Source organism: Lethenteron reissneri, chromosome 20 (assembly GCF_015708825.2).
Source record: "Lethenteron reissneri isolate LAM-NWPU_2019-01 chromosome 20, ASM1570882v1, whole genome shotgun sequence".
Classification (NCBI taxonomy): Eukaryota; Metazoa; Chordata; class Hyperoartia; order Petromyzontiformes; family Petromyzontidae; genus Lethenteron; species Lethenteron reissneri.
Window position 1 is genome coordinate 3,603,717 of NC_083798.1, and position 246,965 is coordinate 3,850,681.

General features: G+C 42.7%; 1 protein-coding gene and 1 long non-coding RNA gene across 4 annotated transcripts; one reads left to right on the plus strand and one right to left on the minus strand.

Annotated features, from left to right (window-relative positions):
* The first annotated feature begins 15,485 nt into the window (after positions 1-15,485).
* LOC133344607 (protein PALS2-like) lies at positions 15,486-236,087 on the plus strand. 2 transcript variants are annotated; one of them, XM_061554619.1, is made up of 12 exons: positions 15,486-15,615; positions 148,216-148,334; positions 157,478-157,630; positions 159,752-159,922; positions 169,608-169,835; positions 183,572-183,715; positions 200,160-200,268; positions 208,469-208,537; positions 216,751-216,912; positions 219,771-219,973; positions 226,930-227,058; positions 232,782-236,087. In XM_061554619.1, exons 1-12 carry the CDS (start codon positions 15,603-15,605, stop codon positions 232,956-232,958), a joined length of 1,677 nt encoding a protein of 558 aa, XP_061410603.1. In that variant the 5' UTR covers positions 15,486-15,602; the 3' UTR covers positions 232,959-236,087. The 2 variants fall into 2 exon arrangements, with proteins under 2 accessions (XP_061410603.1, XP_061410604.1); XM_061554620.1 differs by having other exon boundaries at positions 183,584-183,715.
* Positions 80,870-86,558, minus strand: LOC133344463 (uncharacterized). Of its 2 annotated transcripts, none has more exons than XR_009755348.1 (4): positions 86,489-86,558; positions 83,208-83,288; positions 81,349-81,434; positions 80,870-81,024 (listed from the first exon to the last, which is right to left on the minus strand). It is a non-coding gene; the product is annotated as an uncharacterized LOC133344463 (long non-coding RNA). The 2 variants fall into 2 exon arrangements; XR_009755347.1 differs by having other exon boundaries at positions 80,870-81,027.
* Positions 236,088-246,965: the final 10,878 nt, after the last annotated feature.

Consider the following 246,965-nt stretch of genomic DNA (forward strand, 5'->3'; position numbering starts at 1 on the left):
ACAAAACGAGTGAGCCTCCTCTGCCCTTTGTGTTGCGCGATGTTGAATAGAAATGCAGGGCGCTCTTGCGAACGAGACTTGCCCAGTTCACTTGGCGTTCTCACGCGGGTTGAACAACGTGGATGTAACTGCGGCTTGCTCCAAGGGGTCTCTCCAGGCGTGTGTCTGTGACGCGTCGCATCACGTGTCCGTCTCGGCACACCGCGGCTCACGGAGCTGCTCAACGAATTTCCTTCTGCTCGGCAAATTCTCATTGGATGTCTCGAGACGCGGCTGCTTGCGGATTATAATCTGTAAGTCTCAAATGTTATTGTATGCCACTGTTACGAATATGACGCGTGGAATTAGCATACTGTTAATTAGACTATTAGTATTAATTAAGTCGTACATGTTGTTGACATAATTCAAACTGTTTGGTAGAAATCATTGCATTTGAGTGGAATGTGTTTCAATCACCCTCCGTCGAATTGAAATACAACTGCAGGGAGATATTAAACGCTTTGCGCTTAATAATGAATGACGTTCTCAACATGCATTATGCATATAATTACGCCTTTTAGAGATTACTTAATTCTCGTAACTCTGCACGCAACCTAATAGCAAGCTAGTAGTTGAAATATATTGTTTCGTGAGGGTTCACCATGACTTGCTTAGCACTTCAATATTCCTGCAGCACCACAGCGCCCAGATGGCTGATGCTTATGAAATGCACCAACTGCATGCTCTATGAGCCAGATTTAAATTGAATATTTGCTCGTAGTTTAACCAAACTTAATTACAGCCGCATAATTGGTTTTCACAACCGTTTGCAATACCTGCGCGTGTTCTCAGAGGCTTGCAGCCGCAATGCGTGCTGCAAAGATTTGCTCGCAAATCTTTGCATTAATCCTCACCGATCGTGACAACACCTGCACCCTGTTACAGGTGCATGCTACGATCTTCTTGGTTCTTTCGGTAAAGTCACGTAGAAGGGAAATAATAAAATAATAAAAATAAAGCATAATAAAATAATTCTCACGACGTTTCGGCCACAACGCAAGCAGCCGTCTTCAGGTGAAGAACAGGTCTGTCGGAAAGACAGCATCTGACCTGTTCTTTACCTGAAGACGGCTGCTTGCGTTGTGGCCGAAACGTCGTGAGAATTATTCTATTATGTTTCATTTGTATTATTTTCCTTCTACGTGACTTTACCGAAAGAACCAAGAAGATGAATCCCTGCAGTCACGAAAGCTTGAAATCGAAAGGTGCTGCGATGTCTCTGGCGGACCGCATCTTTTTTTTGACCGCAGCCATTCCCATCACGCGTTCCTCCTTGCACGCACGCACGCTGCGGGCAACATTCCCAAGCCGCGTCAATGACCACGAGTGCGGTGATTAAAGGGGGTGGGGGAGTCTGCCTGTTTTGTTGTGGTTTCACCGAGACTTAATAAGACGAGGTCACGATGTTTTTGTTGTTGATGCTGTGCCTGGTATAATACTAAACATTGAGATATCGATTTAAAGCTTTCGTGACTGCAGGGATTCATCTTCTTGGTTCTTTCGGTAAAGTCACGTAGAAGGGAAATAATACAATAATAAAAATAAAACATAATAAAATAATATCATTCTCACTTACATTATGTTATTATGTTTTATTTGTTCTTTATTTATTCTTGGTTCTTTCGGTAAAGTCACGTAGTTCACTTCTACGTGACTTTACCGAAAGAACCAAGAAGATTGAGATATTGCAAAGTAAGCACGTTCGCTCATGCTGAACGAGAGGGCTTATTGAGACGCAATTCCTCGCTCTCTCTTACTTATTGGGGGATGAAAAAAAACCCTATATCCATGTGCACGTACAAAAAAAATGAACAAAAAAAGATCCCCATTCTGTACTCTAAGTGGGGACTTAATTGATGCCAAGATGCTTGACAGCTGAGCCCTTATTGGTAACAGCTTGCAGACTTGTGTTAGATTGGTTTTGCAGTCTGTACCCTTGGGCTTGCCTGAAAGATCAGGAGGCCGAAGGTTTGGTTGAAGATGACATGCTTTCTCATATCTCCGTTCGTTTGCGTTTACCTAAATAAATCCACTCGCGCGTTTGACCACCACGTGCGAATGTGCGCATTTACCACCAGATGCCTCCTTAAAATACAGAAAAGTCGTGGAGCGGTGGCACAATGATCGGCACACCGCACTAATTATTTAGCGGGTGCTTTTCCACGCAACCTTCACCAGAGAGCACCAGATACACAGAAAAAGTAAAAATGCCTACGTGTGTCAATGTTGTTGTGAGCGAACGTCAGCCCGAACGTAGCCACAGAGCCGTGTGACAGCCTCCTCCCTCTCATCCAGCAAGTGCAGGGCAAGCGGTCCGCCCGGCACAGCTGGATAACGACGGTGCGCCACGGCAGAGGTCGCAACCGGGTACCCGATACCCGTACCCTACCCGATACCCGGCTACCCGTACCCGGCCGGGTACCCGTTTGTGACCCTGGTGCGGCCGGGTACGGGTACGGGTAGGCCGTGAGTCACTGGTGAGTAACCGTTTGTCACTCATTTCCCAACGTCTTGTCTCTGCTCACAATTCAAGTTCCTAGAATCAACCCACCCGCACCTGCAACATGGCTTCACCCGTACCCGGGTACGGGTAGGGTACAGATACGGGTACCCGTTTGCGACCCTGGTGCGGCCGGGTATGGGTACGGGTAAGGAATCAAAACCCGTTTGCGACCTCTGCGCCACGGTCTCCTGCCGCCCGCATTCACACAGCGGGGTTGTCACGTAGTAAGGCGATGGCCCATCGGTGTTCGTAAGGGGCACGCACCCTGTCCCGGTCACACCACAAGCGGCTCAACCGAATCCACTGGCGCCTTGGGAGGGACACCGCATCACGAGACCACTTCTCGGACATGGCTGGCGAACGACATCCGGACCGGTCCTGCCACACACCCTTCCACCGCCGCCGCTGCCTCCACTTCACCAACCCGCATTGTGACCAGCATTGTGAAGTATTGTCAAGTAACCCCCGTGGCCGACATGGTGTGGGGAGGATTTCATTCAACGGCGGATTGACGGAGGGCTGTTTATCAATTAATTTGACACATTTCTCAATGCTATGCCCAATGTGGTTCTTCTCTTTTGAGTGTGTGCCAAGTTTGATCGAATGAGTGATACAATTGCAAGCGGTGTGGTGACAGATCATAGCGCGGGAGTGCTTTGTAATCTTTGAAACCTGCAGGGTTAGAGGAAAAGTTTAACAAATGAAGGTTAAAAGCTACCAGTGATGTACAAGGTTGGCTGATTCAACGTGTGAAAAGCTTTCACAGCAAAGTCTGTCTCCGGTGATTGTGAAAAAAGTTGAGATAAACACAGCCTTTCAAACGTATGACTGTGCCCTCCTCCGCCTTTCATAGAGAAGTGAAGGTACTTCGCAGATTTGTGTTATTGATGTCGCCTCTTGGAGCTGAGAGTGTTTTTTGGCACGATGAGAACACTGATCCAAGACATCAGTCAGTGGCTATGAAATCAAAGGAAGAAAATCTGCTGCTCTGTGGCTCGGTTCCCTTTCTTTAAGACGAGATGGTATTTCAGAAGAACATTTGGCAATACACTCCCTTGGACTCATTTTGTATGGATGTTTGTAAAGTCATAACTTTACTCTAGGCCAGTGGCTCTTAACATGGGCAGATTTTTTTAGACGGTAAATCATCACGTAAGTAACAACTTTCTTTGTTTAATGAAATCCCTATGTATTTTAAAACATTGAACATTTTTTAACGATTAAGAACCAGAGGTTCAAGGCTGCAGTACAGGTTAAGAACCACTGCTCTTGGCTATCGAGGTGATGATTAAGGGCAGCGTACAAGTTAATCAGCAACTAAAATTATTCGATACAGGTCAGCAAAAGACATCATATGTTCATGCTATTCTATTGTTACTTTTTTTTTCATTCTGAGTGACGCATAGCACCAAAAATTACATTTGGAGGTGAGTAATTCAAATTGCAAATTAATTCAACCATTTATGCCTCTGGGATTCATAAAAAAAAACGAGTACAATTTTATGGAAAATCAAGAGTGTGGTAGTCCTATGGGGAGACTGGTCCCTGTCAAAGGAGCAATTTTTAACCTCAGCCAGGACAGTCCGGTATGCGGTCCCCGGAATTATTGTTGTACCTCACATCCATCTCACCTTATTTTAGATTTTATTTATTTCAGTAGGAAGGACCCAATAAGCTGCCAGCTATTATTTCCATCCGCATCATTATGATACTTATTTTAACCCCATAGGATTTTGGGAATGTAGAGTACTACATTACAGGGTTTGTTTTATGGATATGGCATGCCTTATAATCCAGTGTTAGTGCATTATGCCAAATATTCCCTAATCCAAGCCAGACTGGAAATGAGCTGGAAAATATCGATGAAGAAGTGAAGCCCTCTCTGCAAAGGGGTTTCGGGATTTCGACCAATGGCTTTGAAAGAGACACAAAAGAAATGAGCTCAGCTAAAATGCTCTCTCGAGCGTGGAGACACATTTTACTTCGACGAACTAGCTACCTTGACTATTTATTATACTGTTAAAGTGTACCGAAAATTGTCCTTGAGCTTTAATACAAAAAAAAATCTCGACCTTAAATTTATTGGAGAACCAAGAATGAGTGGATCTGAATATGCGGGTCATAATCAAACACATTTATATCGATGGGGAATGCCACATTAATTTGACTTTCATAGATGAATCATGGGACATTCTGGACGTGAATGCTGCAGAGCACTTCGTGAAATGTGGCCCGCACGAAGCAAATGCTCTCACGGGAAATGGTGGATGCCACTGTCAAAAAATACCGCGTAAGAGATTGTACACGCTACCATTAAAGACAACACTCTCACGTGGCAAAGGGACATAGCATTTACAACACAGCAACTGCCCATCGCTCAGTCCTCGTAGCTGTGAAGATGGGGTTGAAGGCTGCTGCTGTATGTCAAATATATTCGGCTCCTCAGTGGTGTTCTATCGTCATGATTATCAGAATCAGCCATGGTCAATTCACTGCTGGATTCATACGTATGAAGCCAATATCGTTGTCTTTCTCCGCTCAAGTGAGCGTGGAGGAGCACTTATCTCCGTGGGTGTCTCCGTGTCATTGTTGGAAATTACGCGCAAACGTGGCAGAATGCATTCCATCCATAACACGACCACTGTTGGATACTCCACAAAGCGATGCTCGTTTTGTCAATTCAGATTTGAACTGACAACATTCGGGTTGTGATTTTACAGCACTTTGTCCACAATTACACTTGGATGAATATAAATGGTGTGCTCGAATTTGAACGGAGGACCTAATTTGTATATATACACCTTAGCGTAATTATAAAAAAATATATATACTTTACAATTTCACAAAAGCCGACTCTCACATGTCTGCCCTGACCAATGAGGCGACCACACCCGGTGCAGTGTTTATGCATGATGGTGTACATGTATGTGTTTTTAATGTGTTCACAAATCTGACCTTTTCATATATTTTCATGTATTATCTCAGATATCCACGTCCGTCTCCACGGAGTCAGATATGCGATGCCGTGCTGAATTTGTGATTTAAGAAGGGGAAAAAAAGAATCTCCGTAAACACAGGTATTGGGAAAATGCCCTTGCACAAGAGTGTCCCTTGCCTTGTATTATTCAATCCAAGCACCTCTATGTGACAGCACGTGGGTATGTGTTGAGTTTTAAGGTTCGCCAGGATGTTTGTGGCGAGTGGATTGCTTCTAGATTTGAAGCATCCGTGACTGCAAGGATTCATACTCTTAGTTTTTTCGGTAAAGTCACGTAGGTGAAAAATGAAATTGAAATTAATAAAAATAAAATAGTAAAAAATCACCACGTTTCGGAGGCAACACAAGTCTCCGTCATCAGGTGGGACCGAGTGGATTGCTGGCCGGTCGTTTGATGGAAGCTCAAATGTGTTGTGACACATCTGGAGGTGGCTGAGTTTGCTGACAACGGCAGGGGCATTTGGAAGTGCGATTTTTGGCACGAACCAAAGGAAGCATGGAAAACGAACACGGCCTCAAAAGCGATAAGGAGTTCGTAATTATTTCCTTTTCACTCGGAGAAAATGTGGTGCCAAGTAGGGCAATTGGCTAGGCATGAAAAAATGAAATGCATTCATGAAACAGATATGATTGTCATGTGGACACTTTTAAAATACAGTAAAATTATGATTGTGTATATATGTGTTTAATTAATATTGCACCCTTCTGAGTTAAATGATGTAATTTTTATGGACAAAACAAAACACATGCAATATACATTTTTTTTTCACAAAGCTTTAAGATGTTGGTGATTGCATACGTTTCTATTTTGGTCACTGCAAGAAGTAAAAATCCTTATCTGGAAAACTATTATTTGTCCTCTATCATGAAGATGAGATCTTGTTTGCTCCCGAGTTATTGAGATTATTTTCATGCTTTTTTTGTTTAAAGGTGCTCAAAAGGTAATGATTTCCTCTTCAAGTTTAATATTTGTATTCTTTACCATCTCCATGGAGTGACATTAGAAATAAAAGTTAAAATCGGGCAAGCAATTTCATGGAGCCATTTAAAACCAAAGATTATCCCTGCGATGGCAATTTAATTCACGCGACAGTTGCTAAAATTCCACGACTAATTAGTTTTTTTGTTTAAAGCCTTGCTCCCAACTTGCCGGTATGTCCTCAACAACAAAAAAACGTCATTGTTCGCCAAGGTCAACAAGAGAGAAAGAGAGAGAGAGAGAAAAAAATGGATTCACACGGAAGATGACAACATTCTAAGCGACACCCACAAAAATGACTCGTAAGGCTGAATCTCGGGCTGATTGATCTATATTGGTGCACCTCCTAACAGGCATACGATTGGCTGACAGGATTGCTCTGAGGCACTGTGAATGTAATTGAGGTGCCGTGGTGCAACCATGCAAGTAAATGTGTTATCTGCTCTGGTAGCAAGAAAAAAAAATACAATCCAAACTTCAAATAGCGTTGTGCATCACGCAGTCACGCAGCAAAGGCGAGTATTTTCTGCGGCTGACTTGAATCGGAACATAATTATAAAGACCTATTGCATACTCGCATTGTTGTTGCAATTGTGTCGAGACTATTGGTCGGCTTATGATGCAAATGAGGTTATATAATTGTGGAGCAGCGCCGAAGCACACCAGCTGCTTTAAAGTGGGCGTTAAAGACTCACGCCATTATTCCGACATCCGTGCCATTGTGAGGCCTGTCACAATAAAGAATGTTACATTGATTGTAAGATATGTTGTCCTGCCTCGCAGCACTGTGTACATGGCCGACGAGGCAAGTGCAGTAAGGACATTCAGAGTTGGTAAGTGACTGCAATTTAGTTTATTTTTCACCTGGTGCTAATGGCTCATATCATGGATTAGCAAGACTTGATGTGATTTGTGGCCTAACTGCCCATCACCAACCCGCACAAAGGTGAAGCATGGTCAAAACAACCCCGGTGTAAGGAGGCCCTCATTCAGCAGTCGACTGACAAAGAGGTCTCAGGCTTTAACGCCACATTATTTCCAACTGAAAGAACAGTCAAATACGTTCACAAATTGTTAAGGTTAATAGCATGTTGACGATTTTCTGCGATACATCTTCGAGAGCTGTTTTAATGACATGATAAAATATCTCTCTGCTGGACAAGACTTGATCCACTTCAATGCTCATATTTTCCATTTAAATTAGAAATTCAATTTGCACACTAACTCAAAAATCGATCAAGTTGAATCTCATTTGTGAGCTGGGTAAAAATGTTCTTGCACCACTGGTGAATGCAAACTGTCTTTATGTAATTTCAAGGGATATAATAATTTAAATATAATTATCAAGGCTAATCACAGACAAAACTAGAACAGTCAACATCCAAAAATCTAGGCCAACAAGTAGCTAATTTTAGACTCACTGAAACATATGGATTTAAATGCCAAGAGGAGCACACTCATTAAATGAATTTGACCAATTAAAAAAACTAATAATTAACGAGAATAGGAATGGCTAGTGAATAGAAAGTGATGCGGTTGGGGGGTATATAAAGCAAACATCGAGCAAATAGTTTGAAACCACAAAAAAAGAGTGGATCAAGCAAGGGGATAAATATGAAAATAGATGGAGATGTTAAAATACAGATTGAATACACGGGACTCTGTACAAAGATGTGGAAAATAATGAGAAAAAGAATGGGAGAACACAACACGAACATGATTGAAGGCATCACAGCGAGCAATGAGAGCGTGAAAGCGGCACAAGGAGGTGGATGATTGACATTTCACAAATTGTAACCTGGAGGGAGCAAGATGGAATCATAACTCTTGATGTGGATAGAATCTTCAAAATTAGTGGAATGATTTTGAGCAGATATCAATAGAGCAAAACAAACTCATGTAGCACAGGAAAGCAGGCTATCTTTCAAATCTAACAGACGATCTTGCAAATGTCAAACTTGCTCTCACTAGCCCAGGACTAAAAAATAATTATGTTTAGAAATACTGGGGAAAAAAATGTTGGGAAAAATCTGACAGCCACACTGAGATTCCATGATGAAAGTACCAAAATCATACTACAATTAAAAACAATCTCTGCCATGAGTTTCCTGCCTGGCTGCTGAGTGGGCACCTCTCCACCCCAACAACAGTTTTATTGTTTGTGGCTGCGGGCCCATTGTCACTCGAACTATCCGGTGAACCTGCGAGACGGGATTGTCCGTGCATACGAGAGATTTCAGGATGTGCTGCCAACCATCATCCAAAATAATAACTCGAGACCTGAAAGCCACACCCCCTCCCGAAACCGGAGCACCATGGCAGGGCCGCGAGAATCACTGAGTTCGACCAGGAGACGACTTTGAAGGAAATACATTTGATGAGGAATGTTGTCCTTGAGTTGTGTCTAAGTAAAAGTAGTCGTGGTACTTTTAAATCAACCCTCATATAATACCGACTGACATGGTTAAATTTAAATTGCTCGAACATTTTAACATGTGCCCTTATTAAAGCAATTATTGTGCCAGAATATTCTTAAAATTCTAGAGAATGTGAAAAAAACCCATCACAATACTATCATCTTGGTGTTTTGTTACGCAAGAAAGCGGATTACTTTTAGTGCTCCGAGTGCAGGAGGATTGTGAGAAGAGGATGACAATGAACGCCGGCTCCGATTCTTAATTGCAATGCAATGGCTTCTCTACTCATTCTTATTAATTGGCGAGTTGTAAAAGGTGACTCCCCCCCCCCCCCCCCCCATGTTGTTTACAGCGATTTTGGAAGATTGTTTTGTCCGACAAATTAGATGGAGAGAAACAAAAGGTATGAACATTAAGGGCGAAAGCACAAACCAACTAACAACATGATAATTACGCTGTCAGATAGGAATTAATTATAGGATGTGTTACAATAACGGTGAAAAGTTGGGTGCAAAGTTGTGCTCAAGATAAATTATGCGCAAAGACAAAATAAAGTAGACAAGGTTCGCTCAACGGTTTGAGATAACGATTGGTTGGACACAACTATAAAACACAGGAGAGTATGTGCACCTTGGGTGGAAATTGAACTGAGATCAAAATCATGAAATAAAGATAGTGATGGGAGAAGGTTGGAGCACTTTTGGAAATGTGTAAAGAAATAATAAATATTTTACTCAACGTGTATTAACTGCTATGACATTGATCAGAATGTACGTATGCGTGTGTGCTGAACTTCTTTCGCACCGTGCGTAGCCAACCGTGCTAATCGGAGGTGCCGAGGAATTACGGACATTGACGGAAAAAATTAACCCGTAAAAACAAAGTTTTTCACTATAAATCCTTTATATGCGTGGCGGCTAGAGTCCTCTCGTCCTCTGGCTTGAGATGGCTGCCACCTATGGGTCAGATGATTGCCTGCCACCATTAAGCAATTGGTAATTAAATATAATTTATTTTTTCCTAAAAAGTGTAAAATTTTGGAAAAAAAATTTCACGAAAATAAATTGTCACGCACAACGAGTCTGTGTGCAAAATGTCAGCTCGATTGGATCACGGAAAGTGGGTTAAAAAACGACCGAAAGATTTGCACGGTCGTAAGCGCGCAAGCAAGCAAGCAAGTGAACTTAATATAAAGGATTTAAAAAAGATGGAGCAGTGGCTTTAAATTCCACATAAAAGCATGTAGGGATGCATGCTTGAGATGACACGAGAGACAGAACGTGGAACGTATGGCCTACAGCAGTGGTTCGTAACCTGGGGTGCACGCACCTCTTGGGGGTGCGAGACATGGCCAGATCTTTTTTGAGAAGGTAAATCATTGAAACGCACATATTAAGCACGGGTACTTAAGTACAAACCACTAATTTGTTTAATCAAACCCTATGTATTTATAAACACTTTCAATGTATCTAACGAATGAGAACCACATGGGTGCAAGGCTGCAGCAAAGGTTAAGAAGAACCGCTGGGCTAGAGATACACACACGGGTTAAATGCGACATTTTCACTGCTGACACAAGTTGGCTTTGCCAGAGCAGCGTCGCTAGAGGAGAGGAGATGGCTGGGGGACAAACATAACGATGGAGGAGGGCAAAGTGTCTGCGGTCGACGCAAACCCAAGAGATGGAGCAATGAAATGAGCTCAATTGCAGGACCGTGAGAGATGGCGGTACTCATTATGGCTGATGATGATGTTGATGAAGAATTTTAGAAACAAAAATTTAGTGTATTTGGCTGCTATAAATGTCCACGTGATAAGAGTTGAGCTATCATTTGTGTTGGCCAGGTCGCGTCAGTAAAATAAGCGAATAGCTCAGTGGGCTTTACCTGGGAAAATAAAAAAATAGTTTAGATGTATTTGTTTATATTTCATAGATGCCCCTGGTGAACATCTGTAAAACAAAGCTTCATAGCTCATCGGACTTCTCCAGGATAAATAAAGATTCTGATTTTGATTTGATTCAAACTGGGTCATTATGAACACTGCAAAAATATAATCGTAGCTGTATTTGTTAGAATCATATCGTAATATTAGTGGTTCATGCAAATATAACAATAAAAAAACTATGATCGTCTTTGATAGGCAATTCACCACAGAGTGTCACAGTCGTCCCCCTATCGTTAGTTTGAAACTTGTCAATGGATTATTCCACAGCAAGGGCATCCACACAAACCCTTGGGCAATGAAGCGTGGATGGAATGTTCCACTTCTGTGTGCGGGTGACATGTGAATAGTCACTGGGTTATATTAGCATATATTATACATGTAGTTAACATCGACCTCATATGACCCTGCTAAAATGAAGAAGCTGATTGACTCCCGCATAGTATAACCTGGCCCTCTGCTGAATATCTCCAATCGCCGATAAACACTTTTCCATCAAACTCGTTTTAGTAAAGCCATTTTAGAATCATGAGTCGATTTCGATTTAAAGCTTTCGTGACTGTAGGGATTCATCTTCTTGGTTCTTTCGGTAAAGTTACGTGACTTTACCGAAAGAACCAAGAAGATGAATCGTGAGTCGGTTAGATTAAAGCATATGTTATTGGTGTTTCTGAATTTTCTTATGCAGTATTAGAGGGTGATTTCTTGATATTTAGAATTGATAGGAATTATATGGGACATATGCCAATACTACAATTTATATCACTCGGGGCATGCACATTTCACAACGATATAATAAGTGGGAATATTACAATGCTAAAGTGCTGTTAAATAAAACAGTAGTTTGTCTTAATTATATAAAACACAATGGGATTTCCCCCCAAAAATTGTCGACCAATAATTATTTGTCTTCCTATTTTGATTAAAATTTTTCACTGTTGATCAAGCTTTCGTTTTGACAAATTTGGCAAGCGTTGTTTTTTTTTTAAAGAAAGTCATCAATGGAAGGTCAATCGGGTTTTAAGAGTGGTGATTAAACATTACTGCTCAATTAATTTAAATATTTCATATACAGGCTGCATGCATACCAAATGTGGGAGTGTAAGTGTAATTAAAAAATAAGATGACAGATGTGCTTTAATATCAAGCATGTCGAACAATGCATTGGGCGCAAACATTGCTTGTGTAGTGATCCACTCAGAGACACGAGGATTAGGAGGCACTCTATTTATTGCAGCCTTCACAGGATACAGGGGTAACTACACTTCAGTCAGGACAGCCAACAGACTGCGTGACTAACAACGCCGAGAAGGTGAACACGGTGACGAAGACTCCAGCAGCCCGACGGGATCCCACTCCAGACAACAGCCCCGAACCTTTGCCCGGGGTCTCCTTTTATCCTCCCAGCGTAGCCTCTATCACCTTTCCGCTACATCCCTCTCTCTGGCTTGTCACGTGACCTGCTGACAGGCAGGGCTGCTGCAACCGCAGATCCCCTTTTCTGCCAGCAAGCGGCGCTATGCTCCATAGTGACCCATTCCATGTCACTACACTTGTAAAGTAACCTTATACATCACGTGAGTAATCTGTATAATCGCATGCAGCCTTTTGCACACGCTAACCGACACACAAGGGGAAAGCGCTTAATTTTGAAGCGATGGAGAAGAAAGGGGCTTGCGAGGAGGAGAAGGAGTAGGAACGGGGTGGCTGGGTTCTATCGCTTCTGGCGAGATTGGCATTAAACACCGTTCCTATAACCATGATGGCTACCTTACAAACTCCTCAGAAGTGCTGCAATGGATTACTCTGCCATCACCCTTTGTACCTAGACTTCTGTAGCAGCTGTGGTGAAGCTGTTGGCTTCATGTCGCGGTAGGTGCTGGTTTCGTGACGAGTGTATGTACAATTGTATCCGCCCATTGCTCTCCATGCTTGATAAGAATTGATACGTATGCCGCCGTATATCGCGTAAGTATTCTCAATACTATTAACACACTTTTATTTTGAGCTTTCTGTACACGTCTGTATTCTGTGAGTAACAAAACATTATTAACTGTATACTTGAGAGGCTTTCAAGGGCAATATCTTCCATTGACAATTCGGTATAGGTGGATGTAAATAATGCTTTCACGTGGAAATTAATGAGCTACATTTGAGATAGTGTCAGGTTCGTCTGTGCTTGTGGAACCCTTTCTTTTGTGAACATCAATCAGGAATTATCACACGATTAGGCATAATTTCGCTTGGCTTCCTTTGGACACGAGAAGCACGAATATCTACCCGAATGCTAATTGATATATTTGTGAATCTAAATCGGTGTGTTCTGAATGAGCATTTGGCGCAGCGCTTATTGCCATCAGCATCGCAAACACCGCATTGCCATTGCATGGACCATTAATCATCTACGTAGCATTACTTATTTTACATGCGCTATAAACCACTCCCCTTTGCTAATTCATTGCTGGATGAAAACCTCCCTATGGAACGTCAGCTCTGGGGTTAGTTTGACCATACTTGACTATGGTGACGTCAGCCCAGGGGGTTGTTGGATCATACTTGACTATGGTGACGTCACCTCTGGGGGTTGTTTGACCATACTTGACTATGGTGACGTCAGCTCCACGACACAATGTCAACCGAGAGGATGGGTTCAAACTCAGCAATCATTGGAAAGATGTCATCAACCACTTTGGGTCATGACTTGTGTTCTTTCTTGTTAAGGGAGCACAGGTCAAGGCATTACTTGATTTGTGTTTTCTTGTTACCTTACCCCAGGGCACATATGCCCCATGTTCCATGCCATCGCCGGAGCGCTTGTGCGACGCCTACTTTTTTGAAGCCTTGAAAAGCGGTCGCCTTCTGTGACCTTCACCCTCTTTCCTCCTGCAGACGATCGCTTGTGTTGTGATGGAAACGTCGTGGTTTTTGTTTTATTTTGATGAAATTTTTATTATTTTTATTTGCTTTATTTTTATATCTACGTGACTTTACCGAAAGAACCAAAGATTATGGCATCATTCAGTTGCTTTGATCCAATGGCATGTCGTGTTTCGTCTAATTTTGGGCCATTGCATTATAATGGTGCATTGGGTGGTAGGGGGGTATGAATAATAGGACATCATTTTGAATTTATATTCTGTATCTGAAAAGTGAGCCAGTTTGCCAAACAATATAATTGCTGTTTAATTCAACAATGTCAGTGCCAAGTTTTAGTCAATGCCAGTTCTAGTCTAAGTGTAGCAACATCGCTAGATGTCACCATCCTGTGGGTGTAGTACCAGCCCTAGAGGGGCACGGTGTGCGTGGAGGAACATCGCTGGATGTCACCACGTTGGAAGTGCAGTGCCGGCCCTACAGGACACGGTGTGTGGGTGCCGACCCTAGGGGAAGGTTTATGAGGCCATGCACTCTGGTTGACCCGGGAGGACACGTGACCGGTTGAGATGACAGGGGGGCCCCCCAAGAGGGGGCTAGGAGGGTCACGTGATTGGGACCCAGGTCCTTCCCGATGGTTCTGGAATCGGGACGTGACCAAGGGCGGAGCCGGCCACGCTACAGAGAATAGAAGTCGGGTCCCGAGAAGGACCGGGGTTGTTGTTCATCCTGGGAATAGAAACCCTTCGTCTACGATCTACGCCCTACGAGTCTTCCAGCACGTGGACCTGGGCAGATGCTGTTGGTCCCGTGTCCGTAGTTACAGTTACGTGGTAACTAGTGTAGTAACTAGTGTAGTAACTAGTGTAGTAACTAGTGTAGTTAGCCGGATGGTCACCACCCTAGGTTGTTGTTGTGTTAAGGGGAAAGTTTACCCCGTGTGTTGGAACTAAATCAATGCGCTGCCTCCAAGTCTAAGTCTGCGACTCAGTTGAACCCACTACACACGTCATTGTCCACTGCCCTTAAACCCAGCTCTTCATTCCGACCAATCAACACACAAGTGCAATGAATGGGCAATTCCATGAACGTATTTGACTATTTACTTCATGTCTCATTTGCATATTCTTCCACACGAGCAAAAGGTGCTGCTCCTGTAAATATTTTTTGGGGCAATTTTTCCTTTTTTTTTGCTTACGATTGGCTTCTCTGTTTGTATGGGTAGGTGACCGACTGCTGACAGCTCACCAAGTGGCGGAAGTCATCTGGTGGTGGGCTTTTCATTTCATTTTCCACATTCATTTTATCAACCCCTTAGAGGAACGACGTCGGTGGTGGCTATAATATCAGGTCAATCCTTGCTCGGATTTGAATTCACACATTTCATTCCCAATACAGTGTTTAGGAACTTCGATAAATTTACCCAAACCAAGGCTATTAAACATGCCTGTTGATTAAACCCACGTACAGCGAGCGCCCTTGCAGTGGCTTGCCATGTTAATTATCGCGCTCTAGAAGCTGTCGTTGGTATCGCTACGACAGCATTACGATCACACGACACCAAACGTTGAAACGACAATTCGCAAGCGCTGCGGTGCCACAACTCTGGCTCTGCCAGTAAGTGGGATATTCCTTTATGATAATCTGCCTTGGGGGGGTGATGGGGGGGATGGGGAATGAACCAACCAAAGAGCCGCGCAGTTTGCCTTATGAATATGTAGCAGTGGGTGGTGCATCACTGCTGCCGACTATCGGCTTAGCTCCCTCCGCCGCTGCCGCTTGCTGCCACCGCTGCTGCTGCTGCACAGCGAGAAGATAGCAAGAGGGCTCGGCGCGCGTGTGCGCACAATGGCTCGGCGAGGTGAGTGACCACGGCTCTCCTTTGATGTTGTTGGCGCGCCTGTTGTGATCTTTCGGCGTCGTGGTTTGTCGGCGAGGTGACCGGCTGAGTTGCGAGAGGGTTGCCGCTGCTCTTGACGCACCGCCGCTGCTGACAGCAACAGCAGCAGCTCCTGGCTGCGCGTATGGCGATGTTCGCATTGCCTCCGTGTGCTGTTGAGAGTGATGGTAAACGCGCGTGCGTGTGTGCGTGCATGTGTGTGTGTGTGCGTGCATGTGTGTGTGTGTGACCGCAGATGATGAATGGTGGTGGTGGTGTGTGCCGAATGTTTGTGTGCTGCTGCGGATGTATGCGTGTTGAACTTCTTTCGCACCGTACGTAGCCAACCGTGCTATTCGGAGGTGCTGATGATGTATGCATATACGTGGCTCTGGGTACTGGTGATGCATGTGTGTGTGTATGTGTCTTTGTTTTTTTGTGGATGATGCGTACACAGATTTGTGCGTGTGTTGTGCTGATGTGTTTCGGTGGTGTGTATGCGTGTTCATGATATGTGAGTTTTTGTAAATGTGTATTTATGTACGTGTTGAAGTGTGGTAATCTGTGTGTGTGTTTACTAGTATGTGTGTGTGTTTACCAGTATGTAGATGTGTGTGTGTGTGTTTACCAGTATGTAGATGTGTGTGTGTTTACTAGTGTGTATGTGTGTGTGTGCTGGTACTGTGGGGTATTGATGCAAAAAACCCTGGATATGATGACGTACTTGCGTATGATTTCCATTCATTTTTATAACCAAAGCATTTGTTTGGAAGATTTAAATACCGTACTGTTGCTGCTTTCTTTAAATGCAGTGAACGTGTTTCCGAAATACAGCATATCGTTTATAAACAATTCAACCATCTTCTTGCTGTCTGTAATGTATCCTTCTTGCATAATATGTTACTTGAACTCTTCGGTTTGTCGCAGCCAATATTCACAATCGATTCTTGGGTTCGGCCAGGGTCACGATCTGTCCACATTTGTGTCGTCAAGACCCTCCACCACCCCGACAGAGCCAAACGCATGCAACAAGCCACGCGTACAAGCGTGCACCAACAAACGCGTTGTCTCGCCGTATGAAGGACAACTGCATCTATCTTTGGTTCTTTCGGTAAAGTCACGTAGATAGAAAAATAAAAAAGTGAATAAAAATGTAATTTAAAAAATACTAATGCAGACTGTAGCCTGGTTCTAAATCGGAGTGTACTGGCAGTCTATAATGTAGACTGCAGCCTGGTTATTAAGTTTGATGAGTGTACTGACAGTCTATAATGTAGACTGTAGCCTGGTTATTAAGCTGGGTGAGTGTACTGGCAGTCTATAATGTAGACTGTAGCCTGGTTATTAAGCTGGGTGAGTGTACTGACAGTTTATAATGTAGCCTGGTTATTAAGCTAGGTGAGTGTACTGACAGTCTATAATGTAGCCTGTAGCCTGATTATTAAGCTGGGTGAGTGTACTGGCAGTCTATAATGTAGATTGACAACTGCATCGGTGACGAGGAGGGGAATAAAAATAACGACGGTGATGATGATAATCCTGAATAATAATAATAATAAACAACACCCGTACGTGGCATGTTCAGGAGTTTCTCCGAGTTATCGATGCCCCATGCACAGCAGCCGTCTCCGGCTGCTGCTGGTGGTGGTGGGTTGTGGAAATCGTCAATCGCCGCGTTCGCTGCGCTCTGAGCCCCGGGGCTCGGGACGTTCGCGATGTGAATGCGACACGAATGTGAATTCTTTGAACACATTAGCATCTTTACGTGGCAGAGTAAGTAATAATAATGATGTGCGTGTCTGTGTGTCTCTGTGTGTGTGTGTGCCATTGGCTGCGGATGTGGGGTTGCGGAATGCGCTTTGCTTTGGCTCGGCAAAGCCGGCAGCGTGCACGCCTGCGGTGATTGCATGCGCGTGTGTGTGTGCACGTGTGTGCATGCGTGTGTGTGTGCACGTGTGTGTGCATGCGTGTGTGTACACGTGTGTGTGCATGCGTGTGTGTACACGTGTGTGTGTACATGCTTGTGTGTGTACACGTGTGTGTGTGTACATGCTTGTGTGTGTGCACGTGTGTATGTGCATGCTTGTGTGTGTGTGCACGTGTGTGTGTGCACGCGTGTGCACGTGTGTGCACGTATGTGCGTGCGTGTGTGCACGTGTGTGTGCGTGCGTGTGTGCACGTGTGTGTGTACATGCGTGTGTGTGCACGTGTGTGTATGCGTGTGTGTGCACGTGTGTGCATGCGTATGTGAGTGTCCACGTGTGTGTGCATTCGTGTGTGCACGTATGTGCGTGCGTGTGTGCACGTGTGTGTGCATGCGTGTGTGCACGTGTGTGTGTACATGCGTGTGTGTGCACGTGTGTGTATGCGTGTGTGTACACGTGTGTGCATGCGTGTGTGTGTGTGTGCATTCGTGTGTGCACGTATGTGTGTGAGTGTGTGCACGTGTGTGCTTGCGTGTGTGTGTGTGCGAATGTGTGTGCATGCATGGGGAGCGGTGGTGTAGCGGTTAGCGCTACTCTGCGTATCGAAACTGTCGACCCAGGTTCGAATCCCGTTAATGACCAATACCAGTGACGATTATCTGAACCGGTCCTGGGCCTCCCCTAGGTCGACTCAGCCTCAAATGAGTACCTGGTGCAGTGTGTAGTAAACATCGTCACTGGGGAGACAAAGGCGACCGGGCGTGGTGCTAGCCATCCACCCCCTCGTGTACCGTGCCGGCCTTCATAGGTGCTGCTACTCGCTAACAACACTTGCCCCTACAGTCTGCTAAGGCTACACGGGGGGATCTTTCGTGTGTGAGTGTGACCAGGGGTCTGCGTTCCAGATTCTATTTAGTGAATTTGTCTCGTAGACGCTGGACAGACGGCAACACTCAACAGCGCAACCTCCTGAGGATAAATACAACAGCAATAAGCAAACCCGCGTGTCGCCCCCCCACCACCACCTCCTAGAGTGATGATGGGTGCGTTGATGGGGGTGTTGTCGCATGCGTTCAGTGGGGTGGGTTTATCTTCTTGGTTCTTTCGGTAAAGTCACGTAGAAGGGAAGTAATAAAATAATAAAAAATAAAACATATTACTTCCCTTCTACTTCCCTTCTATGTGACTTTACCGAAAGAACCAAGAAGATGAATCCCTGCAGTCACGAAAGCTTTAAATCGAAATGGGGTGGGTTTGTCGCCAACAGGACAGTGGCTTGTCGCGTTATCTCGTTATCGCTGCTTCACAAAAAAAAACCAGCGCAGGAGAATCGAGTGACCGGCAGAGTGGTCAGTACTCCAGTGTCGGAGGCATTCCATGCGAAAATAACGGCCCCGTTCGATGGAATGTTTCGCCGGTGCCGCGGAGATGTTCCCGAGACAAGAAACGCTGCCACGAGGTGCACGTGGGCCATGAAACCAGGCCAGGCGACCAGGCTCACGCTGAATCCCAACCTCGAATTAATATCCCGATGATGACCCATTACGTGAACACTGAGGTTCGAGTAGGAGGTAATAAAGCAAGTTGGTATTTCACCTGTGAGTGTGGCCTTTGTGATATCATCCTCTTGCGGTGTGTGTGTGTGCGGATTTTCTAATTTCCTCCAATGAGTAAAGTTGAATCGACGTAATACATTTGACAAACATCCCAAGCAAGGCAGTCCTGAAAATTAGTCTGGATACTCAGTGTGTGGTTTCATAGGTAGTACGGGATTATTTTTGACATTTACCGATCTCTTTTTGATATCTCGCCCCCTTTTGCGCTTTTGTTATGTTTCATGATGGTCAGTGCTGCTCGATCATGTATCCGCTGTTATATTCAGCCACACAGACACACTGCAATTGACAGCCTTTCTTGAGATTAAAGCCACAGCGAATGGGGTGGAGAATGTAGTTCAAGTGAGCAGATCACTCGCTCTTGAGCATGGACAGAGAGAAGGCATGGCAGTATTACTAACTCAGCTGAAAATGGACAATGTTTGGCTTAGCAGTTCAAAACAAATTGTTCAAAAATTGTTTAAGATACAATCATCACCATCGTGATCATCATATCTGGCCAAGTGCCATGCTGACTACAGTATTTGACTCACCATCAGATGTTCATGATTTCAGGATCAGTAAAATGACTACTTTCAGGTGTAAAGACAACAGTGGGTTGTACTCTAGGGAGCCTCACTGACCCCACCATGGAAATGTGGAATTTCCAATGTGGGCTGAGGACCGCCAATGGCGTTTGGAGTCGGCGCAATGCTCATCTGAGCAGAGATACACTTTGACTTTGAATTATAATTATCCGCCATTCTCAAGCCAATGTTGATTGAAGGCCACTACCTTGCTGACACCAATAACCAGATATTGCATTACATTCCTGCACAGCTGCAGTTTTGCTTTACGGCCCCGTGAACTGCCTCCCCTCTGTTCATCCTCTTGCACATGTAGAGGGGCTTGTGTTTTGTGTGTAGCAAATGGACACGTCCAGTAAGTGGCCTCTCTAAATTCTACAGCGCAGCTATAAACGTGAAGGGTACAGGAGAGAATGCCGCCATCCCATTACATCGGTTATTTGGTGATGGTGCTGTTGAACAGGACAACTCCCGTAAGGTCGAGAACAGCTCCATGCTTGGGAATAAATTATTTCAATGGGCAAATAATTTCCAGCCCAATGGCTTGCATTGCATTCAGAGTGAGCATGCCCCCTGCTCGAGCAAGCACTGAGGCAGCGCGCATATCACTTGGTTGCTCTAAATCAGGAGAGGACATTTCACCTTTCTATGGCCGAGGCCGGTGTCTGCATAGATAGGATGGCCACTGTTGATTACTCATGAAAACTGGTACGGATTTGAATTCACCTTGGATAGTCGTTTAGTGACTGGAGTTTGAAGCCAAGATGTCCTGATTTCGAGTTGAGCGATCTAAGCACAAAAGTACATAGCCCGATTTATTTCTTGTGAATCTCATATGTTGAAGCACCATTAACAGTCACTTGTGTTGCCAATTTTGCACAATTAATGACTTATCGGTTTATGTAAAAATTATGTGTCCGAAGAGAACATATACTTTTAATGATGTCAATAAATTCACATTAATACAGTGTGTTACGTAACATATTTATTAACTCTCGTCACAGTTTTAAAATGTTCTGTGTTTGCAAATTGAACAAAAGCATGCTTAACAAAGCAGAATTAAACAAGCAATCAATCCCCTAAAAAAAATACCTCACCATTGTTAAGAAATCCACAAGCTTGTTTTTACTCTGCATAATAAGCAATAGTTAATCAAGCAATTCAGTAATTAAACTGGCAGTAGCCATGTACCAATTTGGGCCAAATAGGGCACACACCATGTAAGTCATGTTGCTTCGAGGTGGACATAAATGTCACAATTTTTAATCAAAATTTTTACGTCCGAGTAAAAGTGCCTCCCTGCTAAAATTGTGTGGTACATGACGCCCTCAGCCAGTGGTGGTAATAATGGTGGGAATTCCACATCCCCATGGTGGAGCCAGTGTTTCCATGTGATGACAATTGTTGACATCCTCCAAAGTGGCACTTATTTGATCACTCGAACAAAAACTGGGCTGAGTTACATCCAAAACAGCATCAGAGCTCACAGTATTACTCAAACCTAACACCAAAGAGTGAGAATAATACGAAATACTCAATATTTGTATTTAATGACATAGACCACTCGTCAGTGTCTTTCACGGTCACGTATCCATGTTGATGTTCTCGTTGCTGATTACCTTGCCGATCTCGTCAAGGATTATAAACCATCACGCAATCCCCGGTCATCCTCGCAGCAGCGGCTTTTCGCTAACCATCGAACGAGAATGGTCACCGCATCGCACGCTTTCAGCTGCACTTCTGTGGCCGTCTGGAATGCTCTTCCTTCCTGATATTAGAAAGCCACTGGAGCTACGCACTTTTATATTTTGATTGAAAATTCATTTCTTTACAACTCTTTTTGTGTTTAGTTCTCCTTCCACCGCACCTCCGATTAGCACGGTTGACTCCGTACGGTGCAAAAGAAGTTCAACGTAGACACGTAAAGATGTGGCATTTACACGCTCTCCTGGCATCGCAGCGGGTGGCAGTTCCAACACGCTGACCTACTGCGGGCCTCCCACCATCGCCGCATTCAATCACCGATACCCATTCCGGGATTACGCGCTGGAATGAAACCCGCGCGTACGCACAGGCGTGGGCGACGTAAATAATATTGACGCATTTGTGCATTTGGCAACGATGTGGAGCGTGGCACTGGATTGAAATGTGTCGATCAGCAAAGCGCTTTTGTTCGAGAGTGATGGGGGCCTGGCCTTGCTTCACCGAGCCCTGCGACTCTCGCAGTGCATCGCGACGTCACTTTGTGTTTTTCTCCCGTCGCTTGGACATGAAGCTCTGAACGAGATTGGTCGAGGCTTCGATCATCGTGGCCCATTGAAAGGTCATCAAGAAGGTTTAGGAATTGTCGTGACACTAACGCGTCGGAGGGGTTGCATTGGCTCGTAAATAACATCAGTGTATTGGCCACAGGTGTTGATTTCGTAGGCAGGCAGCAGGAAAACAAACTCGCGTCCCATTTGTCACAAGTTGCTTTGCCTACATTGTTTGGCGTGGTTTTTTTTTCCAGTGCAACGCGCGGTGTAGTCACCAATATGTTACAGGAAAATGGTCTGTCTTGTATGATGGAGCAAATATAGTGTCGAGCATGGTCGTAAAATTGATGCATGCGTAGCAAGTGTTTACAGTGCATATCTTTGTATTGATGGGCCTCCGTTGTGTCCGATTGGGGCTCATTTGGTGGTTGGCTTCAGTGCCTCCGCCGTGCACAGCATCAGTGGCAAGTGGTACATAATCCTAGCCTGTACCTGCTCTAGGTCAACTCAGCCACGAATGAGTACTTGACGTAGCGGGCTAAGCATCGGCCCCGAGGAGACAAAGGCAGCCCGGCACGGATGGTCCTGGCCACACTGCCCTCTGCTTTGCCGTTCTGGCCTTAAATTGCGCTCACTCACAACCGCATGCCCCTGTGCAGTATAGAGCCCACACGGCTAAACCGCGGTGTTGGTCCTTTTTTTGCCTTTTTTTTCTCTTCCTCTATTTCGCGCTTACGGGAGAGCGTGCAAGACCCGCGCTGCAGTGGTGATTATGCGACAGCTGTCTGATTAATATCGCACCGAGGTGCTTTCGTCCAAGGTGAAGCTGCATCAAGTTCGCTACATGCTGTCATCGTGAGGCAGTGGCGTGTGCGCTGAGTCTCCACAACAGACGGCACGTTTTATAATCTCCGGTCAGTGCCGCGTTATCTATTGTCCGCTCTGCTCTTTTCGATGAACCCACACATATTTATCTTATCACCGTCACGATCCGTCATTTTCTATGCACTGCTGGATCAAAGGATCCTTACGCTGATACTGCCTCTTTGGCTTCTGCATATCTGTAATATCTACGATTCAGTATGCTTCTCAATATTCTGCAATGGTGTCACTCCATCGCCCATTTGGTCATCCCCTTGTGTATTGTGCTTGTCATCTCCCTTTAATCACCAATGTTGTATACCACTTGTCATCCCCGACAAACGTCTGTCCTGCTTAAGTCTATTTTAGCTTAGTTATGATGCGTGTAACATATTAGACATGTTACTACTGAACTAAACTATGTTTTATTTTACCTGGTAAGGCCCACTCTCTCTTTCAGAAGTGACCTGGCCACAAATGACAGCTCAGCGAAGTCGCTTTACGTGTCGAAATGTATAGCAGCCAAACGCACAGTGATTCTAAATGTGGAGGAAGACTGGAGAACCCGGAGAAAAATCCACGTGACTACGGGGAGGGAGACATGCAAACTCCAAATATACAGGGTTCGGGATCGAACCCACGGCCTCATGCAAATCAGGCGAGGGCGTTAACATCTCCCCACAGCTGTTACTATTGTTGATTAATGTTTGTACTTTTTTGTTTTATTTGTGATTCTGTAAAATGCATTCCAGAACTTTCCTTTGGGACTGTACTGCAATTAAAACGCTAGAGACTTGGTTCAACATTGAGTTGGGGGTCAACTTGACCTGTCTACATTTTTCCTCTGGAAGCTAAATAAAACAAGTACTGCTTTATTTCAAGTCACCAGTGATCATCCTATGGTAAGCCTGGATTTCATCTTGGTGATGTGGAATTCCCACCGCTGGCTCAAGGTCACGAATGGAGATGATCACCGTTTCATTGCTCACGTGAGCAGGCGGACGCTACAACTGACATTTGGCATTTCTATGATTATATCAGGTAGAAATTAAAATATGATTTAACAAAAAAAAACACGTTACATTTTAAAGCTGTGTCATGGCATTCTGCTCAAAGCGTAAGGTGCACTTCGGCTGTGCTCCTGCTACAGTGAAAATAAATGTGATCGCAGATTGAAATCTACCTTTTGTGAAACATGGCTTTAGCTTGTTTCCATTACAGCAAAGACATTAAGGTTTGAAAAATCACTTGCCATCCTGGCTTCTGTGTGTGTGTGATATGTATTTATATAAATAATGACCACAACAAACAGAATGTCTTAAGATATCCGAAAGGAGTGGGAATGCGAGCAGTTTCGAATGCACACACTTTGTCTCGATGTCCTGCACCTCCCTTGTCTGTGGCCAAATAATTTTGAAACTAGGGCCAATCATAATATTTAGCTTTGCACAGGAGGTATTACGTGAGTCTCAAGATTCACTTTTAGGAGAATCTTGCTTTGACATGTTTAGCCATATATAACTTTTTATTTTTTAAGTATTGGAAGGAAACCAATGTGCTCGGGGAAAGGCCCAATTATACAGCGGTGTGGGAAACTCAAACTCCACGCATATTGCACCCTGAAAACGATTGTTTAAGGGCACCTTAGACATTTAAATTATTATTATAAGTTATAAACTTAATGTATGCACTGCTAGCATTGTTTCTGTGCAGGTCGGTACCCCTCCTAGGCACCAAGCATGCCTGCAAGTCACAAGCCGACGTGTTCCTTCCTTTATCCGTGTTAACGTTGATACCATGTACCGCATTGATTGATGAATGGCATGCCACGTTGGAAAGCCCTGCCTCCTACAGCTTGTCTGAAAGTCGCCGCTCAAAACATTAAGGCCACACAACCTGCGGTGGCACGATCAAGCGCCGTGTATGCGAAGACGACGGCAGGGTGACTCAGGAGGAGCCGGCACCGTTAAGATCCTGGGTTCCATTTCAGACATCACCGTGCCAATTATTCAAGACAGCTGATGGATCCAGCTCCATTGCCAATGACTATTATCAATGACCCCACAAAAAAAATGCATAATAGTATACGTTTTCTGCTCCTCCGGTTAGCACGGTTGGCTACGTACAGTGCGAAAGAAGATCAACATACACGCATGCGATGCAGCCTATCCCAGCTCTTTTGGAGGAGCACGTTTTTAATTTATTCATTACCATTCACAAATCTTCCTCGCAGCACACATTTTTTGCACTCGGCACTTCACCTGGTGTGGTGCGCCTCGCTCGGTACTGATATGGCCCAGCCAGGGTAGCGCGTTGGCCGGTTTGTTGCACAGGTTTGCGATTCGAATCCAGCGGTTTCTCGGTGGATGTTAAAATATCCGCTGATGTAATGTGCCGATGTCAGGAGCAAATTTGACCGGCTTCAAAAATGACCCGCAAATTACTTGATTGGAATTCTACTCAGCACGCATTTACTTCCTACTGGCAGACGAATGCCCTTGATCACTCTTGCAAATTAAATTAATCCTGGTCTCTTGAGTTATCAGCTGATTAAACAAAATTAACTTTATAATAGGTCAGATGCCCCTTGAAGATATATCCAAATTTATTCTGTGAACTCGTCTCCTGACACAAGGTACCCTGCTAACTTTCAGGGTTCCAAATTGAAATGTCTTAATTTCATGGAACGATGTTGCAAAAATGTTTCTACTATATGATTGGGATAAAATAATGGAAAATCAATCTAAATAACCAAACAAATAAACAATATACAGGACATGAATGATTATGCCGTGGTGTAGATAGTTAGCAAACTGAACTTGCCATCGAGAGATTACCACGTTCCACCTCCAAGTGCAGCATTTGAAGCAATTGGCACGTTTCTTCATTCCCCGTTGCCCATGTCCACCCAGAAGTACAAATGTGTAGACCACAGCAGATTGCTGGTGGTGAAGTAAAGCGTGGGTACTGACTACCACCTCTTCTAAGACGTCTGGCCAAGGTGGAGGAGGAGGAGGCCAAATACCCACTTCGAGGGGCTCACTACAGCCCCGTCTAGTGGAGGACCTTCCACCATCATTCGCATTATCAAGTCATTGCAGGGTTGCGCCTTTACCGTATACAGGGCACATCTGCTCTTGCACATCTGCTCTTGCACATCTGCTCTTGATGATAATGCTCCCTGCAGTTCAGTGTTCTGTTGGTGGGAGTTCGCGGATCACAGAGATCAATGTGTCCTGTGAGACTGTCAACCTGGTGGGCTGCAAAGAAATCCGAAGAAGGCAATAAACTAAAATGTGTTGTTCATATGTATGTTGAACTCTTTCTGCACCGTGCCAATCGCTTATCCGTCTGCACAAATCACCGTCATCTCCTTAAATGCATACTTTGTGTTCCAGGCACTTAGGGTCCTCTGTATTATTTGGAACGCTCGTTTAAAATGCAAATGGCCCAACATTTCAAATCAGGACCCTCTTCATGAAATAAGTTGAGTGTTAATCGATGGATAAAGAATTATTGTAATTACTGCGTTTGGCTCTGCTTGCAGAACATGTATTGGAAAAGCGTGCCAAATTTTTAATCATTTTCTTTGACACCGATCTATAGCTAAATCTGGCATCGCTGTTGCAATAAGTCCAGTTGATGGCGTGAGCAAATATCTTCATCCAGCAACGCTTCAGGAAAATTACGATGACAGTATACAAGTATGGAAAAAGACATAACCTCCCCTCGCACGGTCACGTGATATGCTTGACACGCCTGCTTGCCATTGGGGATTCACACGGCGCGTGGCCAAGTCGTACGGCTTTGCATGACTCAGTGATGAATGAAAATGTTTACGCGCATACCTGTAAATTAGGCACATTATCCCACGTTGTCGATTCATTTGTTTTTGGAGGGAGGTGCAAAGCGGTGCATTAAAAGCGCCCATCGATTTATCTGTCTCGCTCCCTTTATTTCACCCGACAAAGCGATTTTGGGGACAGGTTGATCATGTGGGGGTTGAAGCACATCGTTTTATAATCGTCCAATCTTAACTTTCGTTTAAATGATCCCTCGAGTGGAACGACGCAGGGACTTCCTATAATTAGGTGAGACCTCGCCAAAGAGAGAAAAAAAACTTTTGCACGGAAGATTCTGCTAAGAGAGAAAAGTCGAGGACGGTAACTTTTCTAAGTGAACAAGCGCAAAACAAAAACAACTCCCCTCATTTCATCACGAACTCCTCCGATTAGCATGCTTGGCTACATACGGTACGAAAGAAGTTCTCCGTACATACATACGCACACACAACTCTGCCTTACAACTGACACAAAATGCATTTGGCTAACGTTGCAGGCAGTGCCCCTACCTCAGGGCAGAGACGAAGCCAGATTAATTGGCTTATCGTCGCTCAAATGTGGCGGTGCCTCTAAAGTGTCAGACACGCGGTGTCAGTTTTTGTTCATCAGTGTACAGTGGGAGGCAAAGGTAAGGGATGGTGCCACGGTGTAACGGTTCAGCGCACTGGATATTTAATTCGGAGGCCGCCGGTTTGACCTCCTGGCGTGGCAGTTAAAACAATGGGGCAAGTTTCTTAAATTCCCATCCCCATCGCCTCTATTACACCCAGCGGTTGTGAATGGGTTCAGCACAGCGAGTTGATCGGCGGAAGGTTGCCTGCGGTGCGTTCAGAGCGGGCACTCTAAACTTCTTCCAAGACATATGGCCAGTGTGGAAGAGTAGACCAAAGTACCTCCTAGATGGGATCTCTCTCTCGGGAGGTCCTTCCTCTAACAGTGTCGTGAGCAAGAAATTGCAGGTCCGCACATTGATCTCTGATGTTTAAATATTAGGCAACAAAAAAAAACTTTAAATACAGATACATTCAAGTAAAACATATTTGTACGCATTAACTTAAAGCTGCACAAGTGAACAATGGGAGGTCAACTCGTAACGTTTATTTTGTAGGCATAGTATTTGAACACCACCACCTACTATGAACGTGCATTAAACAGAGCCAGTTCTCGTTCGGGGAAAAAAATCTCAACACTGATAAATAACACTTCCTGAAAAAAACTACAATCTGCGACGTTTTGGACAGTGAAGAAGGGCCATCGCCGAAAATGCTACGGATTTAAAAAATATATATACTATGTTTTTCTCGGAAGGTGGTGTTATTGACAAATGCGTTGAGATTTTTGATCGTGCTTGTGCAACACTGCCAAAGGCAGCATCGGTAAAGAATTTGTTCAATTCTCGTGAGGTGAGACCGAGGCATTGTGCGTGGGGGTTGTTTCCAGGCTCATGCCACGTGGCCATGCAGTCCTTAAAATAGTACAAAATAAATTGATACAAAGGCTTTTCACAGTGACATATCTCATCTATTTCTATGGTGGTGTATAATTAGTGTGCCTTAATTTTAAAGGGCATTTTTATTATTTAAGCAAATTTCCCCAGATATATTCAAAATGTTCTCTTAATGTCCAATAATGATATGAACAAAAAATGCATTTGGAATTCCCGCAAAGATTAATGCATCATTCTAGGACAGAGAACAATCTTTGGAAGATGATATCTCAGCAGTACTTCTGTGAGCACTTCAGGTGCCCCACATTCACAGCAGCTGGTGTATTGATGCTCATAGAGGAGTCGGTTGCATGGTAAGGCAATATTAACATTTTTATTTCTCATAGCTGGTTATTTACTGAATTGAATGAAAATTCTAATTCAATACGATGAATTTTAGCTTTTTTGTGCAGTGATTGGTGACAGGACTGATATCATAATCTCTCTGTGCAGCACGGTTTTATAATAACCCAGTTTGATCATTGGTTACTACCTCGATTCAAGTGCAGCATTTCGGCAGGAGTGGGCGCAGAGCTCGGAGATGACGGTGTTAGCCCCATGAGGAACCCAGCGAGCTTAAAAAAACAATCCCCTTTTGCTCCCGGTGTCCGTACCAGTGCCCCGGCGATTTGTGCACAAATCCCGAGTTTGTGAATTGTTCCACTATTTTCCTGCACGCCACCAATTGATTTGTTTTCGCCGAATTGGTTACATTTGATTTATGTGACATCACTCCCGGTTTGTGCCTCTCTTCCTTCCCTCCGTTCTGCCACACTTAGGGTCGATCGAGGTGTTGGGGAGGGTTAAGAGAGCCAACATGACCCCACCATACACCGTGCAAGCGTATACAACATACGTGTTGCAGATTTATTGTGGACCCTTTCGATATTTATCGAATTACTCTGATGTAGATCTTAGCAAAGTGTGACATTAATAATGAGAGTGTAATAACATTTCTAAATTTACTCCAGAAGAGCCTCCAATGAATCTCAAGACTTTTTCAAGAAGGTTGTTTGGTCGATTTCATAAAAAAAAGAAAATGCATGTCAAAAGAAAAGTCACACATACGAGGGAAGAACACCAACAACGATACGTGGATGTCAGAACCCACTTGCTGTGCAGGCCTCTGATGGAGCCTGTTACGATGGTTCTGTCTCAATGTGATTTACTCTCTGGGAAACCAACAGGCCGATGGGCTTGCACATATTTTGTTATCTTATACGTGGAGACACAAAGCAGAACTGTGCATATATTACTGGTAGGAACCTCCTGGTTACACCAGCCCACAGGGGATTATTGTGTCCGTCCGTCGTGCATCCAAAAATGGGAGGGGTGGGGCTGAATGGAGAGGGGAGGGTGGGGAGGGGCTGGATGGGGAAGGTGGGGAGGGGCTGGGTGGGGAGGTGAGGGTGGGGAAGGGGCTGGGTGGGGAGGGTGAGGCTGGGTGGGGAGGGTGTGGCTGGGTGGGGGGTGGGAGGGGTGGGGCTGGGTGGGGAGGGGCTGGTCACCCCGTGGTGCCCTTATAAAACTCAACGTTTAACCTACTCACGCCGGCTTGTGCCCGCCCTCACAGTCGGCCATATTTACGGAATACACCACGCCGCCGTTGACCCTGGCCATTGACCGAGCACCCCAACGTTCCTACCAGCTCCCTCCGCAGGACAATGTGTTTTCGTTTACTCTGATGCTCACTGTCTTCAGTGCCTTGAGATGCGATTAGATTCAACAGCCCGAGAGCATGCGCGCCCACTGTGACGTCCACCACGCTATGCAGTTTTAAATAGATAAATAAAATGCATATATACACATTTCTGATTCACAATAGGACCCTCGGCCACGAGACACAGCCAAACCAACTACATGTTCACAGGTGCAAGTGTTCAGCGATGGCGTGCCGATTGTTTCCCCCCCTCCCTTCCGCTTACCAAGTAAATTGAAGAACAATTGTCACAAACAAATGTATCAATTGAGTTAATTACATCTCTGCATTGTCAACGTACTGACGACTCGTGCAGCATCTCGTGCGGCTTAAAAATGCCATTACGTGACCAATCAAAGACAGCGGCACTTGCGATATTCAGCTCGCATCTAAACTTTTGCACCAGTGCGGAAATCATTTGGAGCCAAGTAGCAAGGGCTAAAATAGGCGCTCCAAGTGAAAAATGCCGATGGAAAATTGAAATCCCTTGAACTCTTCGGTGAGAATAGGAAGTGAAGCCTTGACACCCTTAGATGATTAAAGAATTACACGACAATTGAGGAAATAAATGCGGCTTTGTCGACAGCATGAAAAAAATCCGACCGAGATTTTTTTGTCATTTAATCAGCAGCTAACCCAGGCATGTAAAATTACACGGTACCAACACCGTCTGCAGCAATGGTCTGACGAAAGACTGGTTTACAGCGGCACAATGGAATTTAAATACTGAATTGGTCTGAATAAATGATTTTCCCCATGGCTACACACATTTTCTGGTATAAATGTTCCTAGAAATTTGGCTCAGTCGATTACACGACTCCCAGCTGCTTTCTGTAGGCCCTTGCCAGTTCACACATATACAACTGAGTGGAAATTGCAGGAGGTTCGAAATTTTGTCCCTCCCCCCGTGTAAACTAAAGCCACATGCTTCGCTGTCAGGATGCTGCCTGTAGACACCCATTCACCGGACAGCCATTTATCAGCAGAATTCAGCATTTGACATGATGATTTATCTGGACCCAATTTATCCATCTATTACCGGTGCCCAAAATGTCACTGATTTTATGAACGGTTATAATGGCTTAATTAAAGCAGAGTGCTGAGCTGTTTTTTATTTATTTGTGTGTCCTCAGCTGCGATAATGTTAGCATTGATCCACAAACGCTTGACTCAACAGTCTGAACATTGCAAATCCACGTCTGTTTTGGTAATAAACTTAACACATCATCGATCCCAATGGTGAATAAAATAGGTATCACTCTGTAACAGCTACAGCAGCATTTGCCCGTTGCAACCGATTGGTATCTACTCTGGGAACGTGGAAGTACTGCCAAACTCGAGATGAACACCGCCTTATATTCATTTGAGCATGGAGGCTATTTGACTTAAATGTTTCCACGGTATATATTGCACACCTTAACATACATACTCCTGTGGTAAATTGTAGAAATATATAAAAATGAATATGCTGACAATACAGGAATCCCTCAAAATTACGGAACAGATACTCTCCTGAGAAATTGTTCGTGAAGTGAAATGCCATTTATTGAACGCAATTTTCCCATTGACTTCATTGATATAATAGTTCCTTCGGAAAATCAGACTTAAGAATGCAGCAACCCTTTATAAAGCACATATTTAATGAAAAATACATAGATCCACCGTACAGCCTTCACAGACTTTTTGAGCAAGTGCTGTTAGCGAGCACCTATGAAGGCCGGCATAGGACGCGACTTTTGGCAGTATGAGATGCACGCCAAGACATATGACAGACCGTGTATTGTTAAATGAACATCTGTGAAAAAGAGCTTCATAGCTCATCAGATTCCTCCTGTCTAAATAAATAACCTGATTCTGCTTACACATTTTCCCCATTAAAAATATGTAATTAATAGATTCACAACTCCATAAATGCGAACTTAACACACCGTGTATCTAATTCCTTCCCGAACTGATGAGTTCGCTTACAGCTGAATTCAGTACCTTGAGTTGCTGCATAACGAGGGATGACTGTGCCCCTTAACTTTGGGCAAAAGGGATGAAGGACGTCTTTGCAGGCTGAGTAATGTGATGTATGCTGCAATCTGCTTTGGAATGATCGTTTGGATATAACTATTCACAAACTTGTGCAGTACCACTTCTCTTCACGAGTTCTCGAATTGTTATGTATATTTATATTATACCGTTATTGGGTATATCTGATTCATATTCTTGGTTCTTTCGGTAAAGTCACGTAGAAGGGAAATATTATTTCCTGCGGTCACGAAAGCATTAAATCAAAAAATATATCTGATTCATCAAAGTGTATGCTTATGTACATATACAATCTAGTGCACACAACATTGCTTTTGATGAATAGCTGCATTCTCTTTTTTGAAAATGTGGTTTATTGAACATCACCCTTTCTCTCTTTAGAAACATCTATATACCCTGATATGGTCAATTGTGATGTAAAAGTTTTACTCCGAGAAATCTATGCGCTGAGTTTATCTGTTTAGTCCCCGTGCGCTATTCTGTATGGACTCCTCTTAATATGCTGCTCAGCAGAGGTCAATCATGCTGTGGCCAAACCACCCTTGGGGAAAGCAAACCATGCACCCACTGCTGGGTCACAGAGCAGCTGTACAAAGCAGCCTTTGATTATTCTTTGGATCTTTCGGTAAAGTCACGTAGATAGGTTAAAAAAAAAAGATAAAATCGGCAAAAAAACTACACAATTTCAACCGAGAGGATGGGTACAAACTCAGCAAAATCATTGGAAGGACGTCATCAACCAGTTTAAGTCATAACTAGCTGTGATGTTTCCATCTTGTCACCTTCCGATGTTAGTTTTATTTTAATAAAAATGGAACAAGCAATTCCAGTTTCTGCTGTGTCGCCCCTGCATTGGGCGTACCGCAAGTTGTTAGTTTCTCCACGGCTCATGCGTCTACCCGATTAACATCTCCGCTTGTTGACCAGGACGCTTGTGCCACGCCCATTTTAAACCTTTAAATCAGCTCGCCTTTAGTGGCTTCCGCCCCCCCCCCCCTTTTTTTAACCTGATTATGGTCACTTGTGTTGCCATCGAAACGTCGTAGTTTTGTGTTGATTTTATTATTTTTCAACTTATCTACGTGACTTTACCGAAAGACCCAAAGAATATGAATTCCTGCAGTCACGAAAGCTTTAAGTTAAGATTCAGCCTTTGATTCCCCAGGTTTTGTTTTTATTCCATTATTATGATTTCACTCTTACCTTTTTTTTACCTCTAACTCTGCTGAACATACGCTTTCTAGCCAGGGATAAACAATCGTTTTCGCACCACCGATTGGCACGGTTGGCTATGTACTGTGTGAAAGAAGTTTAGCATACATACATACAATGGAAGGTGATTGGATAACGCAGAGAACCAGCAGCACAAAAAAAAATCTGGATTTGAATCTCGGTCTCCCTCCTAGGATGAAAACAAAAGCAGGTCGTGGAACTCAACTCAGCGTTGAGTTCAAATCTCTGTCGGGGGTCAACTCTTATCTCACCGTCATCCCTCTGGGTGTGATGCAATCGTTCCCTCTTTGCGGGCGGTCGTCCTTTGCCATTGGAATGTGGATTTATTCCACTATCCCCAGCGAGGTGCATTTGGCCGTGCTTGTGTCAACGTGACAACACTTTGACTTTGATTTGCACGTATTGTATGTATATTGAACTAGTTTTGCACCGCGCGTAGCCATCCGTGCTGATGGGAGGTGCGATTTGATGCACGCGTAATGAGTCTTGTGGTCTCTGTGCAAAACACGTGATCGCAAACATTTGGTTTTGCCTCATCCAACAGCGAGATATATGGCATTTGGGCAGAAAATTAAACGGGCTTATCTGCACAGCTTAAGAGCTGAGCCTTGCGGTTGTGTAAGATAGACCCTTTAAGGCATGCGGCCCTCCTTGTATGTTGGGGGATTTAAATTGTAAAATGCCAAGATACAGAAAGCATAATTACCTACACGACAAATGATGGATGTTGCAAGTGCTGCATTGATAAAAATAAATAAGCTGACGGTACTTTAGGAATATAGAATTACTAAATGAGACATTTTGCGGGGATGTGAAATCTTCTCCAGTGTTTTGTTGCGATGATCTACAGAAGAAAAAAACACACACGCAAGATGCTGTTGTAAAACATTGCCATGGGTATCATTGAGCTCTGAAATAACAAGTTGCTCTGTTATTGCCATGGACCTGTTACTTTTTTCTGCATGAAATAAGTTGAAATAATTGATCATAATACACAGCTTGTTTTGTCCAAGATTGGGAAATAAATTGAATGTGCTGTAGTTGTTGTTTAATAGCGGAATATCATCCCTGGTGCCAGGTGATTGTGTGCTTGTAAACGCTTTTGTTTCATGAATGTCACGTTCATTTGCGAGATACCGCCACGCTGCTGGAACGTGTCGTAGAGTAGGACAACGAGGAGCTGCCCACACATTTCACAAATAGAAGCGGCAGAGTCAATGTGCAAACTAAATCGCCATCACACGTTACAATCCATGAAAATGTAGCGTTAACATTTACAGATTTGCTTCCGAGAATTGATTCCCATTTGTCTAGGGATGGGTATAGTTTTTCTGCACCATGGCAAGAGTGTTCAGCTTGTGTTCAAGATGTTGTAAAGCAGTTAAAATTGATTCTTATGCTCACGATACTTGCATAAAAATGTGTGGGTAGGAATCCATCATTTTTTAATGCATAATTTTTTTTTACCACGATTGATGTTTTATTAATCATTTTTTTGCAAATCTAGGATAATGGAGAATTAAACTATGAGATGGCATACATTTTTTAAGAGAAATAAGGCAGACAGTACAACAAGTGAGACGATACGAATGCGACAACAAGAACATGCTCTTCGATCAGATTGTGGCTCAACATGTTTACCATTCGTCCAATTATTACCAATTCTGGTCAGGAGTAGACTAACTGTAAAAACTTGTAGAGTAGATAAAATACGACCAGTTTGTTGGAATTCAACAGTGCATATCTGACTTGGCCTGTGCTATGGGCACGTGGCATTTCACGACTGACTCAGAACTGCTAATGGATGATTGATCCTTGACAAAATGAGACGCTATTAACTTTCAAGGACGATTGTTATTTGCTGTAACACTCTTCAGTGTTTTCGTACACGCGGTACATAAATTTGGAGTGAAGTGTTAAGGTAGAGAAACTCATAATTGTGTCTGTGTTTAATAGGCTGTCGTGCCCGTGGAACTATTTGAATGATGTTCACTGCGGTGTTTGATGGCCCAGGGTCCATGGAGGATTTCGGCAGAATTTTGTTTATTTTTAAATCCTTTATATTAAGTTAACCTGCTTGCGCGCTTACGACCGTGCAAATCTTTCGGTCGTTTTTTAACCCACTTCCCGTGATCCAATCGAGCTGACATTTTGCACACAGACTCGTTGTGCGTGACAATTATTTTCGTGAAAATTTTTTTACAAAATTTTCCACTTTATAGGAACATTTTTTTTCATATTTAATTTAAAATACCAATGTGATAAAAATGAAACTCTTACTCAAGAAAAACAGAAATTAGTAATAAAATAAAACCGATGCCACGCATATAAAGGATTTATAGTGAAAAACTTTGTTTTTAAGGGTTAATTTTTTTCTTTTCAAATTAAACCAACATGGAGTAATGTCGTGGAACACAGCACAGAATTGTCCCTGGCAGTGCCATGGCCTTGGCTAAGGCCACGGTAGGCTTTCGCTTGCTGCACCAATATACATGGGTGGATTATTATTATTAATGCATTACCCTTGCTTGATTCACTTCGTGGTTCTAGTTTTAACGTTGAGCTATTTTAAAACCGGCGGCTAAAAGTTTGCGTAGTCCCATAAAATACATGAAGAGCGGGTGATTATTCTTTCAAATGCGGCAATTTGAGCACATCCATTTGCAACAAATACATGATGTGAAAATAATATGTACGCGTTTAAAGTTGTATATATGTATGTTGAACTTCTTTTGCACCATACGCAGTCAACCGTGCTAATCGGAGGTGCGGGGGAATGACGGCAAATGAAACACACACATTATTTATAAATCACGTTATTTATAAAACGTTAGCAAGATCATGCTGCAATGAAGTCATTGCACACAAGGCTGTGCAATGACAACGCACAGTTGCACAGCATCTGAGTGTTAAACAATGCGATACATGATTAACATTACCCATGATAAAGTATCCAACAGTGGCTCGTTCAGTTTGCTTTATTTTATTCTGTCGAGTGCTTTTTCGCTCACAACTTCTATTCCACTTGTGCTCATAGCATCGAGACAGAATAATGTAGCACCCTGGAACACCCCCTCTCCATAGACAGCAAAGAGACGTTTGTGTTCTTATGCAACAACGCAGAATCGAAACGATATACTTTCATCGTACCCTTCAAGGGTCCATTGGAGACATTTCTCGCGAGGCTTTTGCGGATGAGCGTGTGACCAGGATTCACACTCGCAGCCTTCTGAATTGTAAGGCGGCGCATTCTAAACCAAGTGTAGTGACAATAGAGCCGGCAGGTGGTGTGAGGAGACTAGTGGCCACGGGAGGTAATGACAGGGAAGTCAGCTTACAGTACAATTGCACTCACTCGTAGCCACGGGACGTAATGACAGGGGCATCAGTTGTGAGTGCGAGGGACTGGTGGCTAGGGGAATGTTCGAGAAGGGAGCGTGGTCAGGTGACGGAATAGGACGGTGGAGTCTACCGGTGGAGTGAGCGTCCAGAGTCAGTGAGAATGATCGAGAAGGGGGGCGTGGCCTCGTGTCGGTTTATAAAAGGGAGATGCGCGGGAGATTTGGGGCTGTTACAGTGGGGGTCTCTGCCTGATGTCAAGTGAACGTGTCTTCAATAAAGTGTCATCTCAAGAGAAGTGTGTCAAGTTGTAATTACACAAGCTTGTCAAACAACGACCGTTAGAGCGGTAACCGATGTCAGAATTTTAGAAACGAATGAACTGACTGGCATGAGCAAATGTACAAATGCAAATGGCCTGGTGGTGCAAGTGGGGCATTTTACCTTGTTTCTCAGCTTAATTATAAAGGTGCAACCCTGCAATTGCTGGCTTGTTCACTAGCGCATGCCACTGCTGGTTGATGGATCTTCACTAGAGTGAGCTCTGGTTGGGATTTTTACTATGCTTCCACACTGACCGGACGTGTCAAAAGTGGTAGGTGTACCCACACTCTACCCTGCCACACGCTGGCCTGTGGGGAGTGGGGTGGTTGAAGAAACTTGCCCAATAATTTCACCTGCTGCGATGGGAGATTAAATCGAACCTGCAATCTTTCGGATTGCAAGTTCAGAGTGGGCTAGCCAGTGCCCCAGAGCACATTCCATCTCTCAGTTACATAGGAAAACATGTTACGTCTATTGCTTTAGACATTTCTCTTTGTGCGGCGAACGAGTTACACGGGCTATTAGCGTTTTTTTTTTCTTGTGGTTACCGGGTAATGCAATATAACGATATTAGCCACCCTCGTCATAAGCAACACAAGGCAAGAGTTTTTTTTGTTTAACTTGCTCACTTAAAGGTTCACGTTAACATTTTCAAGTCTCATCACGCTCAGATACTAATTACAACCACAGCACCACCCCGAGACGGATGCTCTGCCCAGCGCATACAAATGCATCCCCTTGGTGCCAAGTTGCGTCGAATCTGGATTTAAAGCTTTCGTGACTTCAGGGATTAATCTTCTTGGTTCTTTCGGTAAAGTCACGTAGAAGGGAAATAATAAAATAATAAAAATTAAACATAATAAAATACAATTCTCACGACGTTTCGGCCGCAACGCAAGCAGCTGTCCTCAGGTGAAGAACAGGTCTGCCAGAAAGACAGCGTCATTCTGACAGACCTGTTCTTCAGTGTCTTTCCGACAGACCTGTTCTTCACCTGAGAACGGCTGCTTGCGTTGTGGCCGAAACGTCGTGAGAATTGTATTTTATTATGTTTTATTTTTTTTATTTTATTATTTCCCTTCTACGTGACTTTACCGAAAGAACCAAGAAGTCGCGTCGAATCGTGTGTAGAACCCAAATTTCGACGCTGTGGATTCTCCTCCTTCTAGTCGTGCAGTCCCAGGTGGAGAGAGCGCTCAGAGTCCTGGACCACGTGCCCTGCCGCCCGGCCGCGTGGAGTTTGATCTCTGCTGGGCACTCAGCGTCTTGGTGTTACGGCCACGGAGGGGGTCACGCTTGCAGAGGTCGTGCTGCACACGCTTGCACTCACGTCGCCATGCCGACTGCTTGTTATAGAAAAAATTGTGGTGTTACCAGGGCAATGTCATTAGCAGGGGAGGGAGGGAGGGAGAAAGTGCCTTGATTTGTTTGTTTAGTGCTGACCTCCAATTAGAGGGGACGCTCGCGGTTGGGTTCTGGCATGATGAAAGGACCATCAGGGCTCGCATTTAAAGAAAGCTTATTTGTACATTTCTATTACGAACATTTTAATACGTGCTGCGTTTTCGTCATCAGCCATGATCGATCCACTGCTGGGTGAAGGTCTGTCTAGGCTGCAGTCGGCTCTCAAGATCCTCCGATGCAACAATTCATCTTGAGATTTATTACTGCTATGATTTTTGTTTTATTTTAACTTTCCTTCTGATACACTTCATGTTTATGTTAAGGAGTAATTTAGTAAAATATACTTTAACATTTGAAAAAAAATGTATTATCTACTCAGTTTTGCTTGCTCTACACGTACTTTTATTTGCAGAAACACGTAGATAAAGCCATATTGTCTGAAGAAAGTAGGCCACTATTTGCCAAACTCGTGGTCACTTTTCACTGGTATGTGTTTGGAGATCCATGTGGAATACAAAATACTGGAGAGACTTAACATCGCCTGCAAGGCCTTTATTTTTAAATTGCTGTGGTGGTTGTGGGTGCTTCAGCCAAACTGCCACTCGGCAATACTTGGCACGTGGATGATAATGGTTGGTGTTGATGGTGTATCATTGTGGCATTGCAGCATGGTTTATTGCCTGTGTGCACGGCTTAGGTGAAGAATGGTCAATCGTGGGGCCAATTCAATTGGATTGCATGCTCAGGAGACATTTTAACAAAACAGCAGAGAAAACAATACAAATCTGAATGAACTACAGTGCTTATTACAAGGGCAGGGCATGACAATAATTTTTTCATAAAATATGGAGGATTTTTGCAGCATATGTTAACAGTAATTAATCATATGGATTAGCCTGTTACACTGGAAATAGGAAACGCATTTACCATTACCGGAGGGAAAAAAAAAACATTTTCCGAAAACAAAAACCACTTCATAAGATGACAATAACATCTAGCAAGCTGAAATCTTGGTATTTAAAGGATTAAACCCAGCGAATTTTTATTAAGCGTCCGATGCAACGTATTATATCGATTTCGAGGACCATAATTATCTGTTGCTTAATGATGCTGTACACGTAATTCTCATCACGGCATTGGATGAGAGACACATGTATGTTGCTTTGACTGTTTTCATCTTGATGACCTCCAACCCCGAATGCATGACAGAGAGAAAAAAGATAGAAAATCTGCAGTGGCCTTTTGTGCTAATTTAAACTGCATGCGAGGAAATTTACATTAAAACTACTTTCCAGGGTGGCTGAATAAGTTCAAGTATAACGACGCTCGGTGGAGTTGAAAGGGATTTTTATTCCTAACCTCGGCGTCTCTGCTGTGAGTTCGGCCTCGGAAATGAGAATGTAGAAGCGTAATGTTGAAAATGACAATTTTGTTACATAAAAAAAAGTACAGAGAATACAATTTCAGATGGGACTAATCATTACTTACTGTATTAGAAACAAACAATGGCAAAGTGTCGCTTTACAAAAATATGTAAAGTGCATGCTACTGCTGAAAATATCAAAACTGTGATAACATAATAATATTCTTAAACTGTGGTTGTGGTGGTGGTGGCCCATTACTTTTTCAGGTTTCGCCTTTCAAATTATAAATTCCCTGCATGATGACAGAGGAAATATAGATGCTGTCTAGCGGGATAAGAGAAATATAAACACAGCTATAGCTGCAGCGGCATGAGAGGGGACAAGATATAGACAATATATTAATTGGATGTTTGTGTAAATTAGCTCGTTATATTAGGATTCCAATTTAAGCTCATATATATAATGTGCCTCTATTTTGTCATGAATCCGGTGTCCCTTGCTCAGGTTTGAGCCCTCTGATCTTCCTTGGTTTGATTATGCGTGGTACCACCACTCTTTATAAACAATGCAAACATTTCGAAACTCACAGATTTGAACCATATTATATTTCATTACCTGCCACGTGAACATCACACTGGGAGCACGGACGGTCAGAAACACACCCAGGAGCCGGACAATTTAACAGTGCACTTTCTTCTTGACCTTGAGGTATAAACGTTGCGTACCCTTGAGAACGTCAAAACAAAAGAGCCGCTTGCTTCGTGGCTGAGAATCCGGAGATAATTTCAAATCCCGTTCTCGTGGGAAGGATCCTATTGACTCACATTTCAAAATGGAATGTGATAAGCAGTAATTAAAGTTTACATTAGCTCTACCATTAGAATTACTCCATTGTGCTCGTTTAAAATTGATCAGAATGCTTGAAATGTCCGTGATTTTTTTGTATATTTAATCATGTCAACGTGTTTTCCTGCTCCAACAAGCATGGGAATAATTCATTTTCTCTCCACAGCCCCGAGGCAGTCATGGCATTTCCACATTAGCGTAGCAGGTGAAGGACATTTTAATGAACAAATCTATTTTTTTCTGTGCGTTGTCACTGTTGTGCAGTCCACCTCTCCTCCAACATTTATTTATTTGTTGTATGTACAGCCACTTGTTGTTTGGCTCACTGTCTGACATTCTACTCAACGTGCTGGAAGCTTCTTCAGGAACTGAATTGAGCATCTCGCTGTCTACGTCTATTACAATTGGAGAAAGGAAACTGCTCAATTCAACACAAGGACACGTCGGAGGGCTATGCAATAACTACGCTCGATAACCCACAAGCGATACTCGTTTCTGTGATTTCTGGGTGGGTGAAGGGCACCATTGATTGCGAATCAGTAGCCAAACTTGCACACGTTTATAATCCGAAAGAACCAAATAATATTATCTGATTATGTTTTCTTCCGCGATCGGGTAACATTAAGCTACATCAATCTTTAAACCACCTAGCCAACGTGCAAATTTGGGAGGTCATATAATTTATCCCTATAATCAGCCAACTGACTGCTCAGAATCACTGAAAGGCATCAATCTATCCATCTACCCAATTCATTGGCTCAACCGCTGAGTCAGCTTGGAGGCCAACATGACGTGTATAGTGAATAAAGCAAATGCTAACTCACTATCCAACTCCCTAAAGCCAGTCTCAAGAAAATTACTGAAATATAATTCATATCCATCACCTGTCACCTCCTGGATGGACAAAAAGTGACAGCACAAGCACAAACTGACTCCTCCGCTCTGTTTAGGGAATGCGTCGTAAATCCGGACGTTGTAATCCTCGGATGCTGCAACGCTCCGCATTATACCGCCGTCCCCAGCTGTGTCTTAACAAAAAAAACACATCGCCCAGGAAATTGAGGAATTTCAGGTCACGACACAGGAGCACGGAACGCAGCTGTGGACTTATAAAATATCAGCGTCGCTGAGCATTATCACCGATGCAGGAATAAACCTGACCTTTGCAGACGCTTGAGTCCTTGTGCATTAACAGCACTTCACAAGCAACACAAAGCTCACAATTAGAACGGAATTGATCAAGAAGGGGTAACACTGTCATGGGAATGTCGAGCAGCGGTTATAAAAATGCCAATGAACGCTGTCTGAATTTTAAGTACGTAAAGAGCGATACATTTCGTGGCTTTTTGCGACGTTAGAATTTGGGACATATCCGTGATACACATTTAAATGCACACAGACACGCACACGCAATCAACAAATATCCCACATTTAGCTACGAATACAATGGAGCAAATGATGAACGGGGAATTAAGCTCGTCTCCTGAATCACACGTGCTAGCCGGCCCTGCTCAGGTCCCCAGGACAGCCTGGCAGGGCTGATCTTCCAGACCCTGACACCACAGGCATGGCAACATCGAAAGGAAAGAGGTACGGGGCAATGATGATGACGAGCTAGATTTGCAGTTTTTGTGACTGCAAGCGGGCGCCCACTTCATGTGTTGCGCCCGAAACGTCGTGATTTGATTTAATTTATTTTTATTTTATTTTTTACCTACGTGACTTTACCGAAAAAACCAAAGAGTATGGACCCTTGCAAGTCACGAAAACTTCAAATCTAGAACGTGTGGCTCTTTTTCAAAATCAGAATTTTTCTTTATCCTGGATAAATCCGATGAGCTATGAAGCCCTTTTTCACAGATGTCCAGTAGATGTCCATACGCAAGCCACAAACATGCACGCAGGTCACTCTTGGTAGCAGTCAGGTTATGACAGGGTCAACATGGAAGTGAGAAAAATGCCCAATGGTGTCCTTCACTTCGTTCCGTCGTCAGGGATGGGTTTTTGTTGCGATAAAATACTAACTAAGACATTTTCATAATGATGATGCTTTGGGATAGTCTCACCTAAAGATGTCTTATTTTAATGTCCAGCTGTACAAGACAGGAGCTGGTGGGTCAGGGGCAGGATTGTTACAAAACCCACGAAAAGCCACGTTTCGCAGATCCAATCTGCGCTGAAAGAGCCCAGAGCCACTCGAGAGCTCGGGAGCCCTCTTGCCAGCATAAAAGCCGAGTGAGTGCAATGATACCCACTGAGCACCTTATGAGAATAGCCAGGAATCAAACACCAGATGGATGTCACCGTAGAGTAACGTGCTACTCACTTCCCCACCACCCGCTTATGCACACGTAACAAAAAAAACATGTATTTGCTCATGCAGCAAGTGTTGTTCGCAAGTACTGTACCTATGAAGGTATTTTTTTGACAGAACGTGATGGGATGATGTGGAAAGCACGGTGCCCTGACCACACACACAGGCACACGTGTCTACGCATTTGTGCACCGATGTGCACGCCGCGAGTGTGTTTATAATGTATGCGTGTGTGTGTACATTCATGTGTGTACGTATATACCGGCAATATGCATAAGGCATGTGCATTCAAATTGTAATTGAAGTCGTTTTATTTGAGTTAAACAGCAAATGGGATGCACGGGTGAGCGCGCCGCTTGTAAAAACGAATGCAAAAAATGTTCTCAAACACTTCCACCCCCCCCCCAGTGCACCGCACGTGGCATGTTATATCCTCGAGCAGAGTGAACAATGTGTTGTTTTAACAAAACAAAAAAGTAAAAACCATTTGCATGTTTTATTCATTTTCACCCTGCTAACTGTGAGAAAGCAAGAGCTGCCCCCTCTACGGGATGACAGGGCTCACAGCGCGATGAAGGTTTTCTGCGGCAGACACAAGAAGTCACCCCCCCCCCCCCCAGCCAACGGGGCCGCATTCGCATTAATACCACTTAAAAAGCCTGCAAGAAGTTGAAGTCACCGTGTGTGTGTGTATGTATGGATTCCCGCTCACGGTCAACACCAGTAACTATTATCTGAACCAGTCCTGGGCCTGCCCTAGGTCGACTCGGCCTCAAATGAGTACCTGGTCCAGTGGGTAAACAAAGGCGGCCGGGCGTGGTGTTGGCCACCCACCCCCTCGTGCGCCGTGGCGGCCTTCATAGGTGCTCGCTAACAGCACTTGCCCCTACAGTCTGTTAAGGCTACACGGGGGATCTTTGTATTTGTCATTTTGATTCAGAGCAACCACTGTTAAATTTCGATTTAAAGCTTTCGTGACTGCAGGGATTCATCTTCTTGGTTCTTTCGGTAAAGTCACGTAGAAGGGAAGTAATAAAATAATAAAAATAAAACAATAAAATAATTCTCACCAGACATTTTTATTTTATGTTTTATTTTTATTATTTTATTATTTCCCTTCTACGTGACTTTTACCGAAAGAACCAAGAAGATCAACCACTGTTAATTCATATCCTGTGATCTGGCCAAGTTGTGTTTCTAAAGACTGGCCTCTTGTTGATTGTAAGCTGCATAGCACTTCCTGGCATAAAACTGAGGGCCAATTACATGTTTGGGGTGTGTGAGCTATTAATATAAAGTTAAATGATAACTAATGAATTCTGCTTTGCTCCACTACTAAATATCCATGAACAACATACACCTGATATGAGAAGCAGCGCTACATAGTTTACAACATACGAGACACCAGTGATGGAAAGTCTGCGTTACTTTGGCATAGGCTTTGCTTATTTTCACCACTCAGTATTCTCAATAACACTGCTTAGGCTGGCTTTGAGAACGGATTATTGGCATAAGGCACTGCTACTAGAGTACAAGGTACACCTATCCACAATAATCCTATAACATTGCCTCATGTATCCCTATAATTATACGGGGACAAAATAGGTATCATCAAATTGGTATCACCAGGACAAAATAAGGTGAGGTGGATGTGGCGTACAAACATTATTCCTGGAGCATCTGCACTAGTGACGAATTGCCACGTTCTGTTTACGTAACAACCCTTACCAGTTGGCTGTGTCGGGCGGTGATGGGTTTTAAGGACATATTTATATATTGACGCGATCTAACCCAAAAACCTCCATTATGGATACTCCTTTTGGTATTCTCAAACACCACTTTGGCTTGTTACGTTTCATTTCCCCATGCAATTTGTAAAATTGGTAATTTCTTCAGCAAAGTGTTTGCACCACTTTCCGACTGGCTCTGCTAATCGAGTCATCGGCTTGAGCTCAACGTGCTCCCAAACAAACACATTCACTTAAGTTGTGAAAGTCACGAATCGGCCACCGTCATCTGTCCACGTCTGTGCGACACTAACTCGAGAAGGGCTATGAGCGAGAAGAAGAGACTCCGACGAAAACCTGCAGCGGTTGCTTCAGCAACGGTGGCGTGCAAACACGGCAGTTGTCTGGCTACCCAAACTTGACGAGCCATTTTACTCGTAGGAACCTCCTGGTTACACCAGTCCACAGGGGATTATTGTGTCCGTCGTGCAGGGAGGGGCTGCGTGGGGAGGGGAGGGTGGGGCTGCGTAACAACCCTTACTAGCTAGGGGATGGTGGGGAGGGGCTGGGTGGGGAGTGTGGGGCTGGGTGGGGGTGGGAGTGGTGGGGAGGGGCTGGTCACCCCGTGGTGCCCTTATAAAACTCAACGTTTAACCTACTCACGCCGACTTGTGCCCGCGCTCACAGTCGGGCATATTTGCGGAATACACCACGCCGCCGTTGACCCTGGCCATTGACCGAGCAACCCAACGTTCCTACCAGCTCCCTCCGCAGGACAAGGTGTTACTGTGGCGTGGGAATCGCGCACGACGTCCTCTGGCCAACATGACCGGATGCATTTATGTCACTGTGCGTATGACTTGGCACACGCTAGTCTGTGTCTCAGAGGAACCTTTGCCTCCAACGCATGCTCATGATATGAGTCGACCCACATTGAACATTTATTTTAACAATTACTGAAGAGTAGAATTCAACGTTCTTAATTTAAGCATGCGATTCTATATCTCTCTTACAAAGTAAGACAATTGGTAATTGTAGTTTTGTCGAGTCAAATATTACTGCCGTAATAATTTCCCAGACGTGTATTTTTTTTATATATTACACACCTGTGTTGAATACAAAACTGCAACATACTTTGCAAAGCAAAGCCATCGAGTCTCCACTCTCAAATGAGCATTGTGACATTGCTCATCTCTGTTCAGAGTCTTGATGCATTTGCGGAGATTCAACATCGCTCACGGCAAAGGGCAGTACGTATATTGGGCAATCACTGTTGACTTATCACAGTGGCACCATCCATTATATTGAGCCCCGGTGGGATGGTGAGCACAGGTCTTCCTAAAGGTTCTGATTTAAAAGAAGAAAATACATCTCAACGGTTGCCCATATTAATTTATAATCAATTGCCTTGATGTGAATCTTTGCCATGTCCATTGCACACTTGACATTTCCTTAATGATGCCCGTCTCACCGTGACTTGCACGTGGCATTGCGACCATTCAGGATAGGATCCCGCCTAAATGTGCACATTATTATCTACGTAAAACAATATCCAATGGTTCGTTGTTTGGCTTCAGTTATGGGATACTTAAACTTAATTATGTAATCGTTCAACGGTGTAGTGCATTAACGTTTTATCAGGATTTGTACACCGTTTGATGCTGCAGCCATCATGGTTTAAAATGCGTGCACACAATAGAATCATTATAAATTGTTAGTTTCATAATATTACTGAAAGCAGAGTAGTCTAATGCTAAATATATTATACTCTAAAGCCATTCCCTGGTAAACTGATGTGCGCTTTCCAATTAAAATAAGTACATTTCATGTAACCCTAACCCTAAAGCAATTCAGAGTCAAATTCCCAGTTAATCGCTATAAGATCTAATTATACATTATATTCTAAGCCATCCAAAAGTATTATAACAGACCTTTGTAATTAAGAGCCAGTGACATACAACATTTACTTGTTAATGTATTTTCAAATGTTAGTTTAGGAGTTAGCAGTATGGGCTCGACAAATAACTCGTAGTGGCCAGCTAATGATTTGAATTAATTAATTCAAAATGTCTGCTCAGTAATGACATGGCAATAGCTCTGAAATTCCCAGGTAATTGCGCAATTATGTGTGTGTGTTACCTGTAGTTAATGCAAAGACCCTTATTTATGTTGGATGCTGCTGTGATATGATAATGGTCGGCACAAGAGACTTGCATTCCAGAGGTTGCTGGTACCATCTCTTGGCATGGCAGTTGAAAAAATTGGGCAAGTTTCTTTTCAAATTCCTGCCCCCGTTCACCCAGCAGTATAATCCACAGTTAGTCTATCAGTTGGTTGTATATGGTGGAGTAAAGTTAATTTCACTCACTCACCCACACCAAGGCCTGCTTCCAGCACGTCAAGCCCTGCATCGGTGATTCACACACTCACCTACCCACTCACCTTCCCAGTTATTCGCTCACCTACCCAGATAGCCACTCACCTATCCAGCTAACCAATCACCGACCCACTCACCTACCCACTCACCTGCCCAGCTACCCAACCCACTTTCTTTTGGATATATGTTGATGGAGTAAAGTGTTGGTACTCTCATCTCTGCCAAGACATCTGGCCAGTGTGGACGAGCAGTGGACATCCTGCTGCCAAAATTGGCATGAGTGAGAAATTGCACGGTTGCACCTTTATCATTACTTTAGCTATTACAAACTCTATCCCAGTGACACATCTACATAGGCAGCCCTGAGTCAGTCGTGTCAATTCCACATTTCTATAGCAGGGGCCAGTATCTCACAAGAGAGCCACTGCTGATGTCCCACAAAAGTGGAACTTATGGCATTCACTGTAGGGAAATTAGTGGGCATTTGGAACGTTCAGCCTTACAAACGGTGATCCAACTGCTTTGTCCCATAAACTTCTGAACATATTAGGCTCTGCTCGCTCCCACAGCTACATCTGCAAGATATTCGGTGTTTTCGTTATGCATCTGTAATTACTTTCGTACTTGCGGTTTGAGGCCAGGCTCGCTTTCCTCGTTTAATTTCCCACGTTAAATGGCTTAATCAGACATTATGCACCATTCCGCCTAAGAGTCCCAGCAGCAGGGACGTGGCGTTTATTTGACACTCATTTGAAAATATTCGCACAATTATAAGTTGTTAGTCATGGGATAAAACACAGGAAAGCAGTGTCATCCCTCCTGAGTTTTTGAATTATGTAACTACATTTGTCAGTTGAGTGTTTAGTCTTCTGTATAGTGCATTTGAAGCAAAACATTATCCCAGCTAAGACCATGAATGCCCGACTGGATTGCTGAGTTCTTGCACCTCCTATACCTGTTTTTTTTGCTACTTGTTTATCTACGGGTTAATATTTGAAAGAGAAAATGCTTTTCAAATGGCAACGTGGCATCAAACAACATGGCGTCACAGTTCTCACCGCTCTGCGTGGGGTGTTTGCGGTTGTGCCACGTGCTCTTCGGCGTTCCGTCCACACTGAAGTTCCCAGCAAGAGAAAAAATTAACCCGTAAAAACAAAGTTTTTCACTATAAATCCTTTATATGCGTGGCGGCTAGAGTCCTCTCGTCCTCTGGCTTGAGATGGCTATGGGTCAGATGATTGCCTGCCACCATTAAGCAATTGGTAATTAAATATAATTTATTTTTTCCTAAAAAGTGGAACATTTTTGAATTTTTTTTTCACGAAAATAAATTGTCTCGCACAACGAGTCTGTGTGCAAAATGTCAGCTCGATTGGATGTCAGCTCGATTGGATGCGGGAAGTGGGTTAAAAAACGACCGAAAGATTTGCACGGTCGTAAGCGCGCAAGCAAGTGAACTTAATATAAAGGATTTAAAAAAAACATCCACGCGATCCACAGGAAGAGAGACACGCAACACTCCAAATATACAGCAGGCGTCAAGGGGCGGAATCGAACCCACGGCCTCCTGCATACCAGGCGAGAGATTTGACATCTCGCCAAAACGGCACCCCTAAAATTATTATCGTTTATTTTATAAGCACAGTTTGAATTCTAGGAATGTCATCATCATCAGCCATGATCAATCCTCTGCTAGATGTAGGCCTTGGCATACCATTGGTTTTTGCGATGCAAGAATTCATTCAGTACCTTCACTCGAGCTGTTGTTACCGCTCTATCTCCATGGTGGGTGTCCTCTCTGGCATGTTGCCTCCTTTGGCTGGCACTTCACAACGATTCTCGACCATCGGCCATTGCGTGTGTGCATGTTGAACATCTTACGCACCGTATGAAGCCAACCGTGCCAATCAGAGGTGCAGTGTATGTGTGTATGTTGAACTTCTTTCGCACCGTACATAACCAACCGTGCTAATTGGGAGGTGTCCTGCCCACAGCTCCTTTGCTTTATAATTGAACAGTTCATAGATTTAGCGCAGCTCAAATGCAAGCCAAAAATGTATGGCTTGACATTAGTGTGCTGTTACTTATCACAAATGAAAAAAAAACTGTGTTGTTGGAATATTTAATCAAGAATTTTGCTCATGCTAAAAAAAACACTGATGCGCTATTTTGTGTGTGTGTATATATGCACACGCATGCACTGCATGTTCTGCATGTGTTCTAGCAGTGTTTCATGTACGCCTGCGAAGTTCATGTAAAATGCTGTAAACAGTAAATTTTATTTCTGCAGCACTTATTTTTGCACTCGGCCAGGATTTTTTTGGCTTTGTTTTTATGGCCACTGACATCAATCGATGTCCAATTTTCCGTGAGGAGCCTCTGTGTTTTAACAGTTTGATATATTAATTCACGCTCAGTCAGGCACAAAGTGCTTGGGAAAGCACCCAGCGTACACTAAATATAAATGTGCAAACAGTTGCGGAGAATCTCCAGTCGGTAAGTCATGCAAAAGCTACGTTTTGGGATGCAATTTTCGAAAAGCAGCCACTGACATTCAGCTAGGATAGCTGCTTAATCACCTCTATTGATATTCACAAGTGGGGCTTTCTCTTACTCGCATCAATAGGATAAATAGATTGTCATAGAATGTAAGTACATTCTCACTGTGGTGATATGCTGAAGTCCACGAAATAAACCGCTTGACAAGCTAGGAAAGCCACAATAAGAAGTGAGATTTGTATTTGGCTTCAATGAAACCCCTCTGGATGCGTGCGAGGAAATGTCATTTTCGAGGGGATTTGTCCCAAACAATGATGATGTTTTTGAAAGCTTGTGGGTTCTGCTGGATATGACCAAGTTTCAAAGATTATTATCGGTGAAGAGGAAGATATTGCCATGAGACTCTGGTTCTTTAAAGCTTCTGAACTTTTTAAGTGCAAAACAAACGCGGTTTGTCGCTACGAACCTCGCTAGTTTTTCGTTAAAAGGAGAACAATTACGAGTTACGTGATCTTGAGTTTTCAATCGGGTAGTGCAATTTGGAAAATGTTTCACGGAAATAAATCGTTGCTACCACAACTGAATTTTCTCTTGGAGGAGTTTGCAATTGCAGCCTTTTGCCATTCAAGGGTCATATTATGAGCCTCCCCTCGGTCGACTCAGCCTCAAGTGATTTTTAATCATCACCACTGGAGAGACAAAGGCGGTTGAGAGTGGTGCTGGCCACCCACCCCCATGTGGTACCTTGTTGGCCTTAATATATGCTCACTGACAGCACTTGCCCAAACTGTTACGTGCCTATATTATACCCAAAAGTTATTTTAATGAATACAATAGTTTATTAAAGTTTATTTTAATAGATCTACTACACTTTCCAGATATATTTTCAAAATCATTTCATGGGACTGTGATGCCAGCTTGTAATGTATTAAAGTGGCATTGCAGCAAAGTCTTAATTTTTAGCAATGGTTTTGGCAGAACATGTTGCTACAATAATCATAAAGTAAAAGAAAAATATCTCTGCAAAATAAATCTAACGTGTGCCACTTTTTCATCGTAATTTTTTACGGTTTCTGAAATTTAACAGCGATATCATCGTACAGATTTTCTTCTGTTTTATTTTACAACTTTTTCCCTTTCGCTTTTGTGTCTCTTTTTGCGTCCGTCTCTCTGACGATGAGCTTCTTTTTGTCGTCACAATATAGGATGAGGCAAACCTGGTGGGGGCTGTATACAGATCCATAATTCCACCTTGCTGGCAGTAAAAGTGGATCCCTAAGGGCACCAAATGTGAAATGTTTTTGTCGGTATGGCATCTGTCTTCTTTACGAGGCCAGGGACCAAAGCCCGATGCACGTTGCCAAACAAAAAAAGAATTCGCGGCAGGCAGCGTGTATCAAGCGCCATATCTGAGACTCCGGTAAATATTGCTGAACCAGAACAATGCGTGCGACTCCAGAGGAGAGTTTTACAAGTATCAGGCAAAGAAATGTTATTCCGCAGCTCTACGCCGGACGGTTGGAGTATGACAAAGGATCACAGTGGGAAGGGCCCCTAGATTTGAGAGGCATCAAGAGTCGGCGGCATCGATGCGATGGGCTTAACCGGTATAGAAATCTGCAGCGCAGGCAAAGGAAAATGTAGAGAACCGCAAAGGGGATTTTTAACAAGTCTGAAGGTAAGTACCAACACAAGTGTGTAAACCACCGGATTGGCGCATGTGTCAAGCCCTTGGGTGCTACGATGATATTGTTTTTTTTTTATAAAATAGAGGAATAATTGGCTTTGTTGCAGAAGGCATTCATCAATCCCGAGTTAAACCACGTCAGTTCAGCCATCCTCAGATCAGGAGCAGGGCCAGATTAGAGGGAAGGGGTGAAAGACACCAAATTGGATTTTTTTTTTCCCACTTCTCATAAACTCCAGAGAGTGTCATGAAAACATTTTTTTTTATGTTACAAATAAAAGTCAAACTGTCTATTCGTACTCCCTGTTTTTTTCGGTAAAGTCACGTAGGTATAAAATTAAATTAAATCACGGCGTTTCGATTGCAACACAAGCAATCATCATCAGGTGGGAAACCACAGCAAGAATGATTTTTTTTGCTGAAGTGGGAGAGATATGCCGTGGTAAGAGGTTATATAGGTAATATCCCTATATAACCTCCTATGGGTAATAAACCTATATAACCTCTTACCACAGCAAAAAATCTATCTTGCTGTGGTTTTCCCACCTGATGATGATTGCTTGTGTTGCAATCGAAACGTCGTGATTTATATTTAATTTAATTTTCTACCTACGTGAAAGAACCAAAGAGTATGGATTCCTGCAGTCACGAAAGCCTCAAATCTAGATTGTTTATTCGTATTAGAATTTGTACCTGATCAATGTAAACACCGTGGCCTTTATTAATGTATGTTTTATTAGGTTACTCCAATTTTCCACCCCTATTATCAATTAATCCTCCTGCATCACGCTCTTGCGTGTAAGGGCGGGGAGTGGTGGCGTTGCGCTTAGCTCGACGCTGCGTGACAAACCCGCGACCCGGGTTCGATTCCCCCTCACGGCCAACGCCAGTGCCGATTATCTGAACCAGTCCTGGGCCTCCCCTAAGTCGACTCGGTCTCAAATGAGTATCTGTTGCGGTGCATAAATACATCGTCACTGGAGAGACAAAGGCGGCCGGACATGGTGCTGGCCACCCACCCCCTCGTGTGCAATTCCGGCCTTCAGAGGCGCTCGCTAACAGCACTTGCCCCAACAGTCTGTTCAGGCCATACGGGGTTCCTTTGTTTTTGTAAGGGTGGAGGGAATGGTAAGGGGGAGCATCGGGGTAAAGTCTGCCCATTGCTATTGGTGTTGCCATTCAATTATCTGCCCGCAACTTCTATGAAGCTAATTGGCAACATGGGGAATTCAAATCATTTCTGTAAGGATGCAGAGTTCGAGGCTGGGCTGTGACATATCGGATGGATCTTGGCACAAACATAAAATAAAATGTTCTCCTGCATTTGTTTACTCTGGGCTTGTTTCAAGCCGTGATGCCACATATGCCCCCTTTTTGTTGTCGCTGTCATAATCACAAATGTATGAATTCTCTATACTTTCCCTACCATTAGAGCAGCAAGCGTATTGTTTCGGAACAAATGTGTTCTCACAAAAGGTGTTTCTTCTGCATTCTGTTCATTATCCTTATCCATGACCTTTGAATATATAAATGTATAATATCACCAACTGTCAGTATTTGTGATTACCTTCCTTTTCTGTATTCTTGCTTCAAAGAAAAACTCTATATTCAGATATATGATAATAGGGCTTCCCCTTTTTTCTGGCAACAAAACAGGTGTTAGGATGTTAAAACACCAAACTGAAACCTTTTACAAGGACTCATGTCTGCATTAACCACAATGCTTGTGGTCAGAATGCAAACAAAAACACACTCTGATAATATATGCATTGTCATTGAAACTGATTGGTCCACACCAGAGACAGCTTTCTTTTGAGCCTCGTCTCAATTGGTGCTCGGCCAGAGGACGCCAAAAGGCGTACAGCTAAAAGACAATGCACTATCAGAGTAATGAAGGCTCGGGGTGAGCATCTACATCATGTGACCTCCTTTGCCAGTACCAAAATAACAAAAACCTGTTTTGTTTCCAGAAGAAAGGGGAAAAACCTATTATCATAATTTCGTACTGGAAAAGGAGGTCCCATGATGATTCAGATATATATTAAATACAATTTTCATGTACGTCTTGAGAACGGTAATCTTAATGTCATAGTTCAGCATGATACATTTTACTCGCGAGCACAAGGATATTTAATATTATAATACAGACATCTCATGCTGGAGAGATCTCCATAGCCTCTCACGACATTCGTGGGCAGCAAATCCACCTCCTCATTCCTCATTGTGCCAAGTGGAAACCAGGAAACCCACTCTGAGTTGGGGTGACCAACCCCCAGGAGGTGTAGGTCAGTTACTCTGATTATGTCCACAGAACTGGAAACCAGCGGCACTATTATCAGTGTTGGCAGAAGAGGCAACCGATGGTCAATGGTACCGCCCAGTATGCTAGGAGTAAGATGGTAAACTAGTTTTCAGGTCAACTGAGGAATGATTAGCACGGTTGACTATGTACGGTGCGAAAGAAGTTCAACATTCGTACGTACATACTTTACTGCAGGGCGACCAAAACGGCTTGCAATCATCGCAGTTTTGTGCTGCGTTGGGATGAGGTCATAATTGCCCAGAGAGTATCGCAGTAGATGCACATCAACGAATGGCATCTCTAAAAACGTACGGGAAACCACGAAATTAAAATTAGATCGAGCAATTGCACTCGCATCCCTGTTGCATTCCACTGAAACGTCATACAAGCTTCGCATGCGCCATATCGGGAAACGTCATCTCCAGGAAATCCACCAATGCTCCAGGAAAGACCAAGTGCCAAACGGGGAGGTAGATTCAGTCGTACGGCTGTGCCAAGTGCTGAAGCCTTCCGTGCGGCCACGAGGCTGAGATGGGCTGGACACGTCCGAATGGACGAAGCACAATCATCTTCTTGGTTCTTTCGGTAAAGTCACGTAGAAGGGAAGTAATAAAATAATAAAAATAAAACATAATAAAATAATTCTCACGACGTTTCGGCCACAACGCAAGAAGCCGTCTTCGGGTGAAAACCAGGTCTGTCGCCTCCCAGGTCTGTCGCCTCGACAGACCTGGTTTTCACCTGAAGACGGCTGCTTGCGTTGTGGCCGAAACGTCGTGAGAATTATTTTATTATGTTTTATTTTTATAATTTTTATCACTTACCTTCTACGTGACTTTACCGAAAGAACCAAGAAGATGCATCCCTGCAGTCACGAAAGCTTTACATCGAGAGAAGCACAATCACTCAATTGAAGCACAGATCTTTCAAGGCAAATGTCATCGCGGAAAGCAGTTGGAGGGTGTGCTCGAGTATCATCTGAAAGCCATCGGCACTGCTGTGGACACACGGGAGGCGCTACTCCAGCTCGTGATCGCTCAACAGTGGAGAAGCGCAACCCGCCCAGACACGGCGCAAACGGAAGGGGAGATGATGGTGAAGAGATGATGCTGAAGAGATGATGGTGAAGAGATATACGGAATCCAGGGGGAGTGACGTCACACGGAGCCTGCTCATGGCGATTTGCCTTCCTGTCGTGAGATCCGCAGAAGTGGTTTTCTTCACCGATGTTGCGCCCTCCTCCCACCGGCATGCCAAGAATGGGACAAATCTTCACGAATGCCATCGGCAATGTCACCAACGGCCAATCACAACCATTCACCGGATTACAAAACGGATCAGATGATTACATTATATGCATCGGGTAACATGATTCTGACGCAATGTTCTACCGCACTATATCAGTATTAAGAATTGAAAACAGAAGACTTATATGCGTGTGCACATTTGACAATTTGGTGGAGTATCGTATTGAGTTTCTGTAAATTATTTTGTAGTTCATGAGTAGTGTTTCTGTTATGTGGCAGAGGCTAAGATATAGCATACAAAATCAGGGCCATATTGTGCCATAGTAAATTATCGTTGCTCAATTAATTTTACGTAAATATTAAACTTTCTAATAAAATATTCATGAAATGAGACAGTCAATAATTAAAAAGAGCAAAACATTACTGCTTACATTTTTGAAAGTAATTTACAGTGTGGAATTCATATGGCACCATGATGTTTGTAGTTATTGTAATTGTTTAATCATCAGTTGTATTACCGACAGCTTTCAAGTGAGAGATCAACATTATAGATTGTCATAACGAGAAGATTCATGGTAGGCTCATGTTAAGTGAACTGCAGTTATGTATCTTTAAAGTTATATATATTTTAAAAAAATTAAATGGGAGTACAGAGAAGCTCAAAAAGAAAGCAACGAAATTTTTAATTATAATGACAAAGTGAAGGGAAACTGATATCTCTATAACAATTATATCGTGACTTTCTAAATCATATATCGTGTTTAAAAAAACCATGATGGTAACCCAACTCCCAAGCCACAAAATGTAACTGGCCAGTGATTAACTCCTTGGAATTACCTTCAGAGACATAAAGAGGGCACATGGATTCGAGATGATATGCAGGTTAATGGCATCATCCAATCTATGCAGGAACGTCGAGTGGGCTGGGGCCAGACACCTGGCTAGAAGGGATGACGGACGATGGCCAAGAATAATAATAATGGAGCACCAGCCGAGGAATGGAACACGTCCAAGATGGTGATCACTAACGAGATGGAGCTGTGTAGATCAGTGCATGTGCCTGGGTGGATTGTTGCATCACAGCCATTACACTGGTCAACAACAACAAAAACATGTTTTTCTGGCCTAGACTTTTGCAGCTGTTTAGACTAATTTCAGGGTGCTGATTCCAAATCTGATCTCAGATTTGCTCTATCACATCTCATTTTTATGCTATCGGCATACCCAATTTTCATTGATTTTACCCGAAATTAACTCTGTCACTTATGATTGCAAGTTGTTGCGAGTCAGTGACTGCTTTAGTGTTAAAATATGGTGCTGTATTTTTAGGATAGTGTGTTTATAATATCATTCTATATAGATATCCACATTTATTCGATATTTTTTCTTCCGCAGTTTTTATTGAAAATGCAATATTTGATATCTCACAAACCTGATGTGATGGACAAAAACTGATGTCAGATTTGGAATCAGCACCCCAAAATTACTTTGAAACCGTTGGAATACCTTATGCCAGAAAAATTGTGTGTTGACCAGTGTTATGGGAGGTGGTGGCAGCTTGGGAAGCCTTCATCCAACAGTGGATTGACCATGGCTGATGATGATAATGATGATGATTGTGTCTCCAGGGTGGATTTAATGAGTACCACTTCGTGGGCAGTCAACATTGGTTGTCGTTTGTAAACACTGCCCCCCTGTCATGGTTATTGGGAGTTTCACGAAGGTGAATACTGCCCCATTGTTAGTTGGAGCGGGGAGAGACTCTGTATAACTTTCCTCTGTGTGTGCACGTGTTGCAATTGTGTGTTGGATCGACACGATTGACCCTTTATGCCGGCACTGTTGTTAATATTTACATTTTTGGTCGTGTGTGCACGAATGTCAGAATAAGGGATAGCATTTGCATGCATGATTCTGTCTGGATTTTATTTGGTTTAATGTGGTCAGAACGTGATTATCAAGGTCCATTAACATGCTTTACATGTAGGAGCCATGGAAATAATATATCCAATGAGACATTTCAACTGAAAATGATCGACCTCGTACATTGTGTGATATATGTGGTAAATGATTTTAAGAACAAAAATAGACAATTTGTTGAGTGTACACAACTGGAAGACACATCAAAGGGTGTATACCTCGGGCAACCTAAATTGTAAAATAAAGAGTAGGTGGCAGTGCTTTTCAGAATCAGAAGAATCCGAATATGTATTTAGACTGGAGGAATCCGATGAGCTGTAAAGCTCTTTTTCACAGATATCCAGTCGGGGCACGGGGTAAGAACGTCGCAACAATAAACAACACAAAAAACACAATGGGATTCATCTTCTTGGTTCTTTCAGTAAAGTCACGTAGAAGGGAAATGATAAAATAATAAACATAAAACATAATAAAATCATTCTCACGACGTTTCGGTCACAACGCAAGCAGCCGTCCTCAGGTGAAGAACAGGTCTGTCGGAAAGACAGCGTCTGACGCTGATAATTATTTTATTATATTTTATTTTTATTATTTTATTTTTTCCCTTCTACGTGACTTTACCGAAAGAACCAAGAAGATGAATCCCTGCAGTCAGGAAAGCTTTAAATCGAAACACAATGGGAGTGCAAAGTACAAGAAAGATAAACAAATCACCCAAATACAATACGACACTAAACCATACCCAATCCTATCAGACAAAGCCCACTGAGGTATTAACTCCTAATTCATGCTTGCGCCCAAAGAATACTAATAATTTTGAATGCAGTCCATGTTGCTTGCAATGACATTGTTTGTAAACATGACGACCGACACATACCATGGAACAAAATCTGAAGAGTACGCGCGACGACGGAGTGGAGCAAGCAGCAATTGCTCGGGGAGAGACACACGGATCAGATAACAAATGCAAATGTGGGACATCACGTGGACTTCACGAAGAGGGCATGGCCAAGACACCCACTCGAATGGATGAAAGGCTGACGATCTAGAATGACAATGTCGTGGCAGCCAAATAATGGTGCATGTTTATATTTGCAGATAAATTCATACGAATTATAGATTTTTCTTGCCACTTTTGGGTCAGTTTTCTTATCTGTAAGAAGTCATGGGTGACAGGAATAATTCACAGATAATACCTTTTTTACATGGCCGTGGATAATCGGAAATGTGAGTAATAGGCCTATGGGTGAGACGTTTTTCACTGTCAATATGTATATAAAATGTTCTAACTTGGTGGCACTGTGGTTATAGCAAATAGCTTACACTTTTAAGGTTCATACTGTGTAGGTTTTCAGAGCTGTGCTGCATATCTCTCAGATTTGTTTTCGGGTTTTACCGCGTGATGTTCGGAAGCTTCTTCGGGACGTAATACCGGACAACACCTCCACCAAAAGCACAACGGAGAGAGGCCGAAGGCTGCAAGTTGTCTTGGTTGAAAGTCAACTCCGCCCATCATCCCACCCAACTCAATAAATTGGGTATTATTCATTGGGGAGTTTTTTTTTACTGTGGATTGAATCATGACCGTGAAAAGAATGTGACAGTTTTCACCAACCTCATCCATACTCAGTTGAGTGGGAACTTTCTTTGACTTTCATTTATACTTCTAAAATATTGAATATTATGATTCTGTAAAAAAAAAGGACATTGTCATACATAGCCACTATCCACATCGAGTAAAATAGAGTGGGCTTGCAAATTGAATGAGAATACTTAATTCAAGGGTGGGAAGAGCTGAATGAGGAGTATTTTTTTCCCTTTTTGCAAGAGCAACCGACTCAAGAAGGCTCACTAAAGCTGCTCATAAAATATGAAAAAACATTTTTTTAAATATCAAAGCGGTAAATTGTGGATCGTAAATGTAAAGCGGTTACAGGCAAACTTCCACGTGGCTACTGGTATGACCATAAAATCTGTGCCCTGTCATTTGACTATGTTAATGTCCAGAATGCCCTTCCTCGCTCCCTATAAGTGTTCCCGATTGTAAACGGTCCTCATTGTTAAACAAGGGCATTCTGGTTAATTGTATGTAGAATCTACACCATTTCTCCAAATACCCTTCAAACGAGACTCATCTGAAGCCTCTAAAGTATCATCTGCTCTCTACAGATATCAGTTTATGTCATATAATTTGCAATTCTGTAGATTTGAGAAGGGAATTACTTTTATCTTAACGCCACTATTCCATTCATAATTTTCCTCTTGCCCAATTGTATTTACGGAAGTTTATATAGATTATTATGCAAATTCGTGGGTAATAAATGCAGCATTACTGATTTCTTTGGCAGCGTGCTTTTGTCTTTTCTGTATGCTAAAGCTGTCATTTTTTAGAGCACTTTCGTTTAAGTGATTTTGCAAATTCCCTCGTTCAACATTGCAAATTCGTGTCTGCTCGTGAACGTATTATCTTCGTAGGCTCTATTGGCCTTATGTTGCAGGAATTGTGCTGATATGAGAGTGTTTACAAATTGGTTCAATAGGCATATATCACAAGACATTTGTACGAACAAAAATGCCTCTGTGGATAAATTTAAAGATATTGTATCGCATTGTTACATTTCCATTATGTTTGTATTGTGTGACTGCTTTGCAAAGAGAATACAGACTATTTGTGCGTGCACATATTTTATTCTGCTTGGCGTTAAGAGTAGTTCAAGCGCTTACGTAAACAATTGAAAGACTTCAGTTCAAACCCCAGTTAGTTAAATTGTGTTTATTGAATTTGAGCAGTTAAGTAGGATCGTCTATCTGGGGTTGATAAAACAGGTACTAGTTTGTAACAGTCAACATTAATTGCTTCATGACGACACTGGTTTCCACGATTTTAAAAAGTGGAATTTCCATTATCGGCAGAGGGCCATGGATGGAAATAAGTGCCACACCATTGTGGTCAACTGAACAGGGAGGTGTTGGCATCTACATTACATTTAGACTGCGTGATGTTCCAGTGTTTCACCTTGCTCAAGACGAACACTGGTCAACGAATCATCTCTGTTTGTATTCCCGAGTCATTTGTAGAATGTCCACGTCCCAACAGCTCCTCAAAGCCGGACTCATGCTTTGCCACTATGGGAGCATGTCTGCACAGCACTGATACATTGTCAAAAGTTTCTGAGGATATAACAAATGCAATGTTCCCCAGATTCATTCCCCAAAGCAAACCATTTTTTTCCTCTCTGCAGGCAGTCGTGACTTGATTTGTCTTATTTTTTGGCACCATTCCTCTGCACGCGTGGAGGACACCACTTAACTTCTCATTCGCAAGTGCAGCCAGTCGCGAGTCATCGGAATGCGTGACGCACATTTGTTATCCTCGTTACCGTGCCCCCGGCACAGGTGGCTGCACACGACGCCACGGGAATGCTCCCGGCCAGAGACGAGACCCTCGCGGGAATATCTCCGTGCGAGCACTTTTCAAAAGAATGGAAAAAAAATAATAATGCTCACGACGTTTCGGCCACAACGCAAGCAGCCGTCCTCAGGTGAAGACCTGTTCTTGGCCGAAACGTCGTGAGAATTGTATTTTATTATTATTTTTATTTTTTATTTTATTATTTCCCTTCTACGTGACTTTACCGAAAGAACCAAGAAGATGAATCCCTGCAGTCACGAAAGCTTTAAATCGAAAAATTAACTTTTTATAACTAGAGCAGCTCCGTGGATCACTGCGTCAAAGCACACTTACCGTGCGTGGTCTGCCTGACTCCCATGTTCATGAGCCATCAGTTTGGAGGCGCCACGTTTTCCCAGGGAAACGTGGAGTCCTTCTCTCGCTCACCGCATATTCACGCTTGCCGGGTAATTGGAAGTGGAGTTGAATTTCGGGGTGTCGAATAGTGAAAGTGTTTCCCTTCTCCAACGAGCATGGGGCAGTGCTCTTCTCCATTGGTGGCCCCGAGCCATCGGTGAAAGTTCCACATTATTACAGTCGGAGACAGTTTGTCGATCAGAACACCTAATGGTGCTGCGGACCCGTTGGGGTCCCTAAGCACCAATTAGTTTTGCCACCCTCCCTAGCGAGACGAAAGGAGAGATGTAAGCAAGAGGTAGAGATGTGGCCAGATGATATCAATGCGGACAAAAGAATAAAAAGTAGAAAGATGAGAGAAGAAAAAATACAATTAGACACATTTAGTGAGACGAGAGATGTGGAAAAGCCACAGTGATGCAGTGAAAGGAGGGAAGAGAGATGCACACAAGATAGAGATGGGAGAGTTTAATTATCTTTTCACGTCAATTGTCTTATAATGTTTATTAGGATCTCAATTTAGTTATTTTCATGACTACGGAACCCCTTCGCTCGCTTGGGGTCTGAACTTTTTGCCGAGTCTGTTTATGCCTTGCATCACCACCGGGAGACCCGCTGGTGAAATTTGCATTCACAGTGTGTTGGCCACTCTGTTAGCATCAACTAACATTCACCAGGATGTGTTGCTCAACAGCTGTCTGCCATCTTGCAATCCATGAAGGCAAAAACTCTTGAGACGAAAGTCAACCAGTGGGGGACTTCTAAAATACCGACAGCATTTCATGTCATGCCACGTGTCCCAGTTGTGACTGGAATGGCTTTTCTAAAGTATCGATTGAGACCGACATGTAGCTGGATACGTGGCCTGAATTTAAACAACCCATCATGTGCAGTCAATACAATGTACGATAACTAAATACGGTGCATTCATACACGCGTGCTCAAAGCAGTAATGCTGTTTAATCATCGTCCTGTATATTCAATATAGCTGGCGCACTGACCAACTGAAAACAAACGCAATTGAACTGAACAGCAATCGGGAAAAGCAAAGCACCCATTCAGATTCTAGATTTGAAGCTATCGTGACTGCAAGGATTCATACTCTTAGTTTTTTCGGTAAAGTCACGTAAGTAAAAAATGAAATTAAAATTAATTAAAATAAAATAATACAAATCACGACGTTTCGGAGGCAACACAAGTCTCCGTCATCAGGTGGGACCGTCACAGCCAGATTTGCTGTATCAATCCACCCGGCTACCGATACGTTTGATGAGTGGAAGACGAAGCAGAATTACATTTTTATGAGAGGGCATTGATTTCATGGGATGTGGGACAATTTGGCACGTGTACTTCATGCATTCCTCATGGCTATTTCCCAGCAGCTTAGGTGAAAGTTGACACCCACGTATCGGTGTGATCATAGCTTGTAGCTGTCGAGTGTGATGGATGGAGAGAATAACAATAGGCGTACTGCATTTTGATTGCCATGCGATGCTGTATTTGTCTGCAAGCCACAGATGCGTGCCCATTCGATATTGACGTGAAATTGTAGCTTGGCTCAAAGTATATTGTGCATACAGCTTGCTACTGCTCGTGTAGATGGCTGGGTTCCATAGTCATCAGAGTGCTAACTGCTGGACCAGTGGATTTTTGTTTTGCCTGGATAGTGAATTTTATCACCGCTGAGACGGTGATTTTTTTTCAATTCATCAACAATAACGTTACTGAATTTAGCTAGGCAGGGACGTGGTAGAGCACTATCAATAAAATGCTTACGAGTTTAAAATATCGCTTAAAAGGTGATTGGCCAAAACATTCAAAAGTTGGACCCTTCTGAAGATATTCCCCTTGTATAAATAATTTGCTGTATTCGTATTATTACGAAGCTCATTTAAGGGGGTGACTCGGCCCATTATTCAAAATAAGTTCCACTTTTCAGGAATTCGGTAGTGGTCATCTTATACAGAGACTTGTCTGATGAGAGACGTAGCATTTCCAACACCGACTAGAAGTCACCATTTTCGGATGAGCAGTGGCCAATGTTTGATTAAATATGAAGACCATCTCATTGTCTAAAATTTCAAACCGTGTCTTTTGCTTTGTGACAACCGTTACGATTTTCTTGCAAATGAAAGCGCTCCCTCCAGTGTGCGATCAGAGAGAAACAAAACGTTTAATCCCGAAAGTCTCGACGCCGTTTGACGACGCGACTTTGGCAGCATTGCGACACAGCCTCTGCCCCGTGGCTGCCTTTGCGAATTCTGCGCCCTTCAATTTTCTGTGGATGGTCGAGTGATGGCCCCTGAGTGAGGCTGTAATGATTGGGTTTCACGGGGTGGGACAAAACGCAGAAATACATTTTCAGTTTCAGTCAGCCATCGCAAAGGTCACGGTTTGGGAGGAAGAGGGATCTCCACCCCCACACTCTCCCGTCGAGGCAAACCCCCCCCCCCCCACCAAGCTCTTGTTTGGGACCACAATTGCTGTGCTCTGACTTGTTATGTTTACGCAAAGCACGTCTAAACATGACAAAGACGGTCACTGCATTGCGAGCTTTCAGATGCCCTTCTGCGGCCGTCTGGAACGCTCTACCGTCCGATGTTTGGAAACCGCTGGAGCTATGTACTTTTAAATCTTCTAGATTGAAAACTCGTTTTTTTTTAACTGCGTTTTGTGTTCATTTCGATGTCCTTCCCCTCCACCTCCGATTAGCACGGTTTCCTATGTACTGTGCCAAAGAAGTTCAACGTACATACATCCTACGGAGAGAATGACCCATCATAGCAGCGCAGGATTTGCACCGACAGCTGAGGGCTCGCATACCTACATACATACATATGCATGGACACGAACACGCTTGGGACAACAACATGAAACACAAAGGTCACTCATAGTCTTTCAGACTGTTGGGGCAAGTGCTGCTAGCGAGCGAACACCTTACTAAGGCCGGGAAGGGATACAGAGGTGGGGGGGGGGGGCTGCCCCATGCCCCGCCGCCTTTACCTGCCACCTTTACTTTCCCTGTCATTGCTAAATATGTGATGCATTTTATTTCAGCATGCGAGAACCTATTTAGTGCACAATGAATCCACAACGCGAAATGGGCATTTACCGACGACCTTGGCGAGGTGATGCAGTCATTTTACGTTGATTGGCATACTCAGGCAAGTGCATTGTGTGGCAAAACAAGCTCCCCGTCGCCAGCATATCCCCGCATGCAATCTGAATGTCAGAGTTGAGCTTCTTTCTTGCTGCAATTTTAAAGTAACAATTTTTCAAGATGTAAAATAGGGAAATGGCATGCCCAAGCGACGGAGTGAAATATAGCAATTGCTATTTCGATGCCGATGTGGGCCAGACACAAGTGCGCCACGGTGGCTAGGAGATGTTAACTTCCTCTCCTGGCACATCATGGGACCTCCTTTGCCAGTACCAACATTTACTAATAGGGTTTTTCCCACTTTTTTTTTGTTGCCAGAAAAAAAGGGGAAAAAAACCCTATTAGTATATTTTGGTACTGGCAAAGGAGGTCCCATGATGTAGTTGCTCACCCCGAGCTCTCATTACTCTGGTAGTTCGTTGTCTTTGAACTGTGCGCCTTTTGGCGTCATCTGGTCGAACACCATATGAGACTAGGCTCTAAAGAAAGCTGTCTCTGGTGTGGACCAATCAGTTTCAAAGACAATGCATAAATTATCAGAGTATTGTTTTTTGTTTGCATTTGACTGCAAGTATTGTGGTTAATGTAAGCATGATTCCTTGCAAAAGGTGTCAGTTTTGTTGCCAGAAAAAAAGGGGAAAAAACCCTATTAGTACCTCTCGTGGTATAAAGGAGGTCTTGGATTCCATCCCGACACTAGCGCCTGCTGCTGTATATTTGGAGTTTGCGTGTCTCTCTCGCCATGGTCGTGTGGATTTTTCTCCTGGTCCTCCGGTCTTTCCCTCCACAGTTAGAAACGTGCGTTTAGAGTATTTGGACAGCTATACATTTGCACGTGATCGGCCGCTTCGTTGAGCTATCACTTGTAATCAAGGCGTTTCTCAGTGGGCCTTATCTGTTAAAAAAATAGTTAAAATGTATAAGTAAAAAAAATTGTTTACATGGATATGAATCATGGCAACCCAACAATAAAACGCTGCTTCCCCGATTAGAAATTATAATTACTTTTCATATAAATTGTTTGTTTGTATTGTGCAATGTTACGTTCATGCATAAGATTTCCAAATTACATTTTCTTTTAATTGTAAATATTATTTTTAATGAAGCACCATATTCTAAACGTTTTAAATAATAGTGTTCCGAAGAATATAAGTACGAGCAATTCGCAGCCAAATTGGAATATAACTTTACGTCAATATCTTGATGTAAGTTGATTATCATGCTCAGGATGCATTCACGCGTAAAAGAAAAATATCATTTTCAATCCACATACATCACATTAATAACACTATCAATTTTATGACGAGCATGCCTGTCTCCTGATGACAGCATGCAAGTCAAAACCAGAACAGAGTTTGCTTGTTGATACGTGGTTGAATTTACATTTTACATAAAGGAGCATTGCATTATATTGCATACATTAATGACTCTCTCTCTCTCTCTATGTGTCCTTTCTTGAAGACATCAGCGAACATGACCTTCCATTTAGCTCTGTCCATTTTATAACTCAATAACTTTCTATTAGACATTTACAGTTGCATCAAATTGTTCAAGTTGATTATGAAATGTAATTACCTATCTTCCCCTGTTTCCATATTCAAACCATGATATTCAAGATGTTTCGATTTAAAGCTTTCGTGACTGCAGGGATTCATCTTCTTGGTTCTTTCGGTAAAGTCACGTAGAAGGGAAATAATAAAATAATAAAAAGTAAAACATAATAAAATAATTATCACGACGTTTCGGCCACAACGCAAGCAGCCGTCGTGAGAATTATTTTATTATGTTATATTTTTTATTATTTTATTATTTCCCTTCTACGTGACTTTACCGAAAGAACCAAGAAGATTCAAGATGTTGTTTTCTCACGACATGTTGGAGAATTCCCATAATTATATAATCTGCATGCACCATAATGGCAAAAAAAACTTACATAGATCAAGTTGTGGCCTGAAATTGTGACAATGCATCAAATCACGGAGCGGGTGAATTATCGCAGCCCCAGTTCTCAATCAGCGGTGCATAGAACTTGCATTTATTCTCCACTAGATTTGCCGTCCGAGTTGCTAGACAATGTCACCCAGCGAGAAATCAACCCGTCATCACGGTTATCACAAAGAACGTGTCCTAGACATAGCAGTGGAAATGAAGAGGCGTACGCACACATTGGTAATGAGCTCAACATTATGAATTCAACAGCTGCAACCTCACCTCGGGTCCCATTGTTGTGTAGCAAGCATAATCTACTACAGGACTGGTGAATTATTCACATGAGCTTCTTACAATTCATGCAGTTGAATAGCAGATTGCTGCAGCTCTTAATCAGCTTGACTCAAGATCCGGCTGTGATAATATTTTCAACACGGTAGTTCTATGAGCAGATGTTGAAAATCTGCTAAATCCGGCAGGCAGCAAGTCAAAGTTATGCAGGCATATAATGATACATGGCCTCTTGTATTCGAGCTCCCGAGGGGTCCGAACGCAGCTCGAAGGCTTCTCCCACACTCACAATGCCGTAATGAACTCAGGTCCAGATCAACACCCTCATGACCCCTGCCGATCACTGAGTCATGACTAATGCTGTTCAGCATAATGATGATCATCATTATCATCATGCCATCGCTTCCGTCTTCCTACTATATCCCTCAATTACTGGTTGTGTTGAATAGCTTGGATGCGTTTTCTACGCTTTGTCTGACATCACGCCGGACCACGTGTCACTGGACCCAACCACACGACAGAGAGCTCTGCCTCTCAGCTCTTGCCAGAGGTCGCAACCGGGTACCCGATACCCGTACCCTACCCGATACCCGGCTACCCATACCCGGCCGGGTACGGGTACCCGTTTGCGACCCTGGTGCGGCCGGGTATGGGTACGGGTAGGCCGTGAATCACTGGTGAGTAACCGTTTGTCACTCATTTTGGGTAGGGTACGGGTAGTGTATGGCTACCCGTACCCGGCTGGGTACGGGTACGGGTACCCATTTGCGACCCTTGTGCGGCTGGGTCCGGGTACGGGTAAGGAATCAAACCCCGTTTGCGACCTCTGGCTCTTGCACAGCCAGCGCCTGGCTGCCAAGGTCCGCTCTCGCCGTATCCCGCATGTGTATTTACGCCTTTTGACTGGTCCCCGAGCAATGGGTGCGACTTCAATGTCCGTATCGGAAAGCTGCCCTCCACTATCGCGCACAGCTGTCCCACCCGTGACAAACTCTTCTTCTTCTTCATGGTAATGTCTTCAGTGCAATCTTGCGTTGTTTTATCATACGCATCCACGCCGCTTACTCGATCCCTCTATCATGTTCATGGCATCCTCCGTAATCATCGAATGTTTATTCAAATGTCAGAAGCTTCTGTTTTGTTTCCCCACCTTTCGTCGTCAAACTAATCCAACAGTCCGAGCTGTTCATGGTGGCAACCGGCAAAACATAATTTCACGAGAGGGAGCCTCAGACTCTGAAGTTTTCTGAGGCCCTTGGGTGACCTTTTTCCTCACCGGCAAGCTGCCTCTCCGCGTGTTCTGTCATATGATGTCATGCAAGGCACGCTGCAGGTGTAAAGCCCAATTTACTCTTATCCCATATGACCACAGAGCGAGTCCCAGTAGCAGTTGCTTCCATATATTGCCACATGCTTAACGCAGCGTGCTTTTGTTTTACGAGGTTTGCAACTAGTTTTGCTCTACAGAGAGTGCTCGCTCGTTGGCTCATTGGCATCATCAGCATGCTCATTAAGCTTCTGAGCGTGCCCCTCTCACCTTCGCTCAGCAGGTAACGTGGGACGCTTGTAAAGAGAACTGTAGCAGGCTTGTTTCAAAGCCAAAGAGAACAGGTTTTATTTTAGCACCTTGATTTTCATGAGTGCTAATTGTGTCTTGCTCGGGCTTAATTCGGTTTGCAGATATATGTGTATGTTGTCGTACGGAAGGCTAATGTTAAATGTTGTCAGTTATAATGCATTACGTCATATTTGTAATTACTCATATATATATGAACATAATCAGAGGCATTAATCATACAGTTAAAGGCTTTTTATTGTTAAAAAAATTATTTGCTGTGGTTAGTAGATTTTTTTCTTGGAAATATAATTTAAATTTGGATTTGTACAGCATCTAAATGTGACTGCACATCAGCAGACGAGGCCACGTGTTTTGGGTGGTGACATGGGCAAGTGGTCGACCATTCACTGCTTACTTGCTATGAGCTCTTTTTCAGATGTGACCTGGCCACACACGACAGCTCGTCGAAGCGACTTCAATCATCATGTGTGAGCATTTATAGGAGCCAAATAATCTAAACGCATTGTTTACAAATGTGGAGAGGGAACACGTGGACTCCAAATGTATCAGGAGTCTCGATTTAAAGCTTTCGTGACTGCATGGATTCATATTCTTTTAGTTCTTTCGGTAAAGTCACGTATTTTTATTATTTTATTATTCCCTTCTACGTGACTTTACCGAAAGAACCAAGAATATGTATCAGGAGTCATTAAGGCCCGGGATCGAACCCAACCCTTCATGCATAGCAGGCGAGGGAGGCAACGTCTCCTCACCACCGTGGCGTATATTGTAGAAATTGTGTATGTAACACCCGCTGATTAATACAACAAAGAACACATTCATTTAAATGGTCAGTTGTCTTTAATTCTGCAAGCAGCAATCAGCACACGCAGAACTTGCTGCACAATGTTAGGGCGAATTTACATTGACTCTTCGTGTAGGCTCAGTTCATTGAATGGAGATAAGCAAGGCTTTTCCTCCCAATCTCCTAAATCCTCGATACTGGAACTTGGAATGAGCAGCATTTGAGGGAAAGCCACACACACACACACACCAGCAGGAAACCACCCTCCTCTGTGGCGATGGAGCTCTGCAGTGAGGCTCTCTGCCTTCAATTGAAACCCACACCACGTTTGTCAAAAGCACTGCCTTTGAGATGAATAAATCTGACGTTTCAAGCAGCGGCCCTTCTTCAGAGCAAGGAGAGAGAGAAGGGCGATCTACAACGACACGTACATCTCTCTCTCATGTAAACACGTGGAAAGCTTTCCGCAAATAATTTCCTCCTCTTTAAACCCAGCACACTTGGGGCCAATCCATAATTGAGGGATTAACGGTGGTGGAATGCAATCTGTCGTTAAATTGTCAAATGCTAAACGTTCAGATTTTTATTCTGCAAAAAAGCAGTGGAATGATTGTCTAAAGAGAGTGCATTCATACTTGCCAACAAAACTGATTTAAATGGTAGGTCATAGGTATTTGTAATTCGAGAACTGCGTACAGATCTAAGGAAGAATGTGCTTTAAAACAAAACTATTCTTTTAAATTATCTTTAAAATATCGATGTGATTTGCAATGGAAATTTGTCCGCGTGTAAATTGGCTTTAAAAATTGGCAACCGACCGCATTCATCGGTCGGGTTGGCGAGTCTCCCCTTTATGCTTATTTTACGCATTGAGCAAAAGCCAACAAGGACACACATGTGATTTATGATAATCTTTTAACCTTAATTGTTACGTGTTTGGCCTTAAAATGGATTGCTTAATGCTGCTTTATTGATAATTGACATAGGCAGCGAAATATATAATTGCACAAGAAGCTCACAGACAGAGTTTATAAGGGCCTTGGAAGGGTTGTGGCAGAATAGTTTCGACATGTTTACCACACCAACAATGCAGGGATTGCGATACCTGTTCACAATATTAAAACTAAAGTTGAAAAGGGAACACTTAACGGGCAAGCACACTACGTGATAAACTTAGAATTTTGACCTTAAGTCGGTGAATGCAAAGAGGTTCTGGCTGAGGCTAAATAAATGTTCTCTTGAAATGCACGACCATCTTTTTAGGTAATTCTGTTTGCCTCTTTTTTGTCCTAATTAGCCATTCGTACAATATACCGCTGTTTTTATTACATGCACTAAGAAAAATGTATGTTGAAATGAACCAATTACAGTAAATACTCTGTGCATTTTTGCAATAAAAATACATTTCCATAAGCCAGGAAAAACATTTTAAGGGCGTGTTACAGACATTGTTTTTCAATTTTATGTCAAAACAAGTACTGTTTATCATTAAAAGCAATATAAAACATGTTTTCACAGTGCTAAAAGGGCAATTGCTTCTATATCCCACTCCCATAACCCATGTAAAGCAGTCAAGTTAATCTAAAAATACCTGGTCCATAAACCTGACCCTGGATACTTGGGATGCAGATATAGCATGTGCATGATCATGGCCTTGTGATGAGTTACAACTTGGTTACATTTATTTGAGTCAAAATATATTATTTAATGTGACACTTGTTCAATTAATGATCATTGCTGACAATAAAATGCCCAAGAAACGCCACTGCAAAGTGCCTGCAGGCTTTGGCTTTTGGCATCACTGGTAATAATTAATATGATATCTTGTTAATTTGCATACTGTAATTTAATTGAAGGCTTAATTGTCATTGCTCGTGAACTCATAAAAATTGTAGAATAGGTTAGCACCTTGAAAAACTGAAGCAAGTCATTAGAGACTACCAGTAAGGCTGGAGAAATAGACTTTTTCCTTATCACCTTACCCACAACACTAATTTTTTTGGGCTGGTGCTGAATCAAAAGGTTGCACTAATTAAAACGATAATTGCGACGTTAATTACAGTGTAACAACTTGACACCACTGCACATTAGTGTGTTTAATTCAATAAAGTCTCTGCTGCGCCAACATTCAGTCAATGATCAATACCATTATTTTGAACGTGGTGAGACCACATTCAAATCCACTTTACTGTTTATCGACTGCCTCAAATGTATGTACGTGTGTACTATGCTGAACTTCTTTCGCACCGCACGCAGCAAACCGTTCCAATCGGAGTTGCGGGGCGAAGGACAACGAACTAAACACAGAAAGCAATTTTAAACAAATTACGTTCGTATATAGATTTAAAAGTGTTCAGCTCCAGTGGCCCCAGTCCTCTGCACTGAAGCCACACGCCGAGGATCTGAGGGACATGAGGTGTTCCTCGTGTCCCTGCGATCTCCACACTATCCGCCAACCTCCCCATCTACATCTCCTTACCATAGGGGAGGGAAAGGTGCAGCCCTGCAATTGTTCGCTTACGCGACTGCTCCCAAAAGGGGCCTCCTCTCCACGGAGCTCCAGAGAGCCCCGCTAGACTCTGAAGGCTATTTTGGCCTACTCTTCCTTACCGACTAGATGTCTTGGAAGAGGTGAGAGTACCCATACTTTGGAGCTGCCGATCGACTAACTGTGGTGACCCCAATTTAGACTGCTGGGTGTACAGAGGCTGGACAATTGAAGAGACCTGTACCGTTTGTTCAACTTTCTGCACTGGGAGATCGAGCCAGCAACCACTAGATTGCAATATCAGTGTGCGAACCATAACACCACGGCAGAAAACCCCCTGTATTAGAATGCTATGGCATTTAGCGTGGGATACTTCACCCACTGAGCCTATTTGTTACAGTTACCACATTGGGGTTTTGCTTGCTTGATCAGGATACCTGGTTTATATATTGTTACAATCTGTATGTAGCCTGAGGTATGATTCCATACCGATACTCTCACAGCCTTACCCTATGTTCAGCACCGCTACCTCTGTGTGTTTTATTGACATGTGGCATACATTTACGTAGTTGCATTTGACATCGTTAGAATTTAATATAATAATTTGGCTAATTTGTTGTTTGATAAATGTCTGAAGTACATCTTACATTTCTTTGGGGGTTTTGCCCTATGAGTGGGATTGTATGCACGCATCTCACAGAGTTAAACCCTTCGTTGACAATGGCAATTTTTTGCTGCCAGATTCAATGGAAATGTAGCGTTAGAGTTGCAAATGAGTTTTGTCGTGGATGTGATCTTTTTCAGCTTTCACTCACGCGACAGAAAAGGGCAGCGACTCTCTGTGGGGCAGCCATTTCCTCTGAGCTGATTTGCTCAATTCCTGACGAGGTATATTGCTCTTGATTGGATTTGTCATCAAAAGACAGCAAGTTCGCTTAACACTTTACTCTTCCGTGATTGATTCAACAGTGGTAATAGCTAGAGACTTGGCTCCGTCGTGGGATGGTGGAATGCCCACCTTTGCCTCAGGGCTGAGAATGGTAGTAATGACATCCCTTTGTAAATGTGTGCAAACTCTGCAGTATTTCAGTGTTGTGAGGGTTTGAGAACATTTTGCTTTGAATTAGCTTGCGTTCAGTGTAACATGTCCGATGCTGTGGTGTCTCACAAAAAAACAGAAACTTAAACATCTTGAAACCCCCAGACATTGAAACACTTCAAAGTTTGCAAATCCTCCAGTACGGAAGGGAAATGTTTGCATCAAAAATGTCATGGGACTGATGAATGCATGCAGGAGGGCTACTGCCAGCAATAAAGGACATTTGCTTATTATGTGCCCCGCTTAAACGCCACTAAGCCCTAGAGCACACTCGATGCTCTTTGTCTGAGCTTTAATAGTTATCGAAGAGGGTTTCAATTATACAGGCTGCAACCAATTCAACACCCGACACGTGTTCTAATGAAGTTGACGTGCTTTTTTTTGTTTAAATGACTCTCTCGTGAGCGTTAAGACAAACCTGAACCCCATTTAACTTTGGCTCTCACATCATCACACTCGATGTTGTTAACAGAAACACTGCCCGAGTCTCTAACCGGCAACATTATTGTCGACCGTGCAACAGCTGACTGCACATGCAAAGATACATTTTCGCATAATCCTACAAAATCCAATTAAGAAGCAGTCGGAGCAAGATTAAGCTTCTCTGACTACTTGATAAAGGCTGTAATTTAAATCTGTAAGTGATGGATTATCTTTAAGAAAAACAAGTGCATGCTTAGAAAATTACCACATCATAAATAAATTGGACATTCAGGAAATAGTAGGTGAATCAGGTTTTATTTTTATTGGACCCCCCATTGTGCCAACTTCATTTCCAAATGGACCCCACCAGACGTGATTATTATTTCTACAGCTAATGCGTTTATTACCTCCTGTCTCTTCTTTCAACCTAAGTGTTTTAAACCATTGGCTGCTATGGTTCATTAAATCCTGAATTAGAAGCATTATCTTATTTTAACCTGATATAGAGAGAGAATAATGAAGTGTATTTGTAATGTAACTGGCTCTTCCACTTTTTTTTTGTCTCGTCCTTTTCGAAAACTTGAGTCTTCATTCTCCACGGAATTTTTGCGATTCTCATTGGCAGCCGATTGTCTGGAATCAAACCTGCCAGTGACTTTGTATCTGCCTTCTGCATGCCGGCTTTTGAGTTTTTTTTGTAACACCTCATAACGTGCTCGATTAAAGAAACATAACGTATATAAAACTCCGATCTATTACACCTTCAAGAGTGCTGTTTGTTGCTGACCACTTGACCGTGGCACATACAATGGAGAAAGGACAACCCAAAAATAGAAATTCCTTATAGCTACTACCGCAATATTCCATCATGCCAATTTGGTAGATTTGCGGAGTAATAAGTGGACATTGGCGGTACGCCGGTGCAGCATAACACATCGGTCTTCATAAAACAGTCTACAACAAACATTAGAACTGACATTCGTCTTACAACTGCGTCGACATCACGAGAACTGAGTTTGACCGGGGTTGAGAATCGAGGGAAAAATAAATAACTACAGTGATCCCTCGTTTATCGTGGTTAATGGGGACCGGAACCCCCTCACGATAGGTGAAAATCCGTGAAGTAGGATTGGCCCCCTAGGAATTTCCGTATATGTGCGTGTGGGTACCAGAATGTTTAAAATATGTATATTTATACTTTATATATGTATTTTACTTAAATCTATTTAATTATAAAACCTTAATATTATACATTAACTCTCTCTCTCTCTCTGATACGATACGTATTATGGTGTTCTACACTCACCAATGACAGTAGTATCTTGAGACTTGACTCCAGTAATGACGACGATGACGATGACAATGACGACGATGACAGACCTGTGCAGTTCGATGAATGTGATGATGAATGATGATGATGGTGGTGTTACTGCACAGGTATAATGAGGCCTTTAAATCAGTTCGAAAAATCCGCGATGCACTGAGGCTGCGAAACTTGAACCGCGAAGTGGCGAGGGATTACTGTATTGAAAAAATGTTTGCTTTTTTTAAATACCGCGCACCGGTGTACCGCCAACACGTTCACATGCATGCAGAAGCTAACTATGACATTGTTTCTCTTAAATCCAGACCTGTGGCTTGAATGCACTGCACCTCCCCTCCCTCATGCCACCTGGGAAGGACGTACACGATCCACTGAGCAATACACTGCACATTTAGATGTCAACACACTGCATTTACTTTCTCTTTTTGTTTTACTTAGTCTTATTTTCTGATTACGCTTGTTCGCCCAGGAAAGTCCGATTGAATGTCAATACTTCTTTTCAGGCTAAGTGATTTTCAGACAATTTTTTTTGCATTAGGATGTTTGACCAAAACATTCGTTCTGCTGTGTACCGTTTTAGCCATGGGAAGAACCGGAGATCCCAGAGGGAACCCATGAAAAAATAGGTGGAGAACAAACAGACTTCGCACAGAAAGGGCGGCTGAGTCGGGAATCGAACCCACAACGCTGTTCGCGATGAGGCATGAATGTTAGCACTTCGCCACCCTGCAAAAAAGTGCATGGAAAGCAATCACCAGGGGAATTTTGTTGTGAATGCAGACATTCCCGAGGTGGCAAAGACAATTATAGCAGCAGAGGCACGTCTAAAATGTGTCAGGGAAAGTATAGTAATTGCAATTGTACTCAAATGTTTCTTGATTTACAGATATCATTCATCATCAAGTATGCCATGCTGAGTTCAAGAGGGCAGCATCCTCAACCTTTCAGATATATCTCATCAAAGTGAACTGTTTGGCATAGAGATGCTTCCATGGTGTGATGGGCAGCAGACTGATCTTGCAATCAAGAAGTCGCCCGATTCAATCTCTTCGCACGGGAGATAAAACAATGGAGAATGTTTCCGTTAACTTACTCAGCCTTTGTCCACCCAGTAATATAAATGGGTACAACTACAGTGAGTTGATTAGCAGGCAGCATGCAGTGCGGTAATATGTGGGTACTTCCACACATTCATCGCTGTAACTTTTTAAAATTGTCCTTCACCAAGCTCCTCCGTGGGCCATTCTTGTGAAACAGCTGACGGCTGAATGTTTCTCACCCGATGTAAACAAACTAAAATTAAAATAAAAGCCACCACTTCTTCCAAGACACGTCCAGACAGCGTGGAAGAGTCAGCTAAAATATCGCCCAGTGGGGCTCTCTAAAGCCCTCTCTAGTGGAGGCCCATCTGTGAGCAGTGGCAATAACCAATAAAGATGCATGGCAAACCACCCCTTGACCTTTTAACAGTGTGCGTCTTGTTAAAGGGGACTGCAATACTGCAATACAGAGGATGGATACGTGTTCACAACACATTTTCAAGCCAAAGTTGGATATTTTTGTATTTAATAAACCACGTTAAATTTAAGCAAGGGAATATATATCCTGTGTGTAGAAATTACACGATATAATTCAGCAAAGATTAGTGAGTGGCATTCAAGGAAACTGGTGCACTTTTAAAATTTCAACAATTAGCTGCATTGATCACAGGAGTTCATGCATGCTTCTCTGAAGACTGGTAGAAGCTGCGAATGTCTTGAAGACAAAAGCCTTGTATTTTTAATGATTGAAAAGTAACCTTTGGGTCATTAGTGGCAGAGAAGTTTAGCTTAGTTGGCATTACAGCCTAAGCTGACAATTATTGTTATTAGCAAACGTGTGAAATTATTGCATTTTATATTAATGGCTCATTTAAAACGAGTTGATTGATTGCATTCGGCATGCCCTTTAGCTAAATAAATCTAATAATCACATACTTCTCGCTTGGCCATGAATAAAATTGATTTCATATCCATGCATCAAAGCTGTTTTGGCACTGTCCTGGTTTGTAACAGTCAATCTAAGCTGTTGATCTGTTTACTGATGAAGACAAATATTTGGTGCTGTCTTATCTAGAGCGGGGGATGAGGCACTTCTTGTTGCGGCCTAGTATTCCTCTGAAATTGAGTCATGTACTGACTGATTCTTAAACAGAGTGTTACATGCAGTCGGGTTTGATTACCTCAGCATAGATTCTAACGACTGCGTGAGCATTCACGATGAAAGATTGCCATTCCAATGTAACGTTGTACACACCACTTTGTTGACTTGAATACAGAGGGAAGCTCTCACGCAGAGCTAAAAGGCATAATCCGAGTAATTGTGTTTGCTGAAAATAATTGAAAGAATCATTTTATCTGAACGTCTCAGCCATTTTTAAACGCGTTAAAGTTGGTTTCAGAATCGAATATTGATTGCATGCAATGCGTGAATGCTCATTCAATGCAAATTGGGATGAACGCTATATGAATGAACAATGATAAAACTATATCCAGGCATATGGACCAGATACATTCACATCGAAATGACAGTCTCTCTGGGCTCCTACAAGCAATGTGGTAGTACCAGTTTTTGTTGGTGGTCCTGAGCTGAGAAAATGTCACATTCCCATCGAACGGGCATGTTTAAAAACTAGGTTACCGCTCATAATAGAGTTTTTTTTTTTTGGGTTAGATCGCATAAATATATAAATGTGTCATTACAACCCGCCACCACCTGATAAAGCCAACTAGTAAGGTTTGTCACGTAAACAGAACATGCCAATTCGTCACTAGTACAGCACTAGTGTGTAGTGTAGTGTGTAGTGTAGTGTATAGTGTAGTATACTAGTACAGCACACCGGTTTGTTGGAGAGACAAGCCACAGCATTTTCAATCTGATTACGACGTTGCTCTAGTAATTACAACTAGCTTTATCAGGCGACAGCAATATTTGTGGAGAAGTCTAACTGTTTCGTTCCTTATATAGAGGCGTAGATGTGGTGACAACGCTTCTGCGCTCTTGCGCCACGTGGAGGGGGGGGGGGGGATTACTGAGGCAACGTACATTATGCATGTGCATTATACGAGCCCTTTGATCTTGTCCTTCCTGTCTATGATGAAGCTAGTTGTACTTACTGGCGAAACGTTGTACTAATATTGTAAATGTTGTGGCTTGGCTCTCCAACACACCGGTTAGTGCTGTACTAGTGACGAATTGGCCACGTTCTGTTCACGTGACAACCCTTACTAGTTGGCTGTGTTGGGTGGTGGCGGGTTTTAACGACACATTTTTATATTCACGCGATCTAACCCAAAAAACCTCTTGTGGATGATATTGGTCGCGAAAGCCTACGTGTTAAACTAAGTTACCACTACCGGACAACATTAACTTTAGAGTGGATATTGAGAAAATTAAAAAGTAACGGGTAAACAAAATTACAGAGGATATGATGAGCTGGAATCTAAGCATTCAGAGGTAATTTGTTGATACTCATTTTATCGACCACAGAGGGATGATGGGCTGCGTTTCGAACTTGTTGATTGTCTGCAAAAAAAAAAAATCCCACCAACCACCCAACCAGCTTACATGGAGCATCGTTATATGTCATGCATATAATTTCTACGTGTAATCCCAGTTGTCTCCTTTGCAAGGGAATATACCGGTTGATGTGAAAATATGGCCTGAGCCAATTCAATTTCACAGCCACTGAATAATGCTTGGCAGCTTGTCCTCGATATCGTATATGACACAGAGCAAGCTTCATGACTAATTTATCGATAATTAAGTAACTAATTGATTTACTGAAAAGATTTACGGATTCTGTAACAGCCAGATTATACACCTAAGCAGAATAAAAGCTGAGTAGAAAACCATAAATAACAGCAGCAGCTTTCCATAAGAAGGTGTTACTTAGGCTTGTGATGCGGTGAGTTGCATCCCTGTAAGTGCAGATAGGGCATCTACACGGATGGTATGAATGTGGGTCAAGCCTGGTGTTGCAATTGGTTTGGCAGCAGTACTGGGAATTGGTTTATTAGAACTTGTGTTTTTCTTTGTATTGCGTTACAATTATTTAAAACAATGTTTGTCATCGTTATAATGAACAAAAATTTAAATCTACATTTGACTTACGTTTTTATGACGTCATCTGGTCCAACCCATGTGAGACTAGGCTCTAAGGAAAGCTGTGTGGACTAATCAACATCAAGGACAGTGCACATTATCAGAGTTATGTTTTTTGTTGGCATTATGACTGCAGGTATTGTGGTCTATGCAAACATGACTCCTTGTAAAAAAAGTGTCAGTTTTGTTGCCAGATAGAAGGGTAAAAATACCAATTATATATTTTTTTACTGGCAAATGAGGTTCCAATGGTGATTTTACAATCGTCACGTGGTTTTTTTTACGACTAAGATTACAAAATTACAAATAAACAAAATAGTTGTTGTGTAATGTCTCACCTGTAGAGTGAAAGTTTAAATTTGTTCCGGCTTGTATTGTGGAGCTGTGTAGTTGACACACGGTGCTGCACACCTGGAAATCTACAAGTTTCATTTGTTAGGTTTTGCCCTGTGAGCCATTCGGCTCTTGAATCGGGTGCAACCGCAACAAACAAAAAAACATGAACAAGAAAACATCTTAAAGTGAATATGTGACTATGTGCAAACAGAAAATCCAAGAAAAGACAGAAAAATATTGCAGAAAAAGCACCGTACACCAACACTGTGTGCAAAAATCCCAGTGGGATGCAAGTCAAACAACCAACAACAACCACAAGACAACTTAGATTAAGGCCATCAGTCTAACTCTGTACTACAACAAACAAACATGGCCAAACCGAAAAACTTTTCAAAAATCACCAAAATAAAGCCAATTCAAGGCCATGACAGGGCACTGAAGAAGCGGCAAGATGTTGTCGCCCTCGTCTGGTTCGCAGGGCGTCGTGGGCTCCATCCCGACCCTGATGATGCCTCTTGTATATTCAGAGTTCGCGTGTTCTCGCTCACCGTCGTCACATGGATTTTCATCCGGGTCCTGAGGCTTTGACCTCAGTGTTTGGGAAACGTGCATTTAGATGATTTCCCTGCAACAAATTCCCACGTATGACATAAGCCACTTTGACGAGCTATCATGTGTAGTCAGTTTGCCCTTGAAAAAGTTGGCGTTATCTAGTAAATAAAAGAGTATCATTAGACTAATGGCCACAGCCACCACGGTGACCAGCGAGGTGAAGTATGGTCATACAACACCCATAACCGTAAGGTGTGGGGTGGGGGCTTCAGCCAGCAGTGGATTTGGAAAGGGCTGTACATTCGAATTTCTATAATTTAGATTTGCTTGCCAGCAGACAAACTCGTCAGCTGCTAGTCATAAATAGTGTATTATGTTCTTGTTGAAGATCAGCATTGTGTCTTTGTTTCACGTAACAGTTGAGTGTAAGTAAATACAAATTCTGCAGTGACTAATGCGAACAGGAATGTAAGATGTTGACCTTCGAATGCATTGTAGTGTTAGGTGTTAGTTATATTTACTATGCATAATAGGGGTAAAGGTGCAGTCCTGCAATTGCTTGTTCATGTTACTGTTGGCAAAGAGGTATCCACTAGGCGTTTTCCTAGAGAGCTCCTCCAATGGGTATTTGGCCTACTCTTCTATTCTGGCCAGAGATCTTGGAAATATCACCACGTTACTGCACTGCATGTGATCTGCGCGATTGACTAACTGGCTAAACAGTGGCACCTCCGAGTAGTACGGTTGGCTACGTACGGTGTGACAGAAATTCAACATGCAGACATAAAGTGCAGTAGATTTGAACAAAGTTGCTCGTTGTTTCAACTGGCGCATCTACTATGCATGATGTGTTCGTACTTCTGCATGCGTGTGGGTGTACATGTTATCCGCCTGTCTATGAATTATGTATCATCTACGTGCTATTTTAACTGCTGATTGCGCACGTGTCTGTGCTGTGTAATAATAAATGAGAGTCATCCTTCGTGATTAGGAAGTAATAAATTTGATTAGGAAGTTCAATGCACATATGCCCTTTCTAAAACGCGAGTTGCATTCATCGACCGCCATGGCCTGGTCCAAGAAGGCTTCGGCTGTAAGGGAAACAACTGGTCATATTCCCACGGTCTGTTTTACATCGCTCACATGCCATGCACACCCTCTGGCTTGCAATCACCAGGTAACCAGTGCTGAAACAAGGCCTGCAGGACCAGTTTATATTGATTAATATTGGGCCAATCCAGATTGTCAATGGGAACCTTAATAGCAGCGTTTCTCATCCACTTTAACCCCTCGGGTCCAGCATCTTAATCTGTCAGCGGCTTTTCTTGAAGATGGCTGTTTTGTGGCTGCCCAGCCATTCGCAAGGAAATCTGTAATCTACAGCGGTTGAGATATTGTTCTTCCGTCATGAAAACTTGCTTGAGGATTTTAAGCACCTGGCAGACCGGCAGTGATTATTGACGCCTCATTGTCCCTCTCAAACCCTTATCTGTGCCGAATGTTTGAAACGCTGGCCCATCGTCATAACCATATAGACCGCACAATTGCTTGCGATATTTCACTTACAACAGTATGTCCACTTCGTATAGGGTATGATCCATCTCTTCTGCAGCTTAGACGTTTATTGTCAAGCTGTCACCTTTGTCATTGAGCATTGTCACTCCACAAAAGGTGATCCAATCCCTTTAATGTGGTGCACCCCCCCCCCCCCCACCTTTTCATAACACGTGGTGATTACGTTTGGAAGGCGCCCCTACCTTAGCAACGTGACATTTCCACTACCTCATTGGAACCTCATTGGCCAGTAAAAAATATGATAATTGTTTTTTTACTCTTTTATCTGGCAACAAAACTGACACCTTTTTTTACAAGGAGTCTTGTTTGCATAGACCACAATACCTGCAGTCATAACGCAAACAAAACACATTACTCTGATAATGTATGCACTGTCCTTGAAATTGATTGGTCCACACCCGAGACAGCTTTCCTTAGAGCCTAGTCTCACATGTGAGTTATGTTTTTTTGTTTGCGTTATGGCTGCAGGTATTGTGGTCTATGCAAACATGACTCCTTGTAAAAAAAGGTGTCAGTTTTGTTGCCAGATAAAAGGGTAAAAAACCAATGATCATTTCCACTACCTGTTTGAGAGCGAAGATCGGGACATGGTTGTTTGAAACATTGATGCACGGTGTTTCCTTCTGAGAAGAATTTGCGCTCGGGGTTGCGTAATACACACACACAAACACAAAAACACACAAAACACACACGCACAAACACAAAAACATTGCAAGGCACGGTAGCATATGCCTGGAAAGGGCGACACTTTTTTGGAGGCAGTGATGACGGACCGCTCAGACAGCCCAGTCGCCTGCATGAGACGCTCAACGCGTACCAGGGCTTCAAAGCTGCATGATGACGGCAGTGCGGCAATTAGATTCGGTTTATTTATTTTCTACATTTTGTGGGTTATTTAAAAACGATGAAAATTCAAACAATTTGTAACGCGAACACATTACACACATTACAGGAAGCGGAATGCATGGCTCTCCTCGGGTTACCCAGGCTTGCTTCCACACACGCTTAGAACCTTGGCCATCAATCAGCAACCCTGCTGGAAATGAGTCTTGAGAATCAGCGAGCCTTTCCATGGGCACATGACAAGCATTATTGTAGCCCAGTCACTATAAAGCACTATAATATACCACACCATATATTTAAGCATACCTATAAAAAGAAGTAAATTATACATGCGCTTTTACGTTAATTGAATAATAAAATTAGGAATTCCAGCAATTCTTACTCCAACAAAGGACAAAAGCCTCCATATGCCATGTCGGTTATGTATATATATATATTTTTTACCATACTTCACCACTCTAGCCAATGCGGGTTGGTGAAAAGAGTCAGAGAGCAGGAGGAGTTTTGATCTCACTTTCCACTGCTGTCATCCTTGGCCAGGAGTCCAAGTCAGACCGCCAGGTTCACAGCACAGCAAGCATGTTCATCTCTGCAGCTCCACTGCACTCCATTGCATGATAACATTATTACAAGTAGAATAAAACAATCATGATGCATAGTCAAATCTTCGACATTATTGTTCCTTTAATTGGGTATCATAGAAACAAATGTAACCAAAAAATGTTGCTTTAAGCAACTACTATGCGCGTAGCAGATTATGTACGTGATGTTCGCTTATTAATAAATCAGTGGCTCTGTTTATTGATATTATACATTTACTCTCCTTTTTGAAATCAAACATAACATAGACATTGCGAATTTAATGCCAATGCCAATAACAATGACCGAAGCAAGCATCTGTATAAGCATTTCCCGTAAAAATATGTCATCTGACAGGCTTTCACTCATTAGCACAGGGGTAGAACATTATGGCCTTGTTTGTATTGTGATTGAGGGTATTGTGTTTTCACCGTAAAATTTTATCTTTTGATTTGTCTCTAAAGAATCAATATTGGTTGAAAGTTATTTATTTAATCAGGTTAAGAAATTCATTTATTTTTGCACGCGGGATATGGGGAAAACTGGGGTATATGGCTATAAAACAGCTCTTAAAATACCTAATTTATTATATTTGTAAGTGGTTTGGGATTATCAGAATGAGGGCCTGAAATAAGAATGTTAATCTCACCTTTTCCACACTTAGAATTGTTATTTTTCCATTCACATCCCTCATCAGGTGTGTGTATTTAGAGAGGAAAAATATTTAAAAAATGTAGAAAATGCTTGGCGATGAATTTCTAAGGTATATCTCGGGGCTCTGGTGGATTTCTTGAATAAATAACATTTTCCTTTCGACCCGGGCCAAGTGGCCAGTGTTATAAGCCCCTCAGTAAGGCTGCATCAGGACAAGTACATGTTAAAATCACTGGCCACAATAAAATACCAAACCTTTAGTCATGCAAATATATGTCCAACCAAGCAGTCAGCAAGTTTTCCACAAAGCTGTATGGGTTATTCAGTTTAAATGCCGCGTTTTGTTAATAACGCAATGTGTTGGCTTATATCTGCAATATAGTGCTTGTGGGAGTGGGGGTGGTGGGTCACATGAAAAATTCTGGAAAAAAACACGTTTAATTTTCAGCGTTATTCTCTCGTGTTCTTGTGATACCAGTTTCTTCTTACATGCAGCAACATATACAACATTACCCCACAAGGAATTACCGAAATATGCCAGGAAGGAGCCTCTAAAAAGAATGTTGAGATTTTGTTGGCACACTTTATATAAATAAAGCAATGTTAATATTGCTAATGCGTTAAAGAATCACTCAAACACACCGGGCATTGCAACATATAAATGAAAAAGCTCATGACTTCATACAATGCTTGTGTTTGACATTCCATCACTGGAAACGTACACAAACATTATAATACATAATGGTGAGCTTTTACTTTATAATTCATTATTTTCACTATAAAATAAAGTAAAAATGTTCAGGGTCAAATTTATTTTAAGGATGATATTAAATGCTAACACAATCAGTCTTCCATTTGAAGCTTAAGTTGAATGTAATAATAAGCATCGATTATAACTTGTGTTGATTTTAGGTGTCACTGTATTGAAAAATACAATGGAGATGGTAATTACTCTTAAAATGTGGATTCATGACATAAACATTCCACGCATCGATGTTTTATTCTTAGTGCTGTGTTAATTGTATTCTTAAATACACAATGCATCGTGTCTATTCATATGAGAATGGGGAGCAGGACCGGTTTCCAATTGGTAGCCCTGAGTCGGTGGCTGAAATTCCAAATTCTGTAAAAACACAATACCTGTTGACTTTCCACAACGTGGTCCTTGTGTTTGTTTTCAACCCCGGCGTATGATGGGCCAAGTCGACCTGTAACGGGATTCTAATACCAAGGGCAAAATACTTAAGAGGTCAGAGTAAAGGTTATACAGTGGCATCCCATTCACTCGCTACAAAGATACGCGCACGTACACACACAGCGGTCTTTTGTGGTTCATCGCACTGCATTTCAGAAGTGTTAAGCAGCGCTGAGAGTGCTGTTCAATAAGATGGCTTGATAAGGTTAACACGCAATGCTCAGTGTGCATTTGCGCCCTTTACCTCGAAGCTGGATTTGAGTGCCTGCCTTGTGTTGCGCCAGGGATAGAGCGGCGCATTGATTGTTGTGGGCCTGCATGGAGACGCTGAGCTTCTGTATTGTTACCATGAATCCATTTCACAGCCTCTCTGACCTTGGGTCAGAGGCTGCTAAAGCATTTGAGTTAATGTTAACATTCCCTTCTGCTTAAAATCTGAAACAACCACAATGACTGTGAAGCAGTGTTTGATATAATACATCGTGTCAATTATTGTGTATTCTGTAAAGCTAACAAAAGCTGTCATTGCCCAATCTGATCCCGTCATCTGTATGCAAGTCAGCCCTTGCAGAAATTTAGTCCAGTGGACTTTTCCTAGTACAGGGAATGAGAGCTCGTTTCATTGCTAAGCAAGTGTGTGAACGAATACATTTAAGGAACTCTTATCTGGATGTCCCTAAACTTAGAAAACGTTAACCATATGTCATCTCAGCCTTATATTGTTCTGGGGTAAAATGAGTACTAATTTATGGGAAGTCAACAGTAGTCTTCTTATTCTGGGTTCTTTCGGTAAAGTCACGTAGAAGGGAAATAATAAAATAATAAAAATAAAATACAATTCTCACGACGTTTCGGCCACAACGCAAGCAGCCGTCCTCAGGTGAAGAACAGGTCTGTCGGAAAGACAGCGTCTGAATGAGCACCACCAATCTTGGCAGCGTATATTTAAGCTGGGTTAGAGGGGGAAGTGCGCCTTGACAAATTAATTTGCATATCAATAGGAATTTAGTATATTTATGGCAAATGCAGATATGGGATTAGTCACTACTTGTGGAATGCGTAGGAGATGGGGGGGGGGTCTCAAAGTCATATTATGCCCGTGCATTATGTAGGATTAGCAGCAACAAAGGGAGGAAGTAGCAGTAATAAAGGGAAGGAATTTTAAATAGTAAAGTAGTCTTCTTATGTAAAAAAAAACAAATCTGCCCCCACCATGGGTGTGTGGAATTTCCACCACTTTCCTCGGGTCATGCTCACGGAGATTATTTGCACGTGCCTCGAGACTTCTGGTGGTCTGCAGACCTCGCCATGGGGAGCTGCATCTTCCGCGTGGTGATCGAGCGGTGGGATATACTACGACGACTACGGCAGAAACACAACGCAGCGCTCGGTACGCGCGATGGAAGCCAGTCGAAGCTCAGGGTCTACTGAAATGGGCATGGTCAGAAAGTTATGAATGTATTATACGAAACGTTTTCTTCTTGGTTCTTTCGGTAAAGTCACGTAGAAGGGATGTAATTCAATAATACAAATAAAACATAATAAAATAATTCTCACGACGTTTCCATTCAGACGCTGTCTCCCCGACAGACCTGGTCTTCACCTGAGGACGGCTGCTTGCGTTGTGGCCGAAACGTCGTGAGAATTATTTTATTATGTTTTATTTGTATTATTTTATTACTTCCCTTCTACGTGACTTTACCGAAAGAACCAAGAAGATGAATCCCTGCAGTCACGAAAGCTTTAAATCGAAATGTAAATACGAAACGTTGTTTACATATTTGCGGGTTTCCTTTGATGAAGAGCACATGGAGCCACTTGACAATGTTTTTGTGCTTTCATAATTTGTGCTTGACAGGGTGAAACAAAACGACGTCAGTGAATTAATCATCTGGGTTGAATTGTGGTAATTGTTCCTGTTTGTAGCCGTCCATGCGTCCGCGGTTGGCTAAGAATTACCGAAAAATGTCACCTGTTAATTTTATTATTATAGAACCTGTGACGTCATTCTCAAGTGGTCGTGAGCCACATCCCTGGTGTGAAAATGACCTGGAATAAACGAGTGCATTTGGAGTGGGGGTTGTGAATCTTGCTGAGAGCATCTGTGTGAGATGCACCTGCAGACGAAATGAAGTGTCAGTCTAGGGCAGTACTGTAAATAGTTTGCCGATTTCTCTGAGAGAACTTTGAAAGTTTTGTTCTGTGCGTGGGATTTTCTATAAACTCGCGAGAGTGTTTCAACTCGGCGAGATTTTTATGGATACAAAAAAACAAATAAAATACATCCCTTACATAACAAAGGTAACCTGAGTCTATTCTTTGCAACACAAAACATTTATCTGAATGGGATTACACATATTTTTTGATAAAGTCACGTAGATAGAAAAATAAAGTGAATAAAAATAATACAAAATAAAAATAATAAAAAACAAAACCACTAATGTAGACTGTAGCCTAGTTATTAAGTTTGGTGAGTGTACTGGCAGTCTATAATGTAGACTGTAGCCTGGTTATTAAGCTGGGTGAGTGTACTGGCAGTCTATAATGTCGACTGTAGCAATGGTCATTAAGCTGGGTGAGTGTACTGGCAGTCTATAATGTAGACTGTAGCCTGGTTATTAAGTTTGGTGAGTGTACTGGCAGTATATAATGTAGACTAGCAATGGTTATTAAGCTGGGTGAGTGTACTGGCAGTCTATAACGTAGACTGTAGCCTGGTTCTTTATCTAAACACCTGCTTAAACACCTGTTTAGATAAAGGACATTGACTATAAAGTACACGCATACATACAGTCTACTGTATAATGTATAGGGTGCAGTAATTCATTTTTAAAGGTTGTATATGACTACGTATGTGTGTGGTCTTCTAAATTATCCTGAAACATTATCGCCTGAATGCCAAGTTTTTGTTGTAGTCTAACAGCTGCTGTATTTTCTCTGTGAGCATTTTAGCCCCATAGAAGCACGTCAACCCTTAAAACGGAGGGCTCAAAATGGCCTAGTTATTACCGTGGTATATTTGTAACTCAAGCATAAAACTTCACCACCTATATAGCTAATTACATTTAAAGATAATTAGAATGTACGATTCGGGCTTCCTTTTAAAAAAAAACACATTAACCTCTCATTACAAAGTGTCAAATATATGACAAATATAACTCCGATATATATTTTAAAAAAAACATATAGCAACTGTTGAAATACACCACAGCAACAGCATAGCTACCTCGTTAACATGGAAGTTAATTATCCTCCAACAAAGGAGACGTTTGAGCCCCGTATTGATGACAGTGTCCATCGTTTCTTCGTTGCCCAAGTAACTGACTTATCACCATGGCTGCAGTTGCAAGTTGCTATAGCAACATAACTGAGAGCAACATCGCATTTCGGGCTATGGTCCAGTGAATGGATGCGTTTGAATCAACCGATTAACTCTTCGATGCTCATCAGCATTAATAAACCAATGAACCTCGAATATTGCTCAGGTCTTTAAGATGGCAACATTTGGGGAAAACAAAATAAGCCTTAATGGTGTCGAAAAATGATTTCCTGTTTTTGATTGCTTCAGCGTACGGTGGAATTGTAGAGGCTATGCCCATATCCAATTTTGGGCATCTGATACCGGTCATAATTAACATCAATAATACTGTCACTTATTGATCCACGAAATCCTAATTGAGGCTTAAGACTTTATTTATATATGCATGGCTTCTGCATTGGATGTTAAGCAAATTGCTTTACTGTTATTATTGTCAAAGTATGGTGCTCTATATGTGAGGGGGGAAGCCAGAGTACCCAGAAAAAATCCCAAATACGCCAGGGGACAATACTCAAAAGATCTCCACAAAGGGGTCACGATCCATTTGATGTATCTCGAATTTTCCTGGCCACCTCATGGCCCAGTATGATGGGAAGCTCAAAGCATACAATCTCCTCTCTTTCATCCAACACACCACTGTTTATGAACGGCTGGCTTGCGTGCGTGCAACCACCGTGATGATGGTCATCGTGAGTGGACCCTTTTGTTTCCCCTGCTCATTTTGAGTTTCACGAATGTTCACCTCTCGCACGGTTGGCAAGAGATAAATATGTTCAACATGCACACGTTGCATACATCGCTTCTGATTTGCGCGACAGATGCTTTGGATAAGCATTGCCTCGCAATACAGACAGAGGTAGAGTGAAAGAGAGAAACTGGGAGGCACAGAGAGAGAGAGAGAGAGAAAGAAGGAGAGACTAACTGACAGCTTTTTAGCCGATGGCAGGTAGAACTGGTGAGATGCCAGCAACAAAGCCCAACTCCAACACAGGCAATGCTAAGGTGTGCATTAGTTTCAGTGAGGATCTTTGGAACTGTGACCTGCAGCTCCACAATCCAACTTATCCTACAGCACTCAACATTGAAAGTGCCCTCTACCAGGGTCAACTTGGCCTCGAATGAGTACGCATCGCTGCGTTCATAGTGCTGCACACAACAGAAAGGACTTGGGATTGGAGTGTTTTATTGCTGCTCTCAGCGATACATTTTTTTTATGTCGTGAGCAAATGCAAGCAGGAGCGGTGGTGCAGCTGTTCGCTCACTGCGCGATGAACCCGATGACCTGAGTGTGATTTATGGCCACGGTAAACGTCGGCGGTGAGTGATACCTGGACCAGTCCTTCTCCTCTCGTCATCAAGGGGCACTGACCGGCATGGTGAAGTTATGGCCAAATAACCTACCATGGCCGACATTGCGCCGGAATACCTTCACCCAGCGGTGAATTGACAAAGGGCTGAAACAAATTTGCAGGGGATTGCAAGCCACATAGAAAAAAATAGATTCTTTCAGTTCCTTGAATTAGTCACTGTTGCTGAGCAGAGACCAGAGGCTTATAATGCAAAGCAACCAGCAACAGATGGAGGCCAGGGTAAGGAGAATAGGTGAGATTTGATAAGCTTCTTGAATTGATTTGGCTTACGTGATGTTTGAAAGACAGATAAAGGCATGGAGGTGTAATTCTTGAGCTGTGCGGGCAAGGAAAAAGGTGGCATGTTCTATTGTGTCACGAGGCAGCTGTACGCAGCATGGATGAGAGCAGTTGGCAACTCGTGTGGACCACAATTCGAGAAATGAGGGTTCTGATCAAAGCACTCGGCTCCTGAGAGCAACACCAGCTATAGAAGCGTGCTGGCAGTGGTATAACAGAACCCATTTGCTAGTGCCCTCTGCATCAATGGACTTAGAATGACGTGGGTCTTCCAGCAAAGTCATTGCTGTGGGTCCCACACTGACGCCTGAAATAAAGACATATGCATGTAATGGTTCTCTGACTTTGTGGTGTTTCTGCAACACGGCATGTCCAAAATAAACATTCAACAGACTCTTTTGATTTCTGTCCCCTGAATCCAGGGTGTTTAGATGGGTTTTTTTCGAACATGTTTTGTCTTGCAAAAAAATCAGTCAGATTGGCTTGAGCAGCTGGCATTCAGAGCGTGCCACTTACAATAAATTCATTCAGCTTCGCTTAATTTTACATTTTGGCCCCATCTCATACGCTTGCTGACAGCTCTGTCTGCAAGACACACGTTAGGACGCGTTGTATTTTGCGATAAGCAGGCTCATGTATAAAATACACATCTTTAAAATGACCCTCATTAATTTTGGCAGGATTCATTTATGGAGCTTCCTGCAAGGCTCATTAATAATTTGTCTGTTCTATTATTTTAATTACCTGCACCTCGAAATATCTCGGTTAATGCATTGGATTTATTTTCCATTTTAAACGAAAAGTTCTTCATTTGAGATTGTGGCTTATGGGCAGGGCTTTGCAAAGCGATAAAATATATACTCTAATAAAGGGTCTGCTTTGTGGGTAAGTGCTAAAGATATAATTAGTGAGTTTGGCTGTGTAAAGAAACAAAAGCACTGAATAAAAAAATTGCGCTCGTTTTATTTAATTGAAATAAGAATATCAAGGTCAACATTTGTTCTATACTTTTAAATACTGTATAATGGTAAGTCGATAAGCTTTGATGAAAAGCGGTTCCAAAACGTGTTTCAATTTGTGATTTAGACTGTGGATACGTATGTAAGCAAGGTTATATTATATTCTAATTTCATCATAAATTTTGCGGGATAAATGTGACAAAATTAAAACGCGACATGACGCGCCATCTACTTTGCCGGTGCCCTCCATCAGCATTCCCGTGAGGCCCAGGCTCAAGTCCAGGTTGTTTATCATTTATTGTGCCCAATTCCACGACGGCCAGCTGCTGTGTTCATTGACGTCAGTGGCTTCACGCTGCGTAGCGTAAACACATCTGGCTGTTGCCTGATGAAGCTGGTTGTAATTACTGGCGAAACGTCGTACTCAGATTGTAAATGTTGTGGCTTGCCTCTCCAACCCACCGGTTAGTGCTGTACTAGTATACTATACACTACTATACACTACAATATACACTACACTATACACTACACTACTATTACACTACACTACACACTAGTGCTGTACTAGTGCCGAATTGGCCACGTTCTGTTTACGTGACAACAAGCCTTACTAGTTGGCTGTGTAGGGTGGTGGTGGGTTTTAACGACACATTTATATATTTACGCGATCTAACACCAAAAAACTCTTATTATCGTAAACACACCTGCAGATCCTCAGGCTTGCAGAAATTAGAGTGCAGAATGAGATTCACACCACCAGACCGTAGATTGCTTTCCTGTCTGGCCGGCAGTTAGCCGTAGAAGCTACGATAAGGCCCATTGATTTGAGGTTGTGTTCTGCCTTGATCTTGGGCTGTGCATTGAGATTTGCATCTGGGTGCTGAAGCTTGGAAGGAATAAAACAAGATAATTTCCGCCCTGGTGCTTGTAACTCTTTGGTACGAAATGAGGGGTGTTATTATGAATAAATAATAAACGAAGGATTAAACTTGAAAAGGGACAACACCTGTGCAGGTATAAAATACTTGATCCTCAGCTTTAATCAGTAATTTTTTTTATAACTGTACAAGCAGCGGATCCCAATGGGAAAATCGTCTATGTTATGTTTTACTGTATTAAATGGTTGTTAACAAGTGTGTACTATTACAAGAATCATTGCTAACGATATGTGTATCAATGCTTGTTGCCATCAAATTACCATAACATCAAAGACTTTTAATATATTACGTTTCAAGTTAATGTCCCGCTATTTGTATGAATGCCCAGTGGAGAGAATGAGTATAATTAGAGTTACATTATGTACTTGACAAAATACTAACACTAGCCACAAAGCTGTGAACATTGCTGAAATAAATGATAATAAACACAAGATGTCACGTAGATTGTGTATGTATTCATATGCCGCATTGCTGGATAATTTCCAATTCACATGAATTGTAAACATTTTGCCACGCAGTGCTATCCAAAGGACACAGGGCATGGTTGATTCCTTTAGCTCATTTGGCTATTTAAGACTTTCCACACTTTTGTGTATGTATGTATTTTCTCCAAAAATAGTTTTACTAGTTTTTTGTTTGCACCAAAATTAACTTACATTGCCTCCAAAATCAACCCAGGAGTTTGGCTTCGAGTTGAGATATAAATCATCCTCTACACCACTACATATAGCGAGGCCTTTCCATCCAATCAAATGCAGGGGCTTATTATTCCAGGAGATACTACTCCGTGCATGAGTATGTATGCACCTCCGATTAGCACAGTTGGTGTGCAAAAGAAGTTCAACATACATACACACATGTGCCAAAGCCATCTCACCTTAGATTGTCCTCCACACTGACAGAGACGGTGAGTCCATGCATCTAATGTTCATAAATATGTTCGTAGGTTTATAGGAATAATTATAATAATGCTGATTTGTAACGCGCATGATTATCACTTGCCCGAAGGCAGCGGCCCCCGAGGGTACAATATTACAGGGTTATTATGGATGGGCCTACTTTGTAATCATGGTGGTAGTCCCATACACTGAGAAACTCTACACCAAAACGAGCCGAGGAGCTGCCTGGATTTGATCCAGTGCCGAATGGACAGTCATTTTAGTTGCTTTCATTAACATAACAGTGACGTCTGTTGAACATGTTCATCTCTTCTAGATTTGAAGCTTTCGTGACTGCAAGGATTCATATTCTTAGGTTTTTTCGGTAAAGTCATGTAGGTGAAAAATGTAAATTAATAAAAGTAAAAAAAAAATCACGACGTTTCGGAGGCAACACAAGCTTCCGTCTTCAGGTGGAACCGTCACAGCACGATAGCTGTGACTTTACCGAAAAAACCTAAGAATATGTTCATCTCTTGATTTTCAATGGTTTCATCCGGATAACTTCCGGCCAGGTGATTCGGTGCCGCGGTGGCGAGATGTTAACTGCCTCGCCTGATAAACACCTTTTTGTCCTCCCCCCGGACCTCCAATTAGCATGGTTGGCTACGCATGGCGCGAAAGAAGTTCAACATACATACAGTTCAACATACATATGTATAGAGGAGGTCGTGGGTTTGATCCCTCCCCTGACGCCGATTGATTTAGAGTTTACATGTTCTCCTCATGGTTCTCCTCATGGTGGCTAGGAGATGTTAACTACCTCGCCTGGTGTACAGGAGGTCCTGGGTTCGATCCCGATCCTGACGCCTGCTGTACATTTGGAGTTTGCGTGTCTCTCTCTCTCTCTCATCATCATGGTGACTAGGAGATGTTAACTACCTCGCCTGGTGTACAGGAGGTCCTAGGTTCGATCCCGACCCTGACGCCAGCTGTACATTTGGAGTTTGCGTGTCTCTCTCTCTCTCATCATCATGGTGGCTAAAAGATGCTAACCCTCACCTGGTGTACAGGAGGTCCTGGGTTCGATCCCGACCCTGACGCCTGCTGTATATTTGGAGTTTGCGTGTCATTTCCCGTGGTTGCGTGGATTTTTCTCCGGGTCCTTCGATTTTCCCCTCCACGTTTAGAATCAACGTCACCACCACGCGTTTAGAGTATTTGGCTGCTATACATTTGCACGTGCTGAGCCACTTTGTTGCGCTATAATTTTGTGGCCACAGGACAAGTTCAGATATTCGTCACTGGTGTTGACCGTGAGTAGGAATCGAACTCGGGTCGCCGGGTTTGTCGCGCAGCGCGCTAACCACAGTTCTATGCTCTATGTCACTACATACAAATCACAGCACTACATACAGCTTCACCCCACACACACGCATGCCCGTACACACCATTCACTTTCCCCACCACACTCGCACACAACTCACGCAGCCGTTGCATCATTTTTCTTTCCTCCCCTGATAGAGTAGCACCAAAATGGCATTAAAATCGATGAATAATTTGAAGATACGTGTATCAATCTGTGGCAACGAAAACAGCATTGTGCAGTTGAAGCAGTATTGAGTCGTGGCTCATGGGACTTGCCAGCAAACGCAATTATATCACCCGGTGTGTCAGGAGGCATCTATTTAAACCTCTGCCGATAAAATGTATCCATTAACCTCGCAGCACTTTGCTGGGGACTTTCTTCAATCTGATGATGTATGAAATACAATGCTATTATTTAAATACATTCCTACAAATTTTTTTTCCACAAATGTATTCAAGCCTTTAGTTATATATTTACAAATGCATTGACATAAAACACACTGGCGGATGATGTTTTTTTGTCGTTCACTCTCTTTTTTCACCTATTCACTGCGGTTATCTTTTTACTCGCGCTCCCCGCGTGTGCATCGTGTCAACGCATCACGGCCGTTTCGATTTACCCGCGCGTGCGAAAAACCTCGCGATGCAAGCACGCGCTTACTATGTAAAGGTGCGCGTGTGTGCGCGTGTGATTAAAGCGTGGCACCGCGATACCGAGAAACGCAGCCGGCCGTCACGCAGCCAGCTCTTCGTCATCTCACAGACGCAACTGCGTCGGGATTGCTCCGTCTCGCTTTGCTCCGGCGTTGCTCGGCTGCATTCGGGAATTCCGTCGCCTGCCGACGCTGCATCCCCGTGGGACGGCCCCTTCCCATTTTGCAATCAAACTTGCAGATCCTTGGACGAAACGCGCCTTATAAATGTGAATTTTCATGATTATTAAACTACACAGGAGTGTAGTGCTTCTGAGAGAGCTTCTGATTGCAACGCAACAAAGCTTCCTAGTTCGAGAAGCTGCATTTTTGTCAACGGGAGCTCTTGTTTATCTTTTACATGTTTTCCTTTCTCTCCACACGATATGTGGGTTTATTTGAGACGACGTCGGGGAAATTCGCGCGTTCCTTTTGTCCGCCGAACTTTTTTCAGCGCGAGGCGCGTTTTGATGCCATCGGAAAGTTGGCGGGGACTGTGACACAAGGGGCTCGAAGGTAACTCGGGGTAGCAGTTATGAGTAACGAGGCGATTAAACTTTAATGTTGTTTTCCAGACAACATACATCACGCGTAGATCATTTTCAAGGACGTTCACACGAAGATTTATGCCTTTCCTTTATCCCTTTCCTTTTATTACCGCGAGTCACCTGTGCTGGCAGGAGCTGAGCGAGAGGTTTCTGTGTTGGTACCACTGACGAATGGTGTTTTATCACTTTTCCACGTGGCAAGAAAAGCAATAAAAAAAATTGCCGAGTGATTGAACTGCCCAGACATTAAGAACACAAATGGGAATTATCTAAATGTGCTCCATCACTCGTAACTGTATGGGTGTGATTCTTCGTGTTGCAGTGGGCTTGGGCAATTAAAAAGATATTACCACGATGCCCAATCACTAAATATTTCATGCGAAAAATGCAGGTCGCGCTGTGGTTAGAGCTTGGTCCGAGCTCAAAACCGTTGTTCGGAGGTTGACCTTTGCCTATCATTCCCTTGCGGTCGATAATACGCGTACCATCTTCGGGGAAAGACAACGATGACCATCTAAAGTAGAATGGCCTCTGCCAGAAGAATGTGGAATTTCCACCACTAGCTCAGGGCTGTCAATGGAGGCAAAATTCGTCACATTGTTCATTTCAGCAGGAAGTCAGTATTACCTAATCTATGTAAAACCGAATGAATGAATACTTACATTATGATAGGTAAGTAATGATTACAGCCCGTGGTAGAGCAATGGGTATAGACGGTATCTTAATTTAAAAAGGTAACCAAGATACCTTCAATTGCTTTCAATTGTGTGTTCTCGATGTCTCTGCACTAGTATACTGCCCTTTCCTAGATCAAATGTCAGAGTGTATCCCTGCTCAACGGAGCATTGTTCAAGCCCTGAACCAGGGGTGGAAAAATCCGGATGCATTTTACGCTGTGGGCCAGTCTCTCCAAAGGGCACTCAAAGAGAAATGCTGCCAGTCGAAGCCCTAAACAGATTGGTATTCATCAGAGGTGGGACAAAGTCATTGTTATGCAAGTCCAAGTCGAGTCTGAAGTCATCAAATTCATGACTCGAGTCTGACTCGAGTCCAAGTCACATGACTCGAGTCCACACCTCTGGTATTCATCTTCTTGGTTCTTTCGGTAAAGTCACGTAGAAGGGAAATAATAAAATAATAAAACTAAAACATAATAAAATAATTACTTTATTGTGGTTTATTATTTTTATTATTTTATTATTTCCCTTCTACGTGACTTTACCGAAATAATCAAGAAGATGAATCCCTGCAGTCACGAAAGCTTTAAATCCAGATTGGTATTGTTTATTACACTTGAAGATACTTGCACGTGCAGCAGTTTTCTCAAATGAAGCAACAGCAGCAGCAGCAGTAGCACGGTTTGTCATCTTCCCATAGGGCGCTTCGTGCTCACAATGATGATTTGTCCATTAACGGCAACGCCTTGCAATGCCCTTCGCGGGGTTAACTAGAACGGTTGAAACACAATGCTAATTAGGCCCTGCTTAGCAATTAGTGCCTAGTTAGGTATTATATTGATCATTGGATGGGGAAAAAATCTCATTAGCTTGTTTAAAAATACAATGATTGACCTTGGAGAAATAATTCAGCTATAAGGCCACGGCGCAGTGGTTCGTGTGCTGCACTCTGAACCCAACAATCTGAGTTATATTCAGAGCCAGCACTGACATCAGTGGTGTGTGATCTGTGACCTGATCCTGGGCACCCCCTTTCACCAGTCCAACCCTTATGACCAACGAGGCACGAGGAAGCTGGCCCCAGAAGGGGATTCATAAAGGACCATACATCATCATTACTTTTATTAGCCCAGCTGCAAACTGACATTATGACGTAATTAAATATACATAACTGCTGTCTTACCTGGGCGAAACTAAGAAGCAGTATGCGTGTGTATGTGTGTTGGAGAACAACATCCTAACTAAATTGGATTCTTTTCATCACTGGCTGCCCCAATAAGTCTGTTTGCTGCTGGTCAGGTGTTGTGCACAGAGGTGCACTGTTTCACATCTCCCACGTGTGCATTGCTGTAAATTCCCCGTGGAGTTGCGGATTAAGGGGGATCGGCTCACAAATTGGGAAGTCGTGAATTTAAGTTTCGGTCCAGGGTTGATGCAGCCTCTTAGCCCCCGTCGATTCAATAAATAAGCTACTTCTTTGTGTGGGAAATAACAGTGGTCAGCGGAGAGGGGTGGATGACCACCACTGGGGGAATGTGTAATTTGCGCCACTGGCTCAACGGGGATGAGTGCTGCTGCTTCAGGTGCTCATTTAAACAGGCACGTTGACTCGCGCAAGACGAGTGTTGTGCAGTTCAGATGTGTGCTTTGCGCAAAAAAGTATATAATATCCGTGAAATTGCTTGTATTCATTTTGAAATCAGTCTGCCGGAGTAGTAAAGAGTCATTGCTCATAGCAATGATGAGTCCGTAGCCTTTGTAAATATTTGATAACGTTTATACGCGCACACATGTGACCGCTAAATGACAGAAAGAAAATGAAAAATGTCAGAAACCTTGAGACCTGTGGGAGTATTTTGCAGGTTTTTGTGATCCAACACAACACACATGTGCAGCCCTATCTTAATCGATATATGTACATGCACATGCTGCTGTTGCTGCTGCTGCTGAGCTTGTCCGCTGAAGAGCAATCGCATGACACCCATTCTGAAATCCCTCATTGGCTTCCCATTCATCTGCACATTTAACTAGAAAATCCCTCATTGTGTTCACAATCCACAGTGCCTTCTACCGTCTCTGTGATCTCATCTCCCGCTCCAGCAAACAATGCATCCCCATTCAATCTGCTGTCAATCTCTGCACCATGGGGGGGGGGGGGGGTCCCCCCGGTTCTCCACTGCTTGCACTGCTGTCTGTACTTCCAACTTTCACCTTGCTGTAAGTACCAACCATTGTGTAGCGCTCGACTGAAGGCCTATCAATTGCCAATTCCACGTGACTGATCTTATTGGGCCTCCCATCAGATTGCCCACCTGTACATTTATTGTAAGTGTGATCAATAGTTGTATACACATCAGTCTGGCCACGTGGCATCGCAGCGGAGTGCTCAACTTTCAATGATGTCAGATGAGAGATCAAATCCTGATTGGAACTGAACTCAGCCCATCATCCCCCCTCCAGAGTCGATAAAATAGGTACCATTTGGTCACAATTAAAACAAAATAAATTGTGATTATGCATTTGCAGTGGTGCACAAGCGTAATAAAAAAAACTCAAAACATTAATCAATAATACTACCCGACAGAAGAAACAATGTATATTAAGGCAACATTTGAGAAAATGTTGCCTTCATAGCATCATCAATAAAGAAAAGCCATTGGTCAAAATGTCAGCTATTATATAATGTTTCATCTCGGGGGCAGTGGTAAGAATTACATAATCGCATTCACCACTGGTTCAGAATCATCATCAAAGATATGCATCACCCTACATCCCTTTGAACGTGGAGACATATTAACCCTTTTCAGTTCCATATCTGTTTTCTTTATGTATGCATTTCCATGATTCATACTTTATTTCCTTTGGGTTAGATCGTGTATTTATCACGACCAAAATTACGATTCATAATTTGTTTATTTTGGGTTAGATTGTGTCTATGTATAATTACGAATCGTAATAATGTTCGTGAAAAAGCCTACATGTAAAATTATTAATTTCGTTGATGGAATACAGTCTTGAAAAATGGAATAGAGCATAATTAAGAATTCTGATTTAAAGCTTTCGTGACTGCAGGGATTCATATTCCTGGTTATTTCGGTAAAGTGACGTAGAAGGGAAATAATAAAATAATACAAATATTAAACAATAAACAAAGGGGAAAAAAATGCATTGTTTTCTATTTTATTTATTTTATTATTTCCCTTCTACGTGACTTTACCAAAAGAACCAAGCATACATCATCAAGAAGGCAAACAACTACCACTTGCAAATGTGTATAAAAAAAACTCTACGTTTGTCAAAGTGGCTTTAAAATACAAATATATATAATAGGCAACGTTTGGGGCAATAGATGGAGATTCGAAAAGTTAAGGTTGGCAATTAATATGCGGGTGACACGGAAAGAAAGTGGTCGTTTATTCAAGTGTCTGTGGGGTTAAGCGGGTTGCCTGATATCTGCGACAATTTGGAAGGAGAATGACTCAAGAAAACAAGTTAAACTGACAGTTCATTGCGCAGTGATTGGATCACGATTGATATATTTCAGCAGTGGCTGGGTGGGTGATGCAATGTACTTTTGGCTACTAGAGTTTGCAGATACAGGTCGAGAGTGCCTGCTTTAATCAATGTGTTGAGGAGTTCCCAGGACGCACTCGGATACGAAGGTAAGTTGAGGGGCTTTCGCCAAAGGTTTATTACAGACTTTCACTTTACACACAATGGTACACAACTCCCAGGGGTTAGGGGTCCTATGCTGAGTCCTGGCCCCTGCCCGGCTAGCTCCGGTCTCTCTCTCCGTGTCGGATCGGGGACTCTGCCGACTCCACCGACCGGAGAGAGAAGCACCTCTATCGGCTACCACCGGCGGCGTCCTTCCAGACTCACGACTTCGTCCCTCTACACCCTGGTTCCCTCTCAACCCTTCTCACTCGACTCGTCCCCACAGTGACCCCGCTTTCGTCACGGGGTCTCCCGTAAGTACTCCACGAGACGTGACGTCATCGAGCCGCCCAGCGCGCATGACGTCACGTTCTGTGACCTCATCGCACTGGACGGCACACATGGCGTCACGTCCCCATTTTACTCCTCTACAAATGGAAAAGACATCAAGAAGTGGCAGAAGAGGATAAGTAATAAATAAATAATATGAGGCAGATAAGCGTGACGTTATCGCGAGGAAACAGCAGTTAGATACATGGGGGTCCAAGCAGTTTTTTGCATCAGAAGAGCAGAAAGGAGATATCCTTGGAAGATTACCGGTTGAAAGATTGCATGGACGATGAAAAGAGAAAATGGAAGCAAAGAAATATATGGGGGTTCTTGAAGCTCTAAAAGTTGAAAACCTCACGTGCACTTTGACACAAAGATCTTAGCTCACGAGATATTGTTTTTTCACCGCCACTTATTCCCCCCCCCCCCCCTTCATATATTTTTCAGCAGATAGTCATGTAAAATTCACGGTATAGCCGGTAATCCTGATATAGAGGCACAAGCATGATGCATACATAATTGTGTTTGCAGGGCACGAACGGGCACGTTAAAATTGCTTGGCTGTTCGCGGATTGCGTTGATGCAGACTCGCTTTGGCTCGGGATCAGCGTTGGTCCTAATAAAGCAAAAGACAACACTTTTCACGCGCTCGCTCTTGATCATGCAATCACATATCGATACCAGTAAATAATTCAGTTTCTATTCAAGTTGTTAGTGGTGCCTGCTTATAATTCATAAACTCGATGGTGGGTTTGAGGGCTTTGGGCAAACGTGGAAATCGGGTGAGATCCTCGAATTGGAGGGGGCGGCGAGGCAACGCCCATTGGAGTGAGCGCAGAAATAATTTCTCCGAAATGGCTGCTCAATTTTGGGTTGTCGCCTCATGTGCGTGGGCTTTTTCTTCCAGGCAATGCTCACTTCCCCCGTGTGAAACGCTCAACAGGGTACCAGGCCAAACACTCCTGAGATCGAGTCCTGCTAATGAGTGGGGGGGGGGGGGGGGTACCGAAGTAAAATAAAAAATAAAATATCGTTTAAATGTCTGTATGTGGCATTCACGAGGGTATTCTCTTCTGGAACTGATGGTTGATGCAGCCATATGAACATGATTTTCTAATAGAAATACAAATGTATCAATATAAAATTACAATGATAGAATTGGCAATCCTATTAAAAAAATGTGATGTTACCGAGCACTTTGAAAGTGCCCATAATCATGGTCAATCATAAACTCACTTGCTATTTATGATAATAGTAATAATAATGTGAGTCAATCCTGTGAACACGCATCTATGAGTTTTTAAGAGATTGCGTAAAAATCACAAAAGCAGAATATAATGTTTACGGTATGCAATAACACTCCTTTTGATCAAGAACTTGCACTTCCTTAGATTGGTATGAGGTCCTCTGGGATGCGTAAAATCTATGATGAGTAGAGGCATTATTTCTGAAGGGAAGATGCTATAAAGCAGTGGCCATTCCTTGTCTTTGGAAACCGAACAGATTCTGAAAGTGTCTATAAACATTAAGAGTGCATTCTAGATTCGAAGCTTTCGTGACTGCAAGGATTACTCTTAGTTCTTTCGGTAAAGTCACGTAGGTAAAAATCACGACGTTTCGGAGGCAACACAAGAGTGCATGTGTGCAAATGTGCGTGCACATGTCACAGTTCCCAGTCTATGTACTATGATTCCTAGGAACCCCAATTAATTACATGACCATGCACACCAGAGGCCATTGTGATCTGAACCTCACGTGAGATTTCCCCTAGGTCCCTACGTCAGCTCAGCCTAAAGTGATTACATGGTGCGATGCGACCACCAACATTTAGGCTGATTGAACATAGATGGCCAATGAATGTGTGGTTCTGACCATACCTCTCTTTGATGTGCTCGAAAAAGTCCAACCAAATTATGGTCACCCTCCAATGAGCAAGAATGCATTATCCATATTCTTAGGTTTTTTCGGTAAAGTCACGTAGGTAAGACATTAAAATTAATAAAAGTAAAATAGAATAAAAATAAAAATCACGACGTTTCGGAGGCAACACAAGCTTCCGTCTTCAGGTGGAACCGTCACAGCCACGACAGCTGTATCAAAACAACCTAAGAATATGAATCCTTGCAGTCACGAAAGCTTCAAATCTAGAATGCATTATCCATCTTTGCTGGTCACCTTGCGTCCCTTGGTGGAAATTCCATGTTCCTATGTACTGTATGTCTGAACTTCTTTTGCCCCGTACATAGGCAACTGTGCTAATCGGAGGTGTGGGAATGGCAGGAGGAATACAACAAAATCTTGGATGCAGCGCCAGGGCCCAAAAGCCTAAAACATCAAGTGGCCAGCAATAGTGAGGGTGTAATGGTTGAATTAATATTTAAAATATTCCTTGCACTGACCAAAGCTATTAGAAGTTGGAGAAATGGACGATGGGAGGCAATGCCGCATGCCTGGCAGTGCGAGGAAAGCAGCAGAAATAAAAGTGTTGCGACCTGCGGTGTGGTATTTGAGCACAGTATGGATGAGATGAAATAAGCAGTCTGGTGTGCCCAGGGTGTCCTCAAAATGGGTGGAGGAATACATTCGTGAGATGGAGGGGGGTGGGGAATCAACTCCCGACTGGCATTTGAACTCGCAAAATTCCAATTGTGCAGAGGAACTTTGATTTGACAATCCTGTGATCCTGCACTATGTGCCTTGCGTCAAGAGAGCCATATGAGTGTGTAATTAGTTGCAAGTACGATAGTGCAACGGTAGTGCAACGGTTAGCGCGCTGCGCTATGGACCCGGAAACGCAAGTTCAATTGCCGCTCATGGCCAACGCCGGTCACGATTATCTGAACCGGTCATGGGCCTCCCCTAGGTCGACTCAACCTCAAATGAGTACCTGGTGCGGGGTGTGAAAAACATCGCCAATCGGGAGACAAAGGCGGCCGGGCGCGGTGCTGGCCACCCGCTCCCTCGTGTGCCGTGCCGACTTACATGGGCGCTCGCTAACAGCACTTGCCTCAACAGTCTGTTAAGGCTACACGGGAGATATTTGTACTTGTCTTCGTTGTAAGACCAATTTGTACTCCCCCATGCTTGATGCTAATAAAGTGGCACAGTCTCTTGCTGTGCCAGGGCTCTCAATGTGTCTGCTGCAGCTCCACACCTTGCAAATGGTACTTATTTCAAAATGACTTAATTCTTTCGTCAATGGCTGATCATCAATCAGCCTCGTGCTTGTCTGTGTCACTTTTTACGAGGCACACTTGACATCTAACTGGGAAACCAATTACCTGGAAGGAAATTCATCAACATAAATTGCCAATGGTCACACATTGTATCTGTAGCGCTCTATACACATTTCAATTGTAATTAATTACAATGAAGGTTTCCATTGGCTAGCTTGCAAGAATTTACCAATCTAATGTTGAAACTTTGTTTGATATGCTTTATAATTACTTTATGTTAATATGTGACAATAACTCTCTACGCCATTCTATGTATTGGCATGATTTGAGGTTACGATTCTATTCTGGGATTGTTTATTTTTCGTCCAATCTGTACTGGTTCATTGAATTTCCTAAGCTTAAATTTAGCTAAATTATAGTGCAATGCCAAACTTAACATGATAGTGGCTTATTTTTTATTTATTTCTAAAGCCATTGTTGAAAGGGATGAGATGCCAAACTAGCCAGCATAACAATTCTAAGCTATAAATCGGTCTTCATGATGAGTAAAATGTTACGCACATTTGGACACACATGTAACCATTAGGCAGTGCTCAATCGCATTACCAGTCATCCATTGGTGGAAATAAAAAAATATCATTACAACTACAACAACCGCCAACAACAACCGCCATTCGCCACTAAGTGGGGTGACATCACCACGACGCTCGTGCCAGGCCATGTGCACTTTAAGGCCACGTGAAATGTCGAACGCCCGCTGGCAGGAGGTCACGGGACAGACCCAAGTGCCATGGGTTGACTGACCGATGCACAACCTGTGCCCCCTACTCTCACCTTGACACAACCACTGATGACATCCCACAAAATTATATTCCTTTTATTATTCCCAGTTGGGAGGTTGCCAATCAATGTTTGACCAGGATTTGAATTGACATCCTTCTGAATGTGAGGCAAATTCTCAAGTCATAGCCGGGTATAAATATGCAGTGCAATGGCTGCATATTCGACTCACTGCAGGACTGAGATAGAGGCAGATGTGGGAAAAGGTTGGATGAATTATACAATGGATGTGGTTGGTTAATTCTTTCGGGTGGATATGTGAAGGTCGGATATGCAGCATTGTACTATCATGTTAAAATAATTATTTTCTAGCAGAGTACTGTGTATCAAGCATACAGAGGTAAAAAAAAACCTGGTTTGTGACAACGTATTAAAATAAGCAACTAAATATGTTTGGCTTTGTGTAAAAATGTGCAGCTATTTTTGAAAATGACGGGCTGTCGTACATTGTGTACACATTAAAATGCGAATTCGCATAACTCCGCGGAATCCATTCCCGATACTTTTGATGAATTTCTCGTGTTATTACATCCAAACCAGTGGAGTCTAGCTCGCAATAATTGAAATATAAATTAAACTGCAGCTCGCAGGACTGGGCAGTCTGTGGACCTCACCGTGAGCGGGAAAATTAAGTTGCGAGATTCTTTTAGCAATCCCCGTGAACAAAAATAAATCTCGAGCATCGCTTTTTATTCCACAAAGCTCAGCTACAAAGAAAAACATGCTTATTCGTTTCACATAATTGTTTATACACATTATGATTACTAATACTGATTGGACTTTTATTTGCGGAGGAAATGTGCTTCTTGCAATCGTGTTGGGTCGCCGTGTGCTTCAGAGAGCGTACACGAGGTGTGCCACCAGTGTGGGCATAGAGGTTACCGCTGTTCAATTTCGATTTAAAGCTTTCGTGACTGCAGGGATTCATATTCTTGGTTCTTTCGGTAAAGTCACGTAGAAGGGAAATAATAAAATAATAATAAAACATAATAGAAATAATATTCTCACGACGTTTCGGCCACAACGCAAGCAGCCGTCTTCAGTTTTAGTTTAGGTTGGAAGCTCCTATTTTAAATATTTGTCGAATACATTGTGAAGCGGTTTTTTGGTTGTAAATATAATACGAGAGTGTCAATGACCTCCGATATAGTGTGGCTGCGAAAGAGGTTCTCCATCCAAACATACGACAGATATAGTGAGTTATTGTTATTCTTGGTTCTTTCGGTAAAGTCACGTAGAAGGGAAATAATAAAATAACAAAAATTTAACATAATAAAAAATAAAATTCTCACGACGTTTCGGCCACAACACAAGCAGCCGTCCTCAGGTGAAGAACAGGGCTGTCGGAAAGACAGGGCTCCAAATGAACACTGCTAAGCTTGGCAGCGTATTTTAAGCTGGGTGGGAGGAGCAGAGCGCCTTGACAAAGGAGTTTGATTATATTGATGTAGTTAATATTTAGTTTTTTCACATCGGTGTATTGTATGGTAGTAGGGTAGTTGTAGTTCTTTAGCGCCAATATGCTAAATTCCTCTGTTGATATGTATTGTATTATTTCCCTTCTACGTGACAATACCGAAAGAACCAAGAATATGTTACCGCTGTTCTGACACGAGGTAGTGCACCGCTACCTGAGAGAGTTTTTCTTCTTGTATTGTTGGGAACAAAATTTGATGAAAATTGGAGAGAAATATCAAAAGAGTAAAAGCTTTGAAATAGCAAAAAACGAAAGAGTTCAAATCCTGGATAGTAGTTGACTCATAATCCCTTCAGGGGTGATAAAGCAATTACCATGTACATGGAAGTCAGTAGTATTCATGATTGATAAACTGGTCCTCGTCACAAGAATGTTGAATTTCCTCTCATGGGCTCAAGCCTCCGATGATGATGAGTGATCTCCCAGTCCTTATTTGAGCAGGGATAAAGTTTGACTTTTGTGACCAAGTATTTTCTTTTTAAAGTTGTTTCTAAACTATATGACTACTTTTTTTATAACACAGAAACCCGTGCAAACATGTGCTAGCACACAGACCCAAACTTAGGAAATCTTTTTTTTCCATCAAAAACCTGTGTTGTTCATCCAAAGTCTATATTTTATAGAACAGTTGTGGAGGGAGCTGATACACTGTGGTTAACACACTACGCTCTTAACCCAGCAAAACTGAGTTCGATTCCTGGCCACGGCTCACATTGATGGCGAGTGACATCTGAACTGGTCCTTCACCAATCTGCATTGACAAGTGTGGTGAAGTATGGAAAAACAACTACCGTGATTGAAATTACATGTTGAGACTTTTATCCACCAGTGGCTTGACAATAGGACTGTACATTACATAGTTTTAACTGTCACACTGAGAGTAAACATAAGGGAAGTCAATACAATTCCAATTGAATAGCTCAGATTCTAAGTCATGTGACACTGGTATTTGTACCATGTGGACATGCCAAGAAAGTAATTGTAAAGGGATATATCATCTGAAATATGTATTATTCCATGGTGATGTACTTATAATAATACAACTCCACAGGTTCATAAATAATAATACTGTGGCTTTAAAAGTAAATAAATATGTATAATATGCAACGTATTGGGCAATGACCCTTCTGCGTAAAATATAAATTGAGAGGCCTGAGAGGGAGAGAGAAAGTGGACATTAGGGTCGGAGACTGCCCTTCACACCAATGGACTTGATGAGAATTCAACTTAAGAACATTTGTTCTTGAATACCAATGTTTCATCTTCTTGGTTCTTTCGGTAAAGTCACGTAGAAGGGAAGTAATAAAATAATAAAAATAAAACATAATAAAACAAAACAATGAATAGGTACATAATAGAGGCTGTTGAGTAGCAGACAAATCCTTAAAAATTATTACTCAATAAACGAATTTATATTAAGAGTAAATTTCCAATATGTTGCTGGCAGATTGCATTGTGGGAAGATTTCTTCCATACACGTGGGTCAGCGATCGATTTTCTGTGCTAACTTCCCTTTGCCATCTCTGCAGGTATAGGTGTGTCATGCACACACGATGGTGTCTGTGTAATCCGACGAGTCCATCTCTACATTTATTTACCAAAGCTTCATGCCAAGGCTGTGAAATACAAAATCAACACGTATTCAAATATGATTTGACGTGATTTTCTAGAGAAAAATGTAAACCCATCATTTCTCTGACAAGCAACACCAATTTGTTCAGGTGGTTTAAAAATATATTTTTAAACGAGTAAATCAGTAGGTTATTGTTACTTATTTGTGGTCACAGTTTTACTTCATCAAAATGCATCTGCAAAATTCTCCCAAAAAGCATTTCTCATCCCATGTGGTTTCCCATAAATTTCTAAAATTGCTTTTAAATGGCTTCGTGAAACAGCAGTCTATTCAGACTCAAAATCTTTAAAATGCACAATGGTCCGCTAAAGATTTCTCAAGTGGCTTCTGCCAAATTTGGCTGATTAACGTAATTGAATGCTGGCCGGTCACCAGCACATTTTCATTAGTCGCATTAGGTGCACCTGACGTAGAAGAACTGGGGAAATCTGTTTCAGGTTGCTGTCGTGCACATGGCCCAGGTCAAATGAACCTTATGGCGGGACCCCGGGGTCCCGAATAAACAGAAGTCAAAATCGCAATTCATTCATTTATTTTTGGCGACTCCGTCCCACCGTGCACATAAACGCCGCGACCCACCTGGCGCGGATCATTCTGTTGTCATGTCGTGTCGTCCAAGCGCAGCAGCGAGGACGAATGCACAGAAGAGCTGAACAAGCGAATGCACTACATGCTCGGGTATGGGCAGGATCACAAGTCTCATCTAAAGCTGCTCAAACTGCCTACACGACTCAAGTCCTTTATTTGTCATAACGGTTTGCATACTAAAGTGAAACTGCTCTCTTATCTTCATTATTATTTGTGACCTACCAATGTCTGCAGACCAGGATCAATCCATGACAATCCTATTACCTGCAGATATTTAACAAATGAGATGTGTTGCACCGTTAAATCCTGCTGTTTGATACTTCTCTTGTCTGTATGCATCTGTGCAGATGTTTTTTTTGCGGTTAAGCCATAATCCCCACATACCGCTCGTATCAATGCGGATAAGAGGAGCGGCGACCCACTACTCTGTAGAGTAACATTGGTATGAACGCTTGTTACAATATGAACAGCGCATTGAAAACGCGTACTATTTTATGTACTGCTTACAAAGTGTGTTCACAAATCCACACTGAGAAACACATTGATTGATAGAGGGGTGTAAATAATTTTTTCGATAGTGTATTTAAATAGAGATACTGCAGGTAAATCGTTTTCAGTTTTAAAGGGATTGTTTAACAAGACAACACTTGCCACCATCCTTCAAACCCATTGGTGAAAAGAGCAAAGTTTTTGTTTACATTCTAATATCATGTTTCTGCGAGAACCGGGGGGCTTATGGGTCCCCGGGGTCCCGCCATAAGGTTCAAATATGTACTCTGCGGAATTAAGGCAGGCGCAGCATAAGGGCAAGAAAGCCCCAATTATTAAAAAAAATAGCAAGATTAACGGGCTCAAACAGCCACTGGTAATGAGTCAAGTCCCAGGACTGAAGACTGTGATCTTGCTGCTGGGTATAAGAGATACCAGGCCCTCAAACAGTGAAGAGTCTTGACGTCAGGCCCTTGAATTCCATGCCATCGATCTCCGTCGCTTATATAATCAGCCTCCTCCTGTGGCTATCGAGGATTCAGGTCTCTTTCCTTTAATGTTTTTGAGGCATGCTACAAGATCTTGCTTAACAAGTAACATGAAAATATTGTGTACTGGTCAGAAACTAGAAATATATCTGGACACAATTAAACCGTTGAATGCATCACAGCTCACCTATGCTGGTTGACCAAGACTGCTCCTATGCATGCAGGGGTAATGGGCAGTGACACGTCCCAGCGGCAATGCATTAGTCACTTGTCGGAGAGGTTCACAGTTCAAATTCAGTGGTTGCCCTGATTAACACTGTGGGTGCATTCATCATGAAAATGCATGCTGTCTGTCAACGTCATGGTCCAAATTTGTCAAATGTGAAAACTTACCTACAAACTACTCAATAGGGATTACACGTAGCAATATTTTCCCCCGACTGTGAAACCTTGGCAGGACCCTCCTCAAACAGTCATGAAAGTCAGTGAAGCTTTCCTCGGTAAACAAGTGCCGTCATACTAATGTGTAGACAACCATGGCTATAAGCTATACACAGCCTAGAGGATTTCACAAAAACATTTCATTTTATTGCTGCATTTGTTGACGTTTGCAATACAGCCCACTTGTGTGATTGCATGAGGTAATCTTGTGCACTGATTTTTATTTATTCATCTCATATACCGTACGAATTAGAATGTTACATTTTCTTTACCGGTGACTATGTTTCTCATCCATGTATCATCATATGTAAAATCCAATTATTGCAAATGTTCTTCTCATGTTTAGTTTGTTGTCCTTCCCCCGCACCTCCGATTAACACGGTTGGATACGTACGGTGCGAAATAAGTTCAACATACACATGTGCATTCTTTAAGCACGTTGGTGCGTCGCTTTTAATGATCAAATCAGATTTCCAAAAGCGCCTCACCTTGCTCTCGCTCACCTCTCTATGCCGTCAGTTGTATCCCAGTCTGCCTCTACGAATAGCAATTCAGTGGCCAACCAACAATGTGAATGAGCTGAATACCAAAAACTATTATGCCTAGCTTTAGTAAAATATTTAACAAAACGATTATTAAATGGACATTGAGGCAATCAATATATCTCTCGCAAAACAAGTCTTTCAGTTTAGAAAGTACAGCAATTCTAAAATACAATTGAATGTATGAAGTAGCAAAACATATAAATAAATCAGGATTAAGGGAGGGAAATACGCTCCCACCAAGGCAATTTACAACATTATTAGACACTTTACAAGCATTGAATGAAATAAATTAAGGTATGGCTCCCCTGTGCATGGGGATATTATTGTGTAATTCCCTAATATTCATGAGTTTTCTCCTAAATTCAAAAATACTAAATTGACCAAACATACCGAGTGAGGCTTCCCTGAGTAAATAAAGCACTATAATTATGCAACTTTATTTATTCCAATTTTCATTTGAGTCAAAGTTGGTAATTTTCTATCAATTCATACTGTGCTCATCGATGCTGATGCGCTCGGCTGAAACCATAATTATGATTTTCGTAAGCCTGCAATTAGTGGTAGTGGTGATTTTTTTCGTAATTAAAGTTGCAGCAGCAAATTTCAATGCACAACAAAGGTCAGGCATGACTAGTGCCCCTTGCTGATCAACAATTGCCAGATTAATTAGTTGGCTCGTGTGCATTCTGTTGCACATTGCACACTGGATTACACTGTGTGAATTTAGCTGTGTGTGGGTAGCATTGGTTCCTATTCATTTGAGGTCGACACGGTAGCGAGATGTTAACTACCTCGCCTGGTATGCAGGAGGTCGGGGGTTCGATCTCGACCATGACGCCTGTCTGTTTGCGTGTCTCTCTCCCGGTGTTCGCGTGGATTCTTCTCCAGGTCCTCCGATTCCCCCCCCCCCCCCCCCCCCACATTTAGAATCAACATCACGCGTTTCGAGTATTTGGCCGCTCTACATTTCCACGTGACAAGCCACTTCGTTGAGCTATCATTTGTGGCCAGGTCTCTTCTGAAAAATAACTATATAGCTCAGTTGGCCCTACTTGGTAAACAATTATAAATAACGCAGCTTAAATATACGCTGCCAAGCTTGGCGGTGTTCATTCAGACGCTGTCTTTCCGACAGACCTGTTCTTCACCTGAGGACGGCTGCTTGCGTTGTGGCTGAAACGTCGTGAGAATTGAATTATTTTATTATGTTTCATTTTTATTGTTTTATTATCTCCCTTCTCCGTGACTTTACCGAAAGAACCAAGAAGACGAATCCCTGCAGTCACGAAAGCTTTAAATCGAAATTCAATTGTAAATAGTTTAGTTTTAATTTAATTTAGAATGTGTTCAACGTATACATTACTTCAACACAATTTCGTGATAATTCGTACATTTGGTGTCCGCACCATTATCATAGCAGAAGCTATTCACGAAGGTCAAATGTTTCACACATGGGCATAGTCTGCTTTGTGGGCTTCATGAAATTAATACTTTGTGTGGGTAAGTTTCAAATTTGGAAGGTGAAGTATGTTATGATCATTGTTGGCGTTGTCCATTATCAATCGTCAGTCTTCATTGACATTGCTGTGCTCACTGGCATTGGCATCAAGACAGACATAATCATGATTTAAAGCTTTCGTGACTGCAGGGATTCATATTTTTGGTTCTTTCGGTAAAGTCACGTAGAAGGGAAACAATAAAATAATACAAATATAAAACAATAAAATTTTTTAATTTTCTTGCTGTGGATTTCACAAGAAAATGATGATGATTGCTTGTGTTGCAGTCGAAACGTCGTGAGAATTTTATTGTTTTATATTTTTTTATTTTATTGTTTCCCTTCTACGTGACTTTTCCGAAAGAATCAAGAATATAGACATAATCACGTCAATCATGATTGTCATCATCATCCTAGAAATGTCAGTCAATCATTATTCATTAAGTCTTGGCTTGAAAACCCCACTCCATTTTTTTTTAATGGCCTGCCCTCTCTCTACATCTTTATCTTGCCTCTTTAGTCTTTCTCTCCCTGGTTAATGCTGACTCGGTTTACTCATTTACAGACACGGCACTCTGAAATCCATCGATTCAAGGCACCTTAAAAATCTAAATCATTATCATTGTTCTTCATAAATGTGGGTGGAGAATTACATTTCCAGTTGGGGACGACCCGTCCTATCATCATTTAAGGGTTCACTGCATCTTTACCACTGTTATGAACAGTGGTCATTGTTCCGGATATATTTCTCTATGTCATAGGAATGTGGAGTTTCCACCACTGCCTTCTACCTACTAAGAGAGATCAGAACCTCTCCTTGCTTGTTTTCGGGCTTGGGGGATGGAGTCAACCTGAATAAATGCTTCTGCATTTTGGCTTAGCTTTCTCTCCGCAAGACTGTGTTGTTCCATCCACCCTTTGGTCATCTCTCACGAATGTATTCCGTCTGCTGTTCCATCATTGGTTTTGGCCACCAGAGGCTATCCATTGCAGGCTTATACAAATCAAACGGTGTACAATCATGCACCATTGCATTCCTCTGGCTACTAGCCCCTTCCCATATCACCCTAAGGTGTCCTTTCCTACGAATCAAACAATATCATTGTTCTTTTTTTGTTTTAATATCATTCATCCTTGAAAATGCATTATGCCGTTCAACTGTTTCAATATTCAAGACTAAGCTTTAAAATTTATTTCACCTATCAACCACTCTTGACTGCCCGCTGTCCAAACCCCCAAGTGTTCTATAAAATAAAGATGATGACAATTTGTTTTTATATTTCTCGTTTTTTTCTCGGTTTTTTTTGCATGGCAAATTATGAAAGCTAGCATGACACATTTACTCTACCCGTCGAGCGAAATATTTGTCCGCGCGTGAAAATGATGGTACTTATTAGGCATGAAACTTCACGATGAACAGAAAGCTTCATAAGGTGTTAATTTGTGTGCGTGCATGTGCTAAAATAGCCGACGGAAAGACACTGCCAGTAGGAACCAGTTTGCGGAGGCTTATTTCCCCCTCCCCCATAAGAATCAGTTCATAAGAACATTTACAAACAAAATTCATTCCATTAGGTTGGCGTTATTGGCGGAGCATAGGACACATGTTCAGATAGAAGGCGAGTTCAAATCCCCGCCAGGGGATTACTCACACCCTTTATTTCTCTGGGCTCAGTAAAATGAGCACCACTTTGTTGGAAATTAAGCAGTACTGAGAATAGGTTTTCCCCTTTTTTCTGGCAACCAACACGTGTTAAGATGTTAAAACAGCAAACTGAAACATTTTACAAGGAATCATGTCTGCATTAACCACAACACTTGTGGTCAGAATGCAAACAAAAAACATACTCTGATAATATATGCATTGTCCTTGAAACTGATTGGTCCACACCAGAAACAGCTTTCTTTTGAGCCTCGTCTCAAAACGGTGTTAGACCAGAGGACGCTAAAAGGCATACAGCACAAAGACAATTCACTCTGAGTAATGAGAGCTCGGGGTGAGCAGCTACATCATGGGACCTCCTTTGCCAGGACCTGGCTCGGCAATGGGCATTGGTCTGCCAGTAGGGGGATATGATTGCGACTACGCGAGTCATTTGTCGGTAAATTTGAACTTCTATTCTGGGGGGCTGGGGGGAACTGGGAGAACTCAGAGAGAAAGCACGTACAGAACAGGGGGAGAACATGCCAACTCCACACCTCGGACTTTCTTGCTGTGAGGTGCAAGCATTGTCACTGCACGAAGCTACTGCCCTACATGATGCTGTACCATGATTCACGTGTGTTGTTCTGTTTATGTCATTCAGTGCTGCAACGCGCTCGTCTGGCTTGACCACCTGAATGTGAAATTGCAGTTGCTGCTCTGCTTGCACATCAGCCGTACGGAAGAAGAAGAAGTGCCGCTCTATTAAAAATGTTTTACATTCATGCATTATGCACGTGAAGAAAAAATGCTACGTCCTTAGTTTTTGTAATGGGTTTTCTGATGTATATGCGTACATAGTGGTGCACGTGTGTGTATGAGCGTGTAAATTTACATTAAATATGTGGAGCAGATTAGAGCTGTGGTGGTTTGAAGGGATGTGATGATGCATCGATTCATTGATTAATATCGATTGTTATGCTCATGAAACAGCCATTAAATTCTGTGTTTAAGAATACATATTTTCTTAATGTGTATATTTAGCATGTAATGGGTTGCCACAGGAGGCCCAGATTCATTACGTAAAGAAATCATGTTTTTCGTGTTGAATTATGACCCTGAAAATTAACAATTACAATCGCTATCGGCTGTTGGAATGTACAACTGTATAGTCAACCTACCCAGGTTTGGTTTCAGGCCATGTTCGTCACCATTAGTAGTTGTTAGCTGAATCTTACCTGGGTCTATCCTAGGTTTACAGATATTTAAATGATACAGTGAAATATCTACAATGAGGAAATGAGCGATAGCTGGCCACTCTGCTAACCCAGGCATTCAAGTTCTCGGAATACTTATTTTCATTTTGCTTATCTTGCAGTTGTTAAACTTTGCATTCTACAGAAATTATTTAACCAGTGATGCTTGACAAAAGACAAACAAGCATTCAAATAGGGAAAAATTGGTAATGTTATACTTTTGTAAAAAAAAACAGCAGAATGTAACATCAATATATTTTAAGCGTGCAGCTTTTTTGACAAGAATTGTTTTTTTTTTCCTGAATAGCCTAACTGATGAATGCGAAGCAGGTAACGTTCCCTTATAAATGTCACGGTCGTGAGTGGGGATTTTGCCGAGCAAAAATCCAGCCGTGTCAGCTGCTGATTTATCACAACTAATAACTACGCAACGGCAGAGGCTGGTGGTGTGCGTGACGCATACGTAGCTGGCTGCTCATGTACAGAGAGAGCCCTGGCAGCGTTGATCTGGGCCCTGCAGGGAAATGAAAATAAGTTTTGCCACCACACGAGTTTGATGGCTTTAGCCCCAGTTTTGGAGCTCTGTTGTGCTTTCTTTAAAAACGAAGCAATGCAGCCACTGTTTCACTTAATCTCAGGGGCTCAATCTTCCTGTAAGCACGAGCAAGCTTGAATTGTTGTCTAAGCAATCTTGTAAAATAAGGAAACTATTTACAGCCTGTGTAGCCTTACCATGGTATGTCCATTCCAGGAAGATGGAAGCAACAACTTGAACAAATGAATGTGTTGGTTATGTAATGCCATATATACGCATATGTATGCCTTAACTGGGCAAGCCAATAAGGATGACATAGGTAATAAAAAAGCATTACGTCAATGTAAAAATTGTCATGGCCGTACTGTGTTTGTGGATGGGTTTTGCTTATAACGTCTTATAACAGGCCACACTCGGCTGATGAGATTAGGAAAAGTCAAAACCAGGTTTTTTTTGTTCCAGAGAGCTTGTTGATTGATGTGCTATTTTTATTATTATTTTATTTTGGTGGATAAGCAGATGCTATATGACGATCGCTTGTGTTGTGATCGAAACGTCGTAGTTTTTAGTTATTTTTTGTTATTTTCTTTGAACCGATCTCCGTGACTTTACCGAAAGACCCAAATAATATGCCTCTTGTCTGTAGCCATATCACCCGTGAACTCTTCATCAAAGTAACCTGGAAGTAGTGGTAAATTACACCCCTCTATTGATGTGAATAAAACACATATGACCGTAACATTTAACAAATGCCTTCTCTTAGCTTGAACATACATATAGAAACAAGGAGGCTAAAGTACATATAGCTCGAGAAAAGGCCATTCCGAGACTGCAGGGGGAAAAAGGAGTGACCTCTCAATGTCAGAGATAAGAGGGCGCCGTGTTTGTGGGGTGACTGAGATATGAAATCAGAGTGACTATACAATTTGGTACAAACGCTTTCGTGAATAATGACAAGGTTTCATGTACACACACGCTGATGAATGGGAAGGCACTGGAGAAAGTTGAATTCTGCGTGTTTTTTTCATAAGGTGGAAGGAAGCATGTTATCAGCAGTCCATGTCACTTAGAGTTTATTCGCCGTGTTAACCATGTGTTGCAAAATTGTTTAAATCATCCCTCCATTTCAATAGGAGCACACGTAATGTGAAACCCATACCCTTTACACTAAATTTCCCCCAAAATAACACGTGTATATCTCACACAATGGAGAGTTAATGTATATGTTAAGGCTAAATATTTATCAGTTGTATTTCTTGAATGCTTGGTCGTGTTTCATTGTGCAGACACTAACATAAGTGGGGGGTAACTTTAAGCGAAAAAACTAAATCGGCAAATTCTAAAAGCCAACTCTTAAATCTTGGAGCACGTCTGTTCGGCAGGATGCAGCGGCGTATTGGCTGCATGGGCTACTTACGGAGATTCATCAACAGCTTCTCTGCAGAATCCCTTATGGCGTTCTCACTTAATTGGCGAAATAAATACAAATTGCCAGATGGTAGCATTGACTGTGGAGATGGTACACGGTGTCTTTGCAGCAGCTACTCCTGTTCAAATTTACACGATAATTTAAAAATTTACATTTACATTTTATTCATACTCCTTTGATTGTGATGGAGGCAGAGAGAGGCAATGTAGGCAAGGGGTAGCCAAACAGGATAAAGAGTGGTGAAACAACGGCTTGCGTGAGAGTGAAGTGGATTACATATCCGCACCCTGATTCTGGAGGTCTTTAGCGACCAGTGGCAACATCGACCTGCTCAAATGAACACTGCTTATTAATCCACTTGGTGATTATTCCATTACCTATTAAACCATCATTCAATCTGAACATTCATTTTCCGGAGGGCCCTGCTAAGTTTTCCGAGTAGGGGGCAAAATATCGCTACGTTCTTTTCCCCCAATCAAGTAAATTGCAAATTACGTATCAAAATCACAGACCGTGAAACCAGCACACAATGGCCTTTTCCTCTTCTATTGACACGATTGGATCTTTGACATGCACTGTGATGAATATGGCACGCATGTTGAATGACTAATACACCATCGGTATTAACCAGAGCGACTTTTTGGCTTCGAACCGCGAACAGCCACAACGAGCAGCAAATGCACTCCCGTCACTGCCCCATTCTACATGAGCAGCCCTGATGAAGTGGCTGGGATTTTACATTCCAGTGTATAAGTTCAGCTCCGTACAATATTGTGTGTGATGCTGCATTGACAGTGATGCTTAAACTAAAATAACAATCACTGCCGACTTCCCATGAAATGGTATGCATTGTAGGTATGCACATTGAACGTATGTCGCACTGCACGTAGCCAACCATGTGTTCACCAGAAAGGAATCATGTTACACTTAAAACCCTGACCAGGATTGAACTCACAAACCTAAATAAGGCAGGCACTCTAACCGCAGCAGATTTCAACCGTGGATTGTGAAACAAGTTGGTTTTGCTATTTATACAGAGTGTGATGCAAATGCTATGAATATTGAGACATTTTCCTATTCGTGAGCAAACAAAACATTTCACGTACGTACAGTAATTGATATAGACAACTATTAAACATGTAACTCAAGAAAAATGCTTAGCACACTGTGTCACGAACCCAGCGACCACCCATACAATTTATGCTCAGGGCTACCATCAGTGGCGAATATCTGAACCAGTTTTGGGCATCCCCTAGGTCGACTCAGCCGTAAATGAGTACCTTGCGGCCAGTCAGGTGCGGGGTTGCTCCCACACCACACCTTCACGCACGACACCTTTATAGGTGCTCATTAACAGCACTTGTCCCGACAGCCAGTGTAGGCTACACGGGGGACTTTGTCTTTGTGTGTGCATGTATGTATGCATGGCTATTCCCAATTCATAAACAATCGACCATATAATTTGCTTCCACTTGGCAGAAAACTATTGGCACATGAATGTTTCGAAGGCATCAACAGACATGGAGTCTCCTTTGTTACCCTTTGGAGGTTCACTATTGAGGTGAATAGGGGTGGTTTCTGCAGGGGCTCACATGAGAGATTCTTAATTATGCTTGCTCCTTAGCAATTAAGGAAATGTAATATATCTGAACCCAGCAAGTATTTGAATATTTTGTTGTTGTTGTTGTTGTTTCAAAAGTGATAGCTACTTAAAAGCAGGTATTTATTTCAATGTGGGTATTTATTTGATTATTGTGTCCGTGTTATTGACACAACAGCAAATCATTTTAGCCAGGGTTCTTCATTAGAAGTGGGAATTGAGTTAAAGCTACGTGAAAACAGAGAACAGCTTTTTCTATTCTTAGGTTTTTTCGGTAAAGTCACGTAGCTAAAACATCAAAATAATAAAAAATAAAATAAAACAAAAATCACGACGTTTCGGAGGCAACACAAGTCTCCGTCACCAGGTGGGACCGTCACGGAGACTTGTGTTGCCTCCGAAACGTCGTGATTTTTGTTTTATTTTATTTTTATTAATTTTTATGTTTTACCTACGTGACTTTACCGAAAAAACCTAAGAATATGAATCCTTGCAGTCACGAAAGCTTCAAATCTAGAATTAAACAGCTTTTTCATTTGAAGCTCATACTGCGGTCCCATGACCATGAGCTGGTGGGCTCCGAGTCCCAGGAATGACCCGTTTTTTTTTTATTTCAGGATCAACTGCACAGAGCTGATTCATGTTCCCAACTGCATGTGCTGTGATGCTGAACGGGCTTAGCCCCCCCCCTCCGACCCCCCTCACTATCTCTGCATTTGGAATGCCATGCTAATTCTCGAAACAATAACGTGTCTCTGATTAGCACCAAGGAAACAATGTTACTGACAATTTAACACGTGGGCTGTCGTGACCAATATTATTCACAAGAGATTATATTTGGTTAGATCGCGAAAATGTAAATGTGTCGTGAACCCACCTCCTGATGATGATGGTTTTAGTCAGCAGCAGGACATTCTACTCAAATTGTAAATGTTGTGGGTTTGCTCTCCAACACGCCGGTGTGCTGAACTAGTAACTAATTGGCACGTTTTGTTCAAAGCTGGTGAAAAAAATTAAAGGGGTCTTACCTCTGCTCCCACGTGTGCCGCTGGCTGGGAGGTGGTGGGCAGCGTTTGGTGACGTCAGAGGCATCATCTGCTTTTTAGAGTCGGCTGCCAGTCTTTGAACAGGCCACGGTAATTGTCAAGAACAAAACATAGTCAATGACAATGTTTGCGGTTGATGAAATCGACTTCCATCGACGACTTAAACCAGCTCGAATGCGACGTTGGTCCAGGTGAACATCATCAGGAGTTGTAAAAGTGAGCTGCAGGGCCGAGCCGTTGAGCCCACTGGATGTCAGGGTCGGCCTGGCAAGGGCTGCGGCAGAGGTCGCAAACGGGGTTTGATTCCTTACCTGTACCCGTACCCGGCCGCACCAGGGTCGCAAATGGGTACCCGTACCCGTTCCCTACCCATACCCGTACCCTACCCGAAATGAGTGACAAACGGTTACTCACCAGTGACTCACGGTCTACACGTACCCGTACCCGGCCGCACCAGGGTCGCAAACGGCTACCCGTACCCGTACCCGGCCGGGTACGGGTAGCCGGGTATCGGGTAGGGTACGGGTATCGGGTACCCGGTTGCAAACTCTGAGCTGCGGTGGAAACGCAGCTCTTGCCAGGAAATGTGATTCATGAAACCAGACAAGTACCCTTCCCAGTGGCTGTGAAACTACAGCATTCGTTTCAGGAGACCAGGTTTAGATTTGAATACAATACTTAGACTATTTAAACCAATACAAAGTATCCAATCACTATGTAACACGGCTTTTTTTCCTGGGTAGTAAGTGTTATTTTCTAATTGCTTATGCCTCAACAGTATAGAAAATGGCTATTATTTCCCACAAACTTTGCTTTTGGAAATATCACTTACTACCCAGGAACAAAAAATAAATAAACTTGTTACACAGTGTTATTAATGGAGTGGATGATTAACTTTGCATTTGTGTCCTGGTCACAAAAGCAAAGTTTGTGGGGAATAATTGCCTTTTTCTGTCCTTTTGAGGCATAAGCAATTATAAAATGACACTACCCAGGAACAATAAATAAATGTATACACAGTGATTTATCAATGCCTTGGAAGTTTATAGAGAAGTGTGGCTATTGAGCTTAATGACTAAATCATAAATTAAATGCGTATTGTTTACATTCCAACCAAAGTAATTTTAGATGAATATTTAATCACATAGTAGCATTCATGCGATCTAACCCAAAAACCTTTATTATGAATAATATTGATCGTGAAAGCCTCCGTGTAAAACTGGCATAGTAGCATACCAACATATTCTTTAGTTTTGAAGGAATGCCTGGGGGATGTAAATAACTACAAGCAATGTTGTCGACATATACTGCATATGCAAGGGCTTATTAAACTAATGCAAAATGTAAAGTTTCCATTGTGTAAAGAAAAACATTGTCTTTAATCAGCCTCGTAGGATCAGCATATGATTAATTTCTGGTAATGTAATTAGAAAACAAGTCTCTTGACATCAACACAAAATTGAACGAATATTGATGCACAATAGTGACGTCTAAATGCGTCTCTTGGAGCCTAATGTTCATAATCATGGCGATCCAACATCTTAATTCTAGTGACTGAGTGTGATTGTCGAATTTTGCACAGACATCTAAAATAATTCTGAACATTCTCAAAATGTTGCATGAAAACTTTGAAAAATAAAGAAATTCTCTATTGGTTAATTAAGGTGTATTTTTGTACTGGAATGTGTATCATCCATTAGCAAAGATCATTTAATTAAATTCTCATGGTTGTATTACCATTTCGATATTAAATTATCTTTTATTTTAATTATTAGTTCTTGCAAGTTTTTTTAGTTGGCAAAGTATACAATTTTATGTTTACAAAGTAAGTTCCACCAAGCTCGATTTAAAATGTTTTTTTTTTGAAGATTTTGCCAATTTAATTTTGGTTGTGTGAACAAGGCTTTGAACTGCATCAAACAGAAAATATATTCGATTTGTCTGTAAAATCTAGCTTTAAATTCCTGGAATCACTCTGTTGACAGCGCATCATAATTTAAGCTCTCTGAACTGATACATCCTCCGCTTTGCATGCGATATCTGTGGCTCGGTCTGCTGGTGAGGGCTTTTGTGTGAAAAGGTGTCTAATAATATTCTGCACATCTGGCTAAGTCACATATTACTGGCATTCCAGGCTCATTGGTGATGATGATGGATGTTGGGGTAACTATACTGTTTGTGCTTTTCAACCGCATGTCTCGCACAGTGGGGAAATGTTGTAGGTCACATTATTTGAAAAATAATTTTAACGTATATTTGTTCTGTCTACATTTTAATGTTCTTGATCATGTAAAAATACAACAATGTGAGAAAAAAAATTGGCTAAAAGTTCAGGAGTGGCATTTTTAAAAGTATGTAAGAATTCCTGCAAAAAAAATGGTCTTTATACTTTTGAAACTCAATTTCTGGAAATGTGTATAAAACATGTTTACTGCACTAGTGGTTAAAAATATCATCCATTTAAAGGTCACGACATCGTTATAACGTTTTGAAGAAATTATGCAAATTTATCTTGGCAGCAACAATTTTTGAATGCCATGCTTGGCTCAAGTTCTTGCTCCATGTGTTTAATAGATTCAACCATTCTCCTGCCAGTCACATCACTGAAAATTGGCAATATTCACCTGCCAGTGCTTCAGTTTGAAACTCATCATCCTCCCAAAAATTGTGCTATTTCAATATAACCAAATGGAGGTGATAATACAGATACTAACACATGGATGTGGTGTTTTTTTTCCTGCCAAAATCCTATGGAATAACTTAAGTCATGAAATAATAAAAATCTCATTCTATGAACATGATTTGTTCAGTAAATATTGTTCCTTGGAAATGTGGACTCCAAATTTGTAATCAGAAAGATACTTTTAACTTTACATTTTGTAACTGGGTGATCTGTGTATTGTCTATTTACAAAGGTACACGAGCTGTATATATGGGCACAGGGTGTGATATTTGAGTATTCTTACAATTTTAAGTCTTACATCATCATGAAGAATAACAACAAGGCTGCCAGGCTACACCCGTGAAGGCACAGGATATATGACACGGCTCTGAGTCTGTTTTTGCAGTTTATCTTGAAATTCTATATCAGACAGATCACTGATAGGAAATTCAGTGGATTATCTGCATATAGATGGTTTTGAGAGAACTGTCAAGGTATGCCAAAAGTCATGGATATATTACCGAGGGCACATCAGGGGATTGACTGTTGGATCTTAAACTATGTCATATATTTTCCCTATATCACTTAATTATTCTGTGGTTTCGGAGATGCTATTGAAGCATAGTTGTGCAGTGTATCCACACATTGCCTGATAATTTATGTAACGCAGATCATTACATATTCCAGTAAACCAGAATCCAATTTTACGCCATATGATCGCAAATTGTCGTTCAGTATTTCACAAAATTATAAATGCAAAAAAGCTTATCGGATTTTATTGTGCTGTTAGTTACGTATGTTTTTGTTATTAAAACATTTGTGTAATATTTGAAAGAGGTTTAAGTTTTAATTTTACAGCAATTACAAAATATATGTATGTCATATACTGATGAAGTTTATGTCTGTTTGTTTTATTTTACAACAAAATAGTGACACATCTCAACTTTGTGACGCACACAAAAATAACAAGTTTGCTTTTACCTTATTCTACGGATTATGAGACTCTCTTGAGAGTTAAACAAACCCCAAACGTGTGCCAAGTGTGTGCCAAATAAAGTCAAACAAGTCTGGTTTCGCACACATACACACGTGCCTATCGGGTTGTAAGGTGTGCACACACAACTTACGTTTTAAATTAGAGCCGGGAAAATATCTTAGAATATTAGCAGAACACGTAGGTTGTTGCGACCAAGATTATCCATGATAAAATGTTTTTTTGGGGGGTTAGATCGCATACATATATAAATGTGTCATTAAATACGTCACCACCCGAAACAGCCAATTGGTAAGGTTTGTCACGTAATCAAAACATGCTAATTAGTCACCAGTTCAGCACACTGGTGTGTTGGAGAGTAAACCTACAGCATTGCAAAGTAAAAAATCCCTCTATTATGAGCTGAGAATATTGTTAATATGGTTTTTAGTCAAGTCTCGTTGTGTTTGAGGGCTGCTCCAAGTTAAAAGGGATACAACAATTCCAGAATGCTTATGTGTGCATTTAGAGAGTGAAAATAGCATTGTAATGATACGTATACATTTCAGTAGTTTTTTTTTTACAATAACAAGTCTTGCATTGCTAAGTAGCATGGGGAATTCTCCGCATGATATTCCTGTTTAATTTCCCCATCTGTTTAACCCTTGGCCACATCCTTTGTTATAAAGAGCCCAGGTGTATTAAACCCTTGTACCAAATTACTATATTTTGGCCAAGACTGAATAATTACGATGCTCATTTAACCAAATTGAATAAAAATCTAACGTTAATTCTGCTATATTTATATGTGCATATATTGTATCATTTGTGGTGAGGGGTGGGGTGGAGGGGTTTGCATTGCATTTATGACATGCAAAAGGATGTGTAAATGTATTTTTATGTTTCCTGCTAAGGCAAGGCGTATCTTAACAAATTCAGGAGTGATACATATGGCAGTACTTACCTCAATTCGAAGCCTTCATCCAGCTGTAAAAAAAAAATAAACAATCATATGACAGGGGCTAGATTGTTTTCCATGGGACGACCACAATTCACTTCCCTCGAAGTGGTACTCATTTCCTTGAGCCTGGGAGGATGATGGGCTGTGTTAACCTCTGACCACGACTTGAACTCACATATTTTCCATTTGAAAGTCCATAACTCGAACCACTGAACCACTTGGCAAAAATGCACGTTTATATAAAAACCTATGTCATCACATTTAATTGCTGAAAACGTGAACATTGCATAGATTTGTTGAAACGTTGAATACTGTGCATCTTTGTTAGCATGTCTATGAACTGAAAACCCGTATTTTTCAAATGTAATATCACCTCCACTCAAGGGGGCATCAAACCATTATACACTAAAATGAAATGCAAACAATCAAAATAATGTTTAGGTAAAAGCCATGAGAAAATAGTGAGTCTTGCACTCCCTCCTAAACACACCGAGGCCCGTAGCGTACCGGATCACTGCCGGCACGGCATTCACATTTGAGCGTTAACCACATCACAGGCTTTAAACAACCTTCCCTGCAGTGTCAATAGGTGAACTGTGATCCATCCGTAAGTGGAGGGTTTTGAATGTGTGAACACATCTCCTTGGTTCTTTCGGTAAAGTCACGTAGAATGGAAATAATAAAATAATAAAAATAAAACATAATAAAATAATATTAAATGATATAATAAAATAAAATACGTGACTTTACCGAAAGAACCAAGAAGAGGAATCCCTGCAGTCACGAAAGCTTTAAATCGAAACATCTCCTAATATGCACGTTTTTTTTGGCGCTCTGAATATGCTGGGGATGCTGCCACACAGTGTAATGGTTAGAAATACACAAGGAGTGGCATATGAAACAGTCATGCAGGTTTCTTAAATCCGCACACCTCTGTCCCCCATCAGTATAATTCGGTGCCCCAGTAGATTGGCAGGTTGCACGTGGTAGTGTAAAGTGTGGGTAATACAACCTCTTTCAAGACGTCTGAGCAGTGTGGAAATGTAGGCCAAACAAAACCTCGAGGTGGGCTGTCTGAGCTCCTTGTAGTGAAGACAATTTCACCAGCAATGGTGTGAGCAGGCAACTGCAGGGCCACACCTTTTCCTTTAACCAACTTTTCATTCATATGTTCCCATGTTTCCATCTATTAAATTATCTATTTTTATTTTACCAGGTAAGCCTCACTGGGCTATTTAGCTCTTTTTCAGAAGCGACCTGGCTATAACAAATGTTAGCTCAACAAAGTGGCTTATCACGTGGACTCACGTGGACATTTATATCAGCCATATACTTTAAACGCACGTTTCTAAATGTGAAGGAAAAAACCGGAGAACCCGGAGAAAAATCCACACGACAACGAGGAGAACATTCAAAACTCGAAATATACAGCAGCAGGCTTCAGGGTCGGGATTGAACCCACGATCTCCTCCATACCAGGCGAAGTAGTTAACATCTCTTAGCCACCGTGGCACCCCGTTAATGAGTGTCTTATACATGTGGGGAGACGCCAGGGTACCTGGAGAAAACCATCACGTGCGAGGGAGGTAACGCAATCCCTGCACAGATGGCTTACAGGTGGAAATGTATCTACTTGCTGTACTGCCATACTACGGCAAGCCAGGAGATGGCGACCTCGACACCTACGGGGTCGGGAGGGACTTCGTGTGACCCACAAACCCCCGCCTTGACAGAGCACGGACTAATACTGGTAGGAACCTCCTGGTTACACCAGCCCACAGGGGATTATTGTGTCCGTCGTGCAGGGAGGGGCTGGGTGGGGAAGGAGGGGCTGGGTGGGGAGGGACTGGGTGAGGAGGGTGTGGCTGGGTGGGGAGGGGCTGGGTGGGGAGGGGAGGGTGGGGAGGGGCTGGGTGGGTGGGGAGGGGCTGGGTGGGGAGGGTGGGGTGGGGCTGGGTGGGGATGGTGGGGAGGGGCTGGGTGGGGAGGGTGGGGCTGGGTGGGGAGGGGAGGGTGGGGAGGGGCTGGGTGGGTGGGGAGGGTGGGGAGGGGCTGGGTGGAGAAGGTGGGGCTGGGTGGGGGGGTGGGAGGGGTGGGGCTGGGTGGGGAGGGGCTGGTCACCCCATGGTGCCCTTATAAAACTCAACGTTTAACCTACTCACGCCGGCTTGTGCCCGCCCTCACAGTCGGGCATATTTGCCGAATACACCACGCCGCCGTTGACCCTGGCCATTGACCGAGCAACCCAACGTTCCTACCAGCTCCCTCCGCAGGAATGTGTTAGGTGTGCACCACCAGTGCCCGGCTATGCCGTCATCGCTCTCTCCTGGATGGGAGTTGTTGTTTTGGAGCTCAGCGGAAGGGTTAAAATGTTTCAAGGAGTCGAGAAGAACCTGAGCACCGTCCAGCAGCTGTTGCGCCTTGTGCATCGCTTCCCCATGACGGCTAACCATTGTCATGTTTTCACTTATTCCCCCTGACAGTGGATTCGCGTTGGCCTCACTGTGGGCTCCATTCGTGGAGTTGCGTGGTTTTCTTGTCCTAAAAAAGGCCCTCCGTAAATAAGTGAGGTGACATGACAAATGCTCTCAAACACGTGTGGTTACTTCTTGTAAGATTTCATAAATCTGTGATGCGGTGATACTTTAGTATGAGCATTTCGTTTTTTTAAGTAACATTTTCAGATAAATGTTTTCTCTTCTTAAATGGCATGTATCTGTTGTGTCCGTGGGGCTACTCTACTTGTCTCTTATACCGTTTCGTTGGGGGTGGCTACACCGCCTAGTGGTAGCGTGTTCTTGCAGTGGTCCGTTGGTTCGAATCCGGCAGGCTGCCTTGGTTAATACCGCAGGTGAATTATCCATACACAAATATATGCCATATGCTTTATAGTGGACGCCAAACATCACCTTGACATCATTCAGTAAGAATAAGCCATTGTGTGCTGGATGGTCCATGTTTGCCAATTAAAGATAGCAACATCACTCCCTAATGACAGTAGCCTTCTGTGAAACATCGTAGATTCGTGACAGCCTTGCGATATAATAATGATGCAAGTGCCCAATGTCCAAAATTATGAATTATGAATTGTTATTTGTTCAGATTAAAAAAATATATCGATAAAACATATTAACATAATGCTGTGTGGTTGCCGTACTTGCACTTTCATTTCTGTAGTCATTTGCCAGGTATCTATTTTCATTTAATTTGTTTTAATAATTGAAAATAGCATCACATATATATAGCAATTTGTAAATGAGTAGAGGAAACAACATACAAAATGAACACAATTCATGATTAATTGAACTTATATTTATAATAAAAAAAAATTGGATACGTGTCCATTATGTACCAGTATCCAATGGAGCAGCTTTAGAGCAAATAAAATGTATAATCTTGTATACGTGAATATGAAAGTTTGTGTATTCAGACAGGAGCAACTTCGACTTAACTTTGTCCCCGAGGCACGAAAAGCCACAGGAACAGCTTGTTGGAGAAGTCACACGTGGGATTTAATAGAATGTGTTCATGCTGTCAGTGAATTTGCTCATGTACATAGCTAATACATGTTAACAAGTTAAAGGTGTGGGATGTTTATCGAATGTGTTAATGCCGTCACTAAATCAATCAATAAATTATTGATTTCTATACCACTATTTCGTGCAAAGGATTCCATTCAAATTGCTGTACAGATTTAAATTAAAATATTGTTAATAGACTAAATCACAAGAAGAATAAAAGCAAATTCCATACAAAACAAAATTGCATTAGAATACATTACTATCGAAGGCATATTAGAAAAATAACACTATAAAATAATTTAAGTAAAAGCAAGTTTAAAAAGGTGAGTTTTTAGATTCTGCTTAAAACTGCTTAATGATTGTAAAGCCCTCAGATCCCCTGTGGAAAGCCATTCCACAGATGAGAACCAGACGCACTGAAGGCCGCTTCTCCTGAAACTTAAATACCTACGTGGCTTATTCTTAGGTTTTTTTCGGTAAAGTCACGTAGGTAAAGAATAAAATTAATAAAAGTAATATAAAAATTAAATAAAAATCACGACGTTTCGGAGGCAACACAAGCTTCCGTCTTCAGGTGGAACCGTCACAGCACGATAGCTGTATCGTGATTTTAATTTTATTTTTTATTTTACTTTAATTAATTTTACCTACCTGACTTTACCGAAAAAACCTAAGAATATGAATCCTTGCAGTCACGAAAGCTTCAAATCTAGAACCTACGTGGCTACTGCATACGTGTACAACAAGTCACATGTGCAGACCTGCAATGCCTTGCACTTCCACTCATTTTCCTTTTTTACTTAACGCAGGCATCTTTTATTACATTGGCAAGGACGACCTAAGAACATTATCTAAAGATTGTCCATAGTGCAAGCCGCTTTCCCTGGGCACGCGGAGGCAGTGAATCTGCAGAAGGTGAGATGGAAAAGAATTAAGGCCACTGCAAACCGTCTGTGCCTAGAATATATTTCACGGCTGTCATCGTAGAATGGCACATGAAGGGGTTAAATACATTTATTCGATGGGCTTGCTCCGTGAGGTTCAAACAAAACCGTCAAACGTTTGCTGCAGGCAATGCATTCGCAGGTGTACAATATGCAATCTGATAATGGTCTCCTAAGCTATGAATCTTCTAATAAAATATTCCGGGCTGTCTGACCTGCACCATTAAAATAAGGCTTTGTGTTTTGTCAAGATTGCTGCAGCACGAGTGGACTGCACATTCGTATTCATCAATGTCTTACATTGACGTGCACACATGTTCAGAAGTCAGGAGCATTGGGGTGGAGCATGTGTATGTATAGTGTGTGTGTGTGTGCACATTATTCATTTTGCTTACAGTGGCTTACTGTTGGCTGATTGGATTGGAAGGTCAATGCTGCGTATTGTGGGATATGAGAGGAATTGATCTTATATTCTGGATTGTTGCCAAAAAAGCTACTGGAATGCGAGGTTCAACATATAAACATAGACAGCGTCAAGATGGTAGCAGGGGATGATTATATTTTTTTACGTATATTTATTTTTTATTGAATAACTAGAAATACGGGCATAATTGATGCTCGGTCACAGTGCTTAAAACTAATCAAAACGAAGAGAACTTGTGAAAAAAGACATTGCGACGTGTGTATGGATCTTAATAACGAATCACTGTAATCCTCCATATGAGAATGACTCGCACTCATTAGTTCTCTACCTTTGACAATTCACGGGGGGGGGGGGGGGGTTCAATGCGTTCCCATAACGAGCTTGCTATTAAATCTTGAATTGAAGCTTTCGTGACTGCAGGAATTCATATTCTTTGGGTCTTTCTGTAAAGTCACGTAGATAAGTTCTAAGATGAACGCTTGTGTTGCGATCGAAGCGTCGTAGTTTTCTACGTTATCTACGTGACTTTACCGAAAGACCCAAAGCATACGAGCTTGCTATTTTTTGTTGTTGGTACTGCTGAGGCGCAGACGACCATGCATCTTCTTGGTTCTTTCGGTAAAGTCACGTAGAAGGGAATGATCAAAATAAAGGATATTTTATTATTTATATAATAATTTAAATAATAATATAATAAACATAAAACATCTTTTCTTATTTCCCTTCTACGTGACTTTACCAAAAGAACCAAGAAGATGAATCCCTGCAGTCACGAAAGCTTTAAATCGAAAAAGACGACAATGCATTTCAGATGCATTTACGAGCCCCATTGTGGAGCGCAGCAACGATGAACAGGAGCACGACAAGATGCGGACTCGGTGTTGCGGTATGACGGTTGTCATTGCACCCTCTTGATGGCCATCTGGAGATACCCGAAACGGAACGTTCCGATTGGGCAATATAAATAGCCATTTGTTGCACCTCGCAATTGAGGACGGATGCACACTGCGTGATGCAGGACAGGTTGAGTTTTAATGTGGGCTGCTTGGAATTAACTGGATGTCAAAACGCGTGAGCAGATCTGTAGCAGTGCCTGCCAGACTATGGGTCTACTGATTGATACACCGTGAAGCGTCATGAAGCTGCAAGACATGTTGGTTGCGAGATGTTCACTACCTCGCCTTTTATACACGAGGTCGTGGGTTCAATCCCAGCTCTGACGCCTGCTGTATATTTCGAGTTTGGATGTCTTTCCCCGTGGTTGCGTGGATTTTTCTCTGGGTCCTTCGGTTTTTCCCTCCACATTGAGAATCAACGTGCGTTTAGAATGTTCGGCTGCTATAAATGTCCACGTTGATAAGCCACTTCGTTGAGCTATTATTTGTGGCCAGGTCGCTTCTGAAAAGAGCTGTATAGCTCAGTGGGCCTGACATGGTAAAATAAAAAAAATTGTTTAGTTTTATTTTTCGATTTTAAGCTTTCGTGACTGCAGGGATTCATCTTCTTGGTTCTTTCGGTAAAGTCACGTAGGAGGGAAATAATAAAATATTAATAATAAAACATAATAAAATAAAATTCTCACGACGTTTCGGCCACAACGCAAGCAGCCGTCCTCAGTTTTAGTTTAGGTTGGAGGCTCCTATTTTAAATATTTGTCGAATAAATTGCGACGCGTTTTTTTGGTTGTTGGAGGAAAATCCGAGAACCAGATCAATACCCACGTCATACACCAAGTATGCCAGCGTGGTCGGCATTGCACGTAGTGTGTGTCTCGGTTACATATTTACTTTAGTGAAGAATAAGCAGAACCATCAGTTTTGTACATGATCTCATTTACCGTGCAACAGTGGGACAATATTTTAAATGTAGTTAAACACCTTTGCGGCATGTATAAATGAAAATAAAACCATTCCGTTTGATATGAATAACTCCTAGAACAAGACAATGCAGACCTGAACATGTAATTCAGAGTTAATCTGCTCAATAGGATGCCATGGTTTTGGCATCCTTCGCACGCAAGATGTGTAACTCGCACACACACACACATTTCTTATTCTCCCTCGTGATCAATTATATACAGTATTCGTCTGAGCTGTACTGCACTAAAGCGGCTGTGCCCTGAGCTGGCTAAGATGTGGAAGATATACACATGTACCTCTATCCCATTGACAACAAACGAGTACATCTCCTTATGCATTGAGATGTTTATTTCTCTGAGAAAACAAAATTGCAGCCTATTTGGCAAATGAATACTTTTAAAACCGTAACGGAGTTTCGTATGAATAAAAAAACGGTTCCTCGGTGCTTAGTGCATACGAGGTTCACGTGAAACACTAAATATTCCTGATTTTAGTGTTGACATAATCTATGCACTTGCAGTGTTACCACTACTCATTGCCCTCATGTGTGCAATTCCACTTTTATTTTTATGGACTTTTAAAATAGTTTTGGCCAGGAAAAAGCTTCCCGAGAGGCAGTTTTTGTTGCCTCTCATTTGTTTATTATTTTAATTTTATCACAATCCATATTCCACGGATTTTTTTTGTATTACTGCTTTTAGTATTGGCTGATGGTGAGTGAAATTTAAATGCCCTTAATTTTTATTCATATATGTGTGCACTAAACACTTCATCTGCAGTTCAAATATTTGATGCAAAAAGCCTGTCACTTTTGTCCTGCTAGGAATAAATTAATCACAGATGCCTGTGTAGGAGCTTAGCAATGCGAGCCTTATCTTACAAATGGAGGAATGGTCTTATGCTGCATGACTTGAATACTGTAAGAAATGCCCTGACCCATGTCTCATTAAGGGGACCTAGTTTTTCCCAGTAAGCCCAAGGCAGCCCTGCTGAATTACAATAATCCGGAGAGCCTTTTTTTGTGTCCAGAGTTAGAATGATGTGTGATTGAGGCATCAAGCATTTGTAATCCCTTTCACTGCACACCGACCTTCCCACAATGTCCTTCCCCCGCACCTCCGATTAGCATGGTTGGCTACATATGGTGCAAAATAAGTTCAACATACGGGTTTTTGTATCAGCCACGTACCCCCACACGCCACACATCTCCCCACAACCACACATCCCATCACAAGCTCACATCTCCAGAATTTGGTGACTTTACCAAACTAGTTTTACTTTAATACATCATGACATACACATGATAAACCATATATATGTTCATGTTTTCATTATGAGACGTTTAAAAAGACTCAGCAAATAATCATCAGCTTATCTAAGTTGCGTGCAATACTTAAATCTAAAGTTACAATGTCCCTGATTGAAATTTGCAAAATAAAGAAACGCATACTCTTCCACTGTTTTTACTTTTGCCAGAGGTGCGGATTTTAACTCTCGTATCCTCACAATGTGCCAGTTTAGTGACAGATGCGATAATGACCAGACTCTTCAGCCATCTTCTCGGAAAGGTTCAGATGTATGATAAGATAAGGTGCTGATGCACGATAGCATATGGTTGTAGCTTCTATATTGGAAGCCCCCTAGACATGACATGCACTGGATAGCGAATGAGGCATGGGATTGGAATTTTGGCCGGCTGCATCGGAGCAGTGGTTCAATGGTGAAAATGTGTGTGGTGCTTGAAGTGGTGGATGCCTTAGAGCGGTCGTGCACAATGGCAAAGAGGTAGTGTAGTGTCTTCTTGGTTCTTTCGGTAAAGTCACGTAGAAGGGAAGTAATAAAATAATACAAATAAAACGTCGTGATAATTATTTTATTATGTTTTATTTTTATTATTTTATTACTTCCCTTCTACGTGACTTTACCGAAAGAACCAAGAAGATGAATCCCTGCAGTCACGAAAGCTTTAAATCGAAAAAAGTAGTGTAATGGTTAAATCGATGCGGTACGAGCGCTCACGGTCAATGACGAATATATGAACCAATACTGGACTTCCTCTAGGTCGACTCAGCCTTAAATGAATACCTGCGTGTAAACATCACCACCGGGCAAACAAAGGTGGCCAGGCATGGTGCTGGTCACCCAAACCGCTCATGCAATGTGTTGGTCTTCAATAGGTGCTTGCTCAGAGCACTTCCTGTGTAGACTACACGGAGGGATCTTTGTCTGATTCCTTTGAGAATCCATTCCCGTTACGGCAACTGTCCCAAGCTCTTTCCCCTTGGAGAAGCACCAGAGATAAAGGTCATACGCTGGGCCACCAGCCAACACAACACACAGTCTACACTTATACTTACGAATGGACAAGGGCTCTCACGAGATTTGCAGGTTTTGTTCAACTTTTTGAGGGGTGTTCGTGAATCTCAGCAAAATAGAGGATAGACTGCACATGGTTAATGAATGCCGTTGACAAGGGGAAGCCAAGTTTCTTTCAAAGGCAAGTAGTTGGTGTGCCGTGTGCACTTTGAAAATAGGTCAAAGTCAAACCATCCTTGCCCAAATGAGCAATGGGGCGCCACTCCTCTTCATGAGCTACACGAACTGTTGTATCCCATTGTAGGGTGTTAGTTTCTCCACAGGCCATTCATTGCTGACGTACCACAGAGTGGTGGTTATTTGATCACTCCGAGAGGGATCGTAGGCTGAGTCAACCCCCAATTATGATTTGAACTTGCATTTCTCTAATGGTGAGTAAAACACTTTCAACTGCAGTGCCACGGACCAGATTATTTTAAAGGTTGGTGAAGAATTGCCCAATACACTACTGTAGATACAGGATATTTCAGGCTGGGTGTTAAGAGTAAATATGAGCATGTTAAATGCTGATACCCTTTGAAGACGACCATCATTGCATGGCAATATGAGAATGTATTATGTTATTTGTGTCTTGGGAGGCGCATCGAATTAATAAATAATAACATTTATAAAATGCCAATTAATAAAGTAATCTAATCCTAAACTGTGAAAAAAAATAACATTTGTAGCATGGCTAATGCATATCAACATTCTTTTTTATTTCTTTGAGCTGTTTTATGGGCTGTTTCGTATGTTCTGAGCAGTGATGTACATTGATAGCCATGCCTCTAACATGCTGCAAATGTAGCTCCATTTCCATTCTTGGATGAGACACACTGCCGGATGATTGATCACAATATTCCGGGTTCGAATGTGGCAGTAGAAAAAAAACTAATATATTTTTTCATTATGTTTTTTTATCCGGGCATTATTTTTGTTAGTCTGGCAATATACCGTATGGTAAATGCAGTAAGTGAGATTTATAGGAGATAACCAATCTCAATGTGCTGGGTTTAATATATCCTTCTGTTATTACAGGGTATGTACATTGATGTAGCCTGTGTTTGTCCACATCAACCTCTTGTGTATTGTATTCTATATTAGTCATCATCGGTGCTCGCTATCACCAGCAGGCTAACCAAGTTGAAAAAGAGAGTCCTTGTGAGGGTGTATGATGGGAAGCAGTAGTATAGCGGTCAGCGTGCTACGCTATGGACCCGAGATCTAATCCCGCTCACGACGAGTCCTGGGTCTCCACGAGTTCGGTTTAACCTCAAATGAGAACCTTGGTGCGATGTGTGAACATCGCCCCTAGGGAGACAAACGCTGCTAGGTGCAGTGCTAATAACACACCCCTTGTGTGTCAAGGCGGCCTTCACAGGTGCTCACTAACAGCACTTGCCCCAACAGTCTGTTAAGGCTATGTGAGGGATCTTTGTCTTGGTGTGTGTTCGGGCCCCACTTTTATTTTCCGGGTCAATTATTTTACGAGAGAAGTCGTATTTTCATCATGCATTTCCTATAATAGGCTATTAAGTGTCGCAAATTTTAGTCAGTTAACTGGAGTTATCATTAACGTCATATTGAATGTAATTAAGAAACCATTTATGGGGCCTGAAAAGTCTCAATCATGGGTGAATTTCTGTTAAATTTAGTGTCTCTTTATGGCTTCATGCTCATAACTCCAACTTCCCTAAAAAAGCGATATTTGATCTCAAATGGTCCTAAATTAAGGAATTGATTATGCAGTTGAGTAAAATAATACATCCATAAGGTTCATAATGTTCGCTTTAAAAAATACCTCATCCTAATGAGCAACCTAAATGAAATTTCGCTGATAAATAAAACAAAACTTACAATTTATTTATAACATTGTTATGCAGTATAAATCATAAATTGTTACATTGGAAATCTGCAAACTGCTAAATATTGGAGTTAAACACACGCTTATAATTAACCGGCTTAAATTATCTTTCCTTCGTAATTACCGCGTCCCAGATCTTTCTCTTAAACGAGAAAGCGAATTACTTGGTGGAAAGGAAGTTACCGTCATCAACCATGGTACACTAGCTGCCTATGAAGACGTCCCCAAGTCGCTGCTACCTCTCACGATCCTGTAACGCAGCAGTCGGGAACCTATGGCTCGCGAGCCATATATGGCTCTTCCAGTGACGGCATATGGCTCCCAGACAATTTTGAGTTGAAAAAATAATAAATAAAAATCTGTTTGGAACTGATTTTAAATACTTGTGATATTACTTAATAATACTGTGTCATTTTAAAGTGAACAGAAATTAGTTTTGAAGATAAATTTCACGGGTCACGCCTGCATAAAGCTCAACCTCACCACGTATGAACCAGACTACAAGGCCATCAGCAAAACTATGCAGCACCAGACGTCGCATTAAAAGTAAGACATATTTAATTTATTATACGTTAAAAATACTATATGGCTCTCAATGAAATATATTTAGAAATATTTGGCTTTTATGGCTTTCCCAGTCAAAAAGGTTCCCGACCCCTGCTGTAACGTAACAAAACATCACGTGAGCTGAATTCATGACTCAATCTCCACTTTGGACATAATCTTGGACGTATTCCATTTCTTGACTGCCACCCAATAATTATCCTTCACCATCATCTGCCACAATCGCTTTTCGCGATGTGCCCTGTCTAAATCCACTTATTCTTCTTCTTACTAGTTTTAACTGATGTCATTAACCAGTGTGTGTTCTCTAATGCACGTGTTGTCCCTCTTTCTGTCTCCCAAGGTAATTACAAGCATGCATCTCTCCACGGTTCTTTGCACACTTTTTTCCGTTTTTAATAATGATATTAAAAAATATAAATACGGTGATATAAAAGGGAATCAGAAAAATGACAATTTTCACTCCTTTATGATGGCGATACTGGATGACGGCTTCCCATGCTTTTCGGTCAGGTGGTTTGTTTCACCACACTTCATCAGACTGGTCATCAGTGCAAGTTTGGGGGGTGGGGATTAGAGCAGTATCTCTTCAACGATCATTCCCCACTGATGTTAGTCCGGGCAAGTTAAATGAAGATCTCATTCAAAAATGTTGCTTGGCATCGGCCTACTTATGAACGTCAACATATTTAAAAGAAGTACATTCCTTCTTTTCTGCCATTGCTGCTGTCTGAGATGCCAATGCTCATTATTTTTTGTCCATATTGAATTCCAAACACGCTTCTTTTCTATGCGCCGTGCAATAACTTTGATTAACCTCTCTCTCGCTCTCTGTCTTCCTGCCGTACACACATCATGTTGATGTTTGTTTTACTTTCACCTCATCCTCATTACGGATTTCCCTTTTATGGCTCCACACCATCTGGGTATACATTATGCATTTTGGCACTGGATAAAAACAAACTGCATCATTAACCGAACCCGTAATTCTATTATTTCTGAACCTGAGAAAGTGAGGGAATTTGCTATTCTCCTTGAACTCCCCCAATTCTCACAGGGCAGATGGGTTTTTTCGCATTTATGGCTTAGCACAGATGTGGTAACACAGAATGCAGGTATTGCCAATAAACGAATGCATTGTGGAAGTTGTGTTCGCTGTGGTTAATGGAGCTCACATGTGCGAGTTATGCACAACGTTTTAATTGCAAGGGAGGCCAGGGTTTCATTTATTCACTTGAGGCTTGTTTGCTATCCACCTCAGGTTTGTATTGTTACCCAGAATGCCATTATGATGCGCGAAAGTAATGCGATGGCCAGGGTGATCGAATTACTTTGGTGATAAGGAAAAGACAAAATGTCTTTGCTGCTCAGATAAGTCTGCAGTGGTGTTCATATTTGTTGGTGGCCCTAATACAGTGGGGGGGGGAATTCTACATTCTTGAGGCAGGGGAAGTCTATCTGGAGGACGTCAGATTTTAACTTCCCACAAAGCTGTTCTCATTTTTGTGGATACCAAAGGGGTGATGAGCTTCGTCCAACCTCTGACCAAAATTTGAACGTGCAACCTTCCGATTGCAATTCGAATGCAGCAATCTTAGCGCATGACGAGAAAACTCATCCAAACAAGGAGCGTGCGGTCTGGAAACAAATAGAAATAACAACACGCAAAGGCATCCTGCTTTACATACGGCAAAAAGGCACTACTCCCGTCGGGCATTGCGTACGTGTCATGTGACCCCCACATTGCACGTACAATGCAGTCAGCCTTGTCTAGAAAGCCGACTCAAACAAGAGCTCCCTTCTGAGTTGGTGGTCCCGACAAGCTGAGAGCGCTGCCCATGCAATGTGGTGGTCACATGATATTCACACAGGGCAAGATGGGAGTAAAAACTTCCTTCCGTTTGCCAGCGGCACACCGTTGCATGTTGTTATGTCTACATCCGATTGAAATTTAAACACTCCAAGCACAGCGCCACCCATCCAGATCACTCACTCGCGTGTTCATCACACCTATATCGTGATCTTTGGATGCACAATCTCATAAAAAAAATGTGCACTATTACAATCCATTCCACTCATATCATTGCCAACGTGAGCCCGTGAAGTTTCATTTTAATTCGAGAGGCAGTTTAACTATCACGGCAGATTTTCAAATATTGTGTCTGTTTCATCTGAAAAGGAAATATTTCATTACCCACATCCTTGGCTAAAGCTACACATTTTATTTTGATTAAAGCCTAAGGCATCCTTCAAATCCATGTGTGAGAGAGGCATTCTAAAAGATTACTGCTGTGATAGCTGCCCACATTACCTTGCTGGGGCTAATCTTTCTTGGTATTGCCTAGGAAGTGTTGAACTGATAATAGTAAAAGTACAGGTGCCGTGGGGTAGGAGAGATCAGAACCCAGTGTAATTGTGAGCACTGTTAGCGTGAGACAGGGCAGTAATGAAAGGGGATTGAGGGATCTTGAACGTTGTTGATTTGAAAGCTGCGTAAAACTTAGTTTCTGCGAGATTAATATTCTAGTTGCATCTTGGTCTCGGCACCGTTTAGTTAAATGGATATTTTCTCTAATGAAAATTTGGTGTTTGAAAATCTGCATTTGTGTGTTAAATCTATGCTTTTTTAAAATCTAGATTGAAAACTCATTTATTTTGGACTCCTTTTTGTCTTTAGTTTGTTGTCCTTCCCCCGCACCTCAGATGAGCACGTTTGGCTACATACGGTGAGAAAATAAGTTTACCATAGATACATACAATAGTATTCATCCTTTCAATAGCCCAGAAAATATTGCTGAGTGACGGGATACCTTTTTAGAATGGTACTGCATTGATATGAGGATTGTGCATGTGGAAAGGAATTGGAATACCTGTGGAAAACTCATGCACGAGGGGGTAACATTAAAACACCCTGGGTCAATCACCCACTTTCTGCACTACCATTTGCTGACCACCTTGTTTATCGGGAGACTCACACGTGTGATGGTTGCTGCTTAACCTGCACACCCTACCAACAGCAAACTGTTGGACCAGAGTCATGAGCAACTACACTTGGAAATTAAAATAAATATTTGATGTGTGGTTGTGAGTGGATGTGTGTGTATGGCCTGCTATATGTATATAAAACATGCTGAAATTGCGTATTGGTCACGATGTAATGTTCATGCATTCAAATGCAACACACCGTGGAAAATAACACGTGTAATACTGTGTAGCGTAAAACAACGCCATGTATTTTATTTTTACTCACAGCTTAAACACAACTTGAACACCATGTTTCCATCATTTCATTTCTCAATAAAAATGTGCAAAACAAGGGTTGCCAGGGGACATTGATCGGGTGATGTTGAATTCCGTTACATTGTCCTGTGTACACGCAAAGTCAGCACATGTTTGAAGTGTGATATCATTGATACGTGGTATGCTGCTCTGGTGTAACGGCTCGCACACTGGACTTAACAATGCACAGGTTTTCTCCCCACCCAGCAGTTGTAGCAACGGCGTAAGTTTCATAATTCCTCTTCCTTTGTTCTCCCATGAGTAGTATGAACAGGTGCACCACGGTTCACCAATCAGCAGGTCCGCATGTGGTGGGGTAAAGTGTGGGTACTGTACTCCCCCTTCTGAACGACTCAGGGGCAGAGGTCGCAATCGGGTACCCGATACCCGGCTACCCGTACCCGTTTGTGACCCTGGTGCGGCCGGGTACGGGTACGGGTAGGCCGTGAGTCACTGGTGAGTAACCGTTTGTCACTCAATTCCCAACGTCTTGACTCTTCTCACAATTCAAGCTCCTAGAATCAACCCACCCGCGCCTGCAACATGGCTTCATCCCAGAGGTTGCAATCGGGTACCCGATACCCATACCCGGCCAGGTACGGGTACCAGTTTGCGACCCTGGTGCGGCCTGGTACGGGTACGGGTAAGGAATCAAAACCCGTTTGCGACCTCTGCTCATGGGTGAAGAGGAGGCCACGTGGCCTGCAGAGGGCCTCTTTTGAGCTTCCTCAGCAGGAGGCCCTAGTGCCGGCAATAGCTTTTATTGAGTTTCACAGGGCAGCATACATTCGTTGCTATTCTTTGAAGTTAAATATTTTTTTCATCCTTAATTAGTGAAATACAATATGCATCGTGCGAAATATTAGGGTAGTTGAAAAAAATGTCTTCTATTTAATTTTACCACCTTGTCATTATTCTTGTTTCATCGAGAACATATTTTAGATCTACACTTTTTTTTACTTATTTTGTTAAGCAAATAACATTACTGGTTTGTTGTCAAATTTTGTATGTACAATATTTAATACATGATCTATGGACATGGACAGCATTTTTTCGTCAATCCACTGCTGGATAAAGATCTCCCCACGTTGTGCGGGTGTTGGGGGTTATTTGACCATGCTTCACTACTCTGTTGAGCGCTGGTTGGTGATGCTACGTGATAAATGAATTGAACGTGACAAGCAGGTCAAAATATGTGTGCATATGCATGGGTTTTCTCCAGGCACTCAGATTTCTGCAACATGCAACATTTCCCAATAAAGGAATTCGCCAAACATCCAAACCCAGGACCCTTTAAAAAAAATTACCCCTGCAGTAGTGGAAAATTTAATCAATGAGGGCTTATCTGGGTAAAGACTCTCAAATTATTTGTCAACTTATAATGGGCTGCTCTTTATGCACAGGTGTTGGTTTTTTTCTTCTAGAATTGGCTTCATGGCACAAACTGAAGTAAACTCGTGTGGTAATTAAGAATGGTGTACGGGGACCATTGCACGAAGGAAATGAGACCGCGTGTGAATGAGGATGATCTATACGAGGCCCTAGAGTCAAGAGACACTTCAGAGCAGATTGGGTGACTTAAGTGGAGTTCACTGAATGTGTCCTCGCTACTGATTGAAGCAAATTCCCACGTTAGGCCTTAACCAGTCGGCCATGGTTTAGCCTGTGAGAAACTGCATTCACCCACCCACTGCAGACATTGCTCGTTGGCTTGCAAAACAAGTACACAAACACAGGCACTAATGCCAGAATGCTAAATTAAAATCTGTCGGTCGATACAAAAAAGATTAATGTCAAGAAACAAGATAATGATGTGCTCCAGAAAAGGTCAGAGAAGTCACTGCTTAACTTGACTTGATAGTTTATAAGTGGCGCAAGAACTAGGTTGTTTCTGCAACTCTCAGGCTGATGCAAGTCACAACTTTACAATGAAATATTAAAGGAGCTATGATGGCTGACAATGTGGAGAGCCTTCCTGTATTGAACGCTTTATTTATCACATTAGACAAATAAATTGTATCATATCTAGTCCACTATGTATATATATAGAGAGAGTATATATGTTCATACTAGATACACCATATACAATACAGCTGTTTTCGTCTCAGTTGAGAATGGGATGACAGTCATCTCTGGTTTGCAACCCTGATCCAGCAGAGGAAATGCAACATTCCTCTGGTGGGGAAGAGTGAGTGAGTATTAATGTCCCCATACATTAATACTCATCAATACCATGCACTACATTGGACAATTTATTTGGCGATACACAAGCCCATCTCAGAAAAATCTACGCATTCATCAATAACACTTTGGCCTTAAATGGAAAATATACATAAATAGGCGGCGTATTGGTCAGTGGCCTTTTTCATTGCACTATAAGCTATGAAGAAAGGCTATAGGATGGTATTTTTCTGTACATGTATGTGTATTTAAATTTGCATCTGTATATGCATGAATGGGTGGTTTTGTTTGCGTGTGGGTAGAAGTAGAGCGGTTAGCGTGTCGCACTACGAATCCGACGACCTCAGTTCAATTCCCTCTCATGGCCAACACCAATGACAATTATCTGATGTTGGGCCTCCCCTAGGTCGATTCAGCCTCATATTAGTATCTGGTGTGGTGTGTGAACGTTACCACCCTGTGTCCTTGTCTGCATTCTGTTGCTTTCAATTTAAAGTGATTACAAAACATGGAATCGGGCCTTTTAAAATCCTAAAATGGATATTGTACCACCAAAAAGTGGTAAATCGATGGCCCAGAGTCTTTAGCTCAGACGCACGAATAGATAAAAGCACATCATTCATACATGGCACAGGGGACAAGAGAGGTAGCAATAATAATTGTAGATAAAGAGTAGCTGGTAGGTAAGTACAGACTAAAACATGTGATAGTGAAGAGGCAAACATTCTTAATGGCAAACACACACACATTGAATAGCCCTGTGAGTTGTAGTCGCCGATGCCCGCGTCTGCTGCGGGAAGGGAACACTGTCTCAAGTGGTTGGCAGATAAATGCATGTCCCAATTGCTGGAGATTACTTGGCAGGCAATATTTTAAGGCGATTTGTGTTTAGGGGGCGTTATAATGGCCTGAAGAAGAGCCAGGCTAGTGCGAAATTTTAATAATGCATTTGACATTGGTGAAATGATGAGAGTGACTCGTACAGCCATGCTCCATAGATCTTTTCCATTATGGATAATTTCTTTAGCACCATCGATTCTATGGCACCGTCTACCCACAGCCAAATCATCTTAAATGTGGCCAATCTTGTCAGATCTGGATAACTAAGTAGAGACAAGCCTGGTTAGTGCCTGGGAAGGAAACTGGCTGGGACTGATCAGATGTTGTCAGCTGGGTCTGCAAGGTGGCTATAGGAGATGGCAGGAGAGCAATGCACAGAATGTAACTCCGTGGAGCTTTGAGTGCTGTCTTTTCGTATGCATTCGCGAGGGACTCCAGTTTCTTCCCCCATGCAGTATCACTCATTACCAAAATTGCCTAAACATCAGAAATGCATGGTGCTCCTAAAACAATTCTTCAGACTCATTGATGCTTTCTTGGAGAACAAAGGGAGTTGATATTATGTATTCTTTATGTCATTCGACGTTATCAAAGTAGCTTTGCTTTTATTATCTAAGCCACGATGCACTGTGTCAGAAGAGCTTACAATCGGAAGGTGGTCAGCTCAAATCCTAGTTGGTGGGTAATTCAGCAATCATACCTCTGGTGTGAATTAAAATAATGAGTACCCCTTTGAAGGAAGACAATCGTGAAATGACGTTCAGATTATATAGAAATCCAAATTGTATCGTCTTGAAATGAAAGGGTATTCTGGTTGTGATCGTGATGCCGATGATGCAGTAGCCATTTAACAGTTTCTTTTATTTTATTGAACTTTGCTTTGGAGTGCCACGTGCAGGATGGGTGCATTGATCATCATTGATCATCAGAAGTATATTTGCTTCGATGGAGTGGGCTCATCTCGGCATCAGTAGGTGCTTCACATATTGATTATTTATCATGAATGGTCAAAAGGACCTGTAGCAAGGATAATAGCAACATATATTTCTAAGGGCATTGTCTTGGCTGTGAATTGTTGTGTAGTCGTGTACTTAACTTGATGGATAGTGTCCGATTAATGTCCATCACGAGCTATGATCGGAAAAGTCGTGTTACCTCTGGGACTGTTGCTTCATTAAAAACTTAAGCGAATGGACCAGGAATTGGAAACAGCTCAGGGAAGTGTACATTAATATGTTAATGGATATGGTTCCGATTATAAATAATTAAAATAATATATTTCTGTATTTTTTGAATATGCTAATGTTGAAAATGATTGACATATCACTGAATATTAATGAATCTGTAATATATGCAGATGTGTTATTTGTGTTGCTTCGGCACGTAACATTAATTGCAATAACTTAATTAAGTGAAACTTGAAATATGTGATTATCCATATGTAAATTACCAGCTTTTGGCCAAGAGGCCTTTGGAATGAAATGTTTCATTGGAAATTATTCAAATGTGAAATTATCCTGCTGTTCATAGTAAATAGCTTTTGCTATATGAGCCAACAAATATTTGCCATTTTACTTTCAACGAATACATTAAAAAAACATGTCACACTATCTATCATTGCAAGATAGCAATGTATATACTGTGTTGTGGATTGATCGTTTATATTTGTATGGGTTAATGGCTACTATGCAATGCACGTTTATAGAGCACGAGCTTTCCTACCCGGCTTCGCCCGGGACTTGGATTCACCACACCCGGCCGCCTTTGTCTCCCCAGTGGCGATGTTCACACACCACAGCATTTACTGGTTTGAGGCTGAGTCGACCTAGGGGAGGTCCAGGACCTGTTCAAATAATCGTCACTGGTGGTGGCCGTGAGCGAGAATCGAACTCGGGTCGCCGGGTTCGTAGCGCAGTGCGCTACCCGCTACACTACAATGCGTGACGCTGCCACATGCGCGGGTCACGTGACAGGTTTGACGTCAGAGTTCACTTGCCGTGCAAAAAATATATGCATTATTGAGCTCCACCCCCCCCCCCCCCCCCCAAGTGTATTTTTTTATAATTTTTGCATGTTGTACAGTCTGGAAAGTACCCACACGGCAAATTTGCAGTGTGTTGCATGGCGGGAAGTACGCTAAACATTTTGAACAGACACACATATTCACTACTTTGCCTTATATACATGGAGATAAGCTTCTGCAGTAAATAGCTTTAGGGTTTGTGTAAATAGCTTGTTTAGATGTTTTAATATCCACAGTAACACTTTCCCAACCATCACGTGCAGATCACATTAGCCTGAGCCTATAAAGAGAACGCATTTGATTATGTGCAGCAGGATGGACGCGGTTTAGATGTGTTGGCACATGGAATTTCTCAACACTGAGCAACGGCGATGGTTTGGATGTCTGCTTGCTGTACAGTGGAGAGACACTTAGTACACACCATGAAATCCCTGCAGGCTCACGGCAGTGCTGCAACAGGAATCCTCTGCAGTGAAATTGCACGCGAACATTCGTGCTCATTTAGGGCCCCCCGGCCAAGTATTTACAGAGCCACATTCACCCACACATGCTGTACGGTGCTTTTTCTGAAATATTTAGCTGTCTTTTCTTGGATTTTCTGTTTGCACATAGTCACTTTAAGATGTTTTCTTGTTCATGTTTTTGTTTTTTTGTTTGTTGCGGTTGCACCCGATTCAAGAGCCGAATGGCTCACAGGGCTATACCTAATAAATGAAACTTGAAACACACACACTTCTTTAGAGCTGCTGCTTGTGTTTAGTTTGTTGTCCTTCCCATGCCACCTCCAATGAGCACGGGTGGCTACGTACGGTGCAAAAGAAGCTCAACATGCATACATACAAGATAATCAGCACTAATTGTACTAGCGCTGGCATCCCTGCATGCATTGCAGTGTTCTCGGTGTTACAGGATTAGCAAGGATACATCGCTTGAAAACAGCACTTTCAGTTTATGGATATACTCTACATATATATTTAGTATATTTATATTTTACCAGATGAGAGTCAAGTGAGCGAAACATCTCTTTTGCGAGGGTAAACATCGGGGGCAAATGCACACAAACTATATTTACACATTTTAGTGTTCATGATTTGTATTTAGTTTTATTACTTCATTGAAATTTTGCTTTCAGTGCGTAACGGCACAAGACGCTAGACGCATTTGAAACTCCCACAGCCAATTTGACAAGTTTGGTTTCCGTACGCTTCCATCACCACACGTGCTATTAAAATGCACCACACCGTGTGCAAAAGTACATTTAACTCTGCGGACAACATAACACTTAAATGTTCATCTAGATTTGCTTGTGTTGACAAAAAAACACAATATCCTTATCATACATGATTAATATATCTCGATATCTCTCTTATCTTGCGTGTGTAAACACAGGATGTTGCCACCGTCTAATGGCTGGCATACTGGATTTGCAATCCAGAGGTTGCCGGTTTGATCTCCCTACAGATCAGTTGAAGCAGGCCGACGGAGTTTTTTATTTATTTATTGGCCAAAACATTCCTTTATTTTTCAGCGGCTTGTTAGCAATAGCCCCCATTCTAGATTCTACCTGCAATTGCAGGGTGTATTTTTACACAACCGCCATTATTGACAGTGATGACATCGTGAATAAATAAACAATCACGTGGTCGCATTTATATATAGATGCCTATAAACAAACGCATCATTTTGTAATTGCATGTAGGCAATCTCTACCCAATGTTGGGGATGCTGCCATGGTGTGATGGTGAACGCACTGGACTTGCAATCACGATTTTCGCCGGTTGGAATGATGGGGCAAGTTTCTTAAATGCCTCCTTCCCCACCCCCCTTGCCTCTGTCCACCCAGCAGTGGGTACAACACAGGTAGTGGATTGGCAGGTCACGTGTGGTGGGGTAGAGTGTGGGTACGCACACCTCAGCGAGAAAGAGTCAGTCATTATCGAGAGGGGCTTTCTAGAACTCCCTTTTGCTGAGGCCCTTCGACTCGCAACACAGTGCAAGCAGTACTAACAGTGCTTTGCAGGGCTGCACCTTTAGCCAGGCGGTGGTGGCAATGCATGTGCCCGTACCGAATTTTCCCGCATATACCCCGCAAAAATTGCGTTTTGTGTAAAACAAATTTCAGATAGCCCGCACCTCCATATACCCCGCATGCATTCTAATATTTAACGTCGTTACCGCAGCTTAGTTCTATCATATTAATACGAAGTTTACATTTGTAATACATTCCACTATCAATTGTTAACATTAAAATCATAACGTGCACAAAGAAAACAAACTAACCGGAAACGAGTGAACTTAAAACAGTAAATAAGTAACAAACATAAATATGCAATAAAAAAAAGATTTGAAGCATGTTTTATTGGGGGGGGGGGGGGGGGGCAGAGCTTTGTGACGTCATATTTCAGGGGAGGTCTGACTTTTTGTGACGCCGTGTGACAAGGGGGGGGGGGGTGGGTAAAAAATCGTCCAAAATCGCGTGACGTCATTTATGGACGGTCCCTAATGATGGTGATACATTTCCAACGTTGTTGTTGTACAGTGCCTATTCTACTCTTCGATACCAAAAACTTTTCCAGGTCTTTTTGTATTTGTCCTGAAAATCCAGGTGAATACTTTTTGATTTGCCACGTTCTCTTTTTAAATCCCCCGCGTGTTCAGCAAGCGGAGCATGACCGTGTGCTTTAACACAAGCGTGAGATGCAACACGGAAAGGTTCAGCTCCATGCCCTTGGCAATGAATAGCCATAGGATGTGAGACTGTGTTTAAGCAGCCATAAACAACGAACAGCTTGAGACGGGTTAGGCCCCGGCACTGTGCTTCCCACAGGGATGTGTGCATCTTCAAGATGCCGCAGCTGAGCGGATTGTAAAAGCTTTGGCAGTTGTTGTTTGCAGGTTATGAAAAAAAATGAAGGCTTAGAAATTACACATGTTGTGGAGAAATGATATTATCTTAGTTGTGTTTACATAATACTGGAAGGTAGGTGAAATAAAATAAAATGAAATCCTCGTGAAAATATTTAATCAGGCGTGTCAATTATCCCTTTTTGATTTGTATTCTATTTTTTTCCATTCACCGTAATCACTGGATTCAGCAGTGCTTGAAAATAAATGTACCCCCACTTAAACGTGTGAGTGCACGTACGTAATTTGCTATGACAAATGGATCTGAAAAACGGACACCGCTGAGCCGAAACATAGCACGAAGCGTGCGCACTGCAGAAGCAGTGAGATGCATTCTTGAGATGACACCGAGAGAGAGAGAGAGGCAGGGAAACAGCGTGAAGTTGAGAAAATACGCAGGTTAAACACACACAATATTGACTGCTAAGAAAAGTAAAAATTGGTATTTGGCAGAGCGCACGTTGCTAGCAGGTACGACCGCCCGTGTGCGAGAATGACTCCAGAGTGGCGGCCAAAGGAGGGAATGCGCCCAATAGGACGTTCACCATGGAGATGGAGCAATGAGAATCGGCCAGTGGACAACTGCCGGGTTGGATTGTTGCATCTGGAGCCACGAGGCATGGGGAGGCTTTCATCCAGCCGTGGATTGCTCGTGGCTGACATGATGTGCATGCTGTGGATGTGCGTTGTGGATGCTATCTCCCCGTCTCAACCCGAGTTCACCCAGGGGGTCTGACGTGGTGTGTTAACATCGGCGCCAGAGTAATGAAGGGTAGCCGGCCGTGGTCCTGACCACACGAACTCCCCCGCGTGCCGTGCTGGCTTTAATGGGTGCTCAACAATAGCACTTGCTCCTCACGTATACAAGACGAAGCAAGGGATTTGTTTTGTGTGTGTGTGATTAAGACGATCTGTGTCCATGGTCTCAAGAGAGAAAATTGGTGTATGGTATGTGTAAGTCTGTATTCTCTGTTGTGGATTTGAAGCTTTCGTGACTGCAAGAATTCATACTCTTTGTTTTTTTCGGTAAAGTCACGTAGGTAAAACATAAAATTAAAAGTTAATAAAAGTAATAATGGAAATTAAATCAAATAATAAATCACGATGTTTCGGTGGCAACACAAGTCTCCGTCATCAGGTGGGACCGTCACAGCTTGATGCAGTAATGTTAGCTGTGCGTCTCATACTCTGGTCGGCGTGTGAGTGAGTGGTGGCTCAGTGGTTCGTGCGCTGCGCTACGAACGCACTCACGGCCACCGCACCAGGTACTCATTTGAGGCTGAGTCGACCTAGGGGAGGCCCAGCACCAGTTCAGATAATTTGGGCCTCCCCTAGGTCGACTCAGCCTCAAATGAGTACTTGGTGCGGTGTGTGTAAGCATCGCCACTAGGGGGGACAAAGGCGGCCGGGCGTGGTGCTGGCCACCCACCCCCTCGTGTGCCGTGCCGGCCTTCACGGGTGCTGCTACTCGCTAACAGCACTTGGCCCCAACAGTCCGCTAAGGATGTCCGGGGGTATCTTTGTGTGCGAGTGTGAGAGAGCAGATTTGTATGACTGCATTGACACTGGCCACAAGTTACGGGCGCGTCTTATATTGCAGCTAAAAGGGCATAATCGCGCGAAGAGGAAGGAAGCCTGAACACAATTTCGATTTAAAGCTTTCGTGACTGCAGGGATTCATCTTCTTGGTTCTTTCGGTAAAGTCACGTAGAAGGGAAATAAAAAAATTATAAAAATAAAACATAATTGAATTAAATTTCCTTTTATTTTATTATATAAAAATTAAACTTTATTTTATTATATAAAAATAAAACATAATACAATAAAATGTTCTCTTCTTTTATTATATAAAAATGAAACTTAACTTTATTTTATTATATAAAAATAAAACATAATAAAATAAAATTTTATTTTATTATATTTTATTTTATTACGTTTCTACGTGACTTTACCGAAAGAACCAAGAAGATGAACGCCCGAACAACTTTGACAGGTTGGATGTGAGAAAGGTGGGGATGGCAGAGGAGGGGGTGGATGGGGGAGAGGGAGAGGCGTGTGTGGAGGTTGTGTGCGTGTGGGATGAGAAGAGAGGAGGAGAAAGATGCCCAACGAGAGAACATACACGATAAGACAACCTTTGACAAAGCCGTGAAATCTAACCCTATCTTCTTTAGCGCACACTCTCAGCTGCCATTATTGCGATTGGTCATTCTCAAGCAATGAAAGTGTAGGTTGATTTGCTTGCATTAATTTATTTCCCGAAGAGAAATGTATTTCAATATTACCGAAAGTAACGTGAATTTGTGTGAAATAAGTTGGGCGCTTTGGTAATATGTATATATTTTATTTATTTGGAGCTAATTTTGCGATAGATTGGTTAAACATATGTTGAGAAATTCGGTTGTTTACTGCGTTATTTGAACAAGTATTTGAGTGTCAGTATGTTTCATGTTGTGGTATTTGTTTTTGATGTTGTGTTCTATTTTTTGCATTTGCCTATGTAATACCATTGATGGTCTATTTTTTAATACATTAATTTTGTATAATACATCATACATCATTATTACTAACTAATTGACATTTTATATATATATAGAAATACATAATTGGGTGGCTGCTACAAAATCATTTATCTTATTAAGCATCTGTAAAGTTTACTTTAACGGAACTAATTATTTTAATAAGTGTCTTGCATGCTTGATTAATGGAACAAAACAACAATACTTGAAAATAAATCCAATAATCTATTTAGACCAAATCAATGAGCTGCCAAGCTTTACCCTATTATTGAACGGAAAAAAACGTATACATGTACAATATAAATAGTTGATTTGACAGTAACAGATCGTATTTTGAGACTAACTAAACAAATGCAGGACATGAGAGTGAAGCCAAGTAAAGAAATAGAATTACCTTTAAAATCCCTTTTAATATTAATTGCAAATCTGAATTGCTTTTGGTTGTTTGCTGGAGCAATCTATTTCAGTTCACTGTCAATTTAATTATGTTTTGCAACGAACTTTTCCGACTTATATAACCCAAAAAAACGGAATACACTCGCTCCTGGCCTTGACTCAGCCCAGCAGTTTGAAGATCTTGTTTCCACAGCTCGCACGCTGACTTGTATGGATCTCATCCCGTCACAGTAGGCAGTGTGAGGACGTTATCACATAAACCCACACAGATATACCTGTCCCATATTTGTGAACACAAATGCTCCACGGAGACTGGTTGCCGAAGGGGATTATTGAGTGCCATTGCCTTAGGCAAATGCCCCTTAAACTTTCTGCGACGATTGCAAAAAGCTCTCATTCTAAATTGTGCCTGCGACTGCAGGTTTTTTTTATAATCAGTGCCATTAATGGTAGTAATGGTAGAGTGATTAAGTCAACAATCACACGAATGCATAAATATATATTGATGCATACATAAATGCATTCGTTCGTGATGGCATTTATACTGTCTATACTAAACTCATGCGATGCTGCGATGGTTGTAACGGCTAACACATTGTATTTTGCAATGCAGAGGTCGCCGGTTTGATCTCCCAGCGTGATAGTTACAATAGGGGAAGTTTATTAAATTCCACTTCGGTCATCCTCAGCTTCTGGCTAGCCGATGCGCTTCTGTGGCCGTCTGGAACGCTCTTCCTTCCGATATTAGGAAGCCACTGGAGCTGTCTACTTTGAAATCTAGATTGAAAAGTATTTCTTTAGAACCGCTTTTCATGTTTAGTTCGCTGTCCTTCCCCCGCATCTCCGATTAGCATGGTTGGCTACGTACGGTGCGAAACACGTTCAACATGCGTACATACAACAGGTGTGAAGACCAAATGTAATCTGATAATATTGTTAATAATCATTGTGCCCTTTACTGTTCTCACCCTTGGCCTCGCTCACAGCCATGGAGCAGGTACTGGAGAGCCTCCCCGAGCTACCCGTGTGCACAGGGGCCAAGGACACAGACCTCATCTTCCTGCGAGGACTCATGGCGAGCCCCATTGTTCAGTCCCTCGCCAAGGTGAGCAGCGCTTGCTCGCGACGAACACACGTACGCACAAGCACACACCAACACACACGCACACACACGCACGCACAAGCACACACCAACACACACGCACACACACGTACGCACAAGCACACACCAACACACACGCACACACACGCACGCACAAGCACACACCAACACACACGCACACACGCACGCACAAGCACACACCAACACACACGCACACACACGCACGCACAAGCACACACCAACACACACGCACACACACGCACGCACAAGCACACACCAACACACACGCACACACGCACGCACAAGCACACACCAACACACACGCACACACACGCACGCACAAGCACACACCAACACACACGCACACACGCACGCACAAGCACACACCAACACACACGCACACACGCACGCACAAGCACACACCAACACACACGCACACACGCACGCACAAGCACACACCAACACACACGCACACACGCACGCACAAGCACACACCAACACACACGCACACACGCACGCAACCACACGGACACAAACACATACACATGAACACACACGCACAAACACACACCAACACACACGCACACACGCACGCAACCACACGGACACAAACACACACACACACATGAGCACACAAACACACACACACACATGAGCACACAAACACACACGCACAAGCACACACCAACACACACGCACACACGCAACCACACGGACACAAACACACAAACATGAGCACACAAACACACACGAGCAGACAAACACACACGTACACACGCAACCACACAGACACAAACACACAAACATGAGCACACAAACACACACGAGCACACACAAGCACACACGTACACACGCAACCACACAGACACAAACACACAAACATGAGCACACAAACACACACGAGCACACACAAGCACACACGTACACACGCAACCACACGGACACAAACACACGCACACACATGAGCACACAAACACACACGCACAAACACACACAAACACACACGTACACACACAACCACACGGACACAACACACACAAACACCCGCACACACATGAGCACACACAAACACACACGCTCGCTAGCCGCGTCAAACACTCTCATTTGCTGTTGACCACGGTGATGTTAGTTGTGGCTTTTACACGTTAGGTACGAATTTGTAAAGCCGAGTCAAAAATAAAACAAACAGAACTGTCTGAATTTCGGCACACGACTCGTGGTTATACGCACGGTGAGTTCTGCTATGGCATTCATCGACAAATTAGCAATAGAGTTTATCACAGCGGGGACAGAGTTGCATTGGAACAGTTATAAAGCTCCTCTTCTTGGTTCTTTCGGTAAAGTCACGTAGAAGGGAAATAATAAAATAATAAAAATAAAACATAATAAAATACAATTCTCACGACGTTTCGGCCACAACGCAAGCAGCGTGTCTTCCCGACAGACCTGTTCTTCACCTGAGGACGGCTGCTTGCGTTGTGGCCGAAACTTCGTGAGAATTGTATTATATTATGTTTAATTTTTATTATTTTATTATTTCCCTTCTACGTGACTTTACTGAAAGAACCAAGAAGATTAATCCCTGCAGTCACGAAAGCTTTAAATCGAACGTTATAAAGCTGTTCTCTTATGGATTTGGGTGGGGGGGGGCTAAAAGCCAAGGTCTTGGACTGCAGCCACTAACCCCACCCCCCGCCCCTCGTGTTAATCTGGCCCGACGAACAGCGATTCTCAATGCCATTGCTTCTTTCCCTCTGGCCTGCCTTACACTTCCCAGCCAGAGTATGCCATGCAAAGGTGTGTGCTGCCCAATAGGACCGGGACACTGAGAATTCCAATGAGCTGCGAGCAAGCTGTGGCACGACGATCTCAGGAGCGAGGCAGCTTCACAGTCTGGCTAAGTCTAAGCAGTCCATGTGCACGTCTTACTCGGTGAATCCCGTTACAGATGAGTGTAAAGTTGCCTGCAGCTCCATTGGAACCTCCTTTGCCAGTAGCAAAATATGATAATTTGTTTTTTTTACCCTTTTATCTGGCAACAAAACTGACACCTTTTTTTGCAAGGAGTCATGTTTGCATTGACCACAATACCTGCGGTCGGAATGCAAACAAAAAACACAACTCTGATAATGTATGCACTGTCTTTGAAATTGATTGGTCCACACCCGAGACAGCTTTTCTTAGAGCCTCGTCTTACATGGTGTTGGACCAGATGAGGCCAAAAGGCGCACTGTTGAGGGCAGTGGCTGATGGTGTTACCAGAAAGGGTCCCTTACCCAGCAGTTGATTGAGTCATGGACCACAATGCATGAGGGCAAATACATTGAGACACTCGCTCACAGTTTAAAACGTCGGCTTTTGGGTTAGATCGCATAAATATATACATCTGGCTGTCGTCTGATGAAGCTGGTTGTAATTACTGGTGAAACGTCGTACTCAGTTTGTAAATGTCGTGGCTTGGCTCTCCAACACACTGGTGTGCTGTACTAGTGACGAATTGGCATGTTCTGTTTACGTGACAACCCTTACTAGTTGGCTATGGCGGGTTTAACGACACATTTATATATTTACGCGATCTAACTCATTCACACCCTTGTCCGCCATTCGTTTCAGTGCTGTTGAAGCACTGTTAATTGTATGCACTTGAGTTAAGCATTTGTTACAAGTGTAATTATTCATAAGAAATTGCTACTTAGGCAAAGAGTGTATAATGATTGTATCATTTCATTAAAGTTGTAAGCTCGTTTAATGGAATTTTAATGTCTCGTGATACATAATGGGGAAATATTGCAATTTATTTTAGTTATTAAAACAAAGTGTAATAGACAAGTTTATCAACTTCACGTCCAATATTCGTTCTGCAATATTTAAAAGTTGAGATGTGCTCTGCAAAAAATGCTTCAAGCAATTTCTGCTTGTGAAGTCATTGATATGAAAAAAAATATCGCATCTCCTTTCATAATTATACCTTTCTTTGAGTTGGTAATCTGTAACATGAAATAAATGTTGTAAAGACACAACCTATGTTCTACGATGTATGGCGAATTCATATAATAATATTAAACCTTCTACCAGGAACGTATAGTGCTATCTTGTCCCTACATAGATTTGAAATGAACGGTTCATATGAGTTTACTCGAGCTCTACGAGGATTTCAAATATTGGCACTCATTGCCATATTTCCGCTTATCAGACCCTCACAGCCCATAGCCCTCGTGCCTCGCTGCCCATCGTAATTTCTTAGCCTTGCATTGCTTGCTTGATCTGTTTGTTATTCTTACCTGACTCTGCAGACCTGGGAAGGGGCATTTCGCCAAATAAATTATTCATATTAATGGGAAAATAAAAGTTGAAAATCATAGCTTTTTGCGAGGTGGAGATGTGAATTTTAAAAGGGCAAAGCTTACATACACACACGGACAAGTGAGTGACTTTAAAAGCACAAGATGAGTTTCTTTGTTTGATCTTGTTAAAGGATTAAGTGCATACACTTTTAAGGTATGTTTACATTGGATGATTGGGTTAAATGTGAAGTGAAAATGCGTAGAAAAAAACTAACGCATTGTAAATATTAAATAACATATTGGCATTGTGTTAACAAAACTAGCAGGTACAGTATGTTTAATTGCCTTAAAGAACAAACATTTAAGACATCGACAAATTGGGCTTACCAATCAGTGTATCCCAGTAGCATTTAAACAATGCACACCCCGGGTCAATTTTGATTTAAGAGAATTTCAACAACAAAGGTTGATCTGTATACTCCAGAGCATAGAATCTACTTGCAGAAACACATAGCAAATTGCTGAATAATTCAATACGCTTAATTAACAGCAGTTATCAGCTACATCGATCCCTAGGAAGTCAGTGAGATAATGGGAGAAAATCCTTTGCAAAGCCTAGACTGAGTTTTCTTTTTTATGAATTCAGGAACTATTTCCAATTTACAAAATATATCATTCTCCAAAACCCATCATCATCATCTGGATTTGCCCTGCATTTCTAATCCTATCTCTCCTCCAATTCTCTCGCTTTCATCAAGCACTATCTCCTCGTTTAAATTCATATAAATCTTTGCACATTAAGAGATCATTCCCACCCCCTCCCCTCTCCTTCGATATTCGTTTGGAACAAACTGTCACCTGAACTTGTTAATATTAATTAACTTGTTAATATTAATTAACTTGTTGATATTAATTAACTCTCCTCCCCGCCACTCCCTTGGCTTCGATGAAGTAATTTTCTCTCACCTTCCCTCCCCGTATAAAAACACATACACCCCGCTCGCGATCCCCACCTGCTTTAAGCCCAGGTCCCCACGGTGGCTAGGAGATGTTAACTACCTCGCCTGGTATACAGGAGGTCGTGGGTTCGATCCCGACCCTGACGCCTGCTGTATATTTGGAGTTTGCGTGTCTCTCTCTCTCTTATCATCATGGTGGCTAGGATATGTTAACTACCTCGCCTGGTATACAGGAAGTCGTGGGTTCGATCCCGACCCTGACGCCTGCTGTACATTTGGAGTTTGCATGTCTCTCTCTCATCATCACGGTAGCTAGGAGATGTTAACTCCCTCGCCTGGTATACAGGAGGTCATGGTGTTCGATCCCGACCCTGACGCCTGCTGTATATATGGAGATTGCGTGTCTCTCTCTCTCTCATCATCATGGTGGCTAGGAGATATTAACTCCCTCGCCTGGTATACAGGAGGTCGTGGGTTCGATCCCGACCCTGACGCCTCCTGTACATTTGGAGTTTGCATGTCTCTCTCTCATCATCACGGTAGCTAGGAGATGTTAACTCCCTCGCCTGGTATACAGGAGGTCGTGAGTTCGATCCCGACCCTGACGCTTGCTGTATATTTGGAGTTTGCGTGTCTCTCTCTCTCTCATCATCATGGTGGCTATGAGTTGTTAACTACCTCGCCTGGTATACAGGAGGTCGTGGGTTCGATCCCGACACTGACGCCTGCTGTACATTTGGAGTTTGCTTGTTCTCTCCGCGGTCGCATGGATTTTTCTCCGAGTCCTCCTGTTGTTTCTTCCACATTTAGAAACGTGCGTTGAGAGTATTTGGCTGCTATAAATGTCCACATGATAAGCCACTTCGTTGAGCTATCCTTTGTGGCCAGGTCGCTTCTGAAAAAGAGCTGTATAGCTCAGTGGGCCTTACCTGGTAAAATAAAAAAAATGTTTGTCGTTTAATTTTTTTGAATGTTTGTTTGCAAAATTTTCGGGACTGGGGTCTGCGGATTTTGTGCATACACCCCCTCCACTCGTGTCGTGGCTTGTCTTCCAGACTGGGCTCCTATTGACATGCAACGCAACATATTTTAAAAATATATAATTCCAATCATCCTCCATTCTCACTGTTTGACGAGCTTTGGGTCTGTACAGCATGAGGTTTGGACAGCACACAGTAAACGGTATAACCCGAAAAACAGCATAACCTCGGAAAAAAACCTATGTAGTGTTATATATTTGAACTGCTTACCACCAATACTTGTATTCGATATATACACACATTGTTGCGTGTTATTGCTACTTATTGCCAAAATAATTTGATTTATACATCATATATTGACTGGGCAGCATGCTGTCACTATGAGATGATGCTATATAAAACCATATATTAGTGTCTTATACCATTTTGGTTGTTGGCATCGTCGATTGCACATTTTATTTGGGAACTTCTTGTGAAGCTTTCTATTAAACCAATCTGCATTGATGCTCCTTGACATAAATTGAGATTCTGGCATTTCCCCCAGAATGGCAAGCATCAGAGGTTGGGGAATAGTGGTTTCAGTTGACTTGGCTGATCACACATTTAAAAGATGTCTTTTTACAAGGCATGCACTCTGGGATCGAGCTACATTGCTTATAAATAATCAGGAGCTGAGTCATAAGCACGTGTTCAATTTAAAATGCACCCAGGCATCCCACACGGGCTGTTTTCTCACAACCATACTTAGGTAAATTAAATATGTACTTGGTAGACATCTGATTATTAATGTTCTGGAACAGAATATACATTTTTTAAAGCTCATATGAGAACATTTAACATTTCCACTAAGCAGAGATTTAATGTGTAGCTTAAGCCCTACAAGAACTGTTTTTAATAGGCTTGGCACAATACAGGGCATGAATTTTTACTGATGCCATCAATGGAACTATACACTCTAATGTTACGTGTTTCTTTAATTACGTAAAATATATTGGTTGAAAGTCACATAAGCCGCATGCATTAGTCTATTTACAATATACAAACACACAATTCAATTAACATATTTGTAATGAAGGATTAAGAACAATGCCTATGGCACTGCGGTTTTAATTATTGCTACTGCAGTCTCTGTTGTGCTTACAAATATTTAAATATTCTCATTTATACCCCATGAAGGTTGAGATGATGGAAATATCTTGCATGCCTTTAATTATAGAAGAACACATTTTGAATATGCCTATCACATTGATTTGTTCAATCAGTTTAATGAGAATGCTATTTTAATACATTTCCCATCAACCTGTTTGGAAGCGGAGATGGCTCGGTTTCATATTCAGGTAATCTTTAACACATGTGCTACATATAAACCAAATGTAAAAGAGAAAAATGCCAGTGCCTTATGCAAGTAATGCGATCATTCGTGTGAAAAGCAATGTGACAAGCTTGAAATATTACATGCTTCGAAATAACAGACCTCTGTAGTTTAATTTACTTATATTATCATAGCTGGATTAGATTTAGAGTTGAGACAATATTCTTGTTTTGCGTTATGCATGTTGCAGCCGTAACATCAACCCCATCCAATGGCCGAAGCTATGCTTTCATTATTTAAGTATACATTTCTTACATTGATCAATCTGCATTGCAACATTAGCATTGGTTTGAACACGGGTGTCACCGTGACCCACTTCAATCGTCGTTCGCACACAGCATTTGCATGCTTCAGAAGTGAGCACCTTTGTAGTGCACACGGGATGCTTAATAGAGTAGAAGCAACGTGCTTAAGACTTGGAAACCAGTCCATGTAGAAAGTTGGCTTTTTTTTGCAATGCTTTAAATAGTCACTTTAACCAAATTGTGAAGGATTTTCCACCTCCGATTAGCACGGTTGGCTACGTACGGTTTGAAATAAATTCAACATACATACAGAAAAATGAACATTCCATTGAAATCTTTAAATCTTTAGAAAACCTGCATTTGCAGCCTTTGTTGAGTGTGATAAGCACCCTATGGGAACATGAAACCGACAGAAATGAGCGCCGCCCTGTTGCTCGTCCGATCAGGAGCACATTCTGAGCGATTATGTACCACTTTATTATCATTGATATCTTAAACGGTGTAGATGTGCATGGTAAGTCCAGAACACTGAAATCCCATGCTGGTGTGTACACGTATTACGTTTGTGTTCATTTATAGAATGTGTCTGTGCACATCTAAAACGAATGACTGAATAGATAATTTAAAAAAAATCCATGATTGTGCATAATAATAAATTCAACTGGCTGCCTTCATGCATGTAAAGTAAATAATTAATCATTTATAAATGATTAAATCAATGAAATACCCATGGCCATACAGTAGAATGCGGACCTGGCTGGCTGCATGCCCCCGCCATCTGCCTGCCCTTTGCTTCCGTGGGCTCGCGTTTGCCCTTTTTAATTTGGCAAACCGGAATACCATCACGCGCGTGTCAATTCAGCCAGTGAAAGTGCCAACGAGATAATGACCATATACCTCTCCACGCCCCCTTCCCACATCCACCACCTGCCCTTCAACTCGGTCCCCTCGTATTTATCGAGTTCACCTCCTCTTGGGAACCCCGAGAGGGCATTGCCAAGATTGGCAGTTGTGCCGTCTCCCCATGGCCTTGGCTGAAGTCTGTAAAAGTCGCCAAGGGTCTGTTTTGCTCAATTGGTGGCAGCTGAAGAGCTGAGTGGCTTAGATCACTCTTATCTGGGTTCAATGTTTGTCGGATATCAACACTCTGATAGTGTGCAAGCAAGGCCGATGTAACGTAGGAGCACCATCTGCTCATTTATATCTACAGATGTAGAAGGCCCCTTGACGTTTCTTTCACAGGAGTGATCCATTGTTTGTTGGTATCAATGCTAGTGGGTTTTTTTTTGTATAATTGCCTTGTAATGCAAATAGGTCACCTCAATTTGGATGACCACAATACACACCGTGTATGTACCCTGTACTGCATAGAGTTTTGTTTTGATTAAGAAACCACCATCATCCTTATCAGCCATGGTCATTCCACTGTTGGATTCGGCTGTGGCCATCTCTCTTAGTTCTGCAATGTAAACATTCACCGATAAACTATTAAAGCAATATCTTTCCAATTACGCACATACAAGTGTGGTTAATTATAGTCACATATCTATCCCCAAACTCGTAAAGTTGCAAGCTTTTTCATTAAATGAGTGCTTGTTGGGGAATTAATAATATATTACCAAAGGAATATGTTTCTATTGATTACAACTGCTGTAATTAAATATTTGTTATTTGGAGAGTGATGATGGTGGTGGTGTTCGTGATGAATGCTGATACCGATGGTGGTGGATGATGACACTGTGTTGTTAGTGGCGGTGTTGATCGTGGTGGTATTGATAATATGGGGAGTGGTCGTGTAGTCGTTAGCACCCTGTGCTACGAATCCGGCGACCAGAGTTCGAGTTCCGCTCATGGCCAACACCATTGACGATTATCTGAACTGGTCCTGGGCCTCTCTTAGGTCGACTCAGCCTGACATGAGTACCTGGTGTGGTGTGTAAACATCGCCACTGGGGATACAAAGGTGGCCGGCCTTTATAGGTGCTCGCTAACAGCACTTGCCTGAACAGTATGTTAAGGCTATACGGGGGATCTTTGTCTTTGGTATTGATGGTGGTGGTAGTACTGGTGTTCGTGGTAGTGATGGATGATGATGGTGGTGATGATGTGGTCGTGGCTGTGGTCGTGGTGAATGATGATGATGATAATGTATGTGGTGCTGGTGGCAGTAGTGGCGGTGCTGCTGATGATGCTGACGATGATACTCACGATGATTCTGATGATGATTCTGATGATGATGCGGATGATGATCATGCTGACGATGATGATGGTGCTGACGGTGATGCTGACGATGTTCTTGGTGGCAGGCGCAGGCTCGGCTTGAGGAGCCCAAGCTCGAGGCCGTGGGTGAGAACAACCTGGAGCTGGTCAAGGAGATCCTGGAGGACATTTCTCCAATGGCAGATCAGGATGGAGGGGCGGCCGAGTTAGCGAACATCTTAAATGAGCCTCACTTTCAGGTGCTGCTCCACGGGAAGGAGTCTTCAAGTTAACGTTTCTCGCGGTCCAAATGTCCTTACACGTGTCCCACGAGTAATAGATATACGTCAATGTCCGTGACCTAAGTTGCTAAATCCATTCCTTGTTAGTTTGTTTTGAGTGCAGAAAATTGGCTGGCATTGATGTATGGTACGTAAGGAGTTTACAATTGACAAGAAAATAACAGAATTTTTTGTATTTGTGCGTCGTACTGTTGTGTTTTTGGATGGACCGATGAAAATAATTTAAGGCTTGAAAAATAAAACCACAAGACCAGAATATTTATTTAAACTATTTTGGAACAAGGCTGTAAGAGTTTATAAACCACTGCCAATTTTATTGACGACAGATTTTTTTTCGGTTGAATATTCAATGTTGACGTTACCAGGACCTTGGCAGTAAATAGTGGTGTTTTCAAAATATCTGCATGAAAATTTAATCCACAAAAACATTCAAAAATAGTGTGTATATATTAACTATACTGAAAAACCAATTTGCGTGACATTTTCAGTCATAGATGAAAAAAAAACTTTGGATGATACAAATGGATAGTTGAATGGAAAGTTCACGCAGTAATGCCTCTCAGTACTACACAAGGACTTTCTTCATAAGTTGCTCTGTATTTTCGGGCCACTGTGCTATTTAAAAAATAAAAGTAATAAAAGCCTTCACTAGGGGTGTGTAGGGGTTTCTGTAGGTACCGCCCAACACTTCGTGAAGGTCAAGCCATTGCATGCCACTGTCATGGTCAAATGCACCCCACCTGCCCACAATGATCTATCTTTCGGAGTGTAGGAGGGCCCCTTTTGATTCAGTGCTCTGCTCCCGTGCAGAGTGTACCTGTGCCCTCATGTATGAAAGCGAATGAATAAGTTATGTGCTCCCCAGCCATCTGTCAAAGATGTGAAGTGTAAGACGCCGCAGAGAGATCAAGAGAATAAACCCTCCGTTTTATATCCCGAGGGTGTGTTGAATAAGTGAAATAAGTTTCTAAAAACAGCTGTCCGTTCTATTTCCATGGCTGTGTTGCTAATATGTTTTGGGAATTGGTTAAAAGAAAAAAATCTTTGGGCCTCATTGCACCATATTTTAATAATGCCATGTTTATCAGATTTATCTTTAACTGACTTGGCAAATTAATAATCGGTAAGATAGCAACTTCACTGCAACAACCAGAAAATGTTTCACAAATGAACAACACCCCATTATCAGATTAACTTCACACTGCAACGTCTATAGTAAAAGCAGGGTGAGAGCGGTGGCACAATGGTTAGCGCGCTGCCCTATGAACCCCGGTGACCATAAGTTTGATTTCAAGCTACGCCTAACATCGGTGACAAAATAATATCTGGAGCAGTCCCAGCCCCATTCCCCCTTACGGACCTGCACTGACCGGCGTGGTCAAGTATGGTCAAACAATTCCCATGACCGACACTGCATGGGAAGGCTTTCATCCACGAGTTGATTGACAAAAAAAGGCCGTGGAATTATTATTGTTGTGCGGTAGGCTAATGTCTCAGACGATGGCCCCTTGTTCGGTGCAGAGACAAAGGATGGTTATCATATTTATGTTGCATTTCTTGCTCTCGTGAAAGCAAACATGGCAGAGTATGAGTTATCACAATGAAAAATAAAAAGTATTGGGGAGTTTTGGAGGCGGTGTGATCAATGTTATGCGGTCAGAAATATGTCAACAAACAACCCTTTATAATCAGAAGTACAAATATATAAATGTTTAAAACATGTGCATCTTTAAATGTACAAAATTTAACCATGCAATGTTCACGGATCAGACTTTTCCATTCTACAAAATAGCCGAAAACAGAGGAAATCATTTTTTTGTGCCAAAATATTGAAATAAAGTTGCATTCCTTTCACCCCATAAATGGAACCCATAATACTCACGCGTGCCGTGTTTTATCGAGTTTTATTCAGCGAGTCAACACATTTCAATGGGTTGCGCACACCCACGGCCTAACCAGCGGCAGGGCGCACGGCAGTGAGGAGCTGCCCTCGAGGTGATCCAAAAAAAGAACCTTGTCCTCATTCCCCACCCCCCGACTGCCCCTCCGCTGCCCAATGTGTGTGTTGACACGCTGCAGTCTCTGCTGGAAGCGCATGACGTGGTGGCCTCCCAGAGCTACGACAACATCACGAGCAGCACGGGGAACGATAGCAGCGACCTCTGGAGTGACCCGGTTGCCCTGGACGGAGCTGCTGGGACGGACGCCATCCGCATGGTCGGAATTCGCAAGGTGGAGGGGCAGCCACTGGTGAGTGTCCAGCACACCCTGCGCACAGCAGCACGGACCCACGGCAGCACACAACCGCAGTGGCCTGTGGACAGGTTGCTGTGCTGACTAGGTACACTAGAACCCCTCTTAACGACCAGCACTTAACGACGGGCCTCCATAGAGCCCAATGTGTAGTGTATAGTGTAGAGTAGTGTAGAGTAGCGTAGTGTATAGTAATGTAGAGTAGAACTCCTCTTAACTACTAGCCCTGTAAACGACTAATTGCTTAATGACGGCCTCCATAGAGCCCAATGTGTAGTGTATAGTAGTGTAGTGTAACGTGTAGTGTAGAGTAGCGTAGTGCATAGTAGTGTAGAGTAGAACTCCTATACTCTTTGGTTCTTTCGGTAAAGTCACGTAGTTAGAAATAAAATAGAACTCCTCTTAACGACTACCCCTGTTAACGGCTAATCGCTTAATGACGGGCCTCCACAGAGACACATATGTTTATTTACCGACCATTCCCCTGTTAGCGATGGACTGTTGTAGGTACAGTTACTATTACTTAATGCATTTTAATATTATTATTTATAATGTTGTTCGTATCTTTATGTATTAATATCCATTGCTTAAATATTATAAGTAGGTTTATTTGGGTGAAAAAGGGTAACTTTCGATGCTATCGGAACGAATTAAGCCTTTAACCGTTAAGCGTATTTCTCATACTCGCTTAACGGCCAAACCACTTAGCGACTGGTTTCGTGGAACCAATCGCCGTCGTGAAGAGGGGCTCTACTGTACGTATGCTGAACTTCTTTTGCACCGGACGTATCTGACCGTGCTGATCGGAGGCGCGGATGGGCTATAGTCTACAGGAAAATGGCATTAAAACAGCAACATACCTCTTCTTGGTTCTTTCGGTAAAGTCACGTAGAAGGGAAGTAATAAAATAATAAAAATAAAACATAATAAAATAAAATAATTCTCACGACGTTTCGGCTACAACGCAAGCAGCCGTCTTCAGGTGAAGAATGAGACACTACCAAACTAGGAGCTTATATATAAGCTGCGTTGGGGGTGGAAGAGCGCTTTAACAAAAAGAATGTGCATATGAAGAGGAATTTAGCATATTCATGGAAAATGCGTAGGCGTTGGGCGGGGGGGTTTCAAAGTCATATTATGCCCATGCATTATGCAGGATCAGCAGCAAGGGGGGGTGCAGGGATTAGCAGTAACAAAGGAAAGGAATGTTAATGATATGTAGCTGCAGTTACTCAACAACCACGTAGAAAACTAAAGTATAAACTACATAAAAAACTAAAGTATAAACTGCATAGCACCATCAGTATACTTACTATACTCTACAATAAGCTGAGTTACTAACAGCAAGTAATACATTACAATTCTACGTCGTAAAAATTCTATAATATGCTTCCATCTAAACTTTATTCTCTTACATCACACGAGCATATACCGTACTATATATACTGCCATAGATAAACCCAACATTAAATTATATACTGTATTGCTGTAAACCAACATATACCTTATACATTTTAATATAATACTATGTATTATTCTACACACCCTAATGTGTATCGAAATGGTTTATTACGTCCTTCCAATGATTGCTAAGCCAGAATCCATCTTCTCGGTTAAAATTGTCTCTGTGTTTGTATATGTGGATCGCCTCATGAACGAATCTCTCATGATAGCCAGATGGCTTGCAGAGAACCTCTGTCTTGGAGAAGTCAATGTCATGTGAGCCCACTGAATTGTAACAGTGATCTGCCACGGCTGAGGAGTTTGTCCTACCGTGTTTCAGGTCTGCCTCATGTTCACGGATGCGGTCCGAGACATGTCGTTTGGTTTCTCCAATGTAACTGCTACCACAGAGGCAACTTAGTTTGTAGACGCCAGGGTACTGTATGTCTGGAACCACATCTTTTACAGACGGGACCAGATCACGGATTTTATGTACTGTGTTGAATCGGACCTGGATCTTGTGTTTAATCAGGATTTTGGAGATCTTTTTTGTGACCCCAGCAATGTAGGGTAAGGTGATGGTCTTGAAAGGCTCCTCAACAGGATCCTTCTTGATGGTTGGAGTGATGGCTTTGCGGATTGTGTAGTCGGAGTAACCATTAGCCTTAAGAGCTTGGCGTACGTGTTTGAGTTCACTGGCAATGTGTTCATGGTCGGAGATGCATTGGGCTCTATGATATAGAGTCTTGATGAGGGAATTCTTCTGGGATGGATGGTGGTGGGAATCCGGTTTTATATATAAGCTCCTAGTTTGGTAGTGTCTCATTCTTCACCTGAAGACGGCTGCTTGCGTTGTAGCCGAAACGTCGTGAGAATTATTTTTTTTTATTATGTTTTATTTTTATTATTTTATTACTTCCCTTCTATGTGACTTTACCGAAAGAACCAAGAAGATGAATCCCTGCAGTCACGAAAGCTTTAAATCGAAATTTAACAGCAACATAGTTTAATTGTAAAATATATATATTGTAGTGTGTGTGTTTGTGCATATGCAGGAAGTGGTGGCGTAGTGGTAAACACACTGGGCTTGAACCTTGATGCAGTACTGAAGTTAGATTCCCATAATTGATTAATATCGGTTGTGAAAGGTATCAAGGAACTTGTCCTGCGCCTCCACGAAAAGGTAAATGTGCTTTTCTGCTCTAATGAGCATTGAAGTTGTGCTCATTTTCTGTTTACAGTCCTGAGCCAGTGGTGAAAATTTCACACTCATATAGCAGAGGCAAGTGTATCCATAGGACGCACAACCAGTGTTAAATTTCCCCACAGAGACATACTCATTCCATAGACCATGTGGGGATGATGGCCCGCGTTAATCTAAAGAAAGAATTGAAATCACTAAATTATTCTGATGGGGAGTTGCCTGCTCTATCACGAAGCTACCCGAGTGAATCTAGGGCCTCCCCTAGGTTGACTCATCATCAAAACAGGTGTTGATGTGCGGTGCGTGAACAGCAGCACTCAGGCGGCAATGAGTACTGAGCATGGTGATGGCCAGATCAGCGTCTCATACACCAAATTTGCCGTAATAGTTCATCCTTTGAACCAAGAGGCTGTATGGGTGGGTGAGTGTGTTGACGCACCCTCAAACATATTCCATGCAGTATTTTGGAATTAGTTTCTGCCGCATTGTGGACACATCACCGTGTTACATTGTTACACGTTTACACTTGGGGTTGTTTACGTTGGTGTGCTGCTTTAAGGTTGCGTTGAAAGCCTCGTGAGTTTGGCGGGTCTGTGCCAATTCACGGCATTAGGCACACATGCGTGTTCCTTTGATTAAACCGACGGCAATGAATGCCTGCTACTTTTGGACAAAATGCACTTTGAGCAGAAGCAAGCACCGACCAAAGTACCAAAATCCATTTAACTCTGTTAGTGCATTTGCTCACTCTTGCAGAACACCGCGATACATTTTGGTGTGCGGTGAAATTTCATTACAGTCCCACCTCCTCACCAATCACGACCTACAGTGATAATGCGCCTGTCACGTACCGCCCATTCACGTCGACTCATATTTCTTGCTCCACGCTTTAACTCAGGCCGACGCAACCAAGAGGAAAGTGTCGCTTCTTGGAGTTCACTTACTCAGGTAGAGTGTACAGCCTGTGTGGCTGGCCGAATTGAAGAAAGGCACCATTTCGATTTACGCCGTGCCTTCTCTTCGGGTCTTTGACAAAATCTCTGCACTAATGCGTGAGTCCACGATTCAATAAATCTCCATTCTTTACATTGTGGCAGGATATTCAAATTTACTTGTGTTAATGGCTCCGCGAGGGTGGAAAACGGACGGCATTTCTTGGATATGGTTTTTGGTTGCATTGCAACGGCCGTACCATGTGTGACCCAATTGTAAAGCAAATTTTCACTTGAGTTTAAGGAGTCGCAGGTCATCTGCTGGCATGATTGGTTTTAATGTAGGTGGTGTCATCTACAAATTGAGTTCTTCCTCTCACCAAGATCCCCGCTAATTTGCAGCATGTGTGAGCCTGTCACTTTCTTCAGGGTGTTTTTCAAGCTCCATCCCGCCTGCCTACTCTGCGGTTAGAGCATTTTTATTTTATTTTATTCGCAATCAGAATATACTCGAATAAAAAAGCCCGGTCAGGTGTCAAACTCAGCTTATCAGCCCTCATGAACACGAGTTCAGTCACACTTTCAGTGCTAATTTTCTGAAGCGGCCGTCATGAGCTTTCTTTTGCAGAGACTGGCTCCCGGTATGGCAATTTGGAATGTCCACAACTGGCTGAACTCCAACAATGTAGAGATGAGTGACACCATGTAGCTCCTTTGAACTTTGATACAAATCTCGACTTAAATCTTTCGTGACTGCAGGAATTCTAATTCTTTGGGTCTTTCGGTAAAGTCACGTAGATAGGTTAAAAATAAAATAACAAAAAACTCAGACGTTTCGATCGCAACACATATTAACGTTAATACAATTTGACTTCACGAGAGTGTACACGTGTCGGTGAGCAGCATATGACATGTAAAAAAGAAAATCTGCTCAAATTAGATTTAGACAGCGCTCATCGCCATTGGTTACCTTGAGTCTGTGGTGGAAACAACCCCATTGCCATGGGGTTGGGGAAGTACAATTAATTGCATTGTCCAGCGACTGTCAGTGTTGTGCAAAGTGGTACTCATTGTATTGACCCTGGAGGGCATGATTGGCAAAGCAAAACCCCCGAACGAAGATGTAAACTCACTGCCCTCTAAATATAAGTTGAGAACAAGGTTGCAGTGCCACCCATCCAAATGCAAATTGTGTATAAAATATTCGTAAGAAATAATGCTAATCATAGTCCTTTATCCATGACCTCGCTCTGAGCCACATTAAATATTGAGACGAGATCCCACCTACTGTTGCACTCTGGTAAGGTAGACGTGTTCTACCGTGTTCTGGCGAGATTCGCATCGTCAATGCATACAGGTCATTATCATGAAGGTCCATGGGAGATAGCAACGGCTTGTGGAAGTCTTCACCCAGCAGCAAATCGATCATGGCTCACGATGTAAATGATGATCTGGTATTGATATTCCCCATGCTTAAGATGTTTGCCGACCTCAAGCTTGCAGAACACTTTGAGAATCGTTCGAGCGTCGTGAGTAGTTTGCCCATCACATGCGCACGACATCTGCCTTGGCTCGATAGCTGTTACTTGAAATGTGCCTCACTACGTCCACGGCCATGTGCTGACCGTGCGCTGTCAATTAAGCTGGTCTCGTGGTCTACCTCATTGGTTGAAGCTCATCCCTGCCTCTCCGCCTTGTGGGACTAATCTATCTGCAGCAACAAGAAAGCCCAATAGGGACTGGAGCTGTGATATAAATCAAAGGCTGCTGTGCTTCACTGCATCCTTGCTGCATAGCTTGGACTCAAACGAATTTGCGCCACATAGAGTACAGTATATTAGTTCCAGACTGTATTGATTGGGGTACATTGTGTGCGGGTATTGATTTCAGTGAGTTTAATTTTCCGCGTGTGCATGCTTTTAAAAGTTATAAATGTCAAATTGCTTTAGAATAGATGGCCCGAAAGGATTGATAAAGCGGTGGTGTTTTTTGTTGTTGTTAAGTCCAGCGTCCCATTTTGCAATTGTGACGTGACCTAGATGGAGTGTGGCGGTGCAAGCATGGCCTACTTGGCAAAGATAACGACACAGGATTTCAAGAGATTAACTTGTTGACACAGCTGCGGGTGCATTGATCCATAACTAGATGATCAGTCAGTCTCACACAGACCTTAGCAAGAATCTCATTGGTCAACGTGATTATATTTTTAATTAACTTCAGCCCATTTTCCTGTTAACATAATGCATGCAATTTTCGACAGCGAGTTGTTCTTTGGAAACAAAACAATTATGTTCATAGTTCTCTTTACGAATTTGCTCTCTGTGAACTGGAGCAGATGCTGACAACTCTCACGCCACATTTATCAATCTTCTCGCCTCTGCACCCTTTTACTTACGTTTGCATTCAAGTCGCCCCATTGTGATGTTTTATAATCGTACGTGAAATATACAGTATTGCGGTCAGAAGCTGAGCCTATCAACAGCCACCAGATGGAAAACACTTTTTTTATTTAAACCTAATTTCTTTAGAACTGCTTTTTGTGTTTAGTTTGTTGTCCTTCCCCCGCACCTCCGATTAGCACAGTTTGCCACGTACGGTACGAAAAAAGTTCAACATACATACCCCAGAGCCAATAACAGATATACCACCTGATGCAAAATCAACAGTGGTTGTGGAGTGATTAAGGCAAAGGGGAAGCATAGAAAGTGGTCCTTGCATGCCCCTTCATGACATGGTTACACACCGGGGGGGGGGGGGGGTACGCAGGGGGAATGCAGACCAGCTTGCTTCACTCATTTTCAGAGGGAGGCAACTTTGGCCGATGAGACCCGAGCGTGAGGGCCGCCACACCGCTTGCAAGAGCTGTTTTCACACGTGTGCATTGTCGAGGGCCGCACGTCATGCCACTAGGGGCCACCAATGAAGAACACCGTCATGTACCCCACACGCATCACTGAACCTTGGGCATGTGTAACGACTCTTCAGGCACTGACTCGTGAAGGCTTCGAGGGCTTTTAATCCATTGCATTGTAAGTCGTTAACTGCGAATGTTCTATAAACTGTGGTAAAATTATAAAATACAATACAATGCGATTTGGATTTAGGTGAGGGTCTAAATGCAAATGCAATTAAAGTTGTATAAAACAGCAAGGGGATTGCATTATGGGAAATATGTGTGAGTACTATATATATACTATAGGGGTGGTGTTTTTTCTTCAGAGCAGGGATAGTGGACCATCGGAAGAAGTAAAGAGGAAAATTTCAAGCCTCGACTGTAACAGCGGCCTGAAGTAGAAACACACGGAGGGCTGGGAAGAGAGTCCTCGAAAAAATGAAGGAAGCAGAGTTTGAGTGGCCTTGTGCAAAACTGATATTTGTGTATTACATTTGGCATTGCTTGGTAATTTATGGAATCCTTCGCATACACATATAACTTCCCCTGGACATGGAGTTCATAGTCCGAATGTAGCTAAATATTCAAATTATAGATTTGAAGCTTTCGTGACTGCAAGGATTCATATTCTTAGGTGTTTTTCGGTAAAGTCACGTAGGTAAAAATTTTAAATTTAAATTAATAAAAGTAACATTTTATTTTTTACCTACGTGACTTTACCGAAAAAACCTAAGAAAAATATTTAAATGTTTGATACCGTCATTTGAAGCTTCACTTTCTTGTTAAATTGGATTTATTGCGAGATGAATTCATAATCCCAATTGCAGTTTGGAAAAATTGGCTTACGCTATTCCAGTGATCCTATTTAATAATAATAAAAAACTCTCCAAATGCACTCCAGAATAAAAGTATAACAAAACTGTACGCTTAAATTGATTGCACGAAGTTGTGCATTCCCAATGGTAGCGGATGAAAGCAATATCCCAAATTAAATCTCGTATTTTATAATTAACACTCTACACCTGCGCTGCTTTGCCATGGTCAAGTTAAAAAAGTCAAGTGTCTGTCAGATCAATTGATCACAGTCATACCTTTTATCTCTCATCACCACTGTCTGCGTTGACGGTGGAACCAACATTGGAAATTCTACACTTCCTTAGTGGGGACCATTCGCGACATAGGACAACCATTGTTGACTTCCACCAAAGTGGTTCTCGTGTTATATAAACCGAAGTCCGGGGACTTTCCCCTAGGCACACGGGTGGGGCCTAGATGGCGAGTCTTCAGGATAGGTGACATTGACAAGTTTATTGATCACGGTGCCAATGGGTCTTGGCCTCTTTCCATCGGAATCACCTGCACTTTCGAGAAAGCTCACCTGGATGTGATCATACAAATTGATCAAGCTTTATGTGCAGATTTCCTTAATAACCTAATGGACCCACGTGTCAAAAAAGCTACAATTAATAGCCGCCGTGTGTTGTGTGGTCGCTCAGAGGAATCACAGAAGCCCTGTTAATCATCGCAAGTGCATTTAGCGTTATGGCTGTACCGTTCCTCGCATGTAAATTTACTTCTTTGCCAAATCAATCAAATATTTGAAGGTTGTTACTTTTTTTTTTACATCTTTTAACCTTAGTTGCAATAAAGCAATTCAATGAAACATTGGTCGTAATTTGCATGTCGTGCAACGAAGCTCTTCTTTTTTAAGGTCTTCCTGTTCTCGTCACCTTTGCGCTCGAGCTGGCCTTTAACGTGCACAGGCCATGACATTTAAGGTGTTTGGGCAAATAATTGGGCGACGCAACTGTGCGTACCGTCGCACGATTGGGCACCGCTCGCTCGTGCGCACGAGAGGGGAGCGCTAAGGGCAATCGATAAATGCAGACCCGCCACGTGCGCATGTGCAGACACGCAAGGGTGCAAATACACGATCTGTGGGATTTTGGTTAACCTTACGAGCAAATGGTTTTGTTTAAAAGTTTAAGGTTATCACATTATACTTGGGACGTGAACAGTGATTGCATTATAACATCCCTCGCTGGAAACCGCGTGACTGTTTTGCTTCCGTGGCATCGAACCACTTGAACTGACACACAGTGCACCCGCTTGGTTATTGAAACCGAGTAATTGACGATTCGAAGGTATGAAGACATAGATGGAGGGCTCCTTTTCAGCCATTTTCCAATCCATTGCGCTCGCACGTGCTTGTGGAATGGTTCGCACACTTCACTGTGATCCAAGGAGGAGACCAGGGTTTTATCGCCTGGTGTTGATCAGTGAACAAATCAAACGTGGGACTTTTGATGCGATGTCGCCATCAGTAATTGAAACAAATATGCGTCTCACCTTTTGTGTGCCTGTGCTTCTGTCGTGTGTTCATGTGTGTTTTAGTGGGGAGCAGCGGTGCAAAGGTTAGCGCACTGCACTATGAATATGCCGTGTTGAGATAGATCCCCGACCACTACTAATTTCAGTGGAAAGTCCTGCCCCCTCGGTCTACTTAGCCTTTAACTTCTCTTTCATTAAAATATTCCACCTGGTAAATCCCTTGAGGTGGAACATTTCCAAGGGTGTCCAGGTGTTCCGAAATGCGTACCTGGCGAGTTGCGTAAGGTGGCTGCACATAGTGTCAGCCACACCACCCCAGGGGCCTCATTCACTGTACTTGCCCCAACAGTTTCCCACCTCCGGGCAGCAAGATACCGGGGTTAGCCACCTTTTTATTTTTTTACAGGGGAGCACCTAACAGACTGCAAAAAATTAACCCGTAAAAACAAAGTTTTTCACTATAAATCCTTTATATGCGTGGCGGCTAGAGTCCTCTCGTCCTCTGGCTTGAGATAGATGGCTGCCACCTATGGGTCAGATGATTGCCTGCCACCATTAAGCAATTGGTAATTAAATATAAAAAAAATTCCTAAAAAGTGTAAAATTTTTGAAAAAAAATTTCACGAAAATACATTGTCACGCACAACGAGTCTGTGTGCAAAATGTCAGCTCGATTGGATCACGGGAAGTGGGTTAAAAAACGACCGAAAGATTTGCACGGTCGTAAGCGCGCAAGCAAGCAAGCAAGTGAACTTAATATAAAGGATTTAAAAACATTCGATTATGGATTCTAGTCGACCGACTGAGCCAGATCATCGTCCCTGCTCGATCTGCGTATTAATCCTGCACGCACGTGCATGCGCTCTCCCGCCGCCCCAGGGCGTCACGTTCCGCGTTGAGAGCAGCGAGCTGGTGATCGCGCGCATCCTGCGGGGCGGCATGATCGACCAGCAGGGCCTCCTGCACGTTGGCGACGTCATCCGTGAGGTCAACGGCCGCGACGTCACCAATGACCCCGCCGGGCTGCAGCGCTTCCTGCGCGAGGCCACGGGCAGCGTCGTGCTCAAGATCCTGCCCAGCTACACACGCTCGTCACCCCCCGCACAGGTACCGCCGGTCGCTGCGCGGGGCCCACCCTGGACAGGCGCAGGTGGGCAGGGCTCACCTGCCCAGGGCAGCCCTGGACAGGTGGACATGACTCACCTGCCCAGGGCAGCCCTGGACAGGCGGACAGATGAACAGCGCCCGCCGGTCCGGGTCTGCCCCTGGACAGGTGGACATGATCCACCTGCCCAGGGCATCTTTGGACAGGTGGACATGGCTAGCCTGTCCGGGGCTGCCCTGGATAGGTAAACAGGGCCAGTCTGTCCAGGGCAGCCCAGCAGATGCATGGCTTCAGACCTCTGTCATTTCCCACCATCAGCACATGGCGACAAGTTACGTTAAACCCTGCTTTGTGGACATTCCTTGCAAATGAGACTTGGATGTGTGTATGTGTGTGAGTTCTCATGGCGTTAAAATGGTTATCTATATATCTACCTAGCTACCTTGCTGTATATATGCCTGACTTCTACCTTGTTGCCAACCTACTTGCCGACATACTTATTAATCCATCTGTCTACCTACGTGCGCAGCCTATTAACCCATCGTCTGCAAAGCTAGGATAGAAAATAAGACAAAGGTGCATCGATGCAACGTCTCGCTCACGCCGCTGCAAGATCTCCATGAGATCAAGCGCTACAGAGCCCCTCTAGATGTCGAGGGTACTGTGGCCTACTCTTCCATGCTGGCTGGATGTCTTAGAATAGCTACAAAGCTAGGTGTGTCTGGGTTAATGACTAAATGAATGTAACAGTTCATTTGTGTATATTAAATTGCATCTATATGCTGTCAGTTTTCACTGTGTGTATGTGAGTATGAGGAGGTTGATTATACATTTTAAGAATACTTTTCATGTATATATATATTTTTATATTTGATTAATAGAAATGTTCAGTTCAATTATTTTGAGTAATTTTCTCTTTATACCAGTCACTTTTCTTTTATTTATTTTCAGGTAAAATGAAAATGAAACATCAATGACAAAAGCTATTACATTTTTTTGACTAATTTAGCCCTGAATGTAATCTTGGTTAGTGCAGCGTCCTGCTGATTAACACATCTGATAACATTAAAATTATCTGACAACTCACGAATCAAACACTGGATTTTAATGCTGTTATAATAATTGCATTATAGAAAAAAATAAACTTGAATGGGAGAAAAGCTGAAGTGAACTTAAAAAATGCATATCAGCCATATAAATGTGCAATGCGCCATTGCTAAGCACCGATGCATACACTTGGTACAATGCTTTTACAGGTCAAAGTGTCCCCATGCTCAAATGAGCATTTGGCATTTTAATGATCTTCGACGGTATTATTCTCACAATCGTACGATGGAGACCTGTCCCTCCGTAAGGTAACTACTGTTGACTTCTTACACAGTGATACTGTAGTCAAATGTATTGACCCTGGAATCTTGATAGGTCGAGTTGACCCCTGACTCATATCTTTCTGAATCAAGTATCTGCCACAGTGTTACCCAGCTGGATACCATCCTACAAGGCCCGTGTATTTATTTTAACGTTTCATCGGAAGTGCAAGTTAAAGGCCACGATGGCCACGGTTGGCAGAGGCCTAACAAGTCTCTAAAGATCACAAACATATGGATGTGCCTCTTGTGCAATTGTGAGGAGGGCTTACACGAGCCAGCGAAAAACCACTCTCCAGCAGTGTCCCAAGAGACAGCCTGCTGGAGGTTACGTTCACCTGCACAGCGGGGCATTCAGACTTCATCGTGAGAGCAAAACCCCTCCAAAGAAAAATCAGCTGCCGTGGCCAGCGTGACATTGGCTGGATGCAACTGATGGCCTAAAGAACAACATCTTTCTTCCTTCAGCCTCCCACAGGCCTTCAGGCTGACATTCAGTGTTCAATTTCTGCACCGTCCTGCCCATGACTTGTGTGTTTTAATGTGGGCGTGGGAAATCCAAGGGCAATCTCAAGCCAGCTTTGGCTTGTGCCCTGTTCTGCTGCTCTGCTGCTCTGGTCTTTACTGCATATTGCACGATATATATCATGTGAATTGCTCAGCAGAGGCGTATGCATTGCCCTGTCCTGGGCGCACTGGTCAGGATATTCAGCACATATCGCGATCCTTTGTCAAAGTAATTACCGTTCTTTGAATGCAAATGCGGAGGTCCGTTCCTTGTAGGTTATTTACATCTCTTGGCCCTGAGCCCCAGGTTAGTGGATGCCAGTCGAAGTTTTCAGACGAGACAGATGGTAAAGTGGTGTCATGTGACACTGTCATGGCACATCAGATTAGCGCAGCCACAGGACCTTGCAATAAAAATTGTGAAGCCAATTTATGAAAACTTTAATTGCCAAACTTTCCCTCTTGTGGTGATTCGATGCGGTTGGAATTTGTAGTTTCACTATTTGAAAAAGTGCTTACTGAAGGCTATTTAGTTGAAATTTCATTTTGTTGGGATTTAAAGAGTTCCCCTTCACAGAATTCATGAAAAGTGTGTATAAACAGAAAAATTGTAACATTGTATAAGAGATAGGATGTATATAGGTACACATATATGAACTTGCACTTTAAATTGCACGCAATGTTTGTCCACCACCTCGCGGCATTCACTCTGACCTTAGCATAAGTGTGCATTGCTCTTTCAGATGTGCTTCTGCGGCCATCTGGAATACTCTTCCATCAAAAATTAGGAAGCTACTGGAGCTATGCACTTTTAAATCTAGATTGAAAACTCATTTCTTTAGAACTGCTTTTTTTTGTTCAGTTTATTGTCCTTCTCCCACACCTCGAATTACCGTGATTGGCTACGTACGGTGTGAAAGAAGTTCAACATACAGACATTAAAAGATGACTAATGCTATGCATGTTTACCATATTCCAGGCACGTAAGCCATTTTGTCCCCATCACAACTGAATGAATTGTCACGATTCATGGTGATGATTCAATCCAGAATTAATGTTTGTGGCAAAATATATCACCGTCGGTCACAGCAGGGGCAATTTTAACCAATTACATGTGACGCGTATGAGTTGCAACTAATGCATTCGTACGTGCCCCATTCAGTGTAATTACCTGTCGGCAAAAGGAATCACTTTCAGTCGCATGCATTGAAGTGTCATCGCATGCCAATGGTGTTCAGGTATTATGGCAATTTAATGCAACGATCCCACCTCGAGCATGGCCGCTCTTTTAAACAAATACTGTACTGTGGAGGCTGTTTGCATTTTGACTACTTGTGTTGTGGTTATTGCAAACATGATGCCTTGTATAAAGGTGTCAGTTTTGTACCAGTTTAAAGGGTAAAAACCTACTTCTATATTTTGCCACTGGTAAAGGAGGTCTCATAGTGTAAATGCTTTCCCCGAGCTCTCAATACTCTGATAGTGCACTGTTTTTTAGTTGTATGCCTTTTGGTGTCATCTGGTCCAACACCAATGGAGACTAGGCTCTAAAGAAAGCTGTCTCGGGTGTGGACCAATCAACTTCAAGGACAGTGCATATCATTATCATCATCAGAGTTGTTTCTTTTTGTTTGCATTTTGACTACTCAAACAGTCTTGTTACATGTGAAAGAAACAACACATTTTAATTAATGTGACAGCCTTCTACAGGGCCCAGTCCCTCGATGGAGTGAGTTAATTAATTTACAGCGCTTAGGCGTGAATGGCTGAAGGCGAGTTATCGTTGAGACATTAAGGAAGCTTGCTACCTGAAACAGCAATCAGTGCTTGTTAATATAATTATAAAAATCATGACCCATTCGCCTCTCCTGTTGTATGCATACACAGTGCTCGCAGGATGCTCTTTTACCATTAAGAACTGACCATTTGTTTGCAGTGTAAAATCGTTGTATTTCCTGAACTTAAACTAATGCACGCATTTAATGTTACAATCTAACGACGTATTGATTTCATATGGATTCTTACGTGCATGGTAAACATATTTTACTGGTATGATTGTTTTAAATGTATGCACATGATTTGTGGTAGTTTATCATACCACGGTGGGGTTGAATCTTTGCCAATTTGCTATCGAATAACGGCAGAAAGACTGTCCCTATTTAAACTGTCTCCAAATTTCAACCACAAATGTACGACTTTTTTAAGGCACCACATTGTAAAATGCACTATATTGCCAAAAATGGCATACTAATCATACCATTGCCCAAAATGCTCTACCAATACACATATAAGGCAATGCTAATAAAAACAGTGATGAGGTTTGTTGGGTCTGACTAGCAAACCATGCTTTGTGTTGCAGCAGTCATTAAAGTGACAGGATGTTAAATCAAGGACTTTGATGAAGTGTTAAAGTGATTTTATTTATTTCAATTTCTAAATAAAAATAACTTTAACCAGTTCGGATAGCTAGCGCCTTAGTGCTGTGTGGAAACGAATCGTCAAATAATACATTACTTAAAAGCATGCCTACAAAGGGCAGCATACTTCAATAGGGACTACCGATGGCAGGTCTATTTTAATACACACAATAGACAGGAAGGACAAGATCAAAGGCTCGCGTAATGCACATGCATCATGTACGTTGCCTCAGTAATCCCCCCCCCCCTACATTGTGCAAGACCGCACAAGCGTGATCACCACATCTACGACTCTTTAGAAGGAACAAAACAGTAAGACTACTCCACAAATCTGGCTGTCACCTGATGAAGCTAGTTGTAATTATTGGCGAAACGTCGTACTCAGACTGTAAATGTCTTGGCTTGGCTCTCCAACACACCGGTGTGCTGTACTAGTATACTATACACTACTATACACTACACTATACACTAGACTATACACTACACTACTATTACACTACACTACACACTAGTGCTGTACTAGTGACGAATTGGCACGTTCTGTTCACGTGACAACAACTCTTACTAGTTGGCTGTGTCGGGTGGTGGCGGGTTTTAATGACACGTTTATATATTTACGCGATCTAACCCAAAAAAAACCTCTATTATGGGTGATATTGGTCGCGAAAACCCGCGCTGTTAAACTGTAGGAAAGGTAATCAGTGTCTTCACTGAAATTCAACCAAAGCTCAATTAAACAAAAGTTATCTGGTCAAACTACTACTCCTTGGATAATTCCCCAAATAATGGACTCTTTCTTTGGGTTAACTGTACATCCATGGCACACAGATATATGATTCTCATGTAACAGACTAGACATATTTAGGCATTGACCTATTTTTATCTTGATGAGCATTTTATGCCCATTACGTATTCCCAATGTTCATATATATACCCATGTATTTTACTCCCAGGTACCCATTACGAAAGGGTTGTCACGTGCTTCTAAATAAAGAAAGCCATTAATTTTCCAAAGTGCACCATCTGCTATGTCCCATTGCGGACAAACCTCTGTTCCAGTCCCACATGGCACACTCTCACCTCCTTCAAAAGAACAAGATTGGTAGCGATCCTTTTATAGAAGGCCATTCCGAATCAATTCTCTTTTTCCAATTGAGAACAGATTTTACACTTTGGTACTTTAGGATTTGCAATTTCACATCACCAAATTTGTTTAAAAATGTGTGCCAGCAGCAACAGCCACAACAAAAGTATGCATGGTATACTTTCACCAAAAAAAAACTGCTTCGAACTTCAAAAGGGAATTGGATTTAACAAAAGTGTCACCTGAAGTATTTGGACATCACTCTATAATTTGAAAAGCTCTCCAGATGCCATGAGTCCTACAAAGAGAACCCAGCTGTTCATTTTGGATTTTAGTCAAAACCCTGTAGATGGTATTTAGAGTTCTTAATGCTTTGTAATACTGGCACATATACCAACTGAGCTGTCATTTGCACATTTTTCAACGTCATTTCAACGAATCCCAAAGTCAACTGTGAATTACCCCACATTTATGGGAAAGAAAGAATGAGTGTCGTGCACATATGATTTAGACCTTTTTATTTTTCAAATCAAAATTTCACATCTTGACAAAGCTGGCACATGAAGACAAATGCATTTGCGGATCGAGGTTTTTTTTCAGGGACCATCTATTATGGCTACGATTTTAGAATTGAGGATCAGGCCCCATTAATTTGCCAAGCCTCTCCACAATTTTACAACGTTCATAAAGTGTCCATTTCTTAAGTCGAAAATTATTGTCGCACTGCACTAAAGGTGTGAATTTAAACATTCCACAACATAACCTACACCTGTACTCTGGTTAATTTGATGACACGTTTAATAGCTCTGAAAATTGTTTTTGGTTGTGTTTGCTGAGAAAAAGAAAACTATTATTCTTTAGATATTAAATCCCTTGTTGCTATGAAAACACTATTTTTGTTATTAATGTGTAAAGTGGCTCTGAAGGATATGACCACGTGATGGCTAACTTTATAATTGGTGTCAAAAAATGATATTGGTGCTAATCATTGTATTATTGGGGGATTTCCTTTCTCTCAAGAAAATGTTCCTTTTATCGTAATAGATTTTGCTTGGTGTAAAACACGAATTATTAATGTGTTTGTACGTGCATTATATTTATTTTAAATTAACTGTGTTGTATAATGCAGTTTTTCAGGTAGAGTTGCTCAGCTAACATTAAGGCCCTTGAACCACAACAAGTGAGAGATTATTGAAGTTATAACTTCCAGCAACAAGCCATGAAGATATGAAAGGAATACGAATAAAGTATCCAGCTTCTAAATGATTACAAACCACGCGACAACCTCTTAATGGGTGACTTCATTGTAAACAACGGTGAAGATCCAGAGACGAATTATTGGTCAAATATGCCAGAGGAGCGTGGAGTAATACAACACATCCACGAGAGTTTCCAGCCAGCAGAGACATGAAGATTATGACAATCTTTGTTTCTTAAAGGATGTGAAGGAGCCAAATTTGAGAAATGAGGAGTGAGCCTAACTTCCTAGTTCAAGTTCAAGTTCATTTATTAGGTATAGCCCTGTGAGCCATTCGGCTCTTGAATCGGGTGCAACCGCAACAAACAAAAAAACAAAAACATGAACAAGAAAACATCTTAAAGTGACTATGTGCAAACAGAAAATCCAAGAAAAGACAGGAAAATATTGCAGAAAAAGCACCGTACACCAACACTGTGTGCAAAAATCCCAGTGGTATGCAAGTCAAATAACAACAACCACAAGACAACTTAGATTAAGGCCATCAGTCTAACTCTGTACTACAACAAACAAACATGGCCAAACCGAAAAACTTTTCGAAAATGCACCAAGATAAAGCCATAAAAGCAATGAAACAGTGATCATAGGAAATGTGACTATGGACAAACCCCAGAATTCCAGAGATGCCTCCGCCCTCAGAACATTCAACACGGGAAGTACTTTGGAGGCTGGAGAAATGAAAGTTAGACTTCAACATAGTCAAATACAGGGCAAAGGTCATCACTGCCAAGAATCAAACAGTTAGCATCAACGATCTGGTCAGGAGGAGGTATGGAAATTTAGACTGGCGCACAACAACATCTTTGACAAATGATATCTGAACCTGGCCCGGGCCCTCTTGTCATCAACTTTCACTGACCATTGTGGCAAAACAATCCACTGTGACCAACACAGTTTTGGTGAAGGCTTCATCTAACATTGGATTGACAAGGGGCTTTACGTCATTATTATTATTATGCAATGCATTTTTTATATGAATGGTTGTCAAAGAATGTTGAGAATGAGATATATTTTTTAAAGCCACCAACAGTGTTATGATTACTCTTTGGTTCTTTCGGTAAAGTAACATGACTTTACCTGAAAGAACCAAAGAGTAATTCCTGCAGTCACGAAAGCTTCTAATCTAGTGGTATGATTCAATTTAATCAGTGTCGTTGCCATGGTGGTCATCAGTTCGATCTCCTGGCATAAGGGTTGAAGCAATGGGAAAGTTTATGAACCCCCACGCCCCCTCCCACATCTAGAGGGGATCTCGAGAGAGAGCATCCTTCAGCAAAGGGCCTTCCGCCAACAGTGGCGTGAGCAAAATATGTCACGGCTGCTCCTTTACCCTTTCACAGTTTTAAGTTGATCAAAGATAAATGCTTTGTAAATAAACGTAAGCCTACACGCTTTAAAAAAAAACAGGTCCTGTTTTCCAAACCTTTACGATTGCCTGTTTTGAAACAGGTGCTGAAAGTGGTATTGGTAAATATATAAATCACGCGAACGCCGAGTATTTCCGTCGTGAGTGACACCCAGGGTATTAGGCGATCCAATGAAGGAAACCTGCCTTGAGGCCCACGGCGGTGTATGCTGTCGATCGCCGTGTGGCTGCTGGTGGTGGGGGTGTTGGGGGGCCATTTCTCTCAGGTGCTGTCACCGGACGAGAAACATGGCCCCACCATTAGGAACACGAGGGCAAGAAGGGGCGAGCGTAGAATGATCGCCATTCGTCTTTCCTTTGCCGTGAAAAAGTTAAAAACCCCGGCTCAAGTAAGCCATGCGCTGTTGTTGACCAATTTCTCTGACAAAAACCCGGAGGGACAGACTGAGAGGCTGGTGGCCCATTCCGTAAAGCGATAATGCATCATATTTATGCTGCCATCCATTGTATGTTTGCAGTGGCTCCACACAAGAGAAGGGTTCTTGCCACCAGTACCACGACTGGCCTGAGATGTGCGCTGCCACTTTGTTAACAGTGCCCAGCTCCAGTTAATGTATATATGTTTACAGCCTCAAATTAGAACAGGTTCATTGTGGAAAACGTTTAATCCAGTGGCGAGATGTTATCTCCCTCACCTGGTATACAGGAGGTCATGGGTTCGATCCCGACTCTGACTATGCCTGTATGTTTGGAGTTTGAATGTTCTCCCTGTGGTCACGTGGATTTTTCTCCGGGTCCTCCGGTTTTTCCCTCCACATTTAGAAACATGCGTTGAGAGTATTTGGCTGCTATTTATTTAGACGTGATAAGCCACTTCGCTGAGCTATCATTTGTGGTCGCTTCTAAAAAAGAGCTACATAGCTCATTTGGCCTTACCTGGTAAAATAAAAACATAGTTTTAAAAGTAATCGTAGAATAATGTCTTGCATCTTGAGTTTTACAATCTCATCATCATCATCCATGGTCGATCATTTGCTCGACAAAGGCCTCAGTCAAGCCACCACCATCTCTGACGACCCTGCAAGATAATTATTTACCCAGAACCTACACACAAGCCATGTAATTGCTCAATTTTCTCCGTGGAAGTACTTTGGGATGCGTTACGTTCCTCGGCTGCCATTTTTGACATTATTCTTGACCGTCGGCCATCATCCCGTCCAGCATTTTCTCCCCATGGCCAATCCGACGTGTTAGAAGACAAGAACGCTTGGAGAAAACCTCTCATGTATAAGTAGACAACATAAAGAATACTGCAGGCAAGTTGGTCGCCTCATTGATGTATTGTCATCTTCTGACAAACTTGTCACGTAGCTGCTTGAGAGTTTCAATTACGATAATGTCTCTACCAACCCACAAAACTCACCTCCAAAGGGCTGGGTGGTATGCCTTTGCCACCATGCCTAGCGACAAGGTTAATGGCATAATCTAGCAGTGGGTCACAGAGGTCCCCAAATCCTTGCGCACAACTGGGAGTCCACTAATGCATGCACAGAACACGGTGTGCTCTTACCTGCAAATGATGCCGCTTTGCATAGGAGTCATCACCTGTTCCTACTATCCTTTTCAACTGCTTCACCTTTTGTATATATGAATGTATGTTGAACTTCTTTTGCACCCTACATAGCCAACCGTGCTAATCGGGGGTACGGGAAAGGACAACAAGCTAAATACAAAAAAGCAGTTCTAAATAAATTCGTTTTCATTATATATTTAAAAGCGCATGGCTCCAGTGGCTTTCTAATATCGGAATGAAGAGTGTCCCACATGGCAGCAGAAGCACATCTGAAAGCACGCGATGCAGTAACCGTCTTCGTTCGATGGCTAGCCAAAAGCTACTACTGCGAGGATGACTGGCGTTCGCGTGATGGTTTGTGTTCCTTGACGAGATTATTCACCCTGAAGTGAACGTCCATCCGTTAATGGGGCACATCACCGAGTTCCCGGTCAACTTGATTGCATGGGCGGCAGGAGCTCTCTGAAGCGCGCCAACATTCGGTCAGGCATGACACTGGATGTTCCTGTAATCACATAGTGGCAGTAAGCAGACGTGATGGGACAGCCTGTCCACTGCGATGTTGGCAGGCGGCAGCAAGGAGGGGCCCATCTGCCACAACATTGACGTTCCTTTAAGGGTTGCGTTGGACTTTTTACATTTTCATCCGTCTGAAGGGGGAGGTGAACCGGGCAGTTCGTGAAGAAAAAGCAGCGACTGAAATGCCTTCCTATGAATTATAACCTGTTACACGTGGTACTAATGCAATATGTATAGTAATAATAATAATACAGCAGCAATAACATAATATATTAAGCTATACTTGGAAATTTTAAATCATACATACTGTTAAAAATGTAAGGTTCAGCCCTGCAATTACTTGTTTACACCATTGCTGGTGGAAGGTCCTCCATAAGAGGGAGCTCAATAGAGCCCCTTTGGAGGGTATCTTAGGCTACTCCTCCAAGTTTGCCAGACATCTTGGAAGACTTGGGAGTAACCACATTTTACCCCACCACGCTCGACATGCCGAACAGGGGGGGATTTAAAAAAGAAAAAAAGAAACTTGGCCATTCATTGAACTGCTGCACCAGAAGTTTGACTCGAACTGGCAACCTCTAGATCAGCGGTCGGGAACCTATGGCTCGCGAGCCATATATGGCTCTTCCAGTGACGGCATATGGCTCCCAGACAATTTTGAGTTGAAAAAAATAATAATAATGAAAAAACAAAAAATCCGTTTGGAACTGATTTTAACATACTTGTGATATTGTTTAATAATACTGTGTCATTTTAAAGTGAACAGAAATTAGTTTTGAAGATAAATTTCACGGGTCACGCCTGCATGAAGCTCAACCTCACCACGTATGAACCAGACTACAAGGCCATCAGCAAAACCATGCAGCACCAGAAGTCGCATTAAAAGTAAGACATATTTAATTTATTATACGTTAAAAATACTATATGGCTCTCAATGAAATATATTTAGAAATATTTGGCTTTTATGGCTCTCCCAGTCAAAAAGGTTCCCGACCCCTGCCCTAGTTTACAAATTCAGTGTACTAACCATCTCACCATGGCAGCAATTCCGTACACACATGCATAGTACATAAATTAATTTATATGGAATTTCATTGCTGGATTAGGGCTGGCTCCCAAATGACACTAGTGCCAGAACAATGTTGGCGTGAGAAAGGAAACACTCTGACTCTGCGATCACATGTATATGGCAAAAAAAAACATAACTTTCTAAATAGATATTCACTATGATTCTAAAAACACTCTCCGTTAGTTCATGTGGAGCAGCACGAGTTTAAGTCAACGTGCTGAAAAATATTCATTACTACTCAGCAGCGTGGCCAGGGACTTGCTTGGGAATTTTATAAGAGAACATTTATTGCATTTAGCAAAGCAACGACTTCACAGCTTCCGCTTTGTCTATCACAATCTGGAGAGCTTGTGTTGGTGAAGCAGTTTCGATTTAAAGCTTTCGTGACTGCAGGGATTCATCTTCTTGGTTCTTTCAGTAAAGTCACGTAGAAGGGAAATAATAAAATAATAAATAATAAACCATAATAAAATAATAAAATAAGCTTTTTTCTTTTATGTTTTATTTTAATTTTGGAGCTTTCGTGACTGCAGGAATTATTCTTTGGTTTTTTCGGTAAAGGCACGTATAAAAATAAAATAATAAATTAAATAATAGCATACGACGTTTCGATTGCAACACAAGCAATCATCATCAGGTATAATGAAATAGCGACATAGAATATAACCAGAAAACTATAGACAGACATATAAGCAGACAGATATCACCAAGATACATAGAGAGAGCAACCCAGGTACAGAGAGAGGTGATCGTCTCTGTGGGGTGGCCTTAAATAGACAGAGGGGGGCGGAGGCAGAGAGAGGGAGGGGGTAGGGAAAACATTTACATGTCAATGAGTACGAAGGGAGGGGAGTAAGGTAAGCAGGCTTAGAGGGAGACAGAACACACTAAATTAAATAACCTAGCAAAGTATCGAAATGTTATGTCGATACTTTGCTAGGTTATTTAATTTAAATAACCTAGCAAAGTATCGAAATGTTATGTCGATTCTTTGCTAGGTTATTTAATTTAGTGTGTTCTGTCTCCCTCTAAGCCTGCTTACCTTACTCCCCTCCCTTCGTACTCATTGACATGTAAATGTTTTCCCTACCCCCTCCCTCTCTCTGCCTCCGCCCCCCTCTGTCTATTTAAGGCCACCCCACAGAGACGATCACCTCTCTCTGTACCTGGGTTGCTCTCTCTATGTATCTTGGTGATATCTGTCTGCTTATATGTCTGTCTATAGTTTTCTGGTTATATTCTATGTCGCTATTTCATTATACCTGATGATGATTGCTTGTGTTGCAATCGAAACGTCGTATGCTATTATTTAATTTATTATTTTATTTTTATACGTGACTTTACCGAAAAAACCAAAGAATATGTTTTATTTTTTATTTTATTATATCCCTTCTACGTGACTTTACCGAAAGAACCAAGAAGTTGGTGAAGCAGATCATGCGAGAATAACCCATTAACTGATTGCTTCGGAATGACCTCATCTCACGTAATTATCACGGACATCAATCAATATGCTTTAAGCACAAATGGATATCTATTGTTTTATTAAGAACACTAGATCACTCGAGTCTCAGGTTAAATAACGTCATGCAATATGTGTGACTTTGCTCTGACCTTTGACCATGGAGGTAGAGTAGAAGTAAAGCCGTGAAGCCCGTGGTAGAGCAGTATAGCGACCAGATTCACAATTAGAGGTTAGACATTCAAATCCTGACTGGGGATCGACTCAGCCCTTCTTTTCTCTCAGGACAATAAAATTAATATCGCTTTGTAGGAAGGTCAACAGTAGTTGTTCTCCGAAGAGACTCGCCCCTCGCCAAAGTAATGTGGAATTTCCACCACTGGCTTAAGGGTGTGAACAGGAGATGGACGTTGCCCAATGCATCATTGAGCAGGAAACAACTTTGACTTTGACTCTTGGCTTCATGAATTGCATTGCTAAATAGCTAAAAAGTACATTTTCTATAATGTCATATGTATATTGCATAGATGGATATGTGTAAATGGTTGGATTTTCTGGCAGTGCTAACTATTGTAGTATGTATCTGTTTTCGGTTTGTGTTCATTTGTATACATAATCTCCCATCGCATGATCCTGTGCAAGCTGAAAAAGCCACATGCCCTTTGAGGTCTCACCTACTAAAACATAAAGCTTTTATCACGTACCAGTATATTTTATCGCTGAAATAATTGCACGCGTAAATCAATGCAGTTCTGTTGGTCGTTTCATTTTATGATCAATGGGAATACCGATGTGCCGCCAACTTGAATCATTCAGTGGGAGAAGCACCCTTCACATAGTGAATGTGTTTTGCTTAGCCAAAATTGTAATTGTAAGCACAAAAAAAACAAGCTTAAACACGATGTTACTCTCGCATAGGCATAACACGTGATAAGTTATGCCGCACGCGTTCCCACAGCAGCCCCTTCACTGATTAACCACCCATCTGTGCCTCCCTGTTGAGCGGAAATAACGTCGTGGCTGTGCTTAAATGTTTAATTTGCATTAATAATGCATGTCATTTGCTTGGTGGCATGGCGGTCCAACATGTTGCGTTAACCCGACCCCTGAATTGAGTGTGTTTGGAAGGTGTTTGTGAAGTGCTACTTCGACTACAACCCGGAGGATGACCAGCTGATTCCGTGCAAGGAGGCAGGCATGCGTTTCAACCGCGGGGACATCCTGCAGATCGTGAGCCAAGAGGACCCAGACTGGTGGCAGGTAAAAGTGCCAATGCGCAGATATTGACGATGGTCACGATGATGTGCTTTACTTACGCAGAAGAAGCCCCGATCAGCATGCCACATTGAGATCAAACCAGATGGGTACTATGGTTAAGTGGGCCCTGTTCACAAATTGAAGGTCGCAGGCTTAAATCTTGATTGGGTACTGACAAGTAGGGTACCCTTATTGCTCCAGTAACATTATCAAACTTGACTGGCCCCTGCCATAAAAACATTTAAATTCTTGATTGGGGTTTGACCAAGTTGCTTAACACTCAACTTACCTGATGACTAGACTGGCCCCTGCAATAGGAATGTGGAATTTGCACCACTGGTTCCGTACTCAAGAAGTTTGCGCTGCTCCACACTTATTTGACCGTGGACTTTTTTGTTAGCAAGTATTCCTCATTGAGTCATTTTTGTGTGTTGTCCAGAAATTTAGAGATGGGGTTTCTGTGTTACCATCTCAGAGATCGTGACACCCAACTTGCTTTGTTGTCACCTTGTCAGAAGAAGGCAATAGAGCAACTCGTTTTCTGACCTATCTGTAGATATTCGTGTTTGTCTTATCATATACATAGGGCGTCTACAGGTATTGTCATTTCCTCCCAGGTGTAAAAATATTCATTCAGCCGGTCCCCATACATCTCAGTGCCAGACGCTCATGCAAACGAAACTTGAGACTCGATGTGGGTTCCTGGATGAATAGAATGAATATTTGGTGCAACAGGCACACCCTGGATGTTACCGGGCATCCATGGAAATCTGAGAGCAGATGCTCAGAGCTGAACTTTCCATGCTTCACAAACCATTCCATACTCTAGTGTCTGCCATGATGCAAATGCCAGCTGTTGGGCTCATAAATGATTAACGGTGGATGTGGGTGGTAGCCGTCGGACAAATTCTGCTTTTCTCCTTGCCAAGGAATGGCATTAACTCTTCATCGTTAGACTTAATGCCAAGAAGAAATTCACCTAATATTTCTAGAGTTTTGTAAAAGATACGAATTTCAGAAATACACAATTCAATCCTTATCTCTAAACCGCAATACGAGTGGTTCTAGAAGTAATATCAGAGGCCAAGCCTGGTTGGAGCCATCCCTGTTAATCAACACTCGAGACAAAAATTGGGTGGTCACATACACATGTGTGTGCATTGAACTGCCAGGAGATGGTGGTGTGGCAAATGGGTTCATTCACCTGTGTGTGCGAACTACGTTGTCGAATCTCTTCGTGTGTGTGTGTGTGTGTGCGGTGACGAGGCCGAGTGGCTCACTGCAAAGGTTCATGGTTCGAATCCAGCGGTCGCCCTGGTTACCACTGCGGGTGTACTGACCGTAGTGATAATACTACCCGCCGTCTGCTTCGCTCGCAGAGGATGTTAAAGATCGCGTGGCAATAATTCGCAACAAGAGGCCATTTCACTCCCATCGTTCGTTTTTTTGTTCTTGTTGCACTGTTTGTTGTTGTTGTAACTTGCTGATCTGGTCTCTACTGGACATCTGTCAAAAATAACTTCGTAGTTAATCGGATTCCTCCAGATTAAATAAAGATGCTGATTTTTCTGACGATGCGAAAATAAAACAAATAACGTCGTAAATTGCTCATTTGGAATATGTATTGCAACAATCGCCCAATTACTGTGAAACCTTGGCAGGACACTTCTGAAAAAGAGTGATGAGGATTTCTGCACACCATCGTTTAATCCCCCACAAAGCCCTGCGTAGCAAGGGAATGGACAGACATCTCAACCTCCTGAAAAAGTATTGAAACTCAGAGAGGTTTTTTCAACATTTTTTGGCAGTGGCATGATAAGTGCATGGTAGACATTAAATGGTCAATATCCGTATCAGCTGCGGTCTCCTCTTTCCCCATTGAAATGTCAAAAGTATTTCTTCAAGGCTCAAAGGAGATCTCGAGTCACTGTGATTGTTGTGAATTTTTCTAAAGAGTGTGCACCAAGCAGCATATGTAATATACACCGGTTCATGATTCATGAAAAGAAGGTTACAACGAATAATATATGTTTTACCGCGAGAGGAGAAAAAAAAACTCGTGAAACTATTTTCATGAAATCAAAATGTAATGGAAAAACAACAGGGGTCTTATGCATATGATTGATTTAACAAAATATTTCATTGGCAACTTAAGTGCGGTTGATTCCACGCGATAGCGCACACAATTCTGCGACAGCAGCACCCTCTTGCCGCCGCTGTTGAACGGCTAAAAGCATTAGGGGTCTGAGTAGAGCCAACAATGGAAGAACAAGTTTGTGCATAGTTTACAAGCGGATTCACATCACCCATAATTTACCGTAGCCACGGCACTTTGGGCAGCAGGGTGCGGCTCGCACGCTGCCGCTGCTGCCGCTGCTGCTGCCCAGGATGTGAGGCACATCCTGCTGTCCCCGCACCCTGCTTCCCAACGACAGAAGTGTGCACTGCCTGCGTATTGAACTTCTTTCGCACCGTACGTAGCCAACCGTGCTAATCGGAGGTGCGCGGGAAGGACGATAAACTAAACACACGCAAAAAAACGAAACACTGTTTTGGATGCAACAACACTGAGCTGAGACATTTCAAGAACCTATCCCAGTGATTCTTTCTTTCAGCCCAATAAACAACAGTCCAAACAATGTCTAGCTTTAATATAATAATCTCAGAAATCCAATTGAGATCAAATATAAATATAGATTTTATATTGCACGCAATGAGTGGTCTCAGTGCACCAATCCATGGTGCTGTCTGGCCTGAAAAAAGCTTTAAATTCAAGTCCAAAGTATCCTGATCTCAAACCCAATTACAGACCCTCACATGAACCTCTCTTGATGCGGAAACTGTATCAAATGAGTGCCAAACTTTGAAGGCAACATCCCATCTGCTGGCTTTTTGTAAGTGACATTCTGTGTGATGTGGTTGGTTTTTTTCTTTCTTTCTCCATGTGTAAAGTGCCTGGGAAGTGACTCACAATTGCTACAATTTCTCTACACTGAGAAACCAAAGCCTTTTCTATATTCGGAAACAATGAGACATGTGCTGTGCACAACGACTGATGGTATTGGAGAGGCCCTCGTGCAGTTCGTTTCGAAAGGGATGTCGAGTTATGGGACAAAGGAAGAAGCGATTGAAAGTACCTTTATTCTGTTTCTGAGGCCAAGGAACGGTTCAAGTAAGTGTAAACATATGTCCATGATGTGCTTTTTGATACCAAGTAGTCACCGGATAACAAAGACAAAGATTCCCTGTGTAGCCTTCACAGACTGTTGGGGCAAGTGCTGCTAGCAAGAACCTTGGAAGCCCGGCATGGCACACGAGGGGGTAGGTGGCCAGCACCACGCCCGGCCGCCTTTGTCTCCCCAGTGGCGATGTTTTCACACTGCACCAGGTACTCATTTGAGCTTAGGTCGACCTAGGGGAGGCCAAGGAACGGTTCAAATAATTGTCACTGGCGGTGGCCGTGAGTGGGAATTGAACCCGGGTCACTGTAGCGCAGCGTGATAACCGCGACACTGCCGCTCCTCCGTCACGTATGCCTACTATATCAGTGACACCTACACGATACAGTAATTAACTTAACGTTGTGTAGCATTCGATTAGTTATCAGTCACCCTGCAATTACTTGGGACGTTTCGACACGTGGCGAGTATCACGCATTGTGTTTTTCTTGGTCTACATACATTTATACAGACGTCCTTGACTGGAATAATATATATATTTAAAGAGATGAATGAACCACAAAGACCGGTTTGGAAAGGTAGTTTTCACGTGGACTTTTTTTCAAGTTAATACTTGTCCGAATTTAATTCTGGATAATTAAATATGACCTCCTCAATAGCAATGGATGACAATCATTTTCTCTCTACCGTACATGTCCCTTAGGGGGAGAGGTAACGTCGTGTTTGGTGCACCACACCAAGCACCAGGCGACCCGAGTTTGATTCCGAACCACGTTTGACATCAGTGGTGACTGCTATCTGAGCCAATCCTGGGGCTTCCTTCATCAGCCCACACTGACCAGCGTGGTGACCAGGTCATATCATCCTCACCATCACCACAGTGTGACCAGGCTTTTATCCAGTAACGCATTGTAGTCAGTCTACGGCCTTTATTGAGTTGCGGCCACTACGTCTGCAAATTTGCGCGCATTACAAATTGAACTATTATTATTATTTATTACAGAACTGTAAAGAGATTAATGTTTTCCAGCACTATTTTTTCTAATAAGGAAAACTCTGAACCGCCTTTTGACTTTCTGAGTGCCATTCAGAACGAATCGTACCTGGTAAAAACAAACGAACGTTGCTGGGTTGTCTTACCTGCTTTGTATTTCATTTGAAGTATGTGTTGTGGCTGGTGGTGAAGTGCAAACTAGCACATTTTGTTGCCCTGGCTTGCAATATAGAACCATTTAATGGGAATCCTGTGATGCGATCTCGGCTTTTGCATTCCTGTCCGTCAGATCAAAAGTAAGCAATGAGGTCCAATTAAGTCTCTGGGAAACGTTTCCATCGTGCACCAGCTTCACAGCTCCATTCGTCCTTGTAGAACCCTTGCTGCAATCCAAAGCGTCCTCGGTCTTCCCCCATTTCTTGTTCGTTGTGCAGTGATACGCATCACCGTTTGTGGTGTACTTTCTCAGGTTTTTTCGGTAAAGTCACGTAAGTAAAACATTAAAAAAGTAAAATAAAATAAAAATCACGACGTTTCGGAGGCAACACAAGCTTCCGTCCTCAGGTGGGACCGTCACAGCCACGACAGCCTGTATCAAGTAAATTTACAGCCACGACAGCTGTATCAAGTAAAATTACTTGATACAGCTGTCGTGGCTGTGACGGTCCCACCTGAGGACGGAAGCTTGTGTTGCCTCCGAAACGTCGTGATTTTTATTTGATTTTATTTTACTTTTTTAATGTTTTACCTACGTGACTTTACCGAAATAACCTAAGAATATGAATCCTTGCAGTCACGAAAGCTTCAAATCTAGAATTAGTGTCCTTTCTCCTGCTAGCTTTCTTGATGTGTCTGTTCAAACCATCGCAGTCGTCTTTCCAGAAGCTTCTGTTGTAGCATTATTTATTCTCCTCGCCATTGCCTTACCACGTTTTCTCTTCAGTCTTGAAACTCTCACCATTCATCTTCACGAACTCATTTATACATCTTTTTTATTGTCAGCTTTATTCTTAGTCTATAATTCTTCATCTATATCATGCTATTGGCGTGATACTTGTCTCATATATTCTCAGTGTAAGTTTTTTGTTTCATCAAATTATCTTTAACCTCCCAAATATTGTCGCGTTTTCTGAATGCAGCAGCTAGTCTGCTTATTTCATGTTATGTAATCTCCGCAATGTCCACTCTTTGATACATATTTATATTTCTACATATTCGAGTTGGTCCTCTGAAATTTTGATCTTTACCTCTTCCTCTTATCTTCCATTATATATATTTACCGGTGTTTATCTTTATTCCAAATGTTATGATTTCCCCATATACCTTATCGATTATTCTCTATAGGTCCTCCTCGGATGGTTGAGTCAATATCATCCGCAAGGTTATTACAGGGTAATCGGTTATTTACCATCATCCCGTTCGGCATGACTTCCCCTGTGTCATCGCCCAATGCTCAAGTCACCAATGCTTCAAGTGACGAAAATGTAACAAATCTGACCAACAGCGTGCATCTTTCTTGTCTCACTCCAGCCTGTCTCCAGCTCCTCTCAGATATGAGGGGGGTGGGCGGGGGAGGAGGAGGGGGGGGCTGTTGTGTGGGGGCCCCCCCATAATAGTGAGTCACCACTGAGGAGAGTGGACTGGGTGTGCCAAAGGGGCATTTTGTGATGCAGGGCTCACCCATAGCTTCCTCTTAAGCAACGGCCCTGGCCTCAGTTGTAAAAAAATAATAAAGTTGAAAAAAACACGAAGAGGCCCAGGATCGGCGGGACCTGGACCGTTGTTTTTTTAAACGAAATATGAATTGTTACGCGAGACGAGTGTTTGTAGAAAATGTCAGCTCGTTGGGCTTCGAGGATATTAAGCGTCAAAGATGTGAAAGAATATAAACAGACAACAGGGAAAGTTCAATAAAAGGTGTGTAAATACCCCAGAACCATTCTGTCACCTTCTTCTGTCTTCTCACAGCATTCGTAGATCTGCTATAAGTGTTTATCTATCTGCTTGATCGGTAGCTTGGAGATGCCATGCATTTTCAAACCCCCGTCATGTTCATTTCTGAACATTATTGTTGCAGGTTCGGTTGGACCCAGTGTACTTCTCTGACATCAGTTTGATCCCAACACAGCTCATCTGTTCTATTTTATCCTGGTCGCAAACCCGGCCTGTTCCTCACGTCTGCGAACCACTTCATTCCCCTCTGCAATGTTTTGGGGGAATCCTATTTCAGGGGCGCTCATTGAACAGATTCCTCTGAAATTCTTGCAGATGTTTTCGTCTCTTTGCTTGCACATCATGTTGATGCTATTATCGTTTTCCCCCATTTGCTGAGCGTGCTTGCTTTCTAAATTGTATTCGATAGCTTGTGCATTGCTTCTACATTGTGTCTCTTGCCTGCCCGCAATGGTAATGTTGTCATTTCCTGGTGCCCGTTTCGTTTCCAAACTTTATATTGAGATCTGTACTACTTCTTCTAATAACGCCAGCATCTGCCGTCCTTCGTGAGTGCTGGTAAGCTCCTCCAGGGTTTCGTTTGATTCACTGGGTTCTACACAATCTACGGCTCTTCCCAAACAATATAGTCACAGCCAGTGCCGGATTAAGCTAGTGTGGGGCCTGTAGCATACGTTATAAAGGGGCCCTAAGTAAGCAAATGAAACACATAAATATTAAAACACAAATGTTTAACTTGCATAGTAAAGTTAGTGTATTTTTTTTTATTTGCTATGCAGACAGATACTACGGCAAATCGCTAACCTTAAACACCCAGTCGTTCATAAAAGTTGAAGGCAATATAGTACTTTAATAATAGAGCAAGTGCAGAATCACTGAACCGGAATTGATAGCTTCAAAGCATTTAGCGCGGGGTCCTTGAAAGTGTGGGGCCCGTAGCTACTACATATGTAGCTACTTTTGCTACTAGGCTAATCCGTCACTGGCCACTGCTCATTCTTTGTTCGACTGCTTTGCCTATTCTCGTTGTTTACCCCACAGCCATCTTAAACTCAAGTGTGACTCTCAGCTCTCCGAGCAGGTGTTTAATTAAGGAATATCATGCTCGCGACGATAAGTGTGATAATCATCTGCGTGTGGTAATGTCTGCCGCTGAGTGGGAAACCCACGTATCTCGAAAAGCTTTTGAACTTATTTACTCGATACCTTGTCCAGACTTGGCAAGTGATCCCAAAATAGAACACTGCAAATCTGATTAAGCACATTTCACCTGTATTGCATGCACATGCAATAAAAGAGAGTTGGTGTAATCTATTTTCCCCCAAGTTTGTTCTTGAGCATAACATAATTATTGTGTGGCTCGCCAAAAGCAATGCAATTTGCTATACGATTGGAAAGTCCACCATACATTATTCTTCATTCACGCCTAGATCTACACTGCAATGCATCTCTCTGAGTTATAAATACGTGTGTGTGTGTATGTACAGACACGCTCATACACACACTTTCATTATTGACTGAGGTTACTTGTAAGTTATACAGTATCACTAGTCTGGCTTGGTGGCTCAATTGATAGAGCGCTTCACTCGCGATCTGAAGCTGAGTTCTAATTATGCCAATCATCCTTAATCTCTCAATAATACAAGTGCAAGCTCGTGGGACATCGACATTTGTCATCCTTTGGAGAAACTGATCTCCCATGTGAGAGTGTGCCATTTTCGCTGTTGGCTTAAGGGCCTATGTTGGATACGAGCATCCACGCCATTGCCTGAATGAGTGAGGAGACACTTTGTTTTTTTGACATTCACGAGTAAAGCAAGCACGAGCGCTACCTGGAATCCAGTGCACTGTGATCATAAGTGTGATATACGCTGGCATTAGTCACACGTATTAGAGACATTCATAATGTTCTGAGATATGAGACACTGCAAGTGATCATAGAATATCAATTTAAAATGTTAAGAATATATACCTTCTAGATTTCACTTGATGCAGCTATCGTGCTGTGACGGTTCCACCTGAAGACAGAAGCTTGTGTTGCCTCCGAAACGTCGTGATTTTTATTTTACTTTTATTAATTTAAATTTTTTACCTACGTGACTTTATCGAAAAAAACTAAGAATATGAATATTATACCTATTTATTATACTTATTTATTATTACTATTGTTTACCCATGAAAGCCTCACTAAGTCGCACTTGACTATTTTGCGGGAGGGTCCTGCCGAGATTGTTGCAGTAAGGAGGCAATGATTGTGATTATTCCCAGTGTTATATCAGTGTACAAGTCAACATGGTGTGGCTTCCATTCAAAATTCCCCAGAATTGCATTGATGGATTACTTTTGTGATGGATTCTAGAGTTTCTCTCGGGAATTCTACAACGGAATATTTCTGCAAGAGGTTGGGATTCCATTGATATTCTATCAGGAACCTAGCTTAGCTAAGCTTTTGCCTATCTTAGCCAAGCATAGCTAATTCCACCTGGTTAGAATTGTGACCGAGGCCTATTCCAGGTGGCCAGAATCTCCTTTGAAATGTATTGCCGATGCCTCGTTTGTGGAAATTGATCTTACTCCACAATGAGTCTTGTCATGCCATTCAGGCAAACAGCTGAGGGCCCATTTTCTTGGTTCTTTCGGTAAAGTCACGTAGAATGGAAATAATAAAATAATACAAATAAAACATAATAAAATAATTCTCACGACGTTTCGGCCACAACGCAAGCAGCCGAAACGTCGTGAGAATTATTATGTTTTATTTTTATTATTTTATTATTTCCACTCTACGTGCCGTTACCGAAAGAACCAAGACGATGAATCCCTGCAGTCACGAAAGCTTTACATCGAAAAGCTGAGGGCCCGTGAGGAATTTGAGGCAGTATCAGATTCAGAAGTTATTTCCCACTGAGTAAATCCCATTGAGCCAAGAGGCTCTATTTCAAGGGTGGCTCGGCGGGCAGACAATACCAGCCCACCGGTATCGACCAGAATCGCCAATAACATGTCTGGCATTGGCTTTGGCCACACGTTTGCACGTTTCAATGGTGATTTTACTCGACATGTCACAGGCCCCAAGGGACCGCCATTCTTGCCTGAATGCCATGCCGCATGCAGTCAGGCCCCTTCACGATTCCACCGATCCAAGATCCCTAAAGGAATTATGTTTGATTCTAGGAATGAAATAGTGATTCCAGGTTAGATATTGTGAGATTCTCCAAGCTCCTATGGATAGCTATGCAATTTGGGAACTCACTAAAAGGTACAAGGCTCTGCTCATAAAAAAAATGCGAGTACATATCTTTTTTTATATCTCATGCAGCCAAAGAAATACCTTCTTTATATTACTGGTCCAATAGCTGCCAGTGATTTATTCCAACTTCAGAAATCATATTTGTACTTCATGCCTAGTGAAACACAACGCAGTTATGTGCCTCAGAGAGCTGATATTCCTTTTTACGCAGGCAGATAACACTCTTTCAAGGGCATTGCATGTGTCTCATAAACAGGGCTTAATATCATCTCATTGCCTTTTATTTGAGCTTGAGAATGTGTGCGTGTGCATGTATACATATGTAAAGTTACTTTACCGAGGGATTTTAAAGAGAAATTGTTTTTCACAGTTCGATAACCTTGGCAAAATGTATCTTGATACACAGCAGTTCATCATAATATTGCTACAGGGAGGGATGAACAAAACAGCAAAATAAATAATTAAATTGTGTGCATCGCGCTCAGCTGCACTTGTGCATATGAATGCATTTTAATGACGGTTTGATTTGCATTGTCAACACTTTAGAACTACATTCACAAATTATCTATCCCCCATTGCTGTGAGTATACAAATGAGGCACACACATTTACTGAAGGGAACCTCTTTGAAGGGTTAATGTTGTGTAGCTCGGCTAGCCATCAGACTGGGCAGCATGTGGTTAGAGTACACACCTCTCATTTGGAAGGTCATGAGCTCAAATCTAAATGTCGGGTTACATAAAAATTACCGTTTTGTAGAAAGTCAATTCCTTTGGAGAGAATAGCCTCCATGATGAGAATGTGGAATGTTTAGCATTAGTTCAGTGCCACCAACCACTGCCCAATTGAACGGTGGAGATGCTTTCACTCAGAGTTTGGTTAAGGAATCCAATTTAAACATGTTGTCTTTGAAATGCCTCCTTATAAATTAGTGAATATAGTATACCTTGTGGAAGTTGAGGGGCTTTGTGGCAGATATCGAGGTTTTCTACTGAAATGTGACTAATTTGAATCACACTGAACCTAAGGAATGGGAATCTGATTTAAATCATCCGTGAAAAAAATGTACGCGAGATGAAGCTCTAAATGTAATGTGCGCACGTCTGTATATTAATAAACATTTAAATACACTCACACTGATTTATGTAATGTACCGATCCAATTCATACCATGCATTGCTTGTACAATACATGAAAATTAATGTTGATGAGTGACTGGCCCAGAAAAGCAAGAGGCGGTAAATGACGCAGCTCATCAACTGACGCTAAAGCTGTGGCAATTTTGCGCCGCCGTACACAAAAAACACTTACATTAGAAATACAATGACACATACCCCCGCAAAAAAAAACACGCTTTTTGCTGAACAATGCACACGTGCGTTTATAAATCACAATTATGAACAAAGCAAATGTCGTGTACATATATTGCAGAGATTTACTTTGGCTAATAAAAACACCCAATTCCCCACTGATTCTATAAGCCATGTGGGCTTATTAAATCTTTAGAATGCACTGATTTTTTTTCTAAACCACCCACACATCACCACAGGTTGCGATTGTCATATATATTTCCTACATTTAGGCCGGCTTTGGCCATTTATAGCCATACATTTGAGTCAAATCTCCAAAAAGAACAGCGAAAGCACAGCAGTCAAGTAAAAGTGCCACTCTGCTCCAACAAACAATGGGGCATTGTCATCTCCATTGGTAGCCCTGAGCCAGTGGTGAAAATTACAGACGGTCATGGCAGCGGTAAGTCACTTCATGGGATGCCCACCACTAACTTTCCATGAAGTGGCACTGAATGTATTTGGCCTGGTGAAATAATGGGCTGAGTTTGTCTCCACCCTTTCACGATTGTAACTCACAGATGCCAATTTGCGAAGTCAAATTCTGCAACCACAATCCCTCTCAGTCAGAAGTGCACTGCTGCCAGGTTTCACAGTGAATGCCTCTTTGCTGCCGATCAAACTCTGAATTAATTTCAGGCCACTCAGAAGCAAGACCATCTGCAGGAGATTCTCGCCTCTCGTTGAGTGTAATTCTCAAGTCGTCACCCTGCACCCACTGGTCTCACATAATCACCATTTTGACATCAACAAGTGCATTTCATTATTATAATGGTTCGTGTTTGATGATTACTCGGAGGAGCAAGGCCAGCGCTTCCACCAGCATATGCTGGACTTTGAACGCCGCTACCAAGGACAGTATAACGAGCACATGATGGGAGACTTCATTTGGGGGCTGATTCGTGAAAGTGATTTACAGTATAATCGTAAATCTCGAAAAACGACTCGCTTCTAAATTTTTTGTAGTCATTTTTGTTTTACTTTAGTATAAATACATGTTAATTTTGATTAATATGGTTTTTTTTGCTGACATTATGTGAACGAAAAGACACATATTCGCCTGTTTTCCCATTTAAAATAGGTACATTTCTAAATATCACTGTCTTGGTCACAAAAAGCAAAGTTTGTGGGGAATAATAGGCATTTTCTAGACTTTTTAGGCACAAGCAATTACGAAATAACACATACTCCCCAGGAACAAAAATTGTGTTACATAGTGTTATCATTACATTCCCATGATAGTTGAAAACGATACAATTATAAGATGGGTCCGTTGATTGTTTTTTTTACTTGTAATTAACAGGAAGAAACAACGTTGGCATTTTAAATTAGTTTCACGATGTTGGTTGTGTTTATACAATGCTAATTAGAAGTAAAAATGGGGGTTTTTACTGTCACTCAGAGAAAATGAATAGAGTAGCTCTACGCTTCAGCCACCTGAAGTATCTCAGGGTGTCTCTTTTCACCTGCATTATGTTCCGACTGTTGATACTATAAAACCAAACTTCATGACATTGAATTTCGATTTAAAGCTTTCTTGACTGCAGGGATTCATCTTCTTGGTTCTTTCGGTAAAGTCACGTAGAAGGAAAATAATAAAATAATAAAAATAAAACATAATAAAATAATTCTCACGACATTTCGGCCACAACGCAAGCAGCCGGCAGCCGGCTGCTTGCGTTGTGGCCGAAACGTCGTGAGAATTATTTTATTATGTTTTATTTTTATTATTTTCCTTCTACGTGACTTTACCGAAAGAACCAAGTTCATGACATTGGTAACATACAGTATTACTCTCACCATGCCTGTGACATACATACATATATACTGTATGTACGTACAAAGATGTATCGACCTGGGCAGTAAACCTGCATTGAGTATGTAAAGGTAGGAACTGTGCAGGGTAATTAGCAGAGGCCAAGCGTGTTTGTTGGTTCTGATCCTCAGAATCAATCTCTTCTCTGTCTATTCGCAAGAGATTGAATCGATAAAACGTGACAACAAAGCCACGTGTGGTCATGTCACGGAGGCTGTCCCACAGGTGCAACATGTTCAGTGGCTGGTTTAGTGAGACTGGGGATGGTGACATCTATCAGGTGCTCCCGCAAACTGCCCGCAAGCTTTCTCTGGGTTTCATCAATGTACACGCAAGAGTCGCAGTCGCACACATCGCTCGTGACACAAGCGAACTTGCGTCTCGCATGTAAATGTCCCCTTGATATCTGCGCAAAGGTGGGACCGATGACACGTGCGCGAGTTTGCTTGGCATTCACGGTAAACGTCAACCATGCGCCAAAAGCTGTTTGAGCATTCCGCGTTGTTCAGAGTGATGTTCGACATTCTGCCGAGAGCTTTGATATTCGGTCCCTGAAGAATCTCCTGGTACGTGGAGTGAATTGTCGGACATCATTACAAACAACTCGTGCTGTGACCCAAAAGGCACTTTGGGGAGATAGACGGCACAACCGCAAACATCGACGCAGTCGTGTTTAAGAGCCGTACATTTTTCTGCGCTGCCTATGCTAAAACTAAGATGTGGTTATTTGGTATTCTTAAGATTTAGTGGAATTGTTCGGGAGTGATGAAGAAAAACAAAGGGTAAATGATTGGAAGAAATGTCCACAGTTGACACGAGCATCTGCCTTGTTGCTGGAGTCTCAGGGGGCCCTCGACATCATCACGGGGGGAAGGAAGCCTAAAAAAAACAAGCAGAAATTAGGCTGCTGAAATCGTGCAGCGGTGTCAGGAAGTATCAATTCGGTGACAGGGCAGCCTCATGGCTCATTGTCAGTTGTCAAGACAGATATGTTTCCCACGGTCACAGTTGCCTATGCCTAGACAACTCAAGACGGCACTTCAGCCTCATCATAAATCCAGCAACAGGCACGTCTCACACAGTAAAAGTCATGCGCAACCAATAAGTTGTGGCAATTCCACATTTTAATTGCCAGACTTGACTCTCTGATGATATTTCCCTCGATTTTACATTATGCATTGCCATGGGGAGTCCGGAAGTAAATTCAATAACGGAGTCAATAACTCAATAATAACTTCAAACGTAGCGTTCCTCTGCGGAATTGGCGATCGTCTCCACGGTTGTATTTGTACTCCGTAAATTGCATGTGCGTGTGTTGTGTTGTTGTGTTTTTATTTTATTTTGTGGCAGATGGCATTTGTGAATTTAGAATGTACATGCCTGTCACGTGGGATTACTACCTGTCACCTCCATGCATTTGCCCAGACAGCCCGGAAATGTTCATGAATGTATCTCGGTGGCAGGGCAACCCAAAAAAGCGAGACAGCCGTTGCATCTAAATCTGTGTGAAATGCAATTTAGATGGCGGCTTAAGGGTATACGAAGGAGGGTGAAACTTTTCTCGTATTTTTTTCCTGGGATGGTGACACGCAACCTGGAATACCACGCTATGGATGAGGGGTTGGTGCATCACTCAGAGATTGGCACGTGTGGTCATGCCTCCTACAAGGGTCACAGATTAGCCTGTGGAAAATTATACAGGAAGCAGGTTGCTGACCTAACTCTGGATATGTGAACAATATTCCCCTGATAAGTGAGAGTTCCTTCCTAGTTTTGTTTACGTTGGAAAAGAAAATTCAATTATGCATTTCAAATTTATCCAAAGCAGTACATGCCTGAAAAAGTCACGAGATTTAGTAAGGCTTTGGCTAGATAAATCACTGTTATTAACCTATTATTCCTTCTCGTAGATTTTTATGTGAGCAACAATTTTATCCCACATTTACGATGTATGAAAGATATGAATTTGGAGAAAACTGATACTTAGCTACTTACTTCATTTTCATTACTTATTTAGTGTGGATCATTGAGGCAGTACAAAAACATCCGACTTAAAGCCACAATGAGGGAGGTGCCTTTCAAACAGCAGCAGCTACAACTGATGCAATAAACAGCTATTCATAATAATCATCGCAACGAGTCTGGACATCAATCAAGGAAATGTCATCTACGAAATGTGAGGCAATGCGGTGAATGATGGGTGAGACAGAGTTGAAACATTGAAATGACCCTGAATCATTTCTTTAATTTCCTTAGATCTCTCTTGAAAGGGACATGTCTTAGTTGGCTATCGGCTACTTAGAAATATAATTTTTACTTTTTAGCCAGCTTATAGCCTTTTAAGAATCATCCAATATTAAAAAAAACATGTGTCCTTGCTCATTTCAATCAAGAGAGGATAATGTACTTTTTATTTCTAACAGTTTTTGTGGAGCCACAATATCTAAATGATTCCACTGTAGAGATACGAACACCTGCCACACATCAGTGGAACTTACACCACTGGCTTAGGACCATGGATGCTGAGATATGGCGATACTACGATATATCGCACGATACAAGGTCCACAATAATTGTATCATCCGTTTTGCAAAAGTTAATTGTAGCATGATTATCGTTCCTCGAATAATTATTTGAAAAAATTCTTTCAAAAATATGTTTTAAATGACAAACACCAGCCCGTTATCTAGAATAATTGATGGCATAGCAGTTATATCATGCATTCGTTTGTGTAGTTCATATGTTTATTGTGTGATTGAAAATGTGTGTGTTATGAGTGCAGTCGACTGTAACGTACAAGTGACTAAAATACCAATGACAGGTTTACGTTGATTGAATTCCAGTTAAATAACTTTTCAGCAAGCTTTATTCTTACCGCATGTACAGCAAGAGCACAAAAAATAACAATACAATTGCAAACTCCGATTGTACGTTACAGGAAACTGTTTTCATGATAATTATCGTATCTACAAATGTAGATTGTATCGTATCATGAAAAAAATTAACCCGTAAAAACAAAATTTTTCACTATATGCGTGGCATCGGTTTTATTTTATTATTCATTTCTGTTTTTCTTGAGTAAAAGTTTCATTTTTATCACATTGGTATTTTTAATTAAATATGAAAAAAAATTTCCTAAAAAGTGGAAAAATTTTGAATTTTTTTTTCATGAAAATAAATTGTCACGCACAACGAGTCTGTGTGCAAAATGTCAACTCGATTGGATCACGGGAAGTGGGTTAAAAAACGACTGAAAGATTTGCACGGTCGTAAGCGCGCAAGCAAGCAAGCAAGTGAACTTAATATAAAGGATTTAATAAAGGATTTAAAAATACATCGCAACAACCCCATTTAGCACTGAGGTCAGCACTTAGGACATAAACACTGCTCTGTGTTTGAGCAGAAAGACATTTACAATCTTTAAATTGTTTCTTATATATATCGGATATAAGCTATATTGCCGATAGCCTCCTTAAGTTATTATTGTTATTCTGTGAATCCTTGCAGAACAGATGACGCTAGCTAGTTTTATGAGCAACCTATTAGCAACTCCGATTAGCACGGTTGGCTAGGTATGGTGCGAAAGAAGTTCAACATACATTTCTACATCGAATACAAAGCGCTGCATTTAGAGATACGCAAGGATCTTCCTTATTTCAGACGTACATCTTGAGACAAATCGGGCTGCATGGGTGAATGGACAGACGGACGGACGGATGATGATGATGATGTGATGGTGTTAAAGCGCGGATGTCAGCAAGCTGGCGCGTTGCCCGACAGCCCCCGTGCGCGTTGTCAGCAGCAAGCGGGGCAAGCTTGCTTGTGATTCTGACGAGCGGTCTGCTCTGTGATTCTGACGAGCGGTCTGCTCTGTGATTCTGACGAGCGGTCTGCTTTGTGCGAGGCAGGCGCTGAAGGTGAAGGATGGAGGCAGTGCCGGGCTCATTCCCAGCCAAACGCTGGAGGAGAAGAGGAAAGCTTACGTGAGGCACGAGTGGGACTACACGGGCGTATCTGGTGAGCATCCGCACCGAGAATTAGCGCGGTTGGCTACGTACGGTGTGAAAGAAGTTCAACATACAGGCACTCCTCTACTTACGAACATTCGAATTTCGAACTTTCAGAGATACGAACAAACCTGCCCGTATGTCCAGTTGGCTGTCCGGGCCGAGAGTCGTAAGTTCGACCGCCACGCAATAGATGACGGTGGTGACATCTACATCTGCGGAACGTGAAGAACCAGTGGCATCTACATCTACAGGAGATTATACAACTTTTAAAGCCATTCCCCGTATTTAGTGTACATGCCGTAGAACATGTTTGTAATAGACAGGAGTAAAGTTGGACTTACGAACAAATCGACTTACGAACAGACCTCTGGAACATAAATCGTTCGTATGTAGAATCCCTGTACACACATACAGGCGACAGAAGGCACATTGCATTTTAACGATATTATCACGTGTCAATTCTGTGAGGGCAATGTTTTATAATAAACTTTGTTACGTTATGTTATATTATTTTCACAAATTATGTTAAAGGTCCTCTCTTTCACGTGAATTGACGTTCACATTTCCATTGCGCGAGTGTTTTTTTTTTCAAACTGACAAAAAATATTCTGTCCAGGTTATTAATCCTCCAAAAGTCGAGAAAAGCAAGTTTGGTAACACCACAACACCACCGTTTCACAGTCACATACAGCACCACCACCGTCACAGTCACACACAGCACCACCACCGTCACAGTCACACACAGCACCACCGTCACAGTCACACACAGCACCACCACCGTCACAGTCACAGTCAAAGATCCCCCGTATAGCCTTAACAGACTGTAGGGGCAAGTGCTGTTAGCAAGCACCTATAAAGGCCGGAACGGTACACGAGGGGGTGGGTGGCCAGCACCACGCCCGACCGCCTTTGTCTCCCCAGTGGTGATGTTTACTCACTGCACCAGGTACTCATTTCAGGCTGAGTCGACCTAGGGGAGGCCCAGGACCGGTTCAGATAATCGTCACTGGTGTTGGCCGTGAGCGGGAATCGAACCCGGATCGCCAGGTTCATAGCGCAGCATGCTAGCCGCTACACTACCGTCACAGTCACACACAGACACACACACACACAGACACACACACACAGACACACACACACACAGACACACACAGCACCACCACCGTCACACAGTCACACACAGCACCACCACCGTCACACACACACACACAGACACACACACACAGCCACACACAGCACCACCACCGTTACACAGTCACAGTCACACTTCCACCGATGCATCACACAAAACTGTGGAGTGGCATCTCAAAATTGAATGTTTGTATGAAAAATCTAATTTATATTAAAATTGGCTCGTACCTCGCAAGTTGAGATGTGAATGTGTCTGTGTGTTTGTGCAAGGGCCATGAAACTGCCCAGCATAAATCCCTTGAATGAAAAAAGATTACGATTTACATTTTTGTGAAGTGTTAAGACACGGAAATGAAAACTTCCTGACATGTCAGTTGGATGATGGACCATTGCTTTTACCACTGGCTCCTGCACGGGGAGCAGAAATCAAACACACACACATATTATAATCGACAAAAGCAGAATAGATTTCAGCACACGTGTCTCGTATTCATCATTTGCTAAGAGCATTGTATATTGAGGGAGAGTGGGGGGAACACGTTTTCCTATTCGCGTATGGCGAAATAAATCTACGTACTCACGTATTCACACGGAACAGACACCATACATAACTAAAGGATCACAGTCCACACAGATACACGTGTAGGAATTGTCTTACCTGCCATTCCTGTACGTAGGGGGCTTTTGTAATGCCTTATTAATATCACACCCCCCCCCCCCTGCCTCTGACATTAATAATGTTGCATTGTGCAGGCACGTGTGTGTACAGATACAACTATGGCAATTATACATTAATCTCATTTAGAGCGAACATGATCGTGAACAAAATTCACTTATATGCCTTAAATGTCTTTTCTAGACTACGGTAATTATTACGAGTGTTTTAATCATACCTTGCGTCATACTATTCATGCAAGCCGGCCACATTAATTGCGTGATCGCCGACAATGGCTTGGCTGCTACTGTATAATGGGGCTGAGTAGGTTTTTGCCAGAGGCGCTGTCATACCCTTCTCGCTTAAGTCCATGTATCACAGTGCACGTACATTGTCTAATAGGCTCATTCCCTACATCATTCACCATTCGGTGACCAGGTCGTGCTCCAGAAAGTAGATATTGTCAGAGGGCATCTAATAAATATATGCATCTCAATTAAATATGCAGATACACGCATGTTGTGAATAATGATTCTCTTTGGCATAAAAAATATATATACATTTCATCGTGAATTTCAAAACGTTCCAAGCCACGCTTCACGATTGCGTCATGGCCGCAGACTTTCCGATCGTTTGTTTAATCGCCGAGATTTGGAACACGCTCTGGTCGACGGTATTGTCTGGGTCAGCTCCCTGATAGCACCAGAAAAATTCACAATGCATTGAAAATGTCTACATCTTTACGCACAAGAGTTATCGTGATCCCATGTCACAGCCAGATGGAGAGAGAGAGAGAGACGGGTGGAGCTAATGCATGCCCGTGTTCACCGTTAGTTGCAAAGCATCGAAATAAGAAAAATCAGGAATATCTCAAGTACACCATTGGAACCTCATTTGCCAGTAAAAATGAACTCGAACCATCTGGTCCAACACCATGCGAGACTAGGCTCTAAGGAAAGCTGTCTCGGGTGTGGACCAATCAACTTCAAGGACAGTGCATACATTATCAGAGTTATGTTTTTTGTTTGCATTATGACTGCAGGTATTGTGGTCTATGCAAACATGACTCCTTTGTAAAATATGTGTCAGTTTTGTTGCCAGATAAAATGGTAAAAAAAAAATTATAATATCTCAAGTAGCCACTCTCAAATGTAATATCTTGTTCGCAGCATACTCTTATTCATTTTAGTCCAGATCTCCACATTCAAAATAAATATTATATATGCAGTGCACATCTTGTTACAATTATAGTCACCATTTGTTTGGCGAAGGTGTGCTACAATCAATGGCTTTGGCCACACTGACATCGTGATATTGATTTCCACCTTGGTTCTGGTGTGGAGCTCATCTAATGAGGTAAAGAAACTGTCTTTGCTGAATCCTTGCAGCGAGCAGAGCGTGACATCATGTCGGGGAAACAGCCCTGGAGGATGTGATCAAGGGATTACTTCCACAGTGAATTCCGCAGGCTTCTCCCGCTCCTCCGCGCGCCATGGACCATGTTGGACACGTGTCTGTCAACTCAGCTGAAATGCGCCAAAATTGGCGAAATAATCCCACCAGTTGTGATTGTGGTGACCTTGAGTCATCAACCAACTACACTGGAGAACCTTGTTCAGTTATCGGTCACTGCAATACAGATTAAATGTGATCCCAAGACCTCAGTGTTTTCAGCTCAGTGCTCTGACAAGGGCATTATTTTCCTGACCCAGCCGTACACAGCTCCCTTGGTTCCAGTTCATTTGTTCTGAGGTTTTTTCTTTTTTTTTTATCATCCCGGAGCTAGATGCCCAAAGACCCAAACACTGCTGCAATAAAAAAAAGCTTTCGTGACTGCAGGGATTCATATTCTTGGTTGTTTCGGTAAAGTCACGTCGAAGGGAAACAATAAAATAAGTAAAATATAAAACAATAAAAAATATGTAATTGTTTCCCTTCTACGTGACTTTACCGAAAGAACCAAGAATATACCGCTGCAATAGATAGGAGTCGATACATTCATTGAGTTGAGCGAGGTTATGAGAACTTTGGGGAGGGGGGAAGGGATGGTGGGTGGGAATTGCAGTATTAGGGAAAATTCAGCAAAGATAAGTGCTTAGACCTGTAGTGCAGTGGTTGAACACAGCATGTATGAGGGGACACAGTCAGATATACACAGGTCCTCAATATGTGGAGGAAGTCATCCGTGTTGAAATTATTTCTCACTGTACGTAGCCAACCGTACCTTATCAGCGGTACGAGGGAAGGGGAACATACTAAACACAAAAAAAACACTTCTAAAGAAATTATTTTTCGATGTAGACTAATTAAAAATTGCATCGCTCCCAGTGTCTTCTTCCTCGTATCGGAAGGAAGAGCATTCCAGACGGCCGGAGAAGCGCATTTGAAAGCGCGCGGTGCGGTGACTCTCTTTTTTCGATGGCTCAGCCTAAAGCCGCTACGAGGATGACCGGAGTTTATGTGGATGAATGAGTTAATCAGAAGAGCGACCATTCAAGTTCAAGTTCATTTATTAGGTATAGCCCTGTGAGCCATTCGGCTCTTGAATCGGGTGCAACCGCAACAAACAAAAAACATGAACAAAAACATCTTAAAGTGAATATGTGACTAAGTGCAAACAGAAATCCAAGAAAAGACAGCAAAACATTGCAGAAAAAAATCACCGTACACCAACGCTGTGTGCAAAAATCCCAGTGGGATGCAAGTCAAACAACTAACAACAACCACAAGACAACTTAGATTAAGGCCATCAGTCTAACTCTGTACTACAACAAACAAACACGGCTAAACCACGATTTAAATCTTTCGTGACTGCAGGGATTCATCTTCTTGGTTCTTTCGGTAAAGTCACGTACAAGGGAAGTAATAAAATAATAAAAATAAAACATAATAAAACAATTCTCACGACGTTTCGGCCACAACGCAAGCAGCCGTCCTCAGGTGAAGAACGGGTCTGTCGAGAAGACGCTGTTTGCGTTGTGGCCGAAACGTCGTGAGAATTATTTCATTGCTTTATTTTTATTATTTTATTACTTCCCTTCTACGTGACTTTACCGAAAGAACCAAGAAGATGGCTAAACCAATATATTCTTAGGTTTTTCGGTAAAGTCACGTAGGTAAAAAAAATCAAAATTTACCTACGTGACTTTACCGAAAAACCTAAGAATATGAATCCTTGCAGTCACGAAAGCTTCAAATCTAGAATTAAACCAATATACTTTTCGAAATCACCAAAATAAGGCCATGAAAGCAATGAAACATTGATCATCGCGATAGTAGAAGAGCAATAAGGAGGCGACTGACGACTGATGAGAGGGTGACTGGAGTGACTGGAGTGACTGACTCGAGTTGAAACGGCGAGTGTTAGATCATCAATCAAACAGACTGCTTGATATTGCGGTTAAGTGAAAACTTGAGTTGCAAAATAGAAACGTCAAGTCTAGGCTGTCAGTTTTGAGTGGATGCTTTGGCTTATAGATAGCATCTGGGACATAATGAACAGTTAGTAAACTGGGTGAGGAAGTCATAAGAGCTTCGCCGAATTATGTTGTGGAGTAGGAGAGGAAAGTTTCCTATTTTTACCTCAGAAATTAAATGTCTAGGATCGCCCATTAAATATCTAGAACACATGTAAATCCAAGTAAATTACAAAGGCATATATAAAGTGAAAAAAGCTACCATAATTAACCTTTTGTGCCTATGCGGCAGTTGAAATATCTTTTTGTAACTGGAATATAATTTTTCATGCAAATTTAATTATACAGCCTGAATGTTAGACTGCATGCAATCTAAAGCTGGTGAAATCCACGTATGCGTGTTGTTTTAGCGCAAAGGTTATGGTTACTCATTTAGTCTATCAAAGAAATCCTTCATTAATGCTGCAAATCTTCTGGTGAGTAATATAAATGTACGCATTGGCACGTGTGTGATGTTGTACATGGTGCTTGTGTTTACAGTATACATATACAGTATATTCCCATGCTACTTTGTTTTTTGGAATTGTAATTAAACACACACATTGTTTTATATTTGTATTATGTTATTATTTGCCTTCTACGTGACTTTACCGAAAGAACCAAGAATATGAATCCCTGCGGTCACGAAAGCATAAAATTAAAAAATTAAAACACACTGGTCTGTTTATTATTTTCAATGCATGTGCGAATACACTGGCATTGACTATTGTGGTCGTTAATTACAACGTAGTACGTGAATATGGAACGTCAACATAAGTTGTGCCATTTAATTTCTCATTCTCAACACGTTTAGGCTGCCTGTTGTTTTGAATGCTAGACGCTCTGCTGTGTGCAGGCATGTGGTGCATCGTGTTGTTGTGATCGCTGTGGTGCATTGGTTCAAACACTGAAACGACAATATTTGTAACCTGGGTTTGATTCCCAGCCATAGTGAGAAAAAAATATATATAACACGTTCCTTCAGAGTGGGCAGGTAAGAACTTGGTTGGACAGCGCATTCGTACACGACAGACAGACGCATAATCCCTGGTGGGCAGTGTGGAACCTGTTGTTCCTACCTGTATAAGTGGAGTGTATCGTGTCGTGTATAGTGTAGTGTGTAGGTTAAACGTTGAGTTTTATAAGGGCACCACGGGGTGACCAGCCCCTCCCCACCCAGCCCCACCCCTCCCACCCCCCACCCAGCCCCACCCTCCCAACCCAGCCCATCCCCACCCTCCCCACCCCACCCTCCCCACCCAGCCCCTCCCAACCCTCCCCTCCCCACCCAGCCCCACCCTCCTCACCCTCCCCTCTCCACCTAGCCCCACCCCTCCCACCCCCCACCTTCCCCCAGTTCTATTTTGTGAATGAAACATCGCCCGTCTCCTCATTGGCCCGAGTCGCGGCGGTGCCCCCCCCCCCCCACCACTAACCCCCCCCCCTCTACCAACCCCAACCCACCGCTCCCATTGGTCGGCGCCCCCAAGCCAATGGGAGGGCTCTGGTGGGGCGGGGCCGTGCACGACAGACAAATAATCCCTGGTGGGCAGTGTGGAACCTGTTGTTCCTACAGGTATCACTGACCAATGGTGTCTGAACGTACCCAAGGCCTCCCCTCGGTTCACTCAGCCTTACATAAAAATTTGGTGTTGTGGAGATGCACGTATCTGGTTGTGTTTCTAGCCATATCGTCTCCTCATGTTTTGTATCAGTCCCAATAGGTGATTTCTAACAACACTTTTCCCATCACGATTTAATACTATACGGCTATATGGGGCAGTCTTTTGAACATACCTCGGTGCATGGACACACACGCGATATCCTCATCAATAAACACTAGCCTTTCCTTCTGGAAGGTTATGGAAATGAGTTTTTCCTGCCTTCCAAATCATCAGAGAAGCATCTACCCCAATGTGCACTTAAGAGACAATTGTAGAAGAGTAATTTAATTTAGCAATTGCCGGTAATGCTGCAAATATTCCCCGTGTGCGTCTACATGTGAGTGCGATTGTGTGTATAAGTGTGTGCATTTTAATTAAAATTTCGCTTTAAAAAAGTCATTGTACTCTGTTATATGTGATGCACATAGTAATGTCAGCATGCTAACACAATAAAGGGACGGTGTAAAGCATTCAGTCGATTTCTACAGTTATATCGCAATCTCTTCAGGACAGAATATGTTGCAGGCGGATTGCTGGGCTATTGATTTAGCCAGAGGCTTTGATTGGGGTTGTGTTTGGTGAAGAGTTTAAACAATTCAAGTTGGGCTTGGAAATGAGAGCATCCTTGTGTAACAAAAACAACGGCTCAATATAATTATACTTTTCCAAACCAAACTAAAAAAATAACGTAACTCAAAGATGAAAGCCAAAATGGCTCCTTGCTCAGATGAATTTTCAGAATTGCCCATGAGTGGTCCTAAGCTAGAGGGTTGAAATTCAATATGTCTGTTCAATTATTGTTATTATATTTGTTTATACAGGAAATAATTACCGAGTCTGAGACTCTTTTCGGCAGGGGCCTGCTAGTTTTTTTTATTTGAGGGGTGATGATGTGCTTTGCGTGTCCCAATATCGTCATTTGCAAGTCCATTTTTTATATTTGGTGCGAATTCTGGTGCCGTGTCACCACTCTATACTGGAGACCAATCCCTCCATAGGATGGCCTATGCTGACCTTTAAAAAGTGTTACTTATTACATCGACTAAGGCAGAATGGCTTGACACTCAAATGGAATTGTAAAGAGCAACCTTACACTTTTGTGAGTCGAACAATCTTACCCGAATGCCCCACCCCCCTTACCTTTCTGATGCGAGATTAACACCAAACACATTTGAGGCATTATTTTCAGAGCAGAGTACAGTGTCTGTGGGTTAAATGAAACCCGTAACAAATTGCTGTAGGTGTGAGACTGGCAGCACGTTTACAACCGTTGCGTGGTGCGGTTTTTGTTTTTTGTTGCAGGAGGTTTCTGTGGCGTCTTGGGTGGGAAAAAGAAGAAGAAAATGATGTACATGTCCACTAAAAATGCAGGTAAGGATTTCCACGAAGAGTGGAACGCGTGCGGTGCAACGGGGGGGTAGGGCGGTTATTTTTCCCGTCGTTCTGCCGGGATCGTTCAAGCTGCATAAACCAGAAGTGAAACATTCGCTGGGCTACAAAATTATTTGCCCCCCATTGGCTGCAGCCGCAAGCTCGGATCTAAAAATAAACTGCACTTAGCCCTCACACGCGTGTAGGCTCATTTGCTGAAGGTGGGAGGGCGTTGTTGTTATATTACAATTTTGAAGTGGAGGAGGAGGGGGGGGTTATGCAGAAAAGCACAAAATGTGTTCAGCTCAGCGGGGGGGGGGGGGGGCTCCACTTTGAAAATAAACCTCGTGATTTCATTTTTTTCTTCACTGAAAGTCGTTTTAACTTAAAATGGATGTGTTTTTAGTGACCTTGTTTCAAGAAATTGCTGTTGCCTGTGTATGTATACGCGCACGTTATCTTTATCAGAATAGGTATGGATGCTTCTACCACACCCTATAATTGCTTCTTTCACGTTTTATGAACATGTGTGTTTTCTACATATTTCAGATCATAATGTAATTCGCAAAATCACTTCCTTTTTTGCCCCCGTATCATTGCTAGAATCTATAAGTCGTGTGAGACTATGCGACCTTAGTAGTAAAGCACTGTGCAAATATGATCATCAGCCGGTCGTATTTGTGCATCGGGCATTGCGGAGTTATATGCTGTATTCATACATACACGTATCTGCTCTCTGTGAACTGGAGCAGAGGCTGACAACTCTCACGCCACATGTATCAATCTTCTCGCCTCTGCACCTTTTACTTACGTTGTGATGTTTTATAATCGTACGTGAAATATACAGTATTGGGGTCAGAAGCTGAGCCTATCAACAGCCTCCAGATGGAAAACAATATTTTTTAGATTTAAACCTCATTTCTATAGAACTGCTTTTTGTGTTAAGTTTGTTGCCTTTCCCCCGCACCTCCGATTAGCACGGTCGTCTACGTACGGTGCGAAAGAAGTTCAACATACATACGTACATGCCGTCTGTTCTGAATGATCACAGTCGCACATTGGAGAGTTTTAAACTTTCCAAAAAACTATGCGCTCCTCCCACCCTCAACCAGTATATATACAAGGACTGTTTTCTTGGAATTTCTTTCACTTGATACAGCTATCGTGCTGTGACGGTGCCACCTGAAGACGGACGCTTGTGTTGCCTCCGAAACGTCGTGATTTTTATTTTATTTTTTATTTACTTATATTAATTTTAATTTTTTATCTACGTGACTTTACCGAAAAAACCTAAGAATACGATCCATCTTCTTTCCTGCCCACGAGCGGATCTCCGCACTCCTTCTCTGCGGTGGTCACCCCCTCCCTCGGACGCGTTATCTCCCTTTGTCTGCTATTCCGTCAGCAGTCTTGAACACGGATCGTCATCCCTCTGAGCGATGGCGTCCTTCTCTAGTCCACCTACGTTTCTTCGCAGGAAACCGATGCGGATCGGTGTTACGATATTTTCACCAGCAAAATGCGACGCGTGCATCACGAGTATTAGAAGTAATTTAATAAAAATAATTGTTACATCCCAGTGTATGCCGAAGTTAGCGAGCATTGGTCTTATTTCATTTTCATATCTGAATGTTATAATGATATTATAGAATAAGTGAGCTATGCGAATCATGAATTAGGCATTAGTGCATACTTTTAATAACTCAATCTCGAAACCTTTAACAACCACACATATATTTAATATTTACACGATACTTGGAAAGTTCTACTGCATGTAATTAAAGATATAGATGTAGACTTGAGCTGGATGACGAATATTTTATAATTATATGAATGCAGTGTGAATCATGTGGTGATGATGTGTTATTTTAATTAACCATATTTCATGAAATGTAATTATAATTATCACACACGGCCCAGTATTAATCCACTGCATATGTCTCTGCCCACCATGCTGGTGATGGGGACTCTTTGACCATACTTCACCACTAGATTTGAAGCTTTCGTGACTGCAAGGATTCATATTCTTAGGTTTTTTTCGGTAAAGTCACGTAGGTAGAAACATAAAATTAATAAAAAAGTAAAATAAAATTAAAATCACGACGTTTCGGAGGCAACACAAGCTTCCGTCTTCAGGTGGAACCGTCACAGCACGATTGCTGTATCTTGGAATTTATCTTACTTGATACAGGAATCGTGCTGTGACGGTTCCACCTGAAGACGGAAGCTTGTGTTGCCTCCGAAACGTCGTGATTTTTCTTTTTTCTTTTCTTTTTCTTTTACTTTTTATTAATTTACATTTTTTACCTACGTGACTTTACCGAAAAAACCTAAGAATATACTTCACCACGCTGGTCACTGCAGCTTGATGAAGGTGCATGTTTGATGATTAGTTCCATATCACTCGCTACTGATGTTAGCCATTGCTGGGAATCGAACTCAAGGTTACCGGCTTCAAAGCACAGAGTGGTGCTTACCACTGTCCCTCTGCTCCACCTCCTAACAAGTGATGGAGCTTTGGGTGGCCAGATTGGACCCATCCACTAATATCAGAGCTTCTTAAGATAAGAAACGAGATATGTCTGTATATTGACAGTGGTGTGTGTGTGTGTGTGATCGTATACCTTATTAATTTAAGGTCTTGCTTAGGCAACAGTCGACGCTCAACATTCAAACCTTGACCTCGTGTGCGTGCATTGGGGACACACTCATCATGAAGCAGCCGATTCGGACTAATTAATTTTAATTGAATCGTGTTTTATTTTTGCTTATTACACGCTACACTGCGCTGGTGCCCTACCTTTTTAATGAAAGCACACAGAGAGATGACAAGGTCGTGACCGCAGACGTAATACACAGGGCGGGCTGGGTGTGCAAGGTCTCCTCGACAGAGCAACGGCAATGGACATCCGAGGGCTAAATACACATTTTGTGTCTTACTGGGCTACTGAGGTCTATGAAAGTTGAGTCCTTTGCCCCAGACTATTCATGGCTTAGCATGTGTCGGTGTATCTGTATATGTAAATGGGCACAACATTGGCGATTGAGAGGCTGATTTTGTACGGAGGGGGGGGGGTGTGATATTTGGAGCGTATTGACTTCCCTTTGAATGGCAAAAAACGGTATAAATATCCACCTCTATATTCTTTGAGTTTTTCGGTAAAGTCACGTAGATAGGTTCAAAGAAAATAACAAAAAACGACGACGTTTCGATCACAACACAAGCGGTCGTGGTTTTGGTTATTTTTTGTTATTTTCTTTGAACCTATCTACGTGACTTTACCGAAAGACCTAAAGATTATGAATTCCTGCAGTCACGAAAGCTTTAAGTTAAAATATCGACCTCTGTGAAATATGCTGCCTGGCAGTTTCCCTCAAACAGCAACGGAGGGCAGCAGTGCAACGCTCACAACAGCAGAGCGCCGGGTGGCTGAGACACACGAAGTCAGTGCAGTGGGGAGCACACCTAGTAGATCTGCCAGTCCCCTCACTCAACCCGTAACGCCTGGGTTTGTCCTGTGACTGCCATGCCAAGCGAGCCGTCGACACTTCACGTGGCCTCAACGTACACCTAGCCGAGCGGAAACGCTGTGGCGAAGTCACCGTCACTTCGTGGCGATTGATGGGGTCTTATGGGTGGCCGCTGTGTGGCCCATAAGAGCCTGGCTTGACCTCCATGAAATAAACTTTGTTGTTGTTTTTTTCCAGCCCAGGGGACCAAACTTTCTTGTGTTAATTAGCAAAGTCATTGAAAGCAATGCGATAGCATCTCAAATCATTGATGCCCTTATCTCGGGAGCTGGCTGGGATGCTTAGGATACTGAATTGCTGATATCCATGGCTGCCCCACGCCCCACACACGGCCAAGATTCTGAGTTTACGTTTTGTATCTGGCGACGAAAGATGAACAGCTTCTTGGGCATCATGCAAAGACATTGCAAACGAAAGAGATTGTTTAATTGCGTTAATGAAACAACATTTAAAGTCACAAAACAGTGTGCCTTTTGGATCAACGTAATCCACTAGCATTTTAGCAAACTAATTATCTGGAACAGTTGCGATATCTCGTGTAAGAGACAGCTACAGGGAAGCATTGATCTGGAAGACCAATTGATTTGATGGATTCAGTGTGAGCGTTTACCTGTCGATATTGTTAGTGTATTTACTTTGTCACTCAAAACATCACTCTAGGGCAGCACATCAAGTGAGTCATATTGCCTCATGTCAGTGGCATTGTTGCACCACTCTCATGGAACCTGTGTCACACGATTTTTTTTAGGAAACAATCATCATAATCAGCCATGATCAATCCACCACTGGAACAAGGTCTTTCCAAGCGATCACCATCTCTCACAATCCTACTAAAGAATAGGAATCCACTCAGCAACTGCCCAAGAGCTGATTTCATGACTCCATTTTCTCAGCGGATGAAGATGCATCCGTGCATGCCTTCATTTATTTGATGAGGAAACAAGATATTTCCATTCAAGAATCGTTGATCTGCAAAATGTGACTTTTTGCCACTGGATAGCACAAGCCGATTTCAGCCATGGACTTTTTGATCACCTTCCCTAAGTGATGGCATGGAAAAAAAATCCAAATAAATCAGTTCTTCTACTTGAGAAAACAGTTATATATATAAATGACCAAATTATGAAGTGGAAGCTTTTAAATTTAGTGAAATAATGCAGAGTAAATCAAAGCCAGCGTCAGCTAACCGTAGTCTGTAAGTTTGGCATGTTTACACATTTTTACGGACGTAAATTGTAGCAGTACGGTAAATTCAGTGCAATTCACATGCGTCCACGATCCATAATTTTTCACAAAAGAACGGATCGTAAAGCTTGCGGGAAGCGCCACGCAGCCTTTGGACGTGAACATTTTTCTGAGCAATCCGCACGAACAGCATTGCGGTAAATGACTTGGTGATGTACGTATTTATATATTTTCGTGGTTGGTGGAGAAATGACCTCACAAAAACCCATATCGTCACAAATGACACGCAACACGAGGGGTGCTTATATGCGAATATGCACAAGCACGCTTTAACCTGAGAATATATTCCGTTGCATAGATACCTCTTGTAGTTGTGACTGAGCACATATTGAGGGTTGCCCATTCAACCGTTTTCTCCAAAGTGTGGTGTTTAATACAAAGCACTTATTTAACACTAAGTCAACACCTTGGGGAGGATTGTGAAACATTCAGATATCATATCTTATCTATGGCTGAGAATACCACTTACCAACATTTCTCCCTCCCAACGTAACAAAGACAAAGATCCCCCATATAGCCTTAACAGACTGTAGGGGCAAGTGGTGTTAACGAACATCTATGAAGGCCGGAATGGCACACGAGGGGATGGGTGGCCAGCACCACGCCTGACCGCCTTTGTATCCCCAGTGGCGATGTTTACACACCGCACCAAGTACTCATTGGAGGCTGAATCGACCTAGGGGAGGCCCAGGACCGGTTCAGATAATCGTCAACAGTTTTGGCCGCGAGCAGAAATCGAACCCAGGTCGCCGGGTTCGTACAAATGAAACAAGTGGGGCTTCAAAGCGCTTTGAAATCGAAGAGCCATTATTCATGTGCCGGTGTTTACACACTTTCATATTGTTGTCTATAACTTATACCTGTAATTATGTATTCCATCTTCCTATGCAGGATTTTTGTTGTATATTGAATTGCACATTTTTGTATTATTTACAGTACACATATATACCCATACATTATTCATGGTAGAGCGGTAGCACAGTGGTTAGCTCACTGCGCTCTTAACCCGGCAACCTTGAAATGAACTCCCAGCCGTGGCTAACATCAGTTGTGAGCAATACCCGAACTGACCCTGGGCCTCCCCTAGATTGCCTCAGCCTTAAATGAGTACCCGGTGCAATGTGTCGATATCAGCACTGGCGAGACAAAGGCGGTGGTGTTAGCCGCACCACTCCTTCGTGTGCTGTGTTGGCCTCCATAGGGACTCGTGACACTGAGCCCAACAGTCTGTTAAGGCTGTATCTTTTTTGTGGCTGCTGTGTGTGCAATGTGAGCAACGATTTGATTTGTCCACTGCATTGCGAACCTGGCGACCAAAGTGTAATTATTGGTCGTGGCACGCATCGATTGCCGAGTGGTATCAGAACGTATTGTGAACCTCTCCTTGAAGCGACTCAGCCTGAACAAATGGTAACCTGGTGCGGTGTGTCCACAATACAAGGCCGTAATTATAATATATATATTGGGGGGGACACATCCCCCACCAATATTCAAATATTCTCAAAATGCCCCCCCCCCAATATATTGCTATGAAAACAATTGCTATGCTATGTAAATAAAAACAACACTTTGCTCAACCTTGGCCACAATATCTGGACTTGTCTTCATATAAATCAATGCATAGATTTCTGTTAATATGATTGTGGTTATGGTTGTACTTTATAAATCCCTAATCTCTGCCATTGCATACAATAACAAGAAAATGTAAAAAGAATAAACAGAGCAATGTAATACAATACACTATTAGACATTGTTGTAAAAAAACTAAATCCAGCTCATGTGTTTGTGAATCTTTTAATATTTTAGGCAGGATATGAGTTTTAAAATTTAGATATTTTGATGGGTTGGGACCGTAGACACCCGGGAAGATTTGGTCCCCCCCAATGTTGAATCCATGGCTACGGCCTTGCCACAATACCTGCATCACTTTGGAGGCAAGGGTTAGTAGATAACATAGCGATTAATGAACGTTCCACACATGCTTAACCTAAAGTGGATTCGTGTATCTATCTCTGGGTGTTTCAGTGTTATCCCTGACAAGTGTGGATTTTTTTAAATGGGTGTTTTAGCTTCATCACTTCTAAAAGTAAGTATTAGGTCTGAGTGAAGCTTTCCTGGGAACACAACCTCTTTGGCATCGTCATCTTCACGATCACTGTCATCATCATCAGCAGCAGCAGCAGAACCATCAGCAGGAACAGTGATAACAGCATCATCACCATCATGATGATCGTGTCAAGATCATCTTCAACAGTTGTATCATTATTGTCATCTTTATCATCATCGTTGAATGTCTCCACTCTACCACTTTAATTCCACGGTTTAGAGCGCACGAAAACCTGCTGTAAATGTATTCAGACATTCCGTTAACATTCCTCGGACAGGGGGCGATACGCGTGCACGTAGATTAGGGGTGGTATTGGTCAACGTGACCTCTCAGTGCTCCCCGCATGAACTCCCCCCCCCCACCCCACCGGGCGTGTTTACCGCATTTCCGCACAAAGGCAGAAACTTTACGCATATCTGCAGACACCTTTTTTAAATCCTTTATATTAAATTCACTTGCTTGCTTAGGACCGTGCAAATCTTTCGGTCGTTTTTTAACCCACTTCTCGTGATCCAATCGAGCTGACATTTTGCACACAGACTCGTTGTGCGTGACAATGCATTTTCGTGAAAACATTTTCCTAAATTTTACACTGTTTAGGGGTAAATAAATAAATATTTAATTACCAATTGTTTAATGCTGCCAGACAATCATCTGACCCATAGGTGGCAGCCATCTCAAGCCAGAGGACGAGAGGACTCTAGCCGCCCCGATGCCACGCATATAAAGGATTTATAGTGAAAAACTTTGTTTTTACGGGTTAATTTTTTGTGCTCATGTTGGCTCCGCCAAAAGCCTAATACCACCCCACAGTGGATGATTCTGGCCGTGAGGAATCCATCGTGGCCGAACGGGCCACCTTTTCTTTGTGTGTTGAATCAGCCGTGCATGAATTGCAAAATGTGGCATGAGCCCAATTTTAGGGAAAAACAGTTGTCATTTTGCCAAAAAAAAGTGCCAAAATGATTGCCCAAATAAGCATCGTAGGGGCACGTCCCATCTTCATTAATAGTCTATAGCCAAGAGGAGAAATTCCATACTCTGTGATGGGAACCACTCCCTCCAAAGAATGGCCACTTTTGGCATCCCACAGAGCCGTACTCGTGTTATTGAACCTGGAGGTATAATGGGCCAAAATCAATCCCGAACCAAGATTACAACTTTCCAAATGGCAATTCGGCACCCCTAAGCACACCGGCGGTCCGGATCAGTCGGTGTAACGCTCACCGCGCACATAAACCACGTGCAAGCAGACACCACAGTAATGCAGAGCGTCGCGATTTGTCGCAGGTTGTGGTTATTTACGAGCCCGCGGGTGTCTCCCCCACAGAGTTCGACCGCCACGAGATCCTGATTTACGAGGAAGTTGCCAAGATGCCACCGTTCCAGAGGAAGACGCTCATGCTCATCGGAGCGCAGGGGGTCGGTCGGCGAAGCCTCAAGAACCGCCTGCTCGTGGCCAACCCGTCGCGATACGGAATGATCGTGCCTTGTACGTGCCTTGTACGTGCGCTGTATGTGTCTTGTACGTGCCTTGTACGTGCCCTGTATGTGCCTTGTACGTGCCTTGTACGTGCGCTGTATGTGTCTTGTACGTGCGCTGTATGTGCCTTGTACGTGCCTTGTACGTGCGCTGTATGTGTCTTGTACGTGCGCTGTATGTGTCTTGTACGTGCGCTGTATGTGTCTTGTACGTGCGCTGTATGTGCCTTGTACGTGCGCTGTATGTGTCTTGTACGTGCGCTGTATGTGCCTTGTACGTGCCTTGTACGTGCGCTGTATGTGTCTTGTACGTGCGCTGTATGTGCCTTGTACGTGCCTTGTACATGCGCTGTATGTGCCTTGTACGTGCGCTGTATGTGTCTTGTACGTGCGCTGTATGTCTTGTACGTGCGCTGTATGTGCCTTGTACGTGCCTTGTACGTGCGCTGTATGTGCCTTGTACGTGCGCTGTATGTGCCTTGTACGTGCGCTGTATGTGCCTTGTATGTGCGCTGTATGTGCCTTGTACGTGTGCTGTATGTGCCTTGTACGTGCCTTGTACGTGCGCTGTACGTGCCTTGAACGTGCGCTGTATGTGCCTTGTACGTGCGCTGTATGTGCCTTGTACGTGCGCTGTGCATGCAGCTGTGCACGATGCTTGCACTCCGCTGGGTTTCTCTCTCCTGCTACGTGTGCGAGCGGGGCAAGTGGGTATATGCGCCACGCAGTTGGGATTACACGTGGAACATCTTCCAGTCAACTCAGTCTGGGTCTGTCTCGTGGCCTCCTTCCTTCGTGAGCCCATTGAGGTTGTATCTGGCCTCTTAAGTGCACCTAGCCTGGCGCAATGGCTACTGTTGTTGTTGCTGCACGTGTGGTGTGCATTGGGTGTTGGGGAGCGGTGGTGTAGTGGTTAGCGTGCAACGCTATCAACCTGGCGACCCAGGTTCGATTCCCGCTCACGGCCAACACACAGTGACAATTATCTGAACCGGTCCTGGGCCTCCCCTATGTCGACTCAGCCTCAAATGAGTACCTGGTACGGTGTGGTGCTAGCCACCCAGCCCCTTGTGTGCCGTGCTGGCCTTCACAGGTGCTCGCTAACAGCACTTGCCCCAGCGGTCTATGTAGGCTATACGGGTGATCTTTGTCTGTGTCTTGTATGTATGTGTTAGTTGCATGCTGTGCGTTTCAGTATTGTGTGTGGTGTGCAACGTCTCTGTTTTTTTTAGATTAAACCACCAACAACAACTAAACCGGGTATCGTGATGGCAAGACAATGAATACTGTAATGTGGACATAACCGTGCACCTGAATTAGCGATAATGATCGCCGTGCCACTGGGCCGTGTTTTGTAACACTGAGTTGTTATATCACCTTAACCAGCTTAAAAGCCATTCCAATTGCGTGCGCACTTTCTGCTCTATAAAACCGGTCGCATGGCGACCATCGCTGTCACGGGAGAGATTTGGGTCTCCGATTTCTCCCTGATACCACTCAAAGCGCCAGCGTTTGCGATGAGTGTGTCCACACCTATCGGTGCAAGTCACGCCAGCTTGTGGGTGGCTGCACACGTGTTCTACAGTTCCTTGCATCGTGAAGAGGGTGCGTTTCTTTTTTGTGTGTTTTGTTATAGCCGAGCATCAACACCCACAAGTTACATAGAGCAGCCTTTGATATGTATTTTTGTAATGTACATTTTCTTTCAAAATCACCTTCCTCTGTCCCATGTAATATGCAGTTTTTGATAGGCTTCCTTAAAATTTACCATTAAAATGCAGCATCAGAAATAAATAATATGGTCACGCACTCGCTTTTCTTCAAAGGCAAATATAGAGGGTGTGTATTCTAAGCAAATGCGCGCGCTCTCCTGCATCCGTGTGCTTGTAAATGATTTAAGCATCATTAACGATGGCTCTGATGGCACAGCGAGTGGCACCTTTTTTAATTTACACCACGCGCGGTGTGAGAAATATGCTTCTGCAGATTACATACCTTGATGAAATAGACTGTTCAGACAGAATATCCATCCCGACAATAATGGTTATTATCCATTGTAGGGTTAGATTAATAATCAGGGATGATGGTGATGATGATATTACAACGTATCTGCAAAATATGAGCTCGATTCTATTGTTGCGTAAAAATAACACTTTCCAGCCTTTTGATGGGTAGATGATCGGCACAAATGTTAAGATACGAGTGGTGATAGAGCCAATTGTACACCGAACATTTCCACTAATGTTAAAACATAATAAAATAATTCTCACGACGTTTCGGCCACAACTCAAGCAGCCGTCCTCAGGTGATGGCTGCTTGCGTTGTGACCGAAACGTCGTGAGAATTATTTTATTATGTTTATTTTTATTATTTTATTATTTCCCTTCTACGTGACTTTACCGAAAGAACCAAGAAGATGAATCCCTGCAGTCACGAAAGCTTTAAATCGAAATGAGTTAATCCCCTTTTAGTATCCAATTGAGAGAGTTTCCCACTGACTAAACTAAGCTATAACATTTTTTTACTTTACCAGGTAAGGCCCACTGAGCTATATCACTCTTGTTGAGAAGCGACCTGACCAGAAATGATAGCTAAACGAAGTGGCTCATCACATGTAAATTTGCAGCAGCCAAATACTCCAAAATCAGGCTTTTAAATGTGGAGGGAAAAACAGGAGGATCCGAGTAAAAATCCACGCAACCACGAGGAGAGAGACATGCAAACTCCAAATATACAGGTGTCCTCAGGGTCAGGATCAAACCCACGGTCTCCTGCACGCCAGCCGAGGTAGTTAACATCTCGCAACCGTGACTGCTCACGTTGCGTTTATCTGTTGGTCACTCTGTCTTCCCACGCTCTGCTCCACAGTCACGTCTCGGCCTCCGAGGGACGACGAGAAGGAGGGCCAGGGCTATTACTTCGTGTCGCGCGCCGATATGGAGGCGGACATCCGCGCCGGCCGCTACCTCGAGAGCGGCGAGTACGAGGGGAACCTGTACGGCACCAAGATCGAGTCGATCCACGGCGTCGTGCGCACCGGCAAGATGTGCATCCTCGACGTCAACCCCCAGGTGAGCCGGCTCACAGTCATCCCGGCGCAGTTGGTTGGCAATGTGCTGTAGTACAGTATGTATGTTGAACTTCTTCGTGGACGTACGTTGAGTGCGGGACTGGTCGGTGGATGAGTGGCAGGCCGGTGGGTTGGTGTCGGTGGTGGGTACGTACGTACCTTGACCTTCTTTCGCACCGTGCGTAGCCGACCGTGCTAATCGTAGGTGCGGGGGAAGGACAACAAACTTAACAACAAACTTAAGTGTGGCTCTTCCTGGCTCAGATGCGTGTCGAGCAGTAACTTTGACTCCTAAATATAGGACTCTGAAGAACTAAGTATGACCTCCTGGCTGGAGACCTAACGGAAAACAACTTGGACGGCATTGCCTTAGAGGAGGCTCATGCCAAGGACGGCACGAAGACGACAAGCTACGAATTCAATGTTTGTACCCTTGTTGCTGTGCCATCTACCATCCTAACAATAGCCTCGCCACCTTCATTAGGCAAGGCTTAAATGACTATGCTTTCAAGTCCACCACCACGTGCGACAAGGCATCAACAACAACCGTCACTGTCGGCCATGTTGCTGGTCATGAATGTATACAGGCCCCGAATAAGGAATGGCTGTCACCACCTTTGCCAGCAGCCACTCACCCGGCTATAAATTTGGGAGACTTAAACAGCCGCCGCACACAATGGAGATACTCAAAAAATGATGAAGCTGGAGAGAAACTCATGGAATGGCCTTTGGCACGAGACGCATTCCTTATATACGACCCTAAAACAGCCAGGCACATTTTACTCAGCCCGATAAAAATTATAAGGCTATAATCCAAACTCATGCTTCATCTCAAAAGGACAATAACAATTATAAACAATTTTACAAAGAGACAACACAGACTGGTGGCAGTCACGCACACTGGATTACTCATACCGGTCATAACCTCAAAACCCTGGGCTGCGTTGGAACTTTTGGAAGGCCGACTGGCCCGGCTACGATCAACAAACGAAAAACCCAATTGAAGATCTTGGAACCAAAGCCACAACACTTTTATGAATGCATAAAAATTCTGACATATGCTGCAAAAAAAAACATCCCGAGGGGGTATTAGAAAAGCTATGTCATGAAACAAAATAACTTGCTGAAAAAAGTTAATCAGAACTGGTGACAAAGATAAGGGCACTGCACTGCTGGTATCCCTTAACTCTGCACGAAGAAACACGCTGGGAAGACATAACTGCAGACTTGGACTTCATTCCGGCCGTAAAGCCTAGCAACTCCTGTTGAGTCTCGGTGCCTGAAAATCAACAGAGCACCTCCAATTAGCAGGGTTCAACATACATACGTAGGTAGAAACTGGTTTCCATCACTCAACAGAAAACCGGAACAGTAATGATTTACCTCTCTGCTTCCTATGACACTGTTTGGCATCATGGCCTGCTGCTTAAGTTGGCTGTAATAATCAGATGCCATTCTACTGGACATCTAATCGATGTGATGCTCAGCAAATGCACTTTCAGTGTACGCTAACATCTAATTGGTAAACACAGTCACAATAGAATTATGAACAATGGCCTCCCTCAAGGCTCGGTACTAGCATCGTTACAAACACATTATATATATGAGTGACCTGCTATGTTCATTATCTCGCGAGTTCATATATGCAGATAGCATAGCCCTTGCTGCAAAGGGCACGAAGCCCCAGAACATTGCCGGTACTCTAACATCCGATCTAATTTTATCCGAGACATATTTCCATCTCTGGAGAGTTCGGCCAAATCCTTCCAAACCCACCACGAGCGCTTTGCACCTGAAGAATCACACAGCAGATGTACACCCTTGATGTTGTCCTTCTGCGGTAGGCCAATGTGCTTTGAGCACACTCCAAGATATATCGGGGTTATCATGGATAGAAGCCTGACATTGAAACCCCACATAAAACAGATCTGTGATTAGACAAAATCAAGAATCGCCCTGCAGTAGACACTTGCAGGAACGACCTGGGGCGAGTCAGCTGATGTGCTGCGAACTGCCACCCTCTCACTGAGCTACTCATTGGCAGAGGCACTGCGCCCCAGCCTGGCCTGGGAGCCCGTACACAGAACTGCTAAACACGCAATTAGATCATGCAATGTGCATCATAACCAGAACACTGAAGCTGACACAAATCCCCTGGCTCCTTGTTCTGGTGAACATTCTGCCAGAAAATTATTCATAGAGGCATGCAAACTGCAAGGGGGTTTACACGTTTTCCTGCCAATGACAACCTTTTACCCCCCTTGTGGGATCAAGCTGTAGCCATCCTAGAATCTCACCCAGATCCGGCATAATGCTGGAGAATGGAGTGAAGCTACGCAGATATCCAAAATAAACACCTCATTTGAAACCCAAACATTTGCACGTCCTGGGCTTTGACATTCCTCGAAGGCGCCGGTGGGAAAACCATCGACCACATCAGAAACATCAACAGACCGATGCACACATCCCCTTCATTAATGGAAAGTTAAAGACAAGACGCAGTGATGTGACTGTGGCCATGCGACCCAAACTGTGGGCCAGATAGTAAACCACTGTCGTCTGCACTCGTTCAATGGAAAAACAGCAAAACTACAACTCTCTCCTGCAGCCCTCTCGTGGCGAGCAGACCTCAACGATGACATTTACTTCCTGAACATATCGCCATTCCCAGCAATAGCACCGTAGTAAACGCATGGATGGCATCGACAAGGTGAAAGCTAGAACTCGGATGTGTTCATTCACTCTCGATTGGACTTGCACATCGTATTTTGATGTTTGTTTATTTGCTTATTTATTTCCCTCTAGCAATGTTGTGCAGCATATATATGTGAAGCCATCACCTGATTCTGACCAGGGCAAGTCAAGGTGCTGGACACACCAATATCCTGCATGGCGCTGACATTATTTCGCTAACCACACCAGCCAATTAATCAAAACAAACTCCAATTTGTTCAGTGAATAGAATATTGGAAATGTCTTGAAACGCACTGCCATATATTATATTTGGATTAGAAAGAAGAATGGACAAGCTAACCGCGTGAAGGCCTGCACACGAGCGGCAACACCATTTAGCAGAAGTGAAATGTGCCGCAGTACTTTTGCAAAGAAGAAATAATAGGCTAAGGGATACTGAACGAACGAGAGATGACTTGGAAGCACACAATCATGCTTGGCTAAATGAGTGCCAGTCTGATCTAAAAATACCTCCGCCACCAAATCTCGTGAATCCTTTCTTCCTGTCCGTCCGCAATTGCTTGCACTCTCTGACAAAAGATGTAAAAAATAATAAATTGTAAAAATAAATTCAAATGTGAAATGTGTGCCATTTCACATCCGGATGAATGTTGTGTACACCTTGCCAATTTCGAGTTGTAATTGAAATGCCTTCACTTGCACACAGGACACGTGCACACACAGAGACGCGGCCATACACACGCAAGCACATCTACGTGTCGCTGTGGCGAGATGTTCAATACCTCGCTTGGTATACAGGAGGTCATTGGTTATATCCCGGCCCTGACGCCTGTATATTTGGAGTCTGCATGTTCTCCCCGTGCTGGTATGGATTTTTCTCCGGGTCCTCTGGTTTTTCCCTTCACATTTAGAATCGTTTGTTGAGAGTATTTGGCGGCTGCAATACATCTCCACCCGATAAGCCACTTCGTTGAGCTATCATTTGTGGCGAGGTCGCTTCTCAAAAAGAGCCATTCGGCTCAATGGGCTTTACCTGGTAGTTTTAAATAGTTTATATATGCGCACAAATACGACAAGGCTAAGATTCTTCAGTTATAACAGATGCGTTGTCCTGCTCACATAGGCAACGTGGTGGCACTCACCTTCATTTATTTGTCCCGAGGCCATAGTGACAATTGCACACTCTCATGGTTGGTGCCAGTCTGTCCATGATCACTCTTTGAGACAGTAGTGGGCGAACACAGTTAGCGAGCACCTATCAAGACTGGTCAAATACACAAGGCAACGTTACGATCAGTACGATAATACCCTTCTTGTTGTTCACCAAACAAACATTTCTCCACGTCGTTAGTTTTGGCTCAATAAACATAGCGGAGGCGGATTCTAGGTTGTAATATCGATTGCAACCTAGTGGCGGCTACAAGATTACAATACGACAGCACAAGGACATAGACAGCGCAATATGCCGAGTACCAAATCACAAAGTGTATGTTGAACTTCTTTCACATCGTACGTATCCAACCGTGCTAATCGGAGGTGCGGGAAATACAATGGGTGCCCCAAAATAATGCTCCATGTCAGCATGTCAGCAACATGTATAGCTTGTCTGGCTGCAAAGGGAGATTATTTTGCATTGTATAATTTTTTTTTACATATGTAACGGGTTCCGGAGACACTTGTAGATGTACTTCTTTATTACAATACAACACTCCAACAGTACTCCAACTCACCAACAGTCCTGATACTCTGTTACAGCCTAGGTACACAGCCTAGCTACACAGCGTAGATACTCTACTCTGGCTACGCTCCGGAACTCGCCCTCACAAGGTCGTAGAGTCGGGAGTTCCAGAGTCGGGAGTTCCAGAGTCCCAGCGCTGGCTCTCGCAGCATCTCAGGGTCTTCAGATGGCTGGTCGTGGGTCTTGGGTCTTGAGTTACAACTGGGCCCCGATCGTCCAGGGAGCTCTCCTTTTATGCCTGGTCCAACGAGGGGTGGGGCCGTGTGCGCCACCAGACATCCCACAGAGCACACACAGCCCCCCCCCCCGTTGGCGGCGCCCAGGGGATTAAGCGCCTGGGGACTCAACGCCTGGCGCCCAGAGGCTTAAGCGTCTGGACCCCCTGGGAACCCAGCGCCTGGCGCCCAGAGGCTTAAGCGTCTGGACTCGCCTGGGATCCCAGAGCCCCCAGCAGCCCCTCCCTTCTTATGTCACTACATTACCCACTACACATATAACAACCGTACATAGATGAAACGCTTGAGCAAATGTTCGCATTACGTATTTTAAGTCATTTCCAGCATGTAAACAAAGACATATTTGCACTCCTTAGATAGGAACTTGGCTAATGTATGCATATTGCGGTGGGCAATTGAGATAGCAGGATAGAGAGTGTCTATCATTGTTTCCTTTGTTAGACACATTCACCCAAATGTTAGACACATTCACCCAAATGTTAGACACATTCACCCAAATGTTAGACACATTCACCCAAATGTTAGACACATTCACCCAAATGTTAGACACATTCACCCAAATGCTCTATGGACTTGTATTACCAGTCGTCCATGGTTCCTAATGTGCAATGTTTTGGCCCGTCATTTTATTTTAATAACTCATAAATTGTGCGTACTGTTTGCTTTTACAGCCGAGTAACAAAATGTTGTTTGCTTTGCTTGTTTGTATATTTGTTGTGAAAGTTTCCCAGTTTGTGCAACTGATATTGCATGCGGGGTGCAGCGTTATCACTTTCCTTGCTGGTATGAGGCAAAGACAGATTAAAATTCAACATAACAACCGCCCACTTTATCATGCGCCACTCCGTGTGATGCATCGCTTATTACCGTACATTTACATAAGCAGCCGAAAGCGTTTCAGATGGGTAGGTGCATGTTTTTTTCTTCAGGCGTTTTAAAACAATTACTCGGTTAAAAATTTCATTTTTCTGTAATGTTTCTGTTCACTGCAAGAAAATGTATTTATAACAAGGTATCCTTAAGGAATGTCTGTCACTATATGGAAAAATATATATATATAATGGCGTTCTCAAGTTTAAACGTTTAATCAAACACATGAATGCACCAACTGAATTGCTTTTAAACCATTGGCCTTTTGGGTTTTTAAGATGAATCAGTCTCAGTTGCATTTAAGTAAGGTGACCCTGACTTGGTTTGACTTCACCGAGTCTTCCAGAGTAACATTGATACCACAGACCCAAACATATCCTGAGCTGGTTATTTATGGTTTAAAAAAAACTGCCTTGCCTACTTCTATTTATTTTCATTAGTACAGCAGTGCATTGTTGCGACGAAACTCGATGCACGTACGTACGTTAAACTTCTTTCGCACCGTACGTAGCAAACCGTACTTATCGGAAGTGCGGTGGGGAGGGTATCTCTCACAATCTCAGGCATTGGTCTGCAGCCCCAAAGTGCCACAGTGGCGAAATGTTAACTTCCCTCGCCTCGTATACAGGAGGTCGTGGGTTCGATTCAGACCCCGGCGCCTGCTGGATATTGGGAGTTTGCACGTTCTCCCCGTGGTCGCGTGGATTTTTCACGCGTTTCGATTGCTTGTCCGCTGTAAATGTCCACGTGACGATGAGCCCACTTTCGGCCGAGCTATCATTTGCGATGGCCAGGCCGCTTGTGAAGAACATCTGTACAGCTCAGGGTGCCCCCTCACCTGGCAGCAATATAAGAACGAGTCATCACCATTGGAACCTCATTTGCCAGTAAAAAATATGATAATTGGTCTTTTTTTACCCTTCTATCTGGCAACAAAGCTGGCACCTTTTTTTTTACAAGGAGTCATGTTTACATAGACCACAATACCTGCAGTCATAATGCAAACAAAAAACATAACTCCGATAATGTATGTACCGTCCTTGAAGTTGATTGGTCCACACCCAAGACAGCTTTCCTTAGAGCCTAGTCTCACATGGGTTGGACCAGATGACGCCAAACGGCGCACAACTCAAAGACAATGCACCATCAGAGTATGAGAGCTCGGGGTAAGCACCTACACCACCGGTGTGGACCAATCAACTTCAAGGACAGTGCACATTATCAGAGTTATGTTTTTTGTTTGCATTATGACTGCAGGTATTGTGGTCTGTGTAAACATGACTCCTCGTGAAAAAGGTGTCAGTTTTGTTGCCAGATAGAAGGGTAAAAAAAAGCAATTAACGAGTCATCAGTCCATTTGAGTGCCCCGCTGCCCCCGTCCCCCGCGTTGATCACGAGACCCTGCCGGCTGCCCCGCAGGCCCTGAAGGTCCTGCGGACGGCGGAGTTCATGCCCTTCGTGGTGTTCGTGGCGGCGCCCACGCTGGAGACGCTGCGCGCGATGCACCGCGCCGCCCTCGACGCCGGCGCCACCAGCAAGCACCTGACGGTGAGGGGCACCTCGCGGACACGGCCCGTCCGGGGCACTCTCTCTTTTTACAGGCCCTATCTGGAATCTGACCAATAATAACACTGGTCAACACACTTTTTCTGGCAGAAGGTATTCCAACGGTTTTAAGGTAATTTTGGGGTGCTGATTCCAAATCTGGCGTCAGTTTTTGTCTATCGCATCAGGTTTTTGAGATCTTAAATATTGCATTTTCAATAAAAACTGCAGAAGAAAAATATTAAATAAATGTGGATAGCTATATAAAATGATATTATAAACACACTATCCTAAAAATACAGCACCATATTTTAACACTAAAGCAGTCAGGAATAGCACCGTAGTAAACGTATGGATAGCATCGACAAGGTGAAAGCTAGAACTCGGATGTGTTCATTCACTTTCGATTGGACTTGCACATCGTATTTTGATGTTTGTTTATTTGCTTATTTATTTCCCTCTAGCAATGTTGTGCAGCATATATATATATGAAGCCATCACCTGATTCTGACCAGGGCAAGTCAAGGTGCTGGACACACCGATATCATAAGGGACAGAGTTAATTTCGGGTGAAATCAATGAAAATGGGGTATGCCGATAGCATAAAAATGAGATGTGATAGAGCAAATCTGAGATCAGATTTGGAATCAGCACCCTGAAATTAGTCTAAAACAGTTGCAAAAGTCCAGGCCAGAAAAACATGTTTTTGTTTTTGTTGACCAGTGTAATTATTGGTATTATAACCACCGGGAAGCATTCCCGAGCGCGACACCCCCAAAGCGTGGCTGTGCCCGTGTCCGTGAGGCACTGGAACGCGATGAATGTCCAGCGGCACAGACCGGACTCTGATATTGTCAATGCCAGCCGAAACACATAATGGCATATTATTTTAAAATCCTTTATATTAAGTTCACTTGCGCGCTTGCTTGCTTGCTTACGACCGTGCAAATCTTTCGGTCGTTTTTTAACCCACTTCCCGTGATCCAATCGAGCTGACATTTTCCACACAGACTCGTTGTGCGTGACAATTAATGTTCTTGAAATTCCAAAATTTTACACTTTTTAGGACAAAAATATCATATTTCATTACCAATTGCTTAATGGTGTCATGCAATCATCTGACCCATAGGTGGCAGCCATCTCAAGCCAGAGGACGAGAGGACTCTAGCCGCCACGCATATAAAGGATTTATAAGTGAAAAACTTTGTTTTTACGGGTTATACTTGTTCTACAATGTCTATAAACGTACATCGTATTTGCATGCGATTCCAGTTGAAAAATGTATCGCAGTAATTCAATTGTGTTGGCCGTATTACGAAAATGTTGCCACTAAGCTTTGCCCACTCAAATGATGTACTCGTTTTCTGCCCTGGGCTATTCATACCCAAGCGGTAGTAGCATGGACCCTGCCATAGCAGTGGGCTCCATAAATGTCAGCACTCCCACTCCTAAACAATTTTTTATTATCAAAGAAGATATTTACCTACGATAATTATCACCCAGAAATGTCTGTCCGTCTCGCGCGTGACGTCACTACACATGAGCCCCCCCCCTCCCTCATTAATATTCATGAGTGGGTGGATTTTTACACTAACGCAGAGGTAGGTCGAGCTGAATTAAAAAATGTATTACACAAAGTCGCTTCAAATATGACGTTTCTTTACAGAAAGTGACGGTAAAAAATAAATCTACGCAGCACAGTGCTACATCCGTGCGTGACGTTACTGCAAAAGAGGCCCCCCCCCCCCCTTCATTAATATTCATGCCCGCGTGGAAATTTACACTAACGCACAAGAAGGCCGTGTACTCCACATGCCGCACCCCTCCCCTCATTAATAATCATGAGCGGGTGACGTCACTCCGCATGCCGCACCCCTCCCCTCATTAATAATCATGAGCGGGTGACGTCACTCCACATGCCGCACCCCTCCCCTCATTAATAATCATGAGCAGGTGACGTCACGCCACATGCCGCACCCCTCCCCTCATTAATATTCATGAGCGGGTGACGTCACGCCACATGCCGCACCCCTCCCCTCGTTAATATTCATGAGCAGGTGACGTCACGCCACATGCCGCACCCCTCCACAATAACCATTAGCGGGTGACGTCACTCCACATGGGGCACCCCCCTCATTAATAATCATGAGCGGGTGACGTCACGCCACATGCCGCACCCCTCCACAATAACCATTAGCGGGTGACGTCACTCCACATGGGGCACCCCCCCCCCCCTTCATTAATAATCATGAGCTGAACAATTCTTCTATTGAATATTTCAGATTTACTGCAATACACACCCGTCCTTGAACGGGCAAAAAAGCTCATGATAGATTAATTGCATAGTTGTTGTTGCAGACAAACTGTTGTTGCAGACTGAACGCTCGCAAACTTAAGTTACTTTCCAGGATACGTTGTTAAAAATAATCGTGAATCATTTTGTCGAAAAAAAAAATTCAGTTTGGTCAGCACTCGACCAAACAGAAAACTTTGAATTCTACATCTCCAGCAAATTAACTTCAAAGCTTATCTATAGTGGATACACCAGCCAATGGCTTTTGGAGAGCGACTCAGGGTTTTGTTTCATCAATGAGCTTGAAAATAAAATACAAATACGCGGTTTTTTGTTCAGGCCGTAAAAATGTCGAAAGGACGGCGAGGATTTGCCGACGTTGTCGGAGGGATCAACGTCGTTGTCAAATCATCGATGCATCGGAACCAAAATGTCGACGCTACTTTTGTGTTGACGTTTTTAGCCCGCTCCTACGCACAGCCATAATTCGGGCTCTCCACGTGTGATAATTGTTTTTTCACCCTTTTATCTGGCAACAAAACTGACACATTTTTTTACAAGGAGTCATGTTTGCATTGACCACAATACCTGCGGTCGGAATGCAAACAAAAAACACAACTCTGATAATGTATGCACTGTCCTTTAAATTGATTGGTCCACACCCGAGACAGCTTTTCTTAGAGCCAAGTCTCACATGGTGTTGGACCAGATGACGCCAAAAGGCGCACAACTCAAAGACAATGCACCATCAGAGTATGAGAGCTCGGGGTAAGCTTTTACACCATTGGAACCTCCTTTGCCAGTAGCAAAATATGATAATTGTTTTTTTACCCTTTTATCTGGCAACAAAACTGACACCTTTTTTTACCAGCCATCAGAAGTGTGTGCTGCTAATAAACCTTTGATTTATGTTTTAATAGAGAAGAGTGGTAAACAAAAACGAGGACTCGTAGGAAGACTCAAAGACTGGCTTTTGGGAAACAGACCTCGTTCTTGCCCAAACATGGTCATAACTTGTCCTAATAATGTTTCCCCCATATTGGCTACAAGTCAACATGAGGTTATGGGCAGGATTGTGCGGCTCATTTGGATGTAACTTGCACGTGACTTTACCGAAAGAACTAAGAACATGACCTGAGGATATATTTTCAAACTTTTCATCACTTTTTAAATTAAACTGGCCCTGATCCAGTAAGCAACGGACATAGCATACAAAAACGGCCTCCAGAAATTTAAATTACTTCTCTATGAGGTCCAGACCGCATATATTGATTTCTGTTGGGGTTTTTTCCCCCATAGATCTTTGCACTTTTTACTATAAAACAATAACTTTTTGTAAATAATTTCACAGGTTCACACCACAAGACCCCACAACATTTCTATGGCCACAGCACTAATCTATCACACTCTTCAGCAGCATGCCACTAAAAATAGTTGGGTTTTTACATCACCCATGTCTCTGCTTCCCATCTTCTACTCTCCAGCCTGCTTCCTCTCATTGCTTATTTCCAGGATAGCCAGTGAAATACTATTCACATTTTCTTTCGTGCCCTATTACCCACGGACAATTGCCAGACCGTGAAGAGTGATGAGCTTATCACTTTTTTTCTAATTACATATCCACGAAAACTCATTTTTTGTTCAGGAGGATCCTGAAATGGGATGTGTAGTGCATGCTGGGTTTTTTTTATTCGACACTACTTATGTATTCCAATCCACACACACACACACCTTGAAAAATCACACGAGCTCTTAAACCTTCAAAGTCAAGAAGCAGCATCTCCCTGCTCACACAAACATTGGAGTGGAACTCATCTCCTTTGAGCCAATGGGGTGGAGCTTGAACGTCTTCACGGCAGGGGTCAGTCTCTTCATCGGACCATCTTGGTTGACAACTTCTCTTCTTCTAGCGCAGGCGTCTGCCACCTGCAGCTCTCGAAGGACTGCTTCGTGACGTCATGGCTCTTTATGTTACTTTGGTTGACGATCCTTGTTCTAGCGCATGGCAAGTACTCAATGTGGATATTGTACATCCAGGTTTATGTTTGTGGGCCACGTGACGATATCTTCGGGAGTAGCGCGATTAGTGCTGTCCAGTCCACCGGAGGATGAGCAGAGAATGCAGTTGCTTGCGATGGTTTACTTCTAACGGAGCGGTGCAGATTTTATCAACCCTGGAGGGATGAGGAGCCAAGTTGACCCCTCAACTTGGATTTTTATTCAGGACAATTATATTTATCAGTTGACCGTGGTGCTCACATGCAATATAGGAGGAATACACCCTCGACATACTTATTTTCATTTTATGAATAAAATAGATTTGCATATTGTCATATTACTTGCTCGGGGTGATTTTAGGGTTGTCATTGCCAATTCCAAGTTTTTTTGTACGTTTTTATTTGAAAGTTTATGCACTAATAACAGTTATTGGTGTGCCGCAGAAAATGCGGCTTAGAATTGTGTGTGTTTATTAGCGAATGGCTTACCGCAGGGTGCAGAACGAACAGCTTTCATTTTAAAACTGTTTGCCTCTTCACACATTCGTCAAATTGCATCGATACTTGTGTGCATTCACAGATTTCGTTTAAAACATTTTTATTGCATCCCTTATCCAATTGTTTTTAATGAGCAATTTTGTTGCTGAGTCTGTTACTTGGCAACAGTACTTCCATGCGAGATTGGGCTCAGATTGTTCAAATCACGCTGGGATGTAATGCTTTAGAGCATTAGCACTCCGTAGGTGGGTGGAATAATCCTCACAAGCGCCCCGCTAATAAATTAGGCATCAATACATGTACGTAGTATGCTGAACTTCTTTCGTAACGTGCGTAGATAACCGTAAGTCAAGTGATTAAAGTTGGATCTTCTGTGTTCTGCTTTCGCTTGCAAGACTGCCGCATTTCATACCAGGCTATCTCAGGGGTGGTCACAGTTTTTATACACCTATTGGGAATTACCGCACGCAGACATTTGACAATTTAAATCTTTTGAGGTCATCTCAGCTCATTATACTGCTTTGTGGACAGAGGCAGGCATAGGAGGGAGATATTAATAAAACTGGCCCCATTGTTTCCACTACTGAGCGGGGAGATCTAACTTGTAATCTCCTGATTGCAAGCCCCGTGTGATAACCATTCATTGCAAAACGGCATTATCACCGTCCAGTATTCACCATGCAAATCGTGGCATGGTTGGCTATGTTCAACATACATACACCATCAATAAATAACTAAATCACTTCCAATTTGTGGAAAGTCAACAGTGGTCATTCTAAAGAGGGATTGCGAGCTGCTGTTGGAAATTGGAATTTCCAGGGACTTAAAATGACACGAGTGCCATTGAATCGCCGATTTGACCAGGACGACGCTGCATTCCCAGCGACAAGATGCCTTACGCACGTGACATTTTCATTCTCCCTTTCTGAGTTGTGCAGGACACGGACCTCAAGAAGACGGTGGACGAGAGTGTGCGCATCCAGCGAGCCTACAGTCACTTCTTTGACTTGAAGATAGTCAACAACAACATGGATGTGGCATTCGCCAAGCTGAGAGCTGCCCTGGAAGGGCTTGGCAAGGAGCCCCAGTGGGTGCCCATCAGTTGGGTCTACTGACAGCAGCACTCGTGGCAAAGTCAGGATTTTTTAACAAAATTTCCTTCCCTTTTTTTATTTTTTAAATCGGAGGAGAACTGACGCCAACGTCTGAAGTGTGCGCGGTCGGGCATGGCGAGAGGGTGGATGGAGAGATGTCTTCAGCTGAACAGATGTGAAAGATCCTCGATGGCGATGGGGTTAGAGGGTGCAAAAGAATATTTTCTTTTTAATGCCGATTGCAGACTTGGACGGGATAATCCGGGACGATCTGGGCATCAAGGAAGGCGTGCGGCCACTACTGGAACTTAGCCCTCTGTTTGTGATCCAAGAATATTGGACTTTGCATGGGTGCATCTGCCGTTGTGTGTGCGTGGCATAATCCAGTGAACGTTAGATCTGTTGTGTGGATGCAAAGTGTCCAGGCTAGGGGGCCGATAAGGGAACTTGAAAAAGAAGCTGGCATTCATAAATTAGCCCTCATGGTTGTAGGCATTGCAGTATTGCCCCGTCTGCCTCTCATCACCACGTGGCTCACGGATTTCAAGTGCCATTGTGTATTTCATGCATTTTTTTCCTCCCCTTTTTGGGATGCTAAACATTTCTTGAGGAAAATGTTAACAGTAACACTCTCGAGATGCTTTCTTAGGCAGTGTTAATTGCATTGAGACCTGTGATGAGAAGACTAATTATTAACGTAACTTTAATCGGGCTTAACTCCTGACCACAGACAATATACATCAGAATGAGGATGAAGGAAAGCTGTCTGTACACTATTATGGGAACATTTAAAAAGTGGATATAGTCGGTCCAGATATTCTCAACAGGTTTTAAGAAAGCACGACATATTTTTAGACTTAGTTGAAGGCAGATCTTATAGACCAACGACAGATAAATTCATCATAGTAGTTGCTAAATTACAAATAATGTGTGTGTGCTGTATATAATTTGAAAATGTATGTATACATGTCTTCGTGCGTGCGGTGGTGCAGCGGTTAGCGCACTGTTCGACAAACCGTGTGGCCCGCGTTCGATTCTTTCTCACGGCCAACACCAGGGACGATTATCTGAACCAGTCCTGGGCCTCCCCGAGGTCGATTCAGCCTCAAATAAGTACCTGGTCTGATGTGTAAACATCGTCTCGAGGGAAACAAAGGTGACCAGGCGCGATGCTGGCCACGTAACCCCTCCTGTGACGTGCCATCCTTGATAGGTGCTCGCTAACAGCACTTTCCCCAATAGCCTGATAAGACCTGATAGTGCTATATGGGTGGTCTTTGTCTTTGTGTGTGCGTGCATATATCCACGTGTGTATGTATAAAACGGTATACAACACAGCAAGAGGTAGGCAGTGGAAAACACAGTCAGTGCATCTGCCGGTTATTTCAGTCAATCAGTCAGTTCGTTGTCCTTCCACCGCACCTCTGATTATCACGGTTGGCTACGTACGGTGCGAAAGAAGTTCTACACACGTACAACGCAACAACTGGGTTAGTCCTGGGGCCTCCTGCCAGAGAGCCTGAGACATTTTACGTGGCCTCAAAGTGAATTTGGCACATATCTGGAGCAGTCATGGTTGTTTTGATATATTGCGTTACTACTCCTGGCTACCCAGTATTATTAGTTCCTGGTCATGCACACAAGTGAAAAAAATGTGGAGTCGATATTGTAAGTATCTATCCTGGCAGCGGCCTCCCTTAAGTCAGGTCAGCCTAAAACTGGAGTCTAAACATGGCCGTAGGGGAGACACGGGCATCTAAGCATCATCCTGGCCACGCCATCACTTATGTGATGCCGTCTTTAATAGATTCTCGCTAACAGCACTTGCCCCAACAGTATGTTAAGCCTATACGGGGGATCTTTGTCTTTGCTTTATAAGCGCAGTGTAAGGAGGTGTGACAGTGCCAGTCCCATCATAGTAAATAAACAAATCCAAAAGAATAAACTTTATAAATCCGTTATAGAGTTTTATGTCAGAGCTCTGAGCGAACAGTAACATCTGCGAAAGCCGCGCGAAATGTCAACCACGGCGGCACGGTAACGATCGTTCATCGCTCGGCAGGGTTACCGAGGATTTTATGCGCAAATTCCGCGCGCACAACGAACGTGTCGAATGGAGAGAAAAAATCTCCCTCCAGGGTAATCTGCATGCCATTCTGAAAGGGACGAGAAATCATTGTCACACGCCTGTTTGATATGAGCGGAGCCCCATCCCAGGAAATATCTGGCTCCCAGGGTGCGTGTGAATGATTATTTTTGACACTGTCAAATATGATTTTTTTCAATATATATTTTACCCACAATGAATATTTTGCATTTCAAAGTGAGCGACCTTCTATGAGCAAGGAAACCGATTTATCGCATCGGAGCAATTGCATAAATTAAGTAGCACGGCATCATATAAATTGTAATTTATGAGAATGTAAATTTTTGGCATTGTTCGATGCAATGAAATTAACAAATTTGTATGAGGTAGGGCTGACACACCTCCTTGTCACGGAGCACATTGTGCATACATCAATACTCCGCTAAGGAGATTTGGCAGCACGTTGCCCTGTGCCATCTTCGTCACTTTCAAAGGCAAAGACTTTTGAAAATGAGGCTCTAAAGGTCATACGGACTTGCGTGTCTTGAAGCCCCGTGTTAACGCATACATTTTTGTTTGGCTTCGGGACGATTCAACTACCTTGGAATATCGTAAACATGCCTGGCATGAGTAATATTTTAATGTATATTGAACTTCTTTCACACCGTACCTAGCCAACCATGCTAATCGGAGGTGCAGGGAAAGGACAACACACTAGACACAAAAATCAGTCCTCAAGAAATTTGTTTTTAATGAAGGTTAAAAAAAAAATTGTTTAGTAAATACACTACAGTATAAACACACAAGATGGCAATGAGCCAACAAGTCTTTGTTGCAAAGGAGATCAGATTATACGTAGTCTTTATTTTCACGAGTGATGTACAGCATTTTGCTGCGTTAAAAAAAGCAAACCTACATTGGACCCTTTTGATGATTTGCAGATAACAAAATAATGACATAGGGGTTATCGCCATAAAATAAAATAACGACAATTATTTTTCGATTTAAAGCTTTCGTGACTGCAGGGATTCATCTTCTTGGTTCTTTCGGTAAAGTCACGTAGAATGGAAATAATACAATAATAAATAATAAAACATAATAAAATAATTCTCACGACGTTTCAGCCACAACGCAAGCAGCCGTCCTCAGACCTGTTCTCCACCTGAGGACGGCTGCTTGCGTTGTGGCCGAAACGTCGTGAGAATTATTTTATTATGTTAAATTTGTTATTATTTTATTATTTCCATTCTACGTGACTTTACCGATAGAACCAAGAAAACGACAATTATGTTTACGAAAATGCCCTCCCAGAGGATTCGCAACACAAAAGACAACACTGCTGTTTTTTTGTTACGAACAGCTGATGAGTCCCGCAGATTGAAACCCATCGAGGCCTTGCCTGCTTTTACAATTCCTGCTGGAAAATTGGCCTGAACGACTTTGACTGAAAACAAGACTTCATTTTACTTGTTAGCAACAAAACAGATCAATGTCTATTTAGTGTTGCATTACTTTATAGAATTACATATTCCACATTGTTGCGCCCTAAAAAACGTTTTGGCAAATTCGAGGTTCATCGATTTTTTTTTTACTTCAGCTGGTAGTTTTTCCACTTGGCTTAGCCTTGAATTTCACTTTCATTGTTTTCATACACAATTCATAGTTGCTAATACAGCAATGATTTCAAACGTTGCATCTACACTTTATACATTATTAAATGAACATGTATATTTATAATTTTAAAGCCCACACAAAGTGATATATTTATGAAGCTACAATACCATATCAACGATGTGCTCTGCTATTATCAGTATTTTGATCCGAGGCAAAGCATCGGGATATCTGAAATGAATTGTTACGTTGATATTTAACAAAACAGATTTTTTTTAAATGTGTAAACGGCAGAATACACACTGTGCATGAACTTCACCAATGCTTCTAGATTTGAAGTGTTTGTGACTGCAAGGATCCATACTCCTTCGTTCTTTCGGTAAAGTCACGTAGATGAAAAATAAAAATTAAATAGAATGAAAATAACTAAATTAAATCACGACGTTTCGGAGGCAACACAAGCTTCCGTCATCAGGTGGAACAGCCACAGCAAAATAACTGTAGTGAAAGTAATTTTGTGTTGCCTCCGAAACGTCGTGATTTAATGTAGTAATTTTCATTTTATTATGATTATTTTCATCTACGTGACTTTACCGAAAGAACCAAAGAGTATTCACCAATGCTGTTCACACATCCATGAATCCCTCCCGAATTTAGATCCACTTGTGATAGGTACATGACTCTCCCTTGCTTATTTAAAAAGAGGTGTAAATACTATTTTACAGATGTTATTGGTTTTGGAAGTGCTGTACACTTACATGTCAATGTGTAATGTATGTAGAATTAGCGTGTGCGTGCGTGAGGGTTTCTAATGTGTTAAGTTCTACTGTAGGATTCCAAGCCCTGCAACTTAGGAGTGTCATCATCGGCTGTCCAATAATATAATGTGATATTACCACATTCAATCTCACAAATTCTTGCTCTTGTTTTTGAAACAACTAAGCAATACATTTAATTAATTTCGTAGATCGCAAACATATTTCACTTTTTATTCTTGCACGAGTTTAAAACGACGGTGTTGTTTCTTTAAATTAAAGAGTACATCCCATTTCCAACACAACAGCAAAAAAGCACCCAAGCCCATTATTCCTCTGAAATGTTTAATAATCTGCACCAATTTTGAGAAATCAACACATGTGGTATAGTGCTTTCGGGTTGTGACGCTCGAGTTGTTTGGCATGATGCCCGACGTTTCGCTCCATGTGCTTGGAGCTGCAGAAGCCGGGAGCTTGCTCGACAACTACCCCTGGAAAAAAACACAGTGCCGAAAAAATCTCAGCACGTGGAGTCAACAGCACAAAGGCACTGCAGCACATCAGAGAGCCACACATCACAACCGCAAAACACCTACGCGGATGTATAAAGAATACGGTTCCCTTTGACTAACTGCCCCTCGTCGTACAAAACAGACGCGCGAAGCCGTCAAGAGAGATAAGCGCCGCCCCATCACTCACTTGAACAGGGACACACTGATGCATAATCACAAATGTTATATGATTGAACTGGTTTTGAAAATGTTATTTTTTAATGTATAATTCCATATACCTTTCGGAATTGCATCTTGTTCAGAAATTGTTCCGTGTTAAAAATTTAAATAAATACACGAGTAGGTGAGACCCCCAGAGTTGGCCGATTGTAATTTTAAAAAGTAGGCGGCCACTGACGTTCCCGTCTATGTTGTAACCGCGACATTGGCGCGCGTGCGAGATTGATTTCTGAACAGCGAGGCCTCAATGGAAAACTTTGCTTCTCAACGATTGTGTACTCACTGCCTGTGTGCACATGATAAACTGTGATTTATTTTTTGTATTTGATAAATGTACATGATTTTTTTCTCTCCACATGACCGATGGAGTAGGACGAACAAGTGAAAGTATGAATGACGTAACAGTGGCTTGTGCTAACTGGGCCCTTGCATCTTTAAAATGCGCGAATTGTCATATTTCATCGTCGTTATAATTACATGAGTAATCTACCACATTTATTAACTTACTGTGAAGGAAGACACGAACAACAGTAAGTGCAAGTGTTCACCTTGTCGAAGAGGCACTCCAGCATAAGTGGAGTCACTCCGGTCGCCGTTCTGCCGTGAAGTGGACATTAGCCACCCCCCTAGACATCATTTGCCACTGTTGACAATTTCGTGACAATGCAATTCACCAATATTTAAAATTGATGTTAAAATAAATGGCCGAATGAGGTGGCGACGCGTGGCTGTAATTCCCAGCCTTGGAGGTGGGATTGGTGAGTCACAAACAGATGGTTGGCGACGTACGGTGCGAAAAAGTTCAACATACATGCGTGGCAGTGAGGTACCTAAGGGAACAAGTCGTTGGCCTGTCTGTGCAGAATTGGAAACCTGTTCCTCACATTTTGGGATGTGTTTTCCAAGCGCTCCAGTTTCCTTGCAGGGCAAATCGAACATGTATATTTGCCAAGAATAAAGGTTTTTGAGTTAGATCGCGTTATTATAAATGTGTCGCAACCCTCCACCATCAGACACAGCCAGTTAGTAAAAAATGTGTCACGTTAACAAAACGCTAATTAGTTACTTCTTCAGCCCACCGGTGTGTTTGAAGAGTGAAACCACAACATTTAGAATTTGCGTACGACGTTTTGCTGGTAATTACATTCAGCATCTTCGAACAATTTGCCAGAATAGTGAAGCCATCCACCTGCTTCCGGTCTTAAATAGTGCAGGATGACGTCATAATTGTTGTTGAACCCCATCAGGATTCGAGATTAGAGGTGGGGGGGGGGTATTGTAATTATATGATAGATTAGTAATCAATTCATTAGTATGCGACTCCTCTAAAAGGAATTGTGATATGTATTGTGTATTACTTAATAATACGCTTCCAGGCTGCGCTAAGTCTGTAGCTATCAGAGCGGTTACAATTATTTGTATTTTTCAAAATTTCGATGGATTCTCTAATTAGTCTTGGTCAGTAATAATTCGTTTTGCATAACAGTTCAACGGTATAAAAAATCAATTGAGTGTCCTTGTTGGCAAGCATGTTCTGCCACTGCTGACAGCTGTGTTTGAGATCATTTAATGTTCCTTTGGTGTTCTTTTAGTCTCACGCTAATGTTAAGTGGAATTTTATTTTACTTGAACTCCATGACAAGTCACACGTCACATTTGAATTTTGACCAGGAGTGACATAGTGGCATTTTTGATGGCCTTTAAGGAGCTATCTTACCACAATATTCAACTGTGCGTTCGTCGTCTGTGAGCATTGCATTGGTGTCTTGCATGGTTAGACTGATTTGAATGCATAAACGAACTTGTACAATGAGATATATTTAGTTAATTCCCTTGTGACTTGGGCTGAGAACATCAACCCGCTTTACATGAGAAAGTGATTCCTGATCTCACGCGAGTTCCCGAGCAGTTGAAACAATGGGCAATCTTTTTAAAAGCCCCCCCCCCTCCCGGCCCCCTCTGCTCATGCCATTTGAATTCACCAGGTAATATGAATGGTCACTGCACGGTTGAACGGCAGGTCGCTTGTAGATTAGCACAGTTGGCTACGAAAGAAGTTCAACGTACACACAAAAGGGAAGGCCAGTTGGAATGGCAAAAAGCGCTCTTGAGAGAGGGGGCTCACGAGTGAGCCTTTTAGTGGAGGCCCTTCCACCATCAGTGGCGTGTGCAAGGAATTGCAGGGCTGCACCTTTAGCTTTTACGTGTAGGTTTGTACATGTATGGGGTTCATACTCTCTGGGTCTTTCGGTTATGTATGGGGTTCATGAGTGGTGCTGTGTAACGCGTAGGGAATGTGCGGTTGTCTTAGATCTCAACGGACTTGTACATATGCTGTAATGTGTGTTTTTTTAAATATATATTATTTAATCATCATGAGTTGTGATTAAGTAGATGTTCAAAAGAAAATACATCTAAAATAAGACTGTTCTTTATAAGAAAGATAATGTCTTTGACACTAGCTTTGAGTCTAGTGCTATGTTATTGTTTACATCCTCGTACAACTCATTTAATTGTCTTATGTATGCTGGAAATCCATGCCATTTGAATTCACTTGAATGCATTCTAGATGTGGGCCGTTGTGTAAGGGTTATTAGAAAACTGTTCCTGCAGAATACATTTATACGCGAGATTCACATATGTTTGCTTACGTTGTACATTTTAAGCAGGTGGAAATGTGTTATTAATAAATGGACGTGAGATTGTTCTGTGAATGTTAATGAAATGTTGGACACTAAAAGCTGATGTGCGTGTTTAGTTTGCTATGACTGTGCCACAATGACATTAAAGAAAGGAAGAAAAAAAAACTTTTATAATTTATCAAACCGTGTGTTGTGAATTTTTCAAAGGTCTCGTTTTTTGTGCTTTTATAAATATATTTTATTTATTGTTTTGGGTGGAATTGATAAACAAGAAATAGCACTTTCTTTTGCTAAATTTGAAGAAACGTGTTCCGTGCAGACATGCCTCATAGCGATTATGGGGCGTTTTATACAATAAATAATTACACATTCACACCTGCATTCCGGTTATTATGGGACACTTTATAAGACACACAGAACATACTAATAGGGGTTTTCCCCCTTTTTTCTGGCAAACAAAACTGACACCTTTTGCAAGGAATCATGTTTTCATTAACCACAATACTTGCAGTCAAATACTACAAACAAAAAACAATACTCTGATAATTTATGCATTCGCTTTGAAACTGATTGGTCCACACCAGAGACAGCTATCTTTGGAGCCTCGTCTCATATGGTGTTCGACCAGATGACGCCAAAAGGCGCACAGTTCAAGACAACGCACTACCAGAGTAATGAGGTCCCATGATGCACAGAACAGTGCATCATGGGACCTCTCGCGTGAACTGCGTTGCGACGTCATTCTATGTCTGTTGAAGGCGAACGACACGGTGATCTGTTCCTCTCGACGAGCTCTACACGATGCGCTCATCAACGTTTTGTTTCTTCTGCGAATTCGTCCTCGCGGCTGCGCTTGGACGACACGACGTGAGAACAGAACGATCTGCGCCAGGTGGGTCGCGGCGTTGATGCGCGCGGTGGGACGGAGTCGCCAAAAAATAAATTAAAATTTAATTTAGATTTAAAGCTTTCTTGACTGCAGGGATTCATATTCTTGGTTCTTTCGGTAAAGTGACGTAGAAGGGAAATAATAAAATAATCAAATTAATATTTGCTATATTTATTATTTTCTTATTTCCCTTCTACGTGACTTTACCGAAAGAACCAAGAATATAAATGAAAATTTATTACGATTTTGACTTCCGTTTATTCGGGACCCCGGGGTCCCGCCTTGAGGTAAAATTTTAATGAGCGACAATTATCACGGACGTATCTGCGTTGAACTTCTTTCGCATCGTACTTCGCCAGCCGTGCTAATCGGAGGGGCGGGCCTCAGATTCCACGTACCCAGCTGCAGCATGCTGCTGTTCTTCATCCCTGCCACCTCCATCAATGGGGGTGGGGAGGTACACAAACTGCTTACACATTCCTGCGGAGGGAGCTGGTAGGAACGTTGGGTTGCTCGGTCAATGGCCAGGATCAACGGGGGCGTGGTGTATTCCGCAAATATGCCCGACTGTGAGGGCGGGCACAAGCCGGCGTGAGTAGGTTACACGTTGAGTTTTATAAGGGCACCACGGGTGTGACCAGCCCCTCCCCTCCCAGCCCCTCCCCACCCAGCCCCTCTACCCACCCTCCCCACCCAGCCCCTCCCCACCCTCCCCTCCCCACCCGGCCCCACCCTCCCCACCTAGCCCCTCCCCACCCTCCCCTCCCCACCCAGCCCCTCCTCACCCAGCCTCTCCCCACCCTCCCCACCCAGCCCCTCCCCTCCCCATCCAGCCCCACCCCTCCCACCCCCCACCCAGCCCCACCCTCCCCACCCAGCCCCACCCTCCCCACCCAGCCCCTCCCTGCACGACGGACGGACACAAGAATCCCCAGTGGGCTGGTGTAACCAGGAGGTTCCTACCAGTATAAGCTTCTATGTCTGGTGCGGTAAGCCATCCATAGTGAGCCACGACACATGTGAGGCATGAGCATGCCAGCCTGGGGTCAGAGGTTAACCTGTGATCAGGAGGAGGCTTTTGTCATCATTTTTTCCCTTCCGATATTGGGAAGCCACTGGGGCCATATGCACTTTTAAAAATCGATTGAAAACTCATGTCTCTCGAGAAATGCGTCTTGTTGTGTCTCGTTTGTTGTACTTCCCCCGCACCGGTTCGAAAGACGTACGCCCACACTTCATTGAGTTTAACACGCTGCAGGCTGTCGCGACCAGTATTGTTCATAATGGTTTATTTTAGTGGGTTCACAGTGGTGACGTCACCCTGCTGCTCTATTTACGACTTGGCAGCAGGTGGATCGCTTCACTCTTCTGGCAAATCGCCCGATGATGCTGGATGATGTAATTAGCAGCGAAACTTCGCCGTATTAAAATTGTAAATGTTGTGAATTTACTCACAAACACACCGATGGGCTGATGTAGTAACTAATTGGCGTTTTGTTTACGTGACAAATCCCTTGCTAAGTGGCTGTCGGCTGGTGGAGGGCTACGACACATTTATACTCACGCGATCTTACCCAAAAACCTTTATTACACTTCATTGAAATTACGATGTTGTTTTTATTTATCGGCATAACACTTTAACTGTTTGTGCCCCCTTTTTGTACCCTCTTCTGTTATCCTCGTTTGTGCCAAAAACACAAACGGTCTCACGTGTTGCTCGCCGGTGGCTCGCCGAGATGCCAGCGACACGGAGCCAACTCGGCACAGGAGCCGCCCGTCGACACCGAGTCGGGCTGTCGCAGAGGTCGCAATCGGGTACCCGATACCTGTACCCTACCCGATACCCGGCTACCCGTACCCAGCCGGGTATGGGTACCCATTTGCGACCCTGGTGCGGCCGAGTACGGGTACGGGTAGGCCGTGAGTCACTGGTGAGTCACCATTTGTCACTCATTTCCCAACGTCTTGTCTCTTCTCACAATTCAAGTTCCTAGAATCAACCCACCCGCGCCTGCAACATGGCTTCATCCCAGAGGTCGCAATCGGGTACCCATACCCTACCCGATACTCGGCCGGGTACGGGTAGCCGGGTATCGGGTAGGGTACGGGTACCCATTTGCGACCCTGGTGCGGCCGGGTACGGGTCCGGGTAAGGAATCAAAACCCGTTTGCGACCTCTGGGCTGTCGGTAGCAGAGATTCATGGGTCACCCCCCTCCCCACCACACCCCCGTCGAGAATACAAGAGACGCCAGCGGGCGTACAATGCGAGGCATTCAAATTGCGTTAAAGTGGTTTGGAGATTTGTAGAAGTGTTCGATTTACGCAGGGGATGGGGAAGGGTTCAAGTGATTCATGGGAGGCGAGGTCAAGAGATTCCAGAGTGAATGTGGCTTTGAGCGATGCTCAGTGGAGTCCGACGAGGCCGCTGGGAGGAGGGACCCAATGGTGATGGTTTCCCCACAGTGTTCATACCTCTTCTTGGTTCTTTCGGTAAAGTCACGTAGAAGGGAAGTAATAAAATAATATTACTTCCCTTCTACGTGACTTTACCGAAAGAACCAAGAAGATGAATCCCTGCAGTCACGAAAGCTTTAAATCGAAGTGTTCATACTCTTAGGTTTTTTCGGCAAAGTCACGTAGGTAAAAATAAATAATAAAAATAAATAATAGAAATAATAATAGGAATAAAATAATGAATATTTTATTTATATTATTTTTATTATTTATTTTTATTAGTTATTTTACCTACGTGACTTTACCGAAAAAACCTAAGAGTATGAATTTTTGCAGTCACGAAACTTCAAATCTAGAATCCCCACAGTGTTACCCGCTCTGCAGACCTGCCGACGCAGCTTTGAGAAACAGGGGTATTGGTAAATGGAGTTGCTCCTACCGACTTGTCATCGGATAGCGAAATTAATTAGGAACTCCAATGGCAGTGCTGTGCAACACGCGGATAGTCCAGTTGAGTAGAAACTCAGCGCCCCCATCGTGCCCGGATGGAGAACCGTCGCCCCGGTCGCGATCCCACGCGGCACTTTCCCCGTCGTGTGTGAACTCGTCGAGGACACGTGCTGTGGTAGATTTAGAAAAACGAATATATATTTACTGCGTGTTACATATACATATTAATTTCTAATCAAAATACTGCGTGTGTTATACACAGTAAAATATTTTATTTTTTATTGCGTGTAAAAATATTTCTGTGTAAAGATATCTCTGCAAGACTTTTTTGGCGAAATGTGTACATGAACAACATGTGTTTTCTGTATTCACCGGTTTACGGTAATTAACGGGTAGACAATTGATTGTTTTTAATTTTAGAACTTTCGTGACTGCAGGAATTATTATTTGGTTGTTTCGGTTAAGTCACGTCTAAAGATAAAATAATAAATTAAATTAAATAATAGCATACGACGTTTCGATTGCAACACAAGCAATCAAGCATTATACCTGATGATGATTGCTTGTGTTGCAATCGAAACATCGTATGCTATTATTTAATTTAATTTATTATTTTATCTTTAGACGTGACTTAACCGAAAGAACCAAATAATAATTGATTGTTTGTTGTGCTATATCCAAACGTAATATATTTTCCCATGCTGTGTAAATGTCTTTGCAGGTCGTTGTGCACAATGTAGCCTCACCGTCTATGACGGCTTACTATGCATGATGTTTGCGCATGCGACCCCTATCCAGGCTCGACCATGCTCAGCTTGCGAGATGTGAGGAGGACAGGCGCATTGCGGATCATTCAACCGTTGGCTTGTTATGTTGCTCGTGCAGAGGTGGCAATTTAGTGATGTAAACTTCAATGTATGAATACAGGAGGTCTGAAACTGAAGAAATATCACCACCTAGTGGCAAAGCACGCAATAACAATGTTACCACCTTTGTAAAATCACCAGAAGCTAAACATAATAAAAAAACATCTTTCCCAAAGGAATTCTCTGCATGCCTCGTGTATTATTCCATTAAATACGCATGCAGTCTCAGCGTGGTTATTCCATTTGTGTAAATGGTTTGTATTGTTTCTTAATAGAAATATTGTGTTTGTTTCGAACTTGGTTTGTGAAAGCTTGGATGAGTGGCATCAATTTCCAGCTTATTGAAATGGATTTTTTTATTGTCCACAAAGGCAAGGTAAAAAGTGGTATTTTTCCATAATCTGATAGTCTTGTATATATGTGGTCAATGGTAGAGAAACCCTCATGCAAGCTGGTTGGCCTCGACATTTGCTATTATTCTGTCACCAATGATCATCGCACACATCCGTTAAGAGACGTATGGGTCTGCAATGTTTCACGTCGGGTTCATCACCAACATGCAGCATCCAACGTCAAGGCGCAGCCTTGCAATTGCTCGGTCAAGCCACTGCTCCATACGCCACCTACCGACCTACTGTGGTCTACTAATTATAGTGCTGGGTGAACAGAGGTGGCAGGATTTAATAAACGTAATTGCACCATTGTTTTAACTGCCACGCCGGGAGATCAAACTGGCCACCTCTGGCTTGCACGTCCAGTGTGCAAACCATTAACACCGCGGCAGCAATCCACACGGTATACTAAACGCGTTTCACTCGTTGAATTAAGCGGAGGAGAACGTGACATCACTCTCAATCAATGCGATGAAAACTGTTTCTGAACTCCGTGATCTACATACACAGTAATACCCATAAATACGTCGCCCCACCCCGCACCCACGTCGTCTGCCGCCTCCCACCACCCTGTACCCTGTAAACCGCTCCGATTGACGTCGTTTCGATATACGTCGTCGCGTCTTTCAGGAACGCATCCCCGACGTAAGCCGAGGGGTATTTCCGTACAGGGTGGTCCACATGCCTCGTGACCCCCCCCCCCCCCAATAATTTTAGCCCTAACATGTTTTGCATATTCACTTCTTTAAAAAAATATAATAAAACTTCCTTTAACCATATTAAGTTTTAGAGCATTAAATGGGGTGGGGGTGGGGGTCACAAGACATCTGACCACCCTGTACATGTGCATCTCGTGTCGTGAAGTGTGAATGTAGAATAGCATTCAGACGCTGTCTTTCCGACAGACCTGTTCTTCACCTGAGGACGGCTGCTTGCATTGTGGCCGAAACGTCGTGATAATTATTTATTATGTTTTATTTTTATTGTTTTATTATTTCCCTTCTACGTGACTTTGCCGAAAGAACCAAGAAGATGCATAGCAATGCTGTTGAAGAAGACTTGAGCTTGCGGTCGGCACTCTGCTCCCATTGTATTTACCAATATTTTTTGTTTGTTGAAAATAAGCATTGCTTTTTCTCCCCTGCCATAT

What these genes read in the sequence shown, in the direction of transcription:
- LOC133344607 (XM_061554619.1), top strand. An exon ending in TAAATGAGCCTCACTTTCAG is followed by an intron (nt 157,631 to 159,751) that starts GTGCTGCTCCAC and finishes GACACGCTGCAG; the next exon opens with TCTCTGCTGGAAGCGCATGA. An exon ending in GGACTACACGGGCGTATCTG is followed by an intron (nt 200,269 to 208,468) that starts GTGAGCATCCGC and finishes TTTTTGTTGCAG; the next exon opens with GAGGTTTCTGTGGCGTCTTG.